The sequence below is a fragment of the Gopherus flavomarginatus genome, chromosome 5 (assembly GCF_025201925.1).
Source record: "Gopherus flavomarginatus isolate rGopFla2 chromosome 5, rGopFla2.mat.asm, whole genome shotgun sequence".
NCBI classification, from domain to species: Eukaryota; Metazoa; Chordata; order Testudines; family Testudinidae; genus Gopherus; species Gopherus flavomarginatus.
The window spans coordinates 119,317,528-119,524,149 of record NC_066621.1 but is presented as its reverse complement, the minus strand read 5'-3'; the positions used below and the strand labels follow the sequence as shown (position 1 = coordinate 119,524,149).

The following is a 206,622-nucleotide window of genomic DNA, read 5'->3' as shown; positions in this document are numbered from 1 at the left end:
CTGGTTTTTTCCTTTCTTTAATTAAAAGCTTTCTTGTTTAAGAACCTGATTGTTTTTTTATTCTGGTGAGACCCCAGGGGACTGGGTCTGGATCCACCAGGGAATTGGTGGGGAGAAAGAAGGGAAGGGGAGAGAAAGGTTAATTTCTCTCTGTGTTAGGATTACTTTCTCTCTCAAGGAGAGTCTGGGAGGGGGAGAGAGAAGGAGGGGGGAAGGTGGATTTTCCTCTATGTTTTAAGATTCAAGGAGTTCGAATCACAGTAATCTTCCAGGGTAACCCAGGAGGGGAAGCCTGGGAGAGGCAACGGTGAGGGAAAGGGTTTACTTTCCTTGTGTTAAGATCCAGAGAGACTGGGTCTTGGGGGTCCCCGGGCAAGGTTTTGGGGGGACCAGAGTGTACCAGGCACTGGAATTCCTGGTTGGTGGCAGCGCTACAAGTACTAAGCTGGTAATTGAGCTTAGAGGAATTCATGCTAGTACCCCATCTTTTGGACGCTAAGGTTCAGAGTGGGGAATTATACCATGACAACCACTCTGACAATCTTTCTGTCATCTGAAAATGTTATCAGCCGTGATTTTACATTTACTTCCAGAGCATTGATTAAAATGTTGAACTGCATCAGGTGTAGACCTGATCCCTGCAGGACCCCAGTAGAAATACCCACATTTGATGAAGGCTGCCCTTTAACAACTATATTTCTGAAATCTTTCAGTTAGTCAGTCCTTAATCCATCTCATGTTTACTTTATTGATATTGTGCTGATTTTTTAAATCAGAATGCATGGGGAGCCCAGGACCAAAATAATAGGGGTTCAGGAGGTCTGGTTTGAACTACATGGTAGAACTTGGTGGGGGAAGAAGCCCAGGATTGGAATTGTAGCAGGCTAAAGACCATGTTAAAGGTGCATCTTCAGTGCAATATAGGCTTGAGAAAACATGCACAGCCCTTGCTTGCCATATGCTAGGTTCTTGTGAGTTAGTACCTGGTAGTAGATATTAACCCTTTTTTCTTGTATATTAAATTTATTTGCATGTTAACTACTTCCCCCCCTCCCCCCGAGTCTTTTACAATATTAGCAAAAAGTGTGTCTGAATTCTAAGGCCCAGGATGTTAAGAACCAATGACCTGTACCTACGAATGACCTGTACTTAGGAACTTCATGTGATCGAGTACTGGACTATATTTCCTTATTGCTGGTGCCTCCGAGTCTGTGGGAATAGGGGTGTATAGGGAAAACACCCCTCCAGCTGCTAAATAGTGTCTATAGAAATCAGGACTGTCAATTAATCGCAGTTAACTCACGCGATTAACTAACAAAAATTAACCATGGTTAATCGCACTGTTAAACAATAGAATACCAATTGAAATGTGTTAAATATTTTGGATGTTTTTCTACATTTTCAAATATATTGATTTCTATTACAACATAGAATACAAAGTGTACAGTGCTCACTTTATATTATTATTTTTATTACAAATATTTGCAACTGTAAAAATGATAAACAAAATAGTATTTTTCAATTCACCTCATACAAGTACTGTAGTGCAATCTCTTTATTTTGAAAGTGTAATTTACAAAAGTAGATTTTTTTTTGTTACATAACTTACTCAAAAACAAAACAATGTAAAACTGTAGAGCAGGGATAGGCAACCTATGACACGGGTGCCGATGGTGGCACACGAGCTGATTTTCAGTGGCACTCACACTGCCTGGGTCCTGGCCACAGGTCCGGGGGTGCTCTGCATTTTAATTTAGTTTTAAATGAAGTTTCTTAAACATTTTTTAAACCCTGTTTACTTTACATACAACAATAGTTTAGTTATATATTATAGACATAGAAAAAGACCTTCTAAAGACGTTAAAATGAATTACTGGCATGCAAAACCTTAAATTAGAGTGAATAAATGAAAACTTGGCACACCACTTCTGAAAGGTTGTCGACCCCTGCTTTAGAGCCTACAAATCCGCACAGTCCTACTTCTTGTGCAGATATTTCTAATAAAATATAAATATAAAGTGAGCACTGTACACTTTGTGTTCTGTTGTAATTGAAATCAATATAGTTGGAAATATAGAAAAAAATCAAAAAATATTTACATAGATAGTATTCTATTATTGTTTAACAGCACAATTAGTTGTGATTAATTTTTTTAATCGCTTGACAGACCTAATAGAAACATGATATAAACAAGACTGGGTAACTGGTAAAGGTTTCCTATGATTTAATTACATTCTATGATTGATAAGTGGTACTTGTTATTGCAGAAGTTTTCTGTAATGGGTGAAATAAGGATCTATTGAAAAATGTTTTTAACTCAGTAAGAACTGCCGGTTTTCACAGCTGTCAATAGCAATGACCAAATTAGAATTCCTTTTAGCTTATCAATCATGTAACCTAAAGATTCCCAGAAATTCTATAAGTAATTAGGAAAAACTAAAATGTCAGATCAGAACACATAGTGAAATTAATCACGGGAAAACAATTTTCCCTCCGAAAAGGAGTTTCCTTTGTCTCACCCCCATAAAAGGAAAAGGGTTGGAAAGTTATGTTGGGAATGAACAGTCTCAGCATTCCACCAGGTACTGAGGAAGGGACAAAACTGCCTTCTCTTCACTATCTACAGGGGGGTGGTAAAATACTCTTTCCTTCTATATAGTGCTCTGCTAATCTCTGATTGTTAATCTTTCATTAAATAATTCCATTTGAGCCCATTATGAGAATTTTGAATCGTTATTAACTTCAATCATGCAACACCAGTGTAAATAACCATTTACTTTCACAAACACTACATTAGCCAAACTCACACCTCACAATTAAACTGTAACAAGATGCAAGTTTTTTGGGGAAAGAAAATAAAGGATTCAGATGAACTGGGTTGCTGCTTATACCCAGAAAGCTATAATAAACACCTACTAACAAAAGTGGCTTATTGTCTGCAAAGAGGAAAGATTGATCAGGGCTTCCCTACACTTGAAATGCTACTGCACCTCTGTAGTGTGTCAATTTGGACACTACCTACACCGACAGGAGTGGTTCTCCTGTTGACAAAGGATGGTAATTCACCTCCCCCAAAAGCTGGTAGCTAGGTCAACAGAAGAATTCTTCCATTGACCCAACACTGTCTACACTGGGAGTTAGGTTAGCTTAACTATGTCAAGCTAATTTTTTAGTGTAGACCTGGCCTCAGCTGCAAAAGGAATAAACAGGGAGAGAAGGAAACAAGTGGAGTATTTCCCAAGTATTCAAGTTGAGGCAGATTGCTCAGCTCCAATTTTACACAACAATTTTTAGCAACAGCTTTCATGCAAACTGGATCTCAAAACACTTGACAAAGTTGCATACACCTCTACCTTGATATAACGTGGGTTCGCATACAACACGGTAAAGCTCTGACACGCTGCTCTGAGCAGCGTGTTAATGGTGCCGGGCCAGGCCGGGGCTGAGGGGTTCGATAAGGGGTAGAGAGTATCGGGGGTGGTCAGGGGCTCCCTCCCCCAGGATCTGGGGGGCAAGAGCTGTGAGATGGCACTTTGGGGGGCGGCCTGCAGTCCCAGAGTGGTCTGGGGAATTAGCAGGGTGCCAGGAGCAGCCTACTCTGCTTCCCTCACCCCGGCTCCAGCCGTGTCACTTGGGGGAGGGGGCTTGGGGGAAGGGATCCCCTGCACTCACCAGCAGCGGCGGAAGCGGAGCAGCCCAGCCCCAGCCTGCTCCACTCCGCCAGCTCCCAGCTGCAGCACTCCGCTTCCCGCTGCAGGTGAGTATGGGGGGCTTCCTTTCCCCAACCTCCCCGCACTCACCTGTGGCGGGAAGCGGAGCACTGCCGCTGGGAGGTGGCAGAGTGGAGCGGGCTGAGGCCACGTCTCTCCGCTTCCCGTCACCAGTGAGTGCGGAGAGTGTCCTTTCCCCAACCTCCCCGCACTCACCAGCACTGGGAAGCAGAGCAGGCCAGCTCCCAGCCGTGACGCTCTACTTCCCGCCGCAGGTGAGTGTGGGGGGACATCCTTTCCCCACCTCCCCGCACTCACCGATGGCGGGAAGCGGAGTGCTGTAGCTGGAAGAGTGAAGTGGGCTGGGCTGCTCCGCTTCCCGCAGCTGCTGGTGAGTGCCTGTCAGGGGACGGGTAGGGGGATGTGGATAGGGGTCGGAGCAGTCAGGGGACAGGGGAGTTGGGTAGGGGGTGGGGTCCTGGGGGTGATTAGGGAAGGGGGTCTCTGGACGGGGTGGTCAGGGAACAAGGAATAGGGAGGGGCAAAGCAAGTTTGATATAATGTGGTCTCACCTGTAACCTGGTGAGATTTTTTTGTCTCCTGAGGACTGCGTTTTATCGGGGTAGAGGTGTAATCTACTTACCACACACCATTAAATAATATATCAAAGCAGAGGGAGAGGATGAGAGCCAGAAGCAAGGGAGAAAAAGTTGTTTTTTTTAACTGAGTTGTGTAAAAGGGTTTGGAGAGACAGAGAGACATAGGCCTTGGCTACAGTTGTGAGTTACAGAGCACTAAAACAGCCCTGGGCACCCTAGCTCACTCCTCGTCCACACTGGCAAGGCACGCAGAGCACTCTGACTCCGCAGCCACAGCGCCGCTGGTACTCCACCTCGGCAAGTGGAATAACATGTGCTGTGCCCCCGCTGGAGCACTGCGTTGCCAGTGTGATCAAGGTGTTGCATTACTGCACTATGATCAGCCTCTGGAAATGTCCCATAATCTCCTTAAGTCAAGTGGCCACTCTTGTCATTGTTATGAAATCAGCTGCAGGAATGCGTAAATGCCCTTTCAAATCTCCATTTTGGAGAAGCTGGCTGCTTATCAGCTCCAAGGAAAAGTGAGAGAGAGATGGGGATGGGAGGGGGGTCTGAACTTACAAGACAGCATGCTGACACACTCTCAGTACCCCAAAACTCCACTCTCTCCCCCCACATACACACAACACACTCCCTGTCACATTCCACCCCCACCCCTCCGATTTGAAAAGCACGTTGCAGTCACTTGCATGCTGGGATAGCTGCCCATAATGCACCGCTCCCAATGCCGCTGCAAGTGCCGCAAATGTGGCAACGCCAGTGTGCTTGAAGCTGTCAGTGTGGACAGATTGCAGCGCTTTCCCTATTGCACTCTATGAAGGCGGGTTTAACTCACAGCGCTCTACATCTGCAAGTGTAGCCATGCCCACAAGAAGCTGCCTGTTTCAAATGTCAGGAGCTACAAAGGAGAAAGTTCTTGAACCTGCAGTGGCAATATTATGTGAACCGACAAATATATGCTTCTTGCTAGAGGACTGAAGGAAGCAGGGAGGGGAGAAGAGACAGATGAGGACTGAGAAGATGATTTCCTGTTAACTCTTGATAAATTATATGTGTAAAAGTTTTGTATCTTTGGCTGAAGGTCCGTGATGGAGAAGGAGAGAAGAACACCTGTCATATACATGTATCTGGTGAATCGTAAATCTGCTAAGAGAGATTGAGCCTGAGGCAAAGATCCCACTGAAGTCAACAGGAATTTTGCCAGAACAAAGACTTGAGGACTGCCCTATCCTTCCCCTCACCCCACAAATGCACCATCCAGTGGAAGTTTAGAAGGTAAATTTGGGTTGCAGTTCTCTCATCTGTTTCCCTAATCCATTTGTCTATCTAATCAGAAGCTATAAACCATCTGTCACAGGAGCATTGGGAAGAATCCTACATTTGTTAATTTCTAGTAATTTCTATCCCTTTCCTCTACTCTGTATCTGTTTTGTTTACTACATTGTAAGCTCTTCAGGGCAGGACCACCTACTAGACTCATAGACTCAGGTCAGAAGGAACCAATATGATCATCTAGTCTGACCTCCTGCACAAGGCAGGCCACAGAACCCTACCTATCCACTTTTATAACAACCCCTAACCCAGGACTGAGTTATTGAAATCCTCAAAATTGGTTTGAAGACCTCAAGCTGCAGAGAATCCACCAGCAAGCGACCCATGCCCCACGCTGCAGGGGAAGGCGAAAAACCTCCAGGGCCCCTGCCAATCCGCCCTGGAGGAAAATTCCTTCCCGACCCCAAATATGGCGATCAGCTAAACCCTGAGCATGTGGGCAAGACTCACCAGCCAGCACCCAAGAAGGAATTCTCTGCAGTAACTCAGTTCCCATCCCATCCAACATCTCCCCGCAGACCATTGAGCAGACTTATCTGGTGATAATCCAGATCAATTGCCCAAATTAAACTATCCTATCATAACATCCCCTCCATATACTTATCAAGCTTAGTCTTAAAGCCAGAAAAGTCTTTTGCCCCCACTACTTCCCTCGGAAGGCTGTTCCAGAACTTCACTCCCCTAATGGTTAGAAACCTTCGTCTAATTTCAAGTCTAAACTTCCTAATATCCAGTTTGTACCCATTCGTCCTCGTGCCTACATTAGTACTAAACTTAAATAATTCCTCTCCCTCCCTAACGTTAACCCCCCTGATATATTTATATAGAGCAAGCATATCCCCCCACAGCCTTCTTTTGGCCAGGCTAAACAAGCCAAGCTCTTTGAGTCTCCTTTCATAAGGCAGGTTTTCCATTCCTCGGATCATCCTAGTAGCCCGTCTCTGGACCTGTTCCAGTTTGAATTGATCCTTCTTGAACATGGGACACCAGAACTGCACACAATATTCCAGATGGGGTCTCACCAGCGCCTTATATAACGGTACTAACACCTCCTTATCCTTGCTGGAAATACCTCGCCTGATGCATCCTAAAATCGCATTTGCTTTTTTAACAGCCGTATCGCATTGGCGGCTCATAGTCATCCTGCTATCAACCAATACCCCAAGGTCCTTCTCCTCCTCTGTAGCTTCCAACTGATGCATCCCCAACGTATATCTAAAATTCTTATTATTAATCCCTAAGTGCATGACTTTGCACTTTTCACTATTGTATTTCATCCTATTACTATTACTCCAGTTTACAAGGTGGTCCAGATCTTCCTGAATAGTATCCCTGTCCTTCTCCGTGTTAGCAATACCCCCCAGCTTTGTGTCATCCGCAAACTTTATTAGCACATTCCCGCTCTTTGTGCCAAGGTCAGTAATAAAAAGGTTAAATAAGATCGGTCCCAAAACCGATCCTTGAGGGACTCCACTAGTGACCTCCTTCCAGCCTGACAGTTCACCCTTCAATACGACCCGCTGGAGTCTCCCCTTTAACCAGTTCCTTATCCACCTTACAACTTTCATATTCATCCCCATCTTTTCCAATTTAACTAACAGCTCCCTGTGCGGAACCGTGTCGAACGCCTTACTGAAATGGAGGTAAGTTAGATCTACCGCATTTCCTTTATCTAAGTAATCCGTCACCTTCTCAAAGAAGGAGATCAGATTGGTTTGGCAAGATCTACCTTTAGTAAATCCATGTTGCAATTCGTCCCAATTACCATTGACCTCTATGTCCTTAACTACTTTCTCCCTTAAAATTTTTTCCAAGACCTTACATACTACAGACATCAAGCTAACAGGCCTATAATTACCCGGATCACTTTTATTCCCTTTCTTAAAAATAGGAACTACGTTAGCAATTCTCCAGTCGTACGGCACAACCCCCGAGTTTATCGATTGCTTAAAAATTCTCGCTAACGGGCTCGCAATTTCATGCGCCAGTTCCTTTAATATCCTCGGATGGAGATTGTCCGGGCCCTCCGATTTTGTCCCATTAAGCTGTTCAAGTTTGGCCTCTACCTCAGTTGCGGTAATATCCACCTCCATATCCACATTCCCGTTTATCATCCCTCCATCATCGCTAAACTCCTCACTAGTCTTATTAAAAACTGAGGCAAAGTACTTATTTAGATATTGGGCCATGCATAGGTTATCCTTAACCTCCATTCCATCCTCAGTGTATAGCGGCCCCACTTCTCTTTCTTTGTTTTCTTCTTATTTATGTGGCTGTAGAACCTTTTACTATTGGTTTTGATTCCCTTTGCAAGGTCCAGTTCAATGCGGCTTTTAGCCTTCCTCACTTTATCCCTACATGTTCTGACCTCACCAAGGTAGCTTCCCTTGCTAATCCCGCCTTTCTTCCACTCCCTGTAAGCTTTCTGCTTTTTCCTAATCCCCTCTCTGAGTTGCTTGCTCATCCATCTTGGCCTACAACTCCTGCCCATGGTTTTTTTCCCCTTTCTTGGGATGCAGGCTTCCGACAATTTCCGCAGCTGCGACTTAAAGTAATTCCAGGCCTCCTCCGCATTTAAATCCACAAGTTCCTCCATCCAATCCACTTCCCTAACTAATTTCCTTAACTCTTTAAAATTAGCCCTCAAGAAGTCGAAAACCCTAATCCCAGATCTACATTTGTTTATCCTTCCATCTAGTTTGAACTGAATCAGCTCATGATCACTCGAACCAAGGTTGTCCCCTACCACCATTTCTTCTACGAGGTCCTCACTGCTCACCAAAACCAAATCTAAAATGGCATCCCCTCTCATAGGTACTTCAACTACTTGATGAAGAAATCCATCCGCTATCACATCCAGAAAAATCTGACCCCTATTATTCTTGCAAGCACTCGTCCTCCAGTCTATATCTGGGAAGTTGAAGTCTCCCATAATCACACATTTCCCCTTTGTGTTTACTTCATTAAAGACATTAAAGAGGTCTCTATCCATATCCAAATCAGATCCCGGTGGTCTATAGCACACCCCAAGCACTATCTCAGGGGAAGCTCTAGTTGCTTTTTTACCCAGTATGATTTTTGCCCAGACAGACTGTCTTATCCATTCCATCGCTTCTTATTTCATTACAGTTAATCTCATCATTGATGTACAAGGCTACTCCACCACCTTTGCCTTTCTTCCTGTCTTTTCTAAACAGCACATAGCCTTCAATACCTGTACTCCAGTCATGAGTACTATTCCACCAGGTTTCTGTTATCCCTATAATATCCGGTTTCACTTTCTGCACCAGTAGCTCCTGTTGCTCCATCTTGTTACCTAGGCTCCTCACATTAGTGTACAGACATTTTAATTTTTGGCGTTTGGCGTCAGTGACATTCTTTCCCCCGTCGTGCACAGACGTTCTACCACCAGCATCACCCGCTAATCTGGTCTCTACTCCACTATTCCTCCTTGGATCAATTCTTTGGTCCGCAAGGGTATCCCCTCTCACTTTGTTTACTTCCCTCTCCAGGTTATATTCTGGCGTGGAGATCTCCTGAACATCTCCCAACCATCTCCCCCAACTTCCTAGTTTAAAGCTCTCTTGATGAGGTCGGCGAGCCTCCATCCTAGAATTCTATTTCCCTCCTTACTTAGATGAAGTCCATCCTGAGCGAACAGTTGTCTATCCGTAAACGCTTCCCAATGACCGTACATCCCAAAGCCCTCCTTATAACACCAATGCCTGAGCCATCTGTTGATCGCCATAATCTTGTCACCCCTTCGTCACCCTGCTCTAGGAACCGGCAGAATCCCACTGAAGATCACCTGAGCCTCGATTTCTTTGAGCGTCTTCCCCAGTCTGGCATAGTCCTCCTTGATACAGTCCAGCGAGTAACTAGCCGTATCATTCGTTCCCACATGAAGGACAATCAACGGATTCTTTCCCGCTCCCGCTAGGATCCTATTCAGCCTCAGGTCCACATCCTGTATCTTAGCCCCTGGCAGACAGCACACCCTTCTGTTCTCCTGATCAGGTCTAGTTACAGGCCTGTCTATTCTTCTCAGTAAAGAGTCTCCAATCACGTAGACTTGCCTTTTCCTGGCGACAGTGTGATTCTCCGGTCTATCCCCCACACCAGCTGGCCGCAAGTCCTCTCGATTTGTATTCGCCCTTACAATCCTCCTAGGGCTCATACTTGGTGTCGCCTCCATTGACTCCTCCCCTCCTTCTGCAGGACTAGCTGCTCGTCTCTTTTTCCTTGCCCTCTCTCCTTCAGCAGCCTGCTGTGCTCCATCTTCATTTTCCAACTCAGCAAACCTGTTCCTGAGTTCTATTTCTCCATCGCTGGCCCGTCTTTTCCTCTGCCTGGTTCTCCTAGTCACATGCTTCCACCGTTCACTTTCCTCACCCAGCAGCCCCTCCTCAGAGTTCTTTGGTCCTGCTTCTATCCGCTCGTCTGAGCTTATCCCCTGTGCCTCATCATGTCTGTGTTCCATCATCTGCTCAAACCCCCTTCTAAACTCAGCCAGAGTTTCCACCTGCATCTCCAGTCCTCTTATCTTTTCTTCCAGCAGCTCTATCAGGCAGCACTTCATGCAGACAAAACTCCTTTCAGGTGCCCCCTCCAGGACCATGTACATGCCACAGCTACCGCATCCGGTCATCCTCAGTGTGTCTCTACCTGCTGCCTCTGCCTCAGTCATACCCTTCCAACTCTGTGCCTGGCAATCCATGCCTCACACCGCACCACAGGCCACCAACAAGCACTGGGCTGCTGGCAGACCCCTGCCCCTTCCCTTGTCTGACTTCCTGGTTTCTCTGCCTTAGTCTCCCCTGTAACCTCCCCCTGGAAACTCCCACTGAAACTCCCCTGTTAGCAACTCTGTTTGCTGGCTTCTGTGCCACTGCCTGAGTGCCTGGCTCCTTATATAGGACCCCTAATCAGGTAAGCCCCGCCCCCAACTCAGGGCTCAGCCTCGCTCCCAGCACACGGCCCCTAGCAGCCTGCACACACCCTCACTACTACTCTGTGTTTGTTCAGTTCTCTGTTGATCCCTAGGCAGTAGCATCATAGCATTACTACATTCAATGTCTTATTTTTATTTTATATAAGGTCAGAGTCTTCTACCCCTACTCACGTTACATAGTGCCCCACTCCATGATGAGTTCCATTTAGTCCAGTCCACATTTCACAGGCTAGCAGAGCTCACTGGAGAATTTTTTCCCCAATATCATTTTCTCTGGCTTCTTTTTTTCTTTAATTTAAAAAAGCTACTTTAGTGGTATTTGAACACATGCCCACCACACAAATTCAGCCCAGTAGCTCACACTTAATGTAATATATGAGTTACTTTCTTTAAATCTAGTTAAGGATATTTTACCTGTGACAGAGTTTCATAATAATGCTTATAACATTTACCACTTTTTTCATCATCATCTTAACCAGCCTAGCTACCTATTTCTAATGCAGCAAGCTATGGTTCCTAGGCGCTATGTACCAGAATTAGTAGAAGTTTCATTGCAATCACACTTGTTTTGTATTTTTCTGTCCCTCCCTAGGACAATTTTATTTTAGATAATTAGTGTTAACTTGCTGGGCTCAGCAGCCATCTTTGTGGAAGGCAGGTCTGAGAAAAGTAGGTTGACCAGATGTCCTGATTTTATAGGCACAGTCCTGATTTTGGGGGCTTTTTCTTATATAAGCTTCTATTATTCCCCACCCCGTCTCAATTTTTCACACTTGCTGTCTGGTCACCCTAGAGAAAAGATGCAAATATTTTATTGAGCTCCTTTCCTTCCGAATTGCCACTTTAAGCAATTTTCCTGGGATTATCCAGGTTTTGTTGGATTTGTGACATTCTTCTGTCAGCAGTGGTTTGGAAATGTCAGCAATATCCGAGGGTGGGTGCGAGGACTGTTGTTTTGCTTCATCGTACTGACTCATTTTGACCTTGTAATGGTTAGTCGCAAGTTAACAATATCGCCTCATGACACCAGTGTTGTGTCATCAGAGTGCAACACACCACACCACATCCTGACGCAAGATCACCATACGGTGACTGAGTATGGGCATGGACAGGGCTGGCGCTACCATTTAGGTAGCCTAGGCAATCGCCTAGGGCGCCAGGATTATTGAGGGGGCGGCATTTTGCTGAGGGGGGGGCGGCAGGCGGCTCCGGTTGACCTGCCGCAGGCATACCTGGGGAGGGTCTGTTGGTCCGCGGCTCCGGTGGACCTCCGTCATGCCTGCGGATGGTCGGCTGCCTGCGGATGGTCGGCTGCTCCCACGGCTCTGGTGGACCTCCCACAGGCATGCCTGCAGCAACTCCACCAGAGCCAGGGACCAACAGACCCTCCGCAGGAATGACTGCGGCAGCTCCACCGGAGCTGTGGGATCAGCGCGGGGGGCGGCGAAATGGCCGTGCGCCTAGGGCGCGAGGAACCCTGGCATCGGTCCTGGGCATGGAGCTTCAACCCTGAACATGGAAGAAAGCTCTGGCATTTGTCCAATTGGATCAGACATCCCAAGGGAAAACTCCACAACTGTGCTACATAAGAGTGTTTGCACAGCGCCTGTAAGCATGAAAAGTCAGCAGTTCCCATCGCTGCTTCAGTAGCTATGAGCATCCGCATGAAAAGGGAGGGGTCAATTCCCTAATCAGTGCTCAGACTCCTTTGGAACACGGAAAGCTCCCAGCCCTGCAAGACACTATGGCCTGGAGACGAGAGAGACTACAACTCCCACAAGTCTTCAACGTGCGCATGCGCCTTAGAAACATGTATGCAGCATCTGAAGAAGTGAGATTTTTTTACCCACCAAAGCTTATGCTCAAATAAAGCTGTTAGTCTTTAAAGTGCCACCTGACTCCTCGTTGTTCATCAAGTCTAGAGGCAGGCTTGTGAGGAAGACTACAACTCCCATAAGACATTTCGCCCATACGTCTCGCAGTGTAGCATGTGACCTTCCCGCTGAGAACAGATATGAGAGAGAGACTACAACTCCCAGATGCTTTTGATGTCTGCGCCTGCGCACTTGTGATCTCCCGCCGTGCGGCCACTGGCCAGGGCCCCAGAAGCTCGATCCGAGCGAGAAGAGGAAGATGGCGCTCACCAGGTTGGCGGGGCAGGTCTCCGCTTGGGGTCGGGTTCCCTCCGTCCTGCTCACGGTCCAGTCCGCATACACTTACACCCTGCAGGGTCCGGGCCCGGGCGGGCTCTGTTCCGGGTGCGAGGTGGCTCCCGCCCCCACCCAGGGACAAACCGCGCTGGCGGCGCCTAGGCCGCCCCGAGCCGGGGCCTTTCCCGAACGCCCAGCTGCGGGCCCCGCCGCCAGGGGGACAGGGCCGGAGAGCAGGGGCGGGTTGGGGCTCGGGGACCGGACACCTCTCACCGGCCTGCGTCCCGGTTCGGCCGGCGGCTGAGCACTGGGGCTGGGGAAGTGTGGGAGCTGCCAGCTCCCAGGGCGGCGCTGCGGGAGGTACCCCAGGTCCGGAGGTCTGCGGCGATCCTTCGGGCCTGTACCACGGGGGCCCCGTACAGAGGGTCTGGAGAGGGAGTTAGGGACGGGAACCTTCTTCCAGAATGTGCAGCGAGCTCTCTGGAGCTGAAAGGGTTAATTTCCCTTCCTCACCCCCTGTGTGGGGATCCCTAGGGTGTGATGCCTTCTCCGAGGGGCTACGCAGCCATTCCTGCTGGGAGACCGGGGCACAGGGAGCCTGGGGTCTGATGCAGCGTTGTCCAGGACATCCCTGTGCTTGGGGATTGCATATAACGCTCTAGATATGAGCAGACACCCGTGGGCTGGGATGATAGATCCCATGGTGTGCACAGCTCCATGTAGGTCCTAGGGGAGTCTACTGAGAGAAGTTGAAAGATAAATGTCATTGCTCTGTCTAGCTTAAGGCATATCTCTTTTTGCGTTTACTCTGACAAACGTTTTGCAACCAAACGTTTCCTTAAGGACGTGTAAAGAGGGGCAGCCTGGTACTCAGATGGGGGTGCAGGGTGAGCTGAAATGGGGAAACTAAATGTTTGGAATTTTAGCTGAGTCCTTTGTTTTTGGCCAGTGGGAACAAGAGGTGCACTGGAGAAAGTGTGCACCACCCCAGAGAAAGGAATATCTTGTATAACTTGGGTACTTTGTCCAAATCTTAGTGAGAATGAGGTATATCATTGTGTCTATTTGTGGCCATTTACATGAGAGAGTCATTAAGAATTGGAGGATATTTTCTTATTCACTTTGACAGAATGGTAGAAAACATACTTACATGGAAAGATCTGTTATGTTCTTCTGCTCTGTTGCTAAAGAAAAGGCAGACATGGCTCCTGGTGGGCATTGGTTCAAACAGGGGTTGGAAATATGTATTAATTAATTATGTTAAGTCTAGAGAGGTTGAGAAAGAGTGCCACCTTCAACATTTCAACTCAGTAGCAGCTGTGGCCCAGCTGAAAAGTCCTGCACTCAACTGTTAAATGTTAGATATTATTTCTGATCCAACACAAATCAGTGGCAAAGATTAACTTTCCCTTGAAATACTCTAACAGACTCAAATATTGCATTCCATCTCTATTGTGTTGAGTGGGTGAGGCTGTCAAAGTTCACATCCTTTTCTTTTTGTTTGTGCAGTTTTTTGCCAGCCCCAACGCAGCTGTCTCAGGACCAGCTAGAGTTAGAAGAAAGGGCAAGATCTCAGAGGTCAAGACAGACTGCATTGGTGTCATCACGTAGGGAACCTCCCCCATATGGTTATCGGAAAGGATGGATACCACGAATGCTAGAGGTAAATATTTGAATTCACGCTCTGGTGATAGCTCTCATTTATTATTGATGTGTTGTTTTTTTTTATTTTAAAAAGGATAGATTAAATCCAAGCACTTGGATATAGCACAGAAAATTGTGTAGCGCCCCCCATATGAGAAATTGACTGGTTATGTCCACCAGTCCAGGTGGAAATATTCTGGGTTTGGTTTGGTTTTACAGTATTACTACTTACCATAGAAACTTTCTAGCTATATTGTACATTACCTTCCCTGTGGAGAATATTATAAAATGAAAGCAAGCAGCCCTTGAGATCATGGCCTTCTGAACACATGCCTGTTTTCATTTTCCTGATTTGTTAAGTACACCGTTCAGATTAAAGTTTTCCATGCATGATTACAGTTGGACAGCTAAAAAGAGTTGTATCAGAGAACAAACTCATGGTTACAGTGTTTTAATTAGTAACAGATTATCTTACTCTCCTGTGGTTGTAGAAAGCATTGGCATTTGTCAGACATCAGTGTTAAATATATAATTGCCAGAAGCAACCTGAGATAATGATATGTGTTCTTAGTCTTGACCCTGAACTTGGTTAATCTCCTTTCAACTGCAAATGCTGACAAATTGGGAGTGAGAACAGGTGTTTTTGAGAAATTGCACCAAGACACTTTGTATTTTGACCCAGAAATTCCTTGCAGTGATTTAAAATTACATTTGACATGAGGTCTGAGACTTGGTGTGGTTAGTCCTGAACCAGTGTTAACAACAACAACACTTCTGGGACAAAGGACCAGTGACACTACTGAAGTGTTAATACTTTGCAAACCACCAGGACTAGAAAAGGATATCTCATATAGCAATTGCGGCTGTCCACTAATATAGAATATTCTTTTTTAGTTTCAATGTCTGATGAGAGATCAGATCTTAAAATTTCCACATTTTCATTAATTCTTTTCCCTACTGCATTTTAATTAGCAAAATTAATAGAGCTGCTAAAGATATCTTTTTAAAATTGGGTGTCATGGCTTTCAAATAGCATCCAGCCTCACTTCCAAACACGAGCAGTACATGAGCTGATAAGTATGTGGGAAGGACTGTTACAAGTATCTGTCCAGTTGATAGATCAGTACAAATGTCTTTAAGAGCAGTAAACTGTTCCAAGCATGATTTTGGCCCAGAGAATAAAAACGAAGTTTAAAAATCTCATTTGGGTTTACTGACCAATGACTATCTTTTGGTCTGGTTAGGGTATGAAGACTATTTAATTCTGTAACTGAGGTCTTGGAATGTGACACTTGAATGAAAGAGCCTTGGTAACTCAACTCAGATTGTTCTTAGCATGTATGGAGCACTAATCCTAGATGTATCTCAGCTTTTACGGATTCAGAATGGTCTGGTTTGAGAGGCCTGCCTCCTTCAGCTCATTAAGGAGTGGAAGGGCAAGTAGGAACTCTTGAAGCATGGGGCTTGGAATTCTTAACCAAGTGCCAATGTATTGGAGTCTAGCATATCTACCATTTTGAATGTGTGAGTTACAGGTTTTGTGAAAAGAGTGTTTAATTGTTAAAGCAACAAATTAGCTGCTAAAAAATGTTCACTGCTAATTTTGCTGTGAAAAGTGACAAATAACAAATATAGCTTAGCAGCAGAAAACTGTCACTCTTGTAACATTAGTAGTTTGCAGTTGCTTTATTGTAATAGTAAAATACTTAAAGTTCAAACTCCTTGATTCATGTCTGAATCTAATTCTGTGATTATTATTTGTATTGTGGTAGTGTCTGACATATGCCAGTCAGGGATAGGAGCCCTTGTTTGGTGCAACAAATAATTCTGGACATTGCCCAAAGGAAAATGAATGCATCTCTCTTCTATTTTAAGGATTCTGAATTCTGCTGCCCACTGAAAGAATACACTGTTGTATAGTCTGGTTGTTGCACTCTGGGAACAAGGCCATTGTGCTGGAACCAAAGCACTCCCTGCTCCCATTCCTTGCTGAAAAATACTGGCAAATCTCATGCTTGGTTTCATGCCACATGTTTCATCTATTGCTCACTTCTGTTTTCTTTCTGTGCAGGATTTTGGAGATGGAGGTGCTTTCCCAGAAATCCATGTGGCCCAATACCCATTGGATATGAGCCGAAAGAAGAAAATGTCCAATGCTTTGGCTGTTCAAGTGGATGCAGAAGGAAAAATAAAATACGACGCTATAGCTCGACAGGGACAGTCAAAGGACAAGGTAATACATTCTTACAACAGGCATACATGTGTCTGGAAGCCTTAAACAAATTGGGTTAAACATGTTTGTTCTAACAAACTGTCACCATTTTGACATTGGAAATCTAGATGGTCACTTTTAAGCATTGATGTGTTTTGTTAAAAGTTTAGGAGGTGAAGTAAGATCACTCAGATATGAGTGGCACTATTGGGAGGATATGGTGACCCAGACCTACTAGAGTCTTTCTATTTTGTAACTGTGATAATAACTTTGTGATCTTACAGAGGTTAGGTAATGGGGGTGAAAGTGCCTACTCAAAAGTTGTGTGTTGTTGGCGAGTATTATACTGGAATTGGACCATCATGGGGCATTCTACAGAAAGCAAGGCACGAGGGTCGGTTTGTCAGAGTCAGCCTTCAATCAGACTTCTGTAATTCGGGACCAAATTAGGGGTCTCTTTCTGGCTATGAAATGCGGGCAGTAAAATAGCACAAGCACAGCTTCCAGAAAAGTGGACCCTATGTGCTTTTAGTGTAACTGTCATACTATCTTGTCAAAAATAGGACAGACACCTCAAACTGGTGGAATGTTCTGTAATTAGATTTCACCAATCAGTATCAGATGTGAACTCCTGTATCACTATACAGTCTTTCTGTGAGTCATAGACTGTCCCCTTAGGCTCTCCAGTCTATCTTGCCACCCAGGCAAGCTGGACTTAGTGATAAATGGTCACTTACACCAAAATAAAAAAATATTCAGGTTGAGACTAGTCACTTACCCCAGATCAATTTGTACTGTATATCTTTCACCAATGACAATGCCTATAGCCAATTCTGTAATAAACTAACTAAAGATTTATTAACTTGAGGTGGGGGGGGGAGTAAGGTTTATTTACAGGTTAAAGCAAGCAAGCGTATAACACAAATGAGTTGCAATCTAAATCCTAAGAATGACAGAGTTGTAGTGATCTTTTAATTCAAAATATCTTTCAGGGCAAACCCAGGGATAACCCTGGTGGATCTCTTGCTTCATTTTGGAGTCTCTGGCCCTGTGAGAGTTCAGACAGCAAAGAGATTATTGTTTTTTCTTGAGGCATTTTTATATCTTCTTCCCTCAGAAATCAAGCTGATAGTCAGAGTTCCCACAGAAGTCCCTTCCTCATGGGGAGAGGGGTGAAGAGGAGGAGGAATGCACTTAACAGAGTCTTTGATCCTTGATATTATACAATGGCTCATTTGACTTTAATTAACAGGATTTAAATCATCTTGTTAGAGACCATCAACACATACAACAAATGTACTGCACAAGTCTCTTCCTCTTTCCTGTTTTGTTGAGTTACATAGAGGTTAATAATGCAACTTTATAACATGGGGTACAGTTGCATGAGAACAATACATGCAGCATGCTACAGGCATTGTATAAAACACTAAACACAACTTAACATCTAATATTTATTTTGCTAATGCTAACGCACAAGTAACCAAGAGTGGTTTCCAGCTATGCATTTGTAAATGTTCAGTGAGGCCTGGGGCCTTGGCATGAGTTGGCACCTGGTCTGCCAGTGTCACAGTAACATTTACTACTTTTTTTTTTTTTTTAGTCTTCATGTTTTAACTCTTTTGCATTGGAGTCTTATTTTGTTATTTCAACTTCCATTGCATTGCAATATGGGGTGGGTAATGTTGCTGACTTAAAATTGCCATACTGTCAGATGCTCTGGGCCTGGACCTGCCCTCACTGAAGTCAGTGACAAAACTCCCGTTGACTTCAATGGGAACAGATTTGACTCCTATATCTGTAGTGGTGATTCCTAAAAGGAAATGGTTAAATTGGTTATTGTGGTGTCTTAATTGACATTTAGAAGACAATTATGCAAACTCCCAAGCCCACTATGAGGAGCTCATATTTCAGAGAGGGTGGATTGGATCATAGACTACATCAAAGCTTTCATTTTCTTTAAACAGGTGTGGGACAGGAGATTTAGTGAGGTTTGACTAGATCAGATGTTTGACCATTTCCTTGCTATAGTAACTATTATCCATCTCTCTCCAGAGTAACCTAAAAGAAATCTGAAAAAAAAGCTGAACACAGAGGGCTCTTTAATTTTAAAATAATTGAGATGTTGGTATGTATAATTGTTCAGGAACTCAAGATTCTTCCTGGATTGACGGATAGCCCCATGAAAATTTAAGCACTAGGAGGAGCACTTACTTTTTACAAGGATGAGTGCTGTTCAAAACCTCAAGGTAGATGGGGAAGGGGTGTAGCTTTCTGAAAGGATCAAGTGCCCAATGAATGCGACGGTGACTCAGACTTTGAGGGGTGAAAATTTCCTTGATCAGAACACACTGATGGCTATGGTATGAGAACATGAATAGAATAGACCTAATAATTTGTGAAATGGTTCATTACTCATATCGGAGTAGTATCCATCTCTTTTGATAGAGCTTTCCTTGAGAAGTGGGGTTAATCCTGGGTCTTTGTGGAGTGACCTGAATTCCAGTTTGAATAAATAGATGGTGCCTTCTCCAGTTGAAGTGCAGGGGAGAATTTTGAAGTTAGTCACTTTTGCCATAGACCAAAATGGAAAAATCTGTTTTGTAGTGTTCGGGGTTACCACATTCCATCCTGTAGATGGCTGCATTTCAGGCAGGCAAGTGATCCTTACTTTACATATGTAGTTGATATAGCTCTGTTTAGAGCCACTTTGAATATAAATATTTTTTCAGCAATATGTTTGATTATGTAAACAGTTACAATGTGACAAGTTTCAGGCAAGAAGGTTTTCCATATAAGCCTGTTCTTATAGAATTCTAAGCATGTATGATTAGATTCTACTGCTAGGTGAAGTGCCTTCAGATATAGGAATGTCAGAGAGCAATCTCTTCCGATGGCACCAAAGCACACAGACATTTAGTCTTTGCCTGTTATGACTGCCCCAGCCTGCAAAAGGAATCTTTCAGTGGGACCAATAAGTTGATTTCTGATCACTCCACATTGGAATAATTTCAAAATGAAATGCTAAAGCCCAATAGCAATGAATCTCTCTTACCTGACTTTCCTTTGTCCTCATCATCAAAAAAGTGGTCTAATTAACATTTATAAGATATTGGTTATCGCCACTAATGCCAGACTACTCTCCACATTGCATCTACTTTACTGTCACTTTGCACACAAGTAGAATGTCTGTTTAGTGGGTAATGAGTTGTGGATTTAGTTCAAAAAGCTCATTTGTGCCCCAATCACCTGACAGAGGTATATTGTAATTTTGAGATAACTCCTTTAGCCTTCTCTTGGCTCTGAGAATATTCTGAGCTCCTTCGATTGCTTGGTCCTTCGTGCAGTGAGGCCCTTGGGTTTTATAGTTAATTACCATAGAGGAATACTGTTCTTCAGATGTCCTTCACTTGGCTTTGTGAGATGCTGGAATAGTGATGCTCATTTAAGGGATTATTAATTTTGGAGTATGTGGATAAGAAGCAGTAAATGGCTCTTGTGTGCTAATTTGGCACTGAGGCTGCAGGTCAGTTTTATAGTTAGGCATACACTATTAGCAGTTTATTCCACCTTTCTACTTGCAAGAAAAGCTATTGAGAGATTTTAACCCTTTGAGCCAGGATTTTCTGATGTTACTCATTGAGACAGATGTAAAATCTTAATTCTAGGTGCAATTTTTTTTTCCTGTATGAACCTTTCAGTAACAGTCTTTCCTTATGTTGTTGTTATTGGGGATTAAGATTTAATAATTGTGTGTTGGAGGACTGAATTATTCATGCTAGGAAAAACATGAGATCTCTCAAATATTTAGCAATTTCAAGGAGGTAGGGAAGATGATGATGCAAGGTATAAAAGCAGGATAGCCATTTGAATTAAGTTTCCCTAGTTCTTGAAAACTGATATATAAATCTGGGTTTTCTAGCTTTGCTGGGGGATACCAAAAAAAGAGAGGGACTGGGTCAGGGACTGGGAGCCAGGAATTCATTAATTCTAATCCCAGCTGTAATGGCAGTTTGCTATGTCACTTGGGGCAGGTCACTTCTTTGCCTCCAATTTTTTCATTTGTAAAATGGGGGTGATACTACTTCCCTATTTCACAGACGTTTTTTGAGAAATCCTGATTTCTGTGGTGCACCTGGAAGCTGAATGATTGCTATATAAATGCTAAATATTATCAAAAGGATAATCTATCTTCTGAAATATCTCCTTGTGGAATGGTGCATTTCCATGTATTCCTGTTCCACAGCACTGATCAATTATAATGTGTTTCAGGTAATTTACAGCAAATATACAGATCTGGTACCTAAAGAAGTTATGAATGTGGATGACCCTGACCTGCAAAGACCTGATGAGGAAGCAGTGAAAGAGGTACTGTATGCATTGATGCATATAGCTATTAAAGCTACATTTTATTTTTTGCATCTTTGTTATGGCACTCAACATTATATTCCTAATTACAGCTAACTGAAAAGACGAGAGCAGCCCTGGAGAAATCTGTCTCCCAGAAAGTTGCGGCAGCCATGCCAGTCCGAGCAGCCGACAAACTAGCTCCTGCTCAGTACATCCGGTATGGACCGAATTAAAGTATATAATCCTTTTGTGTAGAATTGGTTAGTAAGAGCGTGCCTTGATTTTTGAGAGGAGGGTCCTCTCTTTTGAAGCTTACTCCTTTGCAGGAGGCTGCAGTGTGAAACTTAATAAATATAGACTTCATTATTAATGAGGAGTTAATTTGAAGCATGTTGATTGTCTTCACACCAGAAGTTAAAACATTTTAAAAGGTTATTGCTTGTTAATGAAATGTGATTATTAGTCCCATTACAGAGGGCACAGTGTGCTGGGAAAACTGACCATGATGTGTGCATTTCCACTCATAATGAGGTCTTTATAAGCAGGCTCTCCCTGTACATCATGTGACCAACTCTAAAGCAATTCTGAACTACAAGATTAGTCTTTAGTTAGAAGGAGTCTCAGCTGTGGCCACAAGAAACTTCTGAACCAGAGTTTGGGTCACTTCAGAGCGTACTTCTGCAAGTATATTAAGGGCTTGTCTGGGCCATAGCCAGTGCGTAGTCCAACAATGTCTATGAGCATGTACTATGGCATCTGACTAGATAAGACTATTCTCGTCCTTCTGGTTTGTAATTTAAATATTATACTCTGTCTTGTTGCAGAAACAGGGCACTATAGCCTGAAAAGGGGCAGTTCAAATGCTGAATGAATGTCTAGTTACATCTGTGCATTCTGGTGTTGAAGAGCATTTAAAAAAAATTGGTGTAAACAAAACTGAAATGCAGAGCAGTTGAATGAGGAAGGATGAGGCTGGCAGTGTATAGAGAACTGAATGTATCTCAACTGCTTTCTTCAGATACACACCGTCTCAGCAGGGTGTGGCCTTCAACTCTGGAGCAAAACAGAGGGTTATTCGAATGGTAGAGATGCAGAAGGACCCCATGGAACCTCCAAGATTCAAGTGAGTACCTGGAATTTTTCATAGCAAGTAGAGGATTTTGATAAGCACATTTTCTTACTGCCTATTGATCACACTATGCTTTATCCTTCAGGATTAACAAGAAAATTCCTCGTGGGCCACCTTCTCCTCCTGCTCCTGTAATGCACTCCCCTAGCAGAAAGGTATTGAATGTAGCTGCTATTTTCTAGTCTGGCTTCTAGCGTGTGTTCTCAAACCCCACTCCATTTTGCGATCTAGCTGGTACCTGTGGTGCTTTTTCTCCTTTCCTCTGCCTTATGGTGTGTTGCTAGGTGATTAATTTAGTGTGAAATGTAAAATTCTGTGTCTGGGCAGTGTTGAAGGTATATTTTCCTATATACCTTCACAAAGGTTGATTTTAACTTCCCACTTGTTTTACAAAGGCTCACATTGCTGTGACTCTTCTTAGCTTGGAGGGTTGGTGAGGCTTTAGACTTAGCATATCAGTACTGCTCAGCCTCCTGTATGTGTTTCTTGCAGTATGCAGGACTAACAGGGCATTATTTTAAGTAATTAAAATATAATATGGGCTCAGGACTGATTACCAATTTTACCTTTTTCATATGCAGGTTACTTAGTCTGTGCTGAGGTTTTGAGAAATAAACCAGTTCAATGTATCTCTTATACTTTTATTAAAAGATTAAGCAAGCAGTTACAAACAAACAAGTTCAAGTGAAATATGTCACCAGCTAACTTATAATTTTAATAAAGGTATAATACAATGGTCAAATTGAGGGTACTAGTCAATGGTTCAATTTATCTGGCTAATCAGTTGCTACATTTAGTAATTTAATTATGAGCAAGTTAAGGAAAACAAGCTTCTTAACCTTCCTGTAAAACTTTAAGGGGAGACATTCCTTTTGACTTAAACAGTTTAGCTCAGTATCTGCTAAGAGGTGAAAGCTATTGCCTGTCTTGGTTCTAGGGAAATAGAGCTCTTAAAATAATTTCCCATAGCACCCTTTTGGCTTTTTCTCCCATTAACCTTCACTGTTTGAAAATTTTTGTTAAGCTTGGTTTGTTTGATACATTCCCCTCCTCACTTTAACACAATGCCTGCATCTTTCTGGCAGTCTGGCACAGACACAGAATGATTTATAAAATCCTAGACTTATAGGAACTTTGGAACACTATTGGTTTAACCCAGAGATCTTTTATTGTTTCAATAACCCTTAGAGGTTTAGTGTCTACTTTTGAGAACAGTTAGTAATTCACAGAGAGACACGCATACATGCGCACACAAACTAGTGAGCATTAGAGTAATTTGAGCATCCTCAAATTGCTTTAGAGAAGGATTTTCACGCCTTCCTAAAACTTTTAGCTCACAATTATCTTAGTTTGGATCTAAACTGATATTAACCAGTGTCTCTGATGATGGTGCAATGTAATTTAAGCACATTCACATGTGAGGAGGAGGGTTGGTCTCTTCTCTTAGTTGTACTGCATGGTTGGCTCAGCTGGTGTTGTCTTTTACCACCCTTCTTTTGGATAGCCAGTCCAGAGAGAAAGAGAGTAGGATACAACTTGAGGTGTTGTGTTGATGGTTGGCATCTTTTGTAGGGCTCAGTGACTTCTCTGCTCCTCCCTGAGGGACCCTCGTGTCCAGTCATGGATTCCAGGATGTTGGCTACAGCTCATCATGGAACTGTGTCCTGGCATCTTGCTATTTTTTTTTACAAAGAACCTTGCTTTCTGACTTGTCCCAATACTTCCCTAGCTGTCTTTTTGAGAGAGAGGAAGTGCAGAATTTTCCGTACTGGTATAAATCTAAAAAAAGTCTTTTTTCTCTTCTTCCCCCCAACCCCTCTCCCTTGTTCTTTCTCTCAATTCAGATGACCGTGAAAGAGCAACAAGAGTGGAAAATTCCTCCATGCATTTCAAACTGGAAAAATGCAAAGGTAATTAAGTTGTCATGAACTCAGCCTTTAATATTGCATCCTGCTGGGAGACTTCTGTGAATGATCTGCAGCCTGAATAATACTGGCTTTAAACCTCTAGAGCTCAGTAAACTGTCTGCTTTCAGAATGGAGAACAGTTGCAGAGCTCGTTTTTTCTATCTCCTATTTATTAGGAGTGTCAAGATAACAGGAGCACAGAGCTGATGGGGAATATATTACTTCATGGAAGAGATTGTATGTGTTGAGAGAAGAAATGGTATTTAATAAAATCCCCATAATATTGCAGTATGTGGAGCTTGAAACCAAAACCTCTGGGTTCTCTGAAAGTCAATTAAACTGATAAAAGGGGAAAGTGGCATCAGAGGACAGAGTGCATTTCTTTACACTCACTCAGACTCTCTAGATAGTTATCAATTATGCCTTCTAAAACTAGTGTATTTTCCATCTCCAATTTAACTAAATTATTCCCTGGCAGGGGACGTATGTGTTGTGCCATTCAGCAAGAACTATAGGGGGTCCTACTGCTTTTGTCAGTAGATCAGTGTTTGCAGGTGATATTAGTAATAAAATTTCAGTGACTGTTCTGACCATTCTCTCAAAGTTGCTGCTGTGCAGAAATTCCAAATGAAGGAGGCAGGAAAAGCAACATGCTGTGGTACTTTTTCCTACTGAAATGCAACTGTTTAACTGTGCTTGACAGTGATTAGAGGCTCGAGTTTTAGGTTAAAACTGCTTAAACCCTAGCTAAGCAAAAACATCATAGAAACCTGTCTTAAATATCTCCCAAAATACCTGCAATATTAATAGATTTGCATTTTTGAGGTGGAGGCAGACCCTAACTATCTCCCAACCTCACTGGAAGTCTTGTCTCCTGGGGACACAGAGTCCTGAAGTGACTAATGTTTTACATGTATTAAAAACAATTCAGAGAAATCAGCTTTTAAACACAGATTTTAAAACTGGCTACCACCAGAAACAGTGGGTCCCTAGTTTTTAACGCAAAGTCAAGAGCTGAGATGTATCAATTGCAGGTGATCACTCGCATCCCAATAAAGATACTAATTAAAAAAACAGACGATCCTTGTGGAAAAAAGGGAGACTGGAGATGAGGCTTGTATTCTCCAGCATAATTATGCAAATACGTGAAGAGCTAGTCCACTGAAGCATATTCACAATGGGTAAAGATTTTGATTTCCTTGTTTAGTATTCCACATTTCTTTCTCGTGATGAAGTGTGTGTCTGTCTTCACTCTAGGGTTACACTATTCCATTAGACAAGCGTCTGGCTGCAGATGGCAGAGGACTGCAGACTGTTCATATTAATGAAAACTTTGCCAAGCTGGCTGAGGCTCTCTACATTGCTGACAGAAAGGTCAGGCTGTTGTTTAATCTCAGTGTTTTTGTGGTTGGTTTAATTATTTTCTTCTGTGTATTTTTATTTCCTTGGAAAAAATCAACTGAGTGACGTTATAGCTTTCTACTCCATCTTCCTCTTGGGCTCAGATGAGACATATAAGTCATGTCGTCAAAATATTTGAATCAACAGCGCAGCATGGACTGGTCTCCAGGGAGCTTGTTGCTCTTTTCTTACCCCTGGTCTACACTTTGGGGGGGTGGGGAGGAAAGCTGAGTCAGTCTAAGTTACGTAACTTCAGCTATGAAAATAGCGTAGCTGAAGTTGACGCACTTAGAGCTACTCACCACCATGTCTTCACTGTGATAGGTTGACTGCTAACATTCCCGTCAACTCCGCGTACGCTTCTCACTCCAGTGGAGTACTGGAGTCGACAGAAGAGCGCTTGGTGGTCGAGTTAATCGCGTCTTCGGTAGACTTGATAAATCAACCCCTGCTGGATCGATTGCTCCGGAGCTAAGTGTAGACATGCCCTTAGTCTTAGCTGCTAGGCTATATGGCTACCTGGTTTTGTTTCATGTTTACGATCTGATTCCTATTGAAAAGAAAGCCTGTTTAGTGCGCAGCTTCATAGCTGTTGCTCTCCTTGCATCCCTTGCCCTACCAGCATATTAACAAGTGTTCTTAATCTCATACAGGCTCGTGAGGCTGTGGAGATGCGTGCCCAGGTGGAGAGAAAGATGGCACAGAAAGAAAAGGAAAAGCATGAGGAAAAGCTCAGAGAAATGGCCCAGAAAGCCCGAGAGAGGAGAGCTGGAATCAAAACCCATGCTGAGAAAGGTACATCCCTCCTCTCCTTCCCCACAAGAAATCTTGTCAGGATATTAAAGTTGCTTTCATGTTAGTTTGAACCCTTTAAACTAGTTGGAAGAATATGAGAGCCTGTATTAACTAAACCTAGACTGCAGTTGCTAAGCACAGCAAATGCTTCTTGTGTCTTGAGTGACCTGGCATCAACTCAGCTAGTTACTGGGAGTGCAGTGTCAAGTGAATGCTGTGGAGGAGATTCTTCAGTAAACTAGAGATGCATTCTGACCACAACAAGGAGCAGCTTTTATGGATTGGTACAGGGAACCCTTGACTTAAAGGAGGGCCTGGGGCAGCGAGAGATTTGGGGGAACCACCGAATTCACTTCTGTTGTCTAGAGCGTGCTGATATTTCCATTCTGATTCTTTTCACGGGACTGTAACTGAATTACATATTTTATGCCAACCTACAATAAGACAGTCACAGGCCAAGAACAAATCTGACTTTACAAAACATAAATGAGCTTTTTTAAGTCTTAGGATGTCAGGCAGGAATTTTTTTTGCATCCCTGTAACTGGGCTTATTTTAAACAAAACTCTGCAGGCTTTAGTTCACACTGAACACTAGACCTGTTAGTTACTAAACTGTGAATCCCAAGTACTGGAACAGCTGTATGCTCTGGTTTGAAATATTATGTCAAAGATCCAGGTACCAGTTACAAAGAGCAAACATACTATCTGGTGATAAATCCACTCAGTTGTTGCATGCACTTCCAGCTGTAGGGAAGAACATCCATGCCAGGGCTTGTTCTTTGGCTACTAAAACCTAATTTTAATAACACTTCGAAGCATAACTCTTCTGTAGTACATGGGGACCTATCCCTGTGACACCCTTTTACTTCCATGGGAGTTGCCAAGTGTTAATCCCTAGGCATTTGAGAAAAGTATCCCTTGAAGATTTAACTTAAACCCCTGAAAGCCAAGAAAATGTGGTTCAGACAGACTGCATCCTCCATCTGTCTTGTTAAGCCAGGTGTTAGAGAAATGCTCTCAATGTCATTAGAAAGGAATGTTTCGATTCTGCTTTTTCACTTTGTTAAACATCTGATTTAAGAAGTGACAGAGCCCTTCATCCTCTGTAAATCAACACTGACTTCAGTTACTGCAGTGATGACTGGTTTAACTCTATCAAATAACAAGTAACTGTCTATAATCAACAATCTTAAATGTGTTTGTACAGAGGATGGAGAAGCTAGAGAGAGGGATGAAATCAGACATGACCGTCGCAAAGAGAGACAGCATGACAGGAATCTTTCCAGAGCAGCCCCTGACAAAAGGTGAGTCAGGAAGAGCAGTTTATCTCAGTGCTGTATTCATGCAACTCCCTTCCTAGGCAATGGAAATAACAGTAAAGAAGTTTCTACCCATGGGCCAAGTTTGGGTGACCTGTATTGGTGAGAGGGCTTCACTGGTATTCCTCCCTCACTTTCTGTTATAAGATTTTAAAAGCTTTATCAGCATTGCCAGTAGTGTTTGTAAGAAAATGTTTAGATCACACAACTTAAGTTCCACAGGATGTCTGCAAAGCATTTAACTTCATGGAAACTGAGTTTACAGGATGTACACCTTGATCTTAAGGAACTAACAGTAAAAACCCGCATTTGGCTCGTACCAGCTGTTTGGGGTTAGGGGCAATTTAATTGCAGTGTAGAGGTCTAGTCTTGAGCTGGAGCCCAGGCTCTAGGACCCTGAGATGTAGGGGGGGGTCTGAGTGCTCAGGTTGTAGCCTGAACCCAGAAATCTACGGTCATGCAGCCATGGGAGCCTGAGTCAGCTGGGATGGACCAGCTGTGGGCTTTTAATTGTAGTGTAGACATACCTGCAATTAGTGAAAAATTTGTAGCAGTTAGTATGGCACTTAGCTCCTGGAAGCTAGTTTTCTTGATCAGAAGCTATTTAACTCAAAGAGCTCTCAAACTTATGTATATACCCTGAACCAGAACCATTTGGCTGAAGGCATTTTTAAATCCTGCAAGCATGCTGAGGAATTTAGTTGTGAACCAAAGTTTTGGTGATACAGAGCCTAGGAACCACAAAGTCTCAGTTGAGATGAAATTCTGACCCGAGATCAATTGGAAACCTGCTGTTGACTTCAGTAGGGCCAGGATTTCACCCCTGGTATGTGGTTCCAGTTCATTAAACTTATTTAATTCAAGCAAAATGGTTCAAATGAAGCCTGTGTGTTTGCCCAGACCAACTTTTAAGTTCCCAAAGACTTCAGAGCTTGCACTTTTGAAACTTTTGTGGTGATCAGCTCTGAAATTAACCACCCAACCTCCTAAGATTGTCTTCTGTACTGATTCTTATTGAAAGCAAATATAGAGGTTTCTAAATCCAAACCAGTTTGATGTGATGTTAAACAGTGAAAAAGCAAACTCAAAGGCCTTCCCCAAAACGTCTCCTGTGCCAAGAGACCATGTTAACCTTCAGCCTTAAAATGGAAGTTTCAGGGTCAAAATCCAGCTTCTGATGGAAATTTAGTCATTGGTCCAGCAGCAGCTCATGATTTTTAATCTTAACTTTAATAACTTTGATTATCTTCCAAATGAACAATGTTAATTTTGTTACATTTTTAACTCAGGTCAAAGCTGCAGAGAAATGAGAACAGAGATATCAGCGAAGTTATTGCCCTGGGTGTTCCCAACCCTCGGACGTCCAATGAGGTCCAGTATGACCAGAGGCTTTTCAACCAGAGCAAGGTAAAGAAATGAGGCCCTTTCACACTTGTGTTTATTTCTAAAAGGTGAATGTCGGGCCAACTCATCCCTTTGTAGGGACAGTCCAGTGCAGAGAATTAGTGACCCCTTTCTACTGGATGTGCAGAGAAAAGCTTTGAAGGCAGACAGACAAGTTGCAAGACAGAGCAGGACCACTTCAGCTAGTTGTTCTGAGTCCCTTTCATTTAGTGCGGAGATACTAAAGTGATTGGATAATCTCTAAATTTAGATGGATGATGACCATCTGTCAGGGGAATGAAGGAACTTCATTTGAAACACTTTTCGCAAAATGCATAAAGAAATGGGCTACTGAGACAAGGAGGCATATGGTAAAGACATAGATTCAGAACAGGAAGTTAACAGTAGCCTGAAAGTGGCAGATTGCAACTCCATGTTTTACTGCTCATATTGAAAATGCTTCTCAAACAATTGTCACTTGCAGTAAGTTTTATTTAACCAGGTCCCAACTGTACTTTGAAATCAACACTATCAGGGAAGTCTAGTTAATTGAGAGAACTGCATGTGCCCTTTTGTCCTCCTGCCCAGTGACTTTACAGTCATTTTTCTTATTTGTTCTCACTTCTTGTGAAGACCTCCAGGAAGAAAAACTGACTCTGTAGGGAAAGTGTAACACATGCAAAAAGCTGAAAAAGCAAGCTTTTCCTCTTTACTTCAGTTCTAGGACTCCTGGGTATTTTTTTTTTAAAGCTGGCTTGTTACTTTTATTACAGGATTAAAAGTATTTTCAGTTGCTTTAGTTGTAGTCTAAAACTGTTACGTTAAACAGCTTCTCTGTAGGGCAGGTTGAAATAATACCTGTATATTAAAATGCAGGTGCTCTTTCCTGTTGCTTGCTGGGAGGACAGAAATGTCCTTTACTGGGAGGACAAATGTCCTTTTACACAGCAGATGTTTGTAGCACCCAGAGTTCATGATCAGTAGACATTATATATTGTACTTCCCTGTAATTCATCATCTTAAAGTTACCTCACTGAGCTTTTGAAAACTCTTGTATCCTACTCTGATTAGTACCTCACACATTATCCATTCTCTTCTCTTTTTCAGGGTATGGACAGTGGATTTGCCGGAGGAGAGGATGAAATTTACAATGTCTATGACCAGCCTTGGAGAAGTGGTAAAGACATGGCCCAGAACATCTACAGACCTAGTAAAAATGTGGACAAAGACATGTATGGAGATGACTTAGAGGCTCGAATAAAGACTAACAGGTAAGAAAACAGGAGAAACTCAGCCTCTTCTTGTGTTATTTAAAACAATCTGGACTGAACATTATCTCTCTTCTGCTGCAGGTTTGTTCCAGATAAGGAATTTTCCGGCTCAGACCGTAGACAGAGGGGCAGAGAGGGACCTGTTCAATTTGAGGAAGATCCTTTCGGTCTGGACAAGTTCTTGGAGGAAGCCAAACAGCATGGGGGTTCTAAGAGGCCCTCTGATAGTAGCCGCCCTAAAGAACATGAGCATGAGGGCAAGAAGAGGAGGAAGGAGTGAATAAACTGACCTCATTAACTACCAAGAATGGACTATAAACAAACTTCATGCTCATGATATTTTTAATCTATCGGCAGGAGTGTACAGTGGATGGTTACACATGAAGCAGTTTAGCAGGTCTGGGCAGTGTAGGCAGATGTGCATAATGATTCTTTTAAGTTCTAACTAGGACAACCACCCATGAAGAACAGGGGAGGGGGAAAGATTGCTTTGAACCATTCAGGGGCATGTTGTCTTTATGTAGGGCTTTAGCTATGCTACTCCCTTGTGCCCTATCAGCACTCACAAGAACTCTGTCCCAGCATCTCAGGGTAAGATACTCTTGCCTGGAGCTTTAGTTTGTTTTTTTTTAAACTAGCAAAGCTTTTACTTAATATGATAGTTCTCCTTGTGTATATAGCTAACCCCCTGCTTATGCTGTAATAAGTGGAATTTGAGGGAGCTTGTAGGATAGAGTTCTTATGATTCACTGTTCCCCTCCCAGCTCAAATAAAAACTATACAGCCACAGCAGGGGGAAACAGCTGGATTCTGTCTTAAAGTCAAAGACTCTCACACTTCCCCTCAGTAATCTTTATTTTAGACTTTCTTTACATGTTGGTGAAATAAAGTCTCCTGCTGCTAACTCATGTCAGTTTCTCCTTCATTTGTGTACTGGCTTCGAAAACTTCTGGGTTTCTGCTGTCGAACCTGGAGCTGAAATAGTGAAAGCAGCTATTTAAACCACAATTGAAACTTTAACAAGAGACAACTGACTTAATATCCTCCAACCTCACTGATCTCACTCAGGACAGATGCTCTCAGAAGGTATTTTACTCTGCTACACTTGCAGTTTCAGGAGCCATAAGTATAGATACTAGGTTCCCAACAAGAAAGTTAGAAATAGTGCTGCCTTGCGGGAGAAAAATCCTAACAGCTTCCCCAGAACTACACCTAAAACTAATGGAAAGTAACTGTCTAGGATTAAATGGGATAAACTGCCTATGCAGAGTCTTCTACAGGGAGGAAAAATGGTCATAGTAGGGAAAGGGTCCAAACAATACTGACAAAAGACCTAGTTCTGTAAGGAAATGAGTCCCCCTGAGAGGATGGAGTAGTTTGGGGCAATCGCTGACTTCAGGAGCCAGTGTCTTGTTATTCCTATGAGTGAGGCCACTAAAGGAGACAGCACATGGTTGGGCTCTGTCACCTTTCTGATACTTCGCTCTAAAGTTGTTGCATCAAACCTGGACAACTCAGTTGTCTGACTCTAGCATTACTCACACAAGTTTTGGGGCATTGAGCCAATACATTCAATGTGGACATAAGAGGCAATATACTGAATTGCACAAGCAAGAAATGAAAAATTCAGGTGAGGGAGTGTATCTGCCCTTTAACACAAAATCTAAGGCTTCTTCTGAAGCCTCATGTGGTGCTGGATTTCCAGATAGCCTTAGTGGCCCAAACCACCACCTTCTAGCCCTTCTGTACTTGGCTGGAAAGGCCTTGATTGATGAGTGTCATCCAGATCTTTGACCTTCAGTATGAATGTGTGCAATATGCTTTACAGGAGACTACTTCAGCTATGTCTACATTGCAATTAAACACCTGCAGCTTGGGCTCTGTCTACACAGCTGTTTAACAGCAGTGTAAACATTTGTACTGGATCTTGGGTTCTAGGACCCTACCACAGGAACCAATCCCAGAGGCTGAACACCAGTCCAAGCATCTACACAGCCATTAAACAGCTATGTAGCCCAAGCCCTGCACGCCCAAAGTCAGCTGGCATGGGCCAGCAGAATACACCTACCTTTTTAATTGTGATTATATGAATGACACCTGTACTCTACAGACTACACTGACTCCCATGTAATTTCCACTGCAATTTAAAGTGTTGGTTCTAATTTAAATCCCTTTACAATTCAGGTCTTGCATATATTTCTCTGTTCCTATTCTACCTCAAATACTTGACTTCAAGTGATATGTGCATATAGACCAAAGGTCTCCAAACTGAGGAGCACACTGAGGAACCTTCAGCAGGGCCAGGGCTACGGCCCCATGACTGACCCCAGCCTGGCCCTGTTCCCAACCCAGGGCTGGGAGTGGGGCCAGGAGTAGAGCCACACCTGGCCACAGGCCCAGCTGTGGCTCAGCTCTGCTCCCGGCTGCATCCCCAGCCCTTTTACCCCTGTCCACATCTCTCTTCCCACCACCCCTGAGGAACAGCCTGGCTCCCAGCCAGGCATAGACAGAGTAAAGGGGGGTGACAACCATCAAAAGTTTGGGGACCACTGATATAGACTGTCTAAGTTTATATAGCTGACGACTGCATTAAAGGCTGTCTTGGACAGCCCTCTACTCTTGAATTTGTTTTCTTCCTTTTAGTCCAACATGAAGGAAGTTGGACTTTCAAGAGACACTACAAAATCTACTTAGTCAAACTATCTGGAAAAGAGGTTTGGGGTAACTTCAGAGAAAGTTCTCAGTTACAGGTTGGGGAGTGTTACAGTTGTCAATTTTACATTACTTCTATTGTAGTGTTTAGATGGTTCATCCAACTTGTGTTGGGCAAGGCACACGGAAGACACCTCAGCACCCTTGGGCTATGCAAAAGAAGGTAAGAGTGCAGTTTTTTATAAAATAAAATGTTCATTTAAAACAAACTGTTACCTTGATGCCATCGAGGATGTGAGATTCCTTCTGTAATGCATTGCGAAGGCCTTCTTCTGAAGAGAATCCAACCCAGCAATAGCCTTTGTGAAATCCTGTTTCTTTATCCTAGCCACCAAATACAAAATAAAACGTAGTTCCAACTGAAAGTACTACATATATATTGTTACAGCACCCTCTTACAAAGTTTTTCATGGTAAAAATCTTTAGTTCACTAGAGAAAATTAAATACTTTCAGGAGCCCATCATACCCTTTCCAGAACACTTGTGCCCAACTGCCTTGTGAACTTGATTAACTGGATACTGCTCCCCTCCCCTCCAACAACTTGAGTCCAGCAGCCAAAAACATTGTCTTTTCAACATTAGTTTGAAAGGCTGGATAGCATAGGGTGGTTATTTGTTCAAGACTGAAGGCATTATCTATTGTCTACCACAAGTGGCAGCATTTAAATGGAGGTTGATCTAAATCACCTTGGAGCCTTGGAAAGTAAGGGAGCAGGATTATAGCAGTAGTCTAAGATACTAGGAAAGCAGATTGCAATAGTAAGACAAGCAAGACACATAGGAAAAAAAAAATCCATGACTTCCTAAATTCCTTTTAATGGACTTGCCACTTTAAAAATGCATTGCTATCCGCGAAGAGCAAAGCCAGCTACAGTAGCCAAATCTGCCAAAGTACCTCAGGCCTGAGCTGCAGCTAGTTAGGCCTGAGTCTGCTACACAGTTCTGCCACTGAATTTTAATCATGACCACCAGCACCACTTCCAATTTATGCTGAATCTTGTGTCTAGACATTAGCCTTGTCACAGTATGACATCTGTAGTGTCCTGTAAAGAGTGGTGATAAAGACATCAATTTTATTTTTGGAAATAAGATGATTCCCTGCAGTGCCCAATAATTTCACCCACTTCCCAAGTGGTCTCCAATTCTTATTAAACCTACTCTTAAGTAAAATGATCAGTTCACAACAAGAAATATAGGGGGGTTGCTTATTTTGTTGTCCAGCTGTAGCTCACAAACACTGGCGTTATTAGTGAGGGGACAAGATACTTTTATCCTGTTGAAATATTAATTTTTGAGAAACTAGACTGGTAAGCAGTGTCCTACCAGTTACGACAGCTTTAGTGAAATATTTTAAAGTCACAGAGAATTAAATGAAAGGCAAAGATGCATCTGCTATACCTTCCGAATGGAATTTATTCACCACCATTCAGTCAGAATATTTTTACAGAAGACAACTGAGAAAAGTGAGGCAGCAGAAGCATTGTTTAGATGAACCACCATGCATCAGCCAGCTGCCATTTTCCCTAAAAATGGGTGTCTTCCCATATCTGTGAAGCATCCATAACCATCTTCCCAGCTAAAGTGGAATGAAGGAATTATTATTTTTTTTACAGCCACCCCATTTGGCCCCTTTGTTGCCTACCAAAGGGCTGCTGTTAAGCAGCAAAATCACTTTTCAGTTTAACACACAAAATCAAATATTCTATATCCAGTTAAGCCAAGTTAACACCAACTAAGGTACCTAATAACTTTGCACTTGTATAACATCTTGCATCACAGGAGTTCAACAAATATAGGAGATTATGATGCCCACTTTGCAGATGGGTAAAGTAAGGCTCCAAAAGGTTATGTGGACAAGCTCACTAAGTACATCAGCAGGCACACTGGTAATAGTAACCAAAAGTCCAGACTCCCACTTCTAACATTCTGAAGTGTTTTCCAAATATTAGCTATAACTGCTTATAAGTATCTGAAAGCATGAACCACAAGAGATATGAGTTATTTAGGGTGACCCAAGGAAATATAGGAAGGAGATGGAATTAAGGAAAATTTGATCAGAATACAAGAAAAGGCTTCCTAACAGTGATATTGACAAAGCCATGGAAAAAATTCTCGAGGAGTAGTGGAAGTCCCACTGGGGACTAAACTAATTAAGCATTTGTTCATAGGGAACAACCCCAAGTGAGTGGGGAAAATTGGACAACATGAACTAATGGACACTTTCCAGCTCCTGTTGATTACATGATGAATAGCAGCGTTAATTTACTTTGCATAAAGGGGGAATTAGCTAAAGGAAGGCAGATACTCACAAATGGCAACATGCATCTTCTTACAGTCCCAAACTGAGCAAAATAGTCTCTGAGTTCCTCTGTGGGAGAAAAAAGTACAGTCACAATGAAGTCCACGACTATGGGCCGGTGCCTAAGGCCCTACCGCTGTGAGACGTGCTCATCCCTCATCACACGCACCCCAAGGGCAGCACAGGCTGCCCCGCGATACACGCCCCGCTCCACCCGAGATTGGCCCCTCTGCTGGAGCGGACAATGGCGGGGCGGGGGGAAGCTATGGAGCCGGTCGCCCCGCTGGAGTCCTGAACAGGAGAAAGCTCCAGCGGCGCGGGGACCGGCTCCAGCTCCCCTTTGCGGGGCGGACAGGGGGCTCTGCGGCCCTGGGGATCGGGCGCGCTATTCACACCGCCCCGTGACTGGAGACCAGGGCCCGCCCGGAGGGCCCGGCACGGGGGAGGGGCAGCCTTGCCACCCGGACTCACTGGTGGCCAGAGTCCAGTGGATCCGGGACACGAAGAGCTCGAACACTCGCCGGGAGGAGGCGCGCGTCGCCGCCATCTTGAAAGCAGACGAGCGAATTCTGACCTCCGGCCTCTTCCCGCTCAGCCAATCAGATCCGAGCCGTCCGTCGGCTTTTACTCCCTCGGCTCGGGTGCGGGGGCGGGGGGGTGAGAGGTTGTCATGGCCAAGATGGCGGCGGCGGCCGCGGCCGCGGCCCTGGTGAGGGAGGGTCGGGAAGACGCCTTCCGCCGGCTCTTCCGTTTCTACCGGCAGCGGGACCTGCGGGGCGGGCCCGACTTGCGGGGCGTAATTGATTTCTCCGCCGCGGGGGACCAGGTAACTGCGAGGAGTGGGGAGATCTCCGCTCCCGGGCTCTGGCCGCCGCTCTCGCCCTCGAGCCCCCGCCGCGTTCTCCAGACCGGCTGAGCCGCAGGTTTCCTACTCGGGCATTAAGTGCCATGGGGGGGACAGGAGTGTCAACTCGGCCCGGGCTATTCACTGCGCTGCCCACTGCCACCTGTAAGGAAATCGTCAGTTTGGTTCCTCTCAAAATCATGAGATGGGCTCAGAACCGCGAGGTGCTAAAACCCTGGGGCTTTGTCTTGGCTTCCTGGTTTGTGAGCCGTCATCGCGTTATTAACTTTTCCCTGCTGCAAGTACGCGGGCTGGAAACGCGTGTGCTCAAGGAAGGTGGAAATTCTCCTGTGAGGGCCTGACTCTGGGAGCTGGGCGCCAGGGAAATCGTAGGGTGGCATGTGACTTGCGCTACACTCTGAGAATTACTTGTAGCACCTCGGAGACTAACAAATGTATTTGAGCATAAGCTTTCGTGGGCTAGATATGCTCATCTATGTTAGTCTGTAAGGTGCCACAAGGACTCCTTTTTCTTTTTGCTGATACAAAGTAACACGGCTACCACTCACAACTCTGAGAATTGCCATCTCTAGAGGTTGTCATGAAAGCCTTTTAGAAGAGCCCATCAAGTTTGCTTACAGAGTATTTAGAGAGGCTGGAGTTTCCTCCTTTCCGTATGTATGTATGTATGTATGTATGTTAATATTCCTATTTGCCTTGCTGCAAATGCTTGTCTTGAATATTTATAGTACAGACAATGATACAGGTAATGTGGCTGCCTCTTCTGTAAATAACACTGCCTTCTCACCTTCATACAATCTTTCACCAGCAGTAGTTGATCACAGTGTCTGTGACTAGCATTTTTCCCATCTGCAAGAGCAGATTTATGGGTATTTATTCTTCACATGAAAGTTGTGTTCAGTGCGGTGGGCTGGAACCTCATGGAAAACTGTGAAATGCACCCAGCTAGAAATCCTCTTCCATGACCTGTTAATCTCTCTGCATTTCTAAAGCACCATACTGGCTATACCTAATCTGTTAATATGATCGCATTCCTCTTGGTTTTTTTAATTGTATATTATTAGGACTATTTCAGAAAGGAAGCTGTTTCCTTAAGAGTCAATCTGTCTGCTGCTTATTTCGTACCTAAACCAAGCATCTTCTATCTGTGGTAGCACAATTAGCTGATGTAGAGAAAACACATTAAGAATAGAGGTTAACAACTTCAGGGGAGTAGTAAACGGAAGAGGCAAATAAGCTCTCTCTCTAAAATAACACACAGGTTTAGTGGTCCTCCAATAACATTGGGATGAGCACATTCTGATCATAGGAGGCAGCAGTAATGACCTCCAAATTTAGATTGCCTAACACTTTCTACTATAAAAGATTCTTGCAACCCTTTTTCTTTTTTCTTCTTTTTTTTTAAAGCTCTTAACACCGACTTTGGAGGATAGGATTAAAATTCAAAATGATCTGGACAAACTGGGAAAATGGTCAGAAGTAAATAGGATGAAATTCAATAAGGGCAAATGCAAAGTACTCCACTTAGCAAGGAACAATCAGTTGCACACATACAAAATGAGAAATGACTGCCTAGGAAGGAGTACTGCGGAAAGGGATCTGGGGGTTATAGTGAATCAAAAGCTAAATATGAGTCAACAATGTAATACTGTTGCAAAAAAAGCAAACATTCTGGGATGTATAGCAGGAGTATTGTAAGCAAGACTCAAAAAGTAATTCTTGCGCTCTACTCTGCTGCTTAGGCCTCAACTGGAGTATTGTGTCCAGTTCTGGGCGCCACATTTCAGGAAAGATGTTAACAAATTGGAGAAAGTCCAGAGAAGAGCAACAAAAATGATTACAGGTCTAGAAAACATGACCTGTGAGGGAAGATTGAAAAAATTGGGTTTGTTTAGTCTGGAGCAGAGAAGACTGAGAGGGTCTGTTCCAGTGCTACGATTGTATGATTGATTGTTGTAGTCCAGGAGTAGTCAACAGGTGGACCATGGGCCAAATCCAGACTGCCAAACTCTTTTGAACGGACCATGAAATTTATTTTTATCATCATCTGGTTTTTTTTTTTAATTATTTTCTCTGGAGTCTGGACCTTGACTGTACTTTGACCAAGAAATTTGGATCTTGACAAAAAATAATCGACTACCCTGGCTGTAGTCCTTTGAAATTCAGCAGGAGTGAAACCCTCAGGCTACAGAAGTGTCTTTTCTTTTCTCCATGAAATACTGTTGGAAGTTTCAGAGAGAAACTGTTAAAAAAATACCATTTAACCACTGTGACTTTCACTGCACAAGAGAATGTTGGCAGAATGCCAAAACGTCTAAACATGAATATTTTTAAGGCCAGGCTCATACATTGGCTAAAGCAGCAACATGCATTTATGTGGGAACAGGATCTTCTGGAGCAGCTTTCAGGGGTCAAAGAGCCCAGCCTCACTCTCTACTACCACCACAATACCCCTCCTGAGAGGAGACACATTACCCCAGCAACTTATCCCCTTTTTGGTGGTGGTGGTTCTGCTTCCCCCAACTTCCTGGGTAGGAAGGAGAAGAGAGTCCCACTATGACACTCCCTGACTGTTCTTCAGACCTATCACAAAGCCCCAGTTATCCCTGCCTTGCTTTGGGGACATAACATGGGGAACAAATCCATCTGTCTCTGGGGGGACCAAGAGAAAAAGCCAGGTTGAGCTCCCAGACCCAGCATGTGGCACCAGCAGCCCATCCACCCTTCTTGGATAGCATTCTTCTGCTCCCAACTAATGTAGTTAGTGCTGTTTAAGTCAGGGGTTCTCAAACGGGGTTGGAACCCCTCAGGAGGTCATGAGGTTATTACATGGGGGATTGTGAGCTGTCAGTCTCCACCCCAAACCCCACTTTGCCTCCAGCATTTATAATGGTGTTAAATATACAAAAAAGTTTTTTAATTTATAAGGGTGGGGGTTGCACTCAGAGGCTTGCTGTGTGAAAGGGGTCACCAATACAAAAGTTTGAGAAACACTGTTTTAAGTGTTAGAAGTATATGTTGAAGCTGCAAGGTTCAAGCTCTGCTAATGAGTCATGTGGGGATTGTTGCAGTTTTACTTTTTATATATTTATTTAGGTTGCAAAGTCAAGCAATTTAAGTTAGAAAATGCCAGATATAAAATTGCCTGGGCCATCCATCATACCAGGAGAAGAAAGCTGGATGCGGGGGAGTCTCTAGGCAGAGTTCCTCTGGGCAGCGTCCACTGACTTCTTAGATGCCTTTGAGGAGCAGTGGGCTCTATTGGAAGTTCTCTGCTTGGTGTCCCCCCCAGGATCCCTGCTTCTTTATCTCTGACCTCACCTTTGCTCCTGTTTTTTTCATTTGTTGTGCCCTATAAGCAAATGATGCTTGGGTCCAGTGGTTCCTCCCTCTTAATTGAGGGGGAGGGCCTTTAGTTTTGGGCAGGCCTACAGCCATTCATTCCTAGTACTTCAGATATTGCACTCCTTCCAATTTCAGCAATAAATGAGGTTGGGGCACTGCAGATGACAGCTTCTTCCACTTACTACCTTGATTCACTCCTAGAAGGAGTCTGTACTGTGCACTGAATGAGGCAGGGGTCCTGTGGAAAAAAGTGTGTGAGATTAGGTAATTAAAGACAGTTTTGTAATGCATTCACACAGAAGGACCAAATTAAAGTTGCACAGGCAACCTTCATTCTGGCATTTCCTAACTTTTGAGAGCTTGCTTATGCAACCTTAATAATACTCTTAATATGGTTTGTGCGTAATGTCTATATAGAAGTCCAGTCAAAGTGTTTCTACACCTGGTAGGCTGTAAGACAACTGGTCATAAAATCAAATCATTTTTATTGCTCTCTTACTTCCCCCAGCATCATTTCCAATGAAGTCCTAAGATTGCATGACCTGCTAGTTAGAGATTAATGCTTTATATCATTTGAAAACTCTGATTCCAGTCTGTCACATACTATAAAACTTTGTGGTTTCTAGCTCTAGTAGCTCTTGTAGAGTGGCCATTACATCTTAATTACTGTATTATTGTATGGACAAAACCAAGTTATTGCTTAGAATGAAGTGATTTTTTTTTGTAAGATCCATTATCTTACAGCCTACCATCTCTAGAAACAAATGTGTCCAAAAGCACTGCTAGACCAAGGCAGCCCTAGTGGTTTTAATGTGCGATATCAAAATCCATGAGGGCTAGAAACAAATGCACTATGCCTTTTAAAAGAAGCTGAGATTCCACATACATTATATGCTCATAAGCCTGGGATTTTTCAAGATAGCAGACTTTAAAAACATAAGTGGTTTTTGGCCTAGCAGTTCTTTTTAGGCAATGGTCCAGTGCTTTTTCCTGAGGGCATTCTGCACCAAAAAAATAAAAATTCTGTGCACAATATATTTATTTGTCAAATAAATGTGGAGGATCCAGCATGGCATTGGGGAGCACACGCCACTGGCAGCGCAGAAGTGGGAGATCACTGTGCAGCTCTCACACCCCAGCCGCCTAGCTGGGACATGGACTAAACAGTGAGGCTGTACCAACCCTGACACAGTGCAAGGACCGAGCCTGCCTCAGAAATATCCCAGTGACTTGTCCCTCTGTGCCAGGTGTACCATGTGTGGGCAGGCAGGCAGGATCCAAGTGTGGAGGGACTTAGTAGTGTAGGGGTGGGATCAAGGTGTGGGTTGAGAGGGTTCTGTGTGGGGCAGTCTGGGTGCAGATGGCTCAGTGGGGGATCTGGGTGTCAGGGGGCTGTGGATGCACAGCGGCTTGTTGGGGGGTTCTGGGTGCAATAGTAATGGCCCCTGCAAGGGGACTAGGTAAAGGGGCTCAGGTCTGGGAGGGAGGTGGTTGGGGCTCAGTGTGGGGAGTCTGGATGTGGGGGCTCAGTGGGGTTCCCAATTCTGGGGGAGTGTAGCTCAGTGGCATGGGGATCTAGGTGCAGGTGACTTGTAGTAGTCCAGATTGGGGGTGGGAGTGGGGTGAGGCTCAGCAGAAGGGTCTGGAATCACAGAGCTTGGATGGATGGAGGAGCAGCTCCCTGTACAGGGATCCCTCTCACTGCAGCTGAGGAGTGATGGGTGCAGGAAGTGGGGTGGAGAAGGGAGTTTGCAGAGCTTCCTGCTGCCTGGGGAGAAATCTGGGGGTGGGTCTGACCTGGCCCTGGATGCCATGCAGGGGAGGAGGAGGTCCTGTCTTGCCCAGCCCAGACTAGCAGCTGAGCCCAGCGCAGGGAGGAGACACCAGCCAGGTCTTTCTCAGTCCTGCTTCCTGCCCCAGAGTGATTTACCTCTCTTCCGGCTGCCCTGGGCACCCAAAACATACTGCTAGGGAGGGTTGCATGACCACTCTTGTGGCTTCCCATTGCTTCTCTGTAAGAAAGTCATTTTTCTGTGAGGAAGCAAAGAAATCTGCATGAGGGACATGAATTCTGCACATGTGCAGTGGCGCAGAATTTCCTCAGGAGTAAATGCTGAATGTGACAAGTCTTAGATTTTGGACCAATAAAACTTGAATTCTCTGGAAGCAAATAATTCAATTTAGTTGAAATCTCTTTGGTACTAAAAAATGAGAGAAGAGAAGCAGAATTGTTTCTTCATTTAATTCTCCCCTCCCCCCCCCCCAAAAAAAAAAGTCATGGCGGTATCTCTGACTTTTAGGAATTATGGATGGGTGTAGATTTGCCTGTTGTGACATTGTTCAAGTAGCTGAGGGCAGGAGTCTTAGATGTTCTGATGGTGCGCAATAATTATCGATAGCCCCCAGATTCTGTCCTGTAATTCCTAAGCAGCAGGGATACACTCTCCCATTCCTGATATGCACAGTGCCTCAGAGGGGTCCAGGCAAACACACATCATCAGATTGTGTGACTCGATGATAGCATCACTTCAATTCTTACTCTCTCTGGTGTTTTTGCCTTTAATTCTACACTTTCTTGGTATTTTATACCCTTCATGAGGTCTGCAGAGTAGAGAATCTCTACAGCTGCTGTGTGGCTGAATTTGGGTGCATAGGAACAAAAAGGATGCTGGCCATGATTGGAAAAATAAAGGGATGGGCCAGGAGTTATTGTGCAACACTCTCTACTCTTAAGTTGATCAAGGTTACAAAAGTCCAACTCAGCTTGTTACATAAAATTGTTTATGAAAGTAGGCGGAAATTGGAGACAAGTAGACTGCTACAAATTGGTTTAAGTTAAAAGAACTGTGATAAGAGGTCTTCAAGGCTCCTGGTAAAGTCACAGATCACTAAATGGGAAGAGTGGGATGCGTGGACCGGAAGGAGCCACGCTTTACCTTCATGACTTCCACCTCCACTATCTCCTGGGACATGGATCCACCATATCACCATCATTGTCCTGGTCCTGGCCCAGTCAGGATCAGGTAACACTTGTCATCTCCACTAGCTTTGACTGAGGCTGTGTCTACACTACAGACCTTATAGTGGCATAGTTGTACCACTGCACCTGTGCCCCTATAAGATCTCCCAGGTAGCCCTCTATGCCAACATAGATCATGTAGATCATAGAATATCAGGGTTGGAAGGGACCTCAGGAAGTCATCTAGTCCAGTCCCCTGCTCAAAGCAGGACCAATCCCCAGACAGAATTTTGCCCCAGATCCCTAAATGGCCCCCTCAGGGATTGAATTCTCAGCCCTGGGTTTAACAGGCCAATACTCAAACCACTGAGCTCTCCCGTGAGCATGATTAAACCATCCCCAATGAGCAGTGGTAGGTGGGAGAGCGTCTCCTGCTGACATAGCACTGTGCACACAGGCACTTCTGTTGGTGAAGCTTATATCTGTCAGGAGTGTGTGTTTTTTCACACCCCTGACCAACAAAAGTTTTACCAATGAGTGCTAGTGTAGACATAACCTCAGTCCTGAACAACACCTGGAATATGAGATTTGGGTAATCCCTTTTCTCATGTTTCATTTTCTCCCTTGCATTCCTACCATATTTCTTCTCTTTCCTATTTCTCTTTGCCTTCTGTCTAATAGCGAGTCTTGCTTAGCTGCCAAGACAACTCTATGCTTTGCAACAGTGCTGTGAGGCTATGACCAGAAGAGCATCTAAAAGCAATGCCTTCAACAGCCCACTCCTGGTACAAGTTTGACAGATCTTGATTGGCTGATGAGATCATGTGCTGAGCCTGTGTTTCTCCTGCAGTGAGGTTCTAAGTCACACCACAGACAGAATCTGCATTTTCTGTTTGTCGTATTCTTTTCTCTTTCCTCCCCTCAAAAATAACAGATAATACCATCTAAAACAGTGGTTTTCAAACTGAGGGTTAGTTTTGGGCTCTGGGGTGAGGCTGGGGATGAGGGGTTTGGGGTACATGAGTGGGCTCAGAACTGGGCAGAGGGAACTTAGCTGCAGCCCCTTTGGGAAATTTTAAACACTTCTAAGTATTGAAAGCATCAACAGTGTCTGATCCATTTAAATATCTCTGTTCTGTCCCTACCACCATCGGAGGTGACTCGATATTTGGCAATGGATGTATTTCATTTCCCCCCATGGGCAAAAAAACGTGTGGATCTTCTCTTCAGTGAGGAGTGAGTGTAAAGCAGTTGAGTTCTCTGATGATGTGAGATGTCTCCAAGCTGTCTTGCTCTGAGGTTTATTTACCTGTTTCAGAGCATGTAGATCTTTGGCACAGAAGCAGTTTCCATTATTCTGAAGAAAGGGCCGCAGCTGGTGTATTAGTATCTTGTAAAGGCAGGAGCTGGGAAGTTTGTGGTGACATCCTTGGCTGAGGAAAGAATCTTCTCAGGCACATTCCACAGACAGGAGTCTCTGAGCTAATAATTATTCATGGTTTTCCAGTAAAAATGGTTAGATGCAGGAAACTCCTAAATGCTAAGGATTTAGCGTCACCTGATATTTGTCCTTTGATTCAGAAGACTGTAAACCAGGGGTCAGCAACCTGCGGCACGTGCCAAAGACGGCATGCGAGCCACTTTTTAATGGCATGCTGCTACCTGCCAGATCCCGCCCCACTCAGCCCCTCCGGCCACCGCGCTCTCCTGCGGGGGCAGGAGGCAGAAGCTTGGTCCTGCCAACAGCCAAGCTCCCCCTTCCCCCAGCATGCTGCTTTCCTACCCCTCGTCCTCTCCTTCCCTGTGCCAATCAGCTGGTCATCCTTGCGAGGGGGATGGGTAGCAGAGCTTCAGCGTGCTCGCTGCTCCGGGGAGGAGGCAGAGAAGAGGGGGACAGACGGGGCCCTGAGGAAAGGGGTGGAATCGGGCATATCCCTCCAGTCCCCTGTCATGAGCCGCTCATGGCAGGGTGCTCGGAGCACCCCCACGAGCCGAGCAACCCAGCCCTCTGCCCTGACCTCTGAACCTCCCCACACACCCAGCCCTCTGCCCTGACCACTGCACACCCCACAACCCCAGCCCTGACTTCTGCACCCCTCACACACCTCCAGCCCCTATTCTGACTCCTGCACCTCCCACACATACCCAGCCTCTCACACCCCATGCCCTGACTCTTGCACCCCCCCACATCCCCACCCCCATCCTGAGCACCAAACGGGAGCTCCTGCACCCATGCCCCCCCCTGCACATTCCCACCTGCATTCCCAGTCTGGGGTCCCAGCCACCGGCCCTACTCAGTCCGTTGCCGGTCTGGGGTCCCAGCTGTCAGCCCCTTACCAGCCGGGGTCCTGCAGGCCCTGCTCAGCCTGCTGCCAAACTAGGTGAACGGAACCCCAGGCCGGCAGCAGGCTGAGTTGGCCAGTGGCATAAGATCAGCATTTTAATTTAATTTTAAATTAAGCTTCTTAAACATTTTGAAAACCTTATTTACTTTACATACAACAATCAATTTACAAACAATTTAGTTACTAAACAATCGTTTAGTAATATAGACTTATAGAGAGAGACCTTCTAAAAATGTTAAAATGTATTACTGGCACGCAAAACCTTAAAATACAGTGAATAAATGAAGACTGGGCACACCACTTCTGAAAAGTTGCCGATCCCTGCTGTAAACTGAGGCCCTGTCAGCTTTGAGTGTGCAGAGAGACAAGCTCTGCCTAGGCACTTATACTGCATTGTGGAGTCTGAGTAGTTGAACTAAGGCTATGTCTACTCTACCGCGGTAAGTCGACTTACCGCAGGGTCCACGCTATGCTGGGTCGATGGGAAATATTCTCCTGTCAACTTACCTTTCTCTTCTCATTTAGAGTAGAGTACCAGGGTTGAGTGGAGAGTGATCTGCGGTTGATTTGGCCGGTCTTCACTAGATCCACTAAATCAACCCCGGTGCATTGATCCTCAGAACGTTGATCTTGGGGTAGTGCAGACACAGGCTGAGAGAGAACATGATCAGTGAAACAATCCAAATGAGGTGCAAAGAATAACACTTAATCCTGTAGCTGCTGATTCAGATACAAGAAAAAGAGAACTGTGTGGTCTGAGCACAAGATAGGGAACAATTCTGCTACCAGTTCTGGCACTGACTCATTGTGTAGCCTTGGCCAAGTCATTTTATATATCTGAGTTTCCCTTTCTGTAGAAGACAGATGATCCTCACCTACCTCCAAAGGGATTGTGATGAGTGACAAATGTTTGGAAAGTGCTCTGAAGGTGGAAAGTGCGTTGATGATGGGAAGTGTTATATAAGTGCTACGCATTTACTATCTAGTGCAGCTTGATGGATCTGTCAACACCAGCATGAGGTTGCAATCTGTGAATAGGTGAATACATTATTTCTGGCCACATGTAATTTTTCCCTGCTGCCCCTACTCCTTTAAGAATGAGGGGTTTTCCTTCTGACCTATGATGAATGATAAAGGCTCTAGCTTCTGTTTGATTTGTCATATATTCATGGCAGTTTAACAATTTGATTTTGCTCCTGCAAGTTCACTGAGGGAATAGTTCTCTGGGAGCATTCCTATCACTAGAGTCCCTGAGACGCTGATACACTACAGCATAGCCCCATTCCTTCCTGGCTTACACGCATAGCAGGAAAGACTCCCATGCTCCTATTTTAACGTAGTTGAATATAAATCAGATAAGCTTCATCTGTCTGTATTTGAAGGGATGTCAAATTTTTGCCATGTTCAGCTGCCTGACTTCTGCTTTTCTCCTGCCAGATGGTCAGCTCTGACCTAAGCATTTCTTCAGTCAGCGATCAAGATGCCTACAGAGCAGGACTGCGGCCAGTTAGCCAGTGGAAAGCCTATTGCCTGGATGGGTACCCAGGTAAGTGCATCTGACTTCAAGCAAGACAAAACATGGCTTTGCCACCTCTGATTTAATTGTCTCCCTCTCTTGTTCTCCCCATCCTGTACTCTGTGGCATTACACTGCCCTGGCTGAGGAATTGATATAGGTTTGTCTGTGCATGATATAAGTTGTAGCCCAAGTGCAGCAGAAAGAGGAACCGGTTTAGAGCTTTGAAGCTTGGTATGCATGAAGAGGGAAACAGAAGAATAAACAGTTTTTTGAGCTGTACCAACTCTACCTTCCATCTTGAGAATGGAAATCCATTGACGCACCCTGTGAATGGAAATCCATTGACGCACCCTGTGACAACTATCTTACATTTCCATAGCACCTTTCATCTCAAATTTCAAATGCTACAGGAATAATTTCACCCATCACTGAAATGCAGTCACCTCTGAGATGAAATGGCACTAATGTTAAACCATGCACAGCAACAGTGCACAGCAGTTGAACAGAGTAAGAGAAAGGGAATCCCATATCCAGTTGAAGCTGTCAGGGGAATTTAGGGAGACAGACTTATCCAGGAGTTAAATGGAGACTAAGAGATTGCAGATCCCAGTAACAAAAAGTTTCTTCTGGTATTTCTGTTGTGTGTATGTCACCTGTGACGTGCTCTATAAGCCACCCTTTGAATGTAACTTCAGTTGCTGTTCTTGAAAACTAGAATTCCAGGCTTACTGACTTCTCTGCTCTGGAGCCAGCCTGCCATTTTTGAAATTGAGATTGCCCCAGGAACTATATGGCTTAGGTACCCTACTGGAAATTTAATATTTGTAGGCGAGACCCCTTCACCTCTCTATCCTATTAACTTCGGTTCAGTTTACCAACCACACATTCAGTCACTGCCTGCACGTGTGCCTGCTGTCATGGCTGCCCCATAGCACCCCCTGTCAGTCTACTGTTGCACTGCAGTGCTCCCTGTCTGTTTTCCTCCCCAAAGTGGGTCTCCTTTGCTCTCCACACACCAGTTAGTTCTGGAGAAGTGTTTGAACCCTCCAGCCAAGTCACAAAACACGAAGTCCAACTGAAAAGTCCAGACAAACAGAAGGTTCTTCTATCATCTGGGGTGTCTCTTCAACATGCTTCTGGGCTTTATTCCCAGCCACTTTCTGGGCTACCTTTTAGAGTCTCTTTCTCTGCTCTGGGCTATGGCAGTGGCCCCAGGCTGCTTCCCTTGGAATACCATTTCCTGTGCAAACTGGCTCAGAGCCTTCTGTAGGAGCTTACTGCCTGTGGTTCCAGCTGCCAGACTGAGTTCTCTCTGCCCTCTTACAAAGCCCAGGTGTCTGTTTAGCTAATTAATTGACACCCAAGCATCTACGTAATGAACTACTCACAGGTGGATCTGGGTTTGCTCATTCTCCTTGCCTCTTGTGGGTACTGGGATGGGTGGATTTAGAACCACTCAGAACTGAAAGTCTGCCATGTCAGTTGTGGGGGAGGAACCACTGAACCCAGATCACAGATGAATTATGGGGACAACAAATGACAAAACAGGAACAGGAGGGTCAAAGGTGTAAAATCAAAAGGGGACACTGAACAGGGACCCCCAATAGTGACCACTGCTCCTCAAAGGTGTCTAAGGAGTTAGTGGACACTGCCCATAGCAATTCTGCTCAGAGGTGCGATTTAACAAGGGACTGGAAATAGGCCTCAGAGTCGCAGAGCATGCTTCTCCCTCCCTCCCCATACTAAGCTTCCTCCTCCTAGTTTGATGGATGGCCGTCTTAGCCAGCACCATAAGGATGTTGATGAGGAGGTCTTGTGACTTTGTAGGGCTATGGGTGGAGTGTGAGGAGATGTGGGGAAAAGTGCAGCCAGAACCTCAGTAAGAGGTTTTGGAGGAGCCAGAAGAGGGGCTGCAACTTGACACAGTCTATGTAGATGTGCACCAGGCTCCCATTTCAGAAGGGACAGGCGTTGGCAGATTCCATGAACTGTACCAAATACATGCGTAGGTTCACGGCTCCATGGAAATACCACTACCTAATGTCGCTGGCAGGCCATGAAACCAGAATGAAATACAGACTGGCCCTTCAGGTTCCCTGCCCTCTGCAGGTGGCAACAAGTCCTGCTCATTCTCTAGCCGTGCCTGTCACAGGTAGACTAGTCCTAACTCCCCTGAAAGGGCCAGCCCCCATGACATGTGGGTTCTATTCCAAGCTTTGCTGTGTGACCTAGGATAATCCCCATCTAGTGCAGTGTAATTCATGTATTTTGTAGAGCGCTTTGAGAACACCAGGTATAAATCTATCAAAGGGCAAAGCAGTATTATTATTATTCTGTTCCATACAGATGCCAACAGAGTAAATGTAATACTTCTGGTGAGGGAATGTCTTGTAAGCAAAGCTGTCAGAAGGCAGCGCCATGATCTGGAGGGTGTAGGGGATCGAGTGGAATGAGCAATGGTATCCTAATAACTTGAGAGCACCTTTTCTAAGATAGTTAATTTACTGTTGAAAGGCCTATAAGATTTGCTGGCAGGAGGTTTTTTCTGTTTGTTACCTCTTTCATAAAGCTTCAGCGTAAATTTGTATCCCACTGAGACTTTCAGCCTTGCTGCTTGTCTTCATCTGTTTCTGATTTTGTCCCTGTTTAACCTTAAATATCTTCAGAGTTCAAAAGAATCCAGCTGAACAAATCCTGGAAACTTATTTTGCTTTCTTTTTGCCTCTATACATCTCTCTTTTTTTTTTTTTTAATATGAATTAAAAGAGTTGGTGTTGGTGAAATTTACCATATTGATAGTCCTGGAGAGAGAGATTCTAGATCCACGTGACAGATATAACATGGACTAGTGGAAGGGAAAGTGTCCCCTGTGCACCTTGCACCCACAGGTTTGCCTCAACTCTGACCTGGCAGGGACCCCTTCTCTGCTTTCAGGGATGAATTATGAGGGAACATTCCAAGAACTAAATCTTAATCAGCCCAGAGAAAAGGAGGATGTGAGGAATATTTATCTGCCCACTCCAGCCACCTGTAGTTGGTGGTTAGACTGGAACACTGTTTCTTCTCCTGTCATCACTTTTTCCTCACACTGAAGCTAATCACTGTCTCCACTGCTAGCACTTTCTCCCTGAAGCCTTATTGCTGACAATCCTCTGCTTTGGGCAGAATAAACCCAGTGGGTATGGGATTAGTTTGTCTCTCTGGTACTTTGGTAACAGACTTCACCTGCCCATGCATAGAGTCAGTGCTGGAGCACATAAGAGAGTTTCTCAGTATCCCTCCAATGCTAAGGGTTTAGAAAAATGGATGGACACCTAACTATATTCTTTCTTTTTTCTTTTCGACTGCATGGCCAGGATTTATTTTCATCTCAAACCCCTTTCTTCCGGGCTGCCAGCGGCACTGGGTGAAGCAGTGTCTCAAGCTGTACCCCCAAAAACCCAACGTGTGCAATCTGGACATGCACATGGCTGCTGAGGAGACCATTGATCTGTGGGGGCAGAGCCAGGAGCACCTGAGGTGAGTCCTGACTGTCAGAATAACCTCAGATTATCAAATAAAACCAGAAGGATTTGGCACCTAGCTAGTGGAATTTTCCCACAGGTCAGATTGGCAGAGACTGTGGCGGGGGTTTGCCTTCCTTTGCAACATGGGTCATTTGCAGGTTTAAACTAGAGTAAATAGTGGATTCTATGCAACGTGAAATCTTAAAATTGTGATTTGAGGACTTCAGCCAGAGGATAGACGTCCATTACAGGAATGGGTGGGGAAGGTTCTGTGGCCTGCAACGTGCAGGAGGTCAGACTAGATCAGGGATAGGCAACCTATGGCATGTGTGCTGAAGGCGGCACGCAAGCTGATTTTCAGTGGCACTCACACTGCCCAGGTCCTGGTCACCGGTCTGGGGGGCTCTGCATTTTAATTTAATTTTAAATGAAGCTTCTAAACATTTAAAAAACCTTATTTACTTTACATACACCAATAGTTTAGTTATATATTATAGACTTATAGAAAGAGACCTTCTAAAAATGTTAAAATGTATTATTGGCATGTGAATCCTTAAATCAGAGTGAATACTCGGTGCACCATTTCTGAAAGATTGCCAACCCCTGGATTAGATGATCATGATTGTCCCTTCTGGCCTTGAAGTCTGAGTCTAGTATATTAGCAGGGGATGGAACTGGCAGAATATTGTGCAGGAAGAAGGGTTTCACACAGTATTATGGACTTAAGCATCTTAAATTCAAGTTAGGTCTTTGCACTGCTTGGTGTCATTGCTGATGGAGTTAATCCTAAGGATCTTGGTCTTGTCCTTGTGAATGTTGAGGCCAACCTGTGATGACGTGGCTGCCACTACGTTGGTCTTCTCTTGCATCTGCTGTTTACTGTGCGAAAGGAGCGCAGTGTGAAATCAGTCCTACTGTATGGAGCTGAAACCTGGAGGACAACCAAAACAACCATCAGGAAGATCCAGACCTTCATTAATAGCTGCCTCAGAAGGATTCTCCAGATCCACTGGCCAGACACCATCAGTAACATCCACCTCTTGGAGAGGACCTGCTGGGAGTTGACAGAGGAAGAAATCAGAAGGAGAAGGTGGGGTTGGATAGGACATACACTATGTAAGCAGCCAACTAACATCACCAGACAGGCACTGTGGTGGAACCCTCAAGGCAAGCGGAAAAGAGGCCGCCCAAGAAACACCTGGTGACGCAAACTTCAGGCTGATAGCAAAAAAATGGGCTATACCTGGAACCAGCTAGAGCGAATGGCCCAGGACAGAGGGCTCTGGAGATCTGTGGTTGGCGGCCCACACCCCGATTGGGGTGACGGGCGTGAGTGAGTGAGTGACTGCTTGGTGTGCACCTTTGCTAAGCCTCCTTCTTCCAGCCGACGGAGCAGGACCCTCCAGTTGCTATGAGTCCATTAGACAGTGACAAGATCACAAGTAGGATAACCATTGCCTCTCTGCATTCTCATTCTAGAGATCAGGGACCGTGCCATAGTGAGCCCAGGGAGCAGGAATTGTGAGGTCTTTCTAAGCCTTAGATTGGAGCCAGTGCTGTAGAGGTGAAAAGCCTCTTTCCAAACTCTCTCAGGCTGCCAGGCAGCCTGCCTCACACTTCCAACCTGGCAATGGGTGTCCTGTAGGTGAAAGGCTCCACAGCCCATTCCCAGAACCGCATGAGCCAGCCAGTCTTGTCTCATCTTCTAATCTTGTTTTGATTCCAAAGGCTCTGTAACCATGAGACACTTCCTGTAACCAGTTTCCTTTTGCGTTCCTCCTTGCCCGCAAACCTGCCCATTCCCTCTCCCTTCCAGAAGATGCACTTAACATTTTATCAAGGGAGCAAAAATGCTCTGCTGTACTGAAAAGGTGGAGAGCCACTGTAGCCCCACTATGAAAGCAAAATGCTTTCCTCTCATTCCTTCAAAACTGCCTTGGGAAATTGCTTGCTCTCTTCTGGGGTTCAGCAGGAGGAAGGCACTGCAGTCTAGAACTTTTCTATTGTAATGCAATTCCCATTTTGCCCTGAGAGGTGAGCCCTCTTAAGGCACATTTGCAGAGTGCTGTAAATGGAAACTTGTCTTGCTGCTACCCGCGCTGTTGTTGATCTGAGGGTGAGTGAAGTATTCCAGGCTTTTTGTTTCTGAAGTCTTGGCTTTTACATTTTTATGTTCAATCTAGTATGAACGTTGCTTTTTAAAATCTGGTCAGTAGTCCCCCCCAACCCATCAGGTGAGAGAACTGAGGTGCCACTGTGACTTGGCAGGACTTTCCTAGGAGCATCCTCTGCGTGCACACAGGGCAATCACATGGAGGTTAATTTTCAGCTGGTGCTGATTCAGCTGAAATCAGTGCTGCATGAGTGTGATGGCTGGGAGAAACTTTAGCACTTTTAGTAAGCACTCACTTGAGAGAATGAGCAAGCAAACTGATGTGTGGGCACTTTCACTAGGGGAGAGCAAGTGACCCAGCCAGCTCATCTGTCTTCTTTAGGCAAGGGCTTTTTGGGGTGCAGAGAGAGTTGCTGGGGCTCCATGGTCCAGAGGAATCTTGGAGTTCCCACTCCCTGAAGGCACCTATCAAGCACTCATCACTGGTAGAGGGGAAGTTGGGTTTCTTCCTAAATATTGGGAACTGCTAGCAGTTCCAAAGGGCTTAGTGCATTCCTCTGCCATCTTGCTGAGGGAGAAAAAGTGTTATAGTGGCAATTGCTACCAGGGGATTGAGGAGGAAGCTGATACCAGCAGAAAGAGTTGGGCTTTGGAGCATAATACATTATATAAGAGTAAATAAACCAAAAACCTTGAAACTTCATTGCCTCCCCAGAAGAGCCATCAAAAGACTTTTAGCCCACGCAACAGTGAGGCTTTTAAAATGTGAGTGAACTTAGTGCTATTGAAAGAGAAGAATTAGAGCCCTGTTTATTCCAAGCAGGTTCTGTTCATGCCTCCTTGCATCTTTGCCAGTGCATCTCATTCCTGACCCACAGCCCTCTCCTTTTCCAGTCCTGAGCTCCTCCCACTCCCAGAACTCTGCTCTGATGCATCTCATGCATGCTCTGCAGTTCCCCCTGCTATTAATTAACTGGGCACCCTGCATAGTTCTGCTAATGCATTTCAGTTTTAACCTGTAGGCTCCCTGCTATTTCAATTTTGTTCCCCTTCCACACACACAGCTCTGCTCTACTGATACCTATCAATACCTGCAGCACCCCTGGCTATTCCAGTCCTAGGAATTTATCATTTCCAAGAGTATGAAACATCATCTTCCTTCACAGCAACCACTTGTGAAATTACACACAAAGTGTTAAGGCCTCAGGGCAAATAAGCTGTTGAACATGTAAGAAGTGGAGATCCTGGTGTCACAGAAACACCTCTAGCATTGTAACAAAAACCAGGTGAAGAGAAACATTGAAAATGGAGGTAGTGGTAGAATTCTTTTTTAATTGCACATGTTAAGTTCTCCTTGAAGTGCGTGGGAATCATAGGTTCTCCATCCTTTAAGTGCAGTGCCATGTACCTCTGGGCACCATGGGTTACTCAATCCAACAGATATTTGAAAGTTACTGTATTGCTACATTACAGTAACTGCAGTTCCCTGTATTGTACCTTGAAGAGGGAAACTGGAATGGGAGCTGTGGAAGTTGGCCTTTAAGGCCTGTCCATGGTGTAGGTTAGAAGCTGTGCTACTATCTACAGACCTGTCATTTAGAGGGCAAAAAAAGTGGAAAAGCAACAGCCAAACATTGAAGTTTGGGTCAGACTTGGCAGCGGCAGCAGAAACAGCATGCTTCTTGTTTGCTGAGAGAGAAGGTGTGTAATTGCGTTAACAAGCCTTGTAGCTGAAAGCCAACCTCCCTGGCACTATTATTTATCAAAATGCTCGGAAACAGATCCTCTTTCACAGCAGAGCAAACAGTAATAAAATAAAGAAAGAGGAGCTGCAGATGCTGGGATAAATGATTGGGAGGTGTTTCATCTGCATGCAGCCCGCTCCATATTTGCCACTAACATGTTGTCATATGACTGTCTTCCTTAAAAATACTTTGAGGAACTCTCTTTTTGTCCTGCATGCCAGTCTGGATGGTTGTCAGCAGTATTCTAGAATAATAGATATTACAAGATGGAGCAGACTTGTTAGTTCATCCATCACATATCCCATAGCCAGTGCAGCATTACTCCTTCCATGATGTCTTCTGGTCAGTCTGTCATCAACACTTTTTGTAAATGCACCAAGCAACAGAGAATCTATCCCTTCTCTTTGGTGACCGTTACACAGCCTGACCCATCTAACTCACTGTCCTCTAGTTCAGCCCAAATATTCCCTTTCTTAATTTCATCCCTTTTTTCTAGTTATACCCCATGTGTTGCCCTACATAATTCTTCCTCCTTTTTTTTTTATTTACACCCTTCAGATGTTCATAGGCTGAGATGTTCCCTCCCCACATTAGCTGTTTAGCCAAGCTCTACAAATTTAGTTTTTTTCCATACCTTTTAAAGCTATTCCTTCAGTCGACTGATCACCTCTGTTGCTCCCATGATAACTCCAGTAGCTCCTATATTGAAAGTGAAGTGATGGCCGTTTGTTGCAGGCCCCTAGATTTTGTACAAATGTCATAAACTGAACTTCCAGAGGAGCTGCGCCCAGGAAAAGATTTGGGCACTGTAAGTGAAAGATCCATTGTGAGATGTTTAATGTGCTGTTGTACAGGTGAATGTCTCCCATTTCTACATGCAGCAATATCAGAGAATGTCAAGGAAGGAAATAAATGTCCATTCTATTATCTGTTTAAATTTTGTCTTTTAGGAGCAAAGGTTCCGGCAAACGGGAGCCCAGAAGTTTACTGGAGAAGCTGCGCTGGGTGACCTTAGGTTACCATTATAACTGGGATACCAAGGTATTTGAGGAGAATCACTCCTTTGTTTCTCTTTTTTCCTGCATGCTTCTAATGGAGGGTGCACTTCTGTCAGAAAGGGAGGAGAGAAGGACATCCCAGAATGCAATGACAGGGAAATTTGTATGGCCCCACAAGGCTCTGTCTCAAGAAGGGCCTTGAGCCAAAGCTTGATTTAACGGGAGTTTAAATCCTACGCTTGGGTGTTGGGGGTTTAATGGCAGATGTGTGTTGCCATGTGTCATTTCCTTTGGGAGGTAGTGCAGTGAGGCACATCTGGCCTGCAGGCCTGAGTCTCTATTCAGAGTATCTCTTCCTCACTGAAAGGAGGTGGCCTTTGAAACATTGTAACTTGGTAATTGGACATAAGAGTGGGGCATATCTTCTGATCTTGGGTATGTGAAGGTGAGCTATTTCTGAGGGTAGGTCTACACTACAGCTTAAGTCAATATAATTTACGTTGCTTAGGGGTGTGAAAAAGCCACCCCCAGAGCGACGCAAGTTACAGTGACCTCAGCAGTGTCCATACCAGCGCTATGTTGGTGTGGGAGATGCTCTCCCACCGATGTAGCTTCTGCCTCTCACAGAGGTGGAATAATTATCCCAATGGGAGAGCTCTCTCCTGTTGACGTAGAGCATCTTCACGCTGTGCAGATGTAGCACTTGCAGTGTAGACTATCTGTAAAAAACAAAACAAAAAAAAAAAAAAACCAAAACATTACCTCTTGGTAAAGGGTAGAGGAGATTGTTGCTGGAGTGGCTGTAAACTTCAAGCCTGAAGCAATAGCAATGCCTCGCCAGCCAGCAGGAATCATGTGGCTGTTGAAGATCTCGGAGACAAAAATGGCCTTTCTAATCAGACTCTTGATCTGAGGGAGGCTGGGAGAGGAATGCAGAGCAGAGCAAGAGCACAGTCTATCAGCGCGCTGCAGACACACTTAGCCAAATTACCTGCAGCCTTATCTGTACAGAGTGAGCCTATTACTGAACAGCCTTAATGAAAATGCAGCTGCTCCCTCCCGGTCTCCCCAGTCAGAGATATTCAGTGGGGAATAGAAAAGTGGAAGTTGTGGGGTTGCAGTTCTGTGATTTTTTTTTTTTTTTTTTTTTTTTTTTTTTGTTCAAATTGGAGGCAAAGCTAGTTGGCTCTGGGCTTTGGTGATGGGATAGACAGAGCCTTTCACCTCTAGTTTTGTCAGCTTTAAGTAATGACTAAGTAATGACAGCTGCTCAGTAGCCCATGTAAAATAGCCTCAGGTCTACCACCCAAACCACCATATGACGTAGCACTATTTAGCATGCATGTCTAGTGGCAGTCTCAGCACAGACCCAGAATTGAATGGGCCACTGAGCCTAAATTTATTTTGTTCCCTCCAAGAGTGTTCATCCAGAGCAGGGTGTGAGGGACATTTGCCTTGCTCCTGCCCCTGTGTGATCATTCTGGGCTAATATAAGATGTCATTCTCCAGCTGTCAACTTGACATTAGCATGCAATAAACTATAAAACAAGCCCCTGAGTTCTCACTAAATGTTTTTTAAAACTGATTTTATTGCTCTTGGGTTCTGTTTTTCCTGAGCATTTCTTTTCTCTATGCCCTCCCTTCTCCAGAAGTACTCAGCAGATCACTACACTCCTTTCCCCTCAGACCTTGCTTTTTTGTCAGAGCAAGTGGCTGCTGCTTGTGGGTTCCAGGGCTTCCAAGCTGAAGCAGGGATCTTGAACTACTATCACTTCGATTCTTCGCTGGGAATTCACGTGGATGAGTCCGAGCTGGATCATTCTCAGCCCCTCTTATCATTCAGGTGAGCCGGGAGAAAGGCTTGTGTACTGTGGAGGGGCGGCACATCCATTTACCTTCTATTGAATGCACGTTTTTGTAAACTAATGTAAGGTTACAGGAGACCCATGAAACTTAGTGGTAAATTGTCTGTTTGTAACCTTTCACCTCTGGAGACTTGAAGAGCAAGGATGCTGTAGATCAGGAGTGAGGTGCATAAGCAGAGCTGTGCATGAAAAGGGCATAGGATTTGAATTACAGTGGATGCTGCTCCTCAGGATTTAGGGGCACATCAGCAGAGTTGGAGCCCCAAGACTGGAATAGCTGAATGGCAGGGGAGTGCTAAAGGGCAGGAATGAAATCCATCAACAGAGCTCCTGCCCAACTTAAACCAATGCATAGTTAGTCTGTTTTATGTGCACTAAACTTAGTGGTAACAGAGGGTCCATCTGGCCTATAAAGAGGAATTTAGCTGATTAAAATCCTCCTGTTTCTGCGCATAATTATTATTTCACTAACTGAGCTTTCCCTTCTGTGTGTGTTTTCTCTCTCTCCTCTCACTCCCACCCGCAACATTTCGTGCTTCCCAGTTTTGGACAATCTTCTATATTTTTGTTGGGGGGCCTAAAGCGTGATGAAGCCCCAACAGCCATGTTCATGCACAGTGGGGACATCATGGTAATGTCCGGCTTCAGTCGCCTGTTGTACCATGCTGTCCCACGAGTCCTCCCCAACCCTGAGGGAACAGCTTTGCCCTCGTGCCTGGAGCAGGCATTCCCCTCAGACTTTCCTGACCGCTCAGTCATTGAGCACTGCTCTGAAGAGGACTGGCAGATCTGTACCAAGTATTTGCAGACTTCCCGCATTAACATGACCATCAGACAGGTGCTGGCTGTGGGTCAGAGCTTTCCAGATGAGTCCAGGAGAGAGAGAGAATGGGATGCAACCTCTGAAACCTGTTACCACCCGGAGGATGGTGAAGTCAAGCGGCACAAACTGAATACAGACAGCTGAGATCTGGAGACCACTCTAGGGCCTTTGGCTTGGACTGGGCCGGTAACCTCCCAGGTGGGGCAGATGGTTCAGGTGACCACATGGAGCCCCATCCAGTTGTGGAGGGAATAGGGGACTCCAGCAGAATAGTTGTGATCATTAGTGGTAAGGTGGTTGTGGTGGGGACAAGAGAAGGGTCTATGAAGGGGAAGAAGGATGCTCATATGGCCAAAGGATATGGCTGGGACTCGCCTCTGTTTCCAGCTTTGTTATGAAATTACTATGTGACACTGAGCAAATAACTTCCTCTCTGTACCTTAGTTTCCCCATCTGTAAAATACCCCCATCACAGGGATTTTGAGGCTCAATTCATTAAAGCTTGCTAAAGCACTTCGACATTCTTGGATAGAAGGTGCTAGCAAAGGGAAGGATGTGGTTGCTCTTATGGTAAAGTAAATTATTTGATTTACAAAGCCCAGTTGAAGTGCACTGCTGATCATGCACAAGTTTAAATGGCAACATGTGTCTGAATGGGCATCTGCTTACAGCGCTTTTAATGTGGGGCCACATCTGCCCCTCATACTGACTCAGCTCTCAGAATCCAGAGGCTACCCTAAACATGCTCTGCAAAAGGCTTGCTGTATTAGCTGGAGTCCTTCCCTCTGGCTGGCTGTTTACACCCCACACCCTGCAGCAGAGACTCCTCTCATGAGTAGGACTGGGCTCTTTTAAATACCTCAGGTTTTAGAGCACAATAATTAGGGCCAGGCTTCCCTGGAATACCTACTGATTTCTGTTCAGGCCTCCTCCCTGTGCCCCGTGTGTAACTGAGCCCTAGACCCCATTCTTCAGAATCGATCCTTCTAGTTATCTGCAGAATGCGGTCTCTGCAGTCCCTGCTTGGCTCCTTTAAGAAGCAACATGAGGAGAATGGCTTCCAAGCAGGAACAATGAAGTTGTAAATTAAGTACCAAAAAAAGAAATTAATCAGTGACTATCGCTAGTGCCCAAAAGGTAATTGTATTTAAACAAAATAAGGAAAACACTGGCTTCTGTGCCCATCTTCTTTAGGACTCAGACCTTCCTATCAGCTTTTTAATGCAATTTTAATTGTTTGAGGGCAACGCTCTATCCCAGGGGTATTTTGTCATGCTTTCCCCATGAATACACTTACTCTGTTTTTAAATTAAAGATTTCTATCTCTCTTGGAGAGTTTTTTTTTTCTTTTCTCCTGTTTAGTTATTTTTCTGTATTGTTAATGCTGTTGCATCCCTTTTGCTGTTTCCTTCAGGATTCTCTTGGATGTGCTAACTGTGCCATCCACCAGCTATGTAAAAGGAACCCTGCATAGGTCTTCAGGGCCACTTGGTTTATATGGTGCTTGGTTTTATGTTGGGCTGTATGAGAGAGGTGCTACCTTCAATGCCTCTTGGCTAAGTTCAACTCCAGCATGGACTTGGTATCTCTTCCTGTAGGGAAGCAATGTCTGATCTATTTATTACTTACAGAACGAACTCTTCAGACCAGGGACTGTCTGTCTTTGTGTGTGGACAGTGCCTTGCACAATACCAATACATCATATTGGTGGGCTCCTGCAAATGGATGGATAAGGGGATGGATGGGGCTTTCCATCTCTGACCTTTGTGGTTCTGCACTAAAAATGTTCCCCAAATATCTTAGTCCCTACTGTACTTAACATTTTCCTCATAGGTAAGTCTTGGGGGAGCAGAAGCTATCAAGAATAAATGCCCTAGTGTGGCTGCATGAAAACTGGTATTTGAATAAGCCCCAGAAAATATCAGAGAGCACATTAGCAGCATCTAAAGGGCAAAATTCTTGCTCTGTTTTGTAAAGGGCTAAGTTAGAGATCATTGAGGGCTGAGAATTCATAATGAATTCACTACTTGCTTTGAACTGCATTATTCCAGATCTTTGCTTCAGTCTTGAGCATTCTAGTCGTAATATCCCCATTAGCCACTGGAAAAGTGTCTAAAATCAGCTCTGTCCAAGTTTAGAAAGTGAATGTTACCACTGATTTTTTTTTAAGGGACTATGCCCAGGTCGATAGGCTCAAGATGCAGATAATAATCCCTGTCCCCTCTGGGTGGAAGGGGAGACATTCTATTTTTAAACATCCCCAGCATAGGTTTAAATCCAAGATGTCTACAAGGAGAGCAGCAAAGGCTCATCTGCTCAGCAAACATTGAAAACTAGATAGGACAAAGCTCTAATGGTTAGACAACAGTGAACCAACCTGCTCTGGCCCCTTCCACGGGATGGACAGTATGGGAGTTAAGTCGGCCTTTTGCATCTCTGATTTCTGTGATTCCCTAGAAACCAAGGGCAAGTGATGAATAAGGGATTGTAGTGAAACAAGATTCCCCTCTCCCTGAGCTTCAGAAACTGGAAGACTTTTTGAATTTTAAACCCTTGCAGAAAGCTTGAGATGTCTGCAATTGCAATCAATGTAAGCAGGCTGATGGTCATTAGAGATGGGGAGGTCATTGAAGCCATGTGCTTCGATTGCCTGACAGACAAGCTAGGAATTTGTTGGTTATGTTTGGAAGGGGTAACAGTTTGTAATCAGTAATTACAGTGTGTGCTGACTGTGATGACATCCAGTGACTAAAGATTCATAATTATATTAACTACGTGCTGGGCCATCCAATAGGTGAGAGATCCATAGCCACCTCTGTATCTAGATGTCAGAAACTGGAAAAGAGCAAAACAGAAGCACAAATAAATATGCGCATATGAGGGGCAGCAAATGGAGTGAGAATGTCCTGAACTAAGGCCCATCCACACTACAAGACTACCCAGATGTGAAACTTTCATTTGACCTGATTACAACAAAGAGGGTTATGTCCACACAGCAGTTCTTTCATAGTATAACCCAAGTTTGTGCATCCATACCTACCACACTATCTAACCATGTTTATTGGTGCATTCTGGGAAAATCTGGACAGCTATTCCATAGTGCCTCAGAGGACAACATCCAGGGTTCATGAATACAAAGTGGCAACAGCAGCATCGGAAGCAAAGCTCTCTGGGTTGTCCCATTACACAGATTGGGAGGAAGGATTGGTCAGACTTAGAGGGTCCATCTATGCTGCAAACTTAGTGTTATGAGCAGGTTACAGGAAGACAACTATGTGCCAACTCTTGGACATTGGTAAGTGAAACGCGCTGGTTACCAACATGCTATGCCAGGGGTGACCAAACTACGGCTAGTGCGCTACATGCGTAGGGTGACCAGATGTCCCGATTTTTTAGGAACAGTCCCGATTTTTGGGTCTTTTTCTTATAGAGGCTCGTATTACCCCCCACCTCTGTCACGATTTTTCACATTTGCTGTCTGGTCACCCTATGCATGCGGCTCTTTTACAGTTAAAGTGCAGCTCGTGGAAACTCGACATACCTCCATTCTTTGCCTGTCACACTGCAGGGGGAGCTCTGGGCTTCTGCCTTGCAGCAGGGTGGTAGGGCTGGGGGCTTCTGCCAGAGATGACTGCTGCCTGCTGAGTGAGGGGCACAATTTAAAGGTTCACCTCACACATACCACTTGAGTCACCCCCCTGGCATGTCCCCCCTTTTACCTTCAGTAGCCCCTCCCTGCACCTCCCAGATGTTGGTTCCCCATGGAGAGACAGGAGCAAACAGCTGACACCTGCAGGGAGGAGCTGTTGCTTTAGCTCCTGGGAGAGAGGCAGTAGCAAAAGCAGCAGCTCTCCCTGCAACTCCCAGCTGTTTTCCACTGCCTCTTCCCATGGCCTCAGCTCCCAGCTTACCGGCTCCAGCAGCTGCTGTACAGTGAGGGGGCCTGATGGCAAACTCTGGCAAAAACGGGGGGGGGGACATGTAACTCCCCCCATCCATCACCTCTGACTTCTGTCCAGCAGGGAGGGGAGTCTTGGGGCTTCAGTCCTGCAGCGTGTTCCTGCTGGGGCTCAGGGTTTAGCAGGAGCGGGGCTGAAGCCCCAACCCCCTGCAGAGCTGAAGCTCTGAGACCCCCTCCCCACAATACTGAAGCCCTGACAGTCGCCTTCCATGGGGCTGAAGGTCAGAGCCCTGGCAGGCACACCCCGTCTCTTGAACTTCTAAAGATTGTCATATGCGGCTTGTAGGGCCAGCAAGTTTGGTCACCCCTGCGCTATGCCTCTACTATGTGTGTGATAATGGATGCAAATCAGCTGTACAACGGATGGGTTGAAAGTTCCAGTGTGGACATCATGTAAAATGAAATCTGCAAGTCCCCTAAATAGTGACCAAGCTACAACATGGGCTGTATAATTAGAATAGGGAATTTGAACTGGAGGGAGAAGAGGGAATTGCAATCTTGGAAGTCAGCCTCCATGGACTCCAAGCAGGTGCATGCAATATTTCCTTTCTGGTGGAGCAGACCTCATTCTTGACTTCTCCCAGCGCAATGCCTTCTGGAGAAGTCTGGCAGCCAGTGCCTCTGGGAAACTTTGCTGAAGACACGTTTCTTGCTAGTCTGATCAGTAATGTACTGGAAGAACTGGCTCCAGAATTGTGTGTGCTCACGCTCCCCTCAAGTCGCTCTGGTCTTGATCAGTTTCCCTCTGTTGGGGGAATTAGTTGAAGTTCTCATTCCTGTATTCTATATAGGATGTATTCTTGCAGTGGAAGTCTTAGATGAGTCTGCTTTAGCAAAGTGACATGTTGCTACCAGGGACTCCTTCCCATGACTTTCCTTTAACTGGGATTGAAAACAGTTTAGTTGCTTGTACAGAGAGGACCAAGACCCTGTTATGGAAAGCACACTGTATATACCGTAGTCCACTGGAGGGAGAGCATCCTATGCTCTATTTCTGATCACATGCTATCTCAAAAAGATACAGCAGAAACAGAAGGGCTCCAGAGATAGATGGCAAAAAATTATGGGAGACCTCTATATGAGGAGAGCTTGAAAAGACTGGGACTGTTTAGAGAGAAGCAAATCAGAAGGGAACATGATAGGAATACTGAAAATAATGAATGGTCTAGAGAAGGTAAACCAGATGCTTGTATTTTTGCTTTCTCATAATACATAAACAATGAGATATTCAGTGAAAGGCAATACATTTAAAGCCCCTGACAGAAAATGATTTTAACATAATGGCAGTTTAATCTGGGAAACTCATTGCCCCATGATATTCTTGATGCTGAGTTCAGGATTCAAAATAGGATCAGAAACTTATACGGATAATGAGAACAGCCACAGTTACATTAGATAATATCAACAAAAAGTATTAGAAGGGCTACAAACCTTTCTGTTTCAGGGTACAAACCAACCACTAACTAATAGGGATTAAATGAAACTTTCCTTTGGGCAGATATCTTCATATATTCATGGTATTTTCTTGCACTTTCCTCTGATAGATCTGGTACTAGCTATTGTCAAAGACAGAACACTGAACTAGAGGGACCATTGGTCTGATCTGGTGTGGTAGGTCCTAGGATTTTCCTAGGCAGAAATTTTTTGAAAGAACCCTTCTGCTCCCCTATATACAGTTTACCATAATAAAACCAAACACAGAATCTCCTTCACACCTTTAATGCATATTACGCCAGGGCCTCCCAGCAGCAAGTTTACTCAGAGTGCATTGCTCCTGGGGTCCCAGTGGGGGAAGAGGAACTTCAGGAGCATCATGGGTAAATTTAGTATAAGCAAGCTCTCTTCCCCTTTTCCTGGTTCCTACTATTTTAAAGGTACATCCTGACCCAAGAGGATTTAACGTGAGCACACCACTCTGAACAGATTAATCGGCTAAATTCTTATCTCTTGAGATAAGTACGTACTTGTGGGTTGTCAGGGAGCCGGATTTTATATTCTCATTGAAATCCAGAGCCTGTGCACAGAGAGACATTGGAAATAGTAGCTGCTGCCTCCACCGCTTGCTAGAAGAAGGAGAATGTTTAATGTCTGCAGTAGCTTTTTCATTCTTCCAAATAAAGAAGCATTGCCTTGTCTCTGAACAGGTCACAGCAAATGCAGACATTCCCAATCTCTTTTTGCTTCTCAAAGCAGATTCACTAAGGTTGGCTGGTCCAACATATCCCCTTAGCTTGAATCCAGCCTTTTCTTTTGTTGCTTATGTTAAATATCTTCCCTCCTGTGAAATGAGTTTGGCTTCAGACTTGTTCCCACTGAGTAAGTATTCACATTCTAAACTCCAACAGCTTCATTGTCACTTGTGTTGAATGGGCCATGTGGAGACTGAGCTCAGCCATCAAGCTGATTCCTTGAGATCAGGACAGAACACTGCTGATGGGATAGCACAGGGAAGTTCTCCCACCTGCTGCCTATGCTGTACATGTTCCTATGCAATAGGTTATAAGGCTTTTCTGAGATGTCTTTCAGGCAGGAAATCTCAAAGTACATCACAAAGGTGGATCAGTATCATTATCCCCTTGCTACAGATAGGAAAAATGAGACACAGATGAAGTGAGGCATAAAGAACCATTGTCCAAAACTTTAAATTGAACTCAATCTCCTGACTCCCAATCATCTGCTCTAACCAGTAGACACACTGCTTCTCTACAGTGACTTCATTCACCAGTATTGTCAAGTCAGCACCTTATACTAGCATTTAAATTTACCTAAAAAGAACCTGGAACTCCTTCCCAACCTGCATTTACTATAGAAGACTGGAGGGTTGCTGCCCTGGACAGAGAATCAATAAAGGCCTTGGCTTTCCAGAGCTGATCATCATACCAATCAGTCATTTGTCTGTTTTTCTTTCTAGTGGCTGAGATAAGAAACTTTTTTTTTTCTTCTTAATGGAAAGTCCCATTGATTAAGGTGGGGGAAAATGGGGAGTGCAATTCTGCTGTGGCAATTTAGAACTATAATGAGGGAGAGAGAAGCTGAAGGGGGAGAATTGGAGATGGCTATTGATTTTTAAAGAGTGGAGGAGCTGCAGCAGAGCACAGACCATAGAAGGAAGACTCATCTTTCATGTCATGCTTCTTGTTTACAGATAATCAGTCCTGGAGAAGGCGTTGTTTGGTGGTGGTATTTGGGTGTTTACTTTTGAGGGGAAGATTTAAGCTTGGATAGACTCATCAGAATTCAGGCATTTGGGCAGATCTCAAAGATATGGAACTAGGAATCATGGGCTGGACCTGAACAAATCTAGGGCTGAATATCAGGAAACACTAACAGTGACATTGGTGAGAATGGATCAGACTGTGGAAAAGTTCCACCAAAGAAAGGGGTGGAAGCTCCATTGCCCAAAGCCCAGCAGAATAGACAAGAGGGAATAACCCTGCACTGCCATGGGAATGGATTATTTTAGTGCTAATCAGACTTCTCATATCCAGTTTCTGTGTTCTGGGACCCATCATTTCTATGATTGAAAATTCTAACCAGGCTCTGACTTACCCTGCTCCCATAGCTGAGAGCAGTCCTAGGTGTGGGTTTCTCTGATCCCTTGTCAGCACCCTTGGCCATGAATAGGCCCTGCCTTCCGCTTGTCTATCTGGAATTTCTATAAGACTTAAGATGCCTTTTAGTCTGACCCAAGTAGTATCTGCACAGCACATCAAGAGTCTGAGAAAATTCCAGGTCAGCTGTGTTGATCAGTGATCAGTTTGAGTTTGTCTTAACTCCCTTATGGACATCACAGACCTGGATTCATAAAAGGGGGAGGATGGTGATGGGAGGTCATGATGGCCCTGCCACAGCAAGTAAATAACTTGTGGCAACCTTATGCCCTGGCTGAATGCTGCAATAGACCCAATTCCTGTTCTGTAGTCTGCTTTCTCACTCCACAGACCAGGAAGAGGGCTTGCTGCAGGCTCCATCCCCATGGCAATATAAGCAGTGTGGTCTTCTCCCATCCAAGAGGCCTGGCTTCTATTCTTGACATTGATCTTGCTCTCTGGAGTCATGACGCTGGGAATGACGTTACCTCTGTGTCTCTTCTGTCTCCTGTGGGGCTAGCAGTTTGTAAAAGGTTTTAATGCTTCTTTGATCCGGGTTCACTTTCCTTGCTCAGTATTTATTACTCTTTCCCCAGCTGTTGTCATATTTTCAGGTTTCTAATTTCTCTGCAGACACCTCCCTATCAGCAGCTAAAATGCTGCCATGCACCCTGCTATAGTGAAATCCCTTGGTGAATCCCAAGAGAGCCTCTGTCTCTTGCAGCACAGGTCCTTGCTGGCAGGGAGAGGACTACTTTCCCCATCTTTTTCCACTAGCAGCAGAACTGCACTCACAACAGACTGTGGTGTGTCACGGTGTCTGCCTCTTCCTGCAGCTGACAACCAGAGATGCTTATCAAATGCAGCTATAGATAACATACTGTCTGATGCTCATCAGACCAATAGTACTGTACCAAATCAAACTGCTACAGCCTTTGCTGTGCTAGCAGCTTCTCTTCCTCCGTGGGTGCTACATTGATGGAATCTCTGGCTTTCCAGTTTCTCTCATGCACATACCACTCAGAAGAGAAACAAAGGCTCAGTGTGCTTCTTTCTTCTTGCCTTTCTCTGTCTTGGGGCCTGAGAAGGAGAAAGTGTGGCAAAGACAGCAGCAGGAGATGTGATTCCCCAAGACCTATCTGTCTTCTTCAGCATTATGGAAAATCATGCTGAGATTGTACCACGCAACATTCTCTTCCCGACTACTATGGTGTGATACTATAGCATTCATTTGAGACAGAGCTGGAACCAAAATTGTGTATGTGATGATCATCATCATAGTCTACAATGACACCTTGGCCTCATAAGATAGCCCTGTTGTGGGACCAGCATGTCAGTTGCTCAGCTTATTCTTCTTTCTGGCCTTTGAGCATGGATCTTGAGTGCAGGATGTGAGTGGAGAGTGCAATGAAGTAAGTGCTCTTTGGAGAGCATGACATGACCATGTTGGCCCCAAGAAAGTGCAGCCTTTGAGGGTATATCTGCACTGCAATTAAAAACCTGGCTGGCCTGTGCCAGCTGACTCGGGTGTAGGGACTATTTAATTGTGGTTTACACACTTGGGCTGCAGCCTGGGCTCTAGGATCCCACGAGGTTGCAAGGTCCCAGAGCCTGGGCTCCAGCCCAAGCTTGGAACTCTACACTACAGTTAAACAGCTCCTAAGCTCAAGCCCTCTGAGCCTGAGTTATCTGGCATTAGGGTTGCCAAGTGTCCAGTTTTTGACTGGAATGCCTGGTTGAAAAGGGACCCTGGTGGCTCCAGTCAGCACCACCAGCCAGGCTGTTGAAAGTCTGGTCAGCAGTTCTGCGGGTCTAAGTCAGGCTAGTCCCTACCTGTCCTGGCACCGCGCTGTGCCCCAGAAGCGGCCAGCTGGTCTGGCTCCTGCAGGGGGCGATCCATGGGGCTCTGCCTGTTGTCCCCTTTGTGAGCACTGGCTCCACTCTCCTATTGGCTGGTAACTGCCCCCCCCCACCTAGGAACCGGACCTGCTGGCTGCTTCCGGGGTGCAGCGCGGTGCCAGGACAGGTAGGGACTAGTCCACCATAGCCCCTCTGCACTGCTGATCAGGAGCCGCCTGAGGTAAGCTCACGCCCCAACCCAGAGGCCCTGCCCCAGCTCTGAGCCCCCCCAAACTTGGAGCCCCCTCCTGCACCCCAAACCCCTCATCAGCCCCACCCCACAGCCTGTACCTCCAGCTGGACCCCTCACCCCCCCTCTGCATCCCAACCCACTGCCCCAGCCCAGAGCCCTCTCCCACACCCTGGACCCCTCATCCCTGGCCACACCCCAGAGCCTGCATCCACAGCCAGAGCCCTCACCCTCTCCCATAGCCCAACTCCCTGTGCCATCCCAGAGCACCCTCCTGCATCCTGAACCCCCCATTTCTGGCCCCACCGTGAAACCCGCACCCCCATTCAGAACATTCATCCCCTCCCGCACCTCAACCGCCTGCCCCAGCCCAGTGAAAGTGAGTAAGGGTGAGGGAGAGCGAACCACCAAGGAGAGGGAGTGTAGTGAGCAGGGGCGAGGTCTCAGGGAAGGGGTGGAGCTAGGGCATTCGGTTTTGTGTGATTAGAAAATTGGCAACCCTATCTGGCATGGGCCAGCCACAAGTGTCTAACTGCAGTGTAGACATACCCTGAGGGAGCTGGCCCTCCACCCCATAGAGTACAGCATGGGACTTCCAGGTCCAGAGAACACACCATGTGGGCCTCACTCCCACTAAGAGCATGGATTGTGGGGAGTCCCTGCCCCCCACCCCATGGCCTGGAGTACAGCATGCCCCCTGCAGCCTGGAGACTGCATGGCAGCCCAGGCCCCTTTGAAGATGTGAGGTGAGTTTGGGGCTTTCAGACACACAAACATCCTTTAGCAGCCTGGCATCTGGAAAGGAGAGTGCAGTTGCCATGGTGATGATTCGCCTCATGTAACCACAAAATAGCCTCTTGTTTTGTTACGTACAGCCATTTCCAGCACATATGCCCCATGTCCAATGTATACAGCATGCCACACACAACACAATGCACAACACACACTATGCACAAAACATTCCCCAGGTACAACACATGCAAAACACAACATACACTGTGCACACAATACATATGCACAACACACCCGCTTCCCCAACATACTATATACATTCCTAAAACCCCCATACCACGCTTACAGCACACATCTGCAACACATACATGTATCTCCATCACAAAGATGTCACACAAGCGATGCACACTACACACGTCTCCAACAGGATCTTTCAACACAGATGTTTAAATCTTAAGGTGATGGGGCCCATATAAGTATCTAAATTAAGAGATGTGTAATCACACATGTTCCAGGCACACGCACACATCAAATACATGTACCCCAACACAAACCCCTGTGAGACATACGTTGTCTTTCACAGACACGCAACCCCCCACACTGAGTCCACATCCCAATTCTGTCTGTTTCTTAATCCTTCTCTCTCTGACAATGGGGCATGGAGCCAAGATTGGAACAAACCCAGCTCCATCTTGCTGGCCTACATTATGCCTTTGAAGGAAACTGTCCCTCACAAGCAAGACCCTGGAAGGAAAAGCAGTGCTACACATAAGCCCATTTCTCTGGCCCTTCCTGCAGCATGTTCACCTTACACTGTGCTGATTAGCAGAGCCTAGCCTTTCGTGGCCAGTTTGTGCTGCAGCTGTGACCCAGCGCACCCCCGCCATTCTCATTTCCTTGGTGATGGCTATGGGGAAGAATATCAGTCACATTTCTCTGCAAAGGACCGTATATGCACCAACAGATTAACCCTTACAATCCCTAGAGGAGGATAGTCAGTGCCATGATCCTGCTAAGACAGCGGGGTCAAACTGAGGCAGGGAAAGGACTTGTCCAAGGTCACACAGTGAGTCCATGACAAGGCTGACACTAGAACCCAGGAGTCCTAACTGTCTGACCCCTAAGCTAAGCACTAGACCAAGCATTTGCCCACTAAGAAATAGACCAAGACCAACAATTGCTTTTTACATAAGCTGCCAAACAGCCATCTGTTTATAGTGGCTAGATCTGCTGAGCTTTTAATTTACACTCTCCCACCATCACTCCATCTCTGGTGTAGCCCCACCAGTGGGTGCCACAGTGCAGGCAGGGCTGAGGTGTTCTTACCACTGCATCAAGTAGGCCTGCTCAGAGCAGGACTAGCTGACCCAAGGGTGAGAACATCTGAGCCCTCCCTGTGCTACAGGTCCAACTGGTGGAGCTGCATTGGCTCTAGTGTAATGATAGGAGACTTCCAAAATCTCAGTAAAGACAAGGGCCTTGGCTACACTTGAGAAATTCAGCCAGGTAGGGATCCCCCTCAATCAGCTGAAATGTACCTTCATGTCACACATGAAACTGCTTCAGTACATTGTTGGAGGAGGCTTCTCTGATGATGGTGGCACTTCCCTGTGGGTATTCTAGGGGTAAGTGAGGACTGAGTCCCATTTATTGCAGGCAGAATCGGTTGTGACAGTGGTGATGTGTCCCATAAAACATTGGTGTAATCTCTAACAGCTGGCTCAGCCAATAAACCTCCTTTAATTACCTGGTTGTGAGTTTCCCTCTATCTAAGCCCTTCTCAGTTCTCCCACCATAAATGTTCCCTCAGCCACTTCCTTCCCCCCTCCAAAAAAATACCTCCCTCTCTAATTAATAACCCCAGACTTTGGCCCTGAACAAAGTAAGCTGAGTTTTCAGCTATGGCACGCAAGCTGCAAGTAGCAATTTGATGATGCACATACAGGTTAGCACTGCCTGAGAGCAGGACAGGGAGCTAGTGGAGGAAGTGGTGGAGCTTTTATAGGGAGCCACAACTAGGGGAGGCAGTGAAGCTATCTTAGCCTCCCTCACCTTTGCTTCCCTGGAAATTTCCCATCAGTGCTGTCATCTTACACTCACTGCACCAGAGCATTTATGAGGATGAGTGAGTGGGAAGCTGGTTTGTTACCCCAGGAGTTACGGTATGCTCACTAGCTTTCTGACTTTTCTAGTCTTTATAATCTAGTACTTTTCTCATCACCTCAGAATGTCAGCATGGTCTCCTTGTGAGTGACAGCCATGCTACATCTGACACCATGTCAGAGCATCATCTGGGTCTCCCCACACATCCCCCACACACATACATCCCAGTTATCATTGAATGGTCACAACAGGCTTTTGAACGGGGGTTCCCAATACTAGCAAAGTCAGGGGGAAACAAAGCTCCACTGTCGCATCGGAGCCAGCTGAGTCAAAGAGGAGTGAGCTCAACTTGTCTCACTGCCAGGATCAAAGTGAATCCAGCTCAGACATAACAGCGATTTTAGTGGGGAAAGGCTTAAAAGAGCCAAATCATCTTATTTAATTGGATTAAAAAAACTGTGTCACAAAGAAGCAGAGATTTTTCCTTTCTGAGAATCGTTTATACAATACAGTCCCCACTAGCTCAGCCCTTATGCCACTACCCTCAGCCCATCCATAACCACTATTCCAATTGCCCTGGATGTGCAGAGAGAGAAGGAGACGGAATGAATTCCTATTGTGGCAGTCCTTCACTCTCAGGTATGCAGCTGAAAAGGATAGTTTATATTTTTCTGCTGCTATTTCTGTTCTCCACATAGTGTTTTTGAATATGGCAATTTTGTCACCTCACACCTGCAGTGCTTGAATGTGAGTTTCTCTTTCCTCATTGCTTCTGGTAGTTTCTATTGCACTCAACTCCTGAATGTGGCAGTTTCTGTTTTTCCCACCCTTCACAGTGCTTCTGCAAGAGGCTGTTTGATTCCCTTAGTGGTTGTGAATGTGGCAGTATCTATCCCCAAGGTACTCCTAAATGTGGCAATTTGGATTCTCAATCCTTGCCTCTACTGCTTGGAAAAGTGGCAGTCTCTCTCCTCCCCCTACCCTGAATGCCTGACTGTGGTACATGGCCATGGCCAGTTCCAAGTAGCAGAGAATCAAGGACGCTGCCCTCTCTCTGTGGTTCTCAAACATTTTTACTGGTGACCCCTTTCGCATAACAAGCCTCTGAGCGTGACCTCCCCTTATAAAATAAAACCACTTTTTTATATATTTAACACGATTATAAATGCTCAAAGCAAAGTGGGGTTTGGAGCGGCAGTTGACAGCTCGTGACCCCCCCAAGTAATAACCTTGTGACCCCCAATTTGAGAAACCCTGGTATACATGTAGCATGTGTGCAGTTGTGTTACTGTTGCTAATGGCTCTGGATCACACAGACTTGATCTGTGAGCTCCTCAGGGCTGCTGGAGCCTGCAGGAAAGCATATTGATGAGCACATATCGTCCTCTTGTGACCAGTACTGGCACAGCAGCCAGACATCTTGCTGGTTTCAGTAGGCAAGAGCCTTTGTTCAGGCTATGGATTTCAGGGGAATAGTAAAACATTTTCTACAGGAGAGTCCCAAAAATTCCAGACACAAAGGTCCTTCTCCTCCACTTGGATATATGTGTCACTTCCTGTTGCATGCAAGGAGTGAGCCATCCCATTTAGTTCAGTTCGGTAATGCTTTAGATGCAAGAAAAGCTTCATGAGTGTTGTCCAAGTGTGTAGGTCGCAGACTCCTGTATCTGTCAGAGTTGAGTTTGACCTGCCTAGCATGGGGCTTCACACTGTGTCTGGGGTCTGATCCCATGTGTCTATTCCTGGCCTGGTGGCAGATTACTCTATAGCACGATGCTGTCTCTGACACCTCTCTCCTTACCCCAAGCCTTTGGTATGATTTTTTTACTCACTGATTCTGAGTGGAAAATCTTTGTTTCTGATGACTTGATAAAAACTCTTCTTTGCACTTCCTTATATCTCACACATTGCAGGAGAAAGTCTGTCCAGCTCAGACACAGTGATTACGCAGTTGCTCTTCTTTGGATTTGCGCTATGTTTTGATCCTCTCATTTTCCGCCTCTAGTTTATGGTCTCTTTTTCTGTAGCTGATGAGAATTTTTCTAGTATTGTACGTTTCCCTGTAGTGAAGTTTCTGTTACAGTGATAGTTATCCAGAGCAATTATGCTTGGTCACACAGACCCAGACCCAAAAGTGGTAGCATGAGCCTGCCTTTGTTCTCTATATTTATAGTTCAAAATACACTTTGTCCTTTTCTGGTGACTTTGTCCTTTTCTGGTGACTGGGGGAGCTATCATCTTTCTTAGGAGACTATTTCACATTCTAATGGACCTTATGCCAAGGACATCCTGTGACCCAGGAACCTCTGAATGACAACCAGCAGAGGGCACAGGAGTACATAGGGGCTCACAGATCCCCTAGGTTCACCAAAAGAATGTCATGATGTAGGTTGTTCAATTAATGCTGTCACACTGGTCTTCATAATCATTGCAAAACATACATACAGATGGTGAGTAAGGAGTTATGTATATATACCAAAATCATGTTCTTCAGGTCTGTGAGTAGGCAGAAAGGTGAAAAGCAGGTTTTCTTTCAGGCAAGGAATGTTTATCTATCTATCTGTCTGTTTACATGTAAATTAAGTATCCTGTGGTTCACAATGGACATCCATTTAGAATCTGAGCTGACTGCTAATTTTGAAATCTTCAAAGAGGGGAAATTTACAGGAAGAAGTGAACCAGCAGGAGAGAGCTCTGTTTACAGGTAAGGACAATAAACTTTTAGGGGTATAACTAAGAGGTACAGAGGTTACCCTCATTCCTTCCATCTGTGAAAACAAGCCACCACTGAGCTTGATCTTACGAGATTTCAGCCAGACTGGGTGAAAAAGCTGCAAAAAGTACTTGGGTCAAGCTATCCTGCAGGAGATGGGGATACCTTGTTAATTAAATTTAGGCTCTAGAAAGCATATTATGTTTCCAATATTCTTATTTGCTATCACTTGAATCTATGTTTTCACTATAAGTGCAGCATGTTAAATAGAGATCTTCACAAGCTGCTGTGTACTATTCCTTTAGAAATAGTGGATTCAGGACAGTGGTTCTCAAACTCATTTGATCATGCCCCCCGTCTTTGTGACTGTAGTAGTTTACACACACACACACACACACACACACACACACACACACACACACACACACACACACACACACACACACACACACACACACACTCTCTCTCTCTCTAAGGCTAGATCTACAGTGGGGGGGAGGTCGACCTAAAATACACAACTTCAGCTACGTGAATAGCTATTTATTTGTGTAGCTCAAGTTGCATATCTTAGGTCAATTTACCTGGCCGTGAGGACAGCGGCGAGTCGACCGCTACCGCTCCCCCGTCGACTCTGATTCCACCTCTCGCAGCGGTGGAGTTCTGGAGTCAACGGCAGAGCGATCGGGGATCGATTTTATTGCGTCTACACTAGACGCAATAAATCGATCCCTGATAGATTGATCACTACCCACCAATCCAGCAGGTAGTGTAGACATATCCATAGGAGCCACCGCTCTCCAGCCACCCAGCTCTGAAGGCAGAGCGGAGAGCAGTAGGTGCTGGCCAGGCATTCAGCTCTGAAGGCTGTGCTGTGGTGAGCAGCAGCATATAAGTAAGGAAACCATTCCACCCTTACTTCTCTGCTGCTGCTGGCAGTGGCATTGCCTTCAGAGCTGTATGCCCAGCCAGCAGCTGCTGCTCTCTGGCTGGCCAGCTCTGAATGCGTGCTGTAAGGTTTTTTTTCCTTAAATCTTTACATGCCTCCCCCCAAAATACATTCCGCACCCCCCAGTTTGAGAACCTCTGATCAAGGAGTTTGTGAGCATTCAGTGGAACAGAGGCTGAGCACTTCAGAGGGGTGCTTGGAGGACTTGGGAGCTGGTGTGCACCATACCGCTAACCTAAACAGAGAGAGTGAGACCTGCAGAGGCTTGAAGGCAGTTCTTGTGTTGCCAGAGGCTGGTGGTTTGAGAGAGCTGAACCACAGCAGGCACAGATAAGATTTTGTCACACTAAGGGTGAGTGGTGGCAAGGTGCCTCACAATCCTGGAAAGCATCTGACATCCAGTCTCTGGCCATCCTATGATTGCTGGTTACATTTCCATGAACCACCTAGAAAAATTCCTCTCCCTTCCTCAATGATTGCAGATGTGCATCTTATTTTTTTTAAATTATTTGTATTACAGTAGTTCCTAGGAGCCCCTGTCATTGATCAGGAGCCCATTGTGCTAAGCTGTAATGCCCAGGAGTCAAGCAGGTCAAAGGACAGTCCAGATCAGTGGTCAAAGTTCACACAAGGGGTCCAGTCACTAGGAGATCCAACCTAAGGGGAAAAGTACAGCAAGGCAGCTAAGCAGGGTCAAGCAGGTCCAAGTAACAACTATCAGGTAGTGGTGTGTTTCTCAGACAAGGCCAGAAAGGAAACAGGAAATTTATATGTATAGCCACAAGTCAATAAGGGTCAAGACCATGTGGCCAATCAGGAAGCAGTTTGTGGAACCCTGGAAGCTGCAGGCCCATCCACATTTGTGAATTTCCTAGTGCTCTATGCATGTATGGTACAACAGGTGAGGCTGCTTCCTAAAAACCTAGTGGGCCTGAGTTTGAGACTGGTGCTTGAGACCGGTGCTTGAGACCAGCATCCTGACAGTGGCACTGTATGAACACAGAACAGAAAGTGTCCCTGCCCCAACAGTGTACAATCTAAGTATAAGACGGATACAAACAGATTGATGTGGCAGTGTAAGAAGATAGTCATGAGCAGCATGATAGATTGTGGTCTCAGCACACCAGGTACTTAACAGTTGTCATGTTATTTGTAGTGATCACAGCAAGGTAGAGTTTTAAGGAGGGATGTGGAGGTGGATAATGAGTTAGTTTTGTGGGCATTTACAGGGAGCTTCTCCCAAGTGTGAGGGGCAGTGTGACCAGGGTCCCAATGGGGGCCATTTATGATCACTCGATTAGGGTGACTGCAAAGAATAGGGCAGACAATCCCCATAAAGCTGGTGGATATTCCACTACTTAGATTTACCAAGCCAGCATAAAACAGCTTATTTATTACCTTACTGGTTACTCAGAAGTCCAAACAACACAGTTCCCTTAAAGCGATCCATCCTCAGGCCTCCATCCAGGATTTTTATCCTATTTAAAATTGTTAATGGCCCCCATCCTCTTAGTGACTGAGAACATGATAGCCCCTTGCCCTTTTCTAGAACTATCTAGAGTAGGAAAAGAGGTGAGATGGAGGGGTAAAACATGTTAGCTAACCTGTTTTTAATTAAGTAGCATTTAGGTATCACTGTCAGGAGCAGAACCAAGGAATCTTTTCTCCTAGCGCTTCCTTGATCCATCCAGTGCCCCTGATGGTGGGCTGTATTGGAGCTCGTGTCCTAAAGATGAAAGTCTCAGTATCCCATTCCCAGATGCCTCTGAACCAGGTCACATTCCCAGATCTATGGCTGGCTGGGAACTGGTGATCTAGAAGTGAAAGTGTCCATATTCTATTAACCAGCACACACCCAGTTGAGAAATCATAATCCCAACTGCAGCCTGGGGACACATAATTAGCACATTGAAAGCCGCTTAAGTCATGCCTCTTCACTTACTCTCCTAATAGCCTCATAGATGTGTTGAACAGGACTGGAAACAAAATGGAACCCTGCAGAATGCCACATGACAGTGCCCTTTAGGAGGCGGATCAATTGCCCCACAGCTTTCCTTGGGAGTGCTCGTCAAGGCAAGAATGGTGCCACCCAGGTTCTGTACCATCTCCTCCTTTTGCCAGCTGCTCCTCATGGTCAATGGTATCATAAAAGGCTGCTGATCGATGAAGCAATATCAGCTTCTGTCTCATACCCAGGTCTGTATGCAGATGAGCAAGGAGATCTGACACAGCTAGGTAGTCAGAGAGTTGTCTTACCATAATCTTATCCAGAAATGGAATGAACCAAAATGTTAGACTCAAGTGTTGGTTTGCTGAGTGAAATCCACACAACAGTTTCCATAAGAGAAACTGCCACCCTCCTTGGAACTGACAGTCTCCACCAGTAACAACCCAGTGGCTTTCACCAGACAGGAATGGAAAATTCAATGTGTCTGATTTTTTTCTCATTCTGTAGCCACAAGAGTGAACATGCTTCAGCCTGCATCCTCCTTTCCCCCAGTTAGATGCTTCAGCTTCCCAGGTACTCGGGTTACTAAGATGCTACTGTATGTTCCATTTCTGGGCATCTGTTCTCTGCAGAGTGCTAGGCGCCCATGTGTCACATGTCTCTAGTGGCTTGAGGAGTTGTATGAAAAAGGAGTACCCAAGCAAATTGTTTAAACTGTGTGGTATCAGGTCTATGCACATCACGTCCCTCCATGCTGAAAACAGGATGTCCCCACCTCAGCTCCCACCCAGAAGTCACTAGGTTGGCTAGTGCTTGTTGTCACCCTAGTTTGTTATGCAAATGAGATCCAAAAAGGAGATTAAGCTCCCTGCCAGAATGTCTAATTAAACTGGAAGCCGCATGACAGCTGATAATCCTGCCAGCCTCTGATCGTTCTCCTTATCAACTGCAATTAGTCTGGCAGCCATTGAACTCAATGGGCTGGATGAAGAGTCTGAATTTATTTCCCCAAAGGTAGGGCATGGAAATGAATATCAAGAGGTCAGCCACTTCCAGGTGCCTTTTCCAGCATGCTGAAGGTTACCCATTGTTTCCTTGAATGCCAAGAGACACACTATAGTCCCAGGGCTCTCCATGCTGAAAAGAGCTACATAATGCCAGTCTTAATAAGAGAGACTTCTGTGGACTAGGGAAGCCCACAGAGGTCAAACAAGGGCCCTGTTTAGGGACCCAGGCCATGAAAATACATAAGACCCCAAAAAGAGGGACAATGACTCTCCCCAACTCCCATGCACACAAGAGGTGGAGGAGCTATGGCATGTAGAGAGGTGACTGCCATTTGGTAATGGCCCTACAGAGCTGGTATAGTTGGCAAAGTGACTATAAAATAGCCCCTTCCTCCCCTTGCATGCTTCTGAGTCACACCTGCAAGTTTTTCTGACACCCAGGAGGTTTTACTCCCATTACTCATGCAGGAAATGGCAAGTAAGCAGGAGATTGTGCTGTCTCATGTATCACTAACAAAGGCAGAAAGGACCCAACTGGACTCCCTGCTCCCAGTGGAAGTTGGTGGCACCAGCAATAAGAAAAAAACATCTTCTGACTTGTGAACTGAGCACATTAAGAACCTTCTGCCAGTCTCCAGTCCCTTCCATCAGAGGAGATCAAAGCAGACATTAATGAAGTTAGGTCAGTTCTACCCTAGAAACTTTTGCCTGTATAGCAACATCATTTGGGTTGGGGAGGAGGGGACAGATTTTCTGCAACATTTCTGTACTGGCTAAAGCCCGGGTGTAGATGCAGTTAGGCTGACATAAAAATGATTTTGCCAGTATAACCTGTGTCTTCGCTAGGAGGGTTTTGCCAGTATAGCTATACTAGCATAGATTTCTCAGCAAAAGTTTTAAACGTAGATGTGATGGGGTGTGTTCCATCCAGTAAATGTAGGCCAAAAGTGTGAAGTGTCTTTCTGCTCTGTAGCTGTTGTTTGTCCATTTCTTGTATCCTGTTATGGTTGTTTGCAAATTAAGACGTAGGGATTTGTCATCACTGATATAGTAGGCTGTGGGGAAGGCCTGACTTTACTCCCATGGAATGGAATGGGTAGCTTTATGCTGTCAAATAGTTTTAGTGGTAGTTTCGTGACAGGCTTGTACCTATTTAGTGGTTTTCTTATTATCATGTGGACCGCCCACAGAGCTACATCTTGTAATGCTTCTCTAGCCAGAGTAGAGGTACACACAAAGACTCTGTCTCTCACAGAGTCTGTCACCACTTCAGTGAAATGAAACACCTGTGGCTGGCCCATGTCAGCTGACTCTGGCTCACGGGTGTCTTACTGCAGAGCAGACATTCCCTCAATCACACACACTGTGAGTGACTCTCCTTACTCTCTTCTTCATTCAACTTCCCATTCGTTTCCTTTTTAGCTCCTCTGTCATTGGTTGGACACTCCCTCTCTGGAGAGTGGCTGGGAAGGAGGCTGTATTTTCTCCCCTCCCTGCATTCTGAGCAACTTTCCAGGTCCTTATCCAAACAAAGCCTCCAGGTGGGGGCCAGTTGCTGAGCAAATTTGTAACTGATCTTCTTCCTTGCCATATCACTAATCTCCTTGTTTGGCTTTCTGCCAAGGTAAAGGTAGGGAGGCAAGTCACAGCAATCCACCCCACCTTAGCCTAAGGCACATTCTCACTGCGTACAGAAACTAGGTGTGGTCAGAGCCTTTCCCAGGCTGCTTCATACAGGCTTTAGCAGTAGACAGTCAGGGTTTGGGAGGGTGCTCAACAGCCAGCTGGGCTCTACACAGCAAGGATTTTTAGCTGTTCATGAGCCTGCAGTTACACCAACCATTTACCAAACAGTATAGGGCAGCGGGAACACTTTATAGTTAGGGAGTATGGAGAAGTCACACTTGCAATGCCTGCAAGTTTTATTTAATGCACAGAACATACAGTTTGTAACTATAAACATCAGGGAGGGGGTGGGTAATTGAAGAATACATTAGGGTGCCACTATGGTAATGATTCACAGAAGGCTCCACCCTGCAAAGAGAAGAGTGACAGAATCACAGAGACAAAGACCATGTTTAAGCTAACTTGCCATTTTGCAGATCACATATTGGTAAATGCCTACTCATCCTGTTCACACTGGAGCCACTTTGAAGCAGCTGGAACAACATTACTAGACTAATGTAAACTGGTTCAAGGACCCGAATGTTGTGGTTTGCATTTTTTTTTTTTTTTTTTTTAAAAACAGCAAAAGGTGTCTGACCCAGAAATATCCAGTCCAAAGGCCCTAGTTCCCTATCTGCCTAGGATACACACTGGAGAAACGGTATGGGATTGCAACATCACAAATAGGTTAAAACTAGGCCTGTAGCTTTCCCAGTCCACCCTTGAGGGCTGAAAATGTTGCATCTTTCACAGAGGGAGTTCCCCCTGCCCCATTTGTCAGGAGCTTGAATTAAACTTTTGCTCTGTGATATTGCAAATAAATACATGAATTAATGTCACTGTGTGGTGCCTCTTAAGGAGAGATGGACCTCAGTCCAACTACAACAGGCATCAGTCACCTCACCAGTGGAGAAAATGAAGGTTATGTCACTAGTGGGTCAGGTGACCTAATCAACCTTCTTATAAGGGAAGGCCCTACAGAGTAAAGAAACTATGACCTTGCTGTGAGAAGGAAGGCTGGGGACACTTTACTTAGGAGGAGAGAGACACTGACCTGGGTTAGGACTTGGAGGGCCAAACTCCTGACTGAAAAGAGAGGGAGAAAGATTGAACAATGACTCAGCTCTGGGAAGAGATAGACTGCACTAGGTGGGGGACTGGAGGGCCAATCTGTGAAAGGACTAAATAAAGTGGGCCCCATAAGGGCAGTGTTTTAATTATCTTTTGCATTATGATGTGGAGTGATGAGTCCAAGAAGAGAAGCTAACGCAGAGCAACCTCTGGCTACAGGACCAACAACTTAAAGAAAATACCAAGGAGATGTATTTGAGCACAGAATCTATTTGTGTAAACTTGGAATAACTTGATTGTCTTCCATGGAGTTACTCTAGATTAACGCTACTGTGACTGAGAGCAGACTCTAGCCTAAACATTTTTAAACAGCAGGTCCCTTTCCCTTTCAACTAAGAACATGGAAGTCACAGCTCAGGTTTTAGCCTGTTAAGATATCCTTTTCCCCACTGGGTGAATACCCACTGACGAAGCTCATGAAAGCTCCTGCTCCAAAACATCTGTTAGTCTATAAGGTGTCACAGGACTCTTTGCTGCTTTTCCCCACACATTCTCCAGTGTGTCCTCAGCAAAAACTGAAAAGTCAAACCCTAATGTAAAATCAAACAAATAAAAAAAAAATCATGAGCCACTCCCCAAACTTTGGACACCCCTTTTCAGGTTTTCATTATGCATCGAGTAGTAAAGGGTGAACACAAATGCTGGACTTTTTGCAGATCACCTTTTCTATGCAGTAATTCCTTTGTTAGGCTTGGTGATTCAACTTCTAATTGGATGATTAGATTTGTTCCCAGAATAAATACTGTATTTCCTGTACTCTTTAATTATATATCTTACCTTCAACCACAAGGTCTTGTTTATGCTAGAGCTTGTAGAGCTGAAACTATTTTCAAAATCTATAGCCAGGTTTCAACAAGTTATCATCCATGCCTGATATGGGCACCACTTCAGCAAAGAATTTAAACACATGCATAACTTTCATGTACAGCTTTAAATCCCACTGACTTAATTTCTGCTGGGTTGTTGTTTACAGAGGTTCTCACACACTGAGTCCTTCCTCCAGCTAGGTGGGGGCTGAGTTACACTGCCTGCAAAATAAGGCCCCAGCCCCCTTAAAGAATTAACAGATTTTAAGGTCAGAAGGGACCATTAGGCTAATCTTACTCTGACCCCTACACAACACAGGCCTGAGAATTTTACCCAGTAATTTCTCCATCAAGCCCATATAGGAGCCAGCTGTGCAGTCACATGGAGCCGCAGACAGGAACACACCGGAACCGCAGGCACCACCCGCTGCAGGGCTCTACTCGACCAGCTCTTTTATCCTGTCATTGGCCAGGGCCTACCTTTAGATCCCGCCCACCCCCGCTCTCTTTCCTGCGATTGGGCAGCTCATGCTCTTCCCTTCGGCCGTTGTGGATCTATGCCGGGAAATTGATCAGCTCGACCCCTGCGCCGCGCCTGGATTTTGTTGCCCTGTGATAGGATCTGGCCTTTCGGTGGCCCTGCCCCTGATTCCCCCCATTGGTACGCGGGCCTGTGGTTGGGTCGTGCTCCCTTTGGCCACGCCCCCTCGCCCTTGGCCCTCGCCGCGCGTCTCACGGAAGTGCAGATGTATTTACGCGCGGGCCCCGCCCCCGGGTGACGCGGACACGTGTGATTGGCAGTCGGGTCGGGCTGGGTTTCCGCTGCCAGGCGGGGGTGGTGGCGGACCCTAAGCGGCCGGAGGGAGCCGGCAGGATGGAGAGGCCGGAGCAGGGCCCCGGGGAACCGGACTCCCACCCCCGCGCCAACGGCTGCAGCCTGACGGGATACGGGGCGCTGCGGAACGGATACGTGCGGGGCCTGCCCGAGGCCGAGACCCAGGTGTGGGGCCGGGGAAGCCGGGCGCGGAGCGGAGCAGCAGCCCTGCTCCTTTGCCTGAGCGAGACTCGGCCTTGCGGAGATGCCGGGGCCGGGTGTGGCGGCGCAGATGGGAGCTGGCCTGGGGCGCTGGGTGTCCCCGGGGCCCTGGCACGAGCGGAGGGGCTGCCAGGCTCCGGCGGGGGGCGGCGCGCAGATCCTCACTGCGGCTCTGGGGAGCCACCTGGTTCCCCTGTCCCGCTCCTGTGGGCCATGTGCGTGAGGCTGCCCAGCCCTGACAGCAGGAGGGGGCTGTGCTGCGCTGCGCTGCGGAGTGTCTGCTTTCCTAGGGCTGGCTGGGGAGGGGAGGGGGGAGCTAGCAGAGCTCGGGGCCATGTAGCCCAGTGTCCTGACTTACCAGTGACAGGTGCTTCAGAGGGAATGAACAGAACAGGGCAATTATCAGGTGAGCCACCGCCCTGCCCTCCAGTCCCAGCTTCAGGTTTAAGGAGAGCCAGAGCCCTTCATGGGGTTGTGTCCTTAACCATCTTGGCTAAAACCCATTGAGGGAGGTATCTCCAGGAATTTACCTATTTCTTTTTTTGAACCCAGTTGTACTTCTGGCTTTCACACCAACCCCTAGCAGTGAGTTCCTGAAGTTGACTGTGCTTTGTGTGAAGAAATACTTCCTTTTCTTTGTTTTAAAACTGCTGCTTATATATTTAATTGGGTGATCCCTGGCTTATGTGTTACATGTCCTTATTCTCTTTCTCTACACCATTCTTGATTTTGTAGACTTCTGTCATAGTCTCCCTTAACTGTCTTTTCTAAGCTGAACAGTCCGTAATCACTTTTGTTTCCCTTCTGTGTAATTTTTCCAATTCAAATATATCTTTTCAGATGATGGGACCAGAATTGTGCTCAGTATTCAAGGTGTGGATGTACTATGGATTTATATAGTGGTGTTATAGTTTGTCTTAGTATCTTTCCCTTTCCTAATGATTCCTAACACCATTAGCTTTTTTTTTTGACCGCTGCTGCACATTGAGCAGATCTTTTCACACTATCCATGATGATTCCAAGATCTTTCTTGAGTGGTAACAACTAATTTATACCACATAATTTTGTATGTATAGTTGGGATTATGCTTTCCAGTGGATGTTACTTTGCATTTATCAGCATTGAATTTCATCTGCCATTTTCTTGGCCAGTCACCCAGTTGTGAGATCCCTTTGTAACTCTTCAGTCTGCTTTGGAGTACTTCTGTATCATCTGCAGACTTTGCCATTTCAGTTTTTACTCCTATTTCTAGCTCATTTATGAATCTGAACGTCAGTAGTTCCAGTCCAAATCCTTGAGGGACAGGGCCAGCCCTACCATTTAGGCAGCCTGGGCAATCGCCTAGGGCACCAGAATAATTGGTGGGTGCCATTTTGCCGGAGGGGGCGGCAGGCGGCTCCGGTGGAGCTGCCGCAGTGGTGCCTGCGGAGGGTCCAGTGCTCCGCGGCTACAGTGGAACTGACGCTGTCGTGCCTGTGGACCGTCGGCTGCTCGCGCGGCTCCGGTGGACCGCCCGCAGGCATAACTGCGGCAGCTCCACCGCAGCCACGGAGCACCGGACCCTCCGCAGGCACCACTGCGGCAACTCCAGCGGAGCCGCGGGACCAGTGCACGGGGCGGCGAAATTGCCATCCGCCTTAGGCGCTCAAGTCCCTAGTGCCGGTCCTGTTGAGGGACCTTGCTATCTACCTCTCTCTGTTGTGAAAATTGAATGTTTATTTCTGTCCCTTGTTTCCTATCTTTTAATTAGTTACCAATCCATAAGAGGGAAGGTCCTCTCATCCCATGACTGCCTGTTTTGCTTAGGAGCCTTTGCGGGCGGATCTTGTTAAAGGCTTTCTGAAATCCAGGTACACTGTATCCACTGGATCACCCTTGTCCATGTTTATTGACCCCTTCAAAGAATTCTAAAAGATTGGTGTGGTGTGGTTTCTCTTTTTTTAAAAGCCCTGTTGACTCTTTCCCCAACATATGTTCATCTATGTATCTGATAATTTTGTGCTTTACTGTAGTTTCAACCAACTTGCCTGGGACTGAAGTTAGGCTTACTGGCCTGTAATTGCCAAGATCACCTCTGGAGCCTTTTTAAAAATCAGCATTACATTATCTACTCTCCAGTCATCTAGTACAGAGGCTGATTTAGGCGATAGGCTACATATCACAGTTTCATATTTGAGTTCCTTGAGGGCTCTTGGGTGAATACCATCTGGTCCTGGTGACTTATTTAATGTTATTTTATCAGTCTTCCCTCAAACCTCTATTTAGATCTCAGTGTGGGACAGTTCCTCAGATATATCTAAAAATTAAGGCTCACAAGTGGGAATCTTCCTCTTCAGTGAAGACCCATGCAAAGAATTCTTTTAGCTTCTCCTGAATGGCTTTGTCTTTCTTGAGTGTGCCATTAGCACTTTGATTGTCCAGTGATGACCCCCCCCCCCCCAGCACTGATTGTTTGACAGGCTTCCTGCTTTGGTGTACCTAAAAAAAAATTATTTTGCTAGTTGATCTTCAATTATTTTTTGGCCTGCCGAATTATACTTACACACTTGTCACAATTTATGTTCCTTTCTATTTTCTTCAGTAGGATTTGACATCCAGTTTTTAAAAGATGTTTTTTGTCTGTAGCTGCCTCTTCTGCTCTGTTTAGCCATGGTGGCGTTATTTTGGTCCTCATGCTGGTTTTTTTTTTATTTTTTTTAATTTTAAGTGTATCTATAGTTTGAGCCTCTATTATGGTATTTTTTAAGTTTCTATTCAGCTTGCAAGCATTTCACGCTTGTGACTGTTCCTTTTAATGTTTTTTGTGCAGTTCCCCTTTTTGAAGTTAAATGCTAGAGTGGAGGGTTTCTTTGGTATTTTTTCCCAACAAGAATGTTAAATTTAGTTTAAAAAAAAAAAGCTTAACTGGATGTATCTAAGGTAGTGGTGTTGGGGTGTGGGAAGATTTTTGGGGTGCACTGAAGATGGTTTCTGTCCTTGTTACTGAAGAAGTTTGTCTGCTTTCTGTCCTAGAGGTTTCTGTTTTGGGAGAATTGGTGCTTTTTATTAATCCCTGTCTGCTTCTGGCATCTTTGGTGGCATTAGCATTTAAAAGTGCATCTTTCCATTGGTCGCTGGCTAGATGTTTGTGGCTCTTTCTCTGAGGCCTTGGCTACACTGGCACTTGACAGCGCTGCAACTTTCTCGATCAGGGGTGTGAAAAAACACCCCCCTGAGCGCTGCAAGATACAGCGCTGTAAAGCATCAGTGTAAACAGTGCCACAGCGCTGGGAGCACGGCTCCCAGCACTGCTAGCTACACCCGATGAGGAGGTGGTTTACGTGCAGCGCTGGGAGAGCTCTCTCCCAGCGCTGGCGCTCCGACCACACTCACACTTCAAAGCGCTGTCATGGCAGCGCTTTGAAATTTCAAGTGTAGCCATACCCTCAGGTCTTCTAGACCTTACTACTCTGCTTTTGTGACCTCCAGACTGGGTTACTGCAGTTGACTTTGCACAGGGTTACAGTTGAAAATCACTCCAAATTTTCCAATGGTGCAGCATACAGGCAAGTTGGCAAGCTGACAACATTAGCTGAAAGGAACATACACCATTTTTTTGGTCATCTGTACTTACTTCAGGGGGCTATTCAAGGCACTGACTTTGATCCCTAAGGTCTGATGACCTGAGTCCTGGCTATTAGTATGATGCTTCTATTGCTGTATTCTGTGGTGACAGTTGAGCTCTGGAGCTAAATCTGCAGATCAATATATTGGGTTTGTATACATATTCTCAGTGAAGGGGACCCAGATTCTGGAATGTACTTCTGCATTGATTTGTCAGGACTGGAATTTGTTGATCTTTCAGGTGTACAGTAAAACCCATCTGTTCTTCCTGTATTTAGGTGGATGGATGTGGAATTGGAAGTATCTTATAAATTAAAACAGAAAAATCAGAATTAGTAAATATCACATATAACTGTTCCACTGTTGGGCCAACTCCTGCTCATTATTTACCTAGTCTGGCTTTAGACCAGTGAGATGGAAAGGAAAAGCTCTGTATCCATTAATATATTCCCTGTGCTGTCTGTTCACTTAATTACATGGACCTAAGATGGGACCTAAAAGTTCTACATAGCCAGTACCACCTACTTAGCCTGGGTTATTCTGTAAAATCAGTGGTTCTGTGGGGTGCCCTCTATACAGGGCCTTGTGGCAGTCTTATAACAAACTACATACTCAGTATTTGGCTGGAATGAGATTTTCAATTTTTGGAAACTTTTAACTTTGGTGAAAACTTCAAGCTAGTATATAACTATGCTTGGAGTTTTGATGCTTAATGTGACAAGATGAGTAGACAGAGAATTGGACTAATATGTGATGAGAATAAAAGGAGAGCTGTTTTTTTTTCTTTTCAGCCAGTTTGAGGTTGCTGTTGTCTACACGGAAGAAATGAGAGGATAGACCCGGGTGGTTTGTGTGACAGATCTGATGCTTTTTGCCATCTGGTAATAAGGTTACCAACTTTATCCTCGCACAAAACGGAACACCTTTGCCCCGCCCCTGCTCACTCATTTTCACCAGGCTGGCTCAGGGGGTTGGAGTGCAGAAAGGGGTGCAGGCTCTGGGGTGGAGCTATGGATGAGGGGTTTGAGGTGCAGAAGGGGGCTCTGGGCTGGGGCTGAGGGATTTGGGGTGCAGGAGTGGGCTCCAGGCTAGGGCAGGGGGTTGATGCAGGGAGGGGTGAGGGCTCAGGCTGAGGCTGCAGTCTCTGGGGTAGGGCTAGGGGTAAGGGTTTGAAGTGTAGGAAGGTGCTTCGGTCTGGCACCGAGGGGTTCAGAGGGTGGGAGGGAGATCAGGGTTGGGGCACGGGGGTGTATGGGCTCTGGGGTAGGGCCAAGGATGAGGATTTTGGGGTGTAGGGGAGGACTTAGGGCAGGGGTTGGGGTGCAGGGGGAGGTGAGTGCTCCAGCTGGGCTTGCGGTCTCTGGGGTGGGGCTGGGGATGAGGGGTTAGGGATGCAGGAACGTGCTTTGGGTTGGGATCGAAGGGTTTGGAGGGCAAGAGAGGGATCAGAGCTGGGGCATGGGAGGGGGTCAGGGGTGCAGGCTCTGGGTGGCGCTTACGTCAAGCAGCTCCTGGAAGCAGCGCCATGTCCCCCTCTCCGATTCCTAAGCGGAGGCGCAGCCAGGTGGCTCTGCATGCTGTGCCATCTGCAGGCACCAATTCTGCAGCTTCCATTGGCCATGGTTCCCAGCCAATGGGAGCTGGTGCTTGAGGTGGGGGCAGTGCACAGAGCCCCCTGGCTGCCCCTATGCCTAGGAGCCAGAGGGAGAACATGCTGCTGTTTCCGGGAGCCGTACAGAGCCAAGGCCAGCACGGAGCCTGCCTTAGTCCTGTTGTACTGCCAACTGGATTTTTAACAATCCGGGCTGCCAGGGTCCCTTTTCTTCCGGGCTTTCCTGTCAAAAACCGGACACCTGGCAACCCTATCTGGTAAGGAAGGAAGGTAATGTAAAGGAAATTGGTGGATGTTACATTGACAGGTAGCAACCAGGATGAGAACTATGGGTATGGCTACACTTGAAATTTCAAAGTGCTGCCGCGGCAGCGCTTTGAAGTGTGAGTGTGGTTGGAGCGCCAGCGCTGGGAGAGAGCCTTCCCAGCGCTGCACGTAAACCACATCCTCTATGGGTGTAGCTTGCAGCGCTGGGAGCCGCGCTCCCAGCGCTGCGGCACTGTTTACACTGAGGCTTTACAGCGCTGTATCTTGCAGCGCTCAGGGGGGTGTTTTTTCACACCCCTGAGCGCGAAAGTTGCAGCGCTGTAAAGTGCCGGTGTAGCCATGGCCTATGATTACTTTAGAATAGGAAAGTATTCAGCATCTTTTATCTTAAAACTCTTGTTCAGCTATACACACAGCAGCTTCTTCATTGCCAAAAATATAGCCATATCTGAGGTGGTAGGGGGATTGCGGAGAACAACACAGTAGTTGTTTAACAGTGAACAATATGCAGCAATTCAAAGCAGCAAATAAGGAGTACCTTAGCTAACTGAAGTTGCTGATTTAAAGAGTTTTATTGGTGGAGTTGGCTTGTGATTACTGTGCCTTCTCTCTCTCGTAATAAAAAGTAGATGATAGGACAAACTAGATAAACTGAACTATTTTTAGCCATTTTATCTTTGTGGTGTGCCAGCTGTAGAAACTGAAGTATAGTTTGTGTGTAGAGGCTTCCTTGAGGATAAAGTGTAAGCAAAATTTTTAGTACTGTCTATGAATGTGTGTGCTTGGGTGAATAACTACATTTTCCTTATAAGTGTGTGTGAGGGGAGAGAGGGAATGTGGAGCTAACATGATAATTCATCGTGGTGATGGCAGGCATATTGCCTAAACCGGGGGTTCTCAGACTTTTGTACTGGTGACCCCTTTCACACAGCAAGCCTCCGAGTGCACACCCCACCTATACATTAAAAGCACTTTTCTATGTATTTAACATCATTATAAATGCTGGACGCAAAGGGGATTTAGTGTGGAGGCTGACAGCTCGTGCCTCCCCCGTGTAATAATCTCGTGACCCCCCGAGGGGTCCCGACCCTCAGTTTGAGAACCTCTGGCCTGTAGCTTTCCTGTCCCATACTTCCTCTATCTGGTTTTTGTCCTTTAGATTATAAATTTTTATAAATACAGCACCAGTACAGTAGCGCCCCCATCTCTAATGTTCTGTGGCCTGTAGATGGTACCTCAGTACGAATAGTAGACATTATGTGAAGTTAAAATTACTATTAATGTTTATAATGCTTATTGATCCCATTCAATCACTTCACTTTTTGTTGTTTTTTCAAAGGCTTTTTGGTGATGAGACAGGTTTTATTTTTGGCTAGTGCGTTTGGAAGGGAATTCATGGCCTGAAATTAGTGTGATGGGGCAGGGAGAGACATTTTAACTTTTAGTTCAGTTAAATAGATTATAGCAGAAGCTGCTGCCCAAGGCATACTCAGAAATTGACTGTGCTGGAGGAAGTATAACATTTCAGATTTTCATTTCCAAACTGTTTTAACCCATGAAAAATCTTAATGCAATATCAGAATTGCATAAGTTTCATTGCGTAAGGGTGACTCTAGACATCTGTTAATAGCAAGAGACAAAGAAGCACAGCAGCTGAACAATAAGGCCCTGTGATTCCCTCTGGTGTTTGCCAAAGGCATGCAGCCCTGTTGACTTAACATGCCATCGCTGGATATTATGCTGAAACAGGAAAAATGTTAAGTTACTTGGTATAATCAGTTTATTCATTATGACCACTGAAATTATTACAGGTTGGAATGAAATAATTAAGAGGCTGGGTAATCATTGTTGGAATACTTGAGTTATTCAGTGGTGCTCTGTTTTTTTTTTGTTTGTTTTTTAAATCAGTTTAGGGTTTCCTTGTAAAATTTGCCAACCTAAGCACAAAATCTGCTTGCTTATTGTTTACCATGACTGGAAAAAGCCCCACAGATCTTGCTCACCTTTTCTCCCCACCCCCTCCAGCCTTCCTCCCCTCCCCCCACCCAAAAAAAAAAAAAAAAAGAAAAAAGGCGAAAGCAAAAGTCTCCTGCCTTATGTGGGTGGCCGGCCTAGTATTTTGCAAGGCTGTGGAATTTCTGAAACCACTGGGCTTTAGGTGAATCTGAAACCATTACTTTTTTCCTAGGCTTTTAATTGAGTTGGTGATAAAGCTTGAAATTTAAACCTCATAGTATGTTGTACTTTTGCTACTAAAATTTTTTTACAAAAGAGAAGTGAAGTGGCAGTGAATTTTATTTTTATTTTCAAAGCTTTCGTTTTGTGGTCAGGAAATTGTAATGTTTCATATGATTCATTCATCCTTTCATCCCCTTCTGGTTATCCTGTTGTGTGTAATTTACTATGGCTGGAGTTGTACACAACTCCTACTAAAAGGGCTTTGAGGCTGATACAGCATTTGGCATCTTTCTTCATTAACAATTCACAATGCAAGTGTGTTCATAGAATCATAGATTATTAGGGTTGGAAGGGACCTCACAAGATCATCTAGTCCAACCCCCTGCTCAAAGCAAGACCAGCCCCCAAATGGCCCCCTCAAGGATTGAACTCACAACCATGGGTTTAGCAGGCCAATACTCAAACCACTGAGCTATCCCCTGTTCTTTGAAAACTCTCTATTTGCATTAAAACAGGATTCAAAATCTTTGTCCAAGGCACTTAATAGACTGGAAACTAGCTAAGTCAGAGACCTTTTTACCTTCAGTCCTTCAAGATGGCTATACTTCACAGGAATGATGCAACTTGATAGGCCCAGGTTATGTCGATCAGAAACTAAAAATGGCATTCTACGCAGTAGAACCCTGACAGTAAAACTCCTTTCCATGAAGATCAGACTCAGACCAAGCATGATGGTGTGCTGCTCTCCACAACTCCCTATTCAATAAAGCACATCATTGCTGTTAAGGAAAGGTCCTACGCAATCACACTCCTTTGCCTAGAAAGAACAGAAGAGGGAAGAACCCTTTTGCTCTGGGATTTTATGCTGCGTAACTCTGTACAGTGTGCATGGCATAATGATAGGTGTAGCATGAAATCTAAGATAAATAGCATGGCATAATGATAGGTGTAGCATGAAATCTAAGATAAATACTACCCTTACATTGATCTTATTTAATAACTTATTGAATTCTCAAGACATTATCCTCCTGCAATCAAATTGTGTGTTGTAAATCCAGGACTTGTTTGGTGATTCCCCAGGGTATTTGGCTGTGTTGGGCATAGCTACTTGTAGAAGGGAAAGGAGACTGATGTTGCAGGGCTTCTCTTCTTAGCATATGCGCAGCCTGCCTCAGGTGGCAGTGGCCAGGATTCATCATCGAATTTGAGCCTCTGGTTTGGATCATTAGCGTCACTGGTGGATACTGACTGGGAGTGCAATGTGACAGGAATCAAAAGCCAAACCTAGTATTGGCAGAGAATGTTAAGGGGACAAGGCAAAGATTCTGGGCAGCTGTCTTAATACAGTGAGCCACATGGGCTTTGGAATTGGGAAACTTGCCCAAAATCAGGAGAGAAGATGGGAACAGAAGGCAAGTAACTAACTTAAACTTGAATGCTTGAAAGTTAGGTACAGAACATTCTCATTTAGGCACCTCAATAAGAGGGCTGATTTTCTGAGGTGCTGAGAATTGACAGCTTGCATTGACTTCAGTTGCAGCTGTGGGTGCTTAATAGCTCTGGAAATCAAGTAACTTTAAAGTGTCTGAATATGGATTAAGGTGTTTAGGTTTGAGTACTCATTTGTAAGTGTTGGCCTTCACCTCTCTGAGCTTTGGATTCACTGTCTTTAAAGTGGGAGTGGTCATGCTTTACTCATCCATGAATAGCACTTTGAAATCTACTGATGAAAAGCCCTTTGGGCGTTCTGAGCACAGTGAAAACCCGTTTATCTGATCTGATTAGGATTGGGGGATAATCAACAAATTTGGGTAGTCAGGAGAATGGGCTGGGCGGTTCAGTTAAGATGGATAATGAAGACTCAGATAAATAGGATTCTACTGTACTGATGTACTTCAGAAGGAAGTGAATTAAAAGTGTAATGGGCTACTTAATATGGAAAGAGCAAAAAGCAGATAAAGGTTGAAAAATGTGAACTACCCTGCTTCCCTTTTACAAGAGAGTACTCAATAGCAACATGTCTAGAGAAATCAAGGCGTGCAGGAGCAGGACCTAGCTAATCTCAGCGTATTCACACTGGCAAAGCCCAGAGAAACCCACAGAGTGCTGAAGGGCTGGCAGAAGTTTTGCAATCACTGAAAACTTGACAAATGCTTGAAAAGCAGGCATGGTTCCTGTAGAGTCTTGTGAAAGGGCTTGTCTCAAGCCTGTATGCTGTTGTAGACAGGGGCTATGGCTACACTTGAAACTTCAAAGTGCTGCCCCGGCAGCGCTTTGAAGTGCAAGTATGGTCGCAGCACCAGCGCTGGGAGAGAGCTCTCCCAGCGCTGAACGTAAACCACCTCCTCATCGAGTGTAGCATGCAGCGCTGGGAGCCGTGCTCCCAGCGCTGTGGCACTGTTTACACTGATGCTTTACAGCGCTGTATCTTGCAGTGCTCAGGGGAGTGTTTTTTCATACCCGTGAGCGAGAAAGTTGCAGCGCTGTAAAGCGCCAGTGTAGCCAAGGCCAGAGACTCCCTTCAGCACTGTTTACGGCATCATTGAATAAAGATGCAGGTCCCTACTTGCAGGAGGTGGGGAGCTCAGGGAATTATATCTATAAGTGCAATTGGTTAATTGTTAGGATGAAGATTTTCTTTAGAGTATAGTGAGGGGGCAACCCTTGAGGCCAAACAGATGAACTCAAATTATTCTCCCAAATTCCTTCCAAGAGGGAGGGACAGACAGTTTAAAAAAATGCCACACAGACACTTTTTGGTGTTACTCCAAGGTGAGTTAAAGGTGGAAGTGTTCGTCTTAGAACAAACTACTTAAAAATCACTTCTTCCCCTCAAGGGCTGAACTCCCCATTTTGTATCCTCTCACAACAATGGATTCCATCGCTGCTCACAACGGCTGGGCATGGAGCCGACCTCATACTGCCTTGGGAATTAATGAGGGCATAAGGAGTTACTAGAGAAATAACAATCTTAAATAGGGTCTTGGAAGGTAGAAAAGCCTTTTTAATCCCATCTAACACTATCTGAATAACAGTTCCTCTCATCCTTTGCATCTCTGCCAAGTTCTGTGTTCAGGTTTATGTGTCCCTGGTAACAGTTAAATCTCCTCATAGATCCCTAGTTGTGTGTGTGTCTGTGGGGGGGAGAGATCTCAGGAGAGGCGTGTTTCTGAAAATAAGTTGAAGGACCATATTGCAGTTAAGTAATTCTGATGGGTGGAAGAAAAATGAATGAATTAAAAAATTGAATATTTCTGATTCTTAAAGGAGTGTGTATGGAGGATCTGATCAGATTCATGCTTATTGCAGATTACTCTATTTAGTATCTGAGTATAGCATCATAGTGTTAGAGAAAATAAAGGCGTGCATTTTTCAGAACTAAAGGAGTTTGTTCTGAAAGTATGCATATGGCACAGCAGGTAGGCAGATAATCACCCGCAAGGGAAAGTGGAGGAGTCTCAGTGAACTGTGCATCATACTGCTATTCTTTTTTCAGATATCTGGTGTGAGCATGGGTTGCTGTTGGAGGGATTATTAAAAGTGGGTTTTGGAGGAAGTGTTAGGCGAGAGGGAGGGTGGTTGTGCGACATAGGGAATCAAGGGGGATGTTCCCAGGTCTAGAGTCAGCATGGGAAATTGCCTTTCCAACAGCAAAATGCCTAAACTGAAGCATATTTTGCCTTTGCAATTTGTTCATTGTCACTGTACTTTTCTCTAAATGGTAAAGAGAGAAGCTAGTGCTGCTCTGGGAACCTATTCAAACAGTCGTCCTGCCGTTGCTCAAAATATGAGAAAAATGGGTTGGCAATGACAGTACATCTTAATAGGCTAAGATGCCTTTACTCAACCTTCCATGGTAACTTGTTGGAATCTTTTATAGTTTCTTCACTGAAGTGAGATTATTCTTATGAACAAATATTTTCAGTAATGCTGCAACTCTGAGTGCGTGCGTACGTACAGCCTTTCACTTTAGACCTGCCTCTGTTGCCATGTTTTTGATGATATGTTAAGGAGTGATTGTATAAGCTAAGCAAAGATGGGCCTGATCAGAATATGGATTTGGGGCCTCCAAGGAAAGTGCGAGATTCTGCAAGAAGTGGTGTTACTAATTCATAGGGCATGCTCTTCCCTTTGAATAATACTAAGCAATGGTTATAGGAGAGGGTACTATATAAAAAGGTTCAGATAACTTCAGGTCCTTAAAGATAGCATTTCTGGCAAGAGGGGGCTAGCGCCCCCTTCACAGTCAGTAGTGACTCTTAGCCAACCTTGTAAAGCAGAAGGATTTATTAGTTGTCTGGAACAGTCCTTATTAGCACAGGAAGTAGGAACATTCACTAAAGTCCATCTTAGGGAGAATCTAGGGCCCTAGGCTCTCCCCCTTTCAAGTCCCAAACCAGGAGACTGACTAGCTTTCAGTGGCCCACCCTTTCACGCCCAGTTTCCCTCCTCTGTCCTGGGCAAAAAGGATACCTATGCCTCCCTCTTTTTCTTCAACTCAGTTGTAGCCTCCTGGCTCTTGCAAAGGGTTCCAGCCATCAGTTGGCATGATACCAAGTGTTTGGCTGCAGGCAGCTATAGGCACTCACACCTGCCCTCTAGGGGTCTCAGCAGTGATCACACACCCATGTCCCACCACCTAGATATTTGTGCAATAGTGGGGAAACCAAAGCACGCACAGTATTCATACAAAACCATTAAGAAATTTCCCACTTGGTCACAGCCTGTTCCACCACTGAGCATGTTTGACACTATTGTTGTATTCTTGTTTTTACTAAAACCATGCTAATACTGCCAATATAACAATGCCGGTACTAAGGCCAAAAGTAGTTGAATCAAGTGTTGCCAAAAGCTTTTTTAGCTTTAAAAAGTAATTATATTTTAATAATACACACGGACCAAGATTTTCGGAGATGACTAATGATTTAGGTAACCAGCCTGAGCTGCCTGACTTTTCAGAAGTGTCCCAAGTTGGGCACCTAAGATATTGAGTCACTTCTCAAATGTTGGTGATATATCCGTAGCGTCCTGCTGAGGTTGAGAGGAGGGACTTGAGAGATTCCACGGCAGCAATCTCCAGACACTTTTTATTACATATATCCCTAACGAAGCAGAACTCATCATTTATTCCCTTAGCAAGAAAGTGCATAGTTGTAGGGAAAGCTGTACAAAAACCATGGAGCTTGCTTTTGTCTATAAGGAGTTTGACCTTTTATATCTTCTTTTATATATCTATAGATATGGGCTGTCGATTAATCACAGTTTTAATCACGCTGTTAAACAATAGAATACCAATTGAAATTTATTAAATATTTTGGATGTTTTTCTACATTTTCATATGTTGTAATTGAATCAGTGTATATTTTTTATTACAAATATTTGCACTGTAAAATGATAAAATAAATAGTATTTTTCAGTTCACCTCATACAAGTACAGTAGTGCAATCTTTGTCTTGAAAGTGCAATTTACAAATGTAGACTTTTTTGTTACATAACTGCACTCCTGAACAAAACAATGTAAAACTTCAGAGCCTAAAAGTCTACTCAGTCCTACTTCTTATTCAGCCAATCGCTAAGACAGACAAGTTTGTTTACATTTATGGGAGATAATATTGCTCTCTTATTTACAATGTGACCAGAAAGCGAGAACAGGCATTTGCATGGCACTTTTGTAGCCAGTCTTGCAAGGTATTTACGTGTCAGAGACGCTAAACACTCATATTTCCCCTTCATACTTCGACCACCATTCCAGAGGACATGCTTCCATGCTGATGATGCTCGTTTAAAAAAAAAAAAAAAAAAAAAGAGTGAATTAAATTTGTGACTGAACTCCTGGGGGGAGAATTGTATGTCCCCAGCTCTGTTTTACCTGCATTCTGCCGTATATTTCATGTTATAGCAGTCTCGGATGATGACCTAGTACATGTTCTTCATTTTAAGAACACTTTCACTGCAGATTTGACAAAACGCAAAGAAGGTACGAATGTGAGATTTCTAAAGATAGCTATAGTACTCAACCCAAGGCTTAAGAATCTGAAGTGCCTTCCAAAATCTGAGAGGAACAAGGTGTGGAGTATGCTTTCAGAAGTCTTAAAAGAGCAACACTTGGATGTGGAAACTACTGAACCTGAACCACCAAAAGAGAAAATCAACCTTCTGCTGGTGGCATCTGACTCAAATAATGAAAATGAGCATGCGTCAGTCTGCACTGCTTTGGATTGTTATAGAGCAGAACCTGTTATCAGCATGGACATGTGCCCTGGAAGGGTGGTTGAAGCACGATGGGACATATGGATCTTTAGTGCATCTGGCATGTAAATATCTTTCAATGCTACCTACAGGAGTGCCATGAGAATGCCTGTTCTCATTTTCAGGTGACATTGTAAACAAGAAGCAGGCAGCATTATCTTCTGCAAATGTAAATAAACTTGTTTGTCTGAGTGATCGGCTGAACAAGAAGTAGGACTGAGTGGGCTTGCAGGCTCTAAAATTTTATGTTTAATTTTTGAATGCAATTATTTAATACATAATTATACATTTTAAGTTCAACTTTCATGATAGAGATTGCACTACAGTACTTGAATTAGGTGAATTGAAAAATACTATTTTTTGTTTTCTACAGTGCAAATACTTATAATCAAAAATACATATAAAGTGAGCACTGTACACTTTGTATTCTGGCTTGCAGTTGAAATCAGTATATCTGAAAATGTAGAAAACATCCAAAAATATAATAAATGGTATTTTATTATTGTTTAACAGTGTGATTAATCGTGATTAATTTTTTTAATTGCTCAATTAATCACATTTAATTTTTTGACTCACTTGACAGCCCTAATATATATATATAGCTGCTGAAACTGGGCAGAGCAGTATTTCTGAATGTTAGGGTGTCAGCATTTTAAAAATTTGCCTGCAGGTCTTACTACTATGTAGTGTGTTCTGTGGGGTGGGTGTTTGTGTTTTTGCAGGAAAACTTTCACTTAATTGCTGTTTCAGACAGCAATGAATATGCTGATTTTGTTTCTGCAGAGACATCTCCTAAAAGGAGTTTGCTAAGAAATGATTCTTTGGGAGCAACATCTTCATGAAAATTGAACAGTAAAGCTGGCAATGGAAATCTTTTTCAGGGTACCAAGTTAACCACAGCAGCTGTGTAAAGCAGACTTATTTGGGATAAAAACCTTAATGTAAGACATAGCAATTAAAAACAAATTGATTATAAAAACAGCCTTTCCACAGCCCATTGGTCTGTAAAGAAGGCTTTGAAGAAACAATCACAGTTTGTCAAATTTGTGTAGAGGTGCAAAATGCAAATACAGCTGGAAGTTTAAAAAAAAAAAAAAGAACTCCCCCCCCCCCCCCCCAACTCATTGCATAAGGAGGGCGTTGAGATTAGCTCATTTCTTACATTGACTTCAATGGACTTTTGCCCAGATACCGACTTCAGGGTCTGGCCCTTACCAAGTATCTTTGGCAGGGTGTCCAAAGTTTGTAGCACGTGCATTATAGTCTGATGTGTACATGGCACATGGATTATTAGAACAATTCCTTTCTAGCTCTTGTCGAATTGTGACATCTTGATACTGAAGCAAAAAACATACTCATACTAAGACAAGTCGGAGAAGGTTGGTTTGACATATTGCAGGCTACAGTGTCCTTTGAGCATACTATTTTAATTGACAAGCTATCTTTCAAGAAGTCTCATTGAGATCATTATTGCTTAGTGTGTGACTTCCTTGCAAAAAAGACCAGCTCTCTTTGAGGGGGGAATTGCTTATTTGAAGACAGGTGTCTTGGCAAACTTTTATGCCAATTTAATTAAAATGGTGTTTTGTTTTTAAAAAAAGACATAATTAAATTGATAATCCTGGAGCACAGTTTTATTGCTGAAAGTGTTTTTATTCTGCACATTAAAGTTTACAGAAACCAGCTAAGACTACATCCTAGATTTAAACAGATGTGAGTGTCCACAAAGTGGTACAGATAGAACTGAATTGGGATAAAAATAACACCTTCAGTTATATCAGTACAACTCTGTGTAGGCAGGCCTGGACATGGTTCAGTTTGGTTTTGTGCAAATGAGGAGAAAACATTTTGGTGACAAATATATTGTGGGGTTGTTTTTTTTTTTTTTATTTAATTCTTTTGTATTTGACATCTCGCTGAATAGATTGGGGCAGGAGCTAGGAATGGAGTTTACTGATGAAGTAAACACAAAATACTGCAGGAGGCATTGGCTTTGGGGTGCTGCTCAGTGAGAATTGCCATTTAATATTGCAATCCCTCTTGGGGTGGCTCACTTGGCTGGCTTTTTAGCAAGTGATTGCCTTGTAGACCTGGAGTGCGCCCTCCCCAATGCACTCCTCTGAGTTCTACATGCCAGGAACTCTTCTGTCTATAAAAATATTTTGAATGCAGAAAACCCTTCATATAATGCAGCTAAAAAGAAAATTGCCAGGCACTTAGTGAGATCTCTGCAGTATGTGTGGTAGTGAGAAGCTAATACATTTTAATGAGAATCAAAGAAAAAGACTGTTTCAGCGGAAATGATCCTGTGAGTGGTGGGTATTTAAATAGAATCTGCCATTTTCAGCCTGTTCCTATTCCTGCCAACAGAAAGGAGTGAAACCATCTCTTTAATGCAAAAAGTGATTGCGTGGTGTGTCTTGGGCAGCAGTAGTTAGTATAACTGCAGCCCTTTATTGTGCATTGCTTTGAGGGCAGGGGAGGGGAAAGCCCAGCCCTGCCACAAGATTAAGTTCAGTGCTGAATTGTTCTACATCTTTTGTGTCCTCAAAAACCTTTATTTAAATCTCCTGATACGCTCCCCTTTCAACACCTCTGTGTGACATCTTGGCTCCAAATACTCCTGGCTACTGACCTCCATTGCCCTCTCTTATTTGGCCTCTTCCGTTCCAAATACAAACATGCAGTAGTTTTCCGCACACCATTTAAACCTTTTCAAAAGCTTGCTTGTTGTGTCACCAGCCACTATCTGTTCCCTTCTTCTTCCATACCTCTTGCTCAAAGAGCTTAAAACTGGTGCTTTGGGTGATTTCTCCTCAGTTCCATCCTGGATCCACTCCAGTCTGGCTTCTAGACTCTAGCAACAGCAGATTCAGTAAACTAAAGTCCTGAAAGTCATCCTGGCTTGGTTTGTATTCCAATCCCATGATCTACAGTCTCTCTGATGCTTCTGATACTGTGGATCACTCGCACCTCAACATCCTGTTCAACTTCCTTATGTTTAGTGGCATTGTCGCCTACTTCAAACTGCTCCTTCAGCACCTCTTCCTTTCTTTGATGGTCCCACATGATTCAGTTCTTGGTTCCTTCCTCTTCTCCTTCTATACTTCATCCTTGGCAGGGCTTATCCTCGTACAGATCCAACAGTCATTTATCTGCTAACACCTCTCTGTTCTTCTGTTTCTGTCCTGTTCCCTTTGGTCCAGTTTCAGCCTGTTTCTGTAGCTTCCTCCTGTATGTCTCACTGACACCTCAAGTTTTAGATGGTTCAATCACAGCTTGTTGCCTCCTAAACTAAAGTCTCTTCTCTTCACTTCTCCATGGCAGTTGACACCATTGACATCCCAGTCAGTCTGGGATTGTTTGACTTCTCCCTGCCCTTCCTTTGCATGTTGGCTGTACCCAAAACCTACCATTTTTCTCAGATTAAGCTCCTGCCCGTCTTCCATGCTGTCGAGTGCAAGGAAAGACCTTCCTATCTAAGCTGAATATTAGCATCTCATTCAAATCCTTATATATCCTATTTCTTTCACAATGCCCTCAAGAAGTAGTGTTCTGATTAAGAAAACTAGCCAAGACAGTGGTTCTCAAACTTTTGTACTAGTGACCTCTTTTACATAACAAGCCTCTGAGTGTGACCTTCCCCCTCCCAAATTAAGACCAATTAATGTATTTAACCCCATTATAAATGCTTGAGGCAAAGTGGGGTTTGGGGTGGAGGCTGACCGCTCATGCCGCCTTGTGGGGTCCCAACTCCCAGTTTCAGAACCCCTACTCTAAGGGCTTGGCTACACTTGCAAGTTACAGTGCAAGAAAGGAGTCCCAGGCACAATAGCTCACTACCCGTCCACACTGGCAAGGCATGTAGAGCACTCTGACTCCACGGCTACAGCGCTGCTGGTACTCCACCTTGGCAAGAGGAATAATGTTTTCTGTGCCTTGGCTACAATGCCCAGGCATCAGTGTGAATGAGGTGTTGCGTTACTGTGCTCTGATCGGCCTCCAGAAATGTCCCATAATCCCTTTAAGGAAGTGACACTCCTGTCATTGTTTTGAACTCCTGTAGGAATGCAGAAATTCATAGATTCACAGACTCTAGGACTGGAAGGGACCTCGAGAGGTCATTGAGTCCAGTCCCCTGCCCTCATGGCAGGACCAAATACTGTCTAGAACATCCCTGATAGACATTTATCTAACCTACTCTTAAATATCTCTAGAGTTGGAGATTCCACAACCTCCCTAGGCAATTTATTCCAGTGTTTAACTACCCTGACAGTTAGGAACTTTTTCCTAATGTCCAACCTAAATCTCCCTTGCTGCAGTTTAAGCCCATTGCTTCTTGTTCTATCATTAGAGGCTAAGGTGAACAAGTTTTCTCCCTCCTCCTTATGACACCCTTTTAGATACCTGAAAACTGCTATCATGTCACCTCTCAGTCTTCTCTTTTCCAAACTAAACAAACCCAGTTCTTTCAGCCTTCCTTCACAGGTCATGTTCTCTAGACCTTTAATCATTCTTGTTGCTCTTCTCTGGACCCTCTCCAATTTCTCCACATCTTTCTTGAAATGCGTTGCCCAGAACTGGACACAATACTCCAGTTGAGGCCTAACCAGCGCAGAGTAGAGCAGAAGAATGACTTCTCGTGTCTTGCTTACAACACACCTGTTAATGCATCCCAGAATCACGTTTCAGATGCCCTTTCAAAGCTCTGTTTCTGACAGCCGTCATGCAAGCTGTTACTGTGGAATGGTGGGGAGGGGGGGAGAGGGAGGTCTACTGCTGTCTGAACTTATAAGACAGCATTCTGACATGCTCTCAGTCCCCCCCCCCACCCAAAACTCACGCTCTCCCCCCCCATATATACACAACACACTCCCTGTCACACCCCACCCCTCCCATTTTAAAAGCATGTTGCAGTCACTTGCATGCTGGGATAGCTGCCTATAATGCACCACTCCCAATGCCACTGCAAATGTGGCCACGCCAGTGCACTTGAAGCTGTCAGTGTGGACAGATAAGAGCGGAGACCATTTCTTTTTGGTTAAGAATCTCTCATACAGACTATACAAGATCCCTACAGTCTTATGAAGTAACTGAAAATAATTGCAGATGGGGCAGGGTCTGGGATATAAGTGAGAGCAGGAAGGATTTGAGCATCTCAAGTTAGGAGGAATTAACTTTCTGCCTTTGTAGATCTCTGAGGTCTTAGACCTGCTAGCAGCTGACTGATTTTTTTTTTAAGCATTATAAATTCACAAGTAAAACCTGACATTATTTGAAAGAGTGTTCTTTAAAACACTAATATTGTGTTCAGCAATATTGTGAGAACCTCAGGCTACATATGTGCAAGACCCAACCTAAATTACAAATGCAACCACATCAGGGAGTCTGGTGAGTTTGTGGGTGTGCCCGTGTCATAAACAGATAGCTAAGGGTTAATGTCTCTTACACCTGGAAAGAAGTAATCTGAAACACCTGACCAGCGTGCCCCAAAACACTCTAACAATTTGGGTGGTGGCAGCTTTACCAGGTCCAAGCTGGTAACTAAGCTTGGAGGTTTTCATGCTAACCCCCATATTTTGGAGGCTAAGGTCCAAATCTGGGACTAGGTTTGACATGGTGTGCAGCGTTGTGGGAAATATAGAATCCAGAAGCCAGTAGGAATATTATATTTTCTTTTCTCTGCTAGGGGCTTTTTAGCAGAGAGAAACAGTTTGGTTCCCTTTTAAAACCAGAGAGAATTTTTTTTTCTGCTCTCTCTGGCAGTTGTGGCTTGCATATTAAGCAAGAAACCATTAAGGAGCTATTAAGGGTCTTTTGTCACACAATAGCACTCCCATTAGGAGGCAGATACCAGCACTATACTCATGCAAATAAAGTGGTTTTTCTGGTTTACTTTACATTGAAAAAATTAGCTAGAGAAAGAAAGGGAAAAAGGCACTGTTGCTAGGCAGGCCCCAGGAGACAACAGAGCCTGCAGTTCAGACAATAAACACCAGAGGGCACCCCAACACAAGAAAACAGGAACCATGACTTCCAAGGAAAAAAGGGAGGCAGAAGAACAAATCAAAGAAGCTGAACACAGGCGACAACTGGAAAAAAGACAAAAAGAGATGGAGCTGAAAGAAAAGGAAGAAAGCATCAAACTGGCAGCCTACAAAAGAGAACAAGCAGCCAAAGAGGCAGCCCACAAAAGAAAACTAGAAGAAGAAGAGGTGGCCCACCGACGTAAACAAGAAGAAGAAGAGGTGGCACACAGAAGGAAACAAGAAGAAGAAGAGGTGGCCCACAGAAGGAAACAAGAAGAAAAAGACATGGCCCACCGCCGAGAAATGGAAAAACAACAAAAAGAAAGTGAAGAGAAGGAAAAACAGAGAAAACATGAACTGGACTTAGCGCAGGCTGGGCAGCATGCGCCAGCCAATCCTAACAACCGCTCACCAATTATGGTTCCACATCCCAGGAAATTTCCCACCTACAAGGCAGGTGATAATACTGAGGCCTTCTTGGAAAATTTTGAAAGAGCCTGTCTTGGGTACCGCATCTCTGAAGACCAGTACATGGTAGAATTGAGGCCACAGCTCAGCGGACCTTTAGCAGAGGTGGCAGCTGAAATGCCTAAGGAGAACATGAACGACTATAAACTTTTTCAAACCAAGGCCAGATACAGAATGGGGATAACCCCGGATCATGCCCGTCGGCGTTTCAGAACCCAAAAGTGGAAACCAGATGTGTCATTTCCCAAACACGCCTACTACGTTGGGAAAAATTATGAGGCCTGGATATCAGGACACAATGTTAAAACCTTGGACGAACTGCACCTCCTCATACAAATGGAGCTGTTCTTGGATGGTGTTCCTGAGGACATAACACGGTACATACAAGATGGAAAACCCAAAAATCTCACCGAGGCAGGGGAGATTGGAGCCAGATGGATGGAAGTGGCAGAAAGCAAGAAAGCTACCGTCAAGGGGAACGAATACCCCAGGGGGCACACCGACCATAAACCCTACAACCGAGGACAGCCAAAGACCCCACACACAACCCAAGTAAAGCCCCAGACGCCCTATTCTTCCACCTCACCAGTCTCCAGTAACTCACCTCGACCCAGTGACCCATCAGATGGAAGATGCTTTAAGTGTAATGAACTGGGACATACCAAGGCCAACTGTCCAAAGAACGCCATCCGAGTGCAGTTCATTACACCACCATCACCCAAAAGATCCCCAGGCCCAGATGCCTCTCAAATACCCTTGGAGCGAAGGGAAAATTTGAGAGTGGGCGGAAAGAAGGTTACTGCATGGAGAGACACGGGAGCACAAGTGTCAGCTATCCACCAATCCTTCGTAGACCCCAAATTCATCAACCCAAAGGCCCAAGTGACAATTTACCCCTTCATGTCACAAGCTGTAGACTTTCCTACAGCTGAACTGCCTGTCCAGTACAAAGGCTGGTCAGGGATGTGGACTTTTGCAGTCTATGACAATTATCCTATCCCCATGCTACTGGGGGAAGACTTGGCCAAACAGGTGAAGCGGGCCAAGCGAGTGGGAATGGTTACACATAGCCAAACCAGGCAAGCTTCCAGACCCGTTTCTGTTCCTGAGCCGTCCACAGACGCCCCGTCTGTGTTACCAGAGACCCAGACAGAGGTAGTGGACCCGGATTCCATGCCAACCACTGAAACAGACACAGCACCTCCAGTCCCAGGCCCGGAACTGGAACAGCAACCAGCACCAGCAAGTGCAACCACATCTTCAAACTCAACGCCAGAGGGCGCCAGCGAGCCAAAACTGGCAGAAGCAACAGACAGCCATACCCAAAAGGCTCAGCCAGAGCCTGAAATACCCTCAGGTGCACCAGCGGAGAGCGGTTCACCATCAACGGAAACAACCCCATCACCTACATCGCTTCCAGAGGGACCAAGCCCAAGTCCACAGTCTGAGGAAGAACTGGTGACCCCAGCCTCAAGGGAACAGTTCCAGACTGAGCAGGAAGCAGACGACAGCCTTCAGAAAGCTTGGGCGGCGGCACGGAGCACCCCACCGCCTCTCAGCTCTTCTAATTGATCCCGGTTTGTTATAGACCAAGGACTTTTATACAAGGAGATTCTTTCTGGTGGACACCGGGAAGAATGGCAGCCGCAAAAACAGTTGGTGGTTCCAACTAAGTACCGGGGGAAGCTCTTAAGCTTAGCCCATGATCATTCCAGTGGCCATGCTGGGGTGAACAGAACCAAGGACCGGTTGTGGAAGTCCTTCCACTGGGAGGGGATGGGCAAGGACGTTGCCAAGTATGTCCGGTCTTGTGAGGTATGCCAAAGAGTGGGAAAGCCTCAAGACCAGGTCAAGGCCCCTCTCTAGCCACTCCCCATAATTGAAGTCCCATTTCAGCGAGTAACTGTGGATATTCTGGGTCCTTTCCCAAAAAAGACACCCAGAGGAAAGCAGTACGTACTGACTTTCATGGACTTTGCTACCCGATGGCCGGAAGCAGTAGCTCTAGGCAACACCAGGGCTAACACTGTGTGCCTGGCCCTAACAGACATTTTTGCCAGGGTAGGTTGGCCCTCCGACATCCTTACAGATTCAGGATCTAATTTCCTGGCAGAGACCATGCAAAAACTGTGGGAAACTCATGGGGTGAATCACTTGGTTGCCACCCCATACCACCATCAAACCAATGGCCTGGTGGAAAGGTTTAATGGAACTTTGGGGGCCATGATACGTAAATTCGTCAACGAATACTCCAATAATTGGGACCTAGTGTTGCAGCAGTTGCTGTTTGCCTACAGGGCTGTACCACATCCCAGTTTAGGGTTTTCACCGTTTGAATTTGTGTATGGTCACGAGGTTAAGGGGCCATTACAGTTGGTGAAGCAGCAATGGGAGAGGTTTACGCCTTCTCCAGGAACTAACATTCTGGACTTTGTAAGCAACCTACAAAGCACCCTCCGACACTCTTTAGCCCTTGCTAAAGAAAACCTAAAGGATGCTCAGGAAGAACAAAAGGCCTGGTATGACAAACATGCTAAAGAACGTTCCTTCAAGGTAGGAGACCAGGTTATGGTCTTGAAGGCGCAACAGGCCCATAAGATGGAAGCATCATGGGAAGGGCCATTCACGGTCCAAGAGCGCCTGGGAACTGTGAACTACCTCATAGCATTTCCCAATTCCTCACTAAAGCCCAGAGTGTACCATGTTAATTCTCTCAAACCTTTTTATTCCAGAGACTTACAGGTTTGTCAGTTTACAGTCCAGGGAGATGATGCTGCGTGGCCTGACGGTGTCTACTACGAAGGGAAAAAAGACGGTGGCGTGGAAGAGGTGAACCTCTCAACCACCATGGAACGTCTGCAGCGGCGACAAATCAAGGAGCTGTGCACTAGCTTCGCCCCATTGTTCTCGTCCACCCCAGGACGGACTGAACGGGCATACCACTCCATTGACACAGGTAATGCTCACCCCATTAGAACCCCACCCTACCGGGTGTCTCCTCATGCCCAAGCTGCTATAGAACGGGAGATCCAGAACATGCTACAGATGGGTATAATACGCTTATCTACCAGTGCATGGGCATCTCCAGTGGTTCTGGTACCCAAACCAGATGGGGAAATACACTTTTGCATGGACTACCGTAAGCTAAATGCGGTAACTCGTCCAGACAACTATCCAATGCCACGTACCGATGAGCTATTGGAGAAGTTGGGACGTGCCCAGTTCATCTCTACAATAGACTTAACCAAGGGGTACTGGCAAGTACCACTAGATGAACCTGCCAAGGAGAGGTCAGCATTTGTCACCCATGCGGGGTTGTATGAATTTAATGTCCTTCCTTTCGGCCTTCGAAATGCACCCGCCACCTTCCAGAGGCTGGTAGATGGTCTACTAGCAGGACTGGGAGAATATGCAGTTGCGTACCTCGATGATGTGGCCATTTTTTCAGACTCCTGGCCCGAACACCTACTACACCTGGAAAAGGTCTTTGAGCGCATCAGGCAGGCCGGACTAACTGTTAAGGCCAAAAAGTGTCAAATAGGCCAAAACAGAGTGACTTACCTGGGGCACCAGGTGGGTCGAGGAACCATAAACCCCCTACAGGCCAAGGTGGATGCTATCCAAAAGTGGCCTATCCCAAGGTCAAAGAAACAGGTCAAATCCTTCTTAGGCTTGGCCGGGTACTACAGGCGATTTGTACCACACTACAGCCAAATCGCTGCCCCACTGACCAAAAAGACCCACCCAAATGCAGTTAAGTGGACTGATGAGTGTCAAAAGGCCTTTACCCAGCTTAAGGCGATGCTCATGTCTGACCCTGTGCTCAGGGCCCCGGATTTTGACAAGCCATTCCTAGTAACCACGGATGCATCTGAGCGTGGTATAGGAGCTGTTCTCATGCAGGAAGCAACAGATCACAACTTCCATCCTGTCGTGTTTCTCAGCAAGAAACTGTCTGAGAGGGAAAGTCACTGGTCAGTCAGTGAAAAGGAATGCTATGCCATTGTGTGCGCCCTGGAAAAGCTACGCCCATATGTTTGGGGACGGCGGTTCCAGCTACAAACTGACCATGCTGCACTAAAGTGGCTTCATACTGCCAAGGGGAACAACAAGAAACTTCTTCGTTGGAGTTTAGCTCTCCAAGATTTTGATTTTGATATTCAGCACATCTCAGGAGCTTCTAACAAAGTAGCTGATGCACTCTCCCGTGAGAGTTTCCCAGAATCCAGTAGTTAAAAAGTGTTCTTAAAATGTAGAAGTCTGTTAGTTATATACTTAGTGGTATATGTAAAGGTGCATGTGTTGTATTAATCTGTTTATTTTAAAGTTCTAGAAGGAAATCGCCGCCAGTGAGCTTCCCCACTGTCTGCAATTTGGGGGGCTTGTCATAAACACTTAGCTAAGGGTTAATGTCTCTTACACCTGGAAAGAAGTAATCTGAAACACCTGACCAGAGTGCCCCAAAACACACTAACAATTTGGGTGGTGGCAGCTTTACCAGGTCCAAGCTGGTAACTAAGCTTGGAGGTTTTCATGCTAACCCCCATATTTTGGACGCTAAGGTCCAAATCTGGGACTAGGTTTGACAGCCTGAGATTCACTTCTTGTCTGGGTGTTGTAGCTGTATCTCCATTATTGGCAACTATCAAATATCTGTCCAAAAATACATGCCTCATACTTGGCTGGAGGCTGCAATTCAGATGCAATCCAGAGAGATTTCAGCCCCTTCCTCCACTCCTTCACTGTCCTTATATTGGTCACGTTGTCAAGGTGGTGGTACTGTGAATACAGGCACTTACTGGTAGCAAATGTCTTTTCTGTATCCCACCTTCTTGCTAGTTTTCCAGCTGCTCCCACATATACCCAGAGACATCTGTCATATCACACTAAGCACTTTTCAGAATTATATTCCAATATGTAGCCTAAACCTGGACGTTCCTCCTAGTTCTGTCCCTTTCCCAACACAGAGAAGGAGGTAGTGGTGTGGAAACTATGGCAAAGAGGTGGATATTAGTTTGTCTGAAAGCGATAAGGTTTGTGGTCATTTTTATCCCATGCCCTGGCTCTGGGCCTAGCCCCTTGAGAAGGTTCTATCTTTCACACTCACAAATATCTTTCCTTGACTCTTTGGAGTACTGATATCAAGTTAAGTGTGGTGGCCCAGGCTTTCTACTATCTGACTGGTCTATTGTCTTTGAAGATCCAGACCTGGATGTTAGACTTAGTCCAAAATTCTTTCCGGGATCAGTGTAGTAGTTAAAACTTCAGTACTGTGCTCACAACATTCCATGTTGCTGAGCAGGTTGCCTGCTCTGATTTGTACCGGCTGAAGCTTGTTTGTTTGGTCCAGTCTTATTTGCAGGCATTGTGCATTGCGGTAATCAGCCCTGGAGAGGATGAATCAGTGGATCACTATAGCTAAGTTCTAGTTTTTCGCGATGAGATGGAGTCTCATGGTCAACCTTTCTTAAACCCTTTGGTGCAAAGGGGGGATACCTACTCATGAGGAAGCACAATATTTGTGATCCAGTTAGAGGTTGCCAAGATAGGGAATCAGCAGTTGTTCCCTGTGTTACAAAATTTATCTTTCAGCATTTATGCTGCTGATGCATTGTGGGTCACCTAGTATGGGGACAGTGAAACTAGAGTTCAGTTTTGTTTCTTGCATTTCCTGACCTAGATTGGGAAGGTTCATCTCACACTGGGTTTGCTGAGCTTTTAGGTCAAATGGGTCTTTAAAAGTGGCTGGAAGGAGAATGGGGTCTGGAGTGGGTGAAAAGTAGAAAGTAGAAAATTTAGGATGGAATACAGGGATACCATGGATGGGGTGTTGTAAATAGCTCAGATGTAGGTGCTTTTAAAGTGAAGATAAGGAGCCCTCATTTCTTGAAGTGGATGTGACATGGTCCTTTACCCTTTTTACAGCATCTTCATCCAAGAATCTTAAAGTGCTTTACAGAATTAAATCTCAAAGCTGTTCTCGGGGGTAGCTCTATGGTATCCCCACTGTGCAGATTGGGAAACAGTCATAGAGGAAGTGCCTTGCTAGAGAAACGCACCAAATCAATGGCAGAGTTGGGAATAGAACCCTGGTGTCCTGACTCCCATTCCTATGCTCTAGCCAAAAGGCCATTACTTGCCTGGTATAGGATAAGAAGCCAGATGTGCTCTTGGAAAAAGAGGAAAATCTATACTGGCACCAGAGTTTTGCAGTTCTGCCAAGTGTCCTGTATCTTCCTGCCTATAGATCAGGTAAAAATCTTGTGCCAAAAGAGTATTGCATTCCAAATACACTTGCTCCTAGAAGGGGGAGCACTGGCTAGGGACACTGAAAATTATGGGTTCTGGTTTTGTCTCTCTTACGGACTAGTGGAGTATCTGTGCAATTCATAACCATATTGCTGATTAGGGCCTCATATCCCTAATCTGGGGCCCGGTTTTGTTTGCCTATTTTAAAATGGGTAACATTGCACAAGCTCATTTTGGCAGATCTGGGAATAGAATCCTATTCTCTAGTATGACAGACCCAGGTCTCATCCACCTCATCACAATGGCATTCTGAACAAATATGCCAAATGTTTATGCTAGGCTAGATCTGTAACCACTTCTCTAATTCCTAGACAACTCTGATCCCAGGCCATGTCCAGACTACCCGCCGTATCGGCGGGTTAAAATCGATTGCTCGGGGATCGATATATCGTGTCTAATCTAGACGCGATATATCGATCCCCGAGCGTGCTTATATCGATTCCGGAACTCCATCAACCCCAACGGAGTTCCGGAATCGACACGGAGAGCCGCGAACATTGATCCCGCGCGGTGTGGATGGGTGAGTAATCTGATCTTAGATATTCGACTTCAGCTACGTTATTCACGTATCTGAAGTTGCGTATCTAAGATCGATTTCCCCCCCATGTGTGGACCAGCCCCCAGAGCCAGGAGTAAAACCTGAAAATGTCAGGTATCAGGATTCCTATCTTGTCTCACAAGTAGTTGTACAACGTATTGGCAAAAGTGTCTCTGGTCTCCCCCAAGGGGCTGGCTCATATAGAGTATACCAGCCTATTCCTGCAACTGGTTACTACTCCAGTTCAAACAGAAGTCTGTGCTGTATGTTTAAAGGCACAGGGTTTAAACTTTGCTCATAGCCATGTGGGGAAGAATAGTTTGTAATTAAAGACCGTGTACCCAGAAAGGGACCAAATTAAGAGAGCATGGGTAACATCAGTGCTGGCATTTGCTAATGTGTGTGGTGTCTGTCTATTTTTTTTTATGCTTGCTTTTCAACTGCAAGTCTAACACAGGTTTTTATATGCGAAAGACCTAAGTAGCACTTACTAATGGACAAGTGTCTTAAAAATATTGCAAGTGAGCTACAGAGCCTTTTACCTGTAAGTCACCAGTCTGAACCCAGTCCCCTTCAGCAGGGACAGAAAGCTGTTCCCACCTAATATGGATGTTGGCTGATTCCTACATTGAGATGAGCTTGGTCTTGGTTCCACCTCTGACATTGCAAGTTCACCACCATTACTTGTACTAATGGACAGACTTGTCAAAGAATTGTTTGAGTCGTAAGGACTGAACTAACATTATTTCTTTCACCAGCAGAAGTCGTCATTCTCCTTCTTCAGCCTCATCAAGGCTGAACTATGCTGGCAGGGTAGTGTGTGTGGGAAGCTTGCCCTGGTGCTGCTCTATATGTAGATAGACGTCATTCACCAGGGCTTTCAATCTGGCAGTCACCCTTTCAACTGGGACTAAATCAACACATCTGAGATGACATTGATGGTTGTATGCAAACATTTATTTGCTAATTTACATAACTTGTATAAAATGTCACACTGAGTTGCACAAAACTTGGCAGCAATAACTTTGGACGTGCTGGAAGCAAGAGAGAAGATGAAGCTGAGACTAATAGTTGGGGATAGTGCCTTTTATCAAGAGTGGTTGTCAGTAATGCTTGAGCCAGGCTGAAAATGGTTGGTTCTTTGAACTGAGTAAAAATCTTGCCCCAGTACCATTGGACACCTGTAATTTAGCAGCACTCTCTGAAAACAGATTTTTTTCCCCATTCTAGTAACTTCTAATTCCAGTTTTAACCTTCTATTCTAGATTCATCACATTGCCCACAATGGAGGATTATATAAAAGACCCTTTAATGAAGCTTTTGAGGAAACACCAATGCTGGTTGCTGTGCTGACGTACGTGGGTTACGGTGTCCTCACCCTCTTTGGGTATCTGCGAGACTTTCTGCGACAGTGGAAGATTGAGAAGTGTCAACATGCATCAGAGAGAGAGGAACAAAAGGTAGTTGCTGGACAGGCAGGAGTGGGATTGAGCTGATGCGCAGTGGCATGTCAGCCAGCAGTACCAATTTAAAACATTTCTATTTCTAGGCCAAATATGAGCCTTTGCACAGCTGGTTGGAGTAATCTGTAGACAGTTTGAAACAATAGCATCGAGGTGCTAATTAATTACCTCATAATCTCAATGAAGTGTTAACTCTGAGGCTCACTGATGACCATTTTAATGTCCACACTGGTAATTGTTTCATTGTCAGCCATGTTAACAGAAATGTCCAGTTCCTCTGAGATTGAAGATAGAGCTTGAGTATCCTCACTTTCCTTTTCTGTCCCCAAACGTGACCTCTGAAATGTGGAAATAAATGTTGGGATCCTTGACCACTTTTGCTGCCCAAATAAGATTATAAAATATACCCTCAGCTGGTGTAAACTGGCACAGCTTCATTGACTTCAGTGAAGCTGCACTGATTTATGCCACTGAGGATCTGGCCCGGTATTTGTGTCTGTAGTAAACAAAAAGCAATACAGAGAGAAAGCACAGGAATAACTGTCAAATTACTGAGGAAATAATTTTTTTTCCAAGAAAAGGCTCTAGAATTAGGGAGTCAAATATTTCTTTTGAGTTAGTGTTCAGTGTGATTTATTTTCTTCAAGTGAGGATTAGAGTAGGGTGTTAAGTGCATGGGCAAATGTGGCCCATAGCTGCTCTAACATTCGGTTTAGATTTATTGGTCATGAATCATACTCTGTATTCGTCACTGGATGTTCTCATCAACGTGCTTCATTGCATGCTGGGTTCTGTAGTCTCCCTGTGACTCGTCTCTCGTAAACTGGGGGCTGCTACAAGCTCCTTTGTTCTGTGCGACAGCAGAGTTTAAGATGCTTTTCTGTGGAGTAACATTACATAAACTCAGTATGGTTCCTGCCAGGAAGGAAGAATAAAAGGCCTGTCTCCTCTTCTCTCTCCCCCTTCCCCCCCCCAGTTTAAATGTACTTTCCCCCCCAACCACAAAAGTGTGTGCACCTGACAATGCCCATGAAATATGGTGGTTGTCCAGCAGAATGTGGAACGCAGTGTCGGGCACTAAATAAAGGGGATACCCAATCTGTAGGTAGGAGCTGAAATGGGAAGGATTGGGGTTACAACATTGAGGTTGGTTACTCAGTTAATGCTAGTGCACAGCACAGGAGGATTATCCTGAATATCTATTAGCTAAAGAGTTACTGAATTAGGATTCCCTTACTTCAGACATAATGTATATTTAGAATTTCTGTCCTGAGTAGTCCTTCAGCCTACATTCTTAATGTTTCCCTGAAATGCATTGTTTTGGGAGATAACTGGTGATTTGAAGCCCTTTGGGAGCATATATGTGGACAATGGCCTTGGGAGCCATTCCTCAGCATGGTGGATATGGATCTTCTGTTGAGTCATGAGTTGCAAATAAGAGATGCCCCTTTTCTATCCACTTTTATACTGTTCATGGCATCGTTATGTAAGCTGCAAGTACTAGACTGTGCATCAGGATCCCTCGATTTGCCTAGAAGTTTGAGAGACCAAGCTGTAATGAACCTGATGTAGAAACCAGTTTCACTTTTTGTGGGTTAAGATAGTTTTTTAAAGTTATTGAGCACCATTTTGAACCAGTGTCCCTTTAAGAAGTTTCAAATATTTAATCTTTCAGGATCCTGACTAGTTGCCCAGTAGACCCACAGTGGCAAAGAATGGACTTCCTTGTGTAGAGAGAAAGTGACTTTTATTTTATAATTGAAACGTGTATCATATTGCAAGTAAATCAGTGCTTGATAGAGACAGTTGGCCTGAAAATAGTCTCTCTCAGCCTTGTTGACTCTAACTGTATGGAAATCTTTTTATTCTCCTCATGCACATACAAGAGACTGCCAGGTTAAACAAAAGCACTGCATTTAGATTTCTGAAGTAATACTTTGTTAATGTTTGTAAGTTACTTGGGAGATGAACAGCACAACATAGGGGGATAGGAAGTGTTTGGAAGATCCTGCTGTCTAGGTAACCAGTGTGCAATGAGTTTATTATATGTAGTTATTAGTCATACATATTTGCCATGCTTTTTACAGTAAACCCTATTTTAAGCAACCATCCAAGGGGTGAGCAAAAGAAGGTTGCTTAGTGCAGTTGGCCATTTAATAGAAGATTGAACAAACTTGTACTGGAAATCGTGGGTTTACTTCAAAGTGGCTGTGTAATAGGGTATTTCCTAGTTCATTGTAGTTTATAGGGGCATGATCTAGAATTAGGTCCAAAATGTAATAGTTTTGAAAAAATAAACTAGTAGTAATAGAAATAACTTTTCACCTGGAAAAAAATCAGTTTAATCCCCAAAGAAAATATGTCCTCTTTGCCACCTAACATTTCAGCTTTGTGATAGTGCACAGAACCAGAAAGTGAAAGTAACTAGATTAATTTGGATTTTCAAACATGTTTTTTAGTTTGACAGTATCCTTTGGCTTGCCTACAGTATCCTTGGACTTATTGCAGGGGGAATTAATAACATTCCAGATAAGCCTGATATCCTCTCACTGCTGCTTATATACAGCTCACAAAAGGAGGAAGTGGGACAGATTGTGCTTGTACTGATTCCTAGAAAAAGTTTGTTTCTAGCTTCCTTTAAAATATATCCAACTGACATTTCCCTGGTAACTGCTGTTATGAAACACATCCTCTGAGGACAATTAGCAGCTTGTTCTAGGGCATTTAAACTATTGAGACTTTTTGTTAGCCTTTATCAGCTTGAAGGAAGCCTGTCCATGTCTAACATGCAATAAGCACATATCTTTGGAGCTTACAGCAAACCTTTCCAGTAACTGTGTAAGTTACATCTGGAAAACCCATATTGCACTTGATAGGTAGGATTGAATGTTACTCCCATTTAAAAGTGAGCTGTATGTGACTGACTACTCTATCCTTGGGAATGGGAAGACCTATGGTGGTGGCTGGTGCAAAGCTAAACAGGTAAATGGTATTAATTTCCTTTTAAGCTCCAAGAGAAGGGTGATGATAGAAACCAGCTGCAGAGTATGCACTGCGGGGTTGGTCTGTCCTTCCCTCGGAGCTAATAGGTTTTCCCTGGAGGAGCTGTACCGGAGATAGAGTTCTCCTAGAGGTGAGGGAAGTGGCAATGTATTTTGTTAGTTGGGAGACTCCATTTTGAGTCAGACCGACAGGGCTAACTTGTGTAGACAAGCCCTTTGTCTAACCTAAACAAGAGATTTTTCCAGTTTTTCTGTCTAGTTAAATTACTATGGATATACTAGTGCAACCTCCCCAGGTGGAGACGTTTATTTCAGAAGAGTGGCTTTTTTGGCTTAGCTTAAACTATTTTCACAGCAACATAAGCTAATGTGGAAAAAGGCACTCTGATATTGAAATGTAGATATCCTCACGGGAAGTTATGCTGGTATAACTAACAGTTTAAATTCATACACTACTTTGTATTGGTATAATTTTTCCCATGTAAATCAGACCAAGGATTTGTTCTGACTCTGGGTTTTTTACTTTGGGAGCTGTAGTCTTATGAAATTGCTATGGGAATTTGGTAAGTTAAGTAACTTCCCTTCCAATGGAACCTAAAACTAAAAACTAAAACAAAAAACAAAATTCTCTTATTTTTAATGTTCCTGTGTGTGTCTCTGCTTCTCTGCCCTTCACAACATCTGAGGGCATGTCTTTATAATTGGAAAAATCTCTTGTGTAATCAAGTCCTGAGTTTATAGCCCTCAATTCACATTCATTAGACTCTAAGGCACCTAGAGAAAATGACACTTGTGCCTTTTTACAGCTTTATGATGACCCATAAAGACCTGAAGTTCTCTGAAAAGTTGTTTGGGTTTTTGTACAGTAGAGATTCATGTCTTAGCTACACAATCTTTCAGGGAAGAGTATGTGGCAGACTTGTCGGTTCAAATCATAACATTAAATACAAAGCAAGCAGAAGCTAATTAGTTTAGGAGGAAAGTGACTCTTATTCAAACTGTTTAAAATTGTGCTTTTATTATTATTTAACTCAACTCCAGACAGATGGGAAGAAATGTCGCTTTGTTAAAGACCCAGCACTCCTGTCCTTTCATTTAAAGTCTGACAGCTTCCAGTTTACTTTTCTGGGTCCTCCCAAGGTGATCTCCAGCAAAAACAGGAAGGACACAACTTGATATTCCTACGGCTCCAAAAAAACAAAACCCCAAACAAACCGAGAGAACAGTTGTGTTTTTTCTAAAAAAGTGTTCTCTCGTTCAGATATTCAGATCCCACAACAGCTTTTTTTTCTCCTGCTGTTTACCTTTAGGGAGCAGCTGTTGCTTTAATCATTCAGGCAAAGAACAAAAAGCTGTAACAGATGCAGTAAATTTTGTGTGGATGGACATGTCCGTATAGCATACAACATATATACATAGTGCCCCAGGTGTGCTCGGCTCCTGAATGTGTACATAAATCCTAAATTGTGTGTATGTGCCTGCCCTGGAAGTGCTGTAGTGCTTTACAGTAGAGCGGTGTCACTGGGCCAGAGTTGATAATCTAAGGCCCTGATCCTACAAAGGGGTTGGCAAGAGCAGCATGTTGCTCCTTATTTAAGAATTATGAGACTACAGCTTTGGGCGATGTTATAGAAGGATAGGACTCTGTGTGCACTTGGGAAGCTATTGCACATGATTAGAGGCTTACGAAGTTTTCTGGCTGAATAGAACTAAGTTATGCTAAGCCTCCTTGACAAGATGAGTTTCTTGAGAAAGGGCTGGGCACGCAGATGCATAGACTCATAGACTCATAGGTCAGAAGGGACCAATATGATCATCTAGTCTGACCTCCTGCACAGGGCAGGCCACAGAACCCCATCCATCCAATTTTATAACAACCCCTAACCCAGGACCGAGTTATTGAAATCCTCAAAATTGGTTTGAAGACCTCAAGCTGCAGAGAATCCACCAGCAAGCGACCCGTGCCCCACGCTGCAGGGGAAGGCGAAAAACCTCCAGGGCCCCTGCCAATCCGCCCTGGAGGAAAATTCCTTCCCGACCCCAAATATGGCGATCAGCTAAACCCTGAGTATGTGGGCAAGACTCACCAGCCAGCACCCAAGAAGGAATTCTCTGCAGTAACTCAGTTCCCATCCCATCCAACATCTCCCCGCAGACCATTGAGCAGACCTATCTGGTGGTAATCCAAGATCAATTGCCCAAATTAACGATCCTATCATAACATCCCCTCCATATACTTATCAAGCTTTGTCTTAAAGCCAGAAAAGTCTTTTGCCCCTACTACTTCCCTCGGAAGGCTGTTCCAGAACTTCACTCCCCTAATGGTTAGAAACCTTCGTCTAATTTCAAGTCTAAACTTCCTAATATCCAGTTTATACCCATTTGTCCTCGTGCCTACATTAGTACTAAACTTAAATAATTCCTCTCCCTCCCTAACGTTAACCCCCCTGATATATTTATATAGAGCAAGCATATCCCCCCACAGCCTTCTTTTGGCCAGGCTAAACAAGCCAAGCTCTTTGAGTCTCCTTTCATAAGGCAGGTTTTCCATTCCTCGGATCATCCTTGTAGCCCGTCTCTGAACCTGTTCCAGTTTGAATTCATCCTTCTTGAACATGGGACACCAGAACTGCACACAGTATTCCAGATGGGGTCTCGATCAATGCCAGGCTATCGTTAAGGTTTAATTGTCACTATGAATTATGTGGTCAGATTTAAAATACTGTGGTGGAAGAAGCAATGGCTGAATCTGAGCTCGTGGAAATCCTTGTTCCTTCTGTCACAGTTCAGGGCAACTGGGCCTGTATTCCTCCTCTGTGGTCTACAAGGGCACCAACTCTTGCGCTTCTGAATTCTAAGCCATTGGTTTTCTTGGGTGGAGACCTGCATCTCTTTCCCTTCTGACTAGGTATTTACATGTAAACCAGATCCCTGTCTTCTCTGCCTTAATCCTAGCAACAGACAATCCGCTTAAGAAGACATGCTTTGCTTCTCTCCTCTAAGACAAGTACACTGTCCGTAATTGATACAGTTACAAGCTACCACACCCTTCATTCTAAGCAAACATATTTCATTCTTAAGGTCAAAGCAATACAGAGGAAATAATTTTAAAATAATAAAAACCTCCATGCATGCTAATAAGCTTACTAGAGATCACTCCAGCTGCAAAATGGGCTCTGGAAGAGGCACCCTTCAGACTCTACCAGGGCCTTTACTGTGGTTTTGAGTTGATCCCACCCTTTGCTCTGAACAAGAAAAATCCATGACTGAGTCACTCATTTATCCAGTCTGCCTTTTTGAAGAGACCTTATATAGGTAATCCACCAGACAATGGATCTCTTCTCGAAGTGCAGCTTCAAAAGGATGGATTTGAAGTAGTGCTGTCAAGCAATTTAAAAACAATAAGAATACAATTTTTTAAAATATTTGTGGATGTTTTCTACATTTTCAAATATAGTGACTTAAATTACAATGCAGAATGCAAAGTGTACAGTGCTCACTTTATTTTTTTATTACAAATATTTGCACTGTAAAAAAACAAAAGAAATTGCATTTTTCAATTTATCTCATAAGTACTGTAATGCAATCTGTATATCATGAAAGTTGAACTTAGAAATGTAGAATTATGTAAAAAAACTGTTCAAAAATAACAGTGTAAAACTTCAGAGTCTGCAAATCCACTCAGTCCTACTTCTTGTTCAGCCAATAGTTCAGACAAACAAGTTTGTTTACATTTGCAGGAGATAATGCTGCCCGCTTCTTGTTCACAGCATTACGTGGTGTTCTCATGGCACTTTTATAGCCAGTGTTGCAAGATATTTACTTGCCAGATGCACTAAAGATTCATATATTCCTTCATGCTTCAACCTCCATTCCAGGAGACATGTGTCCATGCTGATGACGGGTTCTGCTCGATAACAATCCAGAGCAGTGCGGACTGACGTATGTTCATTTTCATTATCCAAGTCAGATGCCACCTGCAGAAGGTTGATTTTTCTCTTTTGGTGGTTTGGGTTCTGTAGTTTCCGCATCAGTGTTTTGCTCTTTTAAGACTTCTGAAATCATGCTCCACACCTCGTACCTCTCAGATTTTGGAAGGCATTTCAGATTCTTAAACCTTGGATCGAGTACTGCAGCTATCTTTAGAAATCTCACATTGGTATCTTCTTTGTGTTTTGTCAAATTTGCTGTGAAAGTGTTCTTAAAATGAACAACCTGCTGGGTCATCTGAGATGGCTATAACATGAAATAAATGACAGAATGTGAGTAAAACAGAGACAGGGACATACAATTCTCTCCCAAGGAGTTCAGTCACAGATTTCATTAACGCATTATTTTTTTAATGAGCGCTGTCAGTATGGAAGCATGAAGGGGCATATGAATGTTTAGCGTATCTGGCATGTAAATACCTTGCAATGCTGGCTGCAAAAGTGCCATGCAAATACCTGTTCTCACTTTCTGGTCACATTGTAAATTAGAGGAGCGCAGCATTATCTCCTGTAAATGTAAACAAACCTGTTTCTCTTAGTGATTGGCTGAACAAGAAGTAGGACTGAGTGGACTTGTAGACTCTGAAGTTGTACATTGTTTTGTTCATGAGTGCAGTTATGTAACAAAAAAAATCTACATTTGTAAGTTGCACTTTCGTGACAAAGATTGCACTACAGTAGTATGAGGTGAATTGTAAAATACTATTTCTTTTGTTTATCATTTTTACAGTGCTAATATTTGTAATGTATATACTTTGATTTCAATTACAACACAGAATACAATATATGTGACAATGTTTTTCTACGTCCAAAATATATAATAAATTTCAATTGGTATTCTATTGTTTAACAGTGCGATTTAAAACTGCAATTAAGCATGATAAATTTTTTGAGTTAATAACGAGTTAACTGTGATTTAATCGACAGACCTAATTTGAAGTAGGTCATTTGCATTCTCTACACTCCCAAGTATTTCCTAGGAAATCCACTCCACACGTATTGTCCCCCAAAGTCCTTTGAAGTTCCTAAACCAGCAGTGGGCAAACTTTTAGGCCCAAGGGCCAAATCTGGGTATGGAAATTGTATGGTGGGCCATGAATGCTCACAAAGTGGGGTACAGGAGGGGGTGATGGTTCTGGCTGGAAGTGCAGGCTCTGGCGTGGGACCAGATATGAGGAGTTGAGGGTGTGGGAAGGGGTCTCCAGGCAAGGGATTGCAGTGCAGGGTGGGTGAGAGCTCCAGCTAGAGGGTGGACTCTGGCGTGTGGATGGGGATGAGGGGTTTGGGGTGTAGGAGTGTGTTCTAGGCTGGAACTGAGGGGGTCCGAGTGTGGGAGGGGGCTCTGGACTGGGGCAGGGGATTGGGATATGGGGGAGGTGAAGGCTCTGGCTGGGGGTGCAGGATCTGGGATGGGGCTGGGGGTGAAGGGTTTTGGGTGCAGGAGGGGGCTCTGGGCTGGGATCAAGGGTTTTAGAGGGCGGGAGGGGGATCAGGGCTCGGGCAGGGGGTTGGGGGTGGGAGGGGCTCTGTTGCAGGCTCCAAGTGGCGCTTACCTCCAGCAGCTTCCGGAAGCAGCGGCCTGTCCCGCCTCTGGCTCCTACCTGGAGGCGCAGCCAGTTGGCTCTGCATGCTGCCCTGTCCGTAGGCGCCACCCCTGAAGCTCCAATTGGCCACAGTTCCCGGCCACTGGGAGCCGCAGGAGTGGCACTTGGGGCAGGAGCAGTGTGTGGAGCCCCCTGGCTGCCCCTGCGCTTAAGAGCTGGTGGCGAGACATACCACTGCTTCTGGGAGCTGTGTGGAGCCATGGCATGCATGCATGGAGCTCCCTGGCTGGAGTGTGGGAGCGAGGCAAGCCCGAGATCCCTATCCCCAGCAGGAGCTTGAGGGCCGGATTAAATCAGCTGGCAGGCTGGATGTGGCCCATGGGCTGTAGTTTTCCCACCCCCATCCTAAATGTCTTCCTCCTAAAGAAGCTCTATAGATAGTACCTAAACTACTCCCAAAATACTTAAACTTAATTCAGGAAGGTTTAACTTTATTCCATAAGGTTTGTCCAGGATATTGTTATCTGTCAAATTCACTTCACCTTGAAGTTCTAAAAACTTTAATTCTCCTTAGGCAGGAAAGGTCACATCTGAGATCCTCGGTCTACCCGGGAGGTCCATTCTGTGGCTGGATTTGGTTTACCCTTATGTAATTTAAATTACTTGTAGATGAGTAAATAGTTGTTTGGGGTTTTTTTGCTGCTCTGCTGCATAAAGGTGGCTCAGAAGGGCTTTTAAAAAACAATGCTACTTGCTCTCTTTTAGAAATATCAGGACCACTGAATCTTGTGACACTTTGGGTTTCCCTCAGATCTGCAGGGCATTCAGTCACTGCCTGCCCTGTAATCCTGGATACTTTTGTGCTGTGAGCATGCTGCTAATGTCAGGGCTCTGAGCCACAGCTGTACAACACTTGTCTTTTTACTCTTTTTGTTTGTGGTTTTCCTTGGGGATCCAGAGCAGTGGATGAGAGACAGTGCTAACTAAAGGAGAGAGATGGTTAAATTATTAACAAAAATGTTTTTTCCCCCAGATGTGTAACATGAGTTGGAGTTATTTGGTCTGTCAGTACCTAATTAAAAGCTTTGAAAGAAGTCTGAATAAATATTACTTTCCTCTCAGTCGAGATTTACTTTCATGGTACAGTAGAACCTCGGAGTTATGAACACCTTGGGAATGGAGGTTGTTTGTAATTCTGAAATGTTCGGAACTCTGAACTAAACATTTTGGTGGTCCTTTCAAAAGTTTACCACTGAACATTGACTTAATACATCTTTGAAAATTTACTATGCAGAAAAAGTGCTGCTTTTAACCATATTAATTTAAATGAAACAAGCACAGAAACAGTTACCTTACCTTGTAGAACCTTTTTTTTAAAACTTTCCCTATATTTTTTATTAGTTTACATTTAACACGTACTATACTGTATTTTCTTTTTTTGTCTCTGCTGCTGCCTGATGGCATACTTCCAGTACCAAATGAGGTGCGTGGTTGAGTGGTCAGTTTGGAACTCTGGTGCTTGTAACTGAGGCTCTACTTATATTTAATGTCAAAACATTAATTCTTCACTCATTCATAAGAGCTCCACAACAAAACAGGCCAGGCGAGTCCTGAATTTCTAATATGAAAAACAGCTTGCATGGATTTTCTTCCTGTCTGTCTTCCTCTATCATAGACTCCAGCTTTTTGCCCTGTGTAGGTCACTTTTAATGAAAGGTGCTTTTCTTGCACCAGTACATCAGGTGAATAGTGTATTCTCCACAGTCTCACTGCTCTTCTGATGTCTAACTTCCTTTTAATTGAACAGTAAATAAAGAAATTTCGTTATCCTTTCAAGCATTCGAAGTGGACTAAGGGAGTACATTACCTTGTGCTCAGAGGTCAATGTTGTCAGTCAGCTTGAAGTTCTTCCGTGTTATCCATTCAAGACATACATTTTGGTTTTCCTGAGAGATACGTTGGAAGGGAAGCTGGAGTTCAGGAAACATTTGTGCAAACAAACTTTGTGGGATATAAGTGATAATGCAAACTATAGAGAAGTATTTGTCAGAATGCAACTTTATAGATGGGATTCTGAACACAAGTTTGGGAAATTTTAGAAGTTAATTTTCACAGTTATTCTAATGGTGCTGTATTAATTGCATTAAAGTATGTTGTTTTTCTGAAAATGAACTGTAAAAAGGGTACTTTCATACGTAAGATTTCCTTGCTCTCAGTTGCAGCTGAACAGGAACTGCTGCACTAGGAGAGAAGGAGGTGGGAAAGTAGGCCCCAGCTGGGGCCCCCCCTTCTCCATCTCCTCTCTACAGTGCAATGTAAACAACTAAGGAAACTTTACTCATCTCCTGGGATTGATATATGATCTAGTAGATAAGGGCATTGTCCTAGGAATTGGGAGGTTTAGGTTCTGTTCCTGGTTCTGCTGCTATGTGGAGTTGGGCAAGTGGCTTTCCCTGTGCCTTAGCTTCCCAGCAGTGATCTATATGTAGGGATTGACACCTCAGTGAAGTTCTTTAAAATCAGTGGCTGAAAAGTGTTCAGTGTCATCATATATTGCATTTTTCTTGAGTGCACTTAAAAGTGCATCCCAAACTGATGCAGAAAACTGTCTCTCCTTGTACCACAACAGACTAGACATGAGATCTCTTCTCTTGCTTGAATGGCCTTAATGTATCTTTTGCAGGACTTTGTCCCATTGTATCAGGACTTTGAAAACTTCTACACAAGGAACCTCTACATGCGCATCCGAGACAGCTGGAACAGACCAATCTGCAGTGTGCCTGGGGCCAAAATGGACATGCTGGAGAGATTTTCCCATGACTACAATTGGACATTTACGTGAGTTAAAGTGTGAGGAAAGATTCCCAATAATTAGTCTTGAGTGGCTATGAATGCCTGAGGGCTGTGAAACTGTCTTTGAAGGAGCAGCAGGTCCTGCGCAGACTAGTGAATAAGAAGGAAGGTCTTCTCAAGGATCAATAATTGGTTAAAACATAGGAAACAAAGGGTAGGAATCAACTGTGAGTTTTCACAGTGGAGAAAGGTAAATTAGCAGTGTCCCCAAGGGGTCTGTACTGGGACCAGTGTTGTTTAACGTAGTTGTAAATGATCTGGAAAAATGGTAAACATTCTGATGTTAGAACATACAAAATTACTCAGGATAGTAAAGTCCAAAGCAGACTGTGAAGAGTCAGTGTCTCTCTCTCTCTCTCTCTCAAAACGGGGTGACTGGACAACAAAATGGCAGATGAAACTCAGTGTTGGTAAATGCAGATTTCAGAGCAGCAGCTGTGTTAGTCTGTATCCGCAAAAAGAACAGGAGTACTTATGGCACCTTAGAGACATGAAGTGGGCTGTAGCCCACAAAAGCTTATGCTCCGATACATTTGTTAGTCTCTAAGATGCCACAAGTACTCCTGTTCTTTTTGATAAATGTAGAGTAATGCACAATGGAAAACAAATCCCAACTATTATGAAAAATGATGGGATCTAAATTAACTGTTATGCAAGAAAAAGATTGTGGAGTCATTGTGGATAGTGCACTGAAAACATCTGACCGATGTGCAGTAGCAGTCTAAAAGTAACAGAATGTTAGGACCAATAGGAAAGGGATAGATACTATGACAGAAAGTATCAGTGGCCCTAGATAAATCCACAGTACATCCACACCGTGAATACTGCATGCAGTTCTGGTCTCCTCATTTCAAAAAAGACATTTGAATTGGAACAAGTAGAGAGAAGAGCACCAAAAATGATTAAGGTATAGAGTAGCTTCCATATGAGGAGAGATTAAGAAGACTATGACTGTTCAGCTTGGAAAAGAGGTGACCGGGGAGGGGGAGGAAATATGGTGGCAGTCTATAAAATCATGAACGTTGTGGAGAAAGTGAATGAGGAAGTGCTATTTACCCCTTCACATAACACAAGAATCGGGGGTCACCTAGTGAAATTAATAGGCGACAGGTTTAAAACAAACATAAGGAAATACTACTTTGCACAACTCACAATCATCCAGTGGAACTTGTTGCCAGAGGAAGGCCAAAACTATACCTGGGTTCAAAAAAGTATCAGATAAGTTCCTGGAGGGGGTTGATCCATCAATGGCCATTAGCCAAGATGGTCAGGGACCAACCCCATAATGGGCTCTGAGACTCTTTAAACCTGTAATTCCTAGAAGCTGGGACTGGAGGGCAGGGGATGGATCACTCGCAAATTGCCCTGTTCTGTTCATTCCCTTTGAAGCACCTGGCATTAGCCACTGTCGAAGACAAGATACTGGGCTAGATGTATCATTGATCTGACCCAGTTTGGCCATTCTGATGTTCTTAGAAGTGCCACAAATTTGAACCAAGGAACTTGAGAGTTTGAGATGCCAATTCCTCTTCGCTGGGGTTATGATTTGTGTAATAGTTTATACTTGTCTCTGTAAACAGTGATTAGAAGTGTTTTATATCTTTGTATGGAACGGTTCATGTAGTAGTGGGAAGCCAGTGGTAAAATCAGGCCAGTACCTTTGTGAGAGCATTTACTGCATTTGCTGCTTAACCTGTCTCACTTCTGGTGACTTTATTCTGACATGGATTAGAATCCAAGTGAGAGTTTGGTATTTTGGCTCCTGGGGTGTACTGTTGTGTTAATTGAGATTGAATATGCAGGTCAAAGTATTAACTCCATCCTGTCCGACATTGAATAGTTTTAAACAAGGTTTGGGGTTTGGTATTCAGAGACCTCGGCCTGCTTAGAATCGTGGCAAAGTATACTATAAAATTTATGCAAAAGATTAGTAGTTTGACTGAAACCCACAAAAGGAAAAGACTCAAAATGAGGAAGAGTGCATTGAAATTGATTAACTTTGTTTTGGATAATCAAAGTCCCTTTTTAGAAACACTGAATATTAATAAATCTTTTATTCAGCCAAACAATCTTTGGTGGGGAAGTAATGGGTGAGTTCTGTTGTTCAGTTCTGAGTTGGGACTGAGTCACTTTCCTGCTTTAAACAAGACAGATATAGAAAAGATAGTAAAGATAGGGGAAACACAGCTTTTGTTGATGTTCTCAGGATAAAGAGAGGCTGGTCAAGTATGGATGGATGCTTTGGACTGACGGGTGGGCCATGACAGCTGTTCTGGACTCCAACTGACCATGGATATCATCTGGTTGGTCTGAGAATGTCCCTCTCTTTCACTGGTCCTTCTCAGGCTGAACAGAGCTGGATGGGCTGTCTCATTTCATTGTGCTGGTGCCATGCAATATGGTTGACTTCAGGATCACATGAAAAGCTGAGAGGGAGAGAGCAAGAGGAAGATATAAGGGACAGAAAGAAGCACATGAGGGAGGGGAATACAGCAGGATCTCACATTTATCGAGTTAGGGTCCTTGCTGATTTAGTGATAATAGTCCCATGCTACCACTGGAGTATCAAAGTCTAGTGTCATGGCACCAATCCTTCCACTACTCCTGTAGTGATGATAAAAAAATTTTTGTTCTTCCCCAAAGTCTTTTAGAACCCAAAAAGGAGTGATGAGATGGGATATTCCACTCATTACTTTGTCCATCAATTAGACCAAAGTTCCTACGTGCCAATTGTGGTTCACTGATTTCTGATCCCACGCTGTTTTTATTTAACCAGGCATGATCTTAACACATTCCTTGAATTATATCAGTAGGCCTCTTTATACTAATTCAGTCTTTGTCTTGCTTTTATATCTTTTCTCATCAACATTTGTTACAGGATATTGTGACATTCCATTAACTTTCACTTATTTCTCACAGCTGAGCAAGCAATTAGGGTAAATTTGTGGGCTCGATTATCACAACAGTACACTTCACACAAACACCACATGATTGTCTAAGGCTGAGTTTAGCAGGAGTGCTCTGGGTCAAGACTGAAATAAACTGGCAAAGCTGTGGGGTGGAGACCAGAATTGGAATAGCAAGGGTTGCTGCAGATCAAATCTGAGGTACAGAGGTTGTATGTGTGAAACCTGTACAGCCCAACACACAGTGTAACTTATGATGCCTGTCCTTGACTTTCAAGAGTATTATAGTCAATGCGACTTTTTTCCACTACAGTTTGTTCTTGCCCCGTACTGCAACACACCAGTGCTGATTTCCAGATACATTTCCTTTGTGTGCTGGGGCATATCCTGTTGGGCATAGTGCCAACCTAATTGGTCTAAAGAATTCATTTTTAAAATGGAAAGAAAAGGCTTGAAATTTGGGGGTGGGAGTCTGGAGGGGAAGGAAGGACACAGCTAACAAATGATTTGAAAAACCTTCAACATTCTTCAAAAAATATAAGACAGTATTTCAAAGAACATCTACTAGCTTCTAGCCTTCATTTAATTTTTTTAATTATAGAAGCATAAAGATGAGAAATCAGATATTTGTTAAAAATGGCTTAATACCTTTAATACATGTAACTTGAATTAGAGACCCCAGCAATGAAAGAGAATCCTTGTTCAGCTAATTATTTCAGTTTTGAAAATGAGGACCGTATCCACGTAAACTTTCTGGCCACTAACTGTTGGTCTCTCTTAGTTCCATGCATTTCCTAGCAGGCTGATGGTAGCTAGTGTATTCTTGTGTAGTTGGATCTTGGGTTTGTTTGTCAGTGTCTTAACATGTGATGTTATTGAAATACAGGTACACAGGGAGAGTGATAAAAGACGTTATTAACATGGGTTCCTACAACTATCTTGGATTTGCTCAGAACACTGGAATTTGCAAAGAAGCAGCAGCTAAAGTACTGACACAGTATGGAGCTGGGGTATGCAGCACTAGGCAGGAAATGGGTAAGTTTAGGTGGGGGGCAGGTGTTTTCGAAGTATATACTTAAATCATAATCTGTTCATTAGTCTCTACAAAACACTGTATGGTTCTAGCTTTTGAACCTCCGATAAAGCAGTAAAGAAATAACTACAGAGTGAAGATAAATTCTGTTTCCTTTTCTGTTCTGGCATGCTTAGTTTACACAGTCACAACCGTCTTCATTGATATGTCGTCAGATTTTCCACTGACGACCCCCTCCCTCCCCTCCTTTCTGGATCATACCAAAAAAAATCTAGTTGTTGAAAAACCGCTTGCGGCACAGATTTGGCCCCCGATTCATCTGGTCTATTTTGGACTTCTCTTTTGCTGTTTTACATGCAGGAAATCTGGACAAGCATGAGGAGCTGGAAAAACTAGTGGCCAGGTTCCTGGGTGTGGAGGCTGCAATGACATATGGGATGGGATTTTCAACCAACTCAATGAACATTCCTGCTTTAGTTGGCAAGGTATGGCTTCAGAGGGAATGGGTAACAGTGTCTGGCATGAAATTTCTGCTTATGGACTCTTTAGGGGTTGCTCACTCTTTTTTCAAAGAAGTCACTGCAAATGTTCTTTGCAGAAACAGGTCCTAGTATGTCATCTATACTGTATCTCAACCCAAGGGTCTTTTGGGTCTGTTAGGACCTGTAATGGTCCAGAATAGCTCTTGTGTTGGGAGAGAGCACAACCTTGTGGGACTTTGTTTCTGCAGACCACACCTTGATATTAAAGATGGTGATTACTTCAGTAAACTGCCTAACCACAGACTGTTCTGACAGCTTGCTGGGAGACTGAATGCCCCTCCTAACTGGCATAAAATTGAGCCAAGTTGGGCATCCCAGTCATAAACTTGAAACCTATAATCCCTCATAAAGACAGTAGTAACTAGGGCAGAAAAATTTCCTTTGATGTAATAAACCCATAAAAGAACAAACATGTTGTTCACCAAATAGTGCTGCGTTAATGAATACAATGATCATTCAGGCCTGCAAAATATTTCTGCTGCCTGACAGCACAGAACTCAGCCTGAATCTCTTGCATCACTAAATGGTGTTATCTGATCATAGGAGATTAAGGGATGGAGAAGACCTGTTAAACTCCATTTAATCCATCTGCTTCTGCTGGTATAGTACCAAGTATGTTCTATTGCTGTCTCCTGTTCAGATTTAAATATAATCTGATGGGACTTCTCCTTCCCTTGGGAGATGATTCTAGAGCCCTGCACATCTTTCTATCAGGATTTTTTCTTGGTACAATTTAAATTTTCCCATTTTTAATTTCATCCTGTTATTACTAATTGTTCCCCCTTGAACCCCTCTGAATTCCTCCTATGGTGTCTGAACCTTTCAAATTTCTGTTGCTTCATCTCATCTCCTGCCTTTTTCTGGGTAATCCTTTTCTTGAATACCTTCAGTATCTGCCTCTGACACTACTTACAATTTTCCCAAGCAGCAGAAGTGAAATTGACATGATTCTGGGTGGTTTCACTGAAGCTATTCAGAATTTTGTGGGCAGCAGTGAAACTGAAAGCTTTACTCACTTTCACTATGTTAACACCTGGCAAGCTCTGATCAGCATCCAGGGTTGCAGTAGCTGTCTGAAGATTGAAGAGGATCACTTTGTTTGTATTGTAAAGTTATTTCCACAACTAGAGAAACTGGTACTTATGTTAAATGATAGCAGTATCTGAAAAATTTAAGCTGACTTAGCTGCTGCCATATCTTTCTATCCCTATGTGTGAACATTTACCATGGTAAAGTCTTTAAAGTCCTAGGTTTCCTGTTTTTCTTAAGACGCCTTGTTTTTTTATTTAAGACAAACTGAAGTAATGAGTAAGATTTTGTGACAAATTATTAAATACTTCATAAAAATTCAGTTACTTACCATTTATATAGTTATTCTCATCCAAGGAGATTAATTGTTTTACATTTGTGCTTTGAGATGATTTCTAGGGGTGTTTGGTGAAGGGTCTTCAGAAGGTATTTCGACTCAATCCAGTAATAGAAATTAAAATTTACCAGATTTGGGATAGTCCACCACTCCACCAAAATTTGAAGTGTTCATGTTTTCTCCAGGCATTCTAGAAACCTGTTATATATCATTAATAACAATAAGAATGGAATAGATGCTAGAAACATAGCAGGTTTGGGAGAAAGGTTCAAGAGCTCGTAGGGACTGTGGAGAGGGAATGAAAATTCAAAAAAAGCTAGTGTCAGCTGCAAGGATAATTTCGCTTGCTGACTAGAGAATGCATATCTCTGATACAGCAATGGAAATTTAGATTTTCTTTTTAAACATTCTTTCTTAAGTTAGACACATTGCATTGATTGCATCTGATAAAGTTTGAAGATGAAAGTTAATAGGGTTAGTCTTTTGTTTGTCAATTGTATGCATAAGAGAAATTAGTAATTTTCACCTATTTTCATTCCTTTTAGTAATAAGCCTGCTTTCTTTCTAATTTTGCCTGATAACTATAAAGTCCCCATTCATAATTGTCCAAGATTAGAAAATTCTGCTTTTTTGGACGTCCTTGTCGTTCCTCTACAAGTCTCACCTTACCCTCTGTTGTTGTGTGGTTGCGTCCCATCTCCTCTTCTAAAACTCTGGAGCATGTTCCTGGTGAAGCAACTACTTCATGCTCTTTGCATTTTGTTTTGGAGGATACATAGTCTCTTTAGCCTTGATTGTTTGTTCTTAGAGTTTACCAGCTGTTTTCCACACTGATAGATATTAATACTTTCTCCGATTGCATCTTATGTAAAAGTATTAAATGCTCAAAATCTAGCTTTCCCGAAATCTAATATCTTTGAAATGCCATGTTGTGTGAATCTCACAGCTTTTACTATGGGTGATTTAAGTAGCCAGTGACAGCTTTTCCACAGGGTTTTTTCACTACTTTCTGTCCCTCAGTGAAATGGTGTTGATCCAGGTTTCTCTGCAAACTTCCTGGATCCTTAAGTTGTCTTCTGTGTGGCATAGGCAGTTTTGTGTATACTTGATTCTGGTTGTCCATTACCCAACAGATACTTATTGTAGGTAACTGAAATCCTCCATGAGTACAGTGTAACAAGTGAGTATTTATTTCATCAATATAGATCCAATATAGATTTATTTAATATACCATCAGCATCTCTACAGAAGACGCCTCAGAGATGGTGAGTGAGGTTAACCAGCGTTTCTGGATCTTCTGAAGGAACATAAATGCTAAAATGTCAAGGCCCAAGACTTTTCCTTTTTTTTTCCCAGTCTGCAGATGATTGGGTTTTTTAAAACATAATTAGGTGATACTCGGCTATTATGGTGATGAAGGCCATGTAAATGTACTTAGATAGGAAGGACACATTGAGAGATGCTGGGTGACGTGTTTGCGCTGCAATAAAACAACAAAAACAAACCCTGGCATGAAATCTGAGCTGGGTCAATCGACTCAGGCTCACAGAGCTAAAAATGGCAGTGAAGATGTTTGGCCTTGGGCTGGACTCTGGTTCTGAGATCCTGTGAGGCGGGAGGTTCTCAGAGCCCAGGGTCCAGCCCAAACCCGAATACCTACACTCCTGTTTTTAGTCCTGCAGGCTGAGCCCAAGTCAGCTGATGCACAGTGGCTGTGCTGTGGGTGTTTTTATTGAAGTATAGATGTACCCTAATAGATGATATTCTTGCCTCTTGTTGATTGTATCAAATTAAGAGTTGTAATATTTTCTGTCTCTTGCAGTAATAGGCATGTTACAGAATATGCATGATAATTAATCATCATGGTTGTTGCTGTGTTCAGTAATTATTAAACACAAGAAGATAGCCTCTTTCCTTTGGAGCTCCACTGTCAAACTGTTCTGCTATTCTGAACATTTCATAAGGTCTCTTCTGGCTGTCAAACATGTATTTTATTTCTTCATGGAGTGATTGCTCATGTGTATTCCACAATTGGTGTGTGTGCTTGCTGCGTGCAGCGGTGCTGGAAGTTTTTCCCCAGCAGTACCAGTAGGCGAGCGCCCTAGTGACCCCTGGGGTGGTGCCTCCATGGTGCAGTATAAGGGGTGCTGCATGCTCTTCCTACCGTCAGTTCTGTCTTGCTGCCAGTGAAGGTGCTTCAGAACTGCTCTGCTCCAGCTTTGCTGTAGCTTGTCGCCAAAACTGCTTGTTCATTGAGTGTATGGTACCTGTAGTTAGTTGTTTAGTTTAGCTAGAGTCCCTGGGCCGGGGCATGCCCCGTGCCCTGCGCTTTAAGTCATGTGACACTTGTAGGCGATCTATGCCAGTGAATGATCTGCACGCGGGCTGTTGATACTTTTTGGGGGAAACCCATCTCAGCGATCGCTGCAAGATTTGCAAGTCATTTAAGCCTCGGACCGAGAGAGAAAGGGACATTAGGCTCCGGGCTATTCTGATGGAGTCGGCGCTGACCCAGCTCCAGCGTGCCGCTCTGAGTCTGCACCAGGCACCACAGTGTCAGTGCATGGCGACCCTTCGGCACCGTCGACTTGTCGGCACCGCTCCCCATCCACAGGACACACTAAGAAGGCTAGGAAGAGGCCTTGTTTGCCCCGGCACCAGAGTAAACCTGGGACAGAGGCTAGACCCATGTTGGCAGTCCTCGATTCCCACTCGCGTCTAGGCCTCCAACTCCAAGTTGAGTGGAGTAGCCTGGCCCATTCAGAGCAGGCCTCCCTGGCTGTCCAGATACCCTCCACGCCGGAGGCCCTGCAGAGGGCCCAGGATGATATGTCCATGCAGGTACCAGGAGTATCGTCGATGTCAGCCCCACGCTCCAGACCCAAGCTGCCTCTGGAATCTCCACAGTCGCCCCCGGCTCGGTACTGGTTTCAGTCAAGGGAACATTCCTGATGTGGTTAACCGCCCAGCGTCTGTTCAGGGTAAAGTCCACGTGGATCACCCTTGATGCCCACCAGGCTGTCTGGTTGCATTATGTCTGATTGACACTCTCGCACTGCTCTGCCTCAAGGAGTGAACACCAATGGGACTGAGGCAGACAACGCCAAAGGTCCTCATCGTGGAGGGCAGCCGGTCCCAGCACGAACATCGGCTTTGTTCCCGTTTATCATCCTTCTCCAGGACCCCACCACAGCACCGCCTCCACAGCCCTGGGCGTCAATCGCTGTCGTCTCGCCATTGTGGGTCTGCCCGCCGGAGCCGATCGCGGAGCAGCTGTTACCGACAGTACCAGTCCTCCACATCGGTGGTGGTCCTCCCCGAGAAACATGCTCCAATGGGTCTGTGGTCTGCTCAGGATCTGACCCTCCACATAAACATCAAGGAGCTCAGGGTGGTATGGCTGGCGTGCATGGCCTTCCACTCGCACCTGGAGGGCAGGGTGGTCAGGGTCTTCACAGACAACGGCCTCAATGTTCTACATCAGCAGGTGAGGCGGGGCCCGATCCTCTGCCCTCTGTTGCAAAACTCTCAGGTTGTGGGACTTTTGTATAGCCCACGACATCTGCCTACAGGCCCTCTGTCTGCCGGGCGCCCAGAACGTGCGGGCGGATTGCTTCAGCAGAGACTTCTCATCTCAGCACGAGTGGCCTCTCCACCCAGAGGTGGTGCACAGACTTTTCCAAGTGTGGGGAACTCCCCACGTGGACCTGTTCGTGACTCAGCAGAACTGTCGCTGTCCCCCATTCTGTTCGGGGCGGGGGCTGGGATGGGGCACTATCTCTGATGCCTTTCTCCTGTCCTGGTCAAGCCAGTTTCTCTATGCCTTTCCCCCATTTCTGCTGATCGGCAAGGTCCTGGAAAAGATAAATATGGACAAGGCCCAGGTCCTTTTGATTGCCCTGGCATGCCCCAGAAAACTGCATAACTGTAATGCAGATAGGACATGATCAGTTTTTCAACACTGGCAAAACATGATTGAGAACAGCTGTGCACTTTACAGTTTTCAGCACCACATTCTGGAGGAGACAGGCTCACTGCTGACAATTGTTAGCAGCAGTCCTTCAATTTCCTAGTAGACAGAGCCAAAGATAGGCTGGGGATGGTGTGAAATCCATAAGGGTTGTGCGGTCAGAAATATGCAGACCTCCTGAGGATGAGTCAGGCTGCATTGAAAACTTCCTGTTTTGTGTTAGATTTCCTGTTCTCTGTTTCGTGTGAACACTGATTTTAACAAACGTCATTTATAATTGCTTAATAGCAATACCCGTGCCGCCTTTTAATATAAGGCTGATCGCAGGACTAGTAGGTGCTAGTTCAACGACATTAGGGAATCTTATCTTCTCCCTGAGATCATGGATTAAATTGTTTTCAGACATACTCGGCTTTCACAAACTGACACTATGACCAGCTGTGTGTAGATGCCCTGTATAGTGCACAGCACTTCCTAGTAAAGTATGGCTTTCACTTATTCCCTGCAGGATTCATATGGTGAATCACTGATCTTGACTTGATGGCAGGATACTGGGATGTGCACACATGTGCATTACTGGTGATAGTCAAAGGCAGAGCTGTCTCATCTACTACAAACACAGCCGTTTGAAGAGTGCGACGGATAGCTCAGTGGTTTGAGCATTGGCCTGCTAAAACCCAGGGTTGTGAGTTCAGTACTTGAGGGGGCCATTTAAGAATCTGAGGCAAAATCAGTACTTGGTCCTGCTAGTGAAGGCAGGGGGCTAGACTTGATGATCTTTCAAGGTCTCTTCCAATCCTAGGAGATAGGATATCTCCATTAATTTTTAAAAAATTTTTAAAGGCAAATAAGAATAGTCTTATCACACTGATTTGCTGTTAGCCTCAGTCTATTCAGCCTTTTTGCCTCATTTTTCCCCCTTGTGCAGGGCTGTCTGATACTGAGCGATGAGCTGAATCATGCATCACTAGTGCTTGGAGCAAGATTGTCAGGAGCAACTATTCGAGTCTTCAAGCACAACAGTGAGTATCTGTTGGGGGGGTACTTCCTCTCAGACATGTCAAATGCTCTTTTTTGAGATTTCTGCCTCTTGTTGTTGTAAATCTGAATTTCCAACTGGGAAACCCATTTCCAATAATTGAAGGCTCTTAGGGGCTGCTAGCACCTTAGAGTTAATAGTGTTGCAAACCCTGGATTGGAAGCTCTGTTCTCTGCAAATTGACTGTTAAATACAGGGGTTTTTTTGAGGTTGTTGAGAGAGACACTTATGGAAGAGATTTCTTAAACTGGGTGAGTGAATTTAGTGCTTTATGTAAATGTGGGTGTCTGATTAATTAAATCTAGATATTGGAGGCAGGTGTCATGTAGGCTTTCTCTTCCCAGCTCTGCCAGTACTCCTCCACTCCAGTCAGTAGCACTTTATGGTGTTGCATTTCTGGCTCCCCTTATAGCTTTTCGTATGTAAAGTAGGGATGTAAAATATTAAACGCTTAACCAGCAGTAAGCATTAGTCTTACCGTTAGCCCCCAGCCCTGGGGCCAGCTGGAGTGGAGCGCCCGGGCCCTCTCCCTTTAATCGGTTAAACAATATAATTTTAATAGTTTAAACTATTAACTTTTTAAACAATATTTACATCCCTAATATAAAGCCAGTGCATGGCTGTCTGGCATATGCAGGTGAACTGCTGGTGTTCAGACCTTTCAGTTTGTATCATGTATGGGTCAGCACACGTACAGAGTCTTATTACAATCCATGTCAGATACTAAAGTGGTGAAAGTCCATGTAAGAACCTAGATAGATGATCTAGGTTGTTGTATGGTTTCTTAGGTCATCGCTTAGTTTCCTAGGTCAGGATCTAGTCTGCAATAAGGTTCTCTAACATGGTTCTGTATTCATTGTCTATCGTATGGACAAAACACATTAAAATTAAGTACCCCTACCCATGCCTGGCAACCATGCTTTGGCACAGTCTCCTGGACTCTGAAACCAGAAAGAAAAGGTTCTTTTGGCTCCTCCCACTGCCACTTTTCAAAATCACACTCTTTCCTCTTATTTTGTGATTGTCTGTGCTTCCTGCCAGCCTCCTCATAACTTGTTTTCCATGCCTAGCTCTCTCCTCCTCCTCCATCTTCATCCTGTGTCACTTAAACTTCCATGTTGATCACTCTATCTGTAATGTCTTTCTTTCCTTTGGGCTCTTAGTCTGGACTGACTCCTCCATGATTTATTCACAGTAACCATTCCATTAACTGGATCTCCAAGTGCTATGTGGTGTGCTCTTCTCATCACTCAAGCGCACTCTGGTCTTGTTATTCAACATCAATCTCTCCCTCGCTCCTCCCTGCATAATTTAATCTGCACTGTCACTCAATTCAGGCTACCGATGTCTTGGAGTATGCTGCTGCTCACAGCCCTCCACTTTATTGTTACGGTGTGGCATGAATTCTGCTCTCTCCTGTGCATTCACCTTGCCTCTGGTCTCTGCTCCCCAAGTGCAGTGTTTCTAGAGGGCAGAGGCCTGTAACTGCCCCAACTTCCTTCACTCACTGTCCTTTGCTTACTTTACTCTGCTTTGTTCCTTGTGTATTAGCTTTCTCTTTCCACACCTCCAACCCCATCAGGTCTCATCAGATTTTCTTCCTTATTAGCTCTTGTGTCTCTTTTCTCCACCCACCATCTCTTTCAGTTTATTTAAAGACAGAAATGACATTAGGGGAGAACTTGCTTCCTCATCTATCCTCCTTTGCCCACTCCCCAGCTGTCTGCCTCCGGCCCATCATCCTTGAACTCATTCTCTCCTCTCTGGCGCCTTTGTTCCAACTACTAAGCCTGCTCTTGTTTTTCCCAAACATCAATGCCTTCACTCATCTCTACCTGCCATTTACCAACCCCTTTCTCTCTTCCCTTTTATTTCCAAGTCTGTCTCTTTCTGATCTCTGTACTGTTGTACTCTTAACCAAATCCTGGCCCATAGTGGAAATCATGTGTCAGTGCTATACCACACAGCCACAGTCACCTTTAACATGAGATGTGGCTTGCAGGAGATGTGGCCTCAAATGCAATGTGGCCAAACTTGGATCATGATAGAGTATAGATTCCACAGGTATTAGTCTCTGTGAGTCACTCTTCATATCAGGGGGTGGCTGTGACTTGTAGCTGTGACCTCATTTGTGTGCTCCTGCATTTAGTTACGTCGTACTAATGCTTTTTTTTCCTGTGCAGACATGCAGAGCCTGGAGAAACTGCTCAGAGATGCCATTGTGCATGGGCAACCTCGCACCCGCAGGCCCTGGAAAAAAATCCTCATCCTGGTGGAGGGAATTTACAGGTACAAGTTATTCTCTACCTTGCCTACACTCTCTTAGCAGGATCCAGCTGTCAGGGTTTGAGTTCCATTGCTGGACCAAGCTGTAGAGTTGATTAATGTAGCATGCCTCTTAGCTGTTGCTCTTGATGAGAGACCATTTGTTTTAGACCTAGATTGATCTGTAAGCTCCTCCCACGTGGCCTACTGTAATAACAACTGATGCTGATGGAAAGCTTCCCATCTCCTAAATACAGCACAAATTCTAACTAATCTAAACAAATTATTTACATCAAACATGCTAAGCTCTGGAGCTGAGGTTTTAGGTTGTGTTTATTACCCTCTAGTCCAGTTTCCTTCTCTGGTGATCTGTTATTGATCATGCTAATGGGAATAGATGGCAATATGTGCAGATCTCATGACTTCTCTGAGTGTGTGGGAGATATAAATGGGAGATCAGTTGCCCTTGCACCTAGTTCATGACTTAAGGATCAGGTGGTCTGGAGCTGCTTGTTGGAAGGCATGGCTCAGCCTGGTTGGTCTCATCTAGGAGACCAACAATGACAAGTTAACTGGTGGCAGCATAGGACACTGAGGTTTGTGAGGCAAAGAAGCAGTATCTGTTTTAGATGGAAACACATTACAGAATGCATTGGATTGGTCTGTCATCCTTGCTGCAACTTAATCTGTTTAACTTGTGATACTGACTTTCAGAATAAGGAAATTTGGACACAGAATGCAACAAATCTTGTTTTTAAACATAAACACTTGTAAAAGAAATTTTTCCATAGAGGTGTTATGGTCTCTAGATAATGCTTCCATGATAATTACGTAACTGCTAAAAGGAAGTAAAGAGAAGGAGAGTAGGAAGCCAGTTTAGAATCTCCAAACAGAACCCCAGCTATCAAAACCCCTTAAAGCTGAATCTAACCTGATTTGATCTGTTTTTCTTCAACAGCATGGAGGGTTCCATAGTCCGCCTGCCTGAAGTGATTGCCCTCAAGAAGAAGTACAAGTCATACCTGTACCTGGACGAGGCTCACAGTATAGGTGCCCTGGGTCTCACTGGCCGGGGTGTGGTGGAGTATTTTGGACTTAACCCTGAAGATGTGGATGTTATGATGGGAACGTTCACCAAGAGCTTTGGAGCTGCTGGAGGGTACATTGGAGGCAAGAAGGTAAAGAAGTGGTGGGGAAACATGGTAGGAAGCAAGCTATTCATTTGGGCTTCTGAAGATTAAAAAGAGGAAACTACTAGTTGGTTAACAGATAGTTAGGGCCCTACCAGTTCTATACCAGGATATGTCCCTAGAGGTCTTGCTAATTTCAGAGTTAGCTTGTTTCTTGAGTTCACCTGGTACACTGGGAACTAAACATTGTGCAGTTCAGTTATGTGGAATTCTGTCCAATGTGGATGAGTTGAATCCAGGAAAAGGTTCCCCTAAGAACTCCTAATTCCCCTGAAGGAGTGATAAGTTAAAGCTGCTGAGACTGGGTGAGGAGAGGTTGTGCAATTCTTCTACTAATAGCTACTCAGTGCTTTAAGGTAGGGATTTTTTAATTGCTACCTGTTAATAAAGCTAGCAGTGAGAACTCTGAAGGCAAGGGTTTCCTAGCTCCTAATTAAGCTCTATGGAGCAACACTGTATGCTATTTCATCTGCTCTTAGGCATCTTTTTTAATTTCCATAGTCCTTTCTCTCTGCCATATGCCCGATAGTCCTCCCGGGGGACGTCAAACACCTCTTGGGAAGCCCTGCTCTAGAGCAGTGGTTCTCAACCTTTTTTCATTTGTGGACCCCTTAAAAAATGTAGAATGGAGGTGCCAGACCCTTTGCAGATCTTAAACGTTATGTGCAGACTCCGAAGAGCCCTGTGTGGATACAAAATTTGTATCTGCATCCGATCCTCAAAATATTGGTCCATATCTATAAAGCAGATATCCCCAGATTTGCAGGGCTGTAACCACAGGTTGAAAACCATTGTTCTATGGGAATGACACCCTTTCGCAGACCCCTTAGACATAGCCTGCTGACCCCCAGGCATTCATAGACCTCTGGTTGAGAACCACTGTTCTAAAGCCCTCCTTTTCTTGGAGGGGACAAGAACAGCATCATGCTAATAGAACTTGAGTAATATATGTTGAGATAAATTTCTGCCCCTGGTTACCATTGTGCAGTCCCATAGCTTTTTTCATAGCGGAGGCCAGAATTTGTCCCACCGTGTGCTGTGATGTTTTACTGTAGTGGTTCTCATTTCTGGGGATTGTGGAATAGTTTTATAATACAATGACTGATAAGTAACTGTTCCAGGGAGTGGTGCCCTTTGTCTTCCACGTGGCTTGCTTCCATCTTGTGGCAAAAGCTATATTTGAATGCAGAAGGGAGGAGTGGGTAATAGAAAGGGAGTGGCTCTCTGAAGTTCTTGCTAATACCTGCTGCCTTTATCTATAGTGCACTTAGGAGAAATCCCTTGTGACTTTTATATGCCTTGTTCAGTGACGTGCTTAGCAATGATTTGTATCAAACATGATACATAGCCATCTGCAGAGCCTGCTCACCACCACACAGGAATGAGAGGATTGATTTGCATCTTCCCATGACAGAATGATTGCTCTCAAAACACAACCTGTGCACAGCTTGAGTAATTCCAGACATCTTGTTGCAAAACCCAATTCTGTGACCATCGGCAGAATGAGTCTACATATGAGTTAGTAATTTTTTTTTTTAATTTTTTTTATCAACCATCATCCTGCTTTGGGATACAAACTATAGTGCACAGGGATATTTCACCCCTACTGTTAACACTTTAGTTGTAGTAGATGGTAGTTACAAATGGCGTAAGCAGCTTTTTACGAGCTTCCCAGCCTTTTCTAGGTGACTTGTAGAGTATGTGTGTGAAACGTGTGGTGCTGCCCATTTGTAGGGTGGTCATGGTGCCACTGGAGCCTATTTCTTTAAGCTCTGACTGAGGGTGGTATCTGAAGGCCTCCTGTGTTCATTTTGTCAGGAGCTGATTGACTACCTCCGTACGCACTCTCATAGTGCAGTGTATGCCATGTCACTGTCACCGCCTGTTGTGGAGCAAATCCTCACCTCCATGAAGTGCATTATGGGTGAAGATGGCACAACTTTTGGTAAGTTTTTTTTTTTCTATTTGGTAAATGTTCCAATCCTGGAATGGGGGTCTGTGACTGCTGGAAACTGAACCTTTTTATAACAGTGGCACTGGTAACTGTGCTTGCTGCCAGACACGTTAGCATGCATTTTTGTTAAACCTAATTCCTGAAGCAATAAGTTAGTTAGTTATTCGCTGATTAGAAAGTAGGGATGTTACAACTAGTGCTGTTCTGCTAGTAATCTAGCAAGGTAATTCCAGCAAAAGGTAGGACAGGTAATCTTACCTAAAAGGCAAACTGACATTTTGTACAATACTGAATTTTCTCTTCTGTAATTGCTTTACCTCTGTCTCTCAAAAAAATGCAAACTTAAACACATCATATCTCCCTACTCTGAGTGATCTGCTAGGATCACTCAGAGAAAGGTGTAGTGGTTGAGTTTTTTTAGAGTAACTGGAAATATTTAGCAGCAAAACTACAGTATTTAGAATTTGTATCATTCCAAATTGAGACCTTGTTTTGAAACGAAGTTGAGGCTTGGTCTAGCAGTTTTTTGTTTATAATATAGCATGTTCATTGTGCATCAGCCTTTTCTAAAAGTTGATGGGTGTCACTGTTTCATTCAGAATACTTATCATTTGCAGTCCAAACACCTTTTTTTGAATTCTAAAACTAATACAAATATATTGGATTCATAGTGTTCTGAGCTTTTGGCCACAAGGTGGTAGTATGCACTGAAGAATTGTATTTGCTCTGTAACAGTGAGAGAAAAGGTTGGTGAGATGATATCTTTAATGAACCAACTTGTGTTGGTGAAAGAGACAAGATGAGCTTGAAAGCTTGTCTTTCACCAATAGAAGTTAGTCCAATAAATGATATTACTGCACCCATCTTGTCTGTCTCAAATCGTGGGACCAACAAGGCCACAACGACACCGCAAACACTGTGACATTAAGGCCATCAGACTATTTGACTTGACAGAACTCCTGTGGTAAAAGAATGTTGAACACAACTCAAGGTAACTTTTTTTCTCCTTGTCTTAAATCAGGAATAATCTTAACTTGTTTATGCTATATTAAAGTAAAATTAATGCTATTGATTGTTGCTGTGGTGGTAGCTCTGGAAGCAAAAGTAGCTGATCACCAAGGCAATGCTATCTGTGGTCACCTCTGAGTGCTTTTAAGGGTACATGGCAAAGAAAAGCCTGCAGTTCAAAGTCCTCTGAGGTCTGAGTCAATTGACTCATGTTACTGAGGCTTGAGCCGCAGGCTAAAAACAGCAGAGTAGATGGTTCGGGCTTGACTGGAGCCCATGCTTTGAGTACTGGTATCCTGCACTAGAATCCTTCTCTCTAGCTCTCCAAGAACAAGCATTACCACATGGTTGGTTATTGATGGATACAACTATGGCAAAGAGATGAGTCGTGCATCCTTTCCTAAAGGTGACACTGTCAGAGCTACTTTAGCTGATCATTGGTCTGGGGATTGGTCCTGCTTTGAGCAGGGGGTTGGACTAGATGACCTCCTGAGGTCCCTTCCAACCCTAATATTCTATGATTTGCCAATATTTCAAACTGGTCACCTCAGGCACTGCTTCTGTTGGGTCACTTCCAGTGTCTGCTGTGTTTAAGCAAGTGAGGACTGAAGAATGTGTAACTAATTGGAAGTTCCACATAAATGGTTAAGACGAGCACGTTACCAGTTTTTGAAGGTGGATTTTAGGAGCACTGGCATTTTTAGTAAGTTTTCTGTATTACCAGAGAGAAGTTTTAAGCCTTTGAGAGCTGGTATGTGATATCAAAGAAACTTCATATTGTGGCAGACTTTCATGTGAATTTTAGTGCTATTCAAAGGTGCTGGATTTGACAGCCTGGAAAGCTGAAGTTTTCTTTTTATCCACACTCAGGTAAATGGATCACTGCAGGCTCATCTCTCCTGGAAGAATATCGTTAAGTTGTTAAAAAAATTCCATTTGACTTCATCAGGGTGATTCTTGCTGGGATGATTACTACAGTACTTGAAATGGTCCTTTTTCAATTCATTTTCAGTGCAGTACCAATTGCCAATCCCTCTATAGTTCAAGATCATAAATCAACATTTCTGTATATATTGTTTTAAAGTCACTGCTGCTTTGCAGTCCTGTTCCATGGAGAGAGCTGGTTAAAACTCCTTTGTGCAGACCTAGCTGCTGCTTAGTGAGAGCTTAAGGAACTCGTGTTCCAGTGATAGTCAAAAACAGGACAAAAGGACTAAGGACAGGAGGATGATGTTCAGTGTTTGGAAAGTAAAATTATGTAAGATACAGGGATAGTGGCCCTAATGAGTGGTAACTGTGGAAGGGAAACAGGTAGATAGCTTAAGGGCTGTAATGGGGTGCTATTGAACATCTCTGAAACCAAGTGGATACATCATGCTATATGAACATTCTCTGGCCATTCCATAGGCAGCTAATTAAGATTTATTTACCGATGGGCAAAACTGAGGCAGGCAATGGCCTTGCCAAAGCCATATAAGGAACTGATAGTTGGATTTCCTTGTTCTTGGCTCTGGGCTCTGAGCAATATAAAGTCTGTAATTTTTATGTAGTATTCCCTGCTGGATAGAATGAGAGGAGATAGTTAAGAAAGAAGCAGAACTTTCTTCACAAAAGTGTTTCTCAATTTCGTGAGGCATCAGCCCGGGGAGGAAAGGCAGAGGTCTCCAAACTTGCAACACAATATATTGCTGCTACAATCTAAACTCAATTGTGCAGTTGGAGGAAATGTTCCCTTTGAGGTCTTTCCAGCAGTCTGTCACTAGCTAACAGGATGCTAGTAAGCAGGCAGCCTAGATAAAATACACATGGAAACCAGCATGGCCATTTGCAAAGCTCAGGCAGGAGGCGATTGCAGGCTGAATAAATTTAGTTAGGTGACAGCACATGAATATGCAGCCTAGATTGGGATAGCAACTTTACTTTTTACTTCATTGTCTGTTTAAACTAATCTGTCAGTGCTGGCTATTACCTGCTGACATTCATAATAGGTGCCCCCGTGGTGCTCTCCAAAGCAGCCCATATGGCTTTAAAAACATCATGTGTCAGTGGAAGTGACTGTATCCTAGAGGAGTAGGCTAGAAAACATGGCCATTCCAGCTGTCTAAGTCAGCAGTTCTCAAATGGGGGTCCACAGCTCCCTGGGGGTCCGCAAACCCTGTCAAGGGGGTTGTGGGGCCCTGCGACTGAAACCCAGAGCCCGAGCTCTAGCACCCCCATGGAACTGAAGCCAGACGGCATGGGGCTGAATCCCTGAGCCCTGGTGCTTCCTGTGGGGCAGAAGCCCTGAGCCCATGGGCAGAGTTGGGCACATGGAGGGCATTCCTTTTCCCCACCGCCACCAAACTGCAGCACAAGAGCACAGCAGTCCTGGGGGCAGCTCCACACCTCTCTCCCTGCCCCCAGACCAGACTGGAGGTGGGAAGCCAGAGCCAGGCCGGGCAGTTCTGGGTAGCTGCTGCTCTGGCTGGTGCCATGGAGCAGGCAGCCACAGCATTTCCGCCTCTCCGGGTTGAAGCTGCTCCTCGGCTCCCAACCACCTCTACACCAGCAGAGGTAACCGGTTAGAGCCATCCGGTTGGGGAGACCTGGCTCTGTGATTGGCAGAGCCCTCCCAGCACACAGCCCCTAGCCACCCTCCTTCCCACGCACAGCCCCATCTAATCCCCTTCTTGCACTTGAGCTACCCTCCTGCCCGCACACAGTCCCTAGCCACTGCCACCCTTCCTGCACCCTAAGCTGTTTTCAGACTTTTTGAGCTAAGCCCCCCCACATCTGAGTTAGTTTTTGGTTATGCACCCCCTGCCACACACACACATAGAGGCTGGGTGGCCTGCTGAAGTGAGTCAGGGGGTGGAGGTGGCACTCCCTTCTTGGACCCTGCCATGCAGAGGTAACTCGAGCCCTGCTCACCCCTTCCCACCACCCAAAACAGAAGTCAGAGTGCACCTATGCCCAAGTCCCCTCCTCTGAGGGTGTGCCCCCCTCCCTGGGTTGGGACCTGGAGTTTTTATAGCATGTCGAGGAAGGCCTCAGAGGAAAAAAAGGTTGAGAACCCCTGGTCTAAGTGATGGCTGAGCTCAAACTAGCTATGGGAATAAAAGGAAACAAGAAGACTTATCAATACATTAGAAGCAAGAGGAAGACCAAGGACAGAGTAGGCCCACTGCTCAGTGAGGAGGGGGAAACAGTAACGGGAGACTTGGAAATGGCAGAGATGCTTAATGACTTCTTTGTTTCGGTCTTCACCGAGAAGTCTGATGGAATGTCTAATATAGTGAATGCTTACGGGAAGAGGGTAGGGTTAGAAGATAAAATAAAAAAAGAGCAAGTAAAAAATCACTTAGAAAAGTTAGATGCCTGCAAGTCACCAGGGCCTGATGAAATGCATCCTAGAATACTCAAGGAGTTAATAGAGGAGGTATCTGAGCCTCTAGCTATTATCTTTGGGAAATCATGGGAGATGGAGGAGATTCCAGAAGACTGGAAAAGGGCAAATATAGTGCCCATCTATAAAAAGGGAAATAAAAACAACCCAGGAAACTACAGACCAGTTAGTTTAACTTCTGTGCCAGGGAAGATAATGGAGCAGGTAATTAAAGAAATCATCTGCAAACACTTGGAAGGTGGTAAGGTGATAGGGAATAGCCAGCATGGATTTATAAAGAACAAATCGTGTCAAACTAATCTGATAGCATTCTTTGATAGGATAACGAGCCTTGTGGATAAGGGAGAAGCGGTGGATGTGATATACCTAGACTTTAGTAAGGCGTTTGATACGGTCTCGCATGATATTCTTATAGATAAACTAGGAAAGTACAATTTAGATGGGGCTACTATAAGGTGGGTGCATAACTGGCTGGATAACCGTACTCGGAGAGTAGTTATTAATGGCTTCCAATCCTGCTGGAAAGGTATAACAAGTGGGGTTCCACAGGGGTCGGTTTTGGGACCGGCTCTGTTCAATATCTTCTTCAACAATTTAGATGTTGGCATAGAAAGTACGCTTATTACGTTTGCGGACGATACCAAACTGGGAGGGATTGCAACTGCTTTGGAGGACAGGGTCAAAATTCAAAATGATCTGGACAAATTGGAGAAATGCTCTGAGGTAAACAGGATGAAGTTCAATAAAGATAAATGCAAAGTGCTCCACTTAGGAAGGAACAATCAGTTTCACACATACAGAATGGGAAGAGACTGTCTAGGAAGGAGTATGGCAGAAAGAGGTCTAGGGGTCATAGTGGACCACAAGCTTAATATGAGTCAACAGTGTGATACTGTTGCAAAAAAAGCAAACGTGATTCTGGGATGCATTAACAGGTGTGTTGTAAACTAGACACGAGAAGTCATTCTTCTGCTTTACTCTGCGCTGGTTAGGCCTCAACTGGAGTATTGTGTCCAGTTCTGGGCACCGCATTTCAAGAAAGATGTGGAGAAATTGGAGAGGGTCCAGAGAAGAGCAACAAGAATGATTAAAGGTCTTGAGAACATGACCTATGAAGGAAGGCTGAAAGAATTGGGTTTGTTTAGTTTGGAAAAGAGAAGACTGAGAGGGGACATGATAGCAGTTTTCAGTTATCTAAAAGGGTGTCATAAGGAGGAGGGAGAAAACTTGTTCACCTTAGCCTCTAATGATAGAACAAGAAGCAATGGGCTTAAACTGCAGCAAGGGAGATTTAGGTTGGACATCAGGAAAAAGTTCCTAACTGTCAGGGTAGTTAAACACTGGAATAGATTGCCTAGGGAAGTTGTGGAATCTCCATCTCTGGAGATATTTAAGAGTAGGTTAGATAAATGTCTATTAGGGATGGTCTAGACAGTATTTGGTCCTGCCGTGAGGGCAGGGGATTGGACTCGATGACCTCTCGAGGTCCCTTCCAGTCCTAGAGTCTATGAGTCTATGTTTGTCCTTGGGCAGCTGCTGCCATTTCTTTTGCTGCTCTTAGTAGGTGCTCCTCAAAGTCCTCCTCTGTAGCAATGCAGTCTTGGGTCCCTATCCTGCAAACCCGGGAGACCTCCGCTTCTATTTACTACTTAACTTATAACTAACTAAAGCGACAGTCTTGTAGTCTTGAAATGGATCGTATGAGTTTGCTTTCTGGAGCCTTTGAATGTTTCCACAAAAGTAGCAGCAGCTAAGAAGGGAACATCTGAAATATGTGGGACATGCCATCTTCTAGGAACAGAGCCTCTAACTGTAGCTTGTATGGGCATCCATTCTTTTGCTGCATTCGGCTGTATGATTATAAAAAAGTGAATGGGGAATGAGATGGTTTCTAGATTGAGTCCCCATCAGAGGAAGCGTAAATGGCGAGTGCTGCAGATGTGAGCATGTTTTAACAGTTCAACATCCTCCTGTCTTTCTCCCTCTTTGAAGGCCCCTCCCCAAAAGAAAAAGGGACATATTTCTAGCCGTGTCTCTGCATGGTTTTGAAGACTTCCAATAAAAGAAATTAAACATTTTTGCATTTGAACTTTAATTTCTATAAAACGTGAACTTCCTCATATTTTTAAGGAGCATCGTTGTTACGCAAGATGATAAAATGCTTTCTGAAGAGCTGATCTGAGGCTTGCGAAGGCAGGCTTTAGGGTAGGACAGAGGGGAAGCAGTTGAGTGCCTTTGGGGTAGGACAGAGGAAGCAGTTGAGTGGCTTCAGGGGATGGGAGTTAATAATTATTTCCCTGGACAAGCAGAATTTTCAGTATAAACCTCTAGCTTTTGTCATCCTTCATCACCATGGTAGGAATGGGAGAGCAGATAATGTGCCTAGGGTGACAAACTTTGTAAGGCTGACAAGTTGTTGCTGCACAAATGAAAACAGCTAACTTCAGAGAACTGGAAGGAGGCCAGCCTTACAGGAGTGAATGGAGGTAGGGTGGAACAAGTAGTTGTGAAATCCAGGAAGGGAGATTTTGAAAGTGATTGGAGGGTGTGTTGTGTGATAGTTTCTATAGTAAAAATTGTCCAATTGCAACAAGCTGCCTTATCCCACCAAAAAAAAAAAATGTGACATGTAGATTAAGGATTCTCGGTTTACTTATGTTAATCAGTAAAGCAATCAACTGGTTCGCTTTCATGCGGACTCTGATAGTGTCTGATCTTGGTGCTCAGCAATGTTGTGAATGCTCACTAATTGGATGTGGCAGCTTCCAGGAAAACCTAGCTACTGTAGAAAGTAGTGTGGATAACTCATTAGAGGTGCTCTTCCTTCCTTCATTACTGACCCTAGTGCTGTAGTGGGGTGCTAGGGACGCTCTTCACCCTGAGTCAGTAAGTATTCCAGTGCCTGTGCTAGAGGGCATTGTGCTGCCAGAAGTGTCCTTCAGATTAGACATAAAACAGACCCTTGGCCCTTACGCATCCAGTGGCATCTTTGCAATAGTAAGGAGGCTAATCCTGGCTAGATTCCTGCAGGATAGCTGTGTGTACTACCTTCTTCCATTGCTCTTGCAGTCTCCACTGAATGTTAGTATTCTAAAACAGAAGATTCATAACATTCAGTGTCATTAGTGTAGAATGTCTGTTGAATTCACAATTCGTAAGAGCCTGCCTTTCTGTGTAGGGTGAAATGGTCCCTATAAATGAAGTATGGTACAAACTGTGATTTTTTTCAATCTTTGGGGCTGAACAATGCGTGAATCTTTGTTTTTCCAGATAATGAGGCTCCAATATATGAAATAATTCACTGAGCATTGTTAAATTCAAGTCTGCTGAAACTAGTTGTGAATGACTGCCTAGATGGTAACCATAAAGAACCTAGCAAAGCAAAGAGCAGTGAAATGAAGCTATGGGAGGAGAAGTTTAAGGTAGATATTAAGGGAAAACATCTTCTCACAGATATTTAGGAAACAGAAAAGGCTTTGTGGGAGGAAATTGAGGTTCTGCCCTTTTCAAGTTGCAAATACAGGATACAAAAGATATTCATGGCAATGGTATAGTGCAGGGTCCTGTGTGATATTCATGCTAAGCTGGATGACTGAGTGGGCAACTCCTGGATCTTGTGTTTCTGCAGTGAAGAGCTTTACAAACAGATCTCTCAACCAAATGGTGATAGAATCAAAGTATAAGGAAAACCAGCAAGAATTTCCGTTAGCAAAAGAGCTAGTTTACAAACTGAGTGTGTGTATTAAATGGCCATGAAGCAAGTCTGCCGAAATACTTGTCATATATAAATACAAAATATTACTGGAAATGGAAATCCCAGAGAGAGACCCTGCCTCGCTCTTAAAAAAACAAACAAACCCCAGAAACTTTTAATAATAAAATTTTAAAAATCCTTTGCAAAAGCTCTGACTGTTGCTATTTAACTGCTGATATTTTTCTTTTACTCAGTCAAGTGAGAGTGGAGAGTCAAGAAGAGAAATTAGTAAGATGATCACTTCAGGATTTGATTTCCTCCCAGTTGGCATGCTTGAGTAGTTCCAAACTCGGATGCATCTGCCTGACTTGGTGATGCCCTCTCTAGACTTGATGGCTGTTGTTCTTTCCTGTGCTCTTTGCTCAGAAATAGTAAATGCTTTCTTTTCAAAGACTAGATCATGGTTGAAAATAACATGGTGAGTTCTGTACTAAGGGTGAGGAGTGGGATTTGGGATATGCATTAACTCTGGTGTCCTGTTCTGACTACTGGCAGCAGTAGCGCCATTCAGAAGGCTGGACCCTTAAAGATCCTCCCACTCAGCCACAATGAGATGGGGATTGAGTAGGGATGGACTGTCGTGATATGGGACTGGGGATTGTGTGGGACTGGTTAATTCTTGTTTATGCTGTGATTGGGTTCTTTGAATTGATCTAGGGATTTGATGGTTCAGTTTAGGGTGTTTGTTATTGTCAAGGGCTACCAAAGTATTGAATGGGTGCTCTTTTGTTGTCCATGATGATAATCTAATAAATTAATAAGTATTTACCCTCTGTGACTTTTGCAGAACCAGTTGGCTCAGTTTCAGTCTCGAAAGTTTGTCGGTGCTACAAATTCACTCTGGGATCTGAGAATCCAGCTGGGTCTGTTCTGCCTCTTGCATAAGAGCCAGCAATGTAGATCATGCATTTGGAATTGGGCTGATGATGCACAGGCAGAGTAGAATTCAGCTTGTTCACCCTAGCAGTGTTGTCTTCACAGGGCTGACAGAAGTGAAGGGAGTGGTTGTCAGTAAGCAGGACTGACTTGAGGCATGGAGGAAGCAATCTATGAAATAAGAAGGGGCTGAGTGAAAAGTGTAACCACCTTTGCGGACAGTGTTAAGGAGGGGTTGAATCAGGACAGTTTGAACTAAACCTTCTGTTGTCTGCGCTCTCATTGAGCAGAATGTTAGTTTAGTCTTTTCAAAAAAGAACCAAGTTTCTTTCCTGGTGATTTGTGAGGAATGTCTTGAATATGAACCAAGAGTAAATTGGTACAATAGTAACCCTCCGAGTGTGAACTGGTCCCTTACATCTCAGTGGGTGTTAACTGTGCAATCTAACCATGCCAGTGTAACATCAGCACTGGTAACTGTTTCATTACTGTTCAAAGCATGCAGATGATATTCTGAAGATTGACACAATCTAAATGGTGGCATGCTTTGGGTGGAGCTTAGACTGTGGAGTAAACTTGTTCAAAGTTGCCACTTATTTTCCTTTCTGAGTTCATGTTTATATTATGGTAGTACCCTGACAATTTAAGGAGGTTTCCATTGTGCTGTGCACTGTACAAATGTGTAGTAAGACTCTCCCTCTTCAAGAGCTCATGATCTAAATAAAGAGATTGCAAAAGTTGATGTGGTGGACAAGTCCCATCTCAAGAGCCATCTTAACTAGAAAGTTCAACCACTATTAGACCCTGAATTAAGATCAATCATAAATAGAAATCTGTGTAAACAGTTTTAATTTAATCCTTCCTCTGCTCCTGAGCCCAAACACAGTACTCTTGAGCTAGTTGCATTAGAACAGGAAAATGAAACTCAGAAACGAACTTCAGGAGTCTGACCTCTAAAAATTCTAATGAAGGCAGGGCACAGGTAGCCTTTATCCCAGTGTACCTAGTCAAGGTCAAACCTATACACCTACCTTAAGTTGACCTCACCTACCTACATCAGTGTAGAAGCCACAGTGCCTTGTTTCCATCAGCATTTTACATGGCGCAGCTATCTTGAGTGAACTATCTCGCTGTAAAATTGTGCCTTGTTTTGCAGTGATGAAGCAGCCTCAGACTAGCTAAATCAAGATAAAACTACCCTGTACCTGGTCTCCATTAGGTTTTTACAAGATAGCTGTCTCTTTAATTTAAAAAAGAGCAAATTTTTCTTAGCAGAGGTGAGACCTACATGTGCACACACTGGTGTAATAATGCAAAGTACAACCTAAGGAGCAGCCCCAAAAGCTTGGCACTGAATGTAAGTGGCTTCCAGCACAATGTTTGTAATCTGCTCTTTGTACTTTGTTTGCAACCTCAAGACTTGGGCAATTTCTATATAGTTCAAACAGAAGCAGTGGCTGCTATTGCAGTTGAAAGGGGAATAAAAAGTCCTTGTGCAGGCTGAATTTGAAAACATTCAATTAGCATTAAATTCAGCTTATTTGAATTTCCCCTAATAATGGACTTGTTAATGAGGTGTTAATTTATCACCTTAGGAACCAGGGGCCAGTCAAAACTAATTTGAGCGAAGTGAAACATTTTTTGTTGCGGCCCTTGAGAATCCCAAGCTGGTCTGGGGAACTATTGAGAAACAAATACTGTGGGGGTCATAAAGAGTTTCCTGCTTCTCCCCAGGGGACTGACAGCTATAAACATCGCTCACTGTGTTTGTGCCTCCAGCAGGGGGTCTTTTAAATCCATTGAGCTGCTGCATCCCTATCTCCCTCCCATGGAGCATGGTCAGACTCCAGGAAAACCGTTAGACCCCCCCCCCACCGAGGTTAATTCTAGTTTTGGTCCTGTGTGGAATGTTTATTTACAAATGCTGACAGAACTTGTATTGTTATCTTCTTTGATGCTGTGTTTATTGGGTTGGGGTGTCAGCACTCTCCGGTATGTTTCTCTCACCTTTTGGACTTTTAATCAACAATGTGGTGTTTGCCTAGCAGCTGTTAAAAACTTTCTAATGCACCACTTCAGGTTTCAGGTGAGACCTGTGTGTACGCTCTCCTTGTTCCTATAGCATAGCAACTCCTGCTATTTCTATGTTTTCTTAGGTCTACATAACTACAAAAGCTGAATTGTCATACAAGGACAGCAGCTAGGAAATCTGAATCTTAAACTAGCTTTGTTTAAATGGCTTATTTGTCTGTCTTCATCAATTTAGAGATCAAATAAAATTATTAGATCCTTTTTTTCTCTCAATAAATAGCACATGTATAGCACTCTCTATCCAGAGTGCTTCTAGAACACTAATCCTCAAACTTGGGATGGAGGTAATACTCCTGTTGTGAAACAGCATGTCTTACTAATGCCAATTTTTTTTAATACTGATTATTTGATTTGGGGTTTGTGAGGTGAAACATTTGAGCAGGAATGACTGGCTGCTAGCTAATGAGATGGCAGAGAAGAGAGGTTCTAGGCCAGGGGTGGGGCAGTGTGGAACTTGGAAGTTCTTAGCTTAAGCACCGGAGTAGAAGTTACTAGGTCAGAGGGCCTCAAACTTCTCATTTAATCTTATTTGTATTATTGTAGAGGCTAGGAATCTGTTCTGGACCAGGACCCCATTGTGCTAGGTGCTGTACAAATACAGAACAAAAGGAAGGTTCCTGCCCCAAATTGTTTACAATCAGAGTACAAGAGAGGCAACAGATCATTTCCTTGTACTTCCCCATATCTCTGTAACCATGAGACAATTTAATTAATGGGTGATAAAGGCTGGCATGATGGATTTGTTGGAGGTGGGGCATGAATAGTCTCATGGACATGATCTCTTTTTCCATCAAGCAGTATCCCTGTGGCAACTACAGCATTTATTTACACTCAAATAGTATCAGGTACTGTTGCCATATAAGTAGTTAATACTTTCCTAAATGGTACAGGCACAGAGCAAAGGGTGCTCCCGGCCTCAGAGTGCTTACAATCTAAATAGTAGTTCTAGCTGCCCTTGGCAGCTGGAAACAAGGAAGGCCCTCCATGTAACCAAATACCAACCTTTGCACTAAGATTTTTGTACTTGTTCTGACAAAACTAATGTAAAGGGTGACAGGCACTAATGTAAACCACCCTAGTGCAAGTCACTCTTTACATTGGTAAAGCTACACTTGTGTGAAACTCCCCAGTGTGGACAAGGCTGAAAATCTCTCATGACTGGTACCTGAATGTTTAAAGAAATTTTTTTTAAAGAAAACACTGTTCCTTAAATCATGCGTGTGCTTAGGAGAGGCTGAGAGCTTTTTCTAAGCATGCACAGCAGCTACTCTTTCTGTCTTTTAAAGCTGTAATATTTAGTACGTGAACTTGTGCATAATTGCCATCTCACGTTGGAAAAATACACTGTTAATAGAACCAAGCAGTTTTCTAATCTTGCCAACGTATCTTAATTTTTTTTTTTTACTACCATAAAGGTAGTGCCTGTGGAACACAAAGTTAAAATAATTTATTCTGAAACCAACTATGGCTGTTTTTCTCTTGCCCTTACCATCTCATTCCTGTTTTTTATACCAAGTGTCTGACTAGAAGAGGTTTGCTGGTATAGCTATAGTGACTAATCCTCCTAGTAGGGATGTAGTGTATGCAGGCAAAAGTGCTTTTGCCATCATTGTTTATCCCAGCTCCCCAAATGAAATAAGGCAATGTCTACATTACCGTGGCATAGCTGCTGTGCTTGTAGCGTAGACACTCCTAAATGGATGGAATTGTTTTTTTGTTGATGTAGTTAATCCACTCCTCTGAGGCGGGAGCTAGGTTGACAGAAAAATTCTTCCGTTAGCTGCATCTGCAGTGAGGGATTAGGTCAACCTAACTATAACATTCAGGATGCAAAATTTTTCACAGCCCTGATTGAAATAGCTTCATTGATCTAATTTTGAAGTGCAGACCAAGACCTAAATTATGCTGACAAGTTCGGTCATAATTCAAAATGACCTGGACAAATTGGAGAAATGGTCTGAGTTAAACGGGATGAAGTTCAATAAAGACAAATGCAAAGTGCTCCACTTAGGAAGGAACAATCAGTTTCACACATACAGAATGGGAAGAGACTGTCTAGGAAGGAGTACGGCAGAAAGGGATGTAGGGGTTATAGTGGACCACAAGCTAAATGAGTCAACAGTGTGATGCTGTTGCAAAAAAAAAAAAAAAAAAAAAAAAAGCAAACGTGATTCTGGGATGCATTAACAGGTGTGTTGTAAACAAGACACGAGAAGTCATTCTTCCGCTCTACTCTGCACTGGTTAGGCCTCAACTGGAGTATTGTGTCCAGTTCTGGGCACCGCATTTCAAGAAAGATGTGGAGAAATAGGAGAGGGTCCAGAGAAGAGCAACAAGAATGATTAAAGGTCTTGAGAACATGACCTATGAAGGAAGGCTGAAAGAATTGGGTTTGTTTAGTTTGGAAAAGAGAAGACTGAGAGGGGACATGATAGCAGTTTTCAGTTATCTAAAAGGGTGTCATAAGGAGGAGGGAGAAAACTTGTTCACCTTAGCCTCTAATGATAGAACAAGAAGCAATGGGCTTAAACTGCAGCAAGGGAGGTTTAGGTTGGACATTAGGAAAAAGTTTCTAACTGTCAGGGTAGTTAAACACTGGAATAAATTGCCTAGGGAGGTTGTGGAATCTCCATCTCTGGAGATATTTAAGAGTAGGTTAGATAAATGTCTATCAGGGATGGTCTAGACAGTATTTGGTCCTGCCATGAGGGCAGGGGACTGGACTCAATGACCTCTCGAGGTCCCTTTCAGTCCTAGAATCTATGAATCTATGAAAGTTAAATCTTGCTGGTATAACAGCATCTACACTAGGGCTTTTGTCACCATAGCTCTGGTTGGGGTGTGATTTTTTTTTCCCCCCACGCCCTTAAGAAACTTGTATATGCCACCAACCTTAAGTGTAGTCAAGGCCTTGATTTGGTTGGGAAAAATCTGAGGCAAAGGGTCCACCAATCCCAGGCATTATAGGTAAGGAATTGACCTTGAGCACAAGAAATAATGTTGAGTATTACAGAAGTCTCTGAACTGTGTCTCCCATGTGGTGTTCTACCAAGACAATAATGCTCAGGGCCGGCTTTAGGAAGTGCGGGGCCCAATTCGAACATTTTCAGCGGGGCCTTGGCAGGAATGACTAAAAAAAAAAAGTGGAAAAAAAAGCCTTTCATTTCTTTCATGTATTATTTACTTTTATTTATATAGTTATGGAAATTATATATTATGTACATTGCATCATATATGCTGTTGATTGGTTATTAATGACTGCCCTTTCACTTGTGTGGGTCCCAGCTGCTCCCTGCCCCCCTCATTGAAGCAGGTGTGCAGGCTTACTGCCCTGGGAACTGCAGGGCACAAGTGGACATGGGGCTGGCTGGAGGCAGGGCAGCGGCTGACTGGAGGTAGGGTCTGACTGCAGGCAGGGCAAGGGGTGTGGGACTGGTTGGAGATAGGGGTTGTGTGGGGCGGGCTGGCTTCAGGAAGGGCCGCGGGGGGATGCAGCAGGGGTTGGCAGGGCTGGAGACAGAGGAGTGAGAGACTGGCTGGCTTCAGGCAGGGGGGTGCAGAAGGGGTTGGCTGGAGACGGCAGGGTGTGCAGGGCTGGTGCGGGCAGCAGTGTGTGTGGGGCTAGCTGGCTTTGGGCAGGGCCATAGGGGTGTGTGGCAGGGGTTGACTGGAGACATGGCAGGGGGTTTGACAGGGACTGGCTGTGGGCACGGGGTGCAGAGCTGGCTGCAGGTAGGGGGAGCGGTGCTGGTGTGGGCAGGGCAGGGGGTGCAGCAGAGGCAGCTGGAGCCTCAGCCCTTTAAATAGCCCCCAAGTTCCCTGCTATCCTAGGGCTTTGAGGGCTATTTAAAGGGCCCTGGGCTCCCCAGCTTCTACCCCGCCCCGGACCTTCTAAATAGCCGCGGGAGCCCTGTGGAATGCATGGGGTGGGGTGGGGCTCTGGTGGCTATTTAAAGGACCGGGGTGGCAGAGGCAGCTGGAGCCCTGGCCCTTTAAATAGCCCCCGGAGCCCCTCACTACCCCAGGGCTCTGGAGGCTATTTAAAGGCCTGGAGCTCCAGCCGGGAGAGCGGTGCCACGGGGCTTGCCGCGCTCCAGCTGGGGCTCCAGCTAGGAGAGCGGGGCCTCGGGGCTTGCCGCGCTCCGGCCGTGGCTCCAGCCGGGAGAGCGGGGCTTGCCGCGCTCCCACCTGCGCTTTGCTCAAGGGAACGGGACCACGGAAGATCCCTGAGCAGATCGCAGCCAGGGACCCGGGGTAAGTTTTAAAAAAAATAAAAAATATCTAAGGCGCGGGACCCTCTTAGGCGCGGGGCCCGATTCCTGGGAATCTGGCGAATCGGCCTAAAGCCGGCCCTGATAATGCTTGTAGTCAAATGCCAGGAGAAAGTATTCAGAGGTCTGACTGAGAGAGTGCCTAACACTAGCACTTCTTCAGTCTCATCAGCTTTTAAAGACTGATACTTAAGATTATTTGAACCCTTGTGGGCGCAAAAAAATATTTCTACTGCTTAGAGTATGCCGGTGTGGATCCCACTGTAGATGAATGAAATGTGGTCTGTTTTAAGTGCAGTAAGTATCAAGACCTGGATAGGGTCTAGACTGTACATGGCTGCCCAGATAGAGAACCTCTGTAGAATACATTTTCATGGTAGACATCTTGTTCTGTACCAGGATTTCCTGGACCTGTAAGGAGCCATCCCTGTCTGTGGTATGCAACAAGCCAGCAGCCACATGTCTGGTGCAGACATTTTGGCTCTCGATAGAGTATCTGAGAGATCAGGTCCAAGAGAACTGGATCAGCAGCTAAATGACTATCTGTAATGGGTCTGTCAGTCAGAACTGTCTTAGACTTGGAGCTATGAGAATGATCATGGCTCTGGGATTCATTGGAAAGACAAAACAGGCTTCTGTTCCCCTGCAGGAGGATGGTGTCCAGCAGTGTTCCTGCACTCAAACCCCCTCCAGAGCAAAAAGTTCCAACCTTTAGCATTGTCCCATGTGGCAGTCTAGCTGCAATCTCCACTTGCTATCTGAGTGTGTGGTCATGGTCAGTCTTTTCTCATCCTAGTAATGAAGTTTTTCAAAAGGCTGCATACTCGTTGCATAATTTGTAAGGCAGCAACATGGAGTTAACCCACTGACCACTGTTACACTATGCATTGGGTCACAGTTCAGGGCAACTGCACTTGTATTCCCCCTTTATGGTCCTCCAACGGCACCCACTCTAGGCTTTTCCCTCCCTTATGATCAGGGTATTTCAGGGCTGAACAGTTCCCTCACTACATGGCCCCAGAAAAAGGCATGCTATTTAAGCAGCCTTCTCTTGCTTTCTTCTCAGAGATGGCTAACAGTTAATTACCACAGTTAATCTACCAACAGCTGTTTCTAAGCAAGAATGTTTTATTCTTAAGGTAAAAGCAATACAGAGAAGCAGTAAAAGCAGAAAGTACACACATGCTAATAAGCTTACCAGAGATCACCAAGATTCCACCATAGGCTTTGGCAGGTGAGCAGTTCTTCAAATCCCACCCAGGGGTTTCCCTGTGGTTTCAAGTTCATAACACCCTTTGCTCAGAACAAGGAGCTCCTGAATCTGAGTGAGTCCTTTATCCAGTCTGGAGTCTTCGAAGAGACTGACTAGGTAGCCAGCCAGACAAGGAATCTGTTCTCCAGTGTAAAGTTTCATGTGACTGAGGTGTTGCCTAACCGGAGAGGTTATGTTGGCATACCCCTTCCTAGAGACTTCCTGGGAAAAGCGTTTAATTTTAAATGGTTTAACTTTTAATGGTTTCGAAAAGTCCTTTGAAGTTCTTAATACTTCCCAACATTTACATTAGTCATATCTCCTAAAGTAGGTTACACACAATTCTACAATAATACTTTGGACCACTGCATTTTTAATACCATAGCCCCAAAGGTATTTAAACTTACTTCAGTAAGGCTTATTCAGGAGATTGTCGTATTTGTCACGATGTGGCTTTTGCTACTAGGTCAGATCCCAACTCTGGGAGAGGAATGCTACAGTCCTGTTCATCTGATATGGTTGAAACGCCTTGTTCCCACCATCTTGAGGGAATGCTGCTAGCCAGTGACCCATAATGGGATCCATACTGACATGCAATTGAAAAGAGAACTATTACCCTACAGTAACTGTGATAGTCTTTGAGATGTTCTCCATGTGAATCCCCTGACTGGCCCAACATCCCTGACTTTTGGAGTCCCTCAGTAACACAGGCTTTGGCTTGCAAGGGAACTGAGGAAGGGCTGTAGCCACTCCACTGTTTGTGCTCTCGCATGGGAGCACAAAAAGAACAGGGTGCAGGAATGGCCTCAATGGACACTACTATTAAAAATATTCCTGTCTTGCTTGCATGAGATTCATGCACACATACGCCGACTACAACATCTGTGACAGCTACAGTAGGGTAAGTGAGTGTTTTATATGTGACCAGACTTGATACATTTCAGTCTCTGCAGATATCATAGCATGCTAATTTTGAGATGTAAATTCTCTAAGCTTAATGAGAATTCGTCAGTATTATAAATGGACAGTAGTCTGTCCATAGTTAAGGTTGCAACCAGGGCTCCATTATGAGCTTGACATTCTCACAAACCTCACCCTGCGAAAGGCAAGACAGGAGAAAATTGCCTCAAAATATTATTCCTCTTAGAATGGAGCACAACATCCTCCCCCCTTCTATCTAAAGTAATTTCATGAAGTATTTTTTGAAGTTACCACTTGTCAAAAATTAGCCCTTTTGCCCAGTTGAAAACTCTCTAATATTTCTTGGCCCTCTCTCGTTTACAAAGATTTCCACACTAGCATGTGGGTAGCTGTGGAGAGACCTTCCATGCACAGGATAGTTATTAAAGAATCACAGAAAAAATTAATCTCGTTCATAGTCATGTGTCTTTTGCTGTCACTGAAGTCAGCATGGAAAAGTTTCAAATACAGTACTCCAGTGTGGAAAACTTTCCTTGGCAGCTTGTTTGTGAAGGGAACAGTTTTTGTGAGTTGAATCCTATAGACATAACCCTTTAGCACAGAAATATGCAGGCATTTGGACAGTTAAAACTCTTCCTTCAGTTCTTTCTATTCTCCCTCTGTGGGATTCTTCTCAGACCCACAACAGTTACAGCACTAAGCTCAGCAGAAGCAGTCTGAGGTATTCCCAAGCTCAGTGTCAGTCTGAGATGCTTACAAGCAATAAATGAACTATAGCAGCTGGGAGGCAATGTGTACCTGTGACCTCATATGTTTTGATGGGAGGCCTATGCCAGCTTGTGAGTGAGAGGGGGCCAGGAGGGAGGGGAGAACTTGAACTCTTAAACAGTTCTGTGTGCTGCAGCTCAACATTAACAGGTGTCTGGAGATCTTGCCAATCATACAGGAGCCTAATTTATGCTCAAATTATACCTTCTCTAGAAATATGAAGGAAATTTCCAGTCAAAAAACTCGGTTAATAAAGTTAAGGCTGCTATAGTAAGTAAGCTAAGCATTAGAAAAATTCCAGTTAAAAGTCAAAACCCTAACCTTAAATTATTTTATCCAGTACATCCAGCTGCTCTTGCATGGCTGGCAGAGATTCTTTTAGAGTTTCTGTATTCTTTCCGCCACATGGCCTCCTGAAGGCCTTTGCTGTATCCATTTTCTAAACACACATTCCTTATCCAGATGCTGGTCCTGTAATCTTTTAAAAGATATATTGTCGTACATTGGTATATGCCCAGCAGAACAGTTAGTCTAACCCGTCACTGTTTCCCAAGTATCCTTGAAGAAGATCCAGCTATCCTACCCCACAAATAAAATCAGTCAATACAGCAGTTTTATGTCCTTTCTTTCCTCCCACTGCCCACTCTGATACAGGTTTGTCGCATCTTTAGGTGCATTTAATGTGTGCAATTTCAGCTTTACGCGGTTGGCAAAAACAAGAGGGAAAAAAAGAGAGAGAAATAACAATTTAAATACTGTTTCTGTAGTGCGGGCGATTCCGCCCGCCATTACACTCAATGTAATTTTGAAAATACAGGATTTTCGCTTTACGCGCTGACTGCGGAACGTAACCCCAGCATAAGATGAGACAGACTTGTACAGATGCTAATAGAATTTCTTGAGTTCTCTCCTCAAGAACATAACATAAAAATGGCCATACTGGGTCAGATCAATGGTCCATCTAGCACAGTATCCTGTCTTTGTTCGAGTGATCTATCCTGTCATCCAGTCCCACCTTCTGGTAGTCACAGGTTTAGGGCACTCAGAGCATGGGGTTTGCATCCCTGATCATCTTGGTTAATAGACACTGATGGACCCTATCCTCCTTATCTAATTTTTTTTAACCCAGTTATAGTTTTGCCCTTCACAACGTCCCCTGGCAATGAGTTCCACAGATTGACTGTGCTTTGTGTGAAGAAGTACTTCTTTTTGTTGGTTTTTTAAACCTGCTACCTGTTAATTTCATTGAGACACCCCGGTTCGTGTGTTATATGAGGGGTTAAATAGCACTTCCTTACTCACTATCTCCACACCATTCGTAATTCTATAGACCTCTGTCGTATCATCCCTCAGTTATCTCTTTTCCAAGCTGAACAATGCCAGTCTTCTTAATCTCTCTTCATATGGAAGCTGTTCTATACCTCTCTAATAATTTTTGTTGCCCTTCTCTGTATTTTTTTCCTATTCTAATGTCTTTTTGAGATGGGGTGACTAGAACTGCACACAGTATTGAAGGTATGGGCATATTACATTACATTTTGTCTTAGCTATCCCTTTCCTAGTGGTTCCTAACATCCTGCAAGCTTTTTTAATTAGCTCTGCACATTGAGCAGATGTTTTCAGAGAACTATCCACAATGACTCCAAGATCTCTTTTGAGTGGTAACACTAATTTAGACCCCATAATTTTGTATGTATTGTTGGGATTATGTTTTCCAATGTGCATTCATTTGCATTCATCAACTTTGAATTTCATCTGCCATTTCGTTGCCTAGTCACCCAGTTTGTAACTCTTTGCAGTCTGCTCTGGACTTAACTGTAATTTTATATCATCTGCAAACTTTTCCATCTCACTGTTTACTCCCTTTTCCAGATCATTTATGAATGTTGAACAGCACTGGTCCCAGTACAGATCCTTGGGGGACCCTGCTAATTTACCTTTCTCCACTGTGAAAATTTGCAGTTAATTCCTACACTTGGTTTTCTATTTTTAACCAGTTACCGATCCATGAGAGGACCTTCCCTCTCATCCCATGACTGCTTACTTTGCTTAAGAGCCTTTAGTGAGGAACCTCGTCAAAAGCTTTCTGAAGTCCAGGTACACTACATCAACTGGATCACACTTGTCCACGTGTTTGACACCATTCAAAGAATTCTAATATATTGGTGAGGCATGATTTCTCTTTACAAAAGCAATGTTGGCTGTTCCCCAATATATCATTCATTTATGTATCTGATAATTCTGTTCTTTTCTATAGTTTCAACCAGTATACCCTTGTTCTCATTTGAAGCAGGCTATTGGGATGCATTTCCTGCAGTATCACTTTTGAACAGAAGTTATCTGTTTAAGCAACGTTCAGTGTTTCTTAGTGCAATGCATAAACAGAACATTGGGTTTGTTCCTTTGGGGAAAGGAAGAAACAGCGAGCTCTGTTTACCTTCTTTTTAGGGAACATGCTTTCCTACAAGGAAAATTCTCTTTATGCAATTCACCACTTTTAATTAAATAGCCATTTGTCTCATCTCAGAATTACTTAACTGGGTGAATTCATGTGCGTTCATTTCACATCTTGATCCAAATCATCTATATACAAAAAATATCAAAACAATATGCACTGAATCTGTTCCCAGTCAGGAACCTGTGGCTAGCTCGGTTTGGATACTTCACTCAGCTTCCAGATCTTGTGTTTTGGCTCCAATTCTCATCTTTTCCCACTCACCCAAAACAGTAACCCAACAGTCTCGTGTTCTGCTCTCACTCCTGCTACAAGATGCAAAGGCATCTTGAGTTCTTCTCCTATCCCTTTCCTGTAGCCTTATTTGCCACTTTCTACCTTCTTTAAAAACAAACTGAAGGCTTCTTCATCCCTGTTTCTTGTCTGTCAGTCTGTACTAGCTGCTCTCAGCATCTCTCCAGAACTGTTTCTGATCATTGTTAAGAATCTTACCACAGTTGATGCTGCCATACTTCTAGCCAGAAGTCATCTTGTTGTTGTTGTTGTCCTTATCATGAAGTTTGAACAAAACTGCTCCAAATACTTGGCTCTCAAATAGCACTTGCACTGTAAATTGCTTTGAGATGTGATGAAAAGATTGTCTGCTGCTAAGGGTCCTGTGCCACAAACTTGGTCCCTGTAACACACAGCACGTTCTCAGCTGAATACTTAAAAGCCAAATCAAGCCATGCATCAGTTTTGTTTCTCTTTGTTGGAGTCCTAATGTAATACTTGCACATCGACTTAAAATGTTCAGTGAAAAGTTGCCTTAGTTCTTGGGGGCGTAAACTGCTGTATCCAACAGTTTTTTTTTCAGCCCACTTGGAGTCTCTCGTAGTCTTGATGATGTGTATGTAGACCAGGGCCGGCTCTAGGGGTTTTGCCCACCCCAAGCAGCCCCCAAAAAAATAAAAAAAAGCCGCAATTGTGATCTGCGGCAATTCAGCAGGTGGTCCTTTGCTCCGAGCAGGAGTGAGGGACTTGCCGCCGAATACCTGAAAGTGCTGCCCCGCTCCGGAGTTGCCACCCCAAGCATCTGCTTGATAAGCTAGTACCTGGAGCCGGCCCTGATGTAGACAGAACTGATGTCTATGCAATCTTTAAATGAAATCTGTAAATATGAGATTCAGTACCCAGTCACTAGAATATTCTGGGTGCCTTCTGTCCAGTTATCAACAGTCCTGCATTTCTAAGAGGGTATGGGGAGGTTACTAAAATATTATTCATACTGTATAACAAACTGACCTAATTCATAACTAATACCCTCCTGCAGTTCCATATGGGATCTTTGAGCACAGACTGCCAGTTGGACCAAAAATTACACAGTATGAAGAGAAGCCATATGGACAATGATAAAACCACTAGTCAAGGTTGCAAACCAATACTTCACAGGATGTGAGTAGTACCGTACCCTGCCCTCACCAAAACAGGGGGGATAAATGAAATGAAAGCTTATGCTCAAACGAATATAAAGGTCTGATTACTATAGAGCATGGAACAGTTGTTTTGGTGAGGTCAGGGTAAGGTACTACTCACTTCCTGTGAAGTATTGGTTTGCAACCTTGACTAGTGGTTTTATCATTGTCCATATGGCTTCTCTTCATACTGTGTAATTTTTGGTCCAACTGGCAGTCTGTGCTCAAAGATCCCATATGGAACTGCAGGAGGGTGTTAGTTATGAATTAGGTCAGTTTGTTATACAGTATGAACAGTATTTTAGTAACCTGGGCCATACCCTCTTAGAAATGCAGGATTGTTGATAACTGGACAGAAGGTACCCAGAATATTCTAGTGACTGGGTACTGAATGTGATCAATAATGATCCATACTGATAGGGATTTTTAAAAAGTGTTTAAACCTCTGTGGGGATTGGGAATGGCTTGATGCCTTTCCTTTTCCAAATCTTTTACTTCAGTTGTTACTGACATCTGGCTATTCAGTGGTGTGAAATTGTTTGATGGGTTTTTTCTTGTAGGCATTTATCCCCATCATACAAAGTATTAACCACAGTGGATCCTCTCTCTCTCCGCAGAGGACAACATGTAGAGGAAGCTTACACTGCTACTGTACCCATTCTTTGTGGGTAGTCTGCAGGACTGCCATTCTAGCACTTTTCATCACTTACATTTGATATTGATTTTAACCTATTTTAAACATCCGCGCCCCCCCCCCACCCCTTTTTCCCCCCTCTAGGATGCTGTTGTAGAAACTGCAGACAACCTGCAGCTTCCTTAAAGTTTATAGGTGCTGACTTTATGCCAGTTTGTCTGAAGGTGATAGTCCCTCTCTAGTATTGGAGAACATTTCTTAAATATTTTAATGCATCTTACAGTACATACATGCCTTAATTTGCCTTTCTATCAGCTTTTGTATGTGTATCAACAGCCATGTTTGTCAGCAGTGCCTACTGGTGAAACCAAGATACCAATAAGTTACTCACAATACTGTCTGATTTTAAGAATTAATAAAAGGTTTTATCTCCTCAGTCATCTGTTTTGTAATATAAGCAAGCACCATGGCTTTGCTTTGATGTTTTGCAATTTTTGAAATCCAAGTAAGTAGTTTGCTTTGACATTGGCCTCCAGTATAGGAAAATTAGGCCTACACAAGGCAGATGGTAAATATAGTTCACACTCATTGCTCCTATGTCACAAAAGCTACTGAACTGTCTCCATGCAAATCCATTATAAACATCCCTTTTATAACATGTTTTGCTGAAGCCCACAAATTCTTTGGCTTATAAAGAAATGTGATGTTTGTACGTGTTCCTGATGTTCCTGCTCCCTGTGACTTTATCAAGAGTCAGCCACAAAGGCACACCAGCCTGTTTTATATGTATACAACAAAGGCTTAATGAGAGCCAGTTTCCTACTATTTCCTTCTTGCTTTATCACAGCTACATTTTGCGAGAGAACACTGCATTTAAAATTTTATTTTTCTAAAGATGTCCTTTTAGCTTTCAAGAAAAGAACAGGAGTACTTGTGGCACCTTAGAGGCTAGCTAACAAATTTATTTGAGCATAAGCTTTCAGCCTCTGAAGTATCTTTTTAATGCAAAACAGATTAAAGCTTCAGTATGGATTTGGAAGGATTTTAGATAACTTTCCCCTTTCTCTTGCTCACACTGTCACCAACGTGCTTTGAGACCTGGGTTTAACTCTTTTTTTCATTTGTCTATTACTGATAGATATTCAGGAGGCACCCAGGACTAATTAAAAGAATAGTCTGGCCAATGCTTCCTCCTTCTGCACCTCCTCTTAGCACAGCATAAGATTTGCTGTCAGCCCAGTTGTCTACAGCTTCCTGTGTAATGAGCTGATAAATGTGCCATCTCTGTGGCTAGGCACTTGCGATAATATGCAATTCACTGATAACTAAATACTGCCAGTGCCCTCCTACGAATCCTACCTGCAAATGCAGTGTAAAGTAATAGGCAGTGAGAGGAACATGGGCAGCACATAACTTAATTTCTCTGTTCCAGAATTAAATCTTTAAAAGTGGATTTAAGTTTAATGCCTCAGTCAAGCCAGTGGCTTTTTACATTCAACCTTGCAATGCAAATTACTGCAAAAATAGACACATGCGTTCAGTACAGTACTATTCTAGTCATATGACAAGAACATCTAGTACCAGCAAACAGGAAGTAACTAAGCAGTTAATCACCTTTAAAAAAATATAAACTGTTCATATAAATTGTACTTCAGAAGTGGTATAAAACTCTCTGGGCCCATCTATTGCAGGAAACTTTTAGTTGCCGATGATAATGGCTGTCCACAGCAGGTCCCTCAGCCAAGAGTGGAAAAAAGTTTAACTGCTAGTGTAGACCTTGATCACGCTTCCTTTAATGGTGCAGAAAACTGTTTAGGTCCCGTCTTCACTAGCAATAGAGTGGGACAAAAATTGTCTTTTTTCTTCAGAAAACTTGAATTTTTTTCCCAACAAAAATTCGATCATTGAAATCTCAGCTGAAAACCCAAAAGCATTCAATTTGGTAATACAGCTCCAATGTCTCTTGAGAGCTGTAGTTAAGATGCTGCATTCTCCCATAGGCCGGCTCCCTGGTTGGATGTTTCCCATGATGCACCATGCTCTTCCTTCTTGGAGAGGAGAAATGATGTTGCATTATAGGAGTCCTTGGTTGTGGCGCAGCTGAAGAATTTCATTTAAATGAAAACACAATTTTCTGTCAATTGTTCTGATGGGGGAATTTTTGACTAGCCTTAACAAACATCAGACAAGACATTGTTTTTAATTCCAGTTGAGGGAGATTGATGGCTGTATGTGGGTGACAGCCGTTTCTTGTGTTAGACCAGGACTCAGTCCTCTAATAAAATCAAGATGTTGTTAAAATCTACCAGGTTGTCAGAGTATGCTTGGCCACGGACATTCACCCAAAGAGCAATTTGTGAACACAGGAGTTATGGGCATGGTTTTGTCCGTTGTAAGATCTTTGAAGCAGGGACTGTGACTTTGTATAATGTCTAGTAGAGTGGGTCTCTGATCAGGTAGAGAACTGTGATACAAGTGATGTGGACTGGGTCTTCAAAAGGAATTTTTTATACAGACTGGATTGCCTAGTGCAGTGGTCCCCAGCCTTTTTGTGACCAGTAGCACATTCATGTTTTCAGAAGAGTGTGGCGGGCACCAACAATTACTCACATACAGGGCCGGCTCCAGGCACCAGTGGAGCAAGCATGTGCCTGGGGCAGCACATGCTACAGGGCAGCATTCTGTCTGTTCTGCAGAGTCGGAATGTTTTTTGGGTTTTTTGGTGCCAGTTCTGGGCAGTGCAGAGAGAAACCGGAGAGAAGCCAGGAGGACTGAGAACACTGGCGCCCGCAGCCCCGGAGTACTCTGTCCCCAGCAGGTGTGGTGCCCTGGCTTCTCTCCCCTGCTGGGTACTGGGCGGGTGCACATAAATGCCATGGTGCCCACGGTCACCATGTTGGGGACCACTGGTCTAGTGTACTCATGTCCCCGGCATGCTCTTCCATATTAATGCTGGTGTCTGACCTCTTGGAACAGATTGCAAGGTTTTGGTACTGCTTGTGGATGCATGGACTTCTTTTCTACAGTGTGCATCAATCTATTATAATTAGATTAACTCTGTACTCCCCGTTCTCCCTTGTTTAATTCTGGGTTATCTATGCAGAATTAGATCTACCGCTTGGCAGTCTGTATCTTGAAAGCAGTTGATCAATGAGAGTAAAGAAGGATGTGACCAATTTATTTTAGATTATGTACTTTTTGGCCCACGCTGGAAGCCTGTTTTCGTCTGAGCAAGAATTCTGATGTAGATTTTTAAAAGGAATAACAACTATCAACTTTCCTAAATCCATCTGTTTGTAATTCTCTCTTGGAAGCTTGAAAATGTTCTGTGACAGACTCATTCATTCTGAAAGTATTTTTATTACAGAAACTAAAATAGCTACATTTTGTCAGATATTTTGCTAAAAAAGTAGGAGTACTTTGCAAACATTAAACCTTCAAGGTTAGTGTTTAGTCAGAACTGTGCATCTTGACAGATACATTCACCAGGATTTGATGGAAGAATCAGTCCAGCAGAGCTTCTGTACTGCAGAAGGAAACCTGTTGAGGAGGCAGGCCTAGCGGAAGTTGGCTGTTAATAACTTGGAAGAGCTAGCCCAGCAGACTTCACAGTCTGCCCCAAGTAGACTTCAGAGCCTATGTGTAGTCTGCAAATGGCCTCCCCTTACTATTGAAAGGTTTGTGGGATGTCTCCCAAGAAACTAAGTGTTGTGTTGTATCCCCAGTGTAGGAATGGGAAACTGAGGCACAGAGGTAGTGACTTGCCAAGCAGTCAATACCACTTTGTGCATTAGCATTAAGAGAATCCAGGAACATGCTAGTTAACTGCTGTCTTTTCGTACACTTTCTGTAGTAAAGTGTAGCTTAAAAGGCTGCAGAAGAACTGAAGCAGCACATGCAGTATATCTTGGGTCAGTCTACAAAAAATGGCTTAATTTTTTTTCTATAGGACTTAAGCACATGGTAGGCACTCTCGATCAAACTGTGCACTTTCAGTTAAATTAGACTTTGGGCTAGAATAGGCTGTCCATGTCTCTCTAACTGTGGACTTGTGAGGAAATACAGCCCTTTGGTAGACCAAGGAGGTGATCTGAGAAAATGTTTAAAAGCTGCTAGTCTCGAAGTGCCAGGAATCTATCATGTAGTTTCAGAGCAAATGTGGGGATGGGGAGGATTATGTTTATGAACAGAGCATCAACTGTTGAACTCAACATAAAAGGGGAAGCAACAACGCACAATCTCTAGTGATAAATACATGACATGTCTCAAATGCCAGATTCTTTTAGCAGTCATCATGATGTTATGACAGCTGAGATATTCCCATATTAAATTACAAATAATCCAATCTGCTGTACGGGAGGGTCACACATGGCCCGGCATTGGTAGCTATAATTTAAACAAAAAGGAGATTTGAAGGGATGTTTTTGCTAATTTTATTGATCGGTTTTATTGGTTTATACATGAAATACTTTCCAACATCATGATGCAAGTTTTTTTAAAGGAGCCATTTTGTGCACCCCTCTCTTTGAAGTTTCCATGTATAAAGCACAGCAAAATGAATAGTTAGTGACTTCATTTAGTTAGCTCGGTTTAACTTGATCCGTTTAATGAGACCCAAACCTTGGGTACCAAATCACTAGTATTGTAAAAGGGTACAAATCATATTTTTATTGCTTTTTGAGCTGGTATTAATGGTTACTGGCTGTACAAAGTTGAAGATTATTTGGGAAATTAAAAATTCAGAATGAACGCGCACAAGGATGAGCCATGTTAAAATCTACAGTGAACTTATCCAGACACTTTCATTAGCACAGTCATATGCTGTAAGTTGAAATGAATTTCTGGTTTAAATGGATCATCTATTGCTTGCTTCAAATACAGCAGGAATAGCTTTCTCAAACCAACAGGATGGCACTGTATATGCAACAGGTTTTGATTCTGACCTGAAGTGTTGTATGCCCATAACAGATTGGCTCAGTTATGTCATTTTGCAGACTGTAGAATTGGTAGTTCTTACCTGGAATTGCCTAGTCGCGGTTCTGCCAGGGATCACTTTCTTTGCATGAGGGCAAGAGATATCATGGATGTGTTTGTCAGTCCCGAATAGACTCTTATGACTTTTCCGGCTTCATACAATACAGTATTTAGTTTAGCTTGTCACCCAGACATGCTCATGACAGATCTTCCACTGGTCTCTAATCTGGATACTGTAATCCGTTTAATGGTAGGGCAGGAAGGAAATAGCTACTTATTTGTCACTAGGTGCATTTTCCTTTCGCACATGCATGCAGTTGTACTGCACTAGAGGGCAATGTAATTGAGAGAGCCTTTGCTTTATCTTTTGCCCTCTTTTGTTAGGGTACAGTCTTCTCATAGGCTTGCTGTGTGGGTGGCTAGGGAGGTATTGCGAGCAGGCAAATTGGAGCCAGCAAGCAGAAACGTGATTTTATTCACAAATCTCAACAAATGACTGAGTTTTTAATTTCTCTGTTACACTACAAGTAGATCACATACTTTTCAGGCAACTTTTATTCTTATACCATCTTAATTCAAATTAATTTAAATTTACAGCTTTAAATAGCACTTGAGTATAATGTCTGTCAAATATTCCATGTGTGGAAACTATACCTCTTTATTCTGGGTAGAGAGTCACTCCACAGTGAGTTGCACTAAGCCATCCCTAACAAGCACTTGCAGTTGATTGAGTGCATTACTCCACCTATAGTTAAGACTGCCTGTGTTTCTATTCTAACCCCATTTTCAGTGATGTATAACTTTCAGAAACGTTCACCTTGAAATCCAGGCTTGATCTTTGCCCAAGGGTGAGTTATGTTAGAAAGCTTGAGCAAAAGTGACTGGGGGGAGGTGTGTGATTTACCACTTGATAAAATTTTGGAACCTTTTTTGTACATAGTCTTCATTCTGAAATGAATGGGAGCTGAGTGTTAAAATTTGTCCTGGAAATAGCCTTCCCTAGGAAACACCTTTGAATGTTCAAGTGATGATTGCTTTTGATTTGACCAAGCTATGAATCTCTGAAAACTATATAGTATGTGCAGTACAATTGGTCATGTTTTTAGCATCATTCAGAGTGAAGGTACCAGTTGGTTGCACTATGCATGCTTACAGAATGTCCTTAACTGTACTGCAAGCTCTGCTTCCTTGAATTATTCCATCCTAGCCAAGATCCATTTCCAAATGTGTCAGAGGAATGTCAGGCTAATGCCCATTTCACTAAGAAGAATCAGAGCCACGAGGCATTCAGTTCTGTTCACACCTCTTCCACTTGCTGGCCTTTAATTCCGTGCACTTTGCAACCCTTACTTAGAGAAGCCTTACATCCACTCTCGCTAAGAACAAATATAATGACTCCCATTTTCCAGATGCAGTAACTGAGACCCAGGTGAAATCAATTGCCACAGTGTCGTGTAGAGCTCCTCTGAACTGAGGTAGATGGCATGGTTAAATTCCACTAGCTTTCTAGAGCTTTTGCTACACTAGAACCACCTTCAGTATGAAATTTTTATTAAAAAAGGTTAGTGTAGAGACTGCTTTTAAAGAACAAATTCTCCTAGTATTATTACTGTAATTAATTGTATTGTTATTGATCATAAAGATAAATGACATAGCTTATATAAGTTACCAAGTCCTGCATATTTCACAGGATACCGAATAAAATTGTGCAATTATAGAACTTTACAACTTGTCTGATTTTTGATTTATCTCATCTTGCAGTTTGACAGTATTACACAGATGTAAGTGTTAAGATGGGTATAGCAATAAAAAGAAAAGACTTGCACAAATAGACCAAAAAAGGGAAGGAGGGGGCGGGAAGAGGAAGGGGTGGGGGAAGTGAAGAGGTTAGGTGGAAGTCTGGCATTATTTGCGCAATCTCAGCATTCTTTATCCAAATGTATCAAGAAACGGGGTCGAAATTTCTTTGAATTCATATATTTGCTCTCTGCGTTGATGAACTATTTTTTTTTCTTTCACTGCAAACTCAAGACAGTTCCAGTTACCACAGCATACTCCTCCATTTTTGTAAAATCATGTGCCGGGTAATCGCTGTGGCCCTCAAGAACCAAAGTCTCTGTGCTAGAGTTAAACTCAGCATAGTAGATACATTACCTAGGATATAATTTTCAGCTGAGATTTAGTTGCTGAAGTCTAACACTGTTTCAGTCTTTTGTCCACCTCTTTCCATAGCTGCCTGGCTGTTGAACAGTCCCATAGCATATGCATCAGGGTTCCTTTTTTATTACAGTGCCAACAAACATCAGAGGACATGGCCCCCATCTTGTACAACCTCTGTGGTTTTTCCCAATTTATTTTGTAGCCAGATATTGCTCTGAATTTTTGAATTAGTGATAGGACGACTGGAATAGTGGTTTGAGATTTGGTTATGTACAAAAGGGCATTGTCTGCATAAACATCAATTTATACTCCATGGACCCAAGTTGTTTGCCCTCTGGTATCTGCACACGTCCATATGTCTGTTGCCAGTGGTTCAAGAGCTAAATCAAGAAGTAATGGACAGTGAGCACTCTTGCCTAGTAGTCCCAGAAGAGTCTAAAAGTGTCCAAGGTAACATTGCTGGTTGTGATGTGAGAGTTTGGGTGAGAATATAACAGTTGGATCCACGAATTTAAGTACAGGTCCAAATCCAGATTTTTGTAGGATATAAAACATGTACTTCCAGCCCACTCTGTCAAAAGCCTTTTCTGCATTTAAAGTTACTATGGCTTGTGGTTCAGGATTATCATATTTCACTGCTAGAATATCAGTAAGTTCCCCTGTCGGCTTTTGATAAACTAGTCTTGATTTGCATGCATGATAGACCCCAAAACCTTCTCCAATTTCCTCACCAGAACACGTGCCAATACTTTGACATCACTATTAACAAGTGAAATTGGCCTATAATTAGAACATAGTGGAGTGGCTCTTTGTGGTTTAAGAATAATTGATGTTAAGGCTTCCCTCACATACTGGGAAGGGTGCCTTTATAAACATTTTAACCATCTTGTCAGACAGATGGTCAAAGAAATATCTGTAGAGTTCAGCAGGGAAGCCATCTGACCCATGGTCTTTCCCCACTTTCATATTCTTAATTGCCTCAATTATCTCCATTAGGGACGTGTCAGGATTTCTAGATTCCCAGCACTTTTATTCCTGAAATCACATATCCATTGTCTGTTCCCTTTACAAGAAACCTTTGCTATCTCTTAACAAATGGCCTCCTTCACTCTGGAGAGCACTGGTTGACCAGTATCTACACAGTAGGAGCCTGACACATAGGAAGCTGCATTAGGCAGCTCCAGCAGTTTATTGAAAACATTGTTCCCAGTTCAAAGGGGAAGGTAGTTATTCTGTCTTGGAATGATAGCTGCCCCCTTATTGACAGTGCGCCATCTGGTTGTGATAAATCATCTAGCCCGGGCAAGGGGGCAGCTTTCTGATAGCAATGGGTGACTAATAGATGCTTTTATGTCCTGACTGTATATTCTCTTCGATATCCACATGGTTCCCTATCCTTGTGTTCACAAATAGCTATTTGTCTCCTTTTAGAGCTGTGCAGAGTAGCTCTAAATGAAATCTTCATATAAAGAGGAGTGATGCGTGGGATTCATGAGTAACCAGCTTGCATTGCAGGTTTATTTCCTGTGATCTACTTAAAGGATGGTTGAGGAAGACACTACATAGTTCTCAATTAATCTTGTGTTTTTCAGGTATAAGGGCTGGTGTTTTGATTGGGTTTATTGTATTTTGTTCTTACCAATTTAGGGCCCACTCCTGCAGCAATTCAACCCAAACTGCCTGAAAACGTTTCACCCCCTGTTAGTACAAGACACACCACAGGTTCCTAGAACCAGACAAGATTAAGTCATTCTTTCTTCAGTGTTTGCTTTGTGTGCGTATCAGCACTTGTGTGCCCTCAATTTTTCACTGTCCCTTGTTTGCATGTTTTTTTCATAGAAACAAGGAAGAGGGAAAAAAATCATATTTAGGGACACTATGACTGTAAAACTACAAAAATTGGCAGGAGACTTGAGGGCACGTGTAATATGTAAAGCTATTTGTAACTCAGTTCTAAAATGGCTAGCTTTCAAGTTGCTTTGTGCCTTTAAGTCTTTGAAGTAGACTAGCCTGTGAGTGAGACTGTACTGAACACAAGACTCTAGCTGCATTCTGGTGATTCATAGACTCTAGGACTGGAAGGGACCTCGAGAGGTCATCGAGTCCAGTCCCCTGCCCTCATGGCAGGACCAAATACTGTCTAGACCATCCCTGATAGACATTTATCTAACCTACTCTTAAATATCTCCAGAGATGGAGATTCCACAACCTCCCTAGGCAATTTATTCCAGTGTTTAACTACCCTGACAGTTAGAAACTTTTTCCTAATGTCCAACCTAAACCTCCCTTGCTGCAGTTTAAGCCCATTGCTTCTTGTTCTATCATTGGAGGCTAAGGTGAACAAGTTTTCTCCCTCCTCCTGATGACACCCTTTTAGATACCTGAAAACTGCTATCATGTCCCCTTTCAGTCTTCTCTTTTCCAAACTAAACAAACCCAATTCTTTCAGCCTTCCTTCATAGGTCATGTTCTCAAGACCCTTAATCATTCTTGTTGCTCTTCTCTGGACCCTCTCCAATTTCTCCACATCTTTCTTGAAATGCAGTGCCCAGAACTGGACACAATACTCCAGTTGAGGCCTAACCAGCGCAGAGTAGAGCGGAAGAATGACTTCTCCTGTCTTGTTTACAACACACCTGTTAATGCATCCCAGAATCATGTTTGCTTTTTTTGCAACAGTATCACACTGTTGACTCATATTTAGCTTGTGGTCCACTATAACCCCTAGATCTTTCTGCCATACTCCTTCCTAGACAGTCTCTTCCCATTCTGTATGTGTGAAACTGATTGTTCCTTCCTCAGTGGAGCACTTTGCATTTGTCTTTATTGAACTTCATCTGGTTTACCTCAGACCATTTCTTCAATTTGTCCAGATCATTTTGAATTTTGACCCTGTCCTCCAAAGCAGTTGCAATCCCTCCCAGTTTGGTGTCGTCCGCAAACTTAATAAGCGTACTTTCTATGCCAACATCTAAGTCGTTGATGAAGATATTGAACAGAGCTGGTCCCAAAACAGACCCCTGTGGAACCCCACTTGTTATACCTTTCCAGCAGGATTGGGAGCCATTAATAACTGCTCTCTGAGTACGGTTATCCAGCCAGTTATGCACCCACCTTATAGTAGCCCCATCTAAATTGTATTTGCCTAGTTTATCGATAAGGCTATCATGCAAGACCGTATCAAATGCCTTACTAAAGTCTAGGTATACCACATCCACCGCTTCTCCCTTATCCACATGACTCATTATCCTATCAAAGAAAGCTATCAGCTTGGTTTGACATGATTTGTTCTTTACAAATCCATGCTGGCTATTCCCTATCACCTTACTACCTTCCAAGTGTTTGCAGATGATTGTTGCATCTGATCTGTTTACAGTATTGGCTGAATTCCACTTCCTGATTTTTCTGATTTCAGAACATTGTTCTAACACTGCTTCTTGTTGTGTAGTGTTTCCCTCCAGGTTTCAGAAGCTATTTTTCTACATCTGACACTTGCATATTTTTACCAATGGAAATTTTTTTCTTTAGCAGTGAGACTCTGGAAAATGACCAGTTATCCCCACTGAAAAATCTAGTATGTCCTCTTTTGTGTGACTCTCTGGGACTGGTGCACCCATTGAAGGAGGAAAATACTGCCCAGTTAACTGCCCAAACCATCTGGGTGCCTCATACACATAGAAAGGAAACTATAGACTCCCTCACTTCCCCTAGTCCTTACCAGTTCTGTTTTTGGAACTGGAGACCCCACTGTCTGTGACTTTTGCACAGTGTGGTATGAATAACATGCAGTTTAGTTTATAAATCTCAAGTATAAAGAGCAATGACTTTGAACTTGGCTTGGCTCTGCTTGTTATTTCTGTGGGTAAGCAGTTTGGATGTACATCTGGGGATTGGCCACAGGTTAAAATAATTCTGACACTGTGTTGAGTTGTTACTGAAATTCAGCAGATCATTTTATGTATAATGAGAAGGGTTGCCCAGGCAAGTTTGACTCACTCTTTCTTTGGCTGCCAGGGCACACAGTGGAAGTGAATGTATATTGTTTTGGGGTTTGGCAGCTGTTTCTTCACTTTTCATGTGGGCAAAACAACTCAGCAGCTTGGGCCAGACACATCACATCTTGTGTGCAAGACGTTTCAGTGAGCAAACTACCCTAAAAAATAACTAACTTAAACCTTGAAATTCTACTCTCACTTGAGGGAGCACAGTGGAGAGAAACTGTGTTGTAATACAGGGCACTTGGCTGCTCTCCGTTTCCTTATCCAGTAGGTAAAGGTTTTAGATAATGGTTTGGGAGGTTATCCTTAAAAAAGGATAAAGTGGATAAGAAATTGTCCATCTAAATAAGTGGGAAATTCTGAAAGCTGAAAAAGTAACACTTGGCAAACTCGCAGCACCTTTCATCGGAGCATCTCGAAGTACTTTAGAATTTGAGTTTATTTTAATTTAGATGGAAACAGTGGAATGACAGCATCCTGCCAATACTCCCAGTACCCTTGGGAAAAATTTAAAAAATACTCTAAAATGAACAGACCCATTGATTCTGCCAATCATTTCAAACAGCAAGAACATAAATGACTGAAATTAATAAATTATACAGTCCCCAGAGTTGTACAGCCAGCCTTAACGAATACCATCCATTTTCTTATCAGCCAGGGAGAAAAGCAATAAGCAATTGCTTAGCATCAGTAAGTCTCACAATACACCTTGTAGCAGCAGTAAGTGTAAGATCTATTCCACAGATAGGTTAGGTAGGGCTCAACAAGTCAGTGGAAGAGTTGTGAAAATAACCAAGAGTCCTGATCATCCCCTTGCTTTAATGATTAAGCCACAGTAGTTAAACTAACCTGCTAGTGTCCTCTAAAGAAGTGGACTGCATTGGGAAAACTGTGTTCTGTAGGTGGAGAGAGGATTCTCTGTTTTATCAGCACCTCTAATGTGATGGTAGAGCCATCTGTGATGGTGGAGCCACTATGAAAAAGTATCAGATTGAATTGGGACTCTTTTTACTATTATGTTGCTTGAGTTGAACAGTTAACAATATGCATACAGCATGCTTAATGGAAGCGCCTCCATATGCTGGAAGTTAAGGGAATAAACCATTCTCCAGAGGGATGACTAGTTTTCTAACTCATGCAATAATATCTCCAACCAATGTACAGCGTAGATTGGAAGATAATTTACTATCCTCTGGTAGTTGAGAGAAATAAATATACTTCAGGTTCAAGCATGCAAATACTCCTGGAAGGTCTGGGGACAATCTCCCTAAATCCTGCAATCTAGAATGCTGCAATTCAAAGTTAAGCTCAAATGGATCTGAAAGGAATCAATACATTTACTAATGACACAGGTATCCTACCTGATAAATTGGTCCAGTTGGAGACTAGGCATTTGAGAAGTTAACCTAGTCCAGAGCTGGCCAGCCTGTGGCTCCAGAGCGCATGAGGCTCTTCAGAAGTTAATACGTGGCTCCTTGCATAGGCACCAACTCCAGGGCTGAAGCTAGAGGCACCAACTTTCCAGTGTGCCAGGGGGTGCTCACTGCTCAACCCCTGACTCTGCCATAGGCCCTGCCCCTACTTTATCCCTTCCCCCAAAGCCCCCACTTCTTCCTGTCACGTTCCCTGAGCCTGCCATGCCCTCGCTCCCCCTCCTCCTCCCAGAGCCTCCTACCTACCGCAGGAGGCATGGGAAAGGAAGGGGAGGCGCTGATCAGCAGGGCTGCTGGGGGCGGGGGGAGCGCGCTGCTGATGTATTACTGTGGCTCTTTGGCAATGTAAATAGGTAAATTTTGGCTCCTTCTCAGGCACAGGTTGGCCACCCCAGACCTAGTCTCTCTGCCAAATGAGGAAAATGGGGGCTAGCTTTGAAAGGTGACTTAACAAAAAAGAAAAGGTTTGCAATATCAACTTAATGTTTTCCACAACCTTATGTACTCTAGCTTCTTCTAGTACTGTGGACTGCAGCATCTGCTAATCCACAACTCATTAATTTATATGGAAAGCACCGAGGAAACCACATAATAAAAAATAAGTATACAACCGTTATAGTGAAAATGTCGTGGCATATGTAGGCCATCTATGTTTGCAGCTTTTTTAACTTTCTCATCCCTTGAACTGCACTTAGAGAACTGAGCTGCTGGCTGAAAAGGAATTATAATGATGTACATGCTGACAAAACTATTGAAGTATCTGGTGAGGAAAAAAGTGGAGATTAGACCATTAGGGCAATTAAATAAATGAGTTTAAGGATGAACAAAATTATTACGAAGTGCTGCATTGTGCAGAAGAATCTGCTGTATATTGTATTTGAGCAATAGTATGTGATCCTGTAATTCGACTGTATTGTAAGGAAGTGTGTACACACAAGGACAGAGTTAACATTAATATTTGTCACTGAGTGCTCAACTGTGCAAGTTCAATTTTCTTAATTTTGTCTTCTGTATGGAATTGTTTACTTCTAATCTATCCATCGGTAACAAAACCAAATTCATTCAAAATACTCAAAACAGGTTTGTATGCCTCTGGCACTGGGATCGTGGCTATCTGTGTGAATTTCTTCTGTTCCTGTTATTTCCTTTTACATTTCTTAAAATTGTATCCAGTTGTTGGGGTTTACATACTTCTCACTTAAAGCAGAGTTGAATTGAGTCCACAGAAAGTTTGGTGTTCCAACATTGAAGCAGGATCAGTGGCAAAGAGCGGGGGTGGGGGGTTCTAACCTGAGATTGTCAGTGTAACAAATGATCATGACCTTGAATTGGCTTTACTATTAGATTTTCATTCGTATTTAACCTTTAGTTTGGTCTTAACTAAACTGTATGGAAAGGCTACTATCCTTGAGGCATTGTCTGTATTAGAGAATATCCTACAATGAGAACCATTGTAACCTCCTTTGTGATGGCCACCATCTTGGTCAACACCATGGAATGAACTGGAAACCTCGAGAGCTGAATGCATCAGTCTTTACAGCTTGAGCTAAAGAGCTAGGCTCTGTAGCTGGGGGGCTGTAGCACACAGATCCTCTGTAGATTGGGGGAAATACAGCATATGCTCACCAGTGAGCTATTCTGGCATGTTTTTGTTATGTGCTCTGCATCTGCACATGCATGCTCCAACTGGCTTAACATAGCATTGTTAGCCATTCTGTGTAGACTCTTTCACCCCCTTCTGGGGCTAAATATCAGTTTTGTCCTAAAAATTTCAGCCTGAATGGCTTAGTCCCTGTGTGGACACAGACTTGCTGAAATGGTTCAACTAGTCTTCCCACTACTGTTCCACAATGCCCCAATGGCCCTGTGAAATCTACCAGTTTCCGAGAAGCAGTACATTCTGGAAGAACAGCGAAGAGCATTGTAGATGGAAACATTTCCCCTTACTGCCTTTCTATCACTGGGTCTCCACTTTCAGATGTTTCTTTGTTAGATATCCATTTGTACACACATGCCATTTTGAGGCTGGGCAAAAAGTGCAAAATTTGTAATCTCATTTTAATGAAGAATGGCATAGGCTAAATATCACCTTACATAACAAGAAACTTTTCAAAATATTATTTCCAAGCTTTATATTTATGTATTTGCAAATTTGCTTTTGCATGATGTGCTTATGCAAGAATTTAGCAAAATGCTGGATTTTGGAGTTAACTGTCTGTGCGGGCTGAAAGATTGTTAACTGTCATTGAGCTATAGGTTAATCTTACTTTAATTTAGTTTTTTGTGGTTTAATTATCATGTCACCCAGTAGCTTTGTTGTAGCCAAGTCTACCAGAAGTTCTATTTGAAACTCATATTTTCATGGGGTTTATAACATGAATTTGGCTCTAAAAGCTCTCTTCATTCTTCAGCTTGAAAACCATGGGCTCAGCCTAGAGCAGTTTTTTAAATATTGATTTTGTTAGTTTTTAAAAGCTACAAGAATTTATTTGCAGTATTTTTGGTGCTCCTAATACAACTGAAAAATAATTCTTGTTTAAAACTAAATGTTTCTTGTTCTCTCTCACACAGTAAGCTACACTGTTTTTTGGTTGGTTACTTTCCCTTTCCTCAAAATAACTGTCCTACTGTAAGCTACTGTGGATGGGCAATAGCCCTTTCTCCTGACTGTGTATCTGTAAAGGTAGAGCAATAAAAACTGCAGTGGGTGTGTTACTTGGGGGTATTTCAAACAACATGTACTCAAATCATTGCAAAATATGGTAGGCAGAGGTTCCTATATATGCATGCAGGTAGATTTCTTTTAAAACTTTAGCTTTTGTTTTGTAAAGTGCTCTTTGGTGGAAATCATATAGTCTTTTCAGCCACATCCAGGAGGCTTTTTGCTAATGACTGACGTGGATGGAGTTTTCAAACTGCAGCTGGTATAGTCAACAAAAAACCAGAAAACGCAAACATAAATATATTCCCCTGGGCTTCAGAACAAGCCCCAGGCTGCAGTTTCACCATTGTGTATAAACTCAGTAAATACAGTCTACACTCACCCAGCTGTTCCTTGGTCTGGCTTTAGACTCGAGTGCAGCTGATTTAGTTTAATGACATCTAATGGCCAGGATGGATACTTAAGAGTATTAGTGTAAATTCTGTTTATTGGGGCCAGTTGTCAGTCCCAGGAACATCTGCCATAATTCTCCCCTTCACCCTACTCTAGTCCTAAGTCCCTCCATTCGCTCACTCTTACCAACTGTGTCAAATTTAAGTTTCGTCCTCACCTTGAAGGTCCTGCACAGCTCTGCTCCAATCTACATCTTGGATGCCTTCTCTTACACCACTTCACCAAGGATATAGTGTATTCCTTGCTTCCTTTGTCTCATTCCCCTACAGCCTGTCTTGTTTTTCTGCAGCCCATAGACACAGAGCAACTCTGCATTGCCAGTGAGCCAGGTCCCTCTCTCCTAAATTAAATCGTTGCTTACACTTCTTCCAAGTGGCCTACGAATGCCCACTTTCTTCAATCCATTGCTCTCTTAACCCGCTTTGTGTATGTGTGTAAGGAGCACGTTCCTCTTGGTTTCCTAGTGCCCCGTCATTTGCTGTGTGTCTTTTGGACTATGAGCTCTGACGCAGGAACTGTCCATGTGTATTTTGGACACTGCAAAGAGTAAATTAACGTAGGGGCAGGCTTTGCAACCAAACCAGCAGTTCAAAAATGATTCATTCCTCCTGTGGCTGAACAGGGTCCTAGCATGGCCTAGGTTGTGGCAGAGTGTGGACAGTCAAGCCATCATAACCAGGTTGAAAAACAAGTGAAGACCAGGGCTAAAGAATGGTTATAACTGTTTGATTCAGTCAGTACAAGCCAGACAAGTTTAGAAGCCAGTTTAGTCACAAATCAAACGTAGATTTGCACTGTGCTCTAACTGAAGAAATGGGAGTTGTGTGCAGGTGAGAAGTGTGCCTGGTCCTCACCACCTTTACTGTCCCTGTTCCTACTGCTGCCCTTCCCCCTCTAGATAGTCCTCTCCTGCTGGTGTTGGCTGGCAGCTTTAGTCTTGCTGCTGACTCCGGTTCCTGAGCATGGTTCCAGTTTCCACTTCTTATGTAGCAGTGGCCCCTAGTGGAAGTAGCTGTGTTTTTCTCCTCCTGAAGGCCCATAGAAGCAGCTAGAAACAAGGAGGAGGAAGCAGCATCTTGTGCCCTTGCCAGCTCTCCACAGATCACTAGCAAGTTTTCCACAGGCCTCAAATTGCTGCTATGAAAAAGCACAAGTGTTCAGATAACTTTCCAGGTCTGTTTTAAACCGACAGCTGGGGAAGCTGTTAATTCCAACTAGTTGCTTCCTTACCCTGACTAATTTGCTTAAGCAGTAGATTTTTTTGGATGAGGCAGTTAAGTAGCTGGCAGCATCAAAAGAATTTGACGTTGAACATTAAGGAACAGTTTTAACTCTAATTACATTTTTAGGTTTTCCTTTTGACAGAACTTCTTGGAGCATGTGTGTGCACATGAGAATTGATTCTTCCTGATGGGAAGTTGTTGGAATGCAGCATTTAATCTGTGTGTTTATAAATACATACACCTAACTATTAATAGCATCCCAGATTATATTATGGCCTGTCATAAAATGCAGTTCTCCAGATCCAGAATGAAAATCTGCAGACAGGTAGCTTCTAAAATTGAGGTTGTAAAATGTTCACTTTTAAATATTAAGACCTGTTATTGAACTGTTTAAATATGAATGCAGATTTGGTGCTTAATGAGTCTCCTTGTCCTCAATGTTTAGAATCTATAAGTAATAAAGACTAACACCATATGTTGGTTTCATACCTTCAGAATGCCTGCACCTTTGAATTCTTTTACAATATACTTGGTCTCCGTTAAAATGGCTTGAAATTTTTTGTTTTAAAATAAATCCAAACCTTTTTTGTGAGATAGTATAAATCACTTAAACTAGTTGAAGTTTGAAAAACTCAACAGATTTCTCTAAGAAATGACCGTGCTGCTCTGCATAAGCACATAAACATGTGCATTTCTTTAGCAGCAGCATCCATGTAGACCGCTTTTGAATTTCTTCCATTTTGCCCACTGTCTTGAGTCTGGCTATGGAGTTGGCAAATGTACCATCTAAAATTACCTTTAAGTATGTGTCTGTATGGATCCCTGTGTAAGTACTCATGCACCTCGTGCTTAGAAACCAGAGTTTGACTAGCTGTGGCTGTTGAGGCTGTGGATGTGTCCTGTGCCACTTCATGCTCCTGTATGAGAGCACAAAGGGTTGGAAGACTGCCATCCTCCATCAGTTTCCTCTGACTGCCCATGGTAGCAAGATAGAACCTGGGAAGCATCAGATCTGCTAGTTCATTAGCTCTGGCTAAACTTCTCAAATATTCTCCAAGTCTTCAGAACCACTTCTGATCTTCTGTTTCAACTGCTGTGAACTGATCACCTTTCTTCTCGATTGAACTTTGTTAGACCCCAACTATACAGACTCCCCTCTACAGGGGATTTTAAATAAAGCCCACCGGTTTCAAATCCATCAAGCCCTGTCCATCCTGCAATGGATTAATCCTGCTGAAGGGTGGGCGCGGTCTTCTGCCTTGGGGAATTGTATGTTCCAAGAAGATTCTCAGTATGCTTATCCTTCTCCATGAGAACTTGCGTGTTGAGATTCAGGGCTAAAACTCCACCTTCTGCAACAGTTCACGAAGGTGTTGTCAGACCCAGAGAAAATGCACTCCAGAATCCAGGAAGCTGATGGAGGGTCATTGCTGCCCTGCCATTTACACCAGCACATGGAGACACGCACTGCTTGCATGACCCTCACAGACCCTGCTAGTTTAGAAAAACATCCAAAGTGCAGGGGCACCTACACTAGGATCCTCACTGGCTACAACATCTCTAAGTAACCAACTCACTATCTCTCTTTCCAACTCCTGTGTAACTGCCTCAGAAGACTCAATCCCCAAAAACACTGGATGCTAAATACTTTGGAATCTGACTTCTTGAATCAAGGGAGAAATCTTTTGTGTAGCTGTGTGGTATTGAAAAAGTGGTTCCTTATGTTTGAAAACATGCTGCTGAGATAATGCTGATCATTCTTGCCATGTTGGGCCTTTATAGAGGTGGTAAGTTTCTGGCTGCAGTTTCCCCTAAATCTCCGCAATGCTCACTAATTTAAAATCCTGAATCACAACTCTTTTTTTCTCTGGTCTGTCTGCCCACGTTCTGAGGAGTCCTTTTTTACATGGATGTAACAATTTTCTCCCCAGTCCTTATGGCTTAACATTTACCTAGAAATAGGTATTGATCTAAACAGGAGGGAAACACTACAGAATAATACTTAGCAGTAGCATACCAATATTTTCAAAGTGGAATTTTGCTGTTCCTTGTTCCAGACCTTTCTATGTTTAACAGTTTTATATTTGTATTAAAATGACTCCTATTGCTTTGAATAGAAGTGGCTCTGAAACTGAATCCTCAGGGTTCAATTTCAGAGCATTAAAATGCCTCCACTAAGTTTAGCCTCAATTACCAGTTTTTATTCAAGGGCAGCTTCAAATAAAAACTGTCTTGTCTAATTTTTAGTGTCCATAGTTTTTATTTGCAGTCAGATATCCTTAATCATACTCAGACTTGCTGCCTCTTAACCAACCTAAAACTGCCTTAAACTGCAGAGTAGAGGTTATTGCTGGCTTCCATTCTGTGGAGGAGAAGCATGGAAGAGATAATTTGCTATATCCTATGTGAAGAAACTTTACATTGGCAATGAAAACTGGCCTGTCACCCTTCTATCTAATTAAAAGGTGAAGGAATTGGCTAGTGAGATCTTCTGGAAAGATGAAATGGTTAAGTGCTATAAACTTGCAGAGCTTGTCCATAAAGTGACTAATTATTCTACTAACATTGCAGATAGTTTTGTAAGAAACCTTAAGGAGATCATCAAATCTCTAAAAGTTCAGTGGAGACTTTACTGTTAGCAAAGGCAGAGGAATACTGGGGTCCCTTTTTAGATCTTAAAATGTTTCTTTCCAGAGCAAACTGCACACTTTATCTCTTATAGGCACAGCCAACCAAAAAGACAAAATGTTAGAAATAATAAACAAAATGGTGGTTTAAACCCTTGCAGAAAAAACAAACCAAAAAACAGTATTTTATGTGGAAAAGCTTACATGCTTGGCTATATTACAGCATCAGTCAGACTTGGAGAAAGGTTGTGGGGAATGATTTTATACAGCCAAGATTTCGTTGCCAGTTTAGTTTCTGAAATAGAAAGAATGCTTTTAAATGTCCGAAGATACTCTTGAAGTAACTAGAAAATCAAGTACAGATCATAACACGCTGTTTTTTCCCCTATTTTATTCATTAGCAGCAGCACTGTGGAGATTGAAGTCAGACAACAGAACCATGCTGGCCCAAACTAACAGAAAAGCAGTATTTTTATCTCCATCTTCTGGAAAAGATAGCTTGAGCTGTTGTGGTCCATTAAGAGTCTTCCAAACTCTTTTGGTGACATTAGGATCTCTCAAATCACAAATGGCATAAGTTATGATGGCACAACTTTTTTTATTAAAAAGAACTAAGAATTTCAGGATTAGTAATCCAAATGGGAGCGTGGAGAGGAGAGGAGAGATGAGGGAGGGGCCCAGGGCAGGAGCATTTCAATGGATAATCAAGATAAGGAGCAACTTCATCATTCCTAGCTAAAATAGGAATTTGTTTAACAAATACCTCATAGAAAAATGTTTTCCCTTTGACTAATATTTGTTTATTCACATGACCTCTACTGCAACCCCAGCACACAGTTCTGTCTGTACTGTGCAAGGGATATTAATCAAGTTCTATCCTGAAATGTCACTTTGAAATCTCTTGAAGAATTAACCAAAAATATAAAAGATCTTAGGGGTATTTGTGTTGCACATAAAGTCTTTCATTTAGATCCAGGCAGAAATGGTCGCTACTGTAGCCTGAAAATAAATCTCTGCTGTGTTCCTTTGCCCAGCTACAGTTGGTTTACCCCCCTCCTCGAGTGCAGCATTTGTCAATGATCTGTTTGTATACAACACAACATGCCTCTGATTCCTCCAGAAGCCTGGATGATGAAGTGTCACATTGTTTAGAAGGGCAGAATTTGTGATTATTACCAAATAACAGTGCTGAAACTGCAAGAGGCAAAAACAAATATGTCTGGATTGAACTAAAGGTCATGGGTTTGGTAACACCCCTCAGAATTAGTTCATCAGACATTATAGCAGCTGGTTGGGATATTCCAAATGAGACCCCTTGTAGCAGAGAGCGCCTTCTGCAATAAAATCTGGTTCTTTGGATTTATACGGATGACTTTTTATAATAGAATGGGAAGAAGTAAAACTCAAATTCCTGACTTCATTAAAAAGTGTCTGCTTTTTCCCTTGTCAGTTGCAAAAGTACCTGGAGTGGTGTCTGTTCTAGCCTTAGGATCAACATCCTGCTCTAACAATATGCCCATCTTGGACAGGCAGGATTTACTTAAAAACCACCTTGTGGCAAATAGAGGGGAAGGCTGTCTTAGGCCTTGTCTACACTATACAGTTTTGTCAGCAAAAATGGAGATGTACAATCTACAATGCTCCTCCCGCTGATGTAACTCCCCTGCTATGAGGACATAAAACCACCTCAGCGAGAGGCATGGGGCTTGTATTGGTGTAATTAGGGCAACACAGTGTGTGTAGACACTGTGTTCGTTACATTGGTGGAGCTGTGAAATTGACAAGAAAGCCAGCTCTTGGACTGCTGCCCAGTCTCTGCTTCCAAGCAGAGCTGCCACCTAGGCTTCGAGCTTGGGCTGCTGCCCAGGCTCCCCAGCGGGAGTCCTGCTGCTCTCAGGAGTCCTTGCTCCCCACCCAGATCATGGCAGCCAACTGGACTTTGGAGGTGAGGAACCCCAGAAAGCTGCACCCAGCTGGGAGTGCGGAAGCAAGAAGCCGGGGGGTGGAGGTAGCTGGACTCCCGGGGGGGAAATGGGTGGAGCTGAGAGCCTTGGCTCTCCGTACCCCACACTGCCCCTCTTCAGTTGGTGGAAGTGCTTCTCGTGAGGATGCGCACCAGCAACAGAAGGAGCGTAGTGGGGACATCTACCACCACAGTAATTAATCCAGTGGCTGTTAAGTTGACTTAACATGGGTCAACTGATCTTTGTAGTGTAGCCATAGCCTTAGGCTCCTGGCAATGCTACACACAAAGTTTAGACTATTAGTTTAAGCAAGAGCTTTGGTGTTTTGAAGCGCAATGACAGCTAAATAGATGGAAGCTCTTTTGTATACTCGTTTCATTGATCAACCCCATCATGATCACTCTCAGCCTATTTAGTGCTGCCCATCTCTGTGCATCCTTTATTTGTCCTGTCACTTTAGGAGTGAGAGCTTCTGAGGGGTAGGTGGGTACTTGAAAGTTATTCTGTGACATATCCTTATTTCTCAGCCCAGGAGAAGCTGGCTACCAAATAATGCTGATTTCCTGTGCCAGCAGTGCTGGAGATGTATAATGCTGCTTCGGAAGTTGTATTCAAGATACTAAATGGATTCTCATGGGAAGGCTTTGAGGTGTTCAGGATTTCAGAGGGGTGTTGAGCTCACTGTTTCAAGATTGCTGCTTCCTGTTTGTTTACATGATCTTTCTTATCCAGACATCATCTGTGTCTTCATAGGTCTTAAAATATCAGAAGAGTAAAAGCCCATTCTCCCTCCCCGCTGGTACAAGTCGTCTTTTGAGGCTTAAATAGAAGTTCGTAACTAGCATTAAAAGTGAAATATAAGCACTAAGTACTGGAAGAGGTGCATTGGAGCAAAAAATGTCTTGCCCTGATCCCTACCATCATTTCATCTATGGCATCTAGTAGCACTCTAGTACAAGTGCAAAGCTGTGCAGGCCTAAAGCAAGATCAGATCCAGTGCACAATGTAGAGTTATGTTGCTCACCACAGTGCTTATAAATGTCAGAATACTTATCTAGCATTCCCAGGCCTGACATGTTCATGTATGGTGGATAGAAGCTACCTTATACTGACAGTTCCATAAAGAATGGGTTTGAGAGAGGCTCTTAACTGCTCAGCCACTGAAGCTGCTGTTATGGTGGTAGCCTGGGGCAGGAGAGCTGCTACTTAATGCTTGAGTACCACTTCTGCACTAAAGGTGTCATGTGACATCTGTCAACCAGAGTGATGGCAATTTAAAGTGATGTACCTTGTCATCCAGGGCTCATGAAAGGTTATTACAATCAAGGACATGGGTGTTTTCCCTTCTAACTGCTATCTAGACACACTTAGCACATCTTAGCTCTCCAAACATGCATTTATTTTTGTTCTCTTACAGTTTTGTTCTTGTTTCTTATCTCTCCTGGATCCCCAAAACCAATAAATACCACCCCAGCTCTGTAAGAGTTGAAGGCTGGATATAAAGGGAACATGCCCTTTAAATAGCATGTGACCTTTACTTATGAGATACCTTGGCAGCCCAGCCCTTTGAAGATAGATGTGAACTTTACCCTACATGATAATATTCAGATTGTTGATAGCACGAGCTAGTTTCACTGAATTGTGAAGGAATTTCTTTGGGTGAAATGAGTTGTAGAAGGTTACAGAGGCACAAGAGGAGTTGGTTGTTAACTTCAGGACACCGCAGAGACAAGCTGGTTGTGACTTGAATCCCAAAGTAGATCTGTCAGTAGCTAATTTAATCCGTTTACAATCCCCATGTGGTTTCCTATCAGATGCCCTGATAAGGGGCACCTGGTTGTCTTTTCTAGTCCTTTGAAGAATTCAGTTACATTGCCCTCTGAAAGTCGCTGCATTCCACTTCACCAGATTAAAGGATGTTAACATAACTGTTCCACAACTCCTGTGTGTGTGCAGACAGTTGGCAGGGCAGCAGCTCTGATTTGAGCTATCTGAAAAAATGAAGTTAACCTTCGCCAAGAATTACAGCTGCTGGAGAGTTGCTGCCATACCAGCATCTTCCTAGACCTGTAGTTGGGCAGATACAGACAGAAGTCTGAGCTCCACAAGTTATTGTCAGACTAGAAAGGCATGTCTGACTGTTATACATAGTAGAGTAACGCTTGGTATGTCTACACTGCAGGGGGAGTAGAATTTGAGTTAGCAGGCCCTGGGTTTTTTAACCTAGGGCTTGAGCAGCTACACTCCTTTGTAACCACAGGTTAGGAATTGCTGAACCCTAGGTCACAACCTGCAGATCTAGCATCTACACTACATTATGTGGGCCCTAGTCCCACCACGCATATCTCGGATTCCCTAGCACCTACCCAAACTGGGCCACTCTAGCCCTGTGTTCAGGTGCAGTGTGGGAAACTTGAGTCTTTGGCGGACAAAGAAAGTCAACCCATGGGATTGTGGGATACATTTGGTAGGCTGAGAGCATAAGTCCAGGGGGGCTGTGTCTACTCTGCAAAGTAATAGGACTTGAATCTTGAGTCCCAGCTTCAGTTAGGCTCAGCCCTCCCACTCGTGGGATCCTGGGACCCTGGATTCGAGTCCTGGGTTAGCATGACTTGTGTGTAGACAGAAGCACAGTTAGGCTTGAGCCTGAATTTGAATGCTGAGCTTACATTGCAGTGTACGCCTAGGATCTAGGGCCTTGCATGTACCATTGTTTTTGCTGGTTTGGTTCCACTGAAGTTAGCAGAATTGGGAGCACTAGCGGCAAGAAATGTGCTGGCTGCTGCCAGTCATCAGCACTATGTTAATTTACACCTGCTCAGAGCATGGTTAAAGGACTCCATAATTAAAATGGTGGTAGCAGCTGGCAGCCCAACCGCTAGTGCTCCCAATGTTGCTAATGCCAGTTAACCAGCATTTAATGTTGACAAAGCCAGAGTTGGGTGTGTTTTTTCTTAACCTTGTACATAGTACTCCAGTAATGCACCTCCATTGCCCTTGAAAGTGATGCAGTATTTTAAGATAGAGCCAAGATACCAAATATCTTATGCTGTGGGAGGTAGAAAAGCCCTGGCTGGAATGATTTAGTTGGGGTTGGTCCTGCTTTGAGCAGGGGATTTAGACTAGATGAGCTCCTGAGGTCTCTTCCAACCCTAATATTCTGTGATTATGTGATACATGGAACTTTGGATGTAAAAGGACTAGGGGGACAGGAGCTCCAGGGTTTTAATCCGTGTTTGTCTGATGACTAATCTTGGATTAGACATTTAATGTCACTCTTCCTCCCTCCATTTTCTTCATCTATAAAATGGCAAAGAATTGCTCCACAGCAGTGGTAGGAAGAGACTACTTGGTATCGGTAAAACGCTTTGAGGCTTGAAAGCGTAGTATAAGCATTAACTTTTAGCATCATGAGATCTTTGAAAGAGTCCAGAGAAGAAAATAGCTAAGCAGCTACGGACTATAAATTAGGACTGAGATTTCAGGTTAAGCTTTAGCCCGAGGCCTCCAGTGATTAGAGAGGTGGTGTGGGCATAAGCTATCTTGTTTCTTATTCATAGTAGTGAGAGTTGACATTTGAGTGTTTTTAGTACATATACTAAAAATTTTGCCTAGAAGTGTGTCACGGCTGTGCAATATTATATAGAGACAGGAACCACTGCAGCTTTCTCTGAGAAGGTCCCAGCATAGCCTTCCTCTTCACCATAACTTGCTCTTTCAACCTGTCCCTGGAGAGCCTTAACTTTTATTGCATACAGTGGTATTAGAAATATGTGGATTAGCTCTCACCCTCTGTCAGGAACACTAACCTTCCACTGTTGTAGTAGATCTGCTCAGTCAGACCTTACTGTGCAGTCAGTGTTAACTGAAGTAATCAGGTTTTTAGCATTCAGGGTTGAGAAAGCTTAGAGATCCTGTGTTTAGGAGATCTGATTGGACTTGAGATGTAATTGCATGATAGGCTTGTAGATTGCCACGTACTTTTAGGGGCGAAAGAAAAATGCAGAGCTGATATTTACCAGGCTGCACGTGACAATAGACTGTATAGGTAAGGGATGCAAGGAGGGTCTGGGTCACGATGCAAACTGCAGGCACGCACACAACTAAAATTAGTTAATTAAAAGTTTTATTGGGGATAGTTACAAGGGGTAGGGGAGCAGCGTATGATTAGCTAATAGGGTTAATGGAACTTAAAACATACAATGGCTAAAGTATTTACTATTAAACAATATTTACAAACAAAGATGCAGTAAACAATATTTATAAACACAGATGCAGCATTTAGTAATAACCAATACTTACGAATACAAACCAACTCATAACGACCGGCAAACGTAGAAACTCTGCTTAAAACACGTGAGCTGAGAGAGGCTTCGAGGTGATCAGGTTCAGTTACGGGTGTGCACAAGGTACACAGGATTCGTTTTTCTTTCTCCTCTTCTGCCTGCACATGGCAGACCAGCCTAAAATACCCACTATGACATCATAGAAGTGTCATAGGGGACGGGGCCCAAAAACTGTGTGTGTTCGTTTCTGATTGGTACAAGCAAAGTTTACACCAAGTAGGGGAGCAGGTGCCTGAAAGTCTGGCTTTGCCCCCAAAAGGTGAGGAAATGCATATAGTTCAGAATGCCTTTAACACTGACTGACAAAGGAAGAGGCCAGGGCAATACCGGTATGGGCAAGTTTTAGGATGCAGACAGGAACTTATCTTAACAAGGCTCTGAGTGTGAAGTTCTGCCCTTGTTCTACAGGAGATGAGTGGGGAAGGGTGGAGGGAGCTATACACTTACACAGCAGAAATTCTGGAGGGTGTGTTTCTTGAAAAAAAATGTTTTTGTGGAAGAGAGGTGAAGACATTTTCCTTAGCAGGTGGTGATGATTGTAGTTAAAAACTCTGAAGCTCGCCTTTCATCGAAGGAGGAGTTGGGATGTAAAACACACTGATATTTCATCCTTTATTTTTATGCTTGGTTTTTGAGTGTGTGATTGTGGATGGAGTATTTGGCCTATTTTGGGCTTTGAACTACATAGGGTCTTAAACCCATGGCACTCCAGGTCACATCAAATGAAATTTTTTCTCTTCTTGGCCTGAGATGCTCCCTTTGGATGCCTCCTCTTTCATCTACTACAGAACACTGGTTACTAGAAAAGTAAGCAGTGCCCAGCCAGTCAACCCCTCAACGTGGTATACAGTGGATACTACTGCTGCTACACTTGCTGTTTCAGCAGATGAAATGTCCACCCGGTAGAGACAGATATGGGATCACTTCTCGAATAACTTTGAAAGACCATGATCTGCAATTTATCCAGGATAGACCACAGTAAATCTTACTATCCCAGTGTTACCACTGCTTTGGTACCTTCTCATGCTAAACAGGCCAGGGCAACTGTCTTGTTAGGTGAGTGAGTGAAACTTTCTGTAGGCAAACTTAACAATTATAGCGTATAATATATAGTTAGTACTTTAATTTCAAAGAGGCGTCCTTATGTGTTGCTGTTGAATAGCCAGATGTTTAGTCTAGACTACCTATACAGACATGTTTTCTGCATGCACTGGTTGTACCTTATGCAGCAAATGCCTCAGCACAGATTTCGTTGTATATATGGTAACTTATAAGGCGTGATTGACGCCAGATACATATGTGAGTAAGAGTTTGCCTTCACGTTTCCAAGTTATACCTGGAGACTATAAGCTCTGGGCTCCAGTGGCTTGGTAGGGACAAGAGCTGTCGTGTAACTTTTAAGACACAGTCATGGCTGGTTGGGGAAAAATTGGACCTACCAAAATGAGGTAGAGGGCAGGTACGTGCTAGGATTGCCATTTTTGGTTGGACATATTCCTGGAGGTTTCATCACATGACATAATCTTTAATTAAAAAATTTTAATTCCCGGAGACTCTAGGGCAATCCTAGAGGGTTGGCAACCTTGATACCAGAAGAAATGTAGTGTGTGCCCCTCTATTGAACCTTTCTGCCCTATTCTCATGGGCAGGCAGTGTGCTAAAATTTACCAGAATGCTGTTTTGAGTACCACTAATAACATAAATATTGTAAATTACATTCCCTATAGACAAATTTTTCTCCTACAAGTGGTGGTGAATGAAGAAAAAATATATAGGATTGTAAGTAAGTGAAGTCCATTTAGTCATATCTGAGTACTGGTGACAGCAGAGTTTTCCGAAGCCTTCTCAATCCATTATTACCTTTGTATGCTCAGTAGCCAACCTCCCAGTGATCTGCTGCACGCTATCGATCACACTGTTGTCCCCTATAACAATGACCCATTCCTTCCATTATAACTTCCTCAGGTTATTCCATCTCTGTGCCTGATATAACCGAGATGTGTAGGTTTTTGTGCTTGTTGATTTCTGAGAGCAGGGGTCCACTCCTGTCCAATATTTTTATATTTCTATAAAATACATTCATCTTTTCTATCCAAGAGATATGCAAGAGTCTTCTTCAAACACCACATCTCAAATGCTTTGATTTTCTTCTTGTTAGCAGCATTAGCTTCCCAGGATTCACATCCATAAGTTACAATGGGAAAAAATTAAGCTTTTCTCCAATCTAGCCTTCATACGTTTCAAGATGTCACAGATTCATAAGGGAGGCCATGGCTGTGGGAGTCATCTCTAGTGCTCGGATTTCTTTAAAGCAGCCTTCTTGGCTGGATGTGTGTGAGCCCAGATAACTAAATTCATCTACTGCCTCTAGAGCTTGACTGTGTTAATCGTGATGTCCACTTGCCTCCTTTTATTGATTATGTCAATGAATGTGCATTTCATATTCCCTAAATTCAGGAATAGTTCATATTCCTTGATAACTGTTTTTACAGACTCCCAATGTTTGTTGCATTGCATAAGTGGTTGCAGTAACAGTGTCGTATCAGCATATCAGAGGTCAGTTTTAAGAAGTGTCCACCAATGGAAATCTCAGCTCCTTCCACTTTATCAAAACCTTCCAGGGCTTGTCTCGTAATAAATTTTCTGTACATATTGAAGGACAGAATTCACGGGGACAGAAATACACCCTTGTCTCACAGCCTGCCCAGTGGAAAACCACTTGCTGTTGCTCAGTGTTTGTACCATGGTCTGTTGACCGATGCGACTGGTGATGACTTCAATGAGATGCTTTTGAATCCACCTGTCTGCCAGTAACCTCCAGAGACTGTCATGTCAGACAGTATCAAATGCTTTGGAGTAGTCAATGAAACACATTATCAGTGGGTTGTTATGCTCCCTGCATCTTTCAATGTTAAAAACAATATTTGTTGTTTTATTACATAGACCTTGTGCCTCTCTGAAATCAACTTGTTGTGATGGTAGTTCTGCTTCTACCATTCACTTTGTGATCCTGAATTATGTAGAGCAGCGCTTAATTCACGTGCGATATCAGGAAGATGGTACTGAAGAGACTAGAACAGCATTTAAGGGCAGAAAGATTCCATTCATCTAGTCATCTGGCCAGTTTCTAGTCATCTATACATTAATGCAAATTTTCCACATGAGATCAATACCATGATCACCAATTACCGCTCAGCAATTGTGCTGGTACATTATCTAGCCATGGTGCTTTCCCAGCCTTCATTTCTATAATAGCTGGCACCACTGCCTCTCATAGGGTTGATGGCTCCAGCTCTGTACTCTTTCCTAGTGTCCTGTATTGTAAGTGGTTCTGAGGCATACATATTGGCACAGTAATTTCTCTACCTGCATTTGATGATATCACTTTCAATAAGAACTCTGCCATCATGATCTTTTATTATATTCTCTTGCAGGAAAACCTTAAGTAAGAAGTCTGACCAGTATACTGTTGGTAGGCCCCTACCAAATTCATGGCCATGGAAAAACACATCACGGACCGTGAAATCTGGTCTTTTGTGTGCTTTCACCCTATACTATACAGATTTCATAGAGGAGACCAGCGTTTCTCAAATTGGGGATCCTAACCCAAAAGGGAGTTGCAGGGTGGTCACAAAGTTATTTTAGGGGGGTTGCGGTATTGCCACCCTTACTTCGGGGCTGCCTTCAGATCTGAGTGGCGGCTGTTGGCCAGGCACCCAGCTCTGAAGGCAGCACCCCACCAGAAGCAGTGCAGAAGTAAGGGTGGCAATACCATACCCTGCCACCCTTTACTTCTGCACTGCTGCCTTCAGAGCTGGGTGGCCAGAGTAGCAGCTCCTGACTGAGGGCTCAGCTTGGCAGGCAGCAGTGCAGTAGTAAGGGTGGCAATAGCATACCTTCAGAGCGGGGCTCTTGACCAGCAGCCGCCCAACTCTGTAAGCAGTGCAGAAGTAAGGGTAGCAGTACCGCAACCCCCCCCCACCCCACAATAACTTTGTGACCCCCCTCAACTCCTTTTTGGGTCAGGACCCCTATAATTACAACACTGTGAAATTTCAGATTTTAAATAGCTGACATCATGAAATTTATGATTTTTTAAATCCTGTGACCATGCAATTGACCAAAATGGACCATGAATTTGGTATAGCCCTACCTATTGGGGAGAAGATTTTTTTGGAAGGGGCTCTAGGAATATAATTCCAATTTTAAATTGATACCCTCATTTGGGATTGTTGGTGGAGAACATTTTAGGAACCAGAAAGATAGTACGCAGTCTTAGGTGACTTTATGATATCAATATGAAATTGGGGTATTATTTAGACCATTGCATTCTGAAGACATTGATCCTTTTAAAGGGATTGTGTAGCAGAGAAATTTCATGTATTTTTTTTGTGTAGGATACTTGTGATATGTGGGAAGAGCTTTGGAGTAAAAGGTCTGATCATTTCAATATGTAGGCATGCATATGTATCTGAGAGACCAGGATATGTGCAGATGGAACTGGAGAGTACAGGAGCTGGAGTAATGTAACAGCATGCTCACAATGTGCAGCAAGAATGGAGGAAAAAAATATATGAAACTGTCTTCAAAAGCCTTGTCCGGTTTCAAGAGCTGAACTTGCTCATGCTATTGATACATCTGACAGAAGCTTGAAAGTATTCATCTGTAAGCATAGCTTTGAATTTTCAAATCTCAATCCATCTGCAACTCTGCATTTCACGTCAGAGGTTGAACTTCTGTTTGTTCTGCTGTAATGGTGTGTTCAGAAAATAGAAACCTTAAACAAGCTTAAATCTTGGTTTGTGTGCTTACCTTATAGCTGTCTTTTTATCTTGTGCCACTTTGATTTCAGCATATTGGCAAAGGTAGCAATATCTTCTCAGTTGATCAGTTTCTTTACTAAATAGTCTTTCACAAGTTCACTAACTGTGCTTTGTTGTTGTGGCTTTGCCAGTGAGCTGTGGTCTACTGGCATTAATCTTTTCCAGGAGCGTGTGATTGCCCATCTTCTAGACAATCTCAGTACAAACCTAATTATTATGGAAGAATTAAGGAATCATTTAAACTCATGAGGATCATGAAAGGGTCATCTGTTGTAGTCCATTCTGTAGCAGTGTGGCCAGAAAATGAAGAGTAATCTTGGCTGTGTTAAAGGAAATTCTGAGGAAGGAGATACTGCAAACAATTGCCAGTTGCAATTCAAATTTCAAATAACTTTGCAGTTTAGTTCATATTTTTATATACAAAACTGGTCCAACTATGTTCATAATACAGATGATACAAGATTAACTACAGTTGTATGATACATGTGATCTATGGTGGTCATTTTGCTCATGGTTTTTCCTTTATTTATTTCTCAAGGCAAGGAATGTGTGCTGCAGTTGGCGGAGAACACCAGGTATTTCAGGAGGCAGCTGAAGAAGATGGGCTTTATTATCTATGGAAACGAAGATTCCCCGGTTGTGCCTTTATTGCTGTACATGCCAGCAAAAGTTAGGTAGGTTTAGTGGGGAGAATTCCTCATCCATCCTCTTGACCCAGACTTGTTAGGAAGCTGGCTTTTTTTCCTGGTCTCTGTGCCTACTGCATGTAGAATACTGCCATGTTTTACAAATGCTCAGATGAAGAGAGCTTCCTGGGTTTAAACTTGGAAAGAAGCATTTGAGAGAGTGATGTTTAAAGGGTTTTTTTGGAGTTTACTCCTGTCCCTTTTGCTGAAAGGCCAAATTTTAGGCAAGAATTGGTCTTGTTTTGCTCTTGGGATTCAGATATGGGACTGAGGGGTACATGCAGCTAAGAGATGAGGTGAATTCTGGTAGAAATGGAAGCCGCTACTGGGGGTGATGTGTTGGCCACAGAACCACATGGGAGGTACCAGGTTCTGAAATTCTTTTGGTCTCAAACTGATGGTCCCTTGATTTATAGCTGTCTAGGTCGTACTTCTTTATTTTTTCAGTGCCTTGTGCTGGTAATGTTTACATTAGAGAGGATATGAATAAGAGGGTATCAGAGATGTACACAGAATAACAAATGGTACGAAGAAGGTGAGTGAGTAAATAGGAACATCCCCATTCTCCTAATTCAAGAACAAAGGGGAATTCCATTAAATTGAAGGGCAGCAAATTTAAAACCACTTAAAAGGAAGTACATTTTACACAGTGCACGATAAGTCCATGAAACTCATTGCAAGTTGCTAAGGCCAAGAGCTTAGTACAGTACAAAGAAGGGTTAGATATTTTATATGGATTGTGGAAACTTTATTCATTAGGATTCTAAACCCTCATGCCTCCTGGGGTATAAAACAGCCACTAACTCACAAGGATTAGAAAAGCACTTTCCTTACAGGACGGTATTCCCTGGCTGTCCGTTATGGAGATTCTTGCTCCTTCCTCTGAAGAATCCAGTTCTGAACACTCTCTGGCATACTGTCAATGGTCCATCTAGTCTGCTACCTAGTCAAGAATGGCAATTGCTAGGTTCTTATGAGAACTTTTGAGCAGATTCCACAATGTACCTTAATTGCATTACATTGGTGAAAACAATCCTTTTTGAAACTGCAGAGGCTTCTGCTTTGGGGGTAGGCAGCAGGGGGGAATTCCTCTTATAGTCAGACTCTGGAGTATAAGTCCCTGTTTTCCATCAGAGAGATTTTCAAGCTTAGGTTACAAATCCATTTAGAAGCAGCCCACTAAAAGACCAGCTCCTGCCAAATATAATCTTTCAGCTTTGTTAGAACTTAATACAGTGAAACTTTTCTAGGAAGACCACCTCTGGACTGAACAAAAGAAGCCTTTGTGAGCAGGCATTCTACCTCTAAGAGAAGGCAGTGGAAAGTCAGAACTGCAGCCTCGCAGGCACGCTTCACCAAAGGCCTGTGTGGCTTAGTGTACTAAGACCTTTATGCTGCTGCTCTGTCTCTGCTTCTTCAGTATCACTCTAAACATTCCTCATTGCTTTCTCTTGCAGTGCATTTGGGCGAGAGATGCTGAAGCGAAACATAGGAGTCGTGGTTGTGGGTTTCCCTGCCACCCCAATCATCGAATCCAGAGCCAGATTCTGTGTGTCTGCAGCTCATACCAAAGAGATACTTGATACTGTAAGTGTCTGATCTTGTCTTCCCCTCATCCATGTCTGCGCCTCCCTTAAACAGAGATAGCATTTGGCTGTTGGTTTTGCAGCACACAAGCCAAACAAGTATTCATAGCATCATAGACACTAGAGATGGAAAAAGATTCCCCTCTGGACAATACATGGTTGTCTATGGTACATATTCTGGGGATTTTCTCAGTACATTTTTAAATGAGCCAGCTAACAGTCTTTCCATCACTCCCCTTCCACTCTGAAAAGGCTGTAATTTGTGTGTTATGGATAGTTAAGAACACAAACCTTTCTGAAGGGCAAGTGCTAGTTCTTGCTAACCTTAGACTTGGAAGTTAGAGCTGGAAAAGGCAGACTAGCTAATCGGGACCCAGGAGCCAGTGCAATGTTGTTGACCTCAGGACATTACTTACCATTAGATACTCCTGGAGAGAATTCTGCACCACTGTGCGAACACAGAATTCATGTCCCTCAGGAGACTTCTTTGCTTCCCTGCAGAAAAAAAAAATTCTGACAGGGAAGTTAAAGAGAAGCCACAAAAGCAGTCATGCACCCCTTCCTAACAGCACGGGCACATCATTTCAGGTGCCTGGAGCAGCTGATGAAGAGGTAAATCACTACAGGGGCACAGGGCTGGGTACACCTCAGCTGGTGGCTCCTCTCCTGTGCCAGGCTTAGCTGCTAGTCCCAGATGGGATGGGGCTAGGGGAGGACAGGACTTGCTCTTCCCCTGCAAGCAGCAGCTGAGGCTGGGTCAGTCCCACCCCCTAGAAACCTCCCCCAGCTGCAGGAAGTCTGTCCATCCGTCCCCGTTCTCCCCCAGTTTCCTGCCCCCATCATTCTTCAACTGTTGGGGAAGGGGTCATTGTATTAGGAGCTGCTCCCCCATCCTCCATGCATCCAGACCTCCCACATCCAGATCCTCCTACCAAGCCCCCTTCCTGCCCGAACGTCCACCCCACTGAGCCTCACCCCCTGCATCTGGAGCCCCACCTCTCCTGCACCTGGACCCCCCTGCCAACCCTTACACCACCCCAATGAGTCCCCCACACCTGGACCCCCACCTCACTGAGCCCCAACTAGCTGTACCCAAATCCCCACACCACCAAACCCCACTCCTCCAGCACCTGGACTCTACCCCCGCTGAGCGTCCCACACCCAGACCCCCCCTAACCCCATCCCTCCACACTGCCCCCCCCAGCCGCAAACACTTTCACCTTGACCCCTCTGCAGAGTCCCATTGCCTCTGCACTGAGAACACCCCGCAGTGAGCCCTGTGCATCCAGAGCTCCCAACGTGCATGAACACGCACGCACATGCGCACACACACACACACACACACACACACACACACACACACACACTGAGCAACCTGCACCCAGATTGCCCAACACAGAACTCTCTCACACCACAGCTGGATCCCCCCACACTAAGCTCCTCCACACTTAGAGTCTGCTAGGCTGTACCTGGCACAGAGGGACAGGTTTCACTGTATTATATTTGGCAGGAGCTGGGCACAGAGGGACAGGGCCCCGGGGTGTTTCTGGGGTAGGCCAGACCCGGCCCTTGAGCAGTGTTAGGGTCGGGTGCAGCCTCACTGCTGAGTCTGTTTCCTGGGGGGCTGCAGGGTGATCTCCCACCTCCATGCTTGTGCTCCCCACTGCCATGCTGGAGACTTCACATTTATTTATTGACAAATAAAATTTTCAGAGTTTTTGCAGGATTTTAAAATACTGCAGAATTCTCTGACGACTAAGTGGAGTTGGAACTGTCACCCTTGCTAAAGCCTCAGAGGTGAAAGATTGAACGATGTCCTCAGAACACTGTCCACCTGCACGTTGGCAGGTGATGGAGGACTGCTCCGTTGCACCTATTCTGGTGACTAAATTCATTTCAAAAGATAGTTGTTCAAGCTTGTTGTCTTTGAAGGACAGGCATACTGTATGTAACCCGGTCGGAGGCCATGTCAAAGCTCCCCATGTTTGCAGACTCCCTGCTTCATGGTGTGGTTCCATTAAAGCTTTCTAGGGGCTTCATAAAGTGATGATGCTTTTCCCGTGGTACTGAACTGAGTACCTCAGCATGGCTCTAGGAGGCGCTGTGCTGCTGAAGTTACATGAATCTGCCAGGAAACTCTTTTGGGAGCTCCTCCCAAGCACTATCTCTTATTTTCTTTGGGAGAGAAGGGGAACTGGTGGGGAAGGCACTTGAGATCACATCTCTATGGCTAGAGACCTGCGGAGTCAGAAAACAGGAGGTTATTTAAACACACATGGTTTAGACAGCTTACTTAGGTCACTAGCATATACCCCATAATTGTATTGAGTGGAATGCAGCCAACTGCATTGTCTCAGAAGTGCCCAAACATGAGTAGGTGGTAACAGTTCTATATAGTGTAATAGACAGGAGTTGGCATGTGAGCTGACAGTTTCCAATGCGTTGTCAAAAACCAAGAGCCATCCTCCTCACACTACTACCACAGCACCTTTAGGTCAGCAGCTGAGAATTCCACTTGTTGTTTTGTCTTTGCTAGGAAATAAATAAAACAGAATGGTATAAGTCAGGTACGTGTATACACAATACATAAATGCATGTGCAATTTTATAGCAAGCTTAGATGCAGTTATCTTCTTTCCTCACCACAGTTACTTACTCAATAAAGGATTTACTGAACTATGCCTCACTGCCCCTTACAACTATTTAATCAACTAAGCAAACAGGATGACATGCATACAAGTCACCCAAGTAACCACAGAATCCTAAGCCTTGTCTACACTGCAGGGGAAATTCAATCTAAGCTACGCAATTTGAGTTAAATGAATAGCGTAACTCAATTTGATGTAACTTAGATCTACTTACCATGGGGTCCACACTACACAGTGTCAATGGGAGAGCGATCTGTGGTTGATCCCCCGGTAAGTGTAGACAAGCCCTTATAGCTGGTCTATACTAGGAACTTATATTGGCATAGCTACGTCACTTAAAGGTGTGCAAAAATCCACATCCCTGAGCATCGTAGTTAAGCCAACCTAACCCTCGGTGTACACAGCGTTAGGTTGACAGAAGAATTCTTCCATTGCCCTGTCTATCACCTCTCAGGAAGTTGGATTACCTAGGCCAGTGGTTTTCAACCTTTTTTCATTTGTGGACCTCTAAAAATTTTCCAGTGGTGGTGTGGACCCCTTTAGAAATCTTAGACAGTCTGTGGAACCCAGGTTGAAAACCTTTGTAAGTCGACAGGAGAACTCCTCCTGTTGACATAGATGGCATCTGTACTGAAGCAGTGAAGCATTTCAAGTGTAGACAAGCCCTTACTGTCTCTCTCAACTCTACACTGTCTGTTGTCTTAATTTAGAGTAAGCACTTTGGGATGAGGTCCATCTACTTGTTTTATCAAGTATGCTTGTGATGCTATTATAAATGAATGAATAGTACTGTACCCCTTCCATTAAAAATAAAACCCTGCTCCTCTGTAGTAAGCATACTTTCTTCTACCATCCTGTTCACTAGTAGCAATTTCAACTGCCCAAAGAGTGTTTCAAATCTTATTTCCTCATGTTTATTTTTAACTACAATATAGCCAATAACAGTAATAACACTTTATGTAGAACTTCTTCAAAAATAACCACGTGCTTCAATTTAAATGAAATTTAGTCTTCTGATGTAGCAGGGGAGTTTGGTTGCAAACAGCCATCAGTGGTTAAGCACTGGCCACCCTATCTGATCCCTCACTAACTGCAAAAATACCAAAGAAATATTGAAGCTGTGATAGAACAGGGGAGGGCTAGCAGAGGGCTTGTCAGAGCAGAGGCTGGAGAGGGAAATTGGGTAAGTCTACACTTATGAGCCTGGAGCTAACAAGTTCTATTATCCTGACACTTTCCTAAACAAATTTCACTTAATGTTGGAAGCATGGAGGAGGGAGGCTTTACTTATAAATGATTATATTTGTAATGCTTCCCTTTTCTTATTTAATAAACCCACACAATGGGCAGCAGTTCTCTGTTACAATCTGTAATTGTTTTATGTAAATAAAATTTCCTTGCCTGAAAATATTTGGCTCTGGATTAGAGCGAAGTCCTTCCTAACTTGCATCCCCATGGGCTGGTGCTTTCTTTTCAGTGATGAAAAATATATTGCATTTTCCTGAAGTCAGAGTTCACCAGTGCTGTTTCCTTTGTAGTCTTTGCTAGTCACATGATTCTTTTTGTTTAAAATTAATAAAATCCTAAATCTGAGTTCAAGAATAACAGTTAACAGTTCTTTCAACAGAAATTCGACCTTAAATTGTTTCCATATGGGGTCTTTCGTTAAAGCTCCGGTAAAACATGCCCACTATTATACTGAAGTCCAGCTTATTCCAGCTTGTCATTCCCCCAAATTTTGGAGCGGATAGTCTCTTGCTGCCAGATATAACAAGCATGAGGGGCCATTGTTTAAAGAAACAAAAACTTGAAATATTGATCCAGGAAGGTAAATCATGTAGAAAAAGGTTTGTTTTTACTTCTAACTTTTGAACTCTTTGCCCATCCCCCAGAACATATGAGAAAATTTGCATTGCTTACTCTTGAAAACCTACAATAAGGTGACTTTGGTTCCTGCTACAGAAGTTCTTGGTAGAGGACCCCACAGAGATCAGGGCCCCATTGTGCAAGGCAGTGTAAAAATGTGTAGAAAGGCAGTCCCTCTCCCAAAGAGATCAGTCTAATGCAAAGAATGATGGTGAGTTTGTGACATGAGATCTGGAATTGGGACTCATCAAACTCCTCCGATATAGGGGCTGTCAAACATCCATTAGATGGGAACAACTTCAATCCCTGCTGAGCTGGCCAGGGTTCAATAGTGACCTGCAGGTGAAAAGCTAGGTAGCTTATTTCCAGTGCCCTAAGGTGTCCAGTCCCCCATAGCACTAATACTACATCTTGGAGAATGAGGCTTGCTTTCTGGAAAGATATGTTTATTAAATCAAGTTCTGATCACTTTGGATCTTACACAAGCAGTGTTGTCTGTTCAGGGGACACAAGCAAAATCTGCCACACTGTGCTCGTAAAGGGGCAGCTCATTGCTAACTTGCCTGTCTCAATCTTCTGGTTCTTTTGATACTTTGGTTGTAAGGTCTTTGGGACATGGACTGTCTTTTTGTTCTGTTTGTACAGCACCTAACACAATGGGGTCCATGACTGGGGCTCATGTGCAATATGATAATATAAATAAGAATGCATCAATAAAACATTAGCACAACATGCAAATTCACTTCTAAATATTTTTTTGACTATAAAGGAATTCCAGTAACTATTCTAGTGTCCATACACTTAAATATTTATACTTGTGTATTTTTCACCTCCTCATGGGGCACTAACAGAGCTTGAATCTACAGACCCTCTACACAGACCTCTTCCACATCAGCTGTAGCAATAACTGGTGGAGGGAAGCATACTCCTCTCTGTGGATCAGCCCATGCAGGATTACACAACTATATGTGAAACAGTAGTGGAACATTGGGCATCAGGATTCCTAGGTTCTTTTCCTGCTCTGGAAGTAGACTATAGTCTAGGACAATGGTTCTTAACCTTTACTGCAGCCTGCACCCATTTGGTTCTCAAAATATTTTCTTGCACCCCTTATCAAAAATCATTGAAGTAGGTCAGTTCTTTAAACCTAGATATAGAATAACTATAGAATGAAAGAGAGAGAATTATATATTTACTTTTAATTTCACAGTAAAATTAAGAATACATGAAAAATTACACGTCTTCTGCTGTTGCTTTTGTATAATGTTGTTAAATACATAGGTTTGATGAAACAAAGTAGTTGTACTTACGTGCCTGTGCTTAATTTGTGTTTTAGATGATTTACCTTCTAAAAAAATCTGGCACATCTCGCCCCCCCCAGAAAGGGCATGTCACACCCCCAGGGGATGCATGCTCCCCAAGTTAAGAACCACTGGTCTAGGGGTTACAAAGCATAGCGAAATGTAACAACACTACTGCTTGGGTTGGCTGGAGATTGGACATAGACCTCTTGATATAAAAAGCAGGAGCCTGTGCCCTCGAGCACCAGGTCTCGAAGCACGAAAGCCGTAGCAGAGGCATAACACTCTTCATGTGGTCTGACCACCCGTGGGTAACACTGAGCCCTGGTTAGTGTGGGTTGCATAAGTGCCTCATTCCTTCTGAAAGGCAGTGTAGCAACGTCAGTGAGAGTTAGGTGGGCATGCATGCACACACTTCTTCCCCAAAATATTGTGAAGGCAGGACCTCTTCCTGGGGCCAAAAATCACATTACTCGCAAGCGCTGGTGGCATTGTGTTACCTTGAAGGCATAGGTGCGATCTGAGACAGTATTGCAAATCTGTAGGGGAAATTACCCTTCCAATGATGAAGCCACGACCTGAGGACTTAGTTGTTTGTTTGGGAACCGTTCAAGTTCAACCATTCATGCATTCCAAATGGCCCAATTATATGCAAGATGCCAGCGCCCAGCCTTGACTCTTGCTGTTAGACTAGCGTGGCTTTCCAAGGAATATTTCAGGTGAGGTCCACTTTGTCATCTTTCACTGGCAGAGGCATGATCTGGGGCATGTGGCTGCTAATCATTCCTCTAATGAGCCACACGCTCCTCTCATGCTGCTCAAATAATAAAAATAAACTTGAATGTAAAGCCTGAAGTAAATATCTATTTTTTCTTGAGAGCTTCAGTCTGTCATAGCAGCAGAGCTGAGCTGTTATGTCTGCTATGAAAAGGCTGTCCTATTTGGCTGCCTGAGCAAGTTAACGTAGATGTGCTTTGATTTAGTCTTTAGACTCCAGGTGCTGTCCGTTTCAGTTAGTCTTGTAAAGATTCTTTGCTGCAGAGTTGTACGTTGTAATGCCTTGTTAAGTCTTTGAACCAAAAAAAAAAAAAAAAAAAATCTTAGTCCAGTTCTAAAATTTGAGACTGATTTTTTGATTCTCCTTCTCCCGACTGACATTTTTACCCTTAATTCAAAGTCTTTGGAACCATTGGCTTGATTGGCCAGCAACACGTCTTCATCACTTATCCTGATTCTGTCCATGTCACCTGGGAAAAATCTGTCCCTTGCTAATTTGCTTCATTTATGTAAACTGGTGCAAATTAAAATATAGATAAGACCTGATGGCGTTCTATAGTGCACATGACACTAGTGACAAGTATCGTGAGGGAAAGTCTTCAGTATAATAGATTCTCTTCTTAGGGGAGGGTCTGTTTTGATGACTCTAAGGTAGGTTGTATGTGATGCTAAAAAATTCACTCCAGTCAGTGGTGACCAAAAATCATAGCTGTTTGGTGGCCTGTGTGAAATGATCTTAGACCGGTTTGTAGTAAAGTGTCCATTGCAAAAGAGACACCATTGCAGTGGGCTTCCCATGTTAGAAATTTCTGTAAAACGAGAATGAGCAGCTCATCCTAAGATCCAAATGTGGGACAGACCCAACATGACTTAACTTGCAATAGAGGCTGATGATAAGCTTAGTTCCTGTAAGGAACTTTACACTTTTGAAAGTGCAGTGCTAGTACTAAAGAAATATGTACAGTGTTTGTGTAAAGTTTTGTGTCACTTAGTTTGCATATCTGATGTCAGTTTACAGGGCTAAACTGAGTACAGTTGTGTATTTGTGACTATGGGGTATATGGGTCTAAATGGAGTGGATGTGCCTTGTAATGAGGTACAGGATGAGGATGTGGAGACTGAGAATTGCCTTTTGGGGTAGCCCTTTCGGGGTTTGCATTAAGACACACTCTGTGAGCCAGGGAAGTATGGAGGAAGCTTGCTTGCCATGCTGCTGTCTTTCACACCTGTTCTGTGCATAAATACAATATTTCATACTCTAGGCACAGTCAATTGTCAGCTTTACACTAAAACCACAATCAAATGATTAGGGAGAAGCTTTGTATTGTCTTTAATTTGTGATAAGGGGCAACGTGGCAAAACCTTGCTCAGTTATAGGGTCGCTTTCAATGTAGCCTGTGACTTAGTGTATGTCAGGGATGCAGAGGTAGCTGTACTCTGAGGTGTTTCATGTCCTGATTCTCTCTGCTGATGTGTCGTGGTCTTTCCCTCTCCCAGGTTTTAAAGGAATTAGATGAAGTTGGGGACCTCTTGCAACTGAAGTATTCTCGTCACCGGTTGGTGCCTCTCTTGGATCGGCCTTTCGATGAGACTACGTATGAAGAAACAGAAGACTGAACTCCCTCCACATGCCTTGGGGCACTCCCACGGGAGACTCTGTGGCACACAGGCCACGCGGTCCTTGAACCACACACTTCTGACTGCTTAGCATAAAAAGGACATTTTTTCACAATACTGAAGTAGCCACATCATCTCTAAATGGCATTTTGTAAATAGTAAAACAGCTTTGATTCTTGTCTCTTGAGGGTATGGCCCTAGAGAGATGCTTGACTTTATTTTTTTTCTTGTTGCTTTTTTAATTATTTATTTGTCACCATGAAATCAGTGACCCTAGTTGGCACAGATGCCCCATGTACACTACTAGTCTCAGGAGTGCCAGCTGAAATGTCGTGTCTGCAGCACGGCATTGTTGTGGCAGCACTTCCAATTCACTGCTAGGCATCTAACTTTGCCAGGGAGTGATGGGCTGGCCAGTTTGTTCAATGGAGACCTCCTAGAGAAACTGTTGATGACTTGTTTAATCTTTTAACAAGATGGATAATCAACCAAAGCTTTTTTCCCTTTTGCATTTACTTATGTCTAAAACTTGAGTTGTCTTTTTTTAAATAATAAACATGTTGCTGACATGTCACTGACAGAAACACTGTTCCAAAATGTTGGCTAGTTCCACCAGCCACAAACAAGAGAACTCCCTGGACTTCATCCTTTTCCCTCAGTCTGGCTACCCCATTGTTTCCTGGTTTGATGCCAAGTATTGTCTCGTTAAAGGGAGTGATGGAGAGCCTTTCTGAATAGGAAAGATCTTGCCACTGTTATTTTCCTCATAGTGCTAACTCATGGCATAGTCAGGCCTCCACTTCCAAAAATGAGTTTAGTGTCTCACTTCCTCATGTACAAATGACTTTCCTTTGCTCAAGCTTCAGAACTGTCCAGGTCTGTAAAAAGATGATCAGATGACTGATAGGTTATAAAAAATTATATTCAGAATTATAACTAAAACCCACAAACCTTTCTCTTCTACTGGAGAAAGCTCCCATTTGCTATCAGAACCAGAATTGCGTAGTAAGAAGGGTATAATGAGCAACTACATTTGGGGCAGTTCTGCAAAAGAAATCTTTGTGCACAGCATGCAGTTAACTCCAATGTAGCGTGTTCTGATTTGTTTGTCTGAGACTCTCAATGTATTTTGTGAAATTGCTTTTGCAAAGATTAATGTCTTAAACAAAGCACTGAATGAGACTGCAAAGCCAAGATCTACAATTTGGTGTGGGGGTCACTCTTAAAGTTGGTTTGGTCATGATGCTCTGTGCAGGTGGCAGTGACCTTTAGAAAGAGAATCTCAGTTTTCAAATGGAAGCAGAGTGTGGATCAAGTCCATCTGTCTGGTGTAGCAAAGCAAAAGATAACTTTTTAAGTGTCATTGTAGTTCTGTAACTTTCATTCTGTGCCACTGACAGAAGTGGCACTCTTTGATCACTAAAGCCAAGCACATCTGCAGATACTACGTGGTGGATTAAAGCAGTATCACCTTCTGTTTTATAGAAACTCCATTTTATAATCTAGGCTATGTTTACACTAGCACTTATGTCGGTCAGGGGTGTGGAAAAAAACACCGCATGTGGGGGATGGTTTTAATTATACTCACGGTAGAGCTCTCTCCTGTCGGCATAGAGCAGCTACACAGGAGACTTTAGAGCGGTGCAGCTGCAGTGTGCTGCTGTAAGTTCTGTAGTGTAAACACAGACCTAGACTTGGGCATCTTGCCCCATGCTGTATAACTAACCCTCAGAAGCAAATTGTCTCATGTCTAAAAACAATCATTTTTATTGATTTGAAGTGCAGTAGTACAAAATCAGAAGTTATAAAAATGTAAATTGAAATTATGAATTGAAACAGCCATGGATAAGTTCTCCAGTGTATCCAATCCACTGGAGATGTTTTGTTTGATGGAATTGATCATCTATCCATACAATATGTCCAAACCTCACATGTGGTCATAACCATAGAATAGTTTCCTTTATTTCTTCAGTCATGGAATAAACTGCAAAGTCCTGGAATGATCTGAGTTTATTTTGCCCCTTTGACCCTCTTCACCTGCACTCTGCCCATTAAGTCTTCTCAGCTAGGACTGCTTGTAACATTCCAAACCTATGAGTAGCTCAGATAGCTGCTGCTTTTTAAAAGGTCCTATCATAAAAATAGCTGCTGGGGTTTTTTTTTCCCTCTGCTAAATGCGGCAGGAACCTGGATAAGATCATCCCAAGAATTCATGATCAAAGCTCCAGGCCTGAAGACACTCCAGGCCTGGTCAAGTGACAGCTTCTATGAAATCAGTCCTTCAAGCTATCAGAGCCAGAAATACAGGCTGTAGGTCAGTGGGGACCTGGAATTTTGAGGCTTCTCAGGGCTGTACAGGGCACTTGTATCTGACCCCATGTGATCAGCCTAATGGACCTTTAAAATTGTAACATGCTAACTCCCAGAAAACTTACTTTAGATTCTAAAAATGTTGGTCCTAATTTCTTTCCCTCTTTCTTTGAATTTAGTCTCTCGATGCTAAGGCAGTCTGGCTTTGTAGACAGAGGGCAATGAAAAATATTAATACATTACTTTATTAAACTCTGTTAAATTATTTCTAAAATAGGTTTGCTGTTTTTTAAAAAAAAGTCTCAAAATAGTTAATATGCAATTGGGTTCTATGACAGTTGTTTGGGATGACCTGTGGCAATAACCATTACATCATGGTACACCAACATATTAAATACTGTATCCATTCCTAAGACTTGGCTCCGGCACACTCTGCCCAGCTAACATTGGGAAACCACTTGATTAAATTTCAGTCTTGGATCGCCCTGGGGTCTGTGCTGCATCCTGTATGGGAAGTGGGATATTTTTTTTCTGGTTCAGGAGCCTATGTTCAGGAGGACATGTTTGGCCAAAATCTGATAACTAGGTAAATTGCTTCTAAAAACATGATTAGAGCTTGAGCTTTGGCACACTGTGTTCAGTTAGTCATGTCTTAAAAACTAGGGAAATCTTTCAAGAGCCTCTGAAAATTTCATCCCCAGAAATGAAAGAGCAGGTTCCTGCTGCATCAGACTATGCTTGCCTTCGTGTGCAAATGGGATGGCATTGTACTGGGGGTAGGGGGGACTGCTGACTCAGCAGTTGCAAAGCTTTCACCAGAAGTAAATTCATAACCTTTTTGTCCCTGCAGAAATAGTAAATGAAAGTCGCTCTTAGAGTGAAATGAAGAGGAGAGAGGCTGCTTAGGATGCAGACCTCAGGCTCTGCCAACTTTTATGAGCAACTTCAATTGAAAATTATTGTTTTTTTTCCCCCCTGTTATATAAAGAGATGCATAGCTCCAAGACAGAATTAAGACTGGCCTTGTGCAGAGGGTTTCTCTTTGAACTGAATTTTGACCCTTGTTGTGCAACAGCATATCTGGAAAAGGGAGTTAAGGAAGAGAGGGGAAAGCTTATCTTCCCGAGCTGGAGAGGACTTTAAAACATACAGTGCAAGTGCTGATGTCTGTTTTATTAAACCTAAAGGGTTGTCCACAGTCTTACACTCAGCTTTAGTAAAGGGAGGCCACTGTGAACTAGTGAAAGATGTGGTCCTTGCATCCTGCTGGGGACTAGCCTTCCCCCCGGGAGACCTTTTTCTAGAGTTAAGGAAGCACATGAAGTTCTCATGATCTGTAGTCACAATTCTATTTCTTTTACTTCCTGTGGGGGAGAAGAGACTGTTTATTTTATTTTTGGTATCAAAATATCTAGGATTTGGTTTGTACCATAGGGAACAAGCATTTGCACAATGTCTCTGCATGCACACTATTTTTTAAGACTGATTTCTGTATCTCTGATGTGCACGTGTCTTTTTACTTCTGAGGAGCAACCTGAGAGGTTTTTTGCACTCGGGGTCCCTGTGGTTACTGGTAAAGCACACTTTACTCTAATCCAGAGCTCCCAGGCATGAGCTGGTCCAGTTCCTTGTGTGGGTGAAAGCACTTTCTGCACCATCCCTTATAGCCTGTTGCAGTCAGTTATCAGGGATAGGTAGAATCTTTCAGTGAGGGAATTACAGCATTTTCCTCTTATGCACCTACAAAACAGAAATGCCCCCCACCCTCTGTCATAATTGCACCTTCCTGCTGAAAGCAGGCACGGGAAGTGTTCCAGTGAAACTAATGCAGCCCAGTGCCATTCATGCGAGGGAAATCTGACTTCCTGATCCAACAGTGGACATTGAACAAAGAAAAGGTTTTAGTATTACCATCGCTTTCTCCTCTCTGCTGTATGGAAGGCTTTTCCACATGCTTTAGAGCAGCGATCCTGAAAGTAGAAGTGCATCTCCCACTGGTTGAAGGGTTTGAGCCTTGCCTGCTCCAGACCTCCTGAAGCACCATATAAATGGAAATGCTCCTTCCCATCTGCCTGTCACCTTTATCTCCCTTCCCGGTTTGGAAAAGTGTTTGGCTTATATCCTAAATGGGGCAAGAATAGAGGTTTTTTGGCCTCCAGGTATTTCCAGTCTAGGACTCGTACCATCTATTAGTGAGGTTAGTTAACAGACCATTCAAGTGAAGCGGAGGAGAGGGTGGGAGAACAGACATGGGAAATCTGATCACACATAAGAGAGTGTCCTGCAGAGTTCTAAACTGCTACCATGGCCACTTTTCTCTCTGTACAGACAATATGGCCTGTGGAGACATGTCCCAGAATGCAGTGCTCCATCTCAACCACTATAGTTATGCTCAGCTTTTGAGAACATTGCATGCTGGAACCTACAATCTCTATCAGTTGCACCTGTGTATTGAAGAGTAAGGCAGCTGCAGACTGTACCATTTGAACATAAGTTCAGCCTCAGGGTACCAGTAAATCACCTATGTGACTGTCCCAGGACTAGAGCTGGAACTGAAGTGGACCACCATCAGGTGAGAGAAGCAGTCAGGTGTGGTCCATTTAACTTGAAACCATTTTTTAAACTAAGTGTAATTGTGGTGACTTGTACTCCTGCAAAGGTTCCCAGTCTTGCAACTTGAATTCCTGTTCAAAGGTTTTGTGTGTTGGGCTTGCACACATGGGCAGTGTGTCTGCCCTAGGGGAAGTACTTTGGGGTTTATCTCATGTTAAAGTGCTTTGTACTGAGCTTGGAGCTCTTCTGTTCCGTCTGTGTCCCAAAAAAGGGTTGGGTGGCGGGGGGGAGGGATGACTGGACTGTACAGTACGTAGTATTAAAAGGCCTTAAACTGTGATTTTTTTTAATATAAAGAATTAATAAACTGACTCGAAAGAATACAATGGATCTTAACCCGCAGATATT

The 206,622-nt window shown here is 43.8% G+C and overlaps 4 protein-coding genes and 1 long non-coding RNA gene across 6 annotated transcripts; 3 read left to right on the top strand and 2 right to left on the bottom strand.

Moving 5' to 3' along the window:
• The first annotated feature begins 12,632 nt into the window (after positions 1-12,632).
• Positions 12,633-31,058, top strand: SNW1 (SNW domain containing 1). Its single transcript, XM_050953284.1, has 14 exons — positions 12,633-12,739; positions 14,252-14,405; positions 16,458-16,619; positions 20,868-20,963; positions 21,056-21,162; positions 21,964-22,068; positions 22,160-22,229; positions 23,919-23,984; positions 25,239-25,355; positions 26,036-26,177; positions 27,385-27,481; positions 28,786-28,903; positions 29,987-30,150; positions 30,232-31,058. Exons 1-14 carry the CDS (start codon positions 12,726-12,728, stop codon positions 30,428-30,430), a joined length of 1,611 nt encoding a protein of 536 aa, XP_050809241.1. The 5' UTR covers positions 12,633-12,725; the 3' UTR covers positions 30,431-31,058.
• SLIRP (SRA stem-loop interacting RNA binding protein) lies at positions 30,988-35,729 on the bottom strand. Its single transcript, XM_050953365.1, has 4 exons — positions 35,633-35,729; positions 35,172-35,230; positions 33,079-33,186; positions 30,988-31,125 (listed from the first exon to the last, which is right to left on the bottom strand). The coding sequence occupies exons 1-4, from the start codon at positions 35,706-35,708 to the stop codon at positions 31,051-31,053; spliced, it is 318 nt and encodes a 105-aa protein (XP_050809322.1). The 5' UTR covers positions 35,709-35,729; the 3' UTR covers positions 30,988-31,050.
• A 102-nt stretch (positions 35,730-35,831) lies between these two features.
• Positions 35,832-58,576, top strand: ALKBH1 (alkB homolog 1, histone H2A dioxygenase). The gene is made up of 6 exons (XM_050953332.1): positions 35,832-35,987; positions 46,113-46,221; positions 49,550-49,712; positions 54,508-54,598; positions 56,205-56,398; positions 56,964-58,576. Exons 1-6 carry the CDS (start codon positions 35,832-35,834, stop codon positions 57,385-57,387), a joined length of 1,137 nt encoding a protein of 378 aa, XP_050809289.1. The 3' UTR covers positions 57,388-58,576.
• A 15,293-nt stretch (positions 58,577-73,869) lies between these two features.
• LOC127051276 (uncharacterized) lies at positions 73,870-80,392 on the bottom strand. 2 transcript variants are annotated; one of them, XR_007774459.1, is made up of 3 exons: positions 79,906-80,392; positions 74,982-75,191; positions 73,870-74,034 (listed from the first exon to the last, which is right to left on the bottom strand). It is a non-coding gene; the product is annotated as an uncharacterized LOC127051276 (long non-coding RNA). The 2 variants fall into 2 exon arrangements; XR_007774458.1 differs by having other exon boundaries at positions 80,269-80,392.
• Positions 80,393-80,752: 360 nt separating this feature from the next.
• On the top strand, positions 80,753-203,351 carry SPTLC2 (serine palmitoyltransferase long chain base subunit 2). The gene is made up of 12 exons (XM_050953274.1): positions 80,753-80,934; positions 109,489-109,683; positions 120,905-121,059; positions 124,867-125,015; positions 125,374-125,498; positions 131,820-131,913; positions 134,114-134,219; positions 135,154-135,373; positions 137,204-137,330; positions 191,410-191,545; positions 193,015-193,144; positions 201,232-203,351. Exons 1-12 carry the CDS (start codon positions 80,809-80,811, stop codon positions 201,349-201,351), a joined length of 1,683 nt encoding a protein of 560 aa, XP_050809231.1. The 5' UTR covers positions 80,753-80,808; the 3' UTR covers positions 201,352-203,351.
• The last annotated feature ends 3,271 nt before the right edge of the window (positions 203,352-206,622 follow it).

Bases quoted from the DNA above. Each gene is read 5' to 3' on its own strand.
- SPTLC2 (XM_050953274.1), top strand. From the start codon at position 80,809: ATGGAGAGGCCGGAGCAGGGCCCCGGGGAACCGGACTCCCACCCCCGC. The intron at 125,499-131,819 runs GTATGGCTTCAG...CCCCTTGTGCAG, and splicing joins TTCCTGCTTTAGTTGGCAAG to GGCTGTCTGATACTGAGCGA. The intron at 191,546-193,014 runs GTAGGTTTAGTG...TTTCTCTTGCAG, and splicing joins TACATGCCAGCAAAAGTTAG to TGCATTTGGGCGAGAGATGC.
- SNW1 (XM_050953284.1), top strand. The intron at 21,163-21,963 runs GTATGGACCGAA...TGCTTTCTTCAG, and splicing joins GCTCCTGCTCAGTACATCCG to ATACACACCGTCTCAGCAGG. The intron at 22,069-22,159 runs GTGAGTACCTGG...TTTATCCTTCAG, and splicing joins ATGGAACCTCCAAGATTCAA to GATTAACAAGAAAATTCCTC.
- SLIRP (XM_050953365.1), bottom strand. From the start codon at position 35,708: ATGGCGGCGACGCGCGCCTCCTCCCGGCGAGTGTTCGAGCTCTTCGTG. The intron at 35,231-35,632 runs GTGAGTCCGGGT...TTTCTCCCACAG, and splicing joins CCACTGGACTCTGGCCACCA to AGGAACTCAGAGACTATTTT. The intron at 31,126-33,078 runs GTAACAGTTTGT...TCACTATTTCAG, and splicing joins ACATCCTCGATGGCATCAAG to CTCCAGGTTCGACAGCAGAA.
- ALKBH1 (XM_050953332.1), top strand. From the start codon at position 35,832: ATGGCCAAGATGGCGGCGGCGGCCGCGGCCGCGGCCCTGGTGAGGGAG. The intron at 35,988-46,112 runs GTAACTGCGAGG...TTCTCCTGCCAG, and splicing joins TCTCCGCCGCGGGGGACCAG to ATGGTCAGCTCTGACCTAAG. The intron at 46,222-49,549 runs GTAAGTGCATCT...CTGCATGGCCAG, and splicing joins TTGCCTGGATGGGTACCCAG to GATTTATTTTCATCTCAAAC.